Source organism: Bactrocera oleae, chromosome 4 (assembly GCF_042242935.1).
Source record: "Bactrocera oleae isolate idBacOlea1 chromosome 4, idBacOlea1, whole genome shotgun sequence".
NCBI lineage: Eukaryota > Metazoa > Arthropoda > Insecta > Diptera > Tephritidae > Bactrocera > Bactrocera oleae.
This window is the reverse complement of record NC_091538.1, coordinates 72962860-73251217: the sequence shown is the minus strand read 5'-3', so window position 1 is coordinate 73251217 and position 288358 is coordinate 72962860. Positions and strand designations below refer to the sequence as shown.

Genomic DNA, 288358 nt, shown 5'->3' with positions numbered 1-288358 from the left:
AATATTTTATTGTATCCGCTGTCAGTTTTCCTAACCAGTAATGTATATTGCCACGCATTTGCTTTCATCTTTACTGGCGAGAATTGTGTGCTAGTGAGCGAGTGAGCTCTCAAGGAAAGCATTCAAAGCATTGTAGAAGATGATAGGCGAAAATGGAACATTTTGGGTATTGCGTTCGACTAACGGTAATTAATTTTATTCAGTTAAATGCCGATATGTCACATAAAAATAAAATGTATGCAGCTTAAAAGTAAATCTATGTAGATAGCCTAAAAGCTAGTTAGTTCAAACAAATAGACCACAAGATTTATGTAAAGTAGTGTAGAAAAAGTCTAGACTTTAATATAGTTTCTTTTACTGTCTGTAATAAAAAATAGTGTCTGTTTTGAGAAGAAGTCCAAGAAGCGCTTTGTAATGACTTATATTTCAAATATGCCCTTCTCTTTTGCTATGACGAAGCTTTAAAATTCTAGTTGTGAGCGTAAAATCACTTTTAACATCTGTCGAAAATAAACCGAGAAACAACTGCCGTTACCGTTATAATGCTACTTGTTATTTTGAGTTTCATAACAAATCGCATCATTAATTCAGTACTTTCAACAACAAGCAAACAAAAAACACACACGTTTAATAAAGGAATTTTTAAAACTTTTAAGAAGGAAACCTCTTGCTCACTCAATTTGATAAACATCGAGTCGATTATCAAATATGTTTCAGTTTCGTTTAATGGTGCTTAAAATGTTTGTCAAACTTTTGTCATGCAACCGATAGGAACCAATATATCTAATAAAAGATGCATTCTGAATAACGCACACAAATACAACTGATTTTAAGGCTTCTCAATTACACCAGTAAACACAAATTGTGAATTAGATTTAAGTATTCTTATTGTTATTACAGTTTTTCGCACAATTTCTAGGACTTTATATAAAGGCTATAACTATACTTGTATTTGTGAGTGGTTTTTTTCTAACGGTTGTTTTTATCACCTGACACTAATTGATATAAATATGGAATTGTATATATATAGACATGGAATTATAATCGTATATTTTTATATACATACATATATAAATGATGATGACGAGAATAGTTAAATTCCGAGATACTGTCTGTCTGTTCGCGCGTTCGTCAATATGTGAGTCATCGCGATGAAATTCAAAGAGCGTTTTTCTAATAACAATGTATTTGATCCTGGCAAGTTGCAAGAATATGAAATGCTCGATTACACTCGAACTTAGCTCTTCCTTATTTGTTTGCGTTTGAGGTTTTTTTTGCACCAGTCACAATCTGATGCAAAAACGACTTCCTTCAGCATTTCTGATAAACAAAATCGTATTCAACGAGTCCAGGCTTCAATTCACATGGCACCCAATTTCCTTGCTTTTGAATGTATTCGGCTAATTTAAACGTTTTGAAATGGAAAACAGCACATTTTATAGCACAGCCTTAACCCTATTCTCTATGCTACAAAGCAGTATATATCCTTGTCCTTATCATAAAACAGAGATCTAGTCTGACATTAGTGAAGATTAATCTTCACTTTCTTTGTCTATCGAAAGGGACTTCAGTAATTTATTAAAGATGGGATGAATTTATTGATGAATTGTATATTGGATTAATATTTTTACAGATACAGCCATACCATAAATTAGCGGTATTTAAAGGTTTCCTTTTTCGCAGAACTAAAACACAGTAGCTCCTACATTAAAGAACTGGAACAGATCAGGCGCAGGGCTGTATGATGATTCCATTTATTTGTGGACATATGTAATTTGTACATCAAATGCAAGCTAAAAAGTAAGGAATTATTTTAATGGCCAGCATATACACACAAAAACATATATGTATATACAAAATTACATTTTTTTGTACGCCCTGAAAAAAAATACAAATTCTGCCTTCATATACACTTACTAATATACATACAAACAGCACGGCGCGTCGGGCGGTCCAGGAAGCCATCAACCATTTAATGGCTATAGTGCGCAGTGAAGTTGATCTTCAACGAAATTCATCTCGCTCTGGAATGGGCAGCAAATATTTGGTAATAAAAACGGCAAATTTTTATTTGCAGATCGAAAAGGAAAATAATAGAGTGTGAAACAAAGTTTGAAAGCGCAAATTGTATTTACTTAATTTCATATGTGTTCTGCCACCACCCCTCCCCCCACACTTTTGGTATATCACTGCCGCAAGACCAATTGCTGAATGGGAGATGGGTGAGTGAATGTGGGTTCTGCTTACGAAAACTTATGTTCCACTTACATAAACACACTCGAGTCATTGAGTGTGAATGGCGGGCATGGCAATAAAAGATGACTTTATGCGGCTTGCGTATAAAAAAACTGTAAAAAGATGAAAATGATAAGAATGATGACAACGAAATTGTACGACTGACATTCGCGTACGTGTGAGGAGGAGATGGCTGTCGGCCGGTGCCCCCAGCCGTTCGCCCGTTTGTGGCAAATGCGGAAAAGCCAATTGATGCAACGATAATGGTCTGTCAAAACGAGCCAAATGTCACGTTCCCGCAATAAAAACCGTCTAATTTACGATTCGCAATAAAAAATCGAAAGCGGCAAAAAACAAAGAAACCGCAAGTACCTTCGCCAAACATGTGTATGCATGTGTGAGGGTACAGATGCAAGACAAAAACATGAACTGCCAACTCGAAGGCAGCTAACAGTGGCAAATAGGCTGATCAATAAGCCATCTGGGAGTGGGGAGTGGGGAATCTGTGAATGCGACAGTGTTTGTTTGCGTTTATCCGGGGCGTGTAAGGGACGCTTTTCTATTTTTGTGACTTTTCCTATTTACTTCAGCATCAACGCACAACATAAATGGCGGCACGTCAACTTAAATGTCGACCGTGGACTGCGCGAGTGTGTGCAAGAGTAAGGGCGATGAGATTTTATTTTGACAGCCATCAACGTGTAGGCCGCGCGGAACGCCGAGTGCTGATGGAACGAATTGTGATGGTGACATTTTTAAATGAATATGCACAAGTTTCGCTGGTTCGTTTGCCTCCTGTCGGTTGCATACATTTTCGTAAATGCTCCGGAAAATGCAAACACAAGCACACAAGTAATTTAAAATTTTCGCTCTTTCACTCGAGAGGCTGACATGAAAGCTAGATGCAGAATGGACGATAGAGAAAATGTATTAGGCGCATGCGATTTTCCAATTTAAAGTTGAAATTCGTTTAAAAAGAATAGTAAAAAACGGCAAATAAATTCAATTTGTTAACAATAAATCCATGCTTTCGTTGCCAATCTGACCGTTCCTTATAATCGCAAACCAAAGGCAACAAATTTGGTTGTGGGCGGAAAGCTTCGAAAATTAATTCCAGAACTCTTAATACCTAGAATTCTTAAAAAAACATGACAAAAGGACGTCTAAATTGGAGCAAAAAATCAATTCCATTTAGATTTTGAAATATTTTTCACACACTAAAATAACACCTATCGGAATTTCTTTATAGAAGCTTTTTAAGCTGGAATTAGAACGAATTTTGTTTTATTATTTGAACCAAATGACATATATTTCATTTTATTTAAATATTTTTTTACTTATAATTTCTGCCACGGCTTTGAAAATATACTACTCTTTGGCATCCATCGCGGTCAGCTTCACAGGTCGAAATTGGTGTAAACTACTTATACTTATTAGAATGTCTCCATTTTTGACACTCTCTGCACTCTCTTGGTATTTGAAAACAAGCATTTAGTTCTAGAAACGTATTACTCACTTCATTATAACAGTGTTCCTCAGACGCTTTTGCTAATTTAGGTAAGCATTCACCATAATATAAAAACAACCACGAAATTTTATGTTTTCATTAATTATACATATACATATTATATAACTTTGGTTAAAAAACGCCCCTGTTTTGAACATTAAAGCTGTTACTTACTTAGTTAACATGGAGTTTCGACAGTACTCCTACGGGTTTTTATGTGTGACGAAGTGACAAATTTTATGTCTTTTGCTCAGAGAGCCAAATGAGCTCATATTCGTTAAGCTCTCAAAAGTGCGAAAAGTTTTCCTCTGGTCTTTACGAAGTCATATTAGCAGTAAGTGCTGAGATTTGTGGAGTTACTTGGGTCTATATTTACATTCTAATTTCCTTGGTATTGAATTCCCTTGATTACTCCATATAAACTCAGGTCAACCATATATAATACCAGTAAGATACTCTACATAAAAATAATGTTTTAATTCTTTCAGCTTGGTAAGGTATTCCTCCTTCTTTCATAACGGTATACCATCTGATCAAATTCGGACTGAAACACAAATCTTTATTATCGCCTTTGAAATCGGCTCACGAACTAGTACAAACCAATGCCAATATTAAATCCAATTTTTAAAAAGTTATTTTATTGATTCGGTTTGCTCGCGCAGTTTATGTGAACCAGTCCAAGTCCATTTTGATCAGATGGTATAATTATAAAATTTTCATATTTTTCGTTTTTTTTAAATAAAATTTAGTTGGCACTTCAACCTGTAAAAAAAAAATAAGATAATAATGCAAGATATCGCATATATTCGTTTAGAGGTGTCTATGTTTCACTGTTTGCTAGTATTTATCAATTAGCAACCGTCCTTTACTTTAAACTTTTCCACATTTTAAACTTTAAATGTTATTATATTTGCTTTGAGTTCCTAATATCGGCAGAAAAATTACAAAAAGTTGAAAAAGGTTCATGAGAATATGTTCATTTGTCAGGGTAGTAGACGTGAAGGCAGCGCAGAAATCCTTTGCTTTGTGGCAATAGCAAAAATGTGAAGCAAATTACCGTATACGCAACACTACTAATAATGCCGTTACCTTTTTATTTTTTGTCATCGAAATCGTCAACTTTTTAAATATTATATATTGACGAGGCAGAGAGCCAATTGACTGTGTCTAAAACCTCTCGAAGATTTTAAAAACAAAATTTCATAAGAGGTGCCTGCATTTTCAATCAGCTCTCGTTGTAAAGCCACAAAAGGCGCTTACATACTTCTGGTTTCGCCCTTTATTCCACAGGGTTAGCGGTCAAACAAACAAAACCAAACAAAAACTGTATGCGAGTGTATGCGTTGAGAGGCTCAGTACAGTGATGGCGCTCACAAGTGACCACAATAAAGTTCAAAAGGAATGACAGCTTAATGAGCCGCACTAAATTTACAGGAAACCCAACCCGAAACTATTTACCTCTGAACCGTGTGGCCCTCTACATACAACATACCACCACATACCACCGACCAGCGAACATAAGCCGTAAACCAAGCCACAAACACACTCGCAAGACATCAAGACCTAAGCTGCTCCAGCAGCTTCTGCACTCGCCAGCACTTAGCGTTCTTAGGTGATAGTTGGTCCGTCGATTGGTGAATGTCATCGCAGCAGAGTCGTCTGGTCGCACAAGCTATCTAATCACATCAGCTTAGTGTAAGAGTGTTTGTGTTTGTGTGTGCGGGTATTTATGCCCCAGCCAAGGTAAACGAACAAATGACCGACACTAAAGAAGTTGGCAAGAATTTATTGAAGCACTTAAGGCGTAGTGGCCTACTATCGCGTCGGCTTCGTATTTTCCAGCGAGTGTGAGAAAGTGTTTGACCATCAATACTTGCAAGTGTATGGGAGCGAGAGAGAGAGGGGGAGTATCGTCGAGTAACCTTAGAAAACTTCGTTGTTGTCTTTAAAGATCCAATACACAGCATACTAAATCTGAGCGGTGAAAACGCAGCAAAGCAGAAAGAAAAACATTCAAAGTGTTATTAGTGCAACAACAAAAGCAGTAACATATGCGTGTGAAACAATTTATTTGACAAAGTGAATTAAATGGAATGTGTGAAAGTCAGCAATGGCAGCAACAAACAAAAATATACTTTCAAGAACCCAGAGCAACAACAACACGAAACAAATTAAATAATATTGTAGTATAGATGAATGGATGGCATACGAACAGCTAAGGGCCGGTTTTGAAAGAATAAAATTGGCTTCAGGGTGTACACAGGGTGTATGAAAATTGAACGAGGCAAGATCTTAAATGATACAATAATTGTAAGCTAACCTAAAGCATACTCTTCAAGGTCGATTGAATGTTAATGCGTGCGTTTGTTGTTGACCTATAACAAGATAAAATGGATTTTCTTATACGCCGTGAAAGCCATTGCCGTCTGTACAACGAAATTCTAATTGGTTCAAGGTGAAATGTATGCAGATATCTTACCTTGCAGCAAGTTATTTAAAATAAACCATGCATATCACTAGACTATTTCTGATAAAATTTTGAACATGCCTGTTATTAACTCTTCCCGTACAGTTTTAGAAATCCCTCCGCTTTCGACAATAAGCCATTTCAGCAGAATATGAAGAATTGCTGAAATAAATATAAATTTGGAACTTGACTTACACATTCAATATTACTCTGTGTCATGTAACTGTGGAGGTGCAGTTAGCGCGCTCTTAAACGTTTATGAGTTCTCTCGCTTTTCTTCTCATTTTTTCATTGAGCTCTGAGACTTTTCTGCCAGCTATTGTGGCCGCTATTGCGATGTCCTGTCGTGTTGACTTAATGAAAGTGACGTTCAAGTAACAAATTCCTGCGATGCCTGCTGTGCATAACTTGGCTAAACATATTCTTTACTTCCAGTTGACTAAAAAAAGATCATGCACATATGTACATACATAGCAAGTAAGCAGAGGATTGGTCCGGGCTAAACCGGAGTGTTATACGTGTGAATTGAAGCCGCTTGATCTACATCAAGATGTCGGTAAAACTTATAGCGAAAATTTCACATGTTTTCAGGATTTGCTATTATCAAAAAACAAGAAAGTGAATGCTTACGATGGACAGAGAAATAACCAGACGTCTGGAGATTAAAACTTTTTATCATTACGAACATTTTGATATATATTACACAGATTACTCAGATACTCCGATTACTTTATGGTGCCATAAACAGCCTTTAGGCCAACAGAGAATTCTACTCTAGGCAACATGTTGCGAGCGTATGAAGCGTGCGTATGTCGCTGATGGCTGCCACATGAGCGCATTTCTCTGTAAAGTTATAAAAATTGCTTTCTTGCAAAGTAATAATGCGACAAAGTTAGCTAAGAATGCTCAGGTATTTTTCGGTAATTCTATAAGAGAAATGTGCGCTATTGAAATCGGCGAAGGACGGCATAGGAAAAAGAAAATATGACAAGAGGAAACTAATAATGGAATTTCATAAGTGAAAAGAAATTTCGCGTATTCACTGAATATGCAACCCCATTGAGGCAGGAATATGGGCGAACCCCTCCGCAAAGTAGCACTAAAGTGAAAATTATTAAAAGTTCGTGCTGTCGCGTTCAAGAGCAAGGATAGAAATAATGAATTATTCCAGATTCAGGTAAGAGAAGAAGCTGACTCAGTTTTATTTCAAAAGTTAAAGAACAAAGTGTCCTCAGTTTTGCAAATAAATAATCAATTGCAAGGAATCATCCAAACAGAATGTAATGCGGCTGATAATACGACGCGAATCTACCTCCTTGCACAGAGGTAACGAAAACATATACGAGATATAAGGAAAGCGTTAGTACATCGGTGTAAGCCCAAATACTTACTCTTAAGCGATAATTGTTATTCCCTCTAGCACTAGTTTTAAGGCCTACAAATTCACACCTTTCTAAATGGTCAATTAAAAATTTAGGTTTCCTGCTGACTCTTTTGCAAATAGCTTCTATTTAATATAAATACTACTGCGTCCGTATATGTGGGTGGGTGTATAAAAAACGTGATATTGACCACACGTGCGGAGAGAAAATTAATCAATTTAGGCTTCTCTGCGATTGTTTTTGCATTCCGTATATATTCCGTCTCGTGAGTGACAGGTGTGCTTCGAACATAAAAATGCCGACAAAAATTCATCAAGCATTTTCATTCAACATATTCAAATTCTTTTAACTCTACATGCCCATACACGAAAGTGTTCGTTGTGTATGTGAATAGTGAACAATCGGTACATACATATGTAATTCGTGTCAGACAATAGCCGCAGCTATTGGCAACCGGAAATATGTGTATTAGCTGAAAAACCTGCTTCAACTTTTGCTGCACGTAATTTCCTTTTGCTCGCATTCGGCTGTCCTTGTAATTGAATTCGTTATTGGAAAAGCGCTCAAAATGTTTCATCAAATATTCAATTCGTTAATATGTTGATGGCCGGCTTTGCGGCTGTAATAAAATAATCAGACTGAATAAAGTTGCATTGTATTCGACAAATTGTAAGTGAACAATTGAATTAAGCAAAGCTGGCATGCAAAAAGCGCAGACTTAATGTATTTTAATGTATATATTTTCACGAATACATGTATTATTTAAAGCGTTGTGGTGCTTTCGCGTTTACATACCAGCCGCAAACAAATATTTGTTAAGTTCAACAAATTATTTCTAGACGAACTGAATTCTAAAGGCGTACTTTGGCATCCTTGGTTTTATGTTATATTTTACACTCATATATCAAGATCACTTCAGGGCAGTCACCAACGACGTATGAGTAACTATTTAAAAAAAAATAAAAAAAATCACGAAATTAGAAATTAAGAGCAGCAAGCGCTCTATTTTAACATGCCATACAACATAAAGATAAATTGTAGTACATTCATATTTACACCAACTGCAGTAATTTAAGTTCGAACCTACTAGACCAGTCAGCTTAGCTCTTTAATCCTTACATATTACCCTTTCCCTCTGCGGTTTTACCAAATAATAATAATAGAAGGCAGTGGACAGTTACGGCGAATGGAATGCTATTGGCAATGATGGTAGCAAGTCCGGGCCGCACTCACCCAAGGCATCCGGCTTGCCAGCTTAATTGAAAATGCACAATCTCTCTTACACTAATGTTTATGTATTAATATATACAGTATATGCAAATATTTGCACAAATATGCATAAATTTCCATAATTAGTAGCAAGAACAGTCTGCAACAGTGCACTCGCCGCTTCACAACACACGCACACACACGAGTGCTTGCATGGAATACTAAATATTTGCACACTTGCTTGCATGTGGTTGCCACACCTATCATTTATCAGCATCAGCCGCACGCACCTGCCTGAATAAATACGAGTTTGTGAGTCTGACCGACGAGTGAGTAAATTCGATAATGCGCAATGTAAATTTTACAAGAAAATTAGTAGCAAATAAACTTTGTAAACCGACTCGATTTGTGTTCACAAGATGACAGTGTTCACCGATGATTTATGAACGACAATTGGCTGGCATTTGAGCGAATTAATCAAATATTTGCAAGTAAACTCATTCGAAAACAGAGTGAGTAATTATAAAATAATACTGCCGTAGCCCACCATCTCCTGGTTGGGTTTACATGCAAAACATGACTTTGACAATCTTTAACTAATTTATTGCTGAAGTGATTTGTGTTAATTGCTGTTGAGAATAAAGTTGTCTAATAACACATTAGTGTATTTTAAAGCTTTCATGAAGAAATTTTTAGACTACTATAGTAATTTATGTAAAGGGCACTGATGCTTTCTCTCTTTAAGTTTACCGATCCGGCGAAATCACACAATTATATTGGTAAAACTAAACACCACTTGGATAATAAAGCTTAGGTGTTTCACTTAAGAAATCACATAGTATACGACATAATAACCTTTCCAAATTTTATTGATATATCTTTTATATTTACTGATATGATATTTCTAAAGTATAACTGTACTATTAGTTTAGTTAAATTTCACATAAAAGTGGTCATGAGCGATCAATATGTCATTAGTATAACAAAAACAACTGTTATGATTGTAGCTTCAGTATTAAAAGTACTATTGTTTTTATGGTCAGCGCTGTCTACCGCAAAATAAATAATTTTAACAACTAGACCCTTGCTTTTATTCGGTGGCAACGCTAAAATCAACTTTTATTTGTTATACTTCAAACCAGGTATATTAAGCTTGTCACGAAGTTTGTTACACCCTGAACGAAAGGTCGGTGAACCTGTAAAGAATATCTACGAATGATTAATATTATTGGACCACCAATATCGGAGCACTATGTAGCTGCAATACTAAACAAATGATCAACCTCAAATCCTTTCCCTGAAGGAAATGTCGGAGACCTTATAAAGTTTATCTGTAAACGATCAGCGTGATATCCCTCAGATTACTAATTTATCGGAACCGCTTATATCGGACCACTATAGCGTATAGCTGCAATACAAACTTAATGATCAAGCTCTAGTTCTTGAAATTTTTTATTTGTGAAGGGTTTTATAAATAAGTGCAACCAAATATCATGTTTTATCTTGTTTTCATTTTCTACTGTCGATTGACGTTTTAAAACTTCTGACACTAAAGGTAAACATTTTCACATTAATCAGTGCAACACGTCGCGTGTAATTCATGTCAAATATGAAAATCAAATTATTTGCTAAATTTTCAAATTTCCTTTTCCAACAAATATATATATGTGCGTAATTTAGTTGATATTAATATTATCTCATTATTGCCTTGAAACTAGGTATTTTACATTTTTCACTTCTACTATAGGCGGCTGCATTATCTGAAATTAAACCTACACACGAACAGGAAACAGAGTATATACGATTTCTCGCAGCCTAATAAGAGCTCTTTACGTTTACACGCCCTTGTAATAACTCAACCGCAAGGATCCTATGGTTTGTGTATTAATTAAGAAATAAGCGGAAGCAGGCAGCAGGAAAAGGGATTCGAGTTAGCTATCAAAGTAATTATTAAAGCGTTGGAAGTCACAACAATTAAAAAAACAACGGCAGATAATACTATCAGGCAAAACTATTAACGCACAAGTGATGTCTTGCGCTGTCTTTCTTAGTTTATTCGACGAGTATTGGCCACCAGCAGCGGCAATGAAATGAAAAGTTTCGGATCTTTGCAGATTCGCAATCAACACTTGGGCGGTAAAAAGGAATTGTATAGTTCGAAAAGTGCGTTCGTTTTGTGGAGTACATTTTGTAGACTAGCTTTATAAGAGAACAGCAGAAATATTTAAGAGCGTTTTTACTTCGAAATTCGAACATATACGGAAAATTCTCAGAGCGGCATACGAAATGCGCTCTCTCGAGCTGAGAAAATCAAGGCTCCATGCGTTTGCGTCAAGTGGAAAAAACTCTACAAAACAGAACAGCTGAGTGTCAACGGTGTGAGTTCGTGTGAGTGTGTGTAACAGCTGTCAGTTGGCCACAATAACTTTTTCAACAATAGCAACATCGACAACAGCAACAGCACAGACGCACAATTGAATTGAGTAGACGCGCAGTTGGTCTGACGTTCAGCACGAGTTGAGGTGAATAAATCGACAAGAAGTATCGCCGCCAGCCAATTCACACGGTCGCTTGAACGGATGCTCGCCCGCTCGGTCGCACAGCCCCAGATATTTACATATTTAAGGGCATTATTTGCATTTTGTGGTATTTCCATTTCATTTCATGCATTCTTCCATTGTGCTGTTTGCCAAAAGCATTCGCGCGCTAAACGCACGATGTAAAGCTGGAAAACAAGTTGCTGATAAAATCAATTCGCGGCCACACCGACGCGGTGCCGATGGTTTCGTACAATAAGCAAATTTAAGTGTTTAATCTAATCACCCATGCGACTGAAGTGCTCTAGAATTGTTAGTGTAGCTTGCATTGATTAAGCGCATGGATGGCGCGTGCAATTGTGTGTGTATGTGTGAGTGCATGTGTAGAAAGTTGAAGTGTCTTTCAGTAAACGCGCTGACGGTTACGGTGACAACGAACCGCGGCTTCTGTACCTATACAGTCAAGGAATTGAATAAATTTAAGCCAAAATAAATTAAGCATGCGTACATATATATAATATTACTAAAAACTATACCTAAGAAATATATTCTACACAAACGGATTAGTGGAAATTCCAAATGAACAAACAAAAATCGAAATATTAGCATTCTTTCTAAGAATAAATACCAGAATCTAAAAAAGCAGTCAAAAAAATAATCAAGAGCCATTTACCGCAGCAGCTGAAGCATTAAAGCCATTAGGTGAGTACTCAACTTCAGCTTCATTAAAACTAATATTCAAGTACTTTCGTTTCACGTCCTATCATCTTTTGGTCGAGCGCTTTTGTTAGGAAATCCATTTTTCTTTTCCATGCCTAAATAATATAAATTGCCTACAAGTGAGCTCATAATAAACAATTCATTACGAACCACAATAAAATAAATGCTCAGCAGGAGCAAAAATATTTTAGAAGCATCTACCATATTAAATAATGAAAGTGAAAATGCAAGACTTTAAAAACTTAAAATTTTAAATAAAGTTATATATTCACTTTGTAAAGGGATTGTATATTTATAAAAAATTTCCAGCAATATTCAATATTTGGTATTGTTGTTCAGTTCAATTGCCCAATTAATGAATAAAAAAATGAAAATGATCTTAAAAGAAATAGTTTCTTAAATTAAAAAGTGAGTAAACTGACAAGCCATGAGGCTTAGGGGATTGCCAAAATGAATTACTATTTTGACGGCAATAAAAATATAGTTTTACGATTTGTTGTCGGCATGGACGCACACATTGTTTTGCGTAAACAAACGCTGGGAAATAAAAAACCAAAAAAATTCTTCGGCTGTAGCCATTTGTTTGTTTACGGTAATTTACATTTTAATGATTTTCTATTCGCATTCTTTGCCTTCTTTTTGACAAATCTTCTGCACAAAAAAGTGCGAGGAAATCTAAAAAATCAAAACCTTCTATACACTTATTTTTTGTTTGGTTTGCGAGATGGTTCACTGCCTAGCAGATCCCATGATTCATACGAATTTATTTGCTACCAAAACAATAAGCGTCTCAAAAACAACAATATGCGCTGACACGTACATTGTACAGACATAAACTAAAAGTCAATCGTGAATTCATAGACCGTGACCATGAATGACCAAAGCGGCGGCACAATGTGCTCGTAGTAGCAGGAGCAAGTGGAACGTAAAGATTGAGTCTTTGGTCGCTAGATCGGCATAGTTTTGGAGAAAAGCTGCACACATACATGAACAGCACCAAGCGAGGGCTCGTTCGTACAAACAAATACTGGGACAAAATTACCTACATACCGAAAATTAAATAAAGGTAAGCTCTTCAATCATTGTACGCTTGCCTTCCAATAGAAATCTGTGTTTGGCTGTCTTAATGATCTAAGCCACAATCGACGTCTTGATTTTTACATACAGCTACGCAGGTATATAGCAGGTGTTCCCTCACGCATTTCTGCCTACAATATTGTTTTACCCAACAGCAAAACCAACTGAAATTTCTTGGCCATTTGCTTCCATCTTAGAATCTTCCTCTTCACGTATTTGTACCTTAACTTGAAGGCTGAAATGTTCTAGCAGCATTTTCCAAGCGTCTATAATTTATATGTTCAGCTGAATCTTCAAAGATTTCGTCATGACCAACATGGATTCTCAGCTAAAAGTGAAAGAAACTAAGCATACAGAAGCATTTGCTTTATTTTATACGACATCTTAGTGAAAACTCTCTAACACAATAGCTTTCAAAGCATGACTCAGGTAAGACCGGAAAGAAATACGTATGATGCTATTGTGTCTCCTCAAATAAGAAGAATGGCGGAGATGCAATCAGGTTAGTGGAAAGTAAGCATTAAAGTTCTGAGAAACCGCATATAAGCTAAAGCTCTCCTTATCAAAAACGAAGCTTTTAGTATAATGATAAGAGGCATTGGCTGTGTTCAAACAAAAATTAAATGTTATTTTGGCCACTCTGGCGTATACGTAATATGCAGCCACAGTTGTGCGATTAATGTGGCGCTAAGGCTTATGGGTGTACTTTCAACTACAAATGTATATATTAAAAGACACAAGCTAGCTCTTACTTGTTATCAATTGTTTAAAATTTTAATAACACCATCCTAAATAAATGTTTTACTGATTCATCATAACATGAAATAAAGAAAGAAATACCTGTTAAATTTATATTCTTGTCGATCTGGGATTACAAGTATATATAACTACATAACTTCATATTATTTCATTAATATGTATACTGTAGAAAAACGTAAAAATTGAGTGGTGGAAAATGTATTCATCTATTCATTAGGTATAGCTATGAAAGCAAACATGAAAGTAGTCGAGAATAAAATATTAATAAGCACCCCAAGCGCTTTCGACAGCTGCTCTTGCATGCTGCTACAGTGGACCTTTTCTACAGTGCAAAACGGCAATCGAAACATATACCATAAACGGTAACTTATTAAACACATTGGTGTTTGGTGTCGCACACAAATATTTACTTAAAGAAATTTCTTTTTTTCTGTTCACAACAAATATACATAAACAAACTTGTGAAGCCTTCATGCCTACAAAATAGACTAAAAGACAATTGAAGACACTAATAACAAAATTATCCATTTTACGGTTGGAGGACTCCTTTTATACCCCAAACGGGTTATATTAAGTTTGCCACGATGTTTGTAACACCCAGACGGAAACGCCAGTCACCCTACTAAGTATATATATAATATATATAAAATTCCCATCCGTCGGTCCCTCGTTATATACGCGAACTAGTCCTCTGTTTTTGTGATATCGATCTGCAGTTTTTCACGCGTTCGTTTTCTCTTCACGCTCTAATCAATAAAAATCAAGCAACCGACGTTACCGTTTTTTCATGTTTCCTATAATGTTAATTGAAGCATAGACTTTCCACTGAACAAATATATGAGTTTCTCTAGTTTTAGGAATAAGAATACATAAGAAGATCGCAAAAAGCTAAGAATTTTCGCGGAATTACTCTCCAAGCAGTACCCACAGTGCGTGGCTTCGCAGTCCCACATGCTATCAGAGATTCACAGTTGAGGATGTCATCGTCATATTTCCAGTTGCTGTTGCACTTGTTGCAACGCAGCGGCGCAACAAGAACGGTTAATCTCTTTATACATATATGAATAAGTTTCATGCGAAAAGTGCACGCAATGTGCACTCGGGATATAAAAATGTCACCCTGTGGCGCAAAGCGGCAAGACACGAAAATCAAATCCTCAAAGCCGACAAACACACTCCGTTATACTACATACATTGCATACATGCTCCTATATGCAGTTATGCAGGCTATATACCATAGTTATATATGTATCCGTACGTATGGTCGTTTAAGAAATTTACGTGGAATTTCCAATTCACTTCGACGCGTATTTAAATATTTTAGGTAAAAACTTTTGGTAGCATTTGCTTGAGTAAAAGAGTTGTGATAGGTTCGAATATTTCAGACGCTAAAATGTAGGCAAATATTAAAGGCATTCTTCACTTTCAAAAGTCTCCAGAGAGTTATTTTTATGGTTATGTTCAAGTTTGCTAGAAAGACTTATTTTGTGGGAACTCTACTATTCATAATTAATCTACCATAATACAAATATTATTTTTGCTGGGTTCAGCTGTATTTATAAACTTTTATGGCTCGAGTATTAAATTTTCTCTACTAAATTAAATTGCATTTCCATTGAAATAAAAATCTTACCTGAGAGCTCATATTTTCTTCGAGAATCCAGTGAAGCGTTTTCTGTTCAAGGACCAGTTACTTATGTGCACCGCCTCTCTTAACGTTTACGTTTACATTTACAGATGCTGTCCATTGAAAATCATTCAACGGCAAGACTTGTCAGAGCAAATGAGAACCATGAGACGATAATAATTCAATAGCAATAAACTGCTAGACAGCATAAGGAGCTGACGTAACAAGCAACGTGAGAGCATCAATAACAATAACGCTAGCTAGTGAAAACATTTCGACGAATAAGACCACCAATAACAACTACAACTACAACAACTACTACTACTATAACTACAATAACAACAACCACAATAATATCAGTACCATTAAGAGGCAGCATTACAACTACACATTAAACAGAAGCAGCCAATTCAATCGATAGCGACTTCAGTCATCTCCACCTAGCACCAGCACTACCTCCCACAACCCCCGCACACACCCCCGCCAACACCCCCGCCAACAGGCCAGCAGGCCAGCAACAATATGCTGGGTGATATAATTTCACCGTCAATCGCAACTTGGAGTACAACGCAACACTTCTACACCGACCTGGACGTTGAGACGCCTGTGGTGCACGGCGCCGCCACCGACCTGCATGCACCACTCTTGGACAACTACGACATCTACAACAAAGTGTACAGCAATGCTACATCAATGTTGTTCGACGCCAATGAAACGAGCGCATATCAAATTGTATTGAATGGAACTAGCGGCAACTTGAGCAACAGCAACAACATTTTATTGAACCTGGGCGATGGTGGCAACACTGACGGTTTCATTACATTTAACAGCAGCGGCGGGATGCGGAATGCCAGTAACAATATTGTTGATGTGTTTATAGGTGAGCGTAATGAGTTTGATGACCAGCAACTGGATGATATTATGGGCTATGGCGATGGCTTCAGAACCCGAGATCCGACGGTGGCGATGGTGAAAATGATAGTCATGTCCATTGTGTTGGGTCTGCTCATCTTCATAACCATAATAGGTGAGTAGTTGGCGAACAAATGCATATAATACAAGTGTATGAGTGTGTATGTGTGTGGTTGATTACTTCTACACATTCATTAAGTGCTTTAGAAAAGTGTTGAGAGGTGTAGACTGCGAGTGCATCAGAAAGAATAAATTTGTTTAAGTTCATGCAAATTTTCAACTTCAGTAACTTGATATTTATATTCATATGAGTTTCCTTTGTTTAAAATGGTTAAAATAATTCACACATGCGCTGATAAGTCCTCTTGGAACTGAACTGACATAACATATATGACTTTTTTGCTAGAGATAAATATACTGTCTGGCTGATAATAGGAGAAAAGTCGTTTGCTCAGTTAGCTCTTCTCATTTCTTCTAATACTAAAGTCTGTGAGTATTCAAATTCTCAAAGGAAATTAGCGACTTCTTATCAGGTATACATAAGATCTATGCAGAAGCTTTGTGTTATTTATAAACAATAAAAATCGATTTTCTGTCAAATGCTACCACGTCACAAAACAAGCGTGTGTCACGAGTGTTGTAAATATATATTGCATAACATTTAGATTCAAACACTGTGGTTTGCGTGGCTCTTTGTGAAATTAATTAACTGAAAGCCAAGCCATTTAACACATAAAATTCAGAATTATTTCAATTAAATTCACAATAAAAGTACAAAAATACTTCGTGGTGTGTGTGTATATGAGTTTTATAGAAATATAAAGTTTCTATATATTCATTATTGTTTTATATATAAAGTAAGAAAGTACTGTATTGCTTTAGATAGTGAAGCGTTAAAGATTTCATACATTGTTAGATTTTATTGCCCAATTCCAATTGAAATACAAATCTTTTGCTAATCGTTTGCTGCATTGAAAAACAACTTTCTTAGTTCATCGCTTCGTGTGTTCTAAACTTTTATATACTTTAAATTTATGCAAAGGACTTGGCAGTATTTAAATTTATTCAATACTTCTTATATTCAATGCATTACGGGGGTTCTCAATTTGAGAAACTGCTAAACTTTTCTGAACTCAGAGTCTAAATCAAGAAATCGGAAGAAGTATATTTGTACATATGTATAATAAAATGTTTATATAAAAATTTGCATTCATTAAATTTAATTCAGCCGGCCCCAGACAGCAGAAAAGCACAACGTTTTTTTTTTGCTTTGCAGTAGTTCTATGTACATGTATACAATATTTCTTTATAATTTGCTGATTTTTGAAATGTTTTCCAAACAATTAGTTTCATTCTAGAATTCTCTTTTATTACTTTTCTACCTTATTACTGAAAATAAAAGGCATGAACCTAAATTGCTTCCTCGAAATGAAAAAGAACCTTCAAGCATAAAATCCTGGTGCAGCTCATGTTTTCTCATAACTTTATACACATATGTTTTGCTGTTATTTTTGTATACTCGTTTTGCTTTTGATTTCATGCGTAGAGCGTCAACCCTCTCCTTACAGCGAGGAAGTATAGCAATCTAAATGGAATTGCTATTTTTCATACTAAGACTTTGTTATTATATCGAATTTTAATAATATAACAGAAAATTGCTTTATGGTAATGTTATATATTCTAAGGCCCTTATATTAAATTTTTCAGCGAAATCCTTAGAGTTAAGTTTCTCAGCGAAGTATTATTATTTGTATTGCCAATTCGCTAGTTTTAATACACAATCCGTTCATGTGGTCACATATATATATATTTTTTTAAATTAATATATGAAATATTGCATAATTAATTTATAACGGCTCAACTATCAACCAGGAAAATTAAAATAATCATGAAGACGCTGTTCAAATACTCGTCGTTTCTGTTATTTATTTTATTAAGCTCTTGCATAGCTTCTAACGCAGGTTTTGAGCGCGGGAACTGAATCAATAAATTCTGTAACGGAAATGAACCTAACACACAAAGTGTGCGCAAACTGTTTGCATACTTTTAGGTGTATTTTCGCATAATTCAAATGTTCCGTTTCAATTGTAGGGAAAGCAAGTGATTCAAAAACATTTTTATATATTTTAATATTTAATAAAAGTGTAATTAATTGAAAATAAATTATTCAATATTCGGACTCATAATATTAGTAGCATTATTATTATTATTTTGGTAAATTTATCCTTTTGGAACATTATCTCGGATTATCAATGGTAATAATATTCCACTTGCATATCTTTGCTGGCGATTTCTACATCAACTTCGCTGATAAAACATCAGAGCAACTTTTCTTTCGGAAAAATTGAATTTGAAAATGAATAATGATCCACAAGAATCCACAACAAAATATTTGACCACCATTGACACGGTCTTTTCCAGATACTTAGAGGATATCAAGCCTCAAACTTATGTTTCGTATTTCAGTTACCTATAGTTTCTATGTTAAACATTTCTGAATAACGTACATGATTTGTAGAATAATAGAAATATTTTAAACAATATTAATTATCTATTCAATAAAAGAAAAAAAATGGTTTTTTTATCGATCACCACGCTCAAAAAGTGTAACTTGAACTAATATCAAAATAAAACTTGATTTAATATCAAAGAAAAACAAAAATATACTGCCTTAAAAATAAATAAATAATTATAATTGCATAAGTTGATACAAAATGCAATACAATAACTTTACTGCGGCAGTCACCGAGGGCCACACGTACTTTTTTTTATTTTATTTATTGAAACGTCAATGTTTTTGGGCTTATCAAAAGACTTTGGCCAAGATCCCGCACGAAAAAATGTCGAACCAACAGAAATATTTGTAAGTCATGAGCCATGTGACTAGTATGTTAAGTTCAAGAAGAGAGAAGGCGAAAAATTAAACGAATTAAAAAAATGTTAGAAACAAATTGGATTTACTGTAATTTACAATCAAAAATACCGGCAAGATAAATTTGTAAAAAGGACTATACCTTTTATCTCTGCTGCACTGTCGTGTTCAATGTCTCCATCACATAGCAGTCGACTATTTACTTAGATATTTACTATTTACTTTACATAGCTTCTGTTGACTGCTTTCAGTGTCTTTATTGTTTCACTTCTGCCAGACTTTTGTTTTAGCCTGATGCCAAGAAACTATTTCATGTCCTACTAGAATATGTAACAAAACCTGAAAGAGTATTATAAAATTTTTTGCACATGCGAATAATATATACACATACTCGTACATGAAACAGCTTAGGTGCTTTTTTTGTTAAAGATGAGCGACATTATGCTAAGAAAGTCACATGAGATTCTTTTCAAAAGCTTGGCTAGTTGATTTCTTCTATCACTTGGGGGAAGGTTTTAGACAATGCGCAAGACAAGTTGGGTGTTATTCGACGAAGGGAGGGTGCGTCTAGTATAAACGAATGTACATTTTTCCATTAAATTTAATATGTTATTTAGCATAGTTAGAATGAACTGATTAAGTAATATTCGCCTTTATCTGGACTGGGTCTCGTATAAACGAATGTACATTTTTCCATTAAATTTAATATGTTATTTAACATAGTTAGAATGAACTGATTAAGTAATATTCGCCTTTATCGATGAAAAACTGTGAAATATGGCGTATATTTTCTTTTCTGGTGTCTATCTTTAACGTCTGTTCAAACAAAAAATTTTAAGTGACAAGGTTTGATTTAATCTATTTACTATTCCAAACATATTTTTGAATTGGTGAATTCAGATACATTGCTTTTAATTTATTTGAATGTTTAAATATTTTTCTCTTTATAGTTTCTAAATCAGCTGTGATATTGAATACTGAAAAACAGATGGCGCTAAATCAGAGTCGCACAGGGAAATTCGAGTAGATTAGCTTCAAATCTTCTCGGTGACGAGATTAACAAGTGTCACTTTTCGTCATACAAATCTAGTAGATTAGTGAGCTAATAGGTATTCTCAACAGCCTAAAACTCGTGATTAAGTGTCGGTCGGAACATAGTATAAATCAAGCAATCACAAAATTGTCGGTTATTCAGTAAAAAATCATATACGAGAATTTCTAAGCCATATGGCGTAACACGATTGTTTGTAAAGCGCTCATATTTGCCTGATCTGAGCAGATATGCTCTGTAATTTGTTTAAGTGGATTGATGGACTGGTTTGAGACCAACCCATATGGCTCAACCCCAATCTTTCTCATGTGTATGCAACAGGAAGCATAAACTGAAAGTTAAAACAAAAAAAAAATATAAAAAAAAATTTAATTGAGGGAAATAAAAAAGAAACCCGTTGAATTCAGAAACAAAATATTATATGGATGGAATTGCCATGGAAGAGCACACAAGAATTCATAAAGTCATGAATGCACTAATAAATATGCATTTGTACGTGTTACCGGAACGCAAGATTTCAGCTTAAAATATTTCACTCATCTGAAGCTCTACCGAGTGGATACACAGGGTGTGTCGTTATGCGCAGAGGCCAATTTTAGTATCAACTCCAAGTAGAGGTAGCAGACTAATTTGAAACCGGTGTTGGTGTAACGTTTTTCCTTGATCTTCACTGTTTCTTAAAACAAAATGACAGAATAACTCTCAACTCCAAAGCCACCTACTTGCTACTCTTGCTTACCTTGAAAATTTGCCAGAAACACCCATTTCCCTTTGTCTTCAATCCATTCCGCGCAACCCTTTATATGCACATATATATCTGTGTGTAAGTGTGTGCTTGGACTGGAGGTTAGGCAAGGTTAAACTGCCATCAACTAAATGAAAACGAAAGTTTATTCATCAACACACCAATACACGCACATAATTGCATTTTTATGTGAACAAGTTTGGAGAATGCGACGGCAACAAGAGCGTCATTTGCACACAAGCCCAGATACTTTGAGTTTGGGTGTTTGTGAGCTTGTGGGTTTGCGAAGAAGTGAGAAAGTGTTGACAGCAAATCGCTTTTGAGATTACTTGTTTGCGTGCCTGCATGTGTGTGTGTATATGTGTGTGAGGGCGCCTTGTGGCAGGCTGCAATAAATAGACATGCGGGAGCATTTATGTGTGTGTCTGTGCGCATTTGTGCTGGTGGATGTATTTGCAGTGCATCGGTTGCATGTGGCATGTGAGTTGTTGCCACCTTATTTGATGTTGCATCATGTTGACTTGAGTTGAACGAAAAGTCATTAAGTGCACCAAGGTGGGCTGTGAGCGCACTAGCACAAACAAGCGGACTATTTGTCTTGATTTACACTCGCACATGGCGGCAGCCGGTGTACATACATATAAGTATGTGCGTGTTGGTGTGCATGCATTGTGTCCGACATTAAGAAGCAGTTTATTCAGAGGTTATGAGCTTCGGGTACTAAGTTATTTTTGCGTTATGAGCACAGACATAAAACGGTCGTAAAAACGTGAAAGGAATGAGTCAGTCAATGCTACAACGCTGTGTACATATACGTACGTGCATATTTTTGTTTTCTTAAATTTTAGTCACATTTATTATTTATTTATAGGGTTGGCACTATCGCGCCACTGTGTACCTTACATATAGCTGAGCACCAGAGTACTTACTTGAATTTGTAAACAGAGCCGAAACAGTGACATTCAAAATCAATTTCCTTAGCCAGCAGCTACGGCAAAGTTCACGGCTGTTTGGCGCAAAAGTGTTTACTGACCCTGGACTAAGGTTAAGTGCCAGTTGCTGTGACAACGAGCGAATGCATACAAATAACAGATATGCGAAGTATACTTACTTATTATGTAGGCAAATCGAGTAATAGAGAAATGCTAATAAAAAACATTGAGAGTGGTTTTTAAGAGTCTCTCAGATCTTTTTCATTTGACGAGGTATCCTCACGAAATTTAGAATAGATTATTATTCAAAGCAACACTATGCTCTCCGAACAAATTGTTCAGATCAGACCACTATGGCATATATCTGCCATACAAACTGCCCGGTGAAATTCAAGATAATAATCTTTTTATTGTATAATGTTTTTAATAGCTTCACCCGTATGTTAGTATACTTGTAACAGTTTGATAGGCACTGCAAAAAAATGCGCCTAAAACTATGCAGTTAAAAGCATTAACTATCCATGCACATCCTTGAAGAAAGAGAACACACCACGTGTAGCTAAAAAATAAATAAAAAATATTAAAGCAGAAAAAACTAATAAGTGCCAAATAATTATAACTAGTTATAAACTACTTCACTTTGCAGACTCAGCTGTTCATAACTACATTTTCTTACCAGATGGTAACTCTCTGATTTCGAGCAGAAATACGACAGTCTTCTGTCATTTCAAAACAGTTTTTAGTTGATATTTTCTGTAACATTTATCATTTTAATATTGTTCAAAAACTTCGTATTTTTATTTCGTAGACTTCTCTTTATGAACCAATTTACCAAAAAATTTGTCTAAGTCGGCTGACTATCTTACCAGTTCAATTTTATTGAAGAAATTCTCCTAAAGGAAAGTTTTTTATTTCGCCCGATTTTCAAGGGGTCGTGGGACTTTGAGCAGTTCAACTATCAGAAGCACATAAATTCTACCTTGCCACCTCTTTTAATGAAAAGTGAAGTATAATATTTAATGTGAGACATCATGAAAAAAATATCATTTATCACTGAAAATAAATTAGATAATTTTTAATTTATTTCAAATTAATTAAATTTATTTCGAAATTCAAATAAACTATACAGTGGGCTGAAAGAGAGATAACTCCATTTATTTTATCAATAAAAAGTAATTCAGTTTAGTTTTATTACTTATTAAGCTTCAAATAAGTACACAAATAAGAAGACCTCCATAATATTTGCACAGAATATTGCCATATTTTTACACTAATTTGATTTCCCTCTTTTTCATGCTGCGGATAATTAAACATCGCTGCATTATTCAATGCTAATAACTTCGTCAAAACAAATACAAAAATCATTAAATTATATATATAAACATCACCGTAAAATGGGGTTGCCACTTTTATTGCTCCCACTGCTGCAAATATTCCCGCAAACAAATTGGATTCACATAAAAAAATGCACGCAATAAATATCAATGCGGTCCGTAAATCCAAATTAAACTAACAAAAAATGTGGAATGTGAAATAAAATAAATGCGAATTGTGCTAATAAAAAAATGCAAATGGGAAACATAAACTTTTGGCGCCTGTGTTGACAACTATAAATTAACGGAAAATAAAACATTTAAAACGTGCCACTCGAAACAACGGTGATATATGAAACAATGCAAAAATACAAAAATTTAAATGTGTGCGTGGGTGCGCGTGTGTGTGCAACAGGCAATGTTTTTGTAATAGCGGCAATTATACTGGAGCGCAATCTACAGAATTTGGGCAATTACTTGGTGGTCTCGCTGGCGGTGGCCGACTTGTTGGTGGCATGCCTGGTGATGCCACTCGGTGCGGTTTACGAGGTAAGTGTCGCATAAACTTTGCGCAAATCGCTGTCCGTTTGCGGCAAGGGCTGGAAGAGTGAATGGGAAATCATTTAAAATTATCATTCTTTTACTCATTCACATCGCGATTTATGTATATTAATAGGGATACCTTAAAAAAACAGAGAAGAGAGCTTACTAAAATGTCTCCCTAACTTTGGCGTAATCCTTACAAAATTCAGAATATGGTGGGGTAATAAAATTTGTAAAAATAAATAAAATTTGTTTAAGAATATTGCCATGAAAAAGTTCACTCCATGTTGCCCCTCGACCAAAAAATATTTACACGCTGCGTATATAAATTTAAACAACCGTTAAATCTTTGTTTTATGTATTGTATTGTTTTTGTCTTTCATGCAGATTAGCGAGGGTTGGATACTTGGCCCGGAGCTATGCGACATTTGGACTTCGTGCGATGTGCTCTGTTGCACAGCGTCCATACTGCATCTGGTGGCGATTGCAGCCGACAGGTAATTTGCATATTTCGCCATATTCATAATAACTCATTGCAGTTGAGAGATTTTCATTAGTGACGACAATAAAGCAAATGTAAATATACAAATGAAAAGCTCCCTCCCTCCTTCTTTCAAAATGCGATTATGCATTTTTAATCTCAGGTATTCTATTCGGAAACGACCGTATATTTTTTGTTATCAATATATTAAATAATTTATAAATATTTATATATTGTGAGATGAATTCCTCATATTCGGCAACGAATCTTTTAACTTCGTGGCACAAAATAATCAATATTCATCAGCTTTCTAGTTTCGTATAAAACTATTGAGATCTATCAGCTAATGAACACATTTGTATTGCTTAAGTTAAGTTAGGTAAATAGACTGATTACTCGTTAGGCCACGATTAATCCCACTTAGGCTGCTATAGACGCTTGACCGTTGTGATGCGCAGAACTCCTATGTATGGATCGAAACGACCGTCGCATATCGACATAACGCCTAGAGCATGCCACAAATTTATTGAAGCGGCTAATATCTACTCCAGCCGATTCGCCAGGTTCGTAAAAAGTATAGCAACTGAGATGCTCCAGCCTGGGGCTGACGAAAGCTGGACAGTGTAAGAGAAAGTATCTATGTGAGCCTTGCTAAGAGATAGCAACCCCATAAGTGCTGATTGTTAACCCCCACTTGCTGAGCTCACCCGAAGCCCATAGATCGAACGCCCGGATGCACAATGAACCCCTGCTCGTTCCCATCCTGATGGAATTTGGATATGAGTGCCTTTTCTTGCAAGCTCATTTGCTTTACAATTTCCGACGATTCCGCTGTAGTCAGGCATCCAAACAAGTTTAATATGGAAATAGCTAAATACAGTGGTCTGGCATTCTGAAACAAAAATTTATTGAGAGCTCTTGACAGAAGACTTCCCCTCTAACCTTCCCCTTTGATGCATCCGTGAAAAGCTGAAGCGCAATGAAAAGCGGATTTCGGAATATCTGTCAAGGGGGCCCTTACTATGTCCAGTTTTCCAGAGTCTGATAACAACCTTCGCAGCAATGCATCTTTCCGTAATGTCCAGTGGTCTAACTCCAATGTCTACTTGATCATTGAGAGAGTTGACTACAAAACCACTCTCAATATGTTAATAGAAAGAACGTATTTATAAGTATCTCATCTAATTTTTATATCCTTGCATAAATTCATAAGTATAATACCATAGATAATGTAACTTTGAAACTTTTGCAATAATTCATTTAGCTGTGACAGCAATTTGTTTAACTCTTTAAATGCTGGATTTTCCAGTCGATAAATATTCTCAGAGTAAATATGCAGCTAAACAGCTTGGACCGGAATGTTGTGATAAAATCATATTCCATAAAACTTGCAGCTTTTTTTGTGCGGATTTTGTGATTAATCCCTTACATTTTTTCGTACTTGTACTTAGCATTTAGTAAGCAATGAGTTACCATTTTTAAAGTTCGTGCAGAAATCTTTATTTCAAAATCGTTTCAAGTTTATGTTAAAATGTTTTTTTGTTTTTGTAATTTATAAAGCCGAAAAGTATAATGGTTTGCACTCTGAAGCCTAAATGCATATTTAGCTATATTTTCCATCTTGAAAAAACATAAAAATTCAATTTATTGCAGTAAAAATATTTGAATGCGAATATCAACACTGACTAAATGGAAAGTTTCTACTAACCATAATTTATTTTTTATATTTATATTTCCGAAACAACAACATCGCATTTGTAAACTTTGCTTTATGCACTTACATGTACCATATGTATGTCCGTGTAACGGAGATGTGCAGCAGCTGAATTTAAATAAACAATTCGCCACAGTAAATACCTAAATCAGTTATTTATTTACATTTTATTATTCCATTTATTTTCATTGAATTATGAGTAATTGCAGCGACTTTATTAAAGCCATAAAGCTTAACCATCCACTTCGCTCGCCACACCCGCATGTAATTAATGTCAATCACCGAAGTCGGCCGGTTTGGGGGTGGGGCTGTGTGAGAGCAAGCGCAGATAAATCCTTCAGTTTTATTGTTATTGCTGCTACTCTCGCCTACTGCGAGTATTATAGTCGGTTGTCAACTGATTAACGTTTATGAATTTATTTTCAATTTAAAGTATTCCCGCAAGTGCGTCTTTATTTGCATTTAAAAGGAAAAACTTTAATGTCATTTTCAGTAATTGAGATATGTTTGTAATTAATTACAAATATATTCAAATAGTGGTGATATTAATTGCTGCTTGGCATATAAATACCAACGTCACTGGGTCATGTCACTCTCAGCTTAACTCCTAGGATGTTTATTATACAAATTTAATTTACTGCACCTCGGCGAATACACCGACACACACACGAATGCGCGCCTGCTCATATTTATAGCTTCCAGACACAGACACAGCTGTTCGTCGTTGTTGTCGCTGCCGCCGCGGGAAGAGCGCAACTTGGCGGCAGCACGCCGGCTGCGGCATGTAGCAATAATAGCATTAAAAATGAATAAGTGGATGAAGATACACACACACACACACATATATTTCTATGCAAACGTTAGTTTTGCGATAGACAAACAAATCGTCCGGTGGAAATTAAAATTTGTGCTTTTTTTTCATTTTTACAATATTACGGTTTTGCTCAAAATACGCTCATGGCTAATTTCAAAAGTCAAAGTCAAAGTCACTCACCTGTGCTGTCGGCTGGCTACAACAAAAACAATGTTCGCACAAATAAAGCGCTCACACACACTTATCTAACATAGATACCGTATTTTATCGGAATGCCAAAAATGTCTGTCAAACATACAAACAAACTAATACTGTGACTACAATTTGAACAATGCCAATAAATGCATAGTTGATTCCCAGCAAGCCAAAGAATTGGGTGCAAGCTGCAAATATCCACTTTAATGGACTCGCATAAATATTTATTTGCCATGAAAAGCTTGTGATCCCTCCCCAATGATGAAAATACTCTTTTTAAAATATTCGAAATATGTATTCTCACAATTAAAGAATATATAAGTTGACGCCCTCTTAATTCTTCATAACGCGTTTAAAGGGTTATTGAAATTATAATTTTTTATTTTGTTTCTACTTCAGAGTCAAAATTATTCCCAACTCTTGCCACTATAACCCTAAAATAATATAATACTGTTAATATAGGTGTACTAATTCCTATCTTGCAATACTATTTACCTAACCTACCTTAATTATTTTCCAATAGATGACTTCAGTAATTAATATCTCGCGTTGTATAAGCGCGTTAGGGTTACGCTATGCTGCGTTCGAAAGATAAGATTTCGAAATAGAAAAAACTGAAATGCTAAACATTGTACCAAATACCGTATGGCACCACATAAATCAGGCTTACAGAAAGTGAACACGGACATTTTCGAATCCCGATGAAACGGCGCAAGCGGTGAATAATTGACGTTCCGGAATGTTTTGTGTTTGATGGTATCTGCAGAGTTAATCTGCTATGAGTTAATTCAAACTTGTGCCGCCGACAATTAGATCGGCTGAAGGAAATAAACGCGCTGAAGCAGGCAAATAATGAGGAATTGTGTTACTTCAGGACACACCTGACCAAACACATCGATAGTGACGTGCCAGTAGCTCCGGGAGCTTGTTTGGGAGGTTATTCTGCATCACTATAAAGTGGACCTGGCCAAATGCACTGCGACTGTTATTTTATTTTGCCCAGAAATATCAGCATAGTAAATGATGTCAGAAATAGTGCTATAATACTCAGTTTGAACTGATATTATAGACTTTAAATGAGATTCCAAATAAAAAGACATTTGAAGTTCAAGCGACAAATGTCACCAGTCATTGAGTAAGGCGGGACTCAACTGGCAGTAGCTTTGGCTACACAGTCTTACCGTAGACTCAACTCTGGTACCACGGGGAGCAGAATGCCCTTGGAGTTCGGTTCAATCTGCTCATTGGGTTCGGCCCTTTGGGGTGTATCGTGGTGGCTGTGGTTTAAACCTAAATGCTGGAAGAACTGAATTTTAGTTCGTAAAAAAGAAGTTGCACAAGCAACTGGGTTTCGTACTCGAAAACGGAAGAGGTTTTAGGTCGGCCTCGAATCTTACCAAGATGGTCGGTGTGCCCCTACACACTGGCCACTGGTAACCAAATAATACTTGCAAAAATCTCGTATTATTTGGGGCGCTTATCAACGCATTGTTTTGATACGTTGTGCTTTGGAGCACCGGGTAAGGCCGTCGACGGCAGGTACTCACGTAAAACATACCGGACGTTGTCCCACTGAGTATTGACTGACATTGCCATAGTAATTATTTAAATGTCTTCAGAAGCATTGTAGTAGTTAGTATATCTTTATGGCACGAGTTTGGTTTACTAGGTAATAATTTGATTATTTTTGCTTATTGACGTGATGAGCTATCTGATTTATTGTTTTTTGGTGTTGATGTTCCAAAGCCAAAACTAATTTGAAATCAAAACTAATTTACTGAATACAATCAACAATCCGTGTGGGTGTGGCATAATGCGCTGTCATTACACATATATACACACAAAATAATTTGTTGATTCGCAAACACATGAAAAGGCACTTACCAAGCTATTGTTGTTAATCACTCATACAATAGCCGATATATTGATTTTACTTTCACAAGGGAAGGCTGGTTTTTGCCTGTGGGTAAACTTGAGTCTGGAATTGCCGATTACGACTGCAAAAATGACACTTTAAATCACATGGAAGGAACATAGTTAGGACGAGAGTTGTGCTCCTACTCATAGCAAAGTTATGAGATGAGAATAATGGTGTATTAGCCTGGCTAAAGTAGTCTGCTATGGTAAAACCTAATTGACAGCACGTAACTTCAAAACGGTAAACGAAGGCAGTTACTGGCAATTGAATTAAATATTATTATTTTGGGGCATCAAGAAAAGCAAAATTCTCAATTACTTACGGAAACTACTATATTTAACTTGCCTTATACGTCATTTTTTATTTCTTGTTCTTCTTTTCAGATACTGGACTGTAACGAATATAGATTATAGCAACGTGCGCACACGAGGTCGCGTCTTCTGCATGATTTTTTGCGTCTGGTTTACAGCGCTCATAATCTCGTTGGCTCCGTTGCTCGGCTGGAAGGATCCGGATTACATGCAACGAATCGAAAGACAAATTTGTATGGTGTCACAGGATGTGGGATATCAGGTAAACGCGAGCACTTCTCCAAAACCAGAAAATTTGTAAAACTAATATTTTATAATAATAAAATATTCTGCTATAAATAATATTGTTTTCCAATTATTTGTTTCACTTTTAGATTTTTGCAACATGTTGCACATTTTATGTGCCACTTTTGGCCATATTGGCGCTCTACTGGAATATCTACAAAATCGCACGCAGACGCATCCAGCGACGCATCCAACAACGCCCACTCCCTGTGGCACCTAGTCACAATCAGGTAAGTGCCACCGGCCAGTAGTCTGCAACCACCAGCGTTGCCACCTCTGGCTAATAGTTTTTTGTGCGTATTTTCACTTTACTGTTGCATGTCGCCGCCGGCAATCGATTGAGTGGTGGTCAATAGGCAATCGTTTTAGAGCTCTTAATGGCATTGCAAGAACACAATCAATTTACAGTCGCCTCCACTCCAACCCCCGTCCCTCCGCTTTGGCCGGCAACATTTTGCCTCCAGAGTTGCACACAAAATGTAGCTGCAATCAATTGACGGCACCTACAGCTGGCTATTCATCATATGCTCTACACCCACTTTGTGGCGGCCACTGTTCGCAGGCTTTTAATGAAATTGCCCGTGACCCAATCTCATAGACCCAGTCATTGGCATTTGCAGCAAATTGAAAGCGTTCACCCATTGCATCGCTTGGTGTCTGCCACTCTTTCATTGCGGGTCCATATGAGCAGCAGCGCGTGTGAGTCGAGATAGGCGTCTCTAGGCATTACCGTTGTATGATCAACATCTATAAACATAGTTGAGAGCAAACATATACTCTGGAAAAAATGTACACAAATATAGGACTATATTTACTTCATATGCATTTTGCGAAAAAGCAACAACAAAATTACCCGCTATTGAATATGCAATGAAATGACAAATATGTGTTTTCATGGCTAACGTTTGAACTCGCTTTGGCCCATACCGACAGAGTGCATGCTCTTTGCAGTCTCCGAAGCCAATCAACGCCCTTTCATTTGTGTAGTAATTGCTTAATTAAGTAAATGACAAATCGGCGACAAGTTTCACGCCTTAATACTATCCGAAACCTCAAAAGAGGTCAATCAAGAAATAGCGATATTTTATGGTACAAAATAAAGCTTAAAGGCGAATTCATATCCGAGAACCAATTCTAGGGTATAACCACGGCTACTTTCTACCATTTTAGGTCTTCTCAGCTTTTTATCTTTCCAATAGATTTCTCAAGTCGGATTAAACATATATAAGCCCTACAACCACGTATGCTATAAATATTTGCTATAGTACAAGATTTCTTCATCTGTTGACTGGTCTCCGGCATTTTCGATTTCCTTGAGGGTTCCAGTCTACCCTTGTTTCGGTAATATTGACGCAAAGTATGACCGATCCATTTCGATTTACGACGTCGAATTTCTATATGAGCCGGCAGCTGTTTGCTTTTGGTTCAGACGTTATCATTGCTACGTACTTGTATAATAGCACTTGGTCATAGTCTTTCCAAGACTTCTCCCAGCCATATAAAACAAAAAACTTCACGCTTCTTATATTCTTATTATAATATTTATTATTTAATTTATTATATTCTAATCCAATGATAAAACGTCAACTTCGAATCCATTCACACCGCGTTTTATAAGCAACCTAAAAATTGTGATAATAACTAAGCAATTATTCAGCCCACTTAGAATATATTTATATGTATTTGAGAGTACCAGCGCATTTTCCATGTACATTAGCCATAAGTAGTCATAATAGAACATAAACATCAATCTTATCTGCCGCTTAGGCAAACACCGATAAACCGAGGCGAGGAGAGAAAGTCGTTAACCTAGAGAAAGGAGAAAACCAAAACATATATACACAGTAAGCACTTTTTCAACTCGGCGTATTGAGAACGCTGGAGAAACGGAAGAAATGCGAAAATCGGAACCACAATACTTTGCCAACATCTGCAGCGTAGTTTTTATTGTCTACATCCCTTTCATTTCTTCATTTTGTATTCTCCTTTATGTGCATCCTTAAGCACCCTTCTGTCTGCACACACACACACGCGGACGTTTTTGGAAAGTGCTCGAGCAGGCACCTGGCGGTATCCCCTTTGTTATTCGCCAAACAAATAAGTTTGTATGCATTACTAGCCTATTCACATGCAAAGTGCAAACAGATCTCATAAATTAGTAAAAGTACACTCAACAGCTGTGCCGACACGTTGCCAAAGAGCGGCGAGTGAGAGAAATGCAAAAAATAGAAACATTCGCAAAGGAGCCGAGATGAAAACATTAATGCTTGAGTGGCACAAAAGAAGAAATAAGGCGAGAAGAAGGCGATTTTTTCGAGAAGTTTTTCAGCAATATCTCTCTGCTGCAGCAACAGACAATTGCCCGGTTATTGCTTATGTTGTTCTGCGCTCAATGAGGCTTTTTATCGTTTACGCTGACTCTGCCTCTGCCTCTGCCTCTCACTTTATGTGTGTGTGGCTCGGCATGTGTATTTTTTGTTTTTCATGCATTCGGCGCTTACAAAGCCATCTACATATGTTGGTGGATGCTTTCTTATTTCGGCAAGTGTGTCATTAAGTGAAGTAATGATGCCACTTCAACGGGGTGCATTAAGAGGCTTGAGTATGCACTCAGGCAAGCAAGTGTCGCTGTGTGCGCACTTTCGCACATAGTTGAGCTTAAGCAAAGGAATGCAAATATGTACATACTTTATGCAGAGCGTAAGTAATTTTCTTAACACCAGAGCCGAAAGTAGTGTGAGAATATGCGAAAATATAGCTCAGCGGAGTGGGCAAGAATGAAAAGTGAAAGATCTGGCTGTAGCTGTAATTCGAGGCTTAAGCGCTAAGTAAAAAAGTAATGTACAATCAGAAGTCTTTTCGTCTTCGTTTGCCTGCATGAATGATTTATTTTGTTTGTCTGCCGCATGAGCAGCTGCGAAATATTATCTTCGTTTTCGTTCCATCTTTTTATCGCAAGAAAATAATGGCAGTCATATCCCACAGGAGCTGCCGAATGAGCTTAGTACATACAACCAAGTGTTCTCCACTCTGTCTGCGCGAATCGATAATTTAATACGCTAATGCTTTGAGTCTATTAAACTTTTTTCACTTTCCACTGTTCTCATTCTCATCTCTTTCAGAAAAGCTCCTCCGCTTCGATGCAACGCAAACGTAAGCACCTAAAAATATGCTTTGGCAAGACGGAACAGAACGCGGTCGTCGTCGCTAATAACATGGAAACGAACGTCGGCAACTCGCTTAGCATCAGCAACATGCGCGAGGAGACCGAGTATAGCACCAGCAACTTTGATAGCAAAAGTCACGCAACCGAGGTGACAACGGCGTCGGGGGAAGCGGAAGAGGTAAGCGTTCTTAAAATATTCAACCAATATAACAGTAACACATTCAAATTCAATAATCGGGATTGTATTAGAAACATGCCGATGAAGTCATTAAAAAATAAGTGAAAAAGTTATGCTCTTGACTTCATACTAAGCTATTGCCAGCGACTTGAGGATACGTATTTTAACTAAGCGGAGCGCTAATAAATAATATGTCAGTAAATTATATATTAAATGCGTGGATAAAAGGCATCTGTTGTTATGCAAAATCAAACAAGCAAAAGTATGGCATATCGTTATATATGCAGGTAAAACTCGGTCTATGGTAAACATTACTAATAACCCGTGGGCAAGAAATACCTATATACTGTTACATGTAAGAATTTATCCACCAGCAGTTCGAATGTTAGACCATTTGGCTTGTTGATGACCGTCGCGTTCCGAACGGCTAACTATCACTAGATATGCAAGTTTTTGCTGCTAAAGCATTTTTTTATGTAAAAAAACGCTAAAAGAGCTGCTAGTGCAAAATAAAACTCTGCCATATATTATATGTACGTGATAGCGTAAGTTACTCCTGTTTGCCTTTACCTGAAAATGAAAATGTTGCTCGAAATCAATGTTGAAGTGTTTAAACATTATTATTTTTTAATTCTAAAACTATCTTTAAAAAGAGCAACAAAGCAGAGTACTAACTCAGTTCTAGAACTACGACTGGTCATCTAGCTCCAGGAATCCTGATGCTCTTTATATAGATAAGGTCTCTATACAAAGAAACTAATCAATTGAAAGAGCAAGCAAGAATTGTCAAAATTTGCACTCGGAAACTTCTTTCTATGAAACACTCGGGGTTGAATAAGATGTTCCCCAAGAAAGAGGAGTTTTTTCTTCTTTGAAGATGTCATTTCACCACGAAAATAACTTTTAGCTTTAATTTATTTATTTTATATTTCTAATCGAGTTTAAAACTTCATATATAAAGTTTAATATTCGCGTATCTTTTAAGAATTTTTTTTATGTAATTTTCACTTTGCTCCCTACTAAACAGTCTCAAATCTCCGCTATTGGTGAAATCTCCACAGTCTCGCAAGAGGTGGCCAGCACTGCGCACCAGCAACAATCGATCGCAATTACGTTAACCACATCAGCACAGGACTTGGCTATCGCTGGTACAAACCCGCCCACAGCCGGCAAGGAAGCCAGCTCAACCAACAAGCTGCTCTCGAGCATACCAAATCCGTACCACAAGCTGGCTAAACGCCGTCAAATGCTCGAAGCGAAACGCGAGCGCAAAGCCGCTCAAACATTGGCCATCATCACGGGCGTCTTCGCCATCTGCTGGCTACCGTTCTTCGTCATGGCGCTCATGTTGTCGCTCTGCAAAGAATGCAACATCAGCGCCGCACTCACATCACTATTTCTCTGGCTGGGCTACTTCAACTCGACACTCAACCCGATCATCTACACCATATTCAATCCAGAGTTCCGACGCGCCTTCCAACGCATTCTCTGCGGACGCAAACGCACGCTACCCAGCCGCAGCGGGAAGATTTGATTCTGAGAGTAGTTGAGTAGCGTGGTCGTTACTTTTGTATCGCCACGCTACAACACATGCAAACGAGGTGAGTCAAGTGCGTCCACATGCTACACTGCCTCGCAAGTGGCTCTGAAGTAGTTGTCCTACAAGCACTCTGTCTGTTGCATAACGGCATGTGCACATAAACGCATATTTGAAAAACTAAAAAAGCTGGAGTCGGCTTAACTCAGTCATTGTTTGTGTTGCTCACTCATGTTTTGCAGATACTAACCGAACGGAGCATGCAACTGAAATACACAGCATGTAATAACAGTAAACACCAACAACAAAAAGAGTAACACCATCCAACCAATCCCCGCCCAGTGATTCCATTGATGTTGCACATCTTCCTCGCCGGTTGATTCACAAGAAGTACACCAAAGCAAGCAGCGAAAGCAAACAAGCAAACAAACAAACAGACGAAAGTCAGTAAGAAGTGGCAAATTCACCTATGGCAACTCGTGTAGAGTAGCGCTGTCGCCCGCCATGCCCTTGCGACATTTCAGCAAACTCGCCACCACACCCGCAACCGCACTACCCCAACCACGCACACACGCAGCGCCATCGATGCACTCGCGTGTAATTCCCTCCTTATGCAAATAACAAGCAACGAAGAACTTTCCGAGCATATGCGATACACAAATACCACTTGAGAATGTGATGTGACTAGAATGAAAAGTACATGCGGTTGGGTGAGTGTGTGTGTGCAAATATGGCACTTCCGCTGCAAATAAACACACAGCTGCCGCACATTCACCCGCGCGGATGCTTCGAGTTGTAAGTGTTTGCTCATGGAAGTGAACTCGCCTGGAAATTTGGCAGCAATTTCTTTGGTAAGTAAATATATAAGCAAATAAAGCGATGTTGCGGTGAGTAATTGACTTTTTTGCTCCTGTTGTGACAATTTTTCCTAATTTATTTTAAATAAAAAAAAATTAAAGTTTCATCATTATGGTGGATCAAGTGCGACATTGATAACTCAGTTGGGAATCTTGTGGTGTCATGGTGACTTCACAGCAAATCGAAATTAATTGAGTGTGAAGCGGAGATTTTCAATCAGCGAGACTCCCAGTCCATAGGAAACGTCAAAAATGCTTTAGGAAAGAATGTTCGATATAATTGAACAGCATTTTGTTCCGCACTATTGGATATAAAAGTGGTTCCAAGGCCAATAACGAATAAAGCCCAATAACAGTCATACGAAAACCTTCCGAAAAGTATATTTAAAGTCTTCATTTTGGAATTAAACATTGAGTGGGTCATGTTATTTAGAATATTCTGTTGGTTGTTTCAATAAAGAAAACCTTTTGCAGTAGGCAATATTTAGATCTTGTTGTAGTAGATTCCGGCAAAATGCAACCCTATTTTTTCCTAAAACGATATCATGTTAGCAAAAAAAAAAGAAAAATTATGTTTGCATTTTTATAGCTCACGAATATGATATATGTACATCAGATAATAAATGCTGATTTGGCAATATCTCGACCCATGCGCCAGCTAGCGGAGTTTTATATTCTTCTCACAAGTGTAATCAATAAGCAAGCTCTGATCGAACGCTATAATTTATTTGTTAGCTTTGGGAAGACTCACTTGATTCCACAAAAGCTATTTCTTCGTTGTTGATTCACTTTCTCTACTTTTATTTCAATATTTTCTGTGAATTTACAAAAATTGGTCAGTAAACTTCAATTCCCCCCCAATTTGTAAGAGTAAATTTATTATGCGTTATAAAATTAATATTATTATTGACTTTGCTTGAAATGTAGTTAATAGTTATAGTTTAACATAACATTTTAACAAAACATAATTAAGTAGTTCACTTGAGAAATTTGATAAATAAAATCGAAATGTGTTAAACAAATACAATACAAGTATAATAGCTTAATATGTTAATTTGTTGCAGTTTAAGTTTATTAGCGCACTCGACCATAGGAAATCGTCCAACCGACAGACAACGGCCAAGCACATGTAACTTGACAAGCAATAAGCACACACACACATACAAACACCAACTCACCGAATTTGTGATTTGATAGCAACTGAAGTTCGATACTTAAAGGTAAATAAACCGCTCGTCACCGCCAAGCGGCGAGTTCAGCAGCCAGTCATTTGGTTGCAGTGGCTGTTGCAACTGTATATATTTATTATATAACATTATATGTATGTAAGTGTGTGTGCGTGCAGTGCCATTTTGTTTATTTTTGCTACATGAGCCAATTTCATTTCCTTATTTGAGTAAGGGAACGAATGAATAGCGCGAGTCGTGAGCGGCGCTGTGACTGTGTGCCTGTGTGTGATTGCTGAAAAGTTGGCTTTCTCGGCGGTGGTGCACAAAGTTAATTAAAACTGCATTTTGTGTCCTCACGAAAACGGGAAACCAACTTGAGCACATCAGCACACATCCATTCGCACACACATACGAACACACTCATGTTCACTGCCGTTTTGTGGCTGCCACACTCTTTTACAGCGCTACGCGCATCTCAACTCAATTTAGCGTTTGTGTGCAAATATAATCTGCACGCATGTATGAGTGTATATGTGTGTGTGTGTGTGAGTGTGTTATATAAGCATGTGTATGTAATCTCATTAACCCGAAAGTAAATAACGCACTTGGAAGATTTTGGTGTTAATTAGGTCTCCAATACTCTCTACCTCTCTTTCGCTGCCCTTCTGCACTGCCTCGACATGTGGCAACCCGCTCACCCGCTCATCCTCCGGCCAACAGTTGAATAGCTACAGCGCGCTGACAATCTGGACACAAGTCACATGTCCCAGCCATCTTCCAAAAGCCAATTAAAGGATTTTTCGTCATTAAATGTACTTTTGTTACAGACACATATATATAGCGGTGGCACATATGTATGTATACACAACTATACATACACCATATATGTACAAGTATACAATATATAGAGAGAAAATCAACTAACAAATATACTTGTAAGTAAGTATATAGTTTCTAGTGGCATAAGTTAAGTGAAAGTAAACGATACGCTTTTAAAGAGACACAAAAACAAAGTTTTAATAGTATTTAGAATGATTTACTACGTTTTTTAAGAACTCGAAAAGTCTTCTGATAGTCTTGGGAACACCTATATACATATATTTACTTATAAGTGGACATTAATTGAACCAATGTGTATAAATGGAACTGTACTGTAAACTTAAGTACTTAGTTGTGCATTCGCAAATCAAAAATCAAAAGTGTTTATAAATTCGTATGTGTAAGTAGATGTAACAGTGATTGTTAGTACATATGTTTAAGGCATTGCGTCATATTAATCATATAACTGTACATATATATGTGTATATACAGGCAAAAGTTAAAACTTGAAATATTTTTCTGCAATCAGCCATTTATTTACTCTACAGATGTATGTGTGTAGGTTACCACATAATCATTTATGTATTGTGCACTCATACATAGTATGTAAATGTATATAAGGCTTAGTTATCGCAATCGCATTTCTATTATATGTATGTATGTTCACAATTTGAATACGCCTAAGTGGATTAGTGTGCTAAGTTTATTTTTCAATTTTGTTGCGAGCAATGTATTCCCATTGAAAACGAGATTTTGTGGTCCTATTGTAAACGTGTATAAACCCATTGAACATTTGTATATCCCGGGATTGTTAATAACTTTGTAAACAGATTAAATGTAGACGGATAGTTTATCCATGCTCATAGAGCGTTTTGAGGGTATATTTTTTCAGCTAAACTGATCAAATGAATTCACAATTGCAACAAAACCATAATAATAATATTAATAACTGTAACTAGAAATGCTGGCAATATATAGATTTGAAAATAAACTGTCTATAAAAAAAACTGAATCACTTTTGGTTTCATTTCATTCGCGAAAATAAATTTTGGCTGTATTAGGCGTTGCCAAACATCACAGCAGAATAAATCTGTTTATAAGGATGGGTTAGAGAAAATAGATCAGTGATTTTTAACTAGAAAAATCACTCTGCTTATCAAGAAGGTAAGTAAGAAAGTCTAATTTGAGTTTGTTATGAATAATTGCATTCGAAATCGTTCATGCCAAAATAATTTGAAGAAGAGCGGAAACTAAAACAGTCTGCGAATATTTTTAAGTAAAATTTTAAGGCCAAATTCAAAGAATCTCAAGATAGACCAGTATTCTTGTATACATACATACGTGAGTAGTTTAAGAGAAATTACAACACACGGATCTAACTACGACCATTTTGAAGTTATATTTCTGGCGAAGCTGAAGCTGAACACCAGAGCAGTTTACTAGTTACACCCCATACATAATGCTAAAACTATTTTGCTCTTTTTGTTAATTTTCTAGTTTTAGTTCGCCCTTAAAGCTCTGATCTGCGTTGTTGATTAGTCATATATGATTTGTTTAATATTTTTTAGTTCAATAATTTTTTAGTTTTAATTAGCAATTTCGTAACCCCCAACATAAGCTTACGGCTACTTAAGCTCAACGGCTACTCAAAAGTGAGCAAAGCTCTTATAACTATACAAATATTTACCTTTCCCCTCCCCCAAAGATCAAATGTCAAGAATCTGGGGAGTGAGTTTGCCACAACTAAATGTAGTCAAGAGAATGGAAAATAATTATTTTCGTAGAGCCAACGAAATTTAAGAAGTCTTTAGAGTTGGCGCTGCACAAATTTACTCTGGCAAATTGAATTGCTGTGTTGATTTTTCATCTTTGCGAAGTATTTCGACGCCTTGTACGTAGACAACCATAAGTAAGTACCGAAGACATGTGTGCTTATGCGTCAAGTTTCAATTTTCAGCATAGTTGAATGAGCGCAGCAAATGGAAGTGCGCACAATGAATGTGTAACTAAGAAATTAGAATTGCTTTCTTAAAGTCAACGCACAACTGTACCATTAACATGAACATGAACTGCGGAATAATGGCAGATGCTGAAAATAGCACACGCACAAAGTGTACGCCATGACGTATGAGCAACCCAGAAACGCACGTGACTACTTTAAACAATATATCTTCTAGAGGAAACATGAAACAATATTGGTATGTGTTGCTAGCGGCTCACTGATTTCTTACGCAGGAAAAAAAACTTAATGTGAGAAGCGTAAAATTTTAAAATCTGCGTAGATAACTGAACTCAATACATATTTAAACATACAAAATAGATTAAACAGGTCAATCTTCGAAACCTGAATTCCGTGCTTGAATAGGAATTCTGAAAAATAGCTAAGGTCTCTCTTAAAATCGTTACATTTCAGCTTCAGAGTAAACGTTCGTGCACATTCACTTCTCAGGTATTTAGTCAACATCAAAACGGCATTACCAATCCAAGTTTATTGTCGGCATTTTATTTTGCCTGCGTTTGATTGCTTTGCGGTCATCGGGTCCATTTACGTCAGTGTGTGCCACAGCAGTCGGCCTTGTTTGCTTTATATGACTTGCTGCGTTTGATTTATGGTTGCATAACTGTAAACATAAAGGTCAACGGTATACATCTGCAGCCCCATTGAAGCATGTCTCAAGTCATACCGAAATTCAAGAATTTATGGGAAATCGGATATTTACTGTCGTTGTAAAATTTTATAGAGGAAACGAATGTGAAAAGGCAACCAAGCAGAAACATTAGAAGATATTAAAAAGAGTTAAAACATTGCACTAATTAACTGCAGTCACAATTAGGAGCAACAGTGCGCAAGTAGTTAAGGTGAAATCATCTGAAAATGATGTTTGTCTTCAGATGTATGATCTATACGTATATTGACAGAAGTTGACAGGCAAGTTTTTTTAATGTGTAGAATTCTGCAGTATTTTTATACCTTGAACAGGATATATTTAGTTTGCCACGAAGATATAGTTTTTAAGACCCACAAGGAAACGTCGGAGCATTTATAAAATATAATATGAATGATAAGCGTGATGAGCTGAGTATATTTAGCTATGTCCATCTGTGCGTCTGTCGTATATACGCGAACTAATCCGACAATTTTTGAGATATCTTGAAATTTTCTCCCAAAAACGCTGATAATTTGTCTGAACCGTTATATCGGACAATTATACTATATAGCTGTCATAAATCATGTTGAAATCAAGTTCTTGTTTGAAAACTTTTTTATTTGTGCAATAAATTACAGATCCGATGCAACCCAAGATAACGGGTTCTTGTTACATTACATATTGCTCGCATGAAAGAGACTACCACATTTGTATAATTATTTTAAATCCAAATTATAACTTTCACAAATTCAATTAGGTGCAAAAATGCCATTTGTTACAATTTAATTATACCGTTTCGGAGAGAATGACCAATTTTAAAGGGCTCAACATTTATAATAAAGTTACAATATTAAGCAAAGTTCGCACGCCACCGCACCACTCGGCGGTCAAATGAATTAATCACTTAGCAAAATTTGTGTCTCGACACTTTCGCACTACAACAACAACAAGAACAACAACAGCAGCAATTGGCAAGTTGGCATGCAACGCACGACAAAATATGACAATAGAAACAAATGGCAAACAATACGAAAGTTCAACCAACCAAATGCGAATTAAATAAATACCCAAAAAAAATCATTTGCAACGCAGCGGCCAAAGTTGAAAGTTCAACGAGTCAACTACGAGCTTCGTACAACCTATTTAGCGTGCCTTGTGTGGGTTGATGAGGCTACTTTATGTGATGGAATGCCATAGAGAGAGATGATACGCACCGTGTATAAACAACAACAACAACAGTAACAAAAGGATATATTTGCCATAACTTGGGTAATGTAAACTTTGCTTAAAAATGACAGATTGAAGATGACGACTGTTGCGCTGTGAAGAAATGCTCACTCTAAGCTAGCGGCGGTGAGTATAGGTGAGCGGTGGTAGGGGGAGAGGGAATGTGAGCGTGTTAATGGCAGTGCTAAGTGTGTTTGCCGATGTGTTGGTGTGGCGTAATCCCCAGCCTTACACGCATATGCCTGTATATGTGTGGTTCCTCCAGTGCGTGTGTGCGTGCACTGTAAAGGTGTAATTGTCAACTTAATGACTTTCACTTGGCACGTTTCAAGTTCCAGTTGATGCGCAGCAGGCGCAACAGCCTCAAATACACCAACAACATCAACTACACCCTCAACAGCAACAATGAATGGCCAACAACGATGATTGTCTCAAAGTGATGATAACTACTTTACACAGCAGCAACAATGGCTGCGCACCATATTTGCAGCATTAATGATATTATAGTGGTGCCGTTGAAACGACACGATTGTTGCATGCGTCGACTGCTGCTGCAGATCTACAGGTACATCGAGCAAATACAAAATAACATAATTGCATTAGAAGCACCACTTAAAGTGCCACCAACTGACAACAGACAGCTGACAGCTCAACTGTGCAGCACGAGATCGCACTGTTGCAAAATTTCAACTATTTGTGTCCGACAACATTTGTATGTGTGAGTATGTGTGCGTGCGTGTTATTGGCGAGCCCGAGTCGGCGGAGAAGAACTTAGTTGGTCGTCACAGTAGTGCTTTCGACTTTCCACTCGTATTAGCGACGATAACTAAGTTTGCTGCAATAAAACCCACAATAACATGTAACTTTTGAAAACAATCAAACTGAATCAAAAACCTGGCACACACGCGTGATATATTCTAAAGTGCCTGGGAGGTACTCCAAGTACAGGCCGGCACCACAGCCCCCATTAAACCAAAATGTTGCACGAACGTGTTTTCATAAAGTGTGGCACTGTGGCAGTGTGAGCGCGGCGCTTAGTGTCTGCTGTTGTCGTATGTCGGCACCTTCAAAGGCTGCAAATGTACGTGCATATGTTGTAACTGTATTTGGGTTGTTGTTATTTTTGAAAATGGTAAGCGGCGAACGTTGACAAACACAATATGGCGGCGTTGTCAACGGGAATTAAGTCATAACGGGGGATTTTGTGCACATAACACAGATCTCGCTAAATTAGAATATATGACAACAGTGTTCTTATCTGCTTTGGATACACAGGAATGGGATACACAGCATGACAACAACAATTTGTAGTTACCAAAAATTTGTTTGCTGTTAAAAAAAGATTTCTTCCCAGAGTTATGGAACTCGTTAGCTTGTACTTGCCTCTCCAATAGAAGATTGTGAGACAGCTTGGACACTACAATTTTTGACCTTGAGACCCAGTGGTGTGAGCATCATCAGGGGAATGTTTCGAAATTAATTCGATTAGTTATTCTGGCACACTTGTTATATAATTCACTATCCATATACACTAAATATAGTTAATTGGTGTGAATGAGCGCAAGTGCCTTCATGTATAAAAGTACACACACATTGCTCACTTTTTTCCGATATTAATTGAACTTCGGTTTGTCACTCTTACAGGCTTAAATACGCCAAGCAGGCCAGACCTTGTTTGCTGGCACGCAAACCGCACCGACACACATAAGCACTCGCCTAAAACCCAGACAAGCTGATTGAACAACGTAAGGCGACTGGCCAAAAAAGCCAACACACACACAGACAATTTGAGTATCTGTCGGTAATTAGAGCAACAGCTGTGGCTATTACCATAAATTTACCACTTTTCCCCAGATTACGCCTGCTCACCTAGTCGGCTGCTCCGACCATGTTAAGTAAACGTTCGGTGGCGGCACAGGGGTGGCAGCTTATTGTAAGTAAACATTTATTGCACAGGGCGGCGAATATTTTCCGAATCACAGATGTACAAGTGTTCACATTTACCTAAGTACAAACATAGGAAGTGCACAAAACCTCGAATTGGCCGTCAAGACCTTTTGTATCTATTGTGTTGCATAATAGTTGTGTGTGAGTAGCTTTCTTACCAGGTGCTCGGTGGTAGTTGCTGAGGTATTCTCATTTTGCAGTTTCGTTCCGATGAGAAATAAACCAGGAAAGAAAGAAGATTTGCTTCTAAAAGCTGTAATATTCTATCAAGTATGAACTTATATCCTAGAAAATTATTAGTTTGATTGACAATTTGATTTAACATTGACTGTACTTTCCAAGCTCCTAAGAAATCGTTAAATAATAATTTCAACAAAAATACAAATGTTATGCAATGTTATAGGAAGGGTATCAGCCTCTAAACTAAAACAGACGACAAACATTCATATTTTTATTTGCTTCGTTACTGTAAAACTTTAAATTACACAAAATTCATGCTATATATTTATATAGGCAAAGGTTATAGCTATGTCAGAGATGGAAAATATTTCTTCAAGTTGTCTCGTACAGAACGACTAGGCGCTTTCTACTTTGAAGTCCACCGCTGATAGCGTTTCTTCGATCTTCAATGAAGGTTGTTGGTCAGGTAGTTGAAGATGTCAATAACATTTATGGTCCTGATACTGTAACAGTAATATACGCACAATTTTAGGTTCGTCGTTTCGATTTCGACCATCACGAAGGCGCTATTTTGATTACTCAGGAACTTAACATCGCAAAAAACCCGTTAGGAACCTCTTAAATAATGTCAAGTTAATAATATCATCATCGGCTAGATTTTTCTAATCGCTAGAGGCAGCCAGCGGAATAGCAAAGAAATTATGCTTCATCAAGACAACGCTAAGTCATACACATCGGTAGCGACGCGCCAGAAGCACCCGAAACTTAGTTGGTAGGTTCTTATGCAACCACCGTATAGTGCCGACCTGACATCAAGTGGTTGCTCCTGTTCGGATCATTCTAACTATGTTAAGTGAAACCTTCAATTTAATGCAAAAATAATGGAATTTCTTTTCACCAGATCTTATCTTCACCTAATGACGATAAAGTACTTTTTAGTGTGGAATGCCGTTATAAGGAGCTGGCAATTCCACAAACAAAATGTTCGGGCCGGTGAACTCAATTCATAATCCATCGAAAAAATGCCCAACATTTCTTTAAATAACAGTTCATCACAAGGTACACTCCCCTTAGGGTATGCAACTAAGAGTACATATTTTCTCAACATTAAATAAACTAATAAAACTCAGGATTAATTTACTCGAACATTTCCATTGAGTCACATAGCATGTAACGGAGAGACATATACATATCCTCTCTGTACATACATACTTCTAGGTAAGTTATAATGTGCAACACGACATATGAGCAACATAGCACAAACATAAAAGATCTCAACCAAAAACTTGCAAACTGGAGACGGCATCTCCAGTGATTTCGCTCATAAAATATATATTTTACCTCTTTTTGCATCTGAATGCAAGCAAATTGCAATATAAATGTTGTTGATTTCTTATCTTTCTGCAGAAACCGCAAATTGGCGCAGAGCGGAAAGAACTTTTTGTCAATTTGTTGTTTGTGCAAAACTTCTGCACTGCATCAGTTGTTGATACTGCCTAAAGCAGCTTTTCTTTATTAAAAGCGCACAATTTAACTAAAAATGTACAGCAAAGCGCATTTGCATTGCCACATGCAGCAAGCAGCACGCCGAGATATAAGCTGCTGATCAGGTGCAATGAGGAATAACAACTGTAACGAAGCAACTGTTGCTCTTGCCGCCCCCACGGCGGTGCAAAGTCCCGAACGGCTGAAATTCAATACCGAATTTGCAGGCTCTATTCAATCAGTACCCACCCCCCACTTCTTCCTCTTGGTCGGATTGCAAGCAAATTGCAAACTTTTCGCTGCATATTTTATTTGATGCGACACAGAAAAAGTTGTAGCCGTGGCATATTCGTTGTACTTTTGCTTCCTTTAGCCAGCGTGCGCACACATACTTGTGCATCTTCGCATTGTCATTCGAAAAAACAGCAAATACGAATGAAAGAAGAACCTGCGGATCGGTAAGAGAAGAAAAGAAAACCGAATGTGTTGATATTAAACACCTGAGGGAGCAGCGGTTCGTTAGTGGCTTATTGCAGCAACAAGTTGAAGGTTTCGCTGCTGAGATGAGGCACAGAGGAAGGATATGCAGCGGAGGAGTACAGGTCAAAGACAGATGCATACATAAGGTAATTGCGCCTCAAAAAGGTGTCGTACAATGTATGTGACCAATGAGCGTACTCGCAAGTGTACATATGTACACTTATACATAACACTCGTAATTATTTCAGAAGTTTCTCAAAGCGCAAGTTGATTAAAGACAACTTAATTAAAGCCATGAAAATAGTTTGCTCTAGTAAAAATATGAATCATGAAAGATATTATTGAGTTTATTCGAATGCACATATATTTTGTTGTAAAGTTTAAGTTTATATTCGTTAAAAAGCTTATAAGTCCAGTGTAGTCATTTCAAATGAAATATGAGTGTCATAGGTAAATGTGTGCTACCTAAGAGCTCAATAGAGTTGAACCGAAAAATTCGCTGACATAATTTACATATGACCCATGCATATGTCTGGAACTAGACGCCCAAAGTCAAATCACCTCTAGGACTCCGGCCGTGTTGAGCAACCCCTCCAGCTGTTTCGCATGACAACCGACGCCAATTAAAAAGTTCTCTCTGCTATATCAAAACACTGCAAGTATACTCCCGTCTCTCACCTACGACCTACACAATTATATTCTGTTGAAACTAGCTAATATTGTTTCTTCTTGCACACCATCGCGGTTGCAACAAAATGTGAACTTTCGTTGAAGATGTGTTATTTTACATGCACTTGCACAAATATGTACAAAGCACATAAGCCATACGTATGTACCGTTAAAATATACCTACACACATTTACTTGCAGATTTGCTTAAGTTTTTGTAAAAACATACAGCTTATTTATACCTTCACCATAAACAAACATATACATAGAATATTTATAACAGCCAAGCGGGCTTGTGTAATATATGACCTTGAAACGTCAGTTTTCACTCTCGACACTTAAAAAATTCCCTGAACACATCGAGGCGTGTACACTTGCAAAATATTATCCATTAAGATATTCACAACAACTTCATACGGAACATACGTAGCAATAGAAGCTCGTAAATCTAAACAAATAACGGTAATGTGTGCACGTGAACTCTTGCTGCATGCAACGGCACTGAATACTGCTTCCACACAACATCGATTATTTTCCGCACAGCAGAGTTTATAAATTTCGTGAAGTTGCAAGATTGTGCTTTTAAAAAGTTTATATCTTCATATCCTTGATTCTCCAACGACAATATTACATTTTTTATTCTCTGACTGCTTAATTGCTACTTTCGACAATGGAAACACTTAAAAGAGAATAATTATCTGAATTGCACTAAAATCGGGTTTCGAAAACACTCTGCAATCGCACAAACAGTAAACATGTCATAACATCAAAGCATTTTCTATACCAAAACTAAAAGTGAAGTTCATATGTTTTTATACCCAGAATGGGGGAGATTAAGTTTGCCACGTAGTTTGTATCAGCATGCAGGAAACGTCGGTAACGCTACAAGTATAAAATATATGTATGTATGTATGTATAGCAATTGACCATAATGACAAGCTGAGTCGATTTAGCAATGTCCGTTCGTCCGTCCGTCTGTCTGTCTGTATATATACGAACTAGTCCCTCAGTTTTCTAGATATCGATCTGAAATTTTGCACCCATCCTTTTCTCATCAAGAAGCTGCTCATTGAAGAGATATCTTCAAGAAATTTGGCATTGTCCAACACAACGGTGCGATCTCCGAAAAAATTGTTCAGATCAAGTCACTATAGCATATACCATAGCTGCCATACAAACTGACCGATCAAAGTTCTTATAAGGAATCTTTTGTATTTGTGAAGGGTATTAGAGCTTCGGTGTAACCGAAGTTAACGTTTTTTTCTTGTTTTTTGTTGTTTTGGTTTTGTTTTCACAATGAAAAACTTTTTCAGATGATTGCCTGAAATTTGATAGCCAACAATATACTCGGCAAATTGACGGTTGAAACTTATCAAAGTACAGTTGAGTTTTACGGATGAGTTATCGAAGTTTTTTAAGTAGCTTTCAAAATTACTCTATTATTAAATAAATCGAAAAGCAAAATTAGTGTAAATAATAAGATAACGTAATAAGTCACGGTACAACTATAAAGATTAGGTTAATGCATAAACTTTCTACGGTCTTAATAAGGATTAGCTTTAAGGATCTCACATTCAATTTAGTTGAGTAAGTCAGTGGCTGTAGATAGACACCTTTTATCACTGGAAGTTCAATTATTAAAGTGCAATTCGCATTGATGGGATCTGCTGCTTCTTCTTCTCGATTGTTAATGTATTGGGATGTTGCCATTGTGCACGTTACTGCGTCATTAAGTCGTACTTAGTTGGAGAGAGAATCTTATAGAAGATTGGTTTATTTATTTAAAATATTATTTATTTATTGAAAATGCACGCTATCTGAAGCCTTTAACTGAATATTTAAAATTTGTATGCGATCTGACTGATTATAAGATCGTGTAGACATAACGCCGTTAATAAAACGCAAGAATTTCTACATCGGCGTATGATATGCAGATACATTATATCTTATATACCTTTTCATAAAACTAAGCAAAAGCCTTTACAAAAACTCGAACCCAAAACAAGTTATAAAGAGCTGGAATAATGATGGATTTCAAGGATATCGCACAAAATTTAAGTAATTAAATGAGATTAATTAAATGAAAAGCTAAATTCGAGAAATCAATGAAAACATGCGTATTTGCTTTTTAAACCACCTCTTCATTGCCCAAATTGCTGTAAGTGAGTGTGGCAATAATTCGAGTAAATTACTTGCTGATTGCATGCACATACACATGCTTTATAGGTCAGGTACCTCGACGTTCAATGCACCGAAATTAGAGCAAGCTGCTTCAATTACTTCATCATGGCGAATGCCACAAAGTAAGGGCCGAACATTCCTCCTCGAGTGGATTGAAACATGCACGCCATTTCCCATGTGCATTTTTACGCAAGTATAAATATTCTAACGTTTGCTAAACATATTGCCTATTTTTCGTCCATCACGTAACCACTTTTTCAGGCCCGAATTTTGAACAAAAGAAAACGGTGCGTAATGAAAAAGTGTCTCAAGGTAAGGCACGTGCTGCCGCTCACACGCATCTTTTTCCACTCATTTTCTGCCTAAGCCCTAATGTAACGGTACTCACTCTTCTGGTGTCCCTTCCACCACCACCTATACATTCACTTTTGCTTTCGCTTTCACTTTCTGGCTGTTTTAGCGCAGACCGCAAACGCTTCGTTGCCTTCCAAGCAAGATGGCGTTCACATGGGGATTCTTTTGCCGCTTATTATTAGCAGATTCTCTTTTGGTGTCGCTCTGTGTGTTCACACGAGCAAAAAGAGGAAAGCAACCCGAGTCGAGTTTTTCTGTCTTTTTCACAAAATGTTCGCAAGTGTTCCGGTTCTGCTACGCAACACTTAGAGTGTATTGCATATTTCATTTGAATGCTGGGATGGTGGTCTCAAATTTTGGTTACAAGAAATTGCTATGAATGTGATAGAGCAATATTTAAAATACCAGCTATAAATATTTTCAAAGCCAAATTTATGACGGGAATTTGCGAAACTATTGGGAAGTATATACTCGTTTTTTTTGTAATCCATATATTTTCAATTCATTACAGAAATATATTTAATTCATGAATGTTTATGAATTAAATATATTTCTTGTTTTAAAAAAAAATGATATTCGAATTCAATCCCTTGCGTTTACAAGAAATATATATAAACACTTCTTAATATATTTACAAGTAAGTAAATATAAAAAAATAAAAGTAAGTAACTCCAATTTTATTAAAACTCATTTATATATATTATTTAAATACGTTTAATAATGCTAAATGTTATTAAATATTTTTGAGTTTCTTATTTTTAATCTTATTTACCATTTTCCAAAATATTTATATTATTCTATGCGTATTTCCATATTACATACAAAAAAAATAACAAAATTCGATTTTCTGACCGAATCGTATATAATATTGTATAATCATTTGAAACCGAACGCTATTGCAACCATGAAAAGAATTTTAAATTTAAAAGGAATGCTGAAATGCGTAGCAGCGAACTGGTACAAACAAGAACACAACGCGTGCGCCTGAGCTCGAGCGGCACGCTCCCTTCGTCTTTCATCGTCGTCCCCTCGCCCACAAACAACCGGATTGGGCGACAAAAGAGTCCTTGTATGAACTGGGACCAACACAATTTGGCCACATGTGTGCGGCGTGTTTGTGTGTAATTTATGCAAAGTTGCTGCAGTGCACAATGGCGACCATAATTGACGACTTAAACAAGCATACAACAATAACAAAGTGCGTGAAGTGACAACACGCGTGCATGCAGTATTGCTAACTGCGCTGTGCCAAACGGCAAGACGTGACGCATGGACTGGGGGTAGCGGTCAATAACGGCGCATTTTATGTGTGAAACAGGCGAGCTCATTAGCGTAACAGAATGTGTGTTTGTGTTTGTAATCGTAATTCAGCTGAGTGTTCGCGAAGATTGGCAGACCCAGATCCTGCATTTCCCTGCACCTATTCGAAGGCTCATGGCAGTAAGTTGACCAGCCCAACAATATTTGCTTGTATCGTTCAGTTATAGACGTGTTGCGGTTGCGGTTCGGCTGGTTTGGATCGATGCTTGTGTGTGTCGCCACTGCATTGCCTCGTCTTCGCAAAGTTGGTATTTTACCTGCGTTATTCTCCCGCTCGTTCCGTGCGGCGGCCCTGCAGAGCAGTTTAGAAAATAAAACTACTCAGGTGTGAAATGACTTTGCTGTGGTCACCCGGTGGTACGTGGTCACAAGTTTCTTGCAGTCCCTCATTTTATGATTTTTCCCTCTTTTTTGCTGTTGTTGTTTATTAGTAATTTCTCGCTTCACAGCAATTAGAGTGATTGTGTAGCGAGTTTAATTGAAAAATAATGAAAATCATCGATCCATAGAAGTTTCCAATCACAACGGAGTACAAAAAAATTGTAAAAAACTTTGCTCTGGTATATATGAATGAGGTTGTAACTGGGTGCTGCAGTAATTGCTCTTAAAGGCAGGGTTGTCACATGAAGTTGCTTGCTTGATGGCTGTTTTATGTGAATATATGTAAATACCAGTAAGATATCTCTTGCCATCAATTTCTCCACCTTTTAATATACGATGGCATGTAAACGGAGGTCTGCCTAATTCTTACAGGTCGTTACCGTAAAAACACCCATTTTTACTTAAGATGTTCTCCTTAAGTATTGTTTCTATATTAATCCGTAAGTTCATGAAGCTCGATTATAATTAGCATTTTTTACTCTTTAGTCAAAGATGTAAATATTTGATAATAGCTAGGGTTCTACGGAACATGTGTTACCAGGCTTTATCGGCAAAATTTAGTCGTTGGCAATCTACTAGAGAGGAGCTCATGGCTTTTGGCGATCACCAAAGAAGATTTGACCCTCGATTCATACATAAAAATAGAATAAACGCAGTTAAAAGCACGGTTTTGTACATTAACTTGCTTTAAAGGAATTAAGTTTTGTTAATATACCTCACTTAGGCATAGAAAATATACCTGAAACTGAATGCTATTTTTATCGGTATTAGTCATTTTTATTCTTTCCCTATGTTTATGTACCTTAAATGGTAAAGTTTCCATTAAGATGTCACGATGGGAACTAAATTGGTTAAACTAAGCTGATTAAAAACTTAGAAATATTACCAAAAGAGCATGATTATTTCCACTCTACTTGCTAGGTTAAAAAAAAAGAAGCATTCATATGCACCTGAAAAAGAAAAAGCGTGTGTTCAAACAAAACGTCACTAACTACGAAATGAGCAGGTACAGTGTAATTCCAACAATAACATATAATAATAACGCGCTGTCTAAACGCATATTGCTTTTATCAACTTTGACATTTCCATCTACGAGTATTTTGACATAAATACCGTTGCAGCGTCATCGACAGCAGCTGTTATCATCGGTTATGTTTCATCGTACACTTTCGGTTTCCAACGTTTTCCATTCTCTTTTCTTCCACACATATATTATTTTGACCAGACTGGATATGATTTCGAAGTTTTATTTGTTTACCAAAGAAATAAAAACGGACGCCGCTTGCAGTGGAGAGTTTGTTGTTGAGTGGAGACATAGAGAGCATGCAAAGAGAGGCATAAAGTATAACAATGTAGCATTCAGTGAGACGGATGGTAGATTAGGCAATTTATTAACTGTTTTACTTGTTGGGGCTGAACAAATGAAAACAATCTTCGAATACGAGTTATCGAAATTGCCCAATTGCACTACCATTGAGACCATCACAATGATGAAGAAATCATGCATAACAAATAAGATGAGAGAATTCCGAAAACAGTTAAAACAGATATTGACTATCCCGAAAATACTTAATTCCAAGTTTAGTCGGTATGTACAAGTATCTTCAAAGTTTCAATGGTGTCCACTCTTTTAAGCGGTAAAAAAAATAATTTATGTAACAAATGCCATTTATGTATTTCGTTTGGATTGCTCTTACAGCTTCTTTTGATATCTTCAGATCCAAAAATACAAAAGGATTATTAGCCTCTTACTATGCCTCTTCTTAATTGATATAAATAACGCGAGTTGCGGTTATAGGATTTCAAATTAGATTTTTTTTATTAGATTAGACAATTTCCGTACTTATTACACTCGACTACATCAATTTCCAGCAGTCTACTATCTTTCGTGTTTCTTTATCTTCATATATATGAAATATTATATATCAAATTTGACCCGCGCATATGAAGCATACCTTCCCGGACCTAACGCCTTACCAAGAAACTGTTTTCTAAATTTTAAACATATAATTTTTTAAAATCTCAGTCCAATTTTATAACTAAATTTTTGAAACTTTGAATCCTCTCCTGATATATTATAGAGAGTATACTACCCTTCTGTTGTATTAGCAGCATAAGACACAAGAAATAAATATGCATGTAAAGCCTGTTTGTTCCAATTTCCAAGTCCCAATTAAGCGGATCCACAAAGAATGAGGCAAGAGTATTCCACTGAAATCTAAGCAAACTGTTAGGTCTCTCGTAAATGTCCTTAGTGAAGATAATTTCAACACTCGTGGTATTTGGCAAGAAAATTTTGAGAAGTAATACCGAATTTAATGAAACTTTATCACAACTATTCACTCTAGAATCTTATACCTACAAGACTCTCTCCACTTATTTTTAATTTACTTAATTTCAGTCTCCCAATGGAGCGAAAAGAGATAAGCGAATCAGCCTCATCAGCTACTAATTACCCGCCTGCCGTTACCACCTACTTAAAGCATGCCCTGCATGGCCTCTTAAGTGCATCTTTTAAAAGCAGCTGAAAGAGGCTGCGACAGAATGCGATTAAAGCGAATATGCGAAAAAGTGAAAGCTTAAAACCGTAAGTTCGCAGGAGGCGCCTGATATATTCATATGCGCGTTCGAATGCATTTATATCAGCACATATGGAAATACGTAAGTGTTTGTAATTAAATATATTTATGCGCATGCAAATGTGCGCATTATCCATGCGGTCAGCAGACACTGATGAATATCCACATTAATTACGTACTCGTATTATTCCTTATGCATATTCGCCATGGACCTGTGTTTGAACTTGACCAAATGGGTAACTGGCCATAAAATCAGAATAGACGGCAAATAAAAATCAACTCTGATGGTATTCAACATCTTGAAATTTAATTCATAATCTAGTCTTAAACTCTACGAACGGAAATATAGCAAAAGTCTTTTCATCGTCTATGGAAAAGTGTTTGCTTTTGAGTTCTTGGGTATATTCTATAATCATCTGTAGTAATATCTTGTTCGAATTATAAAAATCTTTTTAAGTAGACAGTCTCCTTTTAATACGACACACCGCATCCTTTATGGTTCATCTATGACATAAACAAAAGATAATTTGTCTCGAAATCCGTACTTGCTAACTTCCCCACCACTGTATGCTCACTTGCATACAGTTTGTGTTGTTGTCATATGCATCTGTTTACATATTAAATACAAGCACATACTCTGCTATATTCACTCGTACACACACACAAATGCGGTTGTAGGTCCGTAAGAGTCTACTGGCAATTTCAAGCGTGCCTGCGATAAACATGTACGAGTAAATATATATGACATGTGATATCTGTAGGTAGACCACATTCAGAGCGAATGCAAATACAATGGTCACCAATGGCAAGAACATAGCGACTGCTCCAATGGGGCTTACCGGCTAGTCAAGTTAAGTACCTCTATTCTCGGCTAACACTAATGCGAGACATCTGTGTTATCACTGCAAATTAACAGCTAGGGCTTGAATGCTTGGCTTCCAGAACATGCAAATGTTTACATATGAAACATATAATATAACGGCAACCATACTATACCGTGCTATGTTATACCATACTATGCTTTGTTACATATGTATATTGGCTTAATGTTAAAATATATGTATGTGAGGTTAATGGTATACTCCATAAATATATAATATATTACCAGCCCACCCATATCTTGCCCTCCCGGTTTCAATTTCTATGTAAACGTCAAATATTTGAAATGGAAATGTCAGCTTAGAGACGCGTGTTTGATTATCTACTTGAGGCAACTAATGTTGAACTCAGGCCACTAACCAGCTAAACAACCAAAGCACCCACCCACCAACTGTTGGCATGGCACAATAATCGCTGTAACAAGCGAACAAGCCATGCTTTGATATCATTCGAGTCGTTAGCTGGTCAGTCGAGCGACCGCCCACTGAGCCCATTATATTACGCCTGCCAATTATTAGCGGCAAAATGTTGAAAAGGATTAGACGCAAGCCGTCGCTATACGGTAGTCGCAATTCAAAAAGGAAGCTCAAAGACACGGCAATGGCGAACGGAAGACCTTTGTTTGACTGAAATGAATGGATGGATCGAAGTAAATGTCTGACCTGCCAAATGTCAGTTCGTCTTGGCGATGACTATCGGCTGCAAGCAGATTATTACAAGACCAAAATAATTGCAATTCGTAGCCAATATAAGCAGTCAAGTAAACTGTGAGTTTTGAGATCTCAGCCAAAATTGCTCGCTGCCCCGCCGATTGAACACAATTTAACTGACCTTTCAATAAGTTTGCCCCATAATTCTTATATAACGATATTTTAGTAATTTAGAATATGACTTTTATATGGTGGATGTGGTTAGTTCCCGCTTTCACTCACTTTCACAAAATAGTGCCACCTTGCATGCGCCTGGTTCCACCACCAATTTAGAAAATTTGATATATGAAAGGTGTACTACTAAGCCTATTTAGGCTGACCTTAGGTCTATTACTTTTCTGTTATGCCAAATATATAAATTTGTAAAATTTACTCCAAGTTCTAATGCCACACATTTTGCCTTGTAATCAACCCAATAATTAAGTTATATCGCCAAAGTGTGAGAAAAGCAATCATTGCAACGGCCTTATTTATAGCACCATTGTACTAAGACAAGCCATTTTAATATACAAGCCAATTGCAAATTTTCGTGAGTCCAAACACACGCCAATTATAAATGTTTAAGTCGACACATGTTGCTCTAAATCCCTTATTAATAGCCCTACGTACGCCCCTTTCACACCATTTATCGTATTAAAAGCAACTAGTACTGCTGTAAGCAAAAAACATGTTGATGCTTCAATAGGTCACACCGCCCCCGATTTACGAGCCGCTCGCCACCAACCGACCAGCCAGCCATGCAGTTAATTCGCTTTTTAATCGTGGTAGCAGTCGGCTCACTTAAATGGCATGTTTCGCTTTATAGTGGCATTTAACAAGGCATCCATCTTGCGTGACAGGCCATTCATGTTGCTCCTGCCTACCGGCCGAGTCAGCTAAGTCATGCCAAGCCGAACTTTGCAAAACCAAAAGGTTCATGCGAGTACATTCGGGTAGCTGGCGACGTGTATAGCTGGCAACTTCACACCGGGCAAGTCGCCCAATAATGACTAGCAGCATGCCAAATATACTAAGTACGGGGCGATATTGTGCCGACACGCGATTTAAATTTATTCATTCATTTTTAGTTTTATTCGAAAGAACTTCGAGAAACAGATTCTTAACTTTGAATAATAAAATACCTGCAAAGCAACAACACAAGCTCGTCTATTTTACCGACTTCAAAAAGTTGCTTATAAAATTAGCGACTTTAAACGAGGTACAAAAACCGCTTGTGATAAGAACTAAAAATATTTTGCGCTTATGAAAACAACCACTACCAACTTCACTTCAAGTTCTTCAGAAGAGCAAGATTTCCGAAAATAGCACGTAAACTTCACTTCTAAAGAAAGGTATTAGAAGAACTATCCCCTCACGGTAGGCCATTTTTATATGACACGAATGGCCCACGGTTATTTCTTTTGCCTAAATGTTGCGAAACTACGAGCCTTTCGCTTTAGGTCGAAATAAAATTAGAAGGTAATTCTCCGCTATATAGACGATTGAATTGTGTAGTCTACTCCTCATTCTACAAAAACTAAGTTTTTTCACTTCTTATAGGATTTTCTTTAAAAATACAGTAACATTTCTGGTCATAAATATGAGGATTCTTGTTTATTGTTAAAATGGCGAAATAATACTCCCGTTGTGTAATCCTGTTCATGTCTTTTTGGCTTTTCCGGTTCAAAATGTTGTTTTATGATTTATCACGGGCAGTTTCGAAGTTCTTAATTTATTCCTGTCGACAACTTAGGAACAGACACGGTTGTTGGCGCATGAATAAGCAGAGGGATAAGCGGTTTTGGTAATTGATTTACAACATATGCGGAGGATCTGGAGAAATAAAATCAGAAGATATAAACCAAAGCAAAAGTCTTCATCTAGCAACTCTAGTAACTGCTGGTAGGCGGTTTTAAGGAACGATCGCAAGTCATTACCACATGCACCATATTCAGAGCCCATTTATTAAATCCTGAAGCTGTTGGTTTTTTTAAGCCAAGTAGATACTAAGTTAGTTTCGCAATAAAAACGTTTCCATATTTTCGTTGTAATCAATTATTTAGCAAGAGATAGAGACAAAACTATGTGCAGCAAAAAAGTGTTGCTGAAATTTTAATCGGTTACAGAAACAACTAGATATTATATATATACATAAACCCAGCGCAATGTAGAATTTATGAATTTATTTACTTTAGAGGAGAATTCAAACGAATAATTGCATATATTCACTCACATTTCTTTGTATATGTGCATGTTTGTGCGTTCGTGTGCATATTCTAGTTTATATTATTCCTGTAAATTACAGTAACTGCTCGTGAAACCCAAAATCGCGTTGCGAGTTGCTTGTGCATCCACCATATCCAGCGCCGACTTCGCAGTCGCTTTTCACATATCCTTTTCAGGGCGAAATGCATTCCTGCCACGACTGCCACTCTCTCTTCGCGACGCTGCGCTGCGCTGACATGCAACATGTGGAAAATCGTAAATCAACTGGCCGCAGGAAAATATGTAAATGCACACATACAAAGCACACACACACATGCAAACCATACATGAAGTATATAATATGTATGGGAAATCAAATGTTTCTTCCCAGTAGTAAAATTCAACATTATGTTTTCTTTGACAACTTTATTTGCATTTAATGCTTGCTGGCTGAAATATGTGGTACATAAAACTATAACTTTTCAATTAAAAAGCGATTATAAAAATAAGAAAATTGTCACATCTATGGAAAATAATAAAAAATAGTCTAATTAGCAATACTTCTTTATAATTTTCCACACATATTATATTTCGGTGTCTTCCTGGTGCGGTGTTTCATTCAAAAAAATTATTTTTAAAGCTCACTAAAGTCCCAATGAATGCTCGACTCAATCGCAGTAAGAGAAAGCAAAAAGCAACGCAACATAACTAACAAACTGTAAATAAAAAACCGTACCACACACATCTACGGATATGTGTTCTCGCAATGGTTGTGTTAGGTTAAGAAAATTTACACCGGGCCCGGGACTGAGCCATTAGACGGTCATCTGGGTCATGAATGTGGCAACATTTTGGGTTATAAATATCGGCCACTAACCCTAGAAAACAATTCAACAAACAGTTCGATAACCTTTGTCAATGTGGAAAAGACAAAAGCACTTTGCTAAACGAATGCGGCCAGCGGGATAGCGGGATAGCGAACCCCCGAATAAGGCAAGCTTGCCATGGACTGCGTGTGTTTGTATGTATTTGAGCATGGATGTGTGCGCGTGTGTTTTGCATTGCAACTAGTACCAAGGATGTGCTGTCGAATTTGATTTATGCATGCCGGCTGAACGGGGTCAAGGCACGCTCATATTTCTACGCCAGCTGCGGCAGGAGCATGTGTGGCAGCGTTAAACAGCGAGTGGAAGTTTGCCCAGCGCTCCGCAATCCAAATGCAGAGTTTGTGCTGATTCGATGCTTGCAAATGTGTATGCGTGGTGTGTGCTAGTGAGCTGGAGAATGAACATTCGCCAACTGTTCAGCATAACGGTATGTAGCATTTAGATTATAAGTGTGTTACAAAGTGTTTCACTGTAACTGAAATTCTATACAAGCACAATTGTTTATGCACTTCACCTTTTCGCATTTTATTTGCAGCTTTTTTTCACTTTTCGCCCCATGTCAGCAAAAAAGTAGTATATTTATTTTAAGTTTTTTGCCAGCTGCTTAGCATTTCTCTGGCACGCAGTTAGTCAAACTGGCATCGACACTTAATAAAAATCAGAGCAATATCGTCTCAATGGAATGCAAAAGGTATGCAATTTGATCCAGCTCTCTAGACTGCCAATAACCCTTCCAAACCCACACCCATAATACAAATGTGTTCTTGTCTTCCTGGTGTTAGTCAATCTTCCTTGCAGCCCTCCTTGCAGCCGGGAACGCCTATTTATTCTACAGGCGTCTGCAACCACCTCGGCTGCGTGCTTTTAGCATAATTTATGGCATTATTGTGAATCGAAATAAAATACGCATAAAATAAGATACACAACTGCGAAAAGGTGCAGACGCTGGCGCTTCATATTTACCCCGAAACCCCCTAAAAACCACGTTTTAGTTAACAGGGGGCGGTTGGCTGAGGGCTGGTGGCAAATCTGTTTAAGTGATGTGCTTTTAAATTTTATTTTATTATGTACTTATTATTGGCATTTGCCAATGGTGTACATACACATATATCTATGTAAGTATGTGTGTACTGTAGAAAGGGAGAGCGTACCACGAAATTTATTTGAGAGATTTATTTATTACTTCCTTTTAATTTTTTGGTTCTTATCGATTGCGAAGCATTTGGAATATAGAAGAAAGTTACGTAAAGAATGCACTTCTTCCAACAGTTGAACTTGGAAGTCACGTCGAAAACCGTGATAAAAGAACTCAAGTTATTCTAGTTAATTCGAATGGTGATATTTTCGATGCCCTAAGAGGCAAATTCTAGATAGTCTAGCTAACCGCCGAATTCAAAAGATCATCGAGTTTCCACACATATAATTGGTCCCAACTGCTCTTATCTAATATATTCTGCTTCATATAAATCATAATCTGTGGAATTTTAAACTCTATAAATTTTAGAATTTGACTCTTAAAAAGCTTTTGAAAATTTTGAATTATTTGGCCTAAAACTCTTCCCTCGTCGGACGTTGCTTCGACCGCGATTACCTTTTCTGACGTCCAATATTTTTTCTGTGCTTTTAGTCACTTCCGCCGCAAATGGCAGCCCAACAACTTGGCAACTCAGCCATTCAGCCATTCAGCTCAATTTGTGCGGTCGCATTGAGTGCCAAGTTGGCCCATTAAATATTTTTCGCATTTACCCGCAAATGTGCCAGGTGCATGAGTGGCACACCTTTTCATACTTTCTTATTGTTGTCAGTATTATGAGAATATCGTTGCCTTCGTCAGCGCTGCGACAGCTGTTATTTCCACCGTACCCACACACCACAAGCTCATTCAACAGCATTCAGAAAATTTAAAATGATGGAAAAAAAGGTCACTGCATTACAATATCCTACTTGACCGCCTTCAACGCAACAACACGCTCAACACTTTCGCCATTCGGTCGCCCTGGCTGTTGTGCGTTCCTGACGAATCCTCTACCAACGACTGGATGTGGCGAGCGCCGGCAGCGGCTCATCAGTGGCAATTTGAATGGTCATTCCGTATCCTTTCTTTCAGCTTCATTGAATTTTTTCCTTTCCTCATTGTTGGAATTTTTCGTAGCTTTAAACTTAACACATTTACTCATTGTTGTTTTTGGTATTGTCTTGTATTCAGCTCCGTTTCTTTGTTTGCGTTTTGTTTTCATTGCGAATAATTGCTTGAAGGACAGTGAAAGACATTAAATGAGTTTTCACGGATGAATCATTTGGCTGGAATGACGCAAACAATTGACCCGGGTCGAGCAGCAGCACCATCAGCGTATAAAGGTGCAACGAATTGGCCACATCAACGCGTCATCACCTGGCTGGCTCCACATCCGTCGCCTCGGCGCCATCCAAGCGTTAAATGAATAAATAGGTGAGCGCGCTAAGCGCAAATGAATCATTAACAATGGTCGCAACATAAACCCGAACAAATAGTAATACGCACAAATAAACAAACACTTTTCAGGCAAGCGAGCCATTTCAGATATTTTCTCTTAATATCCTTGCTTGGCAATTTTCGTTTTGGTATCACTAATTGGCGCCATTTAAATCGCAGCAGGTTCTGCAATAAAACTCCGCGACGAGCTCGTGGCTTTATTATTACTCTCATCTATAATTGAATCGTGTCTGGTCGCGATTTTATTTTGAGAACAGCTTTATTAAAATTTTAAGTCCTCTAGATTCTCGGACCTAGATCATAATCTGACCGAATGAGGAGCTGAGATATAATAATATAATAGTGATGTCCATCATCACATTTTCTATAACCAATTGTTGAAACACCATCTGATCAAATTCTGTCAAGAATGGTTCATTTGTACTGCGCCCGCAAATATGTACATAAATTAGTGTGTGGTTAGCAGTTGTTTACGACGAAATCGCGACTAAAAAAGATGCTTAACAACGTACTGGTGACGAGACGTGGGTTTATGAATATGACGTCAAAACTGTCCAACAATCTAGCGAATGCCGATTCAAAAATGAGCCGATACCGAAAATACCCAAATTCGCTGTAGGCATTGAAGTTCATCCCAGCCGAGATGATGTTGGCTACTGCGAAGGTGATAATAAAGATTTGTATTAAGTGTAAAGTACATTAAAATGTTAGTTTTTTTTTAGTCCAGTCAAATTTAATGAGATGGTTTATTGGTCATAATTTCCTCAAATTTGGGATACTACATAGGGTTGTGTTTAGTGGAATATAATGTGGATGTTTAATAAAGATCCACCCAACTTTTTTTTGTATTTCGTTTCTCAAGCAATTAAATCAGGGTGTTTTTTATAACCACAGCGCACAACATACACTTTGTAGGGTGTGACTACATCTGAGGGGGAAATGTAATTCGACAAAAATCATTTTTAATCGCATAACTTTTGTTGGTTCTTTCGTTTTTTATTCACTAAAATGTCAACTACATAAATAAATATACTCGTGAGGCAAAATTTTTATGAGGTACAGATGTTATTACGAGCTACTATGGCGATGAACACGGGGCACCTCCACAACACCAGTACACCTGCAAAGCACCAATATTCACCAAGCGAACTTTGTAAATGACAAGAATCCCAAAAATATTTCTGCACTTGCTGAAAGAAGGGAGAATTTAAACGCTAAGGGGAGATAGAACCAACCAAGTGAAACTGTGCATGTGTGTGTATTTTAAATAAAATACTAAGTTAATGCTGTTCCTGTACCTGAACCGGCGGCCAACGGTACTGTGTGTGTATGTGGGCGTTAGAGTCGTAAAATTTAGCTATTGAATTTGTTTTGTCGAAATAAACTTTCTGTCGAAAAATATTTCTTGGAAATTTCTATTTTATACAAAACAAATACAACATTTTATGCTGCTGTAGACTATGTATATATGTTTATTTTGTTTGTGCAACGCTCCCCTCCCGCCCATTCATATAGTTTTTTATCGTAGTAGAGCAACGGTAAATAGTACAACTCCAATTCGGAAAGCATTTTTATGGCAGTTTGAGCTGTTATTTCTGTTTTGGTCATTTTTCACAGTTACCGAGTGCATGACGTATTACATTCGCCTGTAGAGCGAAGCCTGAAGTGGCATGTGAGTGCACTCAAGCGTTAGTTTACAAAATAACTAATGGTCTAAGCTGTACATCTTTTTTAAACATTTTAGAATATTTCATTCCGCCAATATTTCAATTTTTACCAAAGCTCAAATGGACCCAAAACTGTCTGATTGTCTACAAAAAGATCGAAATGGCTGCTCAATTGCTTTATGCTGACATTTTTGTAAAAATGTAATATTGAACTCTACCTTTTTATACTCTTGCAACATGTTGTTACAGAGTGTAATAGCTTTGTTCACCTAACGGTTGTTTGTTTCAACTAAAATTAATCGGACCACTGCCACGCCCACAAAATGCTATTAATCGAAAACGTATAATGCGTAAGTCGAAAAGTATTAAGTACAACGAACCATATTTAAGAGGCGCAGCTGTGGGTTGTAAATCTTTAAAAAGGGGTCGTTGCCTCGCCAGTAATAAGTATAATTTTTATATCTTCCAAACCAATAAAGCTATATTTAACAAAACTGTGTCAAATTTGGACGATGGACGTGACACCGCCCATATTTTGGTGAAAACTCGTATCTCGGAATCTACTACGAAATCAGACCAAGACTGGGTATTTCTCCAGGTTTGTTCCTGGTAAGTTGCAAGACTATGAAATCTTCGGTTACACCTGAACTTAGCCCCTGCTTACTTTTTTCATTTTTAGTTTGCCCCTCTTTGGCAGACGCGCTTAAGGCAACTAAAATTTAATTGAGGTTTACTTCTGAAGCAATCGCACTCCACTTGCCACAGTCAGTACTTACTACACCCATATAGACGAGAAGCATAATTGGCCATATTTTCGTCCATTTTATTACACCTGACCTCGCTATTGTTGAATACTCCGATCAAGAGCAGTGAAAATCTTACGAAAGCGGCTATTGAACTCCAGCTGAAACTCATATCAACTTCAAACAATCAAAGGTGAGCAATCAAATAGTCTGTATGTTTATATGTATGTATGCACATCACTGAATTCCTCTGAAACCAGTAAGTAACAACAAGCTAATCTAAGCAACAAAAAGTTCCGTACCAAAGTGTGTAGAGAGAGGCACATATAACGGTATCTTATGTGAGCATTAAATGAACAAACGTTATTGGCAACAATAAATAATATTTTATTGCAAAACGATTTTCAATTCCACTCCTTGACGCTTGCTTTGGGAGGGTAAATTGTGTAAGTACTGGTCAAGCTTTATGGGCCTTAAAATAAATTGAAATTAAACGTTGGTGTATGTGTGCCTTTTGGTGAAACCTATTTGGCATACAGTGGTGTATTAGTCCGGCACCACCCATGAAGTTTTTAAGCAGAAAATATTAAATTATTCCATGTTCACTGGTCAATATTATTACACTAATCTAAGGGAGCCGGGTATACGGCGATCTCTAACTATACAAGCATAATTATTTCTAAAACACTCGCATGAAAACTTTTTCAATTAACCACGACCACGCCTTCTTTCATGGTATGTTATTAAGAATCGCTTAATTCTGCATTTATTTCACACGCCTTTAATTCTTACTAATCGCAAGAGTATGTGACTTTAGGTTTTACCAGGAGTCAAGCTCAACTTACTAAGTGAAATACTCCGATGAGAAGGGGACCTTGGACTAAAATCTCGATCTCAATGTGTGTTGTAGTGTCGAAAATTAAAGACTTTATGCAAGCATAATACTTACCACACAACTAATTTCGGTGTTCTCGCTTTGAATTACCTTTGCACCTTTAAAGATGCAACCCTGTTTCACAAAAGTCAAAGACCTACAATTAAATTATGTTATGTGCTTATCATGAACCTCGTCTTGAAAGAGCAAAGGTAAACTTCGGTTACATTACGCTTATCAGTCCTTCACGATCTCATAATATTTACTCACTCACACTTGTACTATAATAAAACGGTATTCTTTCTAATATACACAGAACTTTATTTGCTTTTTCAAACTGCGTTATTTCCTATTGTCCTCCCTCGCTGAGTAAAAAAATGTTCATTGCATACTTTTAGGTGTAAAAGGTAGCGTGCGAGTACATCATCATGAATTGCGCAATCTAACCACATTGGCGGCCGCTGCGACAGGCCACGTGAATGTGCATGGCACCGCAAAACCGCCACAAAGGCATAAGACAAACGCCATCACTTTTAGCTTGAAGCTGCTCGTGAAAATGGCAACCGAAAGGAACTCAAAACGGTGTTTAGTTAAATTTCCACACACATCTACATACACACTTGGAATCTGACACCCTCCCTCCTACCCGTTTACACCACCATCACAAAGCTCGCACAAATAAAGGGTAGCGCCGAACAGCTCGTCGTGCTGCGAAAATGAAGTAATTGAAACGAAATATTTACATAAATCCGTGTGTTAAATGCGGCGAAAATGTGGAAATGCGCATTTATTTCAACAACTTTCTCCAGCGCAAAGCTTGGAAGCAAAAATCTGCTTTTATGTTTCAGTAATTCGCCATGTATACGTGCCGCATTCACTTTAATAATGACTATTATTCAACTAACTCTCGGAATGTGTACTTCCATTTTGATTGTCTGAAGTATTGTGTGTTGCGCTTGTAATTTGGTATTTCGTTGCAACAATTACTCGCTATAATTAATCCAAAAACAACATGGATTCCTAAATTAGCGACCTGGAATATATATGTATTAAGTGCTTTCACATCGGCGTCGGCGTGTCTTATTTTATGGCATTCAACTGGCCTGAATTCCTTTCTTGAATTGTTTTTATGTCTGGTTTGAAAGCAGGGGTAATCTGCAAGGGGTAAATTATTTTCATCTTTTTTTCTGTTCGACTATTTTTAAAGTATATACCAAGTGAGGATCTACACTCTTAGTTCTTATCAATGCTAACTACATATAGAGTACTTTAGTAACGGAAATGAATGAAAGTGATCTCCTTTGCACGTTAAGACAAATTTCTTCTATCTGAACCCCCAAAAATTGCACCAAATTTTGCTATCAATGGTCAAATTACCAACAACGACATTTGAAACACGTAAACTGATCAAGCGAACTCTCTTAAGACAATACTTTTTAAGAATGTTCTTCCCTCATTGTTTGCCTAAAATCTCGAAAAGCATACCAGTAGAAACTAAAATAAAACACCTTTATTTGCCATAATCAAAACAAATTCCCAAATTTATTACAATTTTCTAGAAACTACAAACTGCTAAGCCAAATCGTTAATATATAGGTATATATGGGTTGTTTGCGGTTGTTAGCTTTTAGCAAAATTTACTTTTATAAAGCAAAAACTACTTTATTCTGTTGCGAAAATTTTAACTCAGGCACTTACAAAAGAGTAACGAAAACAAATCCATACTAAAATAAAACATTAATATTTATATATGTATATATATGCGGTGTATGTAAATATGCTGCGGTTATCGTTCCGTTCTTAGAAGTACTGCCAATTGCTTCCATTCTCGTTTACAAACACATATTGTGATTTTTGATTTTTATAATTTTTTCAAGTGATTATTGCTGGTCGCGGTTTAAAAGACTTGTACGCGGTGGTTCTCGCGATCGCATACCAAAATGTTTCCATTCGACATAATGCCAACGCCCTCGAGTCCTTTGAATTCCGAACGACCAGAACCCCAGGAGCCGAAAGCCTTCAAGAAAGTGCCGTCGGGGCTGTAAATTTGTATGCGATTATTGCCTGCATCGGCGATTACAATATAACCCTGATCGTCCACAGCGATGCCTCTGCAAAAAGATGTTGTAAACGAATTTCAGTATTAAAAATATTTACAGTTATTTTCGTAAAATAGAATAGAAGAAACTGTGCTCACCGTGGGAATTTCAGCTGCCCGTCATCGGAGCCCTCAGAACCGATTGTCTTCAAGACTTTTCCGTTGACATCAAAGATCTGAAAGAGTAAGCAAAAAAATTTAAAAAAAATAAAAATTATGCAAAAATTATTGCTATTGATGGTACATATAAAGCAAGATTTAATTTACCTGAATTCGGTGGTTATTGGAATCGGATACAATAACTCGATTCGTATTTGAAACCGCAATATAATGTGGGTGTTCAAGTTCTCCTTCCAGAGGACCTAGTTGGCCGAATTTGCCAACAAAGGTGCCATCCGATTGAAATACCTGCAAAAATAAGAAGAATCATGAAGCAAGTGATATATAATAATATGATTATTGCGTATACGCCCTGGCACACCAGTGCAATACAGTGAATCAAAGTACAAATTGGTTTGTAAATACTCAGAATGTCCACACACATATTTAGGTACTTCGTGTATGTATGTCGATTTTTTTATGAAATAGAAAATGCAAACACCATACATTATTATATCACTTGTGTTATTGTATCAGCAACTGTTCCCACAGTAGCAGACAGTGCTTGCATATGCTTTATTCAACTCTCTTCGATTGCGCAGTGAAAGAATTGATTGGCAGCATTCGAAACGGCATAAAATGGATTAACAAGTTTAGGACTGACCGACAAAACCGACCTGACGAGCAAGCGGCCGCATATGACACAGACAGCAGGGCTGTGCAACAAAAAGACAGTCGTGGTGATTAATGGCAAATATTTACAAATTCACTATGCAGTTGTTGCTGGAAAACTTGACAAGGTAACTGTTAGGCTCAAATCTATATAAATTAATTTCATTTCAAAAATGTGTATATTTCTTTGCATGTTTCGTTGGTTTGCATTTGACTAAAATAAAATAAAATAACTACAATATATATTACATGCTTTGGAATGCAGTAAGAATCGCATTTAAATAAATGCTTTGGTGCGCTTTAACTGTAATTTAATTTAATTGGGTTCACCAAACATATTTCTATTTACTCACTTGCACACGGTGGTTCTCTTTGTCGCACACATAAATAAAGCCCAACGAATCGGTGGCTATGCCCCAAGGATAATTGAATTTGCCATCGGTGATGCCCTGTGAGCCAAAGGCCCGCAAGAAGCGTCCTTGCGGGTCGAGTACTTGTATGCGGTGGTTATATCTGCAAATACGAAATTTGAAATAATAGAAATTTTCAAATAGTTTCTTAATAAATTCAAGCAAATATTGACTTAAGCTGCGAAATGGGATACATATACATATATAAAGCAAGCGGTCCGCTTTTCTAACAGAATATTATTCTAAAATGGCTATGTATACGAAGCCCAAATGAATCCGACTACTTTAGCGCTTGATTTTTGCAACGCTTATCTTTCCAGTCAGCATAGCCGCTAATAAAACTCTTTCATCGCCATTCTAAATACTAATCCATCGATTTGAACATCATTCCAAATGAGGGATATCATGAGAGAAATCATGGTATCATCTTTACATGCCTTAAGACGAAAGGTCACTTTTTACAAGGCAGATGTCTACCAGCACTGCTTCGCTTGATGTACCCACGTTGTTGTGACCCAAAAAGAGCTAATCACCCTGAAGCTTTCTTTCCTCTTGGTTACGAAAGCACCAGGAGGATTGGAAACCATTTTTGTAAAATAGGTTTGAAAAATTCCTAATATAATTTTTTGTACTCGAGTCTTTAATTATGTTCGTAAGATAAACCGAAAGTCACTTAACCTGTTAGCTTCTGTATTTTTTCATTCAGTTTCAACCGGAATTCGATATTTTAGTCTTACTGTGCCCCTTTGTTATAACTTGAATACCCATACATAATTCTGATTCAGTCACTTTTAATCGGCTTGATTTCCGCCGACTGGAGGGTCAAGTAACAGATTCAATTACGCGCCTCTTGTCATTGAGTACATTAGCAGCGAGACTGACATTTCATTGTGCGAAAAACAATAGCTATGAACTGATTGCTCCTCCACAAGGAAAGCAAATAAATTGTCCAAACTGAAGTAGAAAGTTTTCCTCATTTCCGGCGTAAGCGTTTGTTGAATCGAAATTAATTTTGTCATTATTATGCCGGATCAAAAGGCAAAAGACGGGATGTTTGCAGCTCCTGCTAGCCATCCGGCCGTCAACTGATCCCCCACAACATCCATTGGTTTTTACTTTATTAATGCATCCATTATCCGCTTAAAATTTGACTGCGAAAAGACACATGCACACACAGCAACAAGCGCATATGGGCCACAAGGTACCATTACATAAGTGGGTGTATGCGTGTGAGTGCAGTTGTGTAAAGTTGTAACCACGTACACCATTTGCCAATTGTCTCAGTTAATTAAAAAGTTTGTTTGACATTGTTTTATACATACGCAGGTTGAATCGCTTTTGTGGCACACTTAGTCCACTTTTCACTCCGGTTAAACTCACCTGTCTGCTATTATGTATTGTCCAATGCGATTGATCGCCACACCGGCCAAGCAATCGAACTCTCCTTCGCGGCAACCGAAATCTCCGAATGATTTCACGAAAATACCGTTCGAGTCGAACACTTGTATGCGATGGTTAGACGAGTCGGCGACGACAAAACTATTGTCTGGGCCAACTGCTACGCCGCGCGGCCATGTAAAGGATCCGGGCTCGCTCCCCCGTCCCCCCAATTGGAACAGCTGCTGCCGTTTACGCAAGTACAAATCCCTAAGGGAAGTACCTGCTACTCCGGTTATACCGGCTGCTGCTGCTGCTACCGTAGGGGAGGTAGGGGAGCCTAGCCCGTTTTTTGACCCGTCATCATCAGATGAGCCCAGCTCGTTGGCCTGCCGCAACGGCAGCCCCAAACTTAAACGACGCGACACGTCGCTGGCGTGACTACGGCTGGCACTACTACCGCTGCTGCTGTTGCTGCCGCCAACGCCAGCGCCATGGCTATGCGAAGACGATGGCGCTGCTGAGGCGCCACTACTGCTACTAGACGGTGTGTCCTTAGCGCTCTTATTGCCATACTTGTTCTTTAAGTAGCGCGCCCAGGAGCTCAACGCCTCGCCGTCTTTGCTGTCCGCTGCGGCGGACGTGCTAGAGCCGGCGGCAGTTACGATAGCGCTGCGCCCCGACGCGGTGCTACGATCGGTGATTGGTGAGTTATCGCGCGATTTCAACGCGTGCGAGGATCGGCTGCGTGCCAAATCAGTTCCGCCATATCCCGAGTACCTGTGGTGTAGAAAAAGAACAAAGAGTGAATTTATGCCAAATAGAGAAGTTATGTACATTAGAAAATCAAAGAAAAGGCAATTGGATTTGAGTTTTACTAATGAAACTGTCATCTTTTCGATTTTATTTTATTGCATAAAAAATATAGTGGCAGCTTATAGAAATAACCGAATTCATTGCTTGTCTTCCGACCAGTCGATCGTTGATATTTTATATTATTTACAGTTTATTTTCTTTCAAATTGCATGATCGGTAGAGATTTTTGCCAAAGGAAATGTGTATTGTTGCTTTACTAATTTCAAATATATAAATTATCCGATATATAAGAAAATTAAAAAAGGTGTGAATAGAATTCACTGAATTGTGGTGAAGCCACAATGTCCTTTAAAAGCTAACTGTGCGCTTAGTTTACGGATCAATTGGATTGGATGTCATGTACATCGTGAATGTGTGATGGCCTAATGAGGATAAGCTGAGCTTTCTTTATATATTTTTATTTCTGAGCAAAACTAACTCTGGATTCTTAAACCACCTCAGCTCTAGCAAGAAGAGCAATCAATTTTATGACAGGTTTTTGGCTTATTGGTCAATTCTTGCTTCTGGGACGCGCAGTTATTTATTAAAGCAACAAGCAGTGATTTCACATTTCGATAAAATATTTCATACAATTTGTAACAGTTATATTTTCTGAAACCTATTCAATTCAGTGCTAATCTTTTGTGGTAACAAGTGCTTTCCATTCTACCAAAAAGTTTACTAATCCTCCGCTTCGATGGAAAATTAAAAATTTAAATGATTTTCGGTTTTTTATTTGGCGGAAACATAAGCTTGATCTCCTAACTCGTTCATTGTATTGACAAACTTAACTAAAATAAACGAGAAGAATACTGTGCTCTAAATCCAATTGCAGCACAATGTTAAAGAAAGAACACATTAAATTTTAATTAGTGTCGAATTAACAAAACAGCTAGTTTTCTTGCTTTAGTTTGATTTTTCAACGAAAACAACAAAAAACAAAAACATATGATAGAAAGGGAAGTAGTGAGCGATGAGCACTGAACTAAAAAGTATGAGCAATACGTATGTATGTAACAGTACAGTGGATGAGAAACAAATAAAATTAATAATTAAGAGAAAGAGTCAGCGTACGCGCAACAAATACACTAAAGAAAGCACTGAGCACCTCATATTAAATATTTACAAATGCACTTGAATGTACTTTTTCATTTATAATTGTTTAATTCGAACTATAAAGCCTCAGTCAAGTTCATTGTGCAGATTTGTGGAAATATGAGCTCTTTAGAATTTCCAAATAATAATGGATATATACAATGTATATAAATGTACGTTTATATATATTATATGAATATGTTTTCTTTTTAATGTACTTTATTTGCATCTATGTTTATTTTTTCTCGCACCTTGAAGCCAAGTAAGCAGATGGCGATGCCGTTGTTGGCGATACCGGCTCATCCAGATCGTCGTCTTCGTTGCCGAGCGCGTGCGAGGAGCGACTGCGCGCCAAGCGGCTGCGTCGCTCTTTCATCGCCAGATAGCGCGAACGTCCGGTGCCATAGCGTGAGTCCGAATCATCACCAGTGCCGTTGGCATCCTCATCGAAGGAAGCGGTGGGCGTGGAGAGCGATGGTTGTGATACAATAGCGCTGCTTTTGCTTTTGTTTAGAAAGCGGCTTGTGTAGCTGGAAAATTTCGGTTTAATTGATTCGTTTCAGCACGAACATTTTTGCATTTAAATTTCATTTAATTTTTAACAAACGAACGATTTTTTTCAGATTCTTTTCCAAAATACGAACAAATTTTTTTGTAAAAATTTCATTGCTTTCATTTTTGTTCATCAAAAAGCATACAATTGCTGATGGTAATGATTAAATGGTATTTGTTGTTACATAAAGCGGTAGTTTTGCGAAAAGTTTAAAGTTAATTGTTTCGTTAGGTTATGATTCGTTGGCAAATGAGTCAGTATCCTCTATTAATTTACTTTCGTGGTACGCTTTCTTTTTACATAATTTGAGAAATGATAAAGAGACAAAAGACCTCTGAAATCTTAATAATTAATTTTTTGTTTTTTAATAGAGATAAGATGTTGAGATGAGAAACCTCATCATCCAAGTGTAGAACTGTTTCATTAAAGCATTAGAAGAAAAGTGGTTCTCATTTGCGAGTGACAAAGCACACGAGAGTAGCTTTCATAATCTAATTTACATTAACAGTTAGTTTAGTCTAAATAGAGATCAAAATGTCTAACTACTATAAGTATATATTTGCAGATCCTTATGAATGATACTTATACTGTGGTACTTATATATAGTATCGACCATACAATAAGATCCGAAAAGTAGTTTGTACCGATACAATTTTTGAGTAATTTTTCATTAAATGTGTAATCGTTGTTAGTAAATGAGATTAGCATAAGTTAATAGAAATAAGAAGCACGGCATAACATTTGAATAAAACTTGGCATGTCTACTTATGTTTTACCATGCAGAATTTTTAGGGTTGCATATTGTAGTAACATTTCGCCGCTTTTAGGAATGTTTACGAACATTCAAAACGTTTTCCGAATAAATCTGGCTTATTAGATTCAGAGGTTAGGCCAGCGCTAGCAGGAAAATCTCATTATCCCTAACTATTCAAACGCTTATGTGTGTGTTAATGTATATGGCTTGTGGTTGTGTGCCTAAAATTAGGTGTATGAAATAAGTCTTCGACAAACAAACGGTACTATTTTGTATGCCATAACGGAATTTCACACTTTAGCACGTTTTGTTTGTGTCAAAAGTTGGAGAAAATGTTAATCTTTGTTTGTGCTCGGTGTGCCAAGTGTTTTTCTTCGCCGTCCTTTTGTGACGACTTAAGCTAAAGGCCATGTAAGAAGTTTACTTAGAGAAGTTAGCCAAACAATACAACTTATGTGCGCAAAAGAACAAACAACTAATTGAATAAACCCGCAGTTAAATTGAATTTTTTCCTCTCCAATTTCTCGCACTTTAATTGGTTTACTTAGACTTTGCTGACATTTATTTAATGTCGCGACAATTACCACCAACGTGCAAGAAATAAACGGACAACATTTGCACTGAAACGTGACCAGGCCTAGCGCTGACTAGCTCAGTGCACCACAAATACCTCCATACAATCACATAAATAGGCCTTAAGGTGTTAGTGAAGCACATTTCAAATGGGCGCGTGAGAGCAGAGCGCCAAATCTGTTACAAAACCTTAGCAAATGTATTTCGTGATTTACGAAAACGCGCAACAAAACACATTGTTGAGACGAATTCATTTACGTTTATTGGACGAGCAAACTAAACACCAAAATTAATTAAAATAGAACGCGGTTAATGTCTTAGGAACAATGCCAAATATAAGTGGGTAGTCAACAGTGTAAGTAGGTGGAAATTTTACAATATTATTACATTATTATTTTACTCTGGTGCTGATTTTATTAAATTTAGTTCAGTAATTTCCAGCAAGCGGTACTGTCCCTTAAAAACTTTTCGTAATTAGCTAGAATAAACAAGCGCTAACCCCAATACCTAGAGTAATTGTGTAACAAGTTTTGGTCTATACAACCTTTTCATAGTAGATTATATATGCCCTTATCTAATATACAACATCTGAAGTTTTTACAAATCTTTGCAAAAACAGATGTGGAAAACCTCCATGGTGGTGATTCTAGGATCTGGCTTTCAATTCACCTAATTTTAATTTCCCACAACTGTTTAAAGCTAAGTAAAATATAACATTTGTCAACTTTCATGTGAGATGATATTTAATTTCATTTATTAAAATTTTTTAACTAAAACAAAACTACAAAATACGAATAACTGTAAGAGCTGACTAATCTCTGAGTAGCACGCCAAAAGTATCAATTACTTTGTACAGAAGGCCTCTTTGCACTTAACAGTTATTTAAATTACAGAAATCACATGTGAAATTACTTGGTTAGATAGAAAATGTGATCACAGGTTAATACAAAAATACTTCAGCTACAAAAACATATGAATTTCGTATTATTAGCATGTAACAAATTAACAGTGGATTATGTGCTTAAGTAAGAATGTGATTTTAAAAACGATTTAGATTGAAGAGTGGAAAACAAGTTCGAAATAGCTCGAAGGAGTTTGTGTGTGAGGGCGTGTGTGTGCGTGCGTTGGATTTTCAACTGATATCTCGTATAGCATCCGCAATCCGCTTTCGATAACGTGTCCGGGGTCTACTGATATATTGCAAACTAAATGTGGGCACACTCGTACTACTACAAAGACACAAGAGAAAACACACAAAGACACATTGACGTGTAGAACGAGGAAAAGAGAAAAAAACAAAAATAATGAATTAAAAACTTTTCGAAAGAATTTTTAATATTTATGGATTTGGTTTTGGCTTTTGCTATTGTTTTTAATTAATTATCGCTTGCTTTGGTTTTATGTTTATGTGTATATATGTATGGCTTGCTGAAGTATTAGATACTTGAATCGAATTGTAGGCGGTTTAGCTGGAAAAATGCCAACGATTCAATGATACTAACCGGATGAAAGCTCAAGGAGTTGAATTGATGTGCCATTAATAGTAATTAATAGAGCCTTTTATAAGCAAGTGACATTTATTTTACAAAATGGCAGCTTTACAAAAATACAAATTTCAGAGAATGACATGATAAACATATTCACATTTTTAGTCGTAATGATCATTAATAATGTTTTGTTTACTTTTTATATTATTTTTACTTCTTTCTTCAAATGTAAACTATTTTTATAGAGTTTCGTCCTTGGTTGCAAATAATAGTTTGTGAATTATTCGGAAAATGACGCGGATTATGACGAAAAGTGCCAAAATGTTAAGTCCAATATCACGCAGATGCACAAGGCTACAACAAATAAAAGAACGAGAATACAACACATAGAAATTGACTAAATCAAAGTGAGAAGTATCTAATACAAACACTTAACCAATATACAAATATACAACTCTATATTTATGTATGGTCCGCGTAAAAATTTTGCATTTCCAAAAATAATGTCAGAATCGCGGTATATCTTCCTCGTTACGTGTTTTTGACAACAAACAAGAGTTAATATTTTTTTAAGGAAAGGGTTGTGCAGGAATTGGGTCAGAGTGTGTTATTCTTTCCTAACTTCAAGTGTTAAAAATGACGACATGAGAGACAAGTTTGTAGAGGAGAAATGTTTTCTGACATTAATATCTAAACAAAGGAATTGTGAGTGAAGTAACGGCTGTTTACTGCTTCAAATATTTATTAACTTTGAATATCTCATATATAAGAGAGCATAAATACAGTTAAAAACTAAATCAGTTGCTGTATAATATTGGTAACAGCCAATAGCCTTAAACAACTCGTTTACCATATAACTATTTTTTATGGGAGGAAATTAAATTGTATCAAAACCTAATATTCTTAATATATCTTAAAGCTTTCATATCCCGCAAGGCTCTCTTTAGAAAGAGATAAAATTTTACTCATAAGATCATCCTACTCTTACAACTTCCCCGCTGGATGGTATTCAATTTATTGTAGTTTATTGGGTCTGTAATTTGCCGATTTTAAGCGGACATCTTGAAATTGAAGATTTATGATAAATATATGCGGCAAATGTCCATTCTATACATATGTAGAGTGAAACAGACTACGAAGAGCTGAACTTTCGTCACATTTCATTTGCCTATCTTTTTGTTAGATATCCGAAGAGACATATTAGTATTACAGCAAAAAAACAAAAAGCTTAAACAAATCAAATATTAGCATATATATAAATAAAATTAAGTTAATGGAATTAGATAGTATGTAGTAGGTAACGGCTTATTTTTAGATAAAATCTCAATGAAGCGGTTAGTGCGACTAAAAGCTTTTGATTAAAGCTTTTGCAGGGCTTTGATTTGCCGAAAACACATGTTAGGAGCTTCCGACTTTGAGTTTTGTACAAATAATTTAGTAATATCAGCAAATATGTTATCATGCCTGTTAGAAAAGTATATACAAAATTCAAGGAAAAGAAAAGAAAAGAACTAAAGTATTTATTGCCAATCAGTAAAACTTGAAAATTTCTCAAACAAATCGTAAACTATTGCTCAGCGCAAACTTCAAAATACCTGCTGCCAGAGGCGGCGCTGCCACTTCCATAACGATCGTCCGAGTCGTGAGCATGATGGGAAGCCGGCACGGTTCGTTGGCGTGACGAAGAGCCATAGCCGCTTGTGCCGCTACTGGATGGAGTTGCATAACTAGACGAAGGACGTGTAGACGCATCGTCACGTGAGTTGCGACGCGCTTCCAGACGCTCCCGATATGAAGAAGCACCACTTGAGCTACCTGCACCTGACGAAGACAGTGCACTGCTACCGACATGACTCTTTGCCGCCAAGCTAGAACTAGTGGCAGCAGTAGATTTTGATTTCGTGTCGACTTCATCTTCTGATTCTTCGCTGGAGGTTTCTTCCTCGCTACTCGATTCACTTTCCGCCTTCTTTTTCTCATTGCTAGCTGCCGCGCTGCTATGCTGTGGCAGGAAGCGGCTTACGAACGGTTTCTTCTCCGTAGTTGGCGTACTGTTACTGCTTGCCGTGACCGCACTGCTGGCTGGTGTAGCACGCGAACGTGCCGGACTTTCGTGGGCACGAGAGCTGCTTGGTACGGCAGCAGCAGCAGCAGAACTGGTAGAACTCTCCGTAGATGCTGTCGAATCGCTGCTACCCGAACGCGTTGTCTTCTTGACGGCCGCTACTTGTGCTGATACGGGAGCTTTGGACTGTTGAATGGAAGAAGAAGTGGGTGGAGGTGATGTTGTGTGAATGCCATCAATAATAGATTCATCAGCGTCAGAACTACCGCCGCTGCTGGGCTTTTGCCGAGCCGTTATCAGCGGCGATGACGGCGGTGGTGGTGATTTCTGCCACCAGTTAAACAGTGAGCAGCAAAATAGTTTGTTGACGTTACGTGACGTGCAAAAATGAGAATTCGCAATGATTGAATGCGTTGATGGACAAGATGAATGTAAAAGCAACAGCAGGCAAGTTATAAATAGTTTTTATGGCGATCGGCATAGATCACGAAGCACATTTACATTTGTATGTATATATGGTAGATCGAAATGATTGCAACGTGAGAAAGAGAAAGAAATGAAAGTGGCAAATATAAGTTTTTGCAAAAATCAAACAAAAAACATCATTTTCATTCAAAGAGAGGACCATAATCTGGGTTTGTGAGATGAAGTGGCCATTCAGTTTAATATGTGCGGATTTGGGATAGTGACAGGTTATTTTATTTCATTCCATACTTTCGAAACAGACAAATGGTTTGTTACACTTAATGGGTTGATGAGTATGAGAGCAGTTTGAATGAGTGACATTCATTAAGACAAGGTCACAGTTGAACTCACGATTTCAAGGGTAAAAAGCAAAGATTCAAAACAGCAAAACATTACAAATATAATGACGGTTTTTTATTAGAAGCTTAATGATTGGCAATGCGATGATTACAAATTTATAGCAAATATATGTACATAACTCGAAAAAGGACATCAGAAACTTAACATTCACTTCAGGGACGAAACTAGTGTGTAAGCAAGGCAATGAAAACACGTTTTCCCAAGCACTTTTCAAAGAAGTCAAATAAGTAAATTAACATCGCTACCAAATCGTTTTCATCTGCCAATTGCATTCAGGGACACAAATTGGTTCATGTTTTACATACATTTATACATATGTACAAATTTGCTGGCGAAATCGGTTTTGAGTTATTTACAAAAACATCTGTTCATATTCACTACGAATACAAATAAAAGAGTCAATTGTTGATATGTTTTGCAGTGTATAACGGAATATACATATACACAAAATTTATTTTTCTGATATATATATAATTTTACCCTTAATATTGCATAGAGTTGCTTTGCAAAGATATACGATATATATTATATATCAGTTGCGAAAAGGTACGAGATGTTAAATTTACTGAATATTCATCATTATTCTAATATGTACAGTTTTATTTTAATAGTTATTTAGCGAAATATATTTCTGATGTCCACTGCTTAGAGGCATACAAACCAATTCAAGAGCGATATGAGTTTCCTTCTCATTAATTAAATTCAACAAAGTAATCAGCGGTTTTTTATAAAAGCAATTGTTTTTGAAAATAAAACTTAATCGAGTTTAAGTAAAATAATTGGTTTGCATGCCGTTCCAAAACATTTGTCAAAATATTAAATAATTAAATAACAACAAGCAGAAATAAACAGTTATATTAAAAACACATACAAAATAAGTTTAGTGCAAATAATTATTGAAAAAAGTATAAATAACCAAATTTAGGTGTGGAAAGTGTGAACGAATACAAAGAAGAGGACAAACGGGTATATTTAGACTTATTTCTAAGATGTAGGTAGTTATTACTTTTCCAAAACGCAATTGATTAGAGTTGAATAATACAAAAAGTGGAGACATTATTTATACACGCAAAATTACTTAGAGGGTGTGGGCGATGTTATCGTAACAGCAGGAAGTATAAACATACATACGCGGTAGTAGCAAGTGGCATATTTAGTGAGATAATTAAGCTTGATTGAAAAGCCTACAACCAATAATGAAACAGTAATAATAGTCTGTTTTATTATGGCAACCCTTTCAAAGTTCTATTCTATTCATACGAGCTCGAATAAAAATATAGCTCAGACATATTTTGGAACTACTACAATCTTTCAACGGAAATCCCTATTCAAAGACACACAATTTCACACACTTTCAACCTTAACTACTGTTTTTAGTATCTTCTTCTTCCGTCTCCTCCGTTTCGGTTTCCGTTTCTGTATCGGTGTCAGATTCAGTTTCGGTTTCTGTCTCTGTCTCTTCTTCTTCTGTTTTGTTCTCTACATTATGCTTCTCAATAACTTCTTTCGTGCTTTGTTCTTCGCTTCTGTTTATAACTAAATTATTTTGTTCTTGCGTTTCCTTTGAGTCGTGTATGGTCTCATTCGTTACAGTGTCTGTCTTGTCGTCTAATTCTATGTCTGCGTTGTGTTCTGTGTCAGGAGTATCATAACTTTGCTCGGTTTTTTCATCCTCTACCTCATCTTCCTCTTCAGCAGATTCATATTCGGCAGCATCACTCTCGGTCTCTGGTTCCTTTCTATCTAACACTTCTGACTCAACAGTTTCTGTTTTTTGTTTTTCTTCACTCTCTTCTTCCTCCTCCTCCTCCTCCTCCTCCTCTTCACTCATTTCTTCTTCCTCTTCATCATCATCCTGCTCTTCGTCACCTTCTTCTACATCTGCTAGTCTTTCAATCCCAGCCCTCACTTGCTCACCAACGTCTCCCTGTTCTGTACAATTTTCTTTCACATCCTCTTCACTGTCGGATTCCTCTTCTTCTGTATCCTCTTCTTCTATCTCTTCATCTTCACATTCTGCAGTTTCTTCGGCTTTTGATCCCCCACTAGCTTCCGGCTGTTCGAATACATCCCCAGCACTTGGCAACCTTCCTGCACTACTACTACTACTACCACTGGGTTGTTCTTCTTCATTTGTCTCATTCACACTTACCTCAGCCCTTGGTGGAGGTGTCCTACGCACTGGTGAAGCATGATTGGAGCTATCGCTCTCCTCGCTAGTTCCTTGCGGAACGCCAGTTCGCTTTAGTGCAGCTACACGATCAGCAGCTGGGCGCTCAGACTCTGTCGCCTGTGCAGCCGTGTTAGCAGCAGTCGCTTGAGTCGCGGTTCCTCCCGGTGCATTTTTGTTCTGACGTTTAATGCGACTTATCTCGTCATCTTCGGATACTTGTCTCTGGGCTCCCTGTTTTGGACGTTGCATTGACGCCTTTTGTGCTTGAATGGCCGCCTGCACAGCCGCCTGTGCTGCGGTATCCGATTTCTTCTCCTTCTTTTCCTTACCGATATCTGCCAAGCGTTGAATAACACGTGCACAGTCACTTAAACGTATAATACCACTAAGCTGTCCACGTGACACATCCTCACCGCTTTGTACTCGATCCTTCTTCTTTTCCAACTCTTGTTGACGTTGCGCTTGTTGTTGTTCACTATCGGAGTCATCGTTTTGGTGAGAACGAACGAAGCGGGAACGGAAACGTGATGACTTTCCTGCACGGGACGATGTCTGATCGTTGTCGTATTCATTCTCGTAATCGAAGTCGGTGGCTCGACCATAGCGACTATTGCCGTCACCATACCGATCGTTATTGACACGTACTGGTCGCTCACCGAATTTGCGACCACCTAAGACCGGTTCGTCATTATAACCGACGCGTTCCTCTTGCTGACGGAACTGAGTAGCCAGTCGATGATCACTTTTCGAGCGCATCAAACCGGGTTGCAAACCCGAAGGAGGCGCCAAATGCGAACTGCTGACAGAACCACTGGGCTGTGAATGTGGTGCAATATTTAAATCACCGAACGTGGCCAGATTCAGCACAAATTGGTTCGGATCAATTGATACAAGGAAGCGCACACGACGTGTATAATCAGTGTTCTCATACTCGAAGTGACGCAGGAACTCAACCGTCTTGAGGAAGATCTCTTTCGTGTCCATCAATTCACAATCATCCCATTCGACCGTCTCATTCATGTATTTATCAACAATGTCGCAATTGCTTGATATGTTCTGAATCTCATGATCAAGATTTTCCCTAAGAGTTGTCAGATTTCGCATCTCAATTGTGAGATAGCGATCGACTTCGCCTCGCAGTTGATCAGTACGATCTTTAATCGCCTTAGTGATGCGTCTACAGATCTCATCGATCTCTTCGGTTACTCCAACGCAATTCGTTTGCAAACTGACCGAGTTTTTCTCAATTATGGCGAGAGTGTCTTGCAGTCGATGTAAACTGCGACGGATCTGTGAAAATGATAGAAAGGTAAATATGCTTATCAAAATCGGTATTCAGCTGTGAAAGTTTTTATTTTCTCACTTGTGAATTGAATCGAGTTATCTCACGCCGCAATATATCCATGTGTGCGCTTTTGCAGTCCTCACAGATCTTCTTCTCACAATGCGCACAATACGACAGGTACGATTTCTCTGAACACACACTGCACCGCTCCATGATTTGCCCTGTAGTACAATAGTTCATTGGAAATAAAAAAAAAAAATCCGATAAGCTTTAAGCAGATATTAATTATGATTTTCAGAAATTCAGAACGTAAACATAAGTCGAAAGCATTCTCAATGAACGAATGAATGAAACATGTCAAGGTGTGTACACTTTTGTCGTATATAAAATAAAGATTACCTGACGTCGGATCTGGCAATTCGCCGGTTATCTCGATATGTAACTCCAGAAAACGCTGCAATGTTACATTTGTGGGGAAGGCTTGTACTCCATTGTATGGTATGCGATGTTCTGCACGGCACTCGGGACATTTCACCTATAATATTTTGAAAAATTTACTGCAAATTTTTTTCAATATTGGTTAATTTTTTGACAACAAATCTAAGTCCCAGTTTTGCTGGACATTAAGGCCCTTAATGTTAAAAGGGGTCAAGTATAATTTTGAATCCCATTATTATTGTATGCAGCTGTAAAAGCCATTAGGACATTATACATCCGACATAATGGTAACTTAAGTGCATTTAATTTTTCTGGTCCCTTCAGGAATTAGAATTACACAGATATGAGAAAAGTGTAACAAGATAAAAAAGGGACACTGTGTTTATATAATAATATTGTTTAAAATATTATCATTACTCACCTGTCTTCGTACATAGTCCACGAGACCTTCCATGCACGGTTCCATGCAGAACGAATGCTGGCATGGCAACAGTTTTGGTATACGATACCGATCTAGGCACACACAACAAGTCAAAAGTTGCTCGAATTGCTCCATTTTTCACTGGAATAAAAATAAAAAAAACTAGTATAATTAGTGGGTAGCTCAATTGCAATTTCTAAAAGCTAAATGTCAAAAAACATACAACGATTCGTCTAAGCTTAAGATAGGGCGAATCGAACAAACAACTGTCATAAGACAAAGAGACTGGCATAATCAAAAACCGATAGAATAGAAAAAGAATACAAAGAACCACTTTATTGAGCTCTCGATGTTTTATGTTATATCGAATTTATCAAAATAACTTTTTTGTTGCTGTAACTTGTTTAACAAGTGGCCATAGTTCAAAAAGAGCGAGTAGAGATGTGCAGATGTTATCATATTACTCATACTACCCCATTTACCATAGTATAAAAATATTAAATTCTTATATCCTGAAAATTGCCAGCGATCAATCGGAAGATAAATACTTAGCCAAGTAGATAGATTTTTCGATAGTACACAGATTATATACTAGATCAGAATTATGATAAACCAATTGGTTTCAAGCAACTCAGACTATTAAGATAATTTTCTAACGCACGTTAGTTAGACCAGTATCGTTTCCTTGATTGGTCGTCTTACACAAAATCTAAATAAATCAAAAGATGAATCATTCAAAGCATATGAAGCCTCCTGCTTTACTGTGCTATATACGTATATACAAATTTTTCGAAGTTTTTGTTTTTTATTCTCTTTGCAATTTCGACATATCGATTCGTATACAAAACCGAAATACTCGTGCACAATGCAGCCCTTGAAAATGAAGGAAATCAGAAGCCATAGAAACAATTAAGATACAACAAGTTCTTCTAAATCTCAATTAACAAATACTCACACGCATTCAGTGAGGCACAAAGTGTGTAGTATATGCAAGAGATATGTTGGCGCTGAACCATGAAGTGTATATCTGTACATAGGTACTTGTACAAGTTATATGCCTGATACATAGAATGTTTCTATTTTAGTTTCCTTGTTTCTTATTTTTTCTTCAGTATTCGCATTTATTTTTTCAATAAATTTCAAATAATTAAATCGCCAACTTTTAATATAACCTTAATTTCTACTTGACTCTTCCTGATGTTCGAGGCTGTTAATTATTTCCTATAAGCCTTTGCAAGTACCCCTTTAAATAAGCAGCATTTGTGGGTTGGAAAATCTGCGTTCCACTCGAGGCAGAAGACAAAAGAAAATATATATCAGATAAGTCCATACGAATGAGTAGATATGTATGGACGTATACGTATAGCTGAACGTGTGGAGCGTATTTTTAAACCATGACAGACAGCAATGTGGCAGTGACCGGAAGCTTTCGCATTGACGTCTTCGTTGGCAAATTAACAAAACAAATATGAACAACCGAAATTTTGAGAATAACATTTAAACAGGCGTATGTAGCACGCATTTCGTGCTTCGTAAAGATTGCTATATTCATATGAGTATTAGTTACTAAAGCGGAGGGATTACTTCGGACAAAATTTGCTTCGCTTTCTTTTCGGCGAATGTAATTTTTGTGCAACTCTCAAAAGCCAGCGCTTCGATTGCATCACAAAATGTTGTAGAAATATATATATAATATAAATATATATACCTATATAAATATAAATATATTGTATATGTACATATATGTCTTATAGATGTATACGTAGGTAAGCTCAATGCCAAATCGAAATAAAGCCAATTTTATATAGTAATAGTATTTCCGCATAAATTAAGCAATTTATTAAGTTCTCCAAATTATTTTACGTCAAGAACAGCGAGTGCGGGAAGCGCATTAGGCTGTTCATAAGTTCAAATCACAGGAGGGGCCAATTTTAGAATATGTTTTCGCGTTTTCAAATCGTCATTTGTATTTTCTATATTAAAAAACGTCTTGTAAGCGAGGAATGACCAAAAAATTTAACTTCGAAGCTTCGACTGAAAACTATATTTTTACTGAACTACAATAAAACAAAGCAATGATTAGTTAGTTTTCAGTGCACCACCGCCAACCAGACCTAGCGCAACTTACTTGCTGTATTCATTTTGGGAATTGTTCTTGAATAATATCAGGGTTGTTGTAAGCGATGTTGTTTGGAGCCAAACGAAGCGATTTGATGTTGTTGAGTGCCAATTGAGCTATGAATTGAGCATTCCTGTTGTAAACATCTGACAGCGCTTCGGAGGTTGCTGAAAGGTTATAGGAATTTTATTGACAACCTTTGGTTGCAAACTACAAATAGGCGGTGAAGTTCAAGTGGATATCTAGCACAGTGCTAATTGCTAATTTTGGTTACCACGAAAATTTCGAAACCAAAAGTAAATCTGTCAGATGTTTATTTTAAAAATTGGTAACTGTGAAAAAAAGCTACGCTGCCAAGACTTATCAACATATATGTAGATATATAAAGATTCGGTACTGAGAGTACTTCTTTGAGATATAAGAAAAACACCTCTCAGGAGCTCTACAGACAAACGATTTGGCTCTCCACTCAACCTTGCTTTGTTGTTTGGGCTCCGAAATAAACAAATATAGTGGCTATACCACATTTTCATAAATTTTATTTGGAACAACTTTCTGATATACACGGTCATCTGCGATGTAATCGACTGATTAAACTGACTGGTCGCCAAGCTGAACCAAAAATGCTCAAAAATCTTTATCTTTTAATCGAATGGTCATTCTTGAAATCTCAAAATATGATAGCCACGAACAACGGCGGTCATTCTGTCCAATTCTTCGGTGTACCAATAAGTATATTTTCAAACTTCCACAAAAGATGAAATAAAAACAAAATTCTTTGCAGTGCTATGGCAAATTAGATTTTAAAATCTCTCCCATAACTTTCACAATTCAGTGCAGCGAAATTTGTGTTTTGCACTGTGCACAGCAACTAACGGTATTAAAAACAGGAATTTGACACTAATAACTACAAAAATAATTTTGGCACACATATTGAAGCGAGTGTATCCGTTTTAGCCCGGCAGCAACAGCCGGCCCAAGCAAATCAAATTCAGACACAGATGGATATTTACACATGTGGCGCCGCAGCCCGGTGCAACCAACTCACCAGTTTTAGTGCCCGCATCAAAAATCTGCTGCACACTGTGCACGCTCACTGGTCGAGCGCTATGCGATACTTTCTGATTTCTGCCAACGCAACCGAAATCTAAAATTACGACAACGCTAATTTTATATATGTATGTATGTATGTATGTATGTATTGCACTTTTGCCTCTAACACTAAATCACCAAAATCGGAATGCGGTTTTAGCGGACTCTTAAGAGAATTAATAAAACGAGAGTATTTTCAGCTATAACGGTAATAGCTTTTCATATTTATTTCGTACTAATTTCGTTCACTTTTATTCGTTTTTATATCACAATAATTTTCAAATCGAACGGTTTTTGTGTTATGACTTTCTATCTCTGCATTTGGTAAATGCATTAATTCCTCAGGAGAAAAAAAATTTGCGATTTATTTTTTATGGTTGTGGATTTAACAAAAAATACTGTATATTATATCTTTGTAGCAAAACTTTATTCGCAAACGTCCGCTCGCTCGCGAACTGTTTCAATTTAAAGCACTAAACGAACTGATCGCAATTTTTGAAACAGTTCTGTATCGCCTCGGCAATGCGTTGCTTCGAAAATATCTTTTCAAAATGAGGAACACAAGAGGGAACTGAGGAAATGAAAAATCAAGGAAAATTAATGAAACATCAACTGCGCGTACACCGTTATGTACACACGCCCGTACATTAAACTCATTCGGTCTAAATATACACGCTTGTATATATGCTTCGAAGTGAGTTCGTGGAAACACTTGTGTAAGTTTGTTTGTGTGTAGTTCTCCATCCATATGATATTGGGGTTACATGGCGCTTGCATACTTAGGCTGAACGTCATATGTTATGGGAACAGATTCTATGGAATTGGTACCCATAGGGCTGAATCTCAAGATATTTTTCAACACAGAGTAATTTTTTTTTAAATGAAAAAGCAACTAAAAATTAATATAACCACATATTTGAAGATTAAAAATTATTCAATAAAATTACATTTATAATTTTTCATTTCTCGTCGGTGAAGTTTTTGCCTTCGCCCAATGGTTCGATCACTAGTCCTCTTTCTCTCGACCAAAAAACTTTACGCGCAAAAAAGCGTTTCTCCTCATAAATTGTTAAATATCTCCTCTTTCCACGTTCAATGTCAGTTTGAATTTGTAGTTCCGGTTGCTTTGGTTAAGACTCATTGTTTCTGCTTCAACACAAAGAATAGTTTGTCTCGTTTTGTTGAGTAAATAAATGTTTGTATTCCTCGGAACACTGAAAAACTTGTAAATTGTTGGCTTTTTTCAAATTCATTGACACCGTAAGTACATGTCATTGTAAGTATAGGTACTTAAATGACTAATGTTTGGACTAAATTACTTCAGATTATAAACTAATCTCAAATCTTGTTTACATTTATTTTCCTATTCTATGAAGCCACAAACTTCGGATGTGTGTTATATCTTAGATATACTTGTACACATATATACTTGTATTTATTTAAGTATGCGTGTGTTTAAAAACTTATTTATTCGTCCTGCTTTATTGGTGAGTGAATCTCTCACCGCAGAGAGCAACTACAGCTATGCTTATAAGCGTTTTCTTTTCTCGTTAAAAATGTTGCCTTATTATATGGCGATAATACATAAATGTTCCATTTTAAAAAACATTTGCTATATCCTTTATTGAGCTTAACAAAATTGATCGATTCATTATAATTAGTAGAACAACTTTTAACTAAAATAAACATCACCTGGACAACTCTTACCCTAACATTTTGACGAGGGCAGAAAATGTTTCACTTTTTTCAGGTTAGAAGGAAACATCCTGAGAAAAGGGCACACAACTTTGACAGCCCGGGCATAGGGCAGAATAAATGCAACATTTTTATGAGAAAAGAATACGCTATAAGTGTTAAAAGTTATTTTTATTCAATTATAAAGTCAATTTATGGCATAATATTTACAAATTGAACACTTATCAAGTTCTGGTCTATGTTTTTGAGAACAATAACTTCGAGAGATTTATTTTGTACAAATTTGCAACATGTTACACATATGTAAACACATAAAGAGAGTGCTGAAACCGGCAATCGGCGGCTAGTGCTGACGTAAATTGGACTATGTACAGATTTTTCTCTCTTATGTTATTTATATATTTTTATTCTTATGTGATGGGAACAGTTTTTCAAAGTTTCAATGTCTTCTCGTATTTTAGTAACGCACTAACGATTTATTATCCACTAGCATGTTATTATTTTCCTCTCTTAAGTACATAATTTTTTTTTTTTGGTTTAGTCCTCATTTATGTCGGCGCTGTTTTTTGGTTTAGTTCATTTTCGTTTACTCTATACTTGTACGTGACTTTACGAATTGAGATCAATAATATTGAACATCTGTGAAATATATTTTGCAAAATATATTATTTATTTTAAAGAAATTAACACAGATTATCACAGATCTTAGTAAGATTTGCTGGGCTATCCTTAAAAATATACCAAATTCGTAGAATGTTTTGTCAGCATACTTTGGACTTCACCTAATATGGATTAGTTGCGAACACTTGCCACATATTGGTGCACAAAACAAAGAAAACGTTTTGAAGTGAGTGGTGACAATTATCAATTGGTCCAACGCCTACAACGTACAAATGGACTCACGTGGAAAATTTAATTAATTATAAACCCAAACAAATTTGCATAAGTACATACATACATACATACAATATGCACGTATTAATCTCTAAATTCTAATAAGGGTTATATTTTTATTGGTGGTAACTACGAAAGCTGACAGCGGTGAAATCTAAAATTACAGCGGCGGTTTTAAAAAACGTAAATATGTAAGGTTTTCTAAATAAAATGTATTTAGAATTGTTGAGAAATATATCAAAGCATAGATATACTTCAAGCAGTGTCGAATCGAAGGTAGCTTATTAAAAACCATTTTGATTTCCAAATCATTATTCAAAAACAAGAAAAAACTTGAACTTCCAAAGCTATAATACACTTCACAAATAAAAAATTTTCCCTACAAGAACTTGAATTTGATCGGTGAGCTCGTACGGCTGCTATACGCTATACTGGACCGATCTGAACCATTTCTTCGGGGATAACGTTATTTTAGATAATGATCCATGTAATAATCTTGCCAAATAAAAGAGTTTTCATATAAGAACTAGCTTTTTATCATTCAGTTTATACAGCATGTACATATATGCTATAGTGGTCCGATGACGGCGGTTCCAACAAATGAGCAGCTTCTTGAGGTTAAAAGAACGTATGCAAAATTTCTGATCGATAATTAAAAAACTGGCGTATATACACGCAACATGGCTAAATCGGCACAACTCATCTCGAGATACTTACTTTTTAGGGTCTCCGACGCTTTCTTCTGAGTGGTACAAACTTCTTGGTAAACTTGATATTCCATGCTCAGGGTATGATAATGTAACAAATATTATAGAAATTAATCTCAAGGCGACGAGTCCCATTTATTGCATTATGAATAGTTTTACATAAGAATAACAATGTTTTTTCGTTAAATTACTCGAAATTTTTTAAGCATCTAATTCATATCTTCAAAAAGAGAAATTGTTAGTTTTGTTTTTGAATAAATTTAACAAATTATGTCTAGCTTCTAAACTAATTTTCTAGTAATTCAGTAAGGAATGTATAATCTAACACTCTCGTCAACCATATCTGGTGGTAGGCTCAAAATAAAAAGGCATAAACTTCTCACCAGCGCCTGTGTAGAATTTCGATTGGAACTCGACCCAATGTAAACGCAACGTATGTAGAAATGCCGATAAGCCTTCCATGACGACAAGAATGGCTATAGTCAAGACCGCCCATATGTAAAATATAAAATACAGTAAAACGCCATCCGCCAGACCGTGATTACCTGCCAGCGGTATTTGCAACACCATTTTCCAAAGCACCGATGACAACTGATTGTGTGCCAAAGATAACGCCCACAAACGCAAATAAGACGCCGTATGTGATACAGCGCCCAATACGCTCTCAATACAATGTATGCCCTGGTGTATCCAGACCTCGGTCATATCCACTTGCTCCTCCTCCAAATCGGCGAAAACCTGTGACGACGTTGACGTCTTCATATACTCCACATTATAAGTTTGGAGCGTCTTTCGCACACTATTCAGTGTATCCCGACTGACCTTGCGCTTGTGCTCCGCATCCTGTATCGCCTTAATTTTCTTTTGTTCAAAATGTATATATACGGGTTTACCAATCAGCAAAACCGGTATTGCAGAAAACGCCACAAAAATCAGTAGATACTGTACAATCGTTTGCCCTGGATACATTTCAAAGTTGCAACCACTAATTACATCCTTGGTACCATCTTTGAACAGCACCATATTGATGAACATTATCAATATAGACGGAGCACAGGCGCTATTGTATGGAGTATCGAAGTTTCCACCAAAGATACTCCACTTGATAAATATCAGCAAGACCAAATAGAAGAATAAGCAGCCCAAAAAAATGATCTGTGGAAAAAATACCAAATACAGATCTCCCCTATTTTGAAAGTAAATACTATTCCACGCTGACAAAGACAAGCCGAATATCATGTGGAATACGCCCAATATTATGGCAACTTTCATTTTCAGCGAATTAAAGGTGGTAATGGAGTACTGACCCGCCACTTCCCATATTGGATCTACACCAAATATGTATGGTGTCCCAATATAGTTTTCAACATGCTGCGGATCTAACTGGAGTAATTTATTACTCAACACCGTACTCTTCGTATAGTTAACACGCCAATGCGAACCGAACAAATTCGCGGGTTTTGAAAATATGTCATTATAAATAAAACCAGCATATATGGAGAATATACCCATCAGCAGTATGACATAACGTCCAGCGAATATCAAACCAAACACCTCATTAGAGCCCTTCGAATGTTTCATCCGATCCTCTTGTTTCTTCTCTGATAAACACATCCAAGCTGCGAACGAAGTCATTATAATACCATGACCCACATCTCCAAACATTATAGCAAACAGAAAAGGAAATGTTATAATGGTATACGGAGCTGGATTGAGCTCCTTATACGAAGCCATGCCGTAAGCGTCTACAAGGTTTTGAAAGCCACGCGTGAATTTGTTCAGTTCAAAATATGTTGGTGGTTCACGCAAACGTGGCTTGAACTTCTGTACGGTTATAATGGGAGGAAATGTTTGAGCGCCTTTCGATGAACGGTAAGCACCTTTCAGCAATGTGTTTCGTACTGCTGTCACACTATTCGATGGTATCCAACACTCTACCACCAGATATTTTTGATTATCAAGTTGATGGACATTGGTCATTTTGTTCATACCATCGTAGATCATAATCATTTTATTAATTTTTGAACGCCAGATACACAGTTCCAGTGTTACAATGCTCAGTATACGACGGCGCTGAGCTTTTATCTGATCCAAGATCGTCTCTAAATCGCTCAGCTCCAAAGCAACTCGTTTGCGATACTCAATGCGAGCTTCAGCCGTTTCCGGATAATCGTGCAATTGCACTGAAAAAGTTTGACACAGTTTGGAAATCTTCTTACGCATCACTTCTCCAATGAAGAGAATTACAAAAGCATATCTACGTCCTGAATTCTTCTTCAGGTTCTGATCCATGTCAACTACTGGGATTTCGGCGCGCCTTATATAGAAATTTCCATGACAAATACGCCATAATACCAGTTCGAAGGCTCGAAATTTGTCAATCAGTATCGTGCCGGTAACGAAGCCCAAATGCGCCTGGTTGTCTCGACTTATACTATGTGCTTGTGTGCCTTCGCGAAGTATATTCATTATCATGCTGTTGGTCCAAGCCATGACCGCTTCGCGATTGGTCGCACCCGTGAAGAAGGCTTCAGCTCGCGCGAGCACATATAGCCGTTCGTTCATAATTTGACGCTGTGACTCCAGCTCTTCCTTTTCCGACAACACATCGTCAAGTTCGATACGCAGTTCTTCTATTTGTGCTTCAATGCGTGGCAAATCAGACTCGTTCGGCACTTCGTCGGTATCTACATTCGGGTAATACACAGTGGTTAGATTGCAATCTTCGATTTCCGCCTGCAAGTCCTTCATAATGTGTAACAGTTCGTTACAGCGTTGCACTTCGCTCACATAATTCATACATGGGACATAGTATCCATCGGTATGCGCGATGAATTGTACCTTGCCCTTCATGCCCAAGTTGTACAGGCAATCAAAAGCGGTCTCGCGATGAAGAAGTATTTGACACAGTGACATCTTTTCACTGCGAAAAAATGCGGGCGTCGCGATATTCTTCAAGGTTCGTCGACCGCGCAAAATGTCAAATGGGTTTTCCATCTTTTTGCGGCTCTGAGATGATGTCTCTGTTGAGTTCATCGTTAACAATTCGAGTTAAAATATCGTTATATCGGAAATTAATTGCGAAGCGCAACGACGATATGTGTAGAGGAAAAATAATACTCAATTGAATTTTTGCTGCCAGTTTGAAACAGAAAAGCAAATAGTCAAAAGCTCTTTCGGAACTCGTATAAAGTCAGTTGGTACAGTGCCGTCTTCCTTCTGTGCGTACAGTTATTTAGTTTTACGGTAAAAAAATCGTCTCTGAATTATTACTTGTCTAGGACAGACACAAAGGTGATAGATAGAACATATGACAGTTCTCAAAGTTTCAAGCAAAACGAGATTTTGAAGTAGAATGTGAGGAAAACAACTACATAACCTACAATTCCTTCTACAAGGTCTTGCACATCAAACTTACAACTAACTATACCGATATAATAGATATCATATTATATACATATATATGGTAATATAAATGCATACGAGTATATGATATTATAAATATATAATATATAGTACTTGCGTAGAAAAATATGAGAGCTTACCGTTACTTTTCTGAGCACTGAAATTTGTATAAATGTGTTTCTTAAGCCTCTTGCTATAGTTGTTTATCCGAGGCACCCTTAAAGGGGCCCTGTTTCCTTTGTTAACTCCTTATGCTGTAAATAAGTTGAAGAAAAATAAATGATTGCGTTCAAATTACTTCATTAATTATTTTATATTAGTTATTAAATTTCATCAAAGTTAAACCTAAATATTAAAAATGGAACTAAATCTTCAATTTGAGCAACATTTCATATATTTTTTAATTGAGTGTATAAACATTCCCATTGTTGGAAAATTACATGTTTTGCGGGGAAAGGAAAGAAAACCTTTCGAAATTTTGCCCACGCAGTGCCATAACATTGTCCGCTTTTGTACACGTCGCCGCCTACACCAATTCGCCGCAACAACATGAAACGTACCAAAACACAAATTATAAAATATTATTATTGTACAAAAACAAAAAAAAAATTAACTTAAAAGAAAATACTCTTGTTAAGAGAAGAACGAGGCAATGCATTAACAGGCGAGCAGCTGTCAATTCTTCTTCTTCAGCTGCAATTCAATACAATTTACTTATTTGTTTTTCTTACGCTGCTACTCTCGACGTAGATGAATTGGGTCCAGCGCCCTTGTGCCAAAAAAATGTTGAAGCACAAACGGATCGGAAAGACGGCTGAAGCGTAAGTTCATTGGTGTGAAAAAACTTGTTGAGAAAAAGAACACAAAATGCCACGCTTGTGAAAATACAAGCTGACCCACTTTGAAGGCCCACAAGGCGCATCCTTCCGTTAACAATATGGTAATATGGAAATCGAGTTAAAATTGTATAACACATGTGTTTGTATATGTATGTGTAAATCATAAAAACGACCGCATGTCACTTGTCAAATATATGATTTTTGAACTTGTCAAATTGGCTGTCAATACCACACCATACATTCACAAGTACATATGTACATATAAATTCGTGCATTTGTAACGCTTTCCAAATATAGTTTTCTTTATTTCAGCGGATTCATTCTGCAATAGAGACTGTGTTGCTCTACCAAGGAAGAAGAAAACTGCAACTCATTTTGTTTCTCACTCGCAAAAAACGACAAGCTCTTCATTTAAACGAGTCACCAGATAGTGGATAATTTGCTCTTGGAGCAGCACTCCCAGCGCTGGGCTTGGTAAAAGCTTGTAAACTATAAAAAGAAGACTGGAAGAGGAAATGTTGCTAATCCGTGAGTATTTTTACAGATTTTTGAACTCAAAGCCTAAAAGGTGGACAAAGGCTTCTGCACAGCTTTCAAGCCATTCCCTCAATCAGTTTTAGGACTCTTTTTATTACTCTATTTCATAGAATGGACGAAGTCTAATTTGTCAATCTCACGCCCGCTCATTGGCCCAAGTAAATACACAAAACAGAACTTTGCTGGAATTCACATTCAATGGGCTAATTGAATATTATTTGACTATATAAGTAAATTATTCCCTTTTATGCATTCTCGTTTGTCTCTTTTGCAATTAAACGCACAGGACTTAAAAAGAAATGCGTCGGTATGTACTTATAATTGAATATGTGTCAATTTAAATGTACCATAAAAAGACGGAAAATAAATATAACGGTTTAATTGTGAGTTAAATGTATCCACAGCGCTCAGTTTGCGGTGGCGATTTTCAGAGAAGATGCCTCATAATTAAATTAAAATGACATCTATACGCTTATGACTGCTTGCACAGATACGTAAGTGTATGTATGTGTGGGTGTTGACACATGAGTGTGCATTTACGCAATTACGAACTGAAAGTTAATTTGTGAATGTGAATGAAAATCTTACACAATACACACACGCATATATATATATATACATATCTACTTATATATATATATTTATATTTAAATTTACATTTCTTTATAAGTGTGGTTGTATGTGTGTTAGTGCTCATTACTTCCTTGCTTCTTTTGTTCACTTTTCAGTCAACTTGTCCTTCCCAATGCACACACGTTATATAAATATGTATGTATGTAAAAATGTGTTTGTTTTACGCAGTGCATTAATAAATATATGATATACATATGTATTATATGTAAGGGTGTGTGTGCATAATAAAAATTTTTATTTCTGAAATGCAATTACAGCCATTGCATGTGCGCAAATTGATAGTAAAATCAGTTTATTCACCAGCCAAACATGTGGCACTTGGGCATAATAATTTCCTTCATGCAGTGCCTTTTTATCAAAAATGATGGGCATAACGGTTTACAAATATGTCGTTAAATATAAGGGAGACTTCAGAAATTGTCACAATAAAGGCTAAGGCCAAAATGCATCACAGCTACCAATAGAAGTAAATACTATTCAAGAGACTTGTTTCAAGCGTTTATCCACTTTAGAATTAAAAATAAATCTATATTATTTTCCGAGACTTGAAGTTGATCCGGCAGTTGACTGAGGAATAAGTGATAATAATCGCGAATTTTAAGCTACTCTCAAGTGTAAATTAACAAAAAAAAGAGTTTCTTCCTGGTTAAATCAATTAATATGAATTCTTCAAAATCTCCCACTGAATGCTTAAGGAATTTATTTCATCCGTTATACCATGAGTAGATAACAGCATCTACACTTCCCAACGAGTTTGTTTTAAACTAAGCACACATGGAGTCAGTAGGGCAAAGTATGCATCAATAATGCGTTATTTAACATTAACATATAATATATCTGTTATGTATGCGAAAAGATTATCCGACTCTTTCAGCATCACTGAAAATCGGACCAAAGTTTTTGAAGTTCACAGTCTAATTAATGTTTCGATGAGGTCTCTACCAGCTTATATGTGTTGATAAGGAAGGTACTGGGAAGGATAAGTTTGTTATAATATTCTTATTTATGATTCTCTCTCTCCGCAGTTTCGAGTTTATAAATTCCCAAACAGTAAGCATGCAATGAACTCTCTTGGTTGAGAATGCGCTGACACATGGAAAACCCTCTTTCTGTCTCTCTTGTTATTATCACATCCCAGGAATTTTTATTGAGAATATGCAGCGAATGTCTTTCAAATAGAAAATTTTCTTAATGCCGTATTTATAATGACAACAAAGCAACTTCAAAGTCATGCGTTTCGGGTCAACAATAAACAAGCGCATTATTGGCGACTTAATAAAAACGTAATTCCTCTCAAATTAATTTTACAAGCACAGGCCAAGGCGAATTTTCACATTTTGCCATATAGTATTTGGAAAACAACAACAGCAAAAAAGGCATGTCAGTGTGTGACGCATATTTTGCACAGGTATTTAGTTAAATGAAGAAAATATTTATTTTAGAGACATGCTCAATAAGAAAATTCAACGGCGTTCCCATTTCATTAAAATCAGTTTAATTTAATTTTAGTTAGAATAAATTTTTATCGTCAAGCTACAAATGCCTTCCTATAATCTCACTTATGAGAAAATATGAAAATTTACATATTACAAATAAATTTTTATTTTTTTATATTTCAAACCAATTTGGCTTTCCTGCAGGTATACGAGTAGTTACTTTAGCTGCAGGGCATGCAGAATTTAATAGAAAACTAATAGACTTAACTTGATCAAAGAAAGATATTTCAAATATCAATTTGAGAATAAATTCAATAAATTTGATTTATTTGAAACATGCGCTTATTATATTTGCTTGTGGCACACGCGAGTGCAATCATCTATACATACTGCAAACATGCAATATATTTTGATCTAATGCGTTTGTTCGACTTTCTCTAGAAAATTTTCAGTGATATTTTGCATGTACACTCGCACGCACACGCATACATAATTATAGCAATACTATTTTAAAAAAGAAAATTTAAAAATTAAGCTAAATTTAGAAATTTACGTATCGCAGACACAGTCCACAGTCGATGTCATAAATATTGGCACCAGCTATATGCGTATAAGTAGAGCGGACAAAAACGAATAGTGAAAAGCTGGTTGAGAAGAAAATAAAAAATAAATACAATTGAATTATTAAAGAGATGAAGAACAGACAGGGAGATGAGGTAAAGAAATTAAAAATTAGGTATCTGTCTCTTTCATTTACTTTTAAACAATAAAGTATAAACGTGAAAAGAGGATATAAATAAATAAAAAGAATTACTGTGAAAATGCCGGGGTAAGGCATCACATAAGAAACTGAACACAGTAACCAGCCATATAATGACTGTTCGACAGATGAAATTATAGAATACGTATATTACAGTTATACAGCCAGGAACTAAACATAAAAATTATTAAAAAGGTTAATTATCACAAATTATAAAGGAATTCTAAGAGTTTTGAAAGTTTTAACAGTAGCTTAAAGTTAACTTCACAATTTTGAGTTGAGAAAAAATTAAAAATACAAAAAACACAGCCGTTTCTCACATTAACACTTTTTTTGATTCTGGCAGTATGGTCGTATTTGCATTTCCAATTTCTTCCACACATATTTAGTATTTTCTTTTTTGCCTAAATGTATGCAAGCGTTTTCTAAATTACCACAAATAATATTCAAACACAAATTTTTAAATATAAAATTATGATTAGTTTTTCACGAACTGCGAATGTAAATGCTGAACAGATTTTGAAAATCGCATGTGGTAAGTTGTTTTTTCAAATTTCTGCTGTTATTGAAATAAATAACAGCTTATGAAAAATTACGGGGAGTAATTTCCCTATCGCCTTAAAATAAAACTAAGACAATTTGGATACATCATAAGGAAGACTATGGATCATATTTATTTCATATTTTATATTCGGATAGCTTTAGAACTCGCTCTGTTAGACAATCTGCCAGCCAAATATTATACTTTATTATATTAAATATATTTAACATGAAAAATTTTTTATACACATATTTTACGGCTTGGAAGCGAATCATGAGATCAATGCATGCTGAATGTGATAAATCATTTTTACAGCTTTTGTACGTTCTCACAAATTTAATGGGGCGAATAGGCATGAAAGTGATCTACAAAAGCGAATGTTGTACATGGTCTGAAAATATTGTAACTTGCTAGAGAACGATTGTCATTTCAAAACTTTTTATTTTCATACAGGGTGACACTTAATGGCGCGCGTGGCTGAAGGCAGCCCACTTTTTAGTTGATAAGTTGAATAGACAAAGAAGTGTAAATTTCAGCTCACTTTTTTCTATAATTTGAGTATGAAAATTTTGGTATGTTTTAAAATTACAAAAACTATTATTATTTTTTTAAATGACCGGAATTATTACATAAGCGGAATTATGTTATATATATATGTAATTCTAACTCATCAATTTGGTAAATTTTCTGGTGTATGTATAATAATAAATATACCCTTAATTGTTCAAAATTAAAAACAAATATTATTCGCATAGTTCATAAGGATACTTCGAAGATATTTGTCGGCGTTATCGTAATATACAGCATAAAAAAACTTCACAAAGTGCTGGCCTCGAAAACCTTATTGTCACTTTCTAAATTTGTTCTGTTATTTTTTGGCACCATTTTCTTTGCTATTTTTATTTTATTTATACTTTAATTATTTTTATTATTCTTATTTTTTATTTTAATGTTTATTTGTTGGTTTAATAGAGATATAAAAGTGAAATGCTTCCATGGCATTCGTACACATTTCGTTCCACTGTTTTGTCCGCGTTCGCAATTCTCACATGCTTTTAATTCGTATTCATGCTTCATGCTGTCATTTCAAGACCTATAAATATCCACACAAAGCACTAACGTATAAAGAATGTGTGAAACAGCACTGAAAATACACTCAAAAGCGATGTGCTAAAATTACCGTAGTTTTATTTTCATTATCTTTTTTCTGTGCTACTATTTCGGATTTCGTTTTGCACACTGAACGTGTTCCAAGTTGAAGGATTTGCGTGGTAAAAAGTGAGGAACACTTCATATGATTTTTAACACTTTCACATTATCTTTATGTGTATATATGTACGTTTATATACAGTATATAACTGTATATTTAATCGTTAATTTAAAATAAATAAGAGCAGAGAAACATTCTTCTTTTTTATAGAGCGCGTAAATTTTATTTATAATTTATTCAAAATATTTTAACTTTTTTATTTATTTTTAGGCGGCAGTGGGCGTATAATATAGATTTTAGCTGCGCACTTTTACATAATCACTTAATTTCCTCTATATATTGTAGATTCGCTTGATTAAACGCAAGTGATATTCCTTTAATTTTAGTATTAAGAAGTAGGGATAGCTTACTTTTCGTTGATTGCTGAATCATCTAAAGTAGTTTTTAACCGATTACTCTCACAGGCGTCACAACGCATTCGTTAGACCCTTTGATACCTGCGATGACAGGGAAGGGTACTGCACTTCGTGGGTGTTCTGTACGAGCTGTTGGATGATTTTATTTGAAAATTGATTACAAAACTTTCACTTTAATAAAAAAAAACATTTAATAAGAGCGTCGAAAGCCATGAAATTAAATTTGTAGAAATACCGCCACGTATGTTGTAACGCACACGCGCGCTCAGGGCCCGGGAACACAAAAATTCTAAAATTTTCTTTTTACTTTGCTTGCCGTTTCTTCGTCCGAACTTTCAAAACGATCACCAGAATGCGAACTTTTGTCGCGCAGCCAAACGCGGCCGCTCGTACACTAGAAATGAAGAAATATCGCAGACGGAGGAGACCGCCTCGGGAAATTTGGACAGCGTCAAGTGTGTGGAAGCGTAGCGCATAAAGCTCACAAGGCATCTTCATGTATACACATACATACACCTATACACATATGTATATGCATGTGGAATGGTGGCGTATATTTTTGGTGGCCCAACAACATCTAATATAGAAAGATGAATGTAGATCTATTAATTATGATTCTCCTTTTGCTTTATTATTTGTCATGAGCCAAATGCCACATATTACAGAAATACTTTTGTTGTCCGAAAATATAAAGGCTCATATAATTATGGGTCTTGGACATGCAGAAAAGAAAGTCAGAGATCACCTCATTTAAATAATAATTGATCACCTAAAACAAAGAGTTCCAGTAGGATATATGCATATGTATCAGAAGTAATTACTGATAGCTGCGAAATGAAAGCCGTTAAATGACATAAATTTGCTAATATTGGTCTGCTACTTTTCTCCAAAGCTTCTTCACAGCTAAATATATATGTATAAATAAGCATATTAGTGAGCGATTCTATAAACAATATATTTTATTACTCATACGCCTCCGCATCCCAAGGTTCGTATGAATAAATATGTCTACATGTAAATATGTGTGTCTAAATATGAATGTGTGTTTGTGTACACATGTATTCCTTTTAAATGTTTCAACACTGCGAGATGATGTAGGTGTTGAATCGAAAAAAACATATAAACAACATAGGACGAGCACAGTGGTCAAATAATGATTTCTTCGTTATTTAATCTTAAAAATCGATGGATATAAAATCTGCAGAAAAAAATAAAATCGCGTTATAATGTGAAAAGGTTATTTGAATATTATTGAACGATATTCATGTGATCTCTGAAAATTTTATAGATGCTTAAGGGGGTATTCGAGTCTAAAGTCATGAATTTTATGTAGTTTTCAAAGTGTGGTAAAAAAGAGGCAACCAATATTTTTACTATAGATTTTATTATCAGTTATTAATTAATGTTACAAGTGTACAAAAAAAAACTAAAAAAAACAAAAGTTAAAAATTTAAAAAACTAGCAGCTGATGTAGTGTGGGGTCTCAAAAAATTGGCACATGAGCATACCGCTGACTTCAACCCTCCAAGTCATCTAAAATAAAAAAGAGTTTATCAATCTATCAATGATGTCGCAATTGTATAAACTAGCGATAACTAAAAAAAAAATTTTTTTGACAAAATGGCGACTGTTTGAAAAAAACAACATTTTTTACCATTTTATTATTTTGTCGTACTTTTTTTAAAATAGTAAACATTTTATTTTAAGGATGAGGCTTGTTTATACTCGAAAAAGGGCTTTAAAGAAGATTTTCTAAAAATTTCAAGTAAATCGGTTCTGTAGAACTTGAGAAATCGTGGGTATCGTATTGAAAAAGTCTGGTCTGAGAAAAACGCATTTAAAGTTTCGCGTAAAGTCTTTTGTTCGCTTAGACCCAGCCGAACAAGGTTGAAGGCCGGGTCAGTAAAATGTCTATGTCTCCGAAAATTATTTAAATTTTCAAAAATTCTCTCGTAAACATATTCTTAAATAGTTAAACTTTGAAAATATGAAAAAAATGGATTTTTTTGACAACAGGTCCACAAATAAACAAAATATATACAAATAAATATTTAATAAGTAGTATTTTATTCTCTCAAGCATCACTTTGAAAAATTACTCAAACCAAGCATGAATTCAGGCGGCAACTCTACTAAAGAGTATGATTTTTCTGCAAATGTTTCGTTAATTTAACATCGAATGAATACTCATCGTTATATCGACATAACAGTTATCATACTTGTATATACAAAAATATGGTATATGAATGTAGTGGTATTAATTCAGCTAAAAAACATTTATATGAAAAAAAATTAAAAAAATTTAGTGTGCGTGAAATGAGTAGGCAAATGTATCCACATACTTGTATACAGATTTAATAGTTCTTCGGTCGATTATAGTACACATTAATTTTATCATATAAATACATACAGACGACTACTCGCCTACTATAAACCAATTTACCACGCTTTATGAAGTTTTAAGTCTAATTTTATTACATGTTTATGGAAGATTTTAGTGGAGGAACTATCTAATTATCATAAGCTCTATCTATACTTATCTGCTATGCCCTTCTGCCTCCCTAAACCTAATGTGCTAAATGAAAAGTTTTCACAGTCGGAATTCCAAGGTCACATCTATAGTAAGCAAATATTAAAAGAGAAAGTAGGTTTTGGTGATGTAGTACGAATATTATTGCATTAAAAAGTATACGATATTAACATTTTCGCCTGCAACACACAGCCCTACGCATTTACCCACAAACGATAGTGTCTCCAAATTATCTAAATTTTAAGCGATTTCTACATGCAGGTTCCATTACATTTTTACGACCCCTGGATGAAATCCTTAGTACTAAAACTATTAAATTCCCTAATGTCAACTTAAGCTTTTCAAATAACTACACGCGCAGACAGTTATGTACCTGTACTAACGGAAAATTTGGCATCACCGGATATCCGTTCATAATTGCGAAGCATTAGCTCACTCACATGTGTACTCCCTCGTACAGTATGTGCGCCATGTGTGTAATTACCGGCATATTAGTATGCAGATCTGTGTACGTCTGTAGAGCGCAAACCCATCTACACAGCTGTCGCCACTACTGTTACTACAGCGCATTTCGTGGCTGTAACCGGAAACAATTTGTTAACTTTCCACCAGAAATTCAACCAGGTGAGTGCCTGAAACCAACATATCACTTCGCAAATAGCCACACACTCACACTTCTACATACACACACATATACGGACATATGTGTATGTGAATGTGCGTTGAAACTTCACGCCGTAAATGAAGTCATCACAAGCTGCCGATTTGTTTTTGCTGTCAGGTGAATAGGCACACATATGTGAATAGAGAGGGCCTATTTCTCGGCTCCAGTGAATTTTGATGTTTTCGGTTCTGCTTTCTAGCATATTTTCCCATGCTACTGATACATATGCCATGCATGTATTATCAATCATTGCATAGTCCCTGATATCCCAGGAGAGCTCCAGACAATTAGCACCACACATTTGTTACATAATTGCCATAGAATCCTTCTTTCATCAGTAAAACCGTTATACCTACGTCATTAAGTTTTTGTTTTTCTGATTGACGTTCTTTCCGACTCTCCACTTTTCACAGCCAGTCAGTCGAACCGCTCAACCCCCGTCTGCCAGTAATTAATCACTGGATTGCAAACTATTTTTGGTGTCGGCATTTAATGCTGTAAAGCCCAAGTAATTAGTGCGTTAATGGAGAAAACATCTGACGAGAAAGATATTTACATACCAACATTTCCACTTAGTTGGGAAAATTTTGGAACGAAAAGTTTAATTGAAATAAATCACAAAACTTGACACTTTGTACTCCAGCTCTATTTTATTAATACAGAACCATCTGTTGGAATTTTACCCGGACTGTCGAAAATAAATATATTTCCACGTATTTTAACACAAATCTTTAGTATCGCCATCAAAAGAGTGCGTACAATGATGCCAATGCTTAATCCAATTTTGCACACAATTGTTGTAAGCCTCGGTAGAGATGGTCTTCTGCAAATTTTGATTTTTGAGTTTCGGCTATTTTTTGGAGCACCATTCACTAGATTGTTCGACAGTTTCTACGTTGTATCCATAAACCCACGTCTCGTCACTAGTAATGAGGCATTTTATGAATGTGGGATCCTCACCTACGCTCTCAAGCATCTTTTGGGACCCCTACCTGACGTAATTTTTTCAAACGATTCAGGGGTATTATTATTTCAATTGACATAAAAACTTATTGTTTAAAATAATTAAGTTTCGCCTTAAAGGCGTCTACCACATCGCACTTCTATTGAAATTTGTAACTTAAACATTTTCCAAAGTGAACGCCCCTCGACAAAAAAAAAGACCACGATCGAGAAAACATAAAATGTCTTTATTTATTTGTCGATATATTAATTATTGTTCAGATATTTATTATCCAGAAGTACCCAGTTCATTTGCTACTATCAAGCCAAAGGCACATAATTCGCAGTCAACGCATACTTACCCTCGTAGACACTTACCATAGATACTTACATTGGTAATATTGTCAGCTCATCGCGTCTGCAAATTCAAATTTATCTACAGTAAGCAATAACTTCCCGTTACAGCGCGCTTTGCTCGCAAGTACTGCAACGACTCCATCACTCACTTAAACTTGCCACTTAGAATGGTATAAATTTCTTCACTTTATTGAGTCACAATTTTTTTCGCCTTCACTTAGTCTGCGCTTCATATTGTTTCGCTAAGTATGAAACATTTAGTATTTGCTAACAGTAAAAGTAATTTACTTTCTCGGAGAATGCGTCAAAGGACAGAACATGGAAAATTGCGACACAAAGGTTTAATAAATATCATGATACTAAATTGCATGAAACACAAATTTCTTTTAATAGGTCAAAGGCAATGCGGTTGGGAGCAGCAGGTCCAGGCATACGCTTCTTGGTATTGAATTAATACAACATAATGAAAGTCAACGGTAAATATAAGTTCACAATAAAGCAACACATAAGTAAGCGTTTGGAACGATGTGAGTGAATGCAGTTCTGAAGAAATTAAACATTTATTAGGCTCCTTAATTTTCTGGGAAAGCTTATGTTTATTGATTAAATTTGATGAACAATTCATGTAGACTGTTTGTTACATGTACACAGTTATTTCATTAAGAGCTAAACAGGTTATAATGTCATGTGACAGAATAGTTTCGGAGATTCTAAATGAAGTGCTCAAGCATAAGACTAACACCTAACGGACCAAAAACTAACAGATGACTGCATTCAAAGCCAAAACTAAATCGAGACTATAACAATACGACGTCAGTTATGAAACTAGTGAATCCTAATGGCTTAAGCCACCTCTAAACTACTTTGTTGGATTTCAAATTTCATGACCACCACAAATATACGTATGCTAGTCTAAAAGGCAACCAACCTCTAAGGGGACTTTATCGAGGTAACAAATACAATCATGCCGCATTTTATAGGAGCATGCTCATATGTAGCAGTGACCTTGATAAATTTACGACAATTAAGGCATATCTGAAATTTCCATTTTAACCACATCTGAACACTTCCTGTTTATTTCGACATTTGTTTCCTGCGGTTATGTGCTTGTAGCGGCAGCAACCCGAACTAATGCTGATGTTTATAATTAAATAAATGCAACAATTTTCCTGTTTGCTCAGCAATAATTCAAACAAATGTTAGCAAATGAGCCACAGTCGTTACCACCAGAACGCAATTTATGTTTACCATTTGTTGTGGTACTTTGCGGAGAAGGTATGGCGCTCGAGACAGCTGGTAGGCCGCAGAGGCTTGACTAAAAATACAAAGATACAGGGTGAGACACACATTCAGCACATCAGCACATCCATCTTTGCCGCTCATTTGCAATAGCAATTATGGGAATCCATTATTTATAGAGCACCAGTTGGTTCATAATTTATTGTATCTAGTTAATTTAATTTTTGAGATATTTGCTGATTTCACTTTCTCTCACTATCTCTTGAATGATTGGCGCTGTTTCTAGACTGCGGACCACTTTTGACTTCTGCATGATCTAAATGGCGTTTTTCGCTAAGAAAATGCTCATTTCTAGATGATTCTTTGGTGTCGATTGTAAATCGACGTGCTGTCACAATTTTCAACGGTAAAAGACTATCATATAGACCACCCTATATGTACATACCGTACTATTTTATCCTTTAAATGTGCAATTTGGGCGTTTATTCGACTTTAATTTTATTGATGCTAATTTTCGCCAAGAGCAAGCCAAGCCACAGTTGCCAAAATCATTTATTCATATTGAAATGTATACAGGTATTTGTGTACATATGTACTTACATAGGCCTAATAATAAGAGTTTCAATTCAGACTGTCACAAAGTTTAAACTTCGCCTCCGACCATTGCAACATTCCGAGGCAAAGCCGTATAAGCTCAATATGGCGCCAAATTGACACATAAATAATATTTAATGCTCCAAATCTAAACCTACAGGGCTGGAAAGTTCACGTTTACCTATTATCCACCACGAATGTATGTGTGCTAACGCTTGTGGCAATGGAGTGGCGGCTTAAGCTGCCACAAAAAAAATTGCCCAAAGTACATAGGTCATTGCAGCAATGATAAGTTGGGGCGCCGTCGGCAGGTAGTTCTTCGTTTTGTTCTCTTAGCTTTGCAAATCGTTTTTTAGGAACGGAACTAGACGATTTATGTGACAATTTTCGGATTTGGCAACAGTCATTTAGTGGTTTCACTGCTGACTGCGGTTTTTGCATTCAGTGTGCCGTTTCGAATATCGTCTGTCCCCGTTTTGGGTTGACTATCGAAATAAGTGGTTAAAACTGAAAATAAAACGGCGCCAGTTGTATCAATCGTAACAAATTAGGAGAATCACTACAAAACAAATATTCCATTAAAATCTTATTCATTAGTTAGAAAACTTTAAACCAGCGAAATATAGCCAGTTTATTAGTAATCTTATATAGTATATACCAGCAATTATTTACTCAACTCCTTAAATTCGTGTTTAAACAAAGCATTTTACCAGTAATCACCCTAAACGCATTTCTTGCTCTGTTGCACAGCAGTCACAAGTCAACTTCTGCATTTGAGCACGACTCTGGCACTCCGATTCGCCGAAGGTCATTTAAATAAAATATGAATGTTTATCTTAGTACGTATATAAAATGAACAAGTCGTTATTTTTAAGCACTGATAATTCTCCAGCGTACTACCCGCCTTTCTCTAAGTGATAAATGTTCCTGTGTTTTATGAAATGTGAACGGACGCTAACCAAATGTATTATATTAGTCCGAATCATACGAGTAAGTGTGTGGATCGGACGACTAATGTTCGAATTATTAATTGTATAACATATATTTTGCGCATTTTTCAACATTTCATATATTTACGGTTTTTTGTGCCTTGTTGCTTCGAAAAAAAATAAATTTGATATACTTGTTCATACCATATATGTATAGGAGTTAGTGTCATATTAAAGTGGCTTGAAGGTAATTTTAAATAATAGGATTCACGACCTCCATCGCCAAGTGGATTTAGTACGTCGGTATTAGCGCAGATCGTAAATGTACAGCAACGCCGCTAGATGATGAATATGAGGTGGTGAATATGAGAAATTTGTAAGATATACTGCAATGAAAATATGTATGTATATGTACAAGTATATACAATATTAGTACATAGTATAAAACTTAGTCAATATGAGAATATTCGTGCCCACGGATGACTTTATGCCGAAGATACCTTAAAGCGTTATAAGTTGATTATAAGATAACATTATAAAAATCGTACATAAAACATAATTGAACTAACTCTCTATTTTCATAATCAAAGTAAAACGCTTTCGAACCATTTAAACTCTTCCATCGCAAATTTCCGCACGAAATCAATCAAAGTTCTTGCGAACTGCTCAACAACGCGGAAAGTTGAAGTGAAAAAGTGCACACTAACTGAAAATGCATAACCATCGCCCCCCATTGGAACCCCACTCTTCCGCTCCGAAGGCAATCACGGCAACAACAATGAGGACGAAAATGCGAAGACAATGTCCTCGGGGCGGATGGCAACCCAACTTGGAGGGGGCTGAAACAACAACTTCAAAAACAACAGTGCATAAAAGTCGCCCAGCTGCTCATACTAAAACTTAATCGTTTCTACTGCATAAATACACACATACACCATAGACATAGTGGAGCCAAGTCACTGCAGCCACTATCAAAAACAATTTCCATTTGAGCGTTGTGCTTAAATACTGCAACAAATTATAGTAATTCGGGCAACTTAAGGAGGGCGGCTTGGGGACCAGTAGCCGAACGCCGGATGAACCAGTTGAATGCGGCAATAAAAGTTTTAATCCATTTCCAGCGTGAGCATTGCACTGACATTGAATTAAAGTTGCAAAATTCTTGGTGGATCTACAAAAACAACACCATGCCCTTTGCACCGTTTGAGGAAGGTAGGGGTTGGACGCATTGTAGACGGTAAGCTCTACAAATAAATTTCGTCATTTGTTGAAGCACGGAAATGGCATAAAATTATTTTAATTTCGCTCAAAAATAATTGTTTGCAGCATTTAGCGAGTAGCTGCTTCCATAGCTGCGCCCAGCTGCGAAATAGTAAATTGAAAGAAAGATTTATTATTTCTTTCACATAGTATGTACCTATGTGCATACATTCCTTAGTATCGGTCATAACTAATAAATGTGCTCGAAAAAGGAATCTAATGCACCAAAGAGTTAACTTAATCTCGGGTACCTCAGTGGTTCCAGTGGAATAATTCTATAATTTTTACAAAAGTGCATTAGCATGATCTTAACGCGCTAACTCATTAGTACGGGCTATTTGAATAATTAATGTTTGGAACTAAAGCCTATATTTTGCAAGTATAACAGTTTAGTTACAACAATGAGTTTTTGCTCTTCTCTTCCTATACATTACGGTTTCTTAATGTTACTCCATAAATATGTGGAATGCCGCCGAAAGGTTGATGGATTTTAATATAATCTTGTCCATTGTCATTTGCTTAGATACGGTTATTTCCAAAATAACCTTATTTGCGTGCTTAATATAAAATATTATTGAAAATTGCTAGAAGTGGTCATGTTTTGTTGCTGTAAACTAAAATCCAGTATAAGCGAAACTGTCAGAATGACAATTGATGATAAACTAGCGGTACTATTCAGAAAAAACAGCTGATTTAAATCAATCAGTCAATGACTTCATATACCGTTTGTATAGAACCGTTATACCTAAAAGAGAATTTAACTGTTATGTTCGTCCATTTCTGATACTATTTGTGGAATAAATGAGAATATATTATATGAGCCTGTCTTAGGTACTTGCGAATACCCGAGTTCTACTCATAATTGTGTATACGAATATACTTGGCAGATGTTTGGCCGAAGTTCTCATTCTATTTGTGCTGCACATTTCAGAACGGTAAAATATCGCACAACTTACTGACATTCTATTTCCGAAGATGATCTGTCCGTTATTAATATTTCATGCCGATTAATTATCTTCTACGTTTACTGTAGTTAAGCCCATCAATTCATTACGTAATCTCTAGAGGTTCTCTGCCAAATAAGGGTTGAACTGGACAGCAACTTTTAACTTCAAAAGAAGAAAATTTAAATTTAAAACGCATTTTCATTAAATAATTGGGATGCCATGAATGAAAATCGTGAATTATTACGATACAAATAAATGAAATTATCCTTCTCGTTCATGGGGAAATGATCCAATTTTGTATCACCAACACTTAAACACAATTTAAATGCTGCGCCCACGCTACAAACATCCCACACACATAAGCACACACACATGGAAAAGCACACATACAAGTGTTCATGTATACATATATAGAGAGAAAGGCAAAAAATTAATGCAGAAGAAGCAGAAAAATAAGAATATATAACTGCTTTTGAGATGCGGCACGCAAACGCTTAATTTGATTTCCCTACTTTAACAGCGGCTATAAAAGCAAAGGATTGCCGATGCGGCTTGAAATTTGAATTGGTGACCGCTAAAGCCCTGTGAGCTAAATAAATTAGTAACGATAGTCATGGACTCGAATTCTAGACGTCTTGAGTTCAAGATAAATACCCGTAATATATATATCATTTAAATGGATACAAATAACTTTTCCCATTGTCAGAACTCAAGAAATGTTAGAAAGAACGACACTAAGCGACGATGAAGAGCCAGTCCTCGAGACCGAATCCTGTTTTGCTCCAAACTTTTACATCCAAAATGTTATATCGAAAATTTGGTAGATCGCTATAACCGGCAGTTGCCCATAATAATAAAACGGCACGACCTTTCAGCACAGATTCCCGTTGGGGTTTCTGCACTACACCATTTTACGTACGTACATCCATGTGTACATTTGTATTTATATAAATACATATACGTCGTACGAATAGGTAATATTACATATATTTTATTGATTATATTTACCAACATGTATCATTTTTAATATTAATAGCGGTGAATGGCAACCTATGTGCAGCATTCAACACGAGCTCAACCAAGCTTATCTTTTTGTTTCCTAGTAATGCGGCGTTTGTGAAAGGTCTCCGCTTGAGCGTGATTTTATTAGCATTTCGAAAAATTCGCCTATCGCGCACTCACCCTTCGCGCACCCTCTATGCCCACTGTAAAAGTATACGAGGGTTGCTATTTGTAATGTTATCAGTGGTGAAATGAATGAGGCGGTTTAAAAAGGCTTTATTTTTTAAAAACACACAGTAACATTTTTGAAGAAAAAAGTTTAATATTTGTCGAGTTACATGCGATCTCTGACGGCGCTAAATAAAAGTTCCTCCACTTCTGCAGTGATTCCGACCTTCTCCATTAAGCTAGAATATATTGTTCATACTATGACCTACGGTCTAAAAAATTAAAAATTTACAAAATAGCGGAAATTTATTACTATTATTATTTAAAGTCTGTCTCATTCATTTTAATAATAAAAAAAATATATGTACAAACTCTCAACTCAAAGTTCTGTTCACGCCATTTTAGCTTTGAGAATTCCATTATGGAAAGGATTGAGGTATTTGCATTTGTTGTTATTGTGCCGGCATAAGAATTCCCTAATTAATTTTGAAGAATACTACCAAGTATTGGTCTCCATTTCCTAAGATTCCAGAAGAATTCCTCAAAACAATTGATTGCTTGGAATGCAACCGAGCACTACAACAGGAGCGGTTGAAACCCACATAAACCAAATTTCTAGGAAAGCTACTTCCCCAAACGGTTTTGAATAAAAACACGAATAGTTTGTGATATTTTCTTACATTTATTAACGCATACGAATCGAATATACAGATGACATGCTTACTTTTTGGGTTTACTTGTTTTGTTTTGTTTTGTCTATGGAAATACTTCTTTGTATTTAGGTAATATATGTATTATGTTATAATCTTTAATAGTACACAGTATGTTTATAAGCAGCTCTTAATAAAAAATCTATATATTATTTTACTGAAGGGAACATATGTAGATATATGCTAAATTAAACGTTCTCCGAGTCACGAGTTCGTAACGAACTCCTTGTTTTATGTGTCTCATACTTAACTAAATATACATACATATGAATGTAGAACGCTTTGTGTGCTTCATTTTTGTACAGACCCCTTCCCTTCCTCATAGGGTGGTTTGTGTGTGTGTGTGTCCATAAATTTGGGCTCCAGAGTTTCTTAAATGATTACGTGCGACAAATGTTTGGTTTGCCTTTTCAAAAATGGTCTCATAACTATGCACATAGAGATAAAGAATCAACGGGCTAAGGGGTTTTGTGTTTAACTTCACATCTAATACTTACTGTATAGAAAAATGTATGAATATATCTGAGCGAGAGCGAGAGAGAGTAAATGGAATGACCTTCATTCAAGTTCGCTTTGCACATGAAAAGTTTGATTTATAAAGCGCAGATTAAAACGAAGGAGTAATTGCCATAACTATGATTTTATAATATTGCGATTTTACGAAGAACAAGGCTTCAGGACCCTACTCCATAACCTCTACTATAACTTTTACAGTTAGCTGAAAAACGGTTGTTGCAGCATTTACAACATAAATTTTGTATTTACTGAGAAATAATCTTAAAAATAAAGTAGGATTTATATTTATTACTTTTAATAACATATAATTATTAATTTTACACCACTGGTCCGTATAAAAGCTTGCTGATGGATGAGCTTTAATTGTTTCGCTTGAAACCAACAAGTCATAGTGTTCAGAAATGTCTTAAACATAAAGCAAAGGGGTTTGCAAAGTGTTGTCACTTAAATGAAGGTGTGTACTTAAATCTGGAAACTAGAATATAGCACTAAAACTATAAAGTTATGATCTACAATCGCCTTTTGTTGCATCAATTCATACAATTTTGGAATTTTCTTGTAAATCGGTAAGATTATTTGTTTTGTTTTAAGTAATGCTTGCGCTTGTGGAAAAAAATGAATTCAAATTCCTGCGAATGAATTATTTCATTGCTCCTCTTGCAGCGTTTCTAAATTTACTAAATACTACAATTCATGCATTTGTCACTCGACATCGCTTTGACTTCCCTCGGCGTCATAGTTGAAGGGCATGACGAGACTTGTATCGTTCTGGTTTAAAAATATGCCACTTACATCATCTTCAATGCCGGGCAGTGAAACAGCCTCCGCTTCGACCTGCTGTGGTGATAGCCCGTCGGTGTCGCAACTCTCATTGCCATCACCACTTTCGCGATGCGCCGGGGACACTGCGACTTCATTAATCGCCCTCGGATTTGTTAGCTGATCTGGAAGCCATGTTGGTGTACCCAGCAGTTGGTGTAGACCTAGGGGATTCTCATCCGTCTCATTTTCGTTGCGATTGCCATCATCTACTTCCTCATCCTCCTCCTCTTCGCCGCCACTAGAGGCTGAATACAATGAATGTGATGTTGCCGAGGTATCCGAGGTTGATGAAGACGTTGACGACGTTTCCGAACTATTGAAATTGTCATTCTCATTACAATTATCGAGCTCATGTTCATCGCCATTGTCGTTATCGTTGTCATTTGTATTGTTGGTTGTGGCCGAGGCGCGCGAAATCGAGCGGTTATTAGCCGGAGTTGTTGTAACGGTAGTGGCAGTCGTTGTTTGCGTCACCGTGGAGGAGAATGTGTTATCCTCTTCCATTGCGATATTTACGGCAGTTCTTTCGCTCTCATTTGTTGATGTAATGCACACATTTTGAGCGATGTCCACGCTTTCTTCGCCCGCCTCTACTAGACGACTGAGCCCGCTATTTTCATTCGTATCGCTATCGAAATTTTCTGGCTTTGTCAAAGCGTCCAACTCCTGCAACTCACCCACCTGTTCTGTACATGAGGGCATTTGCTCAGTACCATTATTGGTATTGCCATTTGTGTTCAATAAGTCGTTGCCCTTTTCGCAGTCGATTAGGTAGGCAAGTGTTTTATTAATCTTTTCCATGGTGCCGCCATGCTTTTCTTGTTCTTTGAGCGCTTGCAAGCGACGCTGCAGTTCTATCAAATTTTGGCTGTCATCACTTGAGTATTCAGAGTCTGAGCTCATGGCTTCCGTTTTGAAGTGTTTGGAGTCATCACTTGGCGCCTTATTTGTGCTCGGACTCAGCTTTCGCTTTCGACTATTCGTGCTGCTGATGTTCTGACCGCCACTGTTGCTGCTACTGCTGGTGGTTTGCTGTGGTCCTTTCCTCCGCGAACGCTTTGATTTCGTGTTTCTTGTACTACGTTGCGATTTCGTACGGTGTCTTTTGACATTGTAATCTTCATCATCACTATCACTGCTGGTCGATGTTGAGTCTGTATTGGACGACGTGCAGCTGCTCTCATATATTCTCTTGCCTCTGTGCATTGTAGTAGATGTTTTTGGTTGGTTTTCGTCTTTGCCTCGATTGCTGCGCAAGTTGCGTTTGCGGCGAGAAGCTGTGCTACGTCGTGAACGCTCGTAGATTTCCTTTATACCTCTACCCCCACCGGACGATCGCAAGCCCGTTGAGGTGCTAGCACCTATATTATATAACTCCTCACGATCGCGAGCCGTGTGCGAGTCGGCCTCTCCCAAGCCGGTTGTTATTTGTATGGTTGAACTGGTTTTGTTATCTTCTAACTCTCTTTTTTGTTCTTCGTCGTCGACACTGGCAAATGTGGTTTTCCGCAAAGGTTTTGATTCATCCACGAATACCACATCAGAATCACTTTCTGAATTTAGACTGACAAGTTCGGGTGTACGAAGGTGTGGTGGCTTGCGCTCCAATACGAACTCGCATTCATCACTACTGCTAGAAGTGAGTTCAATATTTTCGGTAACGGTGGGCTGTAAAGGTCTATTAACTGAGGAGCTTGATGCTGTCGCTTCTTCGGCTGTAGAAGTTGAAGCTGCAGCCGTTCCCGCAGAAGCACTGTCGTTTGCTGCACGCGAAGTCCCCGGCTCAAAGGACGCTTCAAGGTCATCCAGATCAATAATATCGCCACTGACACGATTATGTGTACTTAGATTAATCGCTGCAGATTGTCCGCTTCGTCCATTTATAGAAACTGTGACGCCAGGTGCCTCGGTACCTTCTGAGGTAGTACTCACCGTGAATGATAGTAACGCTCCTACTGATCCACTAACCGAAGAGTTACCTGAGCGTGATAGCACGCGAAATTCTCCGTCGTTACGTGTACGAGAATTACGGCTTCTCGTTCTACGTTCATTGTCATTTGAACCATTTCCTTCATCTGACGATGCGGACGATGAGAACTCTATAACGATCTCCTCAGGTGTTTGTGGTAAATAATGTACAGCTCGATCATAACCGATCATGTCGTAGGGTGAACGCGCGAAATTATTTAATTCGTGTATGAAATGCGAAGTCTTTGCTCCAAGATAAGGTTGCAGACGGCGTCGAAATGCAGGCGATAAAATATTTGTTTGCAGAAGACTCTCATTGATACGTTCTAGTAGCGAAGATACATTATGCTCCGTGTTGCGTAACAAGCAAACAATGTCACGATTGATCCATGGCATAAGTCGATGCACTTGCGCTGGATTATCCCTATTAGTCGAAAATATTAATATATATAAAAATAATAAATGAGTGAATACAACGTAAATACCTGTAAAATCTGGCTGTACTTTCACGGAATCTTCCCGTTATATCACAAACTGGTAGGGCAAAAAGCCGTCGATCATATATAAAACGACGCCATAGTTGACTCAAGGTGCCACTACTAGCTATAGCATCTGGTTCCTCTTGTCGGTACATATCCAACAGTTCGTTGCGATAAACGAGATGATTATACACGCTGGTTCCGTTGGAACCATTACCATGTTCTCCATTAGATGTGGCATCAGACATAGCAGAAGGATAAAATATACCGCTGCTGGCGGGACGGATGCGATGAGCTGAATTTCGACGCCGCGGCAACTCCCAATCACGTCTGCAATTTATTTTTGTACAATCAGCAAATAATAATGTAGGCGAAAAAAGTAACAACAATGTCACCATTTATTGTTTGGCAGAGATTATATCGTAGCATCGTTATATTATACTTACCCTTCCACGACAACTGCATCAAAAATATATGGCAAACTCCGTAGAGTGACCTCCACAGGACGATGTGGAATTTGTACGGTGGGCGGCTGTACATGGTACTCCTCAAACTGATCAATCGACTTCACATTATGTATTATAGATTTGAATGTCTGCTTGCAAAGTGGACACTCCGGTTTTACCTTTAAAAATTTATAATTATTAACATGTAATAACCTCTTTGACAACTTAATAACTTACCTTGCTCCATTCACACAGGCACTTGAAGCAAAACTGATGCATGCAGGAATCGGTGAAGCATTTGTTTTTGCAACGTCCTAAGCAAATTGCGCAATTCGGAGGCGGTGATGCCGCCCTTCGTGCATCACCATTATTGGCTGCCTCACCCTCATTTGTGCCTTGATTGTTTTCGTCGCCCTCACTTTCGCTACTGCTGGTAGAGAGCTCAAATAATTTTATACGCATTAGAGGAGTTAATGTTTGTGGTAAATTTAAGTCCTCAGCTGTAGCTGGTGCAAGATTTCCATGTTCTGGTACACTTTCATTGGCACTGGATGTGGAACTGACAGCATTATTATTGTTACCTTCAATTCGTTCAGTTGCTCCTTGCGAGCTTCGCGCTGAACCTGAACGACCACGCCGGAACGTATTGGCCGACATGGCCGAAGTTCGTGCACTTGAATCAGCAGCTGATGCTGGCCGTATATTGTTGGATAAATTAATGTATGAGTCTGCGGGTTCACTAGTAACTGCCGTACCCTCAACTACAGCTGGGGTAGACATTTTGATCTATTTAAATTTTTACGTTTAACAATTAATTACTTGTTTTTTCTATTTAATATTTAATGAAAATTTCTGCTCGTATGTGAACTTTATAAACTCGCACTAAACCATCGGCTGCAATAACAATTAGGTGGTAGTCGATGCGAGTTATACTCTGAATAATGTGCTTATGCGATGTACGTGCCTCGATGTTTTGTTAAACACTATATTCTTTTCAATTACAAGCAAATATTCTTAATTTGAATTTTCTATCGGCAAGTTTAGATCAGTACAATTTTTTTTTATTTTACTTCACTTTTGACTTTTATAAATTTGTTATTACTTCATTTCGTATATGCTTCGCCCTTCTTTCTCACTCTCCGCACTTTTGCATCAAATGAATAATCTCGATATCCGCTTGCAAATTTTCACGTTGTTCGAGGACCATATTCCAAATGTTCTTTTTCGAAACATGTAATTTTTTAGTTCTAAATCATATTTATACAACAGATTCCAGATTTTTACATTTTAATAGAGAGAAAATCAATATTTAATCTTATATTTTCAATATTTTTTGCACCATACACAGAAAGTTTGGTAACTTTTTCGGACGTTTCTTTGGAATAGGCGAATGGTTGTATAGCTTTGTTCGATTTGCGATGAGAGCAAAGAAGGCGCATGCAGTAAAAAATTTATTAAGCCAGCTGATTGTTGCTTGATGCAGAGAACGTTGTTTTCAAATCATAGGTACGTGTCTTGGATGCAAGCCGCCACCAGAAAACGATATTATGATTATGATATACGTTCTCTAGCTGATAAAATATCTATTTTTGATGTTCAAATCATTAAAAATTTAATGATTCTGATTAGTTACTTATAATAACAAAAATAAATTAATTAAACGTGATTCACACCTAATGTCCATTAAAACGATATGAAAATTTCTCCATATTAAAATTACTTTTTGTATACCCCTACCAATACATATTTTGTCATATATGTGGAATCTTTAGGACCACTGTTTTTCGGTTAGTAATTAAGATTGTTAAAAAGCAAATCTTTAAATTACCTTAACACGGGACCATAACAAAAGTCGATAAAGCAGGCAACTACATTACAGGAATTCTACCAAGCCCAATACACATTTGGCAATGATAAATGTGGCTTTCGTTAAATGCTAGCCAGTGTGGTTGTAGTTCACAAAATGACGCCTTTGAAAACTTACCCCTATATTTCAAAAAATAGTAACTTATCCATTTGATAGACTCGAGCAAAATGTACTCTTTTTCAATCAAATTTGTTATAATTTTTATTTTTCCATAGCGATTTCGAACATATATCGATAAGTTTTTGTTTTGAAAATATAATAGTATTACAATTGGATCTAAGGTATTAATTTATGATTTCAAATAAAAAGAATGTAATACTGTAAAGATTATCGAAGAGATTTCCATTAAATCTATAACCTTTGCACTTTGGATACTCTTTGGCCATTGATATTGGCCAAGAGAACTGTATTGAAAATGCATCGTTTAAAGCAAAAAATCATAGGATAAAAAATTATGTGTTGCATTAGTTTTCACTATTTATTTACCTACAATGTACTTATAATATCTGGTCCAAATATATTTTAATATGACGCCATAGTGCAACTTTTAGAAAAGCGCTACGGTAACCCTGATGTGAGCTTAACGAAAGGTTGAAACCCATTGACAGATGCAAGCAAAAGACTGTTTACAGAAAAAAGTGGCGCTTTGCTAAAATATTGGTGAAAAACATTAAAATCTTGGTAATCTCGTTGAAAAAAATCAGCAAAAATTGCGTCGGAAGGGTCTGAACAACAACACAAGATGGATAGGCGAAAGAAGCGCACATCCACAAATCAATATATGATGTACTTGGATATGATGGAAAAGGACTCTATATTCGCAACAGGACGCATTCCACGGGATGTTGAGAGCAATTATTTGCACAAAAAATGGAAGGAACTTTCCGATAAGTTGAATACATGTAACAGTGGACCAACGCTAACAGCAGAAGAATGGCGGAAGGTAGGGCTTACATATTTATATATGTATATAGGTATATATAATTAAATATATATATATGTTACTAAAAATCATTTTAATTTTTAACCAGCGCTTAAATGATTGGAAGAACACAACCCGCTGTAAATATAGGCGAAGCTTTTCCGGCGAAAAAGATATATCATTAACATCTCTAGAATTAAAAGCACTCGATCTTTTTGGCAAAGTGCCAAACACTTCATCGGAACCAATGAGTATAACCCTAAAATGTGAGAAGGAAGATCCAGACGAAGAAAAAGAACATCAGCGAACATCTGAATCTCTGCAAAAAGAGTTGCAAGCAGCTGTTGAAGAAGCTATATGTGGCGATGATGACGAAGATGTCATGCAGGATGACAGCGAAGACCAGGAAGATATCGTAGAGCATGCAATGTCAAACAATGTTCAAACATCTGTAGGAAATTCGAGTACAACAGGAAATGTGGAGACTACGACCTATCGTACTATTGTGGTGGAGAACGCGCAATTTACAGATGAAGAGCAGAACCAAGATCATTTGGAGTTTATCACACAGCGACGTCACACTTTGGGAACGTCATCCACATCGAGCAATGCCGTGGCAACCGCCGTGCAGACAACGGTAACAGCGGCACCTCCAATCCAAGCCAATGTCACAAAACTCATCAATGGTGAAATGCCGTTGAAACGGTTGCGCACGCAGCCTCCCACCGAACAAGTAGTTTACGAAGGTATAAATTTTTCCGCATTTGTATAATTTTCAGTTTTCAGGCAATGTTATTTTTTTAACAAATTATTTACATATTTCTTTAGTTAAAAAGGCGCCAATAGTTCAACATCCACAACCGCGAACCATAACCATACGTAATACTGCAGTGCCGCAAACGGAATGTAACAACAGCAGTAGCAGCAGCCAATTGATGGCCTTGAGTAGTCTTACATCGCCAGATGTGCGTGAAATAGCACGACAACTTAAACGCATAGCGGATGTTAAAGCTGAGAAGCTGAGATTCGAAATAGCACGCTTTAAATTCAACAATCCAGGTTTTGTTTATCATTCACCTACATTATAGTATACTTATATTAGAGTATACTTACTATAATTTACAGTTTGCAACGGAAATGCAATAAATTATTCACGAAATTTTGTTATAAATATAAATTTTCTACTTAGTTGTAATCGGCCCAAATATTATACTATATCTTACTAAACGACTAGAAGTAGTAGATCTAATGCATTACACAGTCCTAAATTAATTGATTATTCCAATCTCCATTTTGTATTTATCATTTATTATAATAAGGTAATTTAAGTCTCAAAAATAAGTTACATAATTATCCTATTTGCAAGCCTGGCTATTGACAAGAAATCAGTAATATTCCAGAACCCTACCATATGAGCGTCACTCAAATGCCATAGTCTCCTTTAAAGTCATAGGCACTTTGATTACACACCTTTGCTACTTATTTAATACATGTTTTTAGTTTCAAAACCGTATTTCATAATAACTAAGCGAAGTTATTTTCGAGGTCCTCTTTCGGTCACATGCGTGACATGCGTGGATTTGAAATTGGAGTCGAAGTAAGTGAAAACTTCTTGCAAATAAGAAAACTAAATTAAGTGTACAATTGGTTTTAATTATATGTATGTATATGTTACAGAAATATTTTAACATATGTAATACACATGTGTATGAAATTTTAAATAAATAAATTTCACTATAAAGTTAACTTGTTGTTGTACGCTTACTTACTGTGCCAAGGAGCTTTACCTTCCCATTCTTTATGCTAGATTTTGCTCACTCAGGGTTGCTATGGACTTGAGACTCTTTACCAAGAACCTTATCGCGGTTGCTGTTATAGTCGATCGATCGAAACGATCTGGGAGATTACACTGGTTTCTTTATGTGGTTAATTGCAGTGAATCTGCCGACTGATATATTACTCCATCCACTCCATTTTTAATCAAATTCAACTAGGGACCCGCGCTCATTTGCACTTCATACAGAAGTTTGTTAGTACAGTGTTGTTTTTGGACTATTCAACATTATTAATCCTGATATATCTTTAGTAGATCTGTAAATAAAGTGTCATCTTGTAGTTTGACAGCTATGTTTTTATTTTTATAATAATTTCCTCACATTCAACTATCAAATCTTAAAGTAAATTTCTTTTAAAAATGCATTTGCAGTTCATTAATATATACATACATATGTATATAGCAACTTCATCAAATCCTCAATCACTTTAAAGCTCGAGAATTGATGATCGACGTAATTTCACAAATGCTTTATGAACATAACCAATGACTCACAAAAATATTGCCAATGATAAACATTTTGTTTGCTTATAAAACTTGCAGTCAACTGGCAATAATTATTGCCAGTCGAGGCGGGCAGCTAGAAGCTTTTCATTTCGCTTGAATACCATATGCTCGTCCTATCAGCAGGTAAATTTTGGCACCCTGCTCAGGTGTGTGGGTGTGTGTTGGCATGAGCTCCTAATAAGAGCAACGTTTGCTGGGAATCACTTGCGCGGGAGTGTAAAAATCTTTATGCGAGCGATTACTACGCTTGATCTCTCAAATGGAGGAGGGTCAATTGATGTTTGCGATGACGTGGTCAACAAGCAACCGCAATAATAACAAGAACATAGCAACACTTGATAATAACATTGTTGATGGCTCAAAAAAGAAACTCGAAGTTCAGTTGAATGGTGAAGCAAGCAGGGTACCGTGTTAAAAACAATAACAACAACACTAGATGTAATGGTGCATCTATTGCAATTGCAGTCGATAGTTTTTCGGTGTTGGCAGCAGAACTTTTCTCGTTGCTGTTATTGTTGTAGCAATGATTGCTCTTGCACCATGACCATAGTTATTTGTTTCGGAATTTTAAGCAGCCTCCGCAGCAGCAACAAAGTACCGCTTGTAAATGTGCAAGCACCTCTACATATTGTACATATGCATACATACATAATCACACAAGTAGCTGCAGTTATGGCTTTTGTCTTTTGCCTCAACATTTCCGTGATTGCCGTCACTGTTCACAGCTCTGCTGTTGTTACAGTCTTGTCCGAAATTGCATTCCTTTAGCTGCGGGCGGCGAATTCTTCTCGTGTCTGCCATCACATTCCGGCAACTGTCCCCTGCCTCTGCTTAAACAGCATCGTCAACGCGACCATCATCGCGGTCACCGTGGTCACCGTCACCGCCACGGCCGCCAACAACACATTTTCGCTGATCTCCAAAGTTTAAAGATTCTTCACAGTAAATTGCATCGATGGTGCGCCTCACGTCGGCTGTGATATATCACAATGATATTTCTCTATATAGCAGACCAGAACACATATTTTGGCTCAAGGGCTCTCATGCGATTCGCTTGCCTCCCTGACCGCATTTGCTTCGTTCTCGTTGTCATGTTAGAAATTTGCAACTTTTAACTTTTTCATCTTCATTATAAAATTTTTTGTTTCGATTTTCGGCAGATTTTTACCCTCTCATAATAAAACGTCTCATTTCGGCTTAGGCTTTTGTTTTATTTCATTCGTTGTGGTGAAGTGTCTGAAATTGTGATTTTTCACCAGGCGTTGTGCGGTTAATAAAGAAGTTACGATAATTTATTGCACACAGAATGAGGTTGGGAAAATTCGCTTTGGCACTTTGGCACTTTGGTGTTCACTGGCACTTCCCGAATTGACATAGCTGCTGGCCAGCACATTTTAGTTGGCCGTTAAGTGAGTTGTCAAATTGGCTAAGGAACAGCGAAGTGTATAAATTGTGCAACAAATTACAATGTCAGCAATTCTGTTCGATGAGCAGTGATTTAACGGTATAAGGATTTGGTAAAACTACTAACATATTGTATTAACAAAAATAATATAAAAAAGGAATATAATATATATATAATACCTATTTGAACAAATTTGCTTCATAATATTCTGCTTAGATTCTCTTGAAACTGTTTTAAATGAATACATACTTTGCTGCTATGATATATGGCAGTTCTGATCTAGGTATGATCGAAGTCGATGCATACTCCTATTTACCGAAGATGAATTCTCCATCGTTTCATATCATTTAGTAAGAGATAGAATGGTGCTCTTACATAATGTTATATGTTGACAAAAATGTATGAAATCGGTCCACTTTCCACTATTCCCCACATATCCACTGTTATGATTTCCATCTCTTTATTTTGCTTCATACCACGCAGATCGGTCAGTGCATAATGTGTAGATGCAGAAAAAAAAAAAGATGAACAGTTAATAAGATAAACATAAAATTAAACCTTAGTAGAATATTACTCGCCTCAAAATGAGATCAATTTCAAAACTCTTCTCGCAGATAGAGGTTTACGAAATTATATTTTCTTCCCAGCACTACGTTCGCGCTGACGACTCATTGCTCCCATTGGCAACTCCAGTTCCAATTAGTATTGCATGTTTGGATTTCCTTTGCCGTTAGCCATCATTTATTCAGAAAGTTAGCTGCCAACGCATTGAAGGGCAACATGCGAGTCATTTATGTATGTGCAACAAATGCAACATGTGGCAGAAAATGCCGACTGTGTGTGCAGTGTGTTTTGGTTCATTTTCTTCATTCGCTGCTTAAAAAGAGTTGACAAAGTCAATTCGAAACAATGACGACCATCAGATTGCCGTTCTGTGCTGTGCACAGATTGTTTGCTATGATGACAGCAACAGCTTAAGAAACTGGAGTGAATGGTGGAACATGGGATGGCAACGTCACAGATGCCATTGCAGAGACACACTCCTCAAATGGCCCATGCGACAGTGTCAGAGATGTAGACGAACGGCAATTGAAGCCGCGTAATGTAGACACACATACATATCTACATACTTGCCTTATTTAGTAGAGCTCTTTATCGTATGCATGTGTATATCCGACCCAAGTATGATACGCGTGCTGTGTAGTACAACAAATTGGCAACAATAGTTGCCATGCTAATCGCTTAAAAAAGTTGTTTAGAACACTCCTAGTTTGTGTGATTGAATTATTTTAGTGAACAATTTGCGAGTAGATTTGCACTGGCTATTAATGTTAGGTAGTGGGAAATGATATGAGGACTCGGAAATGTTATCACTTCAATCTTGACATATGAAAACTCGTTGTCATTCCCCAGACAAAGAAACTTGAGGTTTGGACATGTTGGGAGGCGCTGAGAAGGTCTTGGGGCTATTCTTTCGTCAGAGAATATATCCATATAAGCCATAAAGCAGAAATAGCTTAGAAAGTTTGCCATTATCTGCCGTGGGATGATCGCTATTAGATCAAATCCTGATCATGTACTAAGTTCGGTCGGGAGAAATTTCTTTATGAAATGTATTCTACACTTCGTTTCTTTTGATATTGTATATGTAATTTGAGCTCCTGGGAAGGAGTACCGTCATATGGAATTTCTTCACCACTCTCTGCATAGGGCGGGACCCTTCCAACCTTTCAGCTTCGGAGCTTTCGGAGAGGAGGTGGTAGTCTTCTCGTTCTTACAGTCGATGAGCAGTAGAAGAAAGGAGAATACCCCAACCGCTTATAAATCTCCTCCATGATGGTGTGTTGTAGATCAATGAGCTCCTCTGACGCCAATACCTCTGCCAGATAATTGAGAGGCTGCACTGCGAACCGTAGGGCATCAGGGTACGTGCGCTGAACCTCCACCACTTATGTGGGGTTAGGAATCGAGTCAATCCCTCCGATCACCTGCGGCAGACTCCTCTTTTGCCTCTAGCAATTAGGTGGCTTTTGAGGCACTTTTTGCCCGCTCTATCTCTTCGCGGCTCGTCCTAATGCATTGTGAGCTATTGTGCTTTTGATATAAAATAGAAATTCGATAAAATATAGTCTGTGAAAAAATTAATAATATCTATAGCAAATTTATGTTTTTAAGTTGATTCAAAAAAATATGGAAGCCGTAGTCATTATAATTTTTAGTACGCTTCTTCTTACACATAATATTTATTTCTTCCTTAAGTGAACAGCTTTCGGAGCGACCAGAATAACTTTACTGCCTCTTTTAAAACGTTTATGTGAATCCACGAAATCATCATTTGCTTATCTGGTTGCTTAATCTTTCGCCCTTGTTTATCTGAAAATCCACCCGTCTCTAGGCCACGAATGAGCATACCCTTCAACTGATGATATCTAAACGAACGTAGTATCCAATTATACTAATTTTGTTTTATCTGGTGCAATCAGGAAAACGTAATAACAGTTTTAGGCTTTGGGTTTATAAAAATGTTAAAATCACTACTTCTGGATCACGGCTCAAATACTCACAGATGCGAATTTCTTCAATTTGACATTGCTGTGCGGCAATATCTAATGGCATTGACTCCGGCCCCATTTCACCGGTAGCTTGTAGTTATAGCTGTTGTTGTAAGAAGGCCGTGTGTTGAGAGGTGCAGTCAAAATAAAGTAAAGAAATGGAAAAGTATGTTAATCAAAACCGAAAAGGTGCAACCGCGGAAGAAATATCAATCAAGAACAGTTTCTTGACCTTAGGGAGCTTGTTGCCTGCGTTGCTACACAAATTGCAAACGTCAATTGGTGGCGTGCGACAGCAACCGAATACGTGCGCATGCGCATGCGCACCCGCAACTAGCACTTCCTAGGCTAACTGCTGGCGAATCTCTGAGGCAACAACGCATTGACCCAAACGCTGGTATGCGCCGACGACTGCCACTGTAGCTGCGGTCGCTGCTATGGCTGTTGGTGACCGAAGGCCGTGGCGTTACAGAACTGCGATTGACGGTAATTGGTTGACGTTTGTCTTATTTAAATTTGTTTTTGCCCATTGCTTAGTTGTTACTGTCGTGTTGCAGCAGCAGCAGCAGCTGTTACCGCGGCTTCTGCGTTGCCATTGTCATAGTAATAGTTATTTGATGTTGTTGTTGTTTTTTGCTATTGTCATTGTCAAGGCAAATCAAATTGTGTGCACGCTGACCGTCGCATTTGCCACCGCCGCTGCTCCTGTCGCCATCGAGCACTCGCTGCCTTCCTTGCGCTCCTGTTTTGCCAACAACTTTAATTGAAATGAGTTTCGGGAATTACGAAAATTGCATTGAAACAAATTTGGTTGCACAAGTACGAGTATGTAGAAATATTGCATCCACTAGCGCTTACAAGTATATACGAGTGTGTGTATGTTTGCATGCCAGCGTTCTTTTCGCATACTCATTTAATTTTTATTACTATGCCCATTTTGGTGGTTGTTGTTGTCGTAGTTATTCCTAGATTAGAATTGTTGACAAGCATAGAACATAGTACTTGACTGTCGTAATCATGGAATTCTCGGAATTGCCTTGTTTGAACGAGAAGTCAACTATGTATGTAGTTATGCATTGATTGCTCCCAGAATAGAGCTAGGTACATACATATATACTACTCTCTATGTAAATATATATGCGTCTGTATGTTAGCATTGATTTGTTTGTTGAAATGCCGTTGTTAGTTTAGCATTAGAAACTCTCACGAAATAGTAATTTATGTTCACCTTTGCAGACAGACTTTTACGAAGTTTCTTTTGAAAAAGTGCTGTGAATAGCATAAAAAGTTTTGTATATTGTTATATTTAAATATTATGCTTAATATATTAATAAGGACTTGTTTTACGACCTCGGGCATAGTGCCAAATTTAGCGGGAGTAGGTGAAGTAGCGAAGAAAAGCATTCACCTCTACGAAGGTGTACGTCCGAAAATGATTCTGCAATAGAAAACTTCTCTAAAGTTGAACGTTGAGACTTGGTTTGGGGCTGAAATGGTAAATATTGACTATTCAAAATAATTTGTTTTTGGTTTGCTTTGCTAAACATATTTTGAGTTTATTCGTCGCAAATATCTATATACTGTTGGTATTATACTGGATACTTGACAGTTAAGCATATAATCGTATATCAAAAAATTAGATAATAACCATATCCAATTCCCTTGAAATGGTAATCTTACTATTAAACGATCCGCGAATCTTTAAAATTATTATCAAATTTAGAAGATAATACATTTGTGTACCTAGATATTATTTGAAAACTATTATATATATACATATATGTATTGGGTATGGCATGCCGACCCTTTTGATGAGATTTGGTATCTCATAAGCTCTGTATGCTTGAATATTACTCTACAGCACAACAAATACTTTTTATGAGAAACAATCCTCGTTCGTTCGGTTGATATTAGACTGTAGTTACCCGAAATTTTATAACTCGAATTAATGACGAAGCTATTACTCGTAGTTTCCGTCGCATAATTTTCTTTTCGTTATGCATTTTGGCAGACATATTAAAGTATTTTGACTCTTCATATTCTTAATACTCATTGTGTGAGTGTCGAGCGTTCGGCATCACTCTTCATTACCTGCTGCACACTTTTGTTAGAATATTGTTTTTATCTTCTTGTTCTCTGTCAGCTTTTTTTGGCAATGGCAAATGATTCTCGTTGGAGTAGTTTCCTATGTATATTTGATTGTTATTGCACCAACCTCAGAGGCTTCACTTTTCAAAAGAACTTTAAATGATAAGTCTCGAGTGCGTCTCTTTTTTTTTGGTTTTGTCAAATTAATGAGTTCTTCAACTCTACAAAGTTTTACTTAAGGGTCTGCATCAATAAAAAAATCAACCGCTTATGCAGATCATTTATCAATAATATGTGTTTCACCGCCAACAACAACAGTTACAAATATTATACTACCTAAAACAAAGCAATGAGGATGAAGTGAAATAGTAATAGCACTTGCTGTGCCGGGTCCACCGATCGCCAAGCCGAGCGCGCGACAGCTGAGAAATACGCTGCCATTACGATATCATCACGTTTATGACGTTAACACAATTAATCAACTTGCAAACGCTAAAAGGCTTTTGCTGCTGCTGATGCTGATGCTCGTATTTCTTCGTTTATTTCGAAAACGGCCTAAAACAACCGTTTTTGCTGTGCTGGTGCCAGCAATTTCAGAGCTATTGCCACTGCCAGCGTTATCAACGCCAACAGACGCTCAAGCAGCGACGCATTAATTTGCCAGCCACTGCCGCTGTTGCCGCATCAGGCGTAATCGGTATGCTTTCCATCAGCTTGGAAATTTGTTTTCGGAAAAGTAATCGGTTTATTTTGTGTGCTTAGTAAACCCGTTGCGCCGATCACGTGAGCGCGCGTGTGTATGGCAAGTGGCTTAGTGATCGCACGGCAGTCGTTGAGGAGCATCCTCTGGCTGTGGCTGTTGTGATGCCTCCTACACTGCGGGGCGGACGAAGCGCCTAGTCGGCTACGGTTATAGCACCAGGAAGTTGAGGTGTGCCTAACAACAACAACATCTGCTGCATTGATTGCTCTGGGTCTAATGGCCAAATGGATGCTTATGTGTTTGTATAGACTTGTACATATGTATATACTCGTACAAGTATATGTATGCTTGTGTAAACAAGCATTTACGCAGGCACTTAAGTGATCTTCCTGCTACTGATGCCTCTTGATACTGTTATAGTAGTCGAGCGATATTGTTAACGTTGTTGTTGGCATTTGTGCTTTAATAGCAATGGATCTTTTTGCCGCTGGAGCTTGTAGGATCAAGGAACGCAAAAACATGAATAACTACAGATGTTTGAGGTGCGTTGTGGTTGTTGTTGTGGCAGAGTTTTCTTGCGGTATTGCCGATGCTCATTTCATTTAACTTTTGCAATACTTCCATGCAACGTTTGCAACATGTTTGCCATGTGGCAAGACCACAGAGGCCGGGTGTGCAACATCACCCACAGAGCATTTGTTGTAATGCATCTGGTGATGCTACTCAATTTTCTGCTTATTGTCAGCTCGCCTGTCGGTCGCTTGCGCGCTTGTTCGATTGGTGGTTTGGCCAGAAAAGCAGAAAAAATGACTTGCAACAACGCATCAGTTTCGGTTTCAATCTGCTCAGTCACCAACATATGAGCTCGTATGTTGTGTTCGCAACATTTCCCCCCTCCGGCAGCGACAGCTGTTGTATTAATGGCTTGCATTGGTGCTAATGCTTTGTTTGGCGGATATGAGGTACATTTGTTTTCCAGTAAGCTTATCTCCTTACTGTAATGCTTTGCATGAAATTTATTTTTGCTTTCACGAGAGACGGAAATGTTGTCGGTTAATATTAATTATTTGCATTTCGTTCCTATCACATGTGTGTGTGTGTGTGAGTGTGTGAATACCGTTTGAATTATGCGCACATCGATGTTGATTGTTGTTGTGATTCATATAAATAAATCGCGTTTGCTTTCAATAGGCAACAGGTGGAAAATATCCACTTGGATAATTTGTGAAAGTTTGTTAAACGAATTTAGCGATAAAGTCAAGAAATCCACAGGAATTACTCAAGGATTTGCTGTTTTATAAAACATATTTTAATTTGCGTGAAGAAAAGCTGATTTACTTTTAAATTATCGAGAAAATATATAAATAAGAAAATAGTTGAATTATAGAACAACAAGCCGAATGTGGAACCAAAGCCGTGGACCGTTAATTTTTCTAAATTAATCACATTTATGTGAGTTGGAGTATACATTTTCAAGAACATCTCGACAGTTGGGGAAAAATAATGGTCTACATCTTCTCGATAGTTTGTCCTTTTTACTTCTTAAGAGTCAATTGGTTGCTGTTGACAGCTTATTACTGTTACTAGGGTCGCCAGTGGTCGAAATTTGATTAAATTTTGTTGAAGAATTTGAACAAATCGTGAACAAAATCCAAAGAAAGTTGTAGAAAACAATTTAGAAAAAATTAAAATTTAAAATTAATTCTTGTGCAAAATAATTTGTTCTGTTTCTGGTTTCGGTCGGCTTAATTCTTCCAAGAATTAACAATCGAATGAAATCGGCTAATCTGCATTTGTCGTTATATGTGGCCAGGTATGCAGCTGCGAAAAGATGCAAAATGATTAGCATAAAATATTGATGGATTGTTTGAAGGAAATACCGATGAAGTCTCAAACTGGTGTTCCATTTTGAAATCTTTTCAACAAAGAAATTATCTTGTTTTCGTTAAAAGTTGCCAACAAGTTACAAACCAACCGCACGCAAATAAAACGGGAAAAAATTCAATCACTTCCTATTTCATTGTTGTTGTTGATATTGTATATAAAATTGCGTTCGAAAATTTTTTTTCCCAACAATTAACTATCACACGGATTTTCCTAATCCAATAGAATTGAAACTAAATTCGGTCCCGAATATTGCCTTCCCTACCAGAGAAGAGTGGGAAAGGGACGAGGTGGACAGGAATGCATTTATACTGATGGGCCCAAACTAGACAATCCAGTGGGAGGTGGTGTCTTTTCGGCAAAATTAAATACCAAAATCGCCTTCCGTTTACCAGACCACTGCAGTGTCTTCCAATGTTGTTGATCTATTAGAGGGTCTAACATCCTACTTCACGATAAACCTGCAATGGGTTCCAGGGCATAGTGACATCCCTGGTAACTGCGAAGGAGATGAACTAGCCAGAACAGTCATTGATGATATATTGTAAGGTGCTTGCATAAAAATATTTATACTGATGAACTTCATCAGAAGCACAGGTTGGTTTAGAGTGGAGACTATAGAGTGAGGGAACATTAGTCCCGGTGGTATCACAATGGGCCTCTTACAGGCGTCGTCAGACAGCCACTCTACCTACCTACCTACTATCACACAATGCACTTCAAATGAATCTAAAAATTTCTAACTCACTAAAATAAAACGAATGATATCAAAGGTTATTTCCACTTTTTTACAAACAATGCTTGAAATTTAATGTGCGTTAAAAATGTAATTGTAACAGAATTCATTGTTACAACACGCAAAGTTCAAATACAATTAAAAGTGGCAAAAATCGCAACCACAAATGATACACAATTATCCGATATACTTGTATGTACATATTTGCAATTTATACAGAACAGCGACGAAATGTACTTCTTTATAAGACTGTGTTAAGCGTAATGCGCAAAGGAGAAATAACATCGACTATTGAAAACGCGCCACCACGCTTGTAGTGGTTGTAGTCGCTAAATTTTCGCCAATGCATTTTTACCTGTGTTTACGCTTTTTTAAATAAAAATATGTCGAAGAATAACAAAATCTCTATGTAGCATAATAAATCAAAAATCTGCCAAATTATATGAAGTTTCGCGGTCTCCAAAAGAAGCGTTTGTTTCCATTTTGACTTCCACATTTGAGTGAAATATTTTTCCAGTCAGCCACTTTTTGAATCTGGTAAAGAGAAAATTGTCGTTGGGAACAAATTGGGCAAATATATTGTATGGGCGACTAGTTCACAGCGTAGTTTTTTAAATTTATTGAGCGTCACAACCGTAATGAGCGACAATGTTGCAAAAATGCAACACTTCACGGTTTCACGGTGTTTTCCGGTCTTTTTGAACAGGGTGCACCATTTGTGTTATTTTGGTTATGACGAAATTCAGCAAACCAATTGTTGAATATGCTAGGAGAAATTTTCCGCAACAATTATCCCCCTTTTTCTTGGCAGTAACAGTGCTTTTCCCATCAGGAAACAATTTTGCATGAAAACATGAAATTAACTTTTTCCATTGTAAACAAAAATAGCAGAGGTTGCTTCACTTTGAGACCAGTAATTTAAGAAGGATTAAATAAAAGATCATGAAACTTTGGCAGAATTCTAGTTAAGATTTTTTTATCTGTGCAGCGATACTTCGCTCCTCACGTAGTACACCAAGTAAACACCATCCCACATATATATAGTATGTCACCATATATTTCGATTGGATTCGGCAGACACCGTTAGGCGATTAAAACAACAAAAATTTATGTGCTTTTCCAGAAGTGGCTGCCGGCCTTAAAATAATATGTTCTAGCTAAAGCGCCAGGCGCATGCCTAGTGGAAAAGCAAGAGCCGGTGGCAGCAAGTGCAACACTGGGTAGAAATAGAAAATAAAATACAAAGGCACGATGCGAAAATGGAAGAGTCTATTTGTTAAGCAAACTGTTGTTCGGAGATATGTTTATTATGTGTGTGTATGTAAACGAATCAACAATACAAGTAATACAAATAATTACCGCATAAAATGCGGCAATTAAATGTTTTCCTTAGTTTTTTGCTTTTGTTTAGCGTTTCCCTAATTTCCCGCCGCATACCGCGTTCGCTTGTGGGACTTTTTCACTGTGCAACACCTCAAAACGCGCGCCACACCACATAAGCTTTCATGTCAGCGTCAGCGCGAGCTAAACAAGTTTCAGCTAGAAGCGAAGTTTTATTTTTCCTTATTTTACAGTTTTTTTTTTCAATTTGTTCAATTTGATTTTGTTTTTGTCTGTTTGCCTTTGTCAGGTAGCAAACGACTAGCGGCACATGCGCGTCGAGCGGCGCGTGTTAATTGTAATTGCCGTTGCTGTTTTTTATTCTCAACATAGATAGCAACAATAACAACCAAATTTGTATGACAACGGCAATAACAACAAAACGCAAAGTGCAATTTGTTTGTGTGAGTTCGATGTCTTTTTGGTGAATAACGTTTAAGCCAAATTTGGCTGAGGCTAAAGTTTTATTAATTCTCTAACGGATTGCACGGGTCGGGCGAGTGTTTGTGTGCATCTGCGTGCGCTAAGAATATCTACAAGCAAATGCACTTGTGTGCAAGCGTTTCTTACTTGAAGGCACACAAGGTACATATGTACATATATAAGTATATATGTATGTAGGTATATAAAGGCGCAGTGCAAATACGGAATGGCGCAATGGAGATATTCGTATATTGCACAGATTTACTGTAATGCGGAAAATTGCTTTATTTAGGCGGCGCGGTGACATTGACTGTGCTGCTAAGCTGTTAGATTTTCTTCTCCTATCTTGACGCTTTCATATTAGAACTACGGATATTCACACCAGGGAAGCCAAGTAATAGTAATTTGTAACTCACATGCTTGGGTGCTTAGGAGGCGAATTAGTGGAACTCAATTGCGCATAATAATGCTTTACTTTGTGATTATTTTGGAATTTATGAATAGGAGCCTGATTTCAAGCGAAGCCAATATCTTTTCTATTTTACCTTTGCGATATGAAGCACAGCTGAGAGAATTTGAGTAGAGCCTTGAATGTTTTCTAAACTTCAGAGTGAAAGGTTTTTTATTTATTCGATGTTTCAGCCGAGATAGGAACATATTTCAATTACATAGGAAAGGCCATAGATCTCTCTGTTACATTATTTGCGAAAAGTGCCGTTAACGATTCGCAAGTCCACCTATTTCTCTCTCTAAATCTAAAAGAGTCACCATATGGGTTATTCTTATCGTTCATCAACGTTTATGGGTTCTATGTAATCTAGATAGCCTTGGTGTTATACCCGATCAAGTTCTGCCTAAGCTGAACTGGAGGTCTTCAGCTGAAGAATTTAGCGAGTTCAATTGTGCGTATCATTAAACTTACCTTCTTTACAACCGAAGTTTAATTTTAAATTTTGGTGTATCCATTGGAAGAAGTGAATCCAAAAAGAAGCGGAATTAAAACACAAATTTTATTTTCCATATACGTTTTATTTACGCGACACAATCTTTACTGGACATAAAGTACTAAAATGCATATTTATCGACTAATACAGTTACAAGTTTCATTTATTATTTAAAACTAAACTAAAAGAGACTAAATTAGACGAAACAATCAACGAAATGTACACACGCAACATTTACATATAAGCTATGTATTGAGTATATATGTATTATAGTATGTTATCTGCAACTTGATGCCTTTGAAATGTTTCTTGTTTTTGCTGTAATTTTTTGTAAAATTTAAAATTCTCGACATTTGCAATAATATCTGAATTTTCTTAGTCTGTTAAGCCAATGTTTTTGTAGTGCAATTGAATCGAGTAATTTTTGTGTTTTTTGCATGCTCTACTTCTAACTTTATCCTTTATTTTACTTGGTACATAACTGTATGTATGTATCTGAGAGTATGTGCGTGATGTTTCTAATATTTGAATAGTGTTTAAATTTAATTTAATTCTTTTTACGATTTTACTTAAAAACGCTTGCACTTTTTTGTGGCAGTAGTTGTTCGTTTGCTGTTCATTTATGTTTCCACTCGTATGTAATTCGTTTTGTTTTTGTTATTGTAATTATGTTTTTTAGCTTGCTGACATTTGTAATAATTGAGTTTTGAGTTTTAGCTAGATAACTATTAGTTACTAAAGATCAGTATTCTGACTTTTCTCATTCTACTATTTAACATTTTGATTTATAACGGTATGTGTAGCGGATTCAATTGAACAGCTGAGTAAATATGTATGTATGTGTCTATCTTAAGGTTTGCACATTCACAATGCAAAAGTTAGTTGCGTTGTTGTTTGTTCAATGCGCTTGGGTGTGCAGCAACCGACACAGCCCGAGTTGAGTTGAGTTGAGTCGAAGTTGAGTGCGCTTACTCAATGCTCAGCAGCAACTGCACACCCACACACACTTCCCTCTCTGTGTTTTATATAAATTCTTTACTTATTAAACTAATTACTTTTGAAAATGCTAAGGAAGGCATTGCTCGCACACGCGAGTTCGCTTCTCCACATTGTTCAAAAGCACACGTGACTGACAAAAGCATTTAACGTATAAATATAAAATGTAAATTAACTTAACGTACATAAAACTACTGGGACACATATGCGACTGCAATTATGCATGATTAATAAACAAATAAAATGTAATAAAATGATTCACTTAATTTATCGAATATTGAAACGTCGCCGGCCGGATGGTCTCGCGCGGATTTTAATATAATAAAATCCGCCAATGCCGACTCTTCGCACTTTCACATGGTTCTACATACATTTTTCACATAAAATTAAAATCACAATTTTAAAGACTTGAAGCGTTGTTGTTGCATATTTTGTTTACTTTAATTCATATTTAACGCAGTTTATCTTGGACAGCTTCCACTTTCACTTTCAATTTTATTATCATTATTTTATTTGTAATTTACTTATGGCGTCCCTCAATGCCTCGGCGGACCTCGGAAAGAATCTTCACAAGATTCAATGCGAAGCCAGCACAACACTGACATATTTTACCTCCAGTTTTCACCTTTCCATGTGCGTTTTTTGCAAACTCTTATGTTTCTGGTTTCTGGTATTGTTTTTTGTTTTTTTTTGGATCTCATTTTAATTAAAAAATATTATGGGCAAAATATCAAAAATTTTATATTTTTCAAATATTTTTTCGTAGCTGTGAGAGATTCAAAGACTTTGCGGTTGACTTTTGAATATTAGTTTCTTTAAAAAAATGCCAAAAAATAGCCAACCATCTTAACTAATTATTTAAACCTACAAATGTGTATGGACCTTGCCACAATACCTTTAATAAGCTAATAACTTTATTAAACTTTGTTATTTTAAATGATTTTAATTGCTTATAGAAGGCACAATCTAATTAATTGGGAAAAATTAGTTTTAAAGCTTTCTCTACTAAGGTTATAAGTTATTTGTGTTTTTTTTACTCCATTTCTCAGTAAATGTGTTTAAAAATCTAATTTCTAGGTATGTGCATTTTATTTTTGATGTTTAAAGTTTGTAGTGGTTCTGTAAGTTCTGCAATTGACATTAGCGCTGGTGTTCCAATCGTGGTTTCTTACTGGGCGAAGATATCGGATCAGAAGCTGAAAGTATAAGGATGAAAAAAAAAAAATCTTTGATTCAGTCTCTCTTTAAAATATTATTTTTCATCTTTTCAGGAGGCTTAGGTCGACTGACCTAAGATTTGGGGACTGAAGACACTTTCATATTAACAAAAATACGAGCAACATATTTTGAAGACTAGAAAATTATATGCTATTTACAGAGATAATTTTCTTGAAAAACCCTTGAAAATTACCATCAATCACATGTCTTTATCAACACTCAGTAAGGCATGCAACTTTTTCGATTTATTGCCTCACCCCGTTTTTAGAATTGTTGCCTTTAACTAAGATATTTTATAATTGTTGAGGCCTAAGAACGGCTGTTTCCTCTATTCCACTTAGTGGACATAACACAACTTGGAAGGTGAAATGAGAATACACGAACTTATTAGCCGATAAATTACAAAATGTGAACAGAAATTACTCAGAAAGCGGAATGTTTCTCAAGCTGCTTTTACAGTACGAACAGCGGAAATAACGGAACTGATATCATTCTGAGCTCGGCGGACGAAGGTGTCCGCCGAAAAGGCAAACAAACAAAGGAGGTACAATGTTGGCATAGCTAAAAAGGCTAGAAAAAATTTTGGGAGCAACGGCTAATGTCATCAAAGTGAATATTGAAAAGCGCCGACTCGCCGAATAGGAGGACGCGTTGGCGTCAGACAGTTGCTGCTACCACCCGCTGTTGCTGCGCTGCGAAAATGGAAAATCGAGACTGGAAGACACGATTCAATTTGCAAATTCTGCGGTATTTTCTTCTAAATGTTGCAGCAACAATATTGCTTCAATTACAGCAAACATTGCACTGATTTGTTTTCCGCTCATTTTTTTAATAACACGCTCGTTCATTTACTTTGTGTCTCCTGTCTTGTGTACGAAGACAGAGAACTTGGTTGTGATTGCTTAATTTAAATAGCCTCTAATGATTTGGGTGTCTACTGGAGCAACAGCCAATCAGTAAAGTAAATGGCAGACTTAGAAATAATTGGCTGTTGCTTGACTTTAACGCAGTAAGAAAACAAATGAGGGGGAAAGATAGGGAATAATCGGTAAAGAGTCATTTTAAATATATAAAACGATTACTGCAAAATTTTTACAAATTGGGAGCAGCGGTACCATTACTATAGGCTCACCTATCTTCTAATACTAAGTTCGAATAAATCACGTGAACTTTTCTCACCTTAAGATAATGCATTAAATTTCCGTTCAAGCAGTTGTGTGTAGGTTTCTAAAGTGATGGCAACATCATTCATCTTTCATTGGTATGTACCGTCTTCATTTCACAGCAAAATTAAAGTATTAGAAATAGCTATGCCCAAAATTTCTACGAAAGATCGCATTTAAAGTCTATATATGGCATTTTCTTCGACCACTTGTCCCGCCATTTTCCCGTAGCGCGCTGCTGCATCCCTTCCACCACCTGACTACAAATACAGTGTCGCCTGTTGGCGGTGATCAAAGTGATGTATATATAATTTCTTTTTTGACTTCTCTTTAGATGGCCGCAAATCCCAGACTAAATTCGATAGACTACGAGGACGCGAGAGGCGACGCGTCTTCTTTTCGGGCAACTTGTTAGAATCACCAGAGGTACGTCCGCCGCTGCGCGACGAGTCAAGTGTACCTTCGCGTGGATTATGGTGTATGACTCCCACACCCATACCCATGCCTAGGCCGGCTACAGCTGCTAAGCCACCGACAGTGCTGGCGCTTTTGCTAAGCGGTGGTGGTGGTAGGTGCGGTGAGTGATGCGACTGGTGGTTGAGGATGCTGTTGCATTTGAGTACCACATCCGGTGGTATTGCGGTTGACTGATTACCTTTGGGGTTACTTGAGATCGGTGTGGCGGCAATGGAGGTGTTTTCGGGCGTCAACTGCAAGCTGCTGAGGCTCTTGTACCTGTGGGATAGAGTAAACGTTTGTCGAGATTGGATTAACACAATGAAGGAGTCTTAATGAATATTTACGAAAAAGCATTGAGGGAACAAAATATCATTTTCTACGAAATTCAATTAATTTAATGTCCGTTAGGCGGCTTCTGCTTACCTGATATGAAAGAGTGGTGACTGCGGCTCCAGAATGCATTCCTTACTGGCCCCCATAATACCGGCACTAAGTGGCCCATTTACAGCATGTGAACCACTGTTGTTATTGCTGTTGCTAGGTGTCAGCACTTTGCTGTGGTAGTGATGGACATGATGCGCTGATACCGCTGCCACTGTGGCATTCACCACGGCTGCAGTCGAGTTGCCTGTGTGTGCATTTTGCGTCTGCGCCGAGTGATGATGTTGATTATGATGACTGGCTGCCGCGACCGCAGCCACTGAAGTGCCAGAGAGCGCGTTACTGCTCGCACTATTCGTGTTCTTCAGATAAAGCTTTGGTAATGTGGGACGTTGCCGCTTTTCAGGCAACTTCTTGCCCGGTATAGTCTCAATGGGCGGTGGCACTGGCTTGATGTCCTCTTGAACATGGTTATGGTGGTAGTGATTTACCATGGCTCCATTGCCTGACTGATGGGCATGTGGGTGCGCGTGGGGGTGTGGGTGTGCGTGGTTGTGATGATGATTGTGGCTGTGACTCTGATGATGGTGGTGATGGTGATGGTTGCCACCAATGGTACCGCCACTGCCGCCAGTGTGGTTGTGATTGTTATTGTGGCTGTGATTGCTGCTATTGTGACTGCTATTCGTGTTGGTGTTCGTCGTCTGCTTGACTGATTCTAAACTACTGTAGTTGTTATTGTTGTTAATATTATTACCGCTACCGGCACCGCCACCGCCACCGCTGTGATTTGTGTTGCTACCGCTGCTAGCATTTAAGCTGTTGCTATTGTTATTGTTGTTATTGTTGCTGCTCGCCTGCGCGCCCACACGTATGAGACTGCAATAATTGCCGCTACTATCGGTGTGATGCGATTTTATAGTCGGCGTTTCGCAGATCGGCTCAAAACGCGACAACCCTTTAGAGAGTGGTGTCAGGCCGCGGACATAATCGTATATGTGATCGATTTCGTTGTACTCCTCAGCGATTTCGGCACTTGTGAGTACGCCCGCTGCCCCACCGATACCCTTGCCATATGCATCACAGCTGGCACTCTTGCGTAGCACATAGCCGTTCTCCATAAGGCCGCCGGCGACTGCTGCCGATGGCAACATAACCACAGGTAATTTGTTGCGGCTACTGAACTTGGAGTCTTTCTTCTCCTTCTCCGATAACTTAAGATCAACTATTTGCAGGCGATCTCGTGCATCGGACAACAGACGCTGCGCCTTTTCGAGGAATCTGGTATACTCAATAAAGTGCTCCAGCTGCTCCATGTTGCGTGCGCGCTGCAACTTAATCTTTACATTTAGCGGTACTGGCACCAAATCGTGATCCTTCTGCATGGGCAACGCAAATATACGATCGATTTCGACACAGCCGAGTAGACGTAACTCTGGTACGAAGGGTTGCTTCAGACCTTTGGGAGCACTACCATGGACAAGTCTAAAAATAAATGCATATTACAAGAACAGTACATTCACGTTATACCACACGATGGAGTTTAAGGTTTGTGTTTATGAAAAACTTTCAAGTGTCGTTGAGGTGTTAATATTTGAGTCTAAAATAATTTGCTTCGATTATAACAATGCCGTCTGATATTTAAAGAGTGGTAAAGTAAAGTTATAAAGTAAACGCAGAGTTTTAGAAATATCAATTAACTGAAGTTTGTGTAGCAACGCAAACGGATTATATGATATAAGGTCTACAATTGCAAAGTCCTCGGTTTTCAAATATTTAAATCAAGTTTAAGGAGAAAGCTCTGGAATAAAATTTCTACACAACATACCTCACAATGACTGGCATCCGTTTGAGTAGTAGATTCTTCACCGTATGCACCCCACTTATGCTATCCTCCTTGGCGATGGGTGAGAATTTCGCTTTGGTATCGAGTGGCAAATTGATGATCTCGTCTTTAATATTCTTGCACTGCAAGTACTTGCCATTGTCGTTCATCGTTGTCAGTAGTTCGCCCGCGTGAATTGTGCGATTCATTTGCGTACAACGAAACGTTTCACGCACAAGAACGCGTAAATTGCGTCGCTTCGAAAGCTCGAGCACCGAATCGATGCAACGAGTTGAACGGCCATCTTCGCTGAGTAGTTCAAAGTAACCGGGATAGGTCTCCGGTATGAGCACCTTTGCACCTACATTTGTCGTCTTGCGTCCCTCCTTGATTTTAATCGGCTGTGCAAGTATCTGATACCTTTTCCCGGCGCTTAGGAATAGTGCCGTACTCTGAAGCGAAGGCGCCGACAGAGTGGGCACACCAAGGTTCTGATGTTGCCCCTTGACGATTTTTGCGACAGCCGGCAATTTTTGCTTGGAGAACTCGCGAAGGTACACCGGTGGTTCGGTGTCACCGAAGCGGGAGGCGGCCAGTATTATTTGGCCATCCGTTGCGGCCATCTCGCGATTGAAGAATGAAAGCAGTTTGTTGCGCGCAATGCTAACATTAATCGTGAGTAAATTTCATTCGCGCTGCGGCACCGTTGTCGCTGATGGCGCTACTGTTGCGGCTGGTGGCGCGGCTTCTGCTGCGGCTGCAGCTGTTGTTTCCTCTGCGCTTGTTGTTCTGAATGTTGTTGCGTCGCTGCAGATGCACTCGTGGCAAGTGCTATGAATTGGTGGTAGTGTTGTTGTAGTGGATGTTGTTTGGTAGTTGTGGATTACTTCGCTCTGCGCGAATGATACTTTTGTTGTTGCGGCTGCTATCGCTGCTGAATTACTGCTACTGCGGCGCGATGTGCCTAATATGTTGTTCGTCGTGGTGATTATCGGTTGTTGGCGGTTATTGCTGTTGTTGGGATTTTGGTTAGGGAAATGTAAGTCGATGTTGTTGTTGGATTGTGTCCTGATCGCGATGTTTGTGTGCGTGTTAGTGTAGTTGTTATTATTGTTGTTGAAGGCGGTGTTTGTGTTGGTTGTGGGTGCGGACGTTGTGAGGAATCGTGAGGATGTTTGCAGTGCGTATGTGAGATACTGCATTCGGCTTCGTCGCGATACACTCTGCCGCTAAATTCCAGGTATCGTGGTGCGTAAGTAATCGGTTCAATGGGCACTCTATATACCACACACCAGGTTAGGTTTAGGCTGATATCTGTAAAAAAAAAAGGAATAGTTAGTTCATATGCAGAATAAGCGGAAGAACGAGTATTCCTGTTGGAAGCGTCGATGACACAACTTTTGGTATATTTACTTTGTATGGGGGTATCATTAATATATATGTATTAGATATGCATTTCTCAGGCAACCCTATTTAAGATATTCCGCAGAGCTTTGATGAGAATGAAGTTACTTTTAGTTAAGAGTATTTTTATTTTTGTTCCATGCATGCCACGCGTGTCTGCTTTTAAGCAAGTCATTGATTGACTCCTCACCGAGACTCAGCTAATTTTATAACATGTTTTTCTATTAAATATCTATAAGTGGCCACAGGCATATATATTCCTTCTTTTCCGAAGCGCAATTGTAGGGTGGTGCCTGTTCTTACTTTCCATATAACACAAAATTAAATTTAATCTGATTGTGTTTACTTTACAGTATACAAATCAGGCACTAATGAATATATGAAAATAAAACTTTGCCAAAAAAGTGCCTTCAAGAAAAAAAAAATTCTAAAAATTTAAAAATTAAAAAAAATATATATATAACAATAAAACTAAGTAAGGTTATGACCTATAATACAACTTAATAAAATACCAAATATGATTGTTATTCATTCACGATTTCGTCAAACAATTAAGTTGAACATTTTCGCAACATTTTTTAATATAAAGTTTTGCCAACACCTGAAGGTATTTAGAAGGCTTTGATTCTTGTGAGTTGCAAGAGTATAAAATGTTCGGTTAAACTCGAACTGAGCCCTTGCTTACTGATTCATGTATGGAAATCCTTTACAGTTTAAATTTATGCATTTCCAAGCAATTAGTAATTTTTCAGTGATGGCTGCCTTGCTGTAAAATACAACAATTGAATGAAAACTATTCTGTAACAACTCAGGCGGAGAACGTGGCTTACGTCACAGCAGCCCGTGGGCAACAGACGTATTTTATGGGTCTCCTTGTTATTGGCTCATAAAAATGTAAGAAATTATGCAATAAAATGCAGCTACGAGCACAAACAGATGAACAACAACGCTTGTATTGTTATATGTATATAGTATATATAAATATGTACGTCTGCGTTCATAAATATCATTTCAAACATCCGAAGCATTGCTGTGTGAATGTTGCAAGCAACTAAAAAGTTAATTGAAATCAATTGAGTATATTCAACAGGCAAGATATTTACTTATTAGTGGCGGAAATACACGCTCTGCGTTCGCACATACATATGTACATATCCATATTAATTTCCACGCTTTCAGTTGCAATTACAACTACTCCTTGTTTGATTGCTTACGTGCTAGAGCAATTGCATGCGCTTTTCTACCATTTACAGCTCATGCATTTACGTATTTTTAATTTGTCGCAACATAAAAACGCTTGCTAGTGGCAAGAAGAGACGAGTGCGGATTGTCAGCAGTGTAGGGCTATGAAGCCTGCAACAACATGACGCAACGCAAGGCACAACTCAAGACACAGGTAGGGCTTGTCCGACATATTGGTTATTCATTGCCACCGCAATAAAAACGCAACACGACGACACATGTGCTGTTGCTGCAACACACTGCTTTCGTGCAAGACTTAAGGATTGCAAGAACAGGGCTCTGAAGCCGTTCGCAGTGCGTAAAGCGTAAAATAGACGAACTCACATGTACACACACACATAGAGCTGTATAGGTTGTGGTTGCGTGTGCCTGCAGCAGCTGCTGGCAGAGAATGTCAGTCAGGAAGTCGTGTAGCCGGTAGATGTGGAATCCTTTGAAATGTGGTGGATTGCTGACCGCAGCACCGGGCGTACCTGTATCGATGGCATTTGCTCGGCCAAGCTGCGGCTTTTAATTTTTCATCTTATTCGAGTTTTTACGTTTGCTCATAAATATGCAAATAATCGTATGTGTTTTCTAACTTGCTTACATTTCGATTTCATCTCAATTTCGCTTTTGTTCTGCAATTCTAAAGGTTAGGCCTGGTTGCAAGCCTACAGCTGCGTATAGGCTTGCGTAGAGCAGGTCATAAAAAAAACGAAATATTTAGATGTAATGGAGTGTAGAGATTTTTAAAACGAAATCAATTAAGTTAAACCTTTTCTAAGTATGGTAGGAAAGCTGGCTTTTGTTGTCATTGCCGTGGATTTTAGGATCTTTGTTACTAAACTTTCTCACTTATTACTTGAGGATAAAGAAATTGGATAGTGAAACAAAAATTTTCACTGCATTTATGGGGAGACCTAGACTTTATTCGACTTTATTTGACAAATGGAAGTAAATAGAAAAGTTGTACTCAGTACGACCGACAAAAGAAACAGTCACACTTTTTAACTAAATATGGAGTATTCGCAAAAGAATGAGAGGCTCAAAAAAATGAAAATACATTTTTACGTACTCAGAAACTCTTACAACTTCTAACTGCAGGCTAGATATTGTCTCCATTTTCGGTCCATCAGTGACCACTGCTGCTTCGCGAGTTTGTTGTTGTCCATGTCTTTGACAAACAATGTTGTTCTTCTTCTACTATGGCGTTGGTAAATATTTCCTTTTCGCATGCTTGTGCTTTATTAGGCCATAAATAACACCTTGTAAGTCATTACAGGTATTCAGAATTAGCAAGTTACTCTCGTGTCGCAACTCTCGGAGGGTCCCTTGTGTGGTGGCTAGATATGTGGTCGCAGACGACTCTGATCTTTTCATGCCTACAAACAACCATTCATGTTGTTGATGTTCTACACAACACAAATTAAGTACATATGTATCCAGATAGAGTTGCATGTTGTGCAACTTTGGTACTACATTGCAGCACTTTTAATGGAGCCACATAAATTAAGTGCCATTAGCCTTAAGTCATAGCGGCAGCAGACGACATAGTTGAAGTTCTTATAGTACTTGAAAATGAAATTGTTATTCAAATTTAAATAAATACGGCACTACTTGCATTTTTAACAGTGTTTTACTGGATATATCTAATTTCAATCATAGGTGAAGTGTTGTCAGATTGGACGGTGTTCAATCAGAATATTTTGCTTGCTACTTTCGGCATTCCACAAAATAGTAATATGAGTACGTTTTCAAATCCAATGTTAAATACGACTGTGAAACATAGAATCTCGTAGCCTCTGGCGTCCAAAAGCTAAACGTTTTCACAAATTGATTCCTTCGCAATATTTGCCGCATTTACTGGTCCGCCACAGTCTCTAACACCGACTTATGGTCAGGCGCAAACCAAACACCACACAGACACAATCACCCGGATCACTATCGACTGTAATTCAAAATACAGCAATGGAGCAATATCCGAGGTCTAAAAAAGTTGGAGCCAAATCAAGAGGCTAGCACAAGATCGAAATGGATACAACAGTTACATTGTGGCCCTTTTGCTCTCCGGCGGATCCATAGGATACAATATATAATATTATAAAGATCTTTCCAGTTGCAAAGAACATACCTGATAAATTACAACTTTAATATGAATACAGTACTGTCTTCCATTAAGGAGCTTAGAATTATGTTTGATTTTAATTTTCAGTTTCATGGTTTTATTAACAGTAGTTCTTTTTTTGATAAGCGAGTGGCAAACAAGCGCTCAGTTCAAATTAAATTTTGGCAAGATCCTCGCTGGAACCATTTACTGTAGGTAAAAGATTTTGACTGCTATTCTTAGAATCTATTAGTTTCAGTCGTTTAAGAAGGTTAGAAGCCCGAATTTTGTGCTCTTTTTCGGACTCGATAAAAAAAAAATTTTTTTTGTTATACATTTTTTATATGTTGTTTATTGATATTAAAAGAGTACAAATCATTTATGAAATTAAAAAAAAATCGATTTTTTTACATTTCTAAACCAGAATACTTAAATCCATTTCTCATGTCAATAAACTCGGGTAAAAATTTTCTGAGTTTAACTTGTTGATTTTGTTAATACCAAATTTTATGCTATGCTTGATTTTGGGTGACAGAATGGCCACGGTATTACTAGGATTCAAAACTAATTTCACTATTCGTACATCAATGTTTTTGATACAAACAATGCCAGGACAATAGAAGCAATATTTCCATTTCAAAGAGCGCTTTTTAAATTTGCAAGTAAGTCAAAAGGCTAAAGCTCACTTTCAAACAACTTTATTCACATGTGTTGTGTCTATTTTGGCGATTCAACTCCATCGAATGAAAAGCGAGTCGCTCCAAATTCAGTGGGAATTCGCTCTCTGCCACATGGAACTTTCTTTCGAGCCTCCTGGCAAAAATACCATAAGAACTGGCATCTATTACAAGTTCATACCTACAGAAATATGTTAACTGCACAAATAAAGAAGGTGCTTGTTGTTCTCCCCTTCTCCGGCAAATAAGACTAACGTCTGCATTGGCAGAAATTAATTAAGTCATTTTGATTTAATCGAAATGAGCCAGCGAATGAGGTGAACCGATATGTAGTAACTCGTAGCGACACCAACAACGCGGCGTTCAAGTGATTTAATTTACTTGAGTGCTGTGGCAGGAAGAAAATTGTGCCACACGATGACAATAATGTACAAGCAACAAAAAAGGAGCAAACAGCCGCAATAGCAACAACAATATATTGAGCAGCAACAAAACCGCACAATCGCCAAACAAGCACGAAGTAAGTACTACAATAGCAATAACAATAATAACATTGAAAACAGCGAAATAGAACGCGATTGCCACGGTAAGCGAGTCTAAGTAGACAAGAGCAGACAACAACAGTCGCTGCCTGCCTACAGCCTAGAGCCGGGCAATATTGTATGCATTGAAAGTTAGTGACGACAGCAGAGGCTGCGGCGCGGCATCAATTTTGTCCAGTAGCAAGGAAAATGTCACGTTTTCACATAACTCAAGAGGAGCCCGTGACTACGCGCCTTGGATTACGAAAAAAGTTGTCGAAGAGAGTGCAGCAGCAGCAGCAACGGCAACATGCTGCCGAGAAAAATTCAAGTAGCCTGTGGCAATCGAGCGTGAGAAATGTTTGCGAGTTTTTCTGTTCTAATTTTTCACGTTTTCTTCGACAAGCGAACAAATCATCTGAAGTGCAGCGCAGAAAAGTGGCAGCAACCTTTTTACCATAAGACATATAATCTCTGTTTTTCTTTGTTGCCCGCTGGGCCTACAGTGCTGTGCGCCACATTCGCTTCCAATTTCAATTTAATTTAAATGCGTTTTTTTGTTTAGTTTTTCTTATTTTATTCACCCACTTCGCTATATTTCCCCGACTATTTTACTGTTGGTGTGGACAGTTTTAATTGGTGAAATTTTCGCCACACACATGTATATACATATTGTATATGTACATGTGTTTATCTGCAATTGGTAACAGTTCAAAATTGACAAGAAATACGTGCATCTTTTTGGTAAATCCGATTGCCAACATTTTTCACTCAACGCGTCTCACTTGAGATCACGTCACTTGCTACAGTTGTTACAGTGTGAGCTGAAAATTTATCGACAATCATTTACTTGCTTTTATTGAGAAAATCAAATATTCAAACATACAAAAGTATGATCATGAGTTGGCTGCAAATGTGTGTTGGAAAGAAAAATTGTGTTGAAGGCTGCAATAAGTTGTCGCTGTTGCTGAGAGGTGCATACATTTTCACTTAAGAAAAATGCGAATGTGCAAATTGATTGCCTGATTGGTGGCAATTGTTGTAACATAAATATGGGAATGTTAGCCAAATAAATATCGATGCTTCTTACAAGTATAGCAGAAACAATAAAAGGTAAGGCATAAGTAAAGTTAAAGGCAGGTTTTTTTGTATCTATATCTATATCTATATCTATATCTATATCTATATCTATATCTATATCTATATCTATATCTATATCTATATCTATATCTATATCTATATCTATATCTATATCTATATCTATATCTATATCTATATCTATATCTATATCTATATCTATATCTATATCTATATCTATATCTATATCTATATCTATATCTATATCTATATCCTGACTAGCCTGTCTATATAGTGGTTCATTTGACGCTGAGCTCGTCGTTTATGTGTTGTTGTTGTTATTGTTGTACTTCCGTCGCCTGCCACGACTAGCTTGTTGTGATTAATGATGAAAAATATGCGACCTCAATGATCCTTTTCAACCAACGGCACGCACACATACACACACATGTTGCATCTGAGGCACACACGCTCACACGCCTCGTGCAAATGTAGCGAGTTTTTTTTTATCACGCCGGTGGATTGTTGCTGTTGGTGTAGTGCTTTTATCATGCTTCTTTCAATGTTCTCAAGCTTTGTGCATTTGCAGAACCTAGCCGTAGTGGAGTGATGTGGGTGAGTGCCACGAACTAAGTGAGAGCAAATAAAGCCCTTTGGAAAGTCCTCAAAATGCGCGTATTTCAATGTGGCAACGAAATTACACTCCACAGCTTCAACAGAATGAAATGAAATGTGTCAGTGAACACACACACTTACATGCATATCCACACACATTTGTAGTTGCAACTCATGCCGGTTTTCTTAGTGCCGTTTCAGACAGGGACGCAAAAGAGTCTCATACCAGTTTATTGTGGGCGAGGGGACGACGAGGAAAGACGAAGGGACCGTGCCACTCGTGTTCGGGTGGCACGCTTTGTGTTCTTTTTCGTAACAGCTCGCTGCTACCCTTTTCAGCATTCCTTTTCACTTTCAAATCCTTTGAATGGTTGCAAGAGCGCTCGGTTTCAAATGAATTCGATCGCAAATTTGAGTTCTGTTATCTATTTTTGTATGTAATATGCAAATACGTATGCATAGAATAATAGAAATATTATGACAAATTGTAAATAAGGAGAAAATTAAGATATAGATTATGGAGTAAAGAAATTATGAGTTTTTAATACTTAAAGATTAGGAAATTCCTATTATAAATTTGGCCTTGAAAATATTAATAGCGGATATTCAATACATTCTTGTGGATTAGGGAATTCCCGTTTTTAGTATTTTTTTGAAACTATTTAGCGGGTAGGTACTTGTATTATGCATATTGTTCTACCATATTCATGGTAATTCATTGCAAGCAAAATGTGTGACCATCATCTCAACATACAAATGAAATACGCAGCACGCAGTGTTGCACGGTGTTGCGCAGTCGAACCGCACAAATATTTACGAACATTTTGTGAAAAGGAATGCAGAAAAACTAGACTCGAGTTGCTGGACTCTTTTTGACCGTGTGAATGCCCAGAGCGACACCAAAAGAAAATTTGAAAAACATCAGACTCTTTTGCATCCCTGTCTGAAACGGCACTTATTAACACAAAGGCTTCGCTTACACACTTAGGTCGCCGCTTTGTGTCCTCCATGGCAGAGTTGCAGGGCGTGCTGTTGCAGGGGAAGCTAGAGGAAATCTATGGCAAAAATATACAAGCTGCGTGACAAATAAAATAGCGAGTAACAAATAAGAAAAACAAAATAAAAACAAGGGCATCGCAAGTAAAATACATATAGGCAAAGGTTGCTGCAGTTTTGCCGAGTTTCGGGCAAGAACACCTCGTGGGAAAAAGCTAGGTCTGCTGGGACATGTTCAATACGATCTTCTCCTATATATCAGAGGCGGATATGATGCAGGTTTTCGAGGTCAGTTGGAAGCTATTATGAATTTAAGTGGACACTCATGTTCAGGAAAACCTCAAAGAAGCAGACTTGCCTGACACACTGTAGCTGTAATAATTGTTTCTTTCTATAAAACAACTGTTTGATTACAACCTCACCTTAACCGTCTGCGAAATTAAGAAGCTATGGATATTGGTTATCACTGTATAAGCATCAGAAGTTAAAATATCACAAATGCTTAGAACAATTAGAAGCTTCAAAGATAGCATTTTCTCATGAGATGACTCAATCCGATGGAAGAAAAAAAAACAACGCGCTTTGCGCTTCCTACAGGGCACATACGCATGGACGACTTGCGCGTTCTGTTCTACGTGTTGCATGCACTACAAGGGGGCACTTATACTTATACTTGCGAAAATAAACATAATGTGCTGGACAATGCGAGCACTCGAAGCTAGTAACCTCCAACGACACAACAAGGCGTCGCACACACAAATTTACGCACAACCAACGAGATATAATTTAAAACATATATTAAACCCTAAAAATAATTCGTGCAGTTCCTGTCGTTTGCGGGTCCTCACGCAATCTGCTTACTTCATGCTCGCGCGCCCTACACACAATTACTCTTCGTCTCTTTTTTCTAAACGATTGTGTACTTTAAGTCACTTGTTGTTGTACTTGAGCACAACAAGAAGGGCTTTTGTGTTGTTGCTGTTCATTTATGTAGGTTTCATTTTTCATAAACGGAACTTGTTGAACTGTCGCGCGAGTATTCTTTTTTGCTTTTTCGTCTTCGTGCAAGATCTCCGCTTTTCGCTGCTTGACTTATGCCCGTGCGACCTGCGTGCGGGATGGATTTTCTTCGCGATTCCGCACGTTCGCCGCTTCGCCCCACATCCCTGGCTCTAGTGTGCTTTACAAGCGGTAGCCCTAGGATATGGAATACATACACCAACATACACAAATAACGTAATAAATGTGTGTGTGTTTGAAGTTTTCTTTAAACTCTCTTCTTGCAGTTTGCCGTAATGTCAGCCTTCGCTCGGCAACTTTACGAGCGTTCTTGCGCTTTTCACGCTTTGACATGCTGTTTCTTTGTTTTGGTAATCTATGTGTGTGTATATGTGTATTTAATTGATATATTCATACGCACGAGTAAAAACATGACTCGAGAGGCATCAACGACATTCTGGTTTGGGTTGGGATTTTAATTTCTTAAATGGCAACTGGCTGTGGGTGTTATTGTTGTTGTTATCAATGACTTTTGTTTTTCATTGTGCAACCGCAGTGAGGCTGAAAATTGTGTTTGTCCAACTCTAATGGCGACTTGAAGAACAGGAAGTTTGAAATATTTCAAGCCTTTAATTTCTTACAGTTTAGTTACTTTTTAGTTACTACTTGTTCCATATTAAAGATAAGTTATGGAAGCGAAGAAAGAAATCTGAAAACTGTAAAAATTTAATTTGAGACAAGTGAGAAAGGTCTTGTAGATAATACCATTATAATTATGTAATACCAAAATCTATTTTCAAAAATATTGCGTTTCAAGTACTAGATTTGTAAAGGGAGGAAGAGCTGATTTTTTTGTAATACCCTGAGCTGCATGCGAAAATAGTTTTGCATTAAAAATGTTTTCGCACACGTTCAGCGATCGATCCAAGAAAACTGCGTAGGGTTTGCTATATTTTCTTGATAATACCTAGGAACCAACCACAAATACGAGAGGAGATCCCAAGGTGTTCGCTCTATGCCGATGAATCTATCTCTCAAAGATCTCGGCCACTAAGGCGCAAAAATGTATATTTAATTTGGCTGGCGTGTAATGTTTTATAGATTTTTGAACACGTGTGAGTTTTGAAATGCGAATAACAATTAGAATAAAGCAAAATGAATGAAGTGCTGCTGATAATTGCTGCGCAACAATGAGTATTATATACTTCAATACAAAATTAATATGCAAACCAGCAATAACAACAACACCAATAACATTGCACACCAGTAAGTAAAGACACATGGAATTGGGTTGCAATAAATGAATAAGTACAGTGTACATATGTATGTGTAGCGAGGTCTTCGAAAACATTTGGGAGCGACCATATGATGCAGGGAATAATAAATTATTCAAATAGGTGGAGCCGATCGGAAGAATTAAAAAAAAATATTTTAAAAATTTTATTATAAATAAAAGTAACGTATTTTCCACGCGCACACTCGCATACACGAATACCTAAGCTTCAACAAAAGGGAAGGCACAATAGGCCAGTATATTGCCGAAATGGAATTGGTTTCTTTGCGAGTGGGTTGGGTTTAAACGATCGGAAAATACCACACGAAAATAGCAGTAGATTGATCGAAAACCGCAACGACAAATTTAAATTTAATAACTTCATTAACATGTAGATAAATAAATTGAAGAACGATACGTCATCTGCTTGGAAACGCTCTGTCCCGGTGACGCGTTGACGAAGCGCGCTGCGCCGCTCAACGTTCGACAAACCGGTGTTTATGATTTGATTACTAATCGCGTCGAAGACGACCATTGCCATTGCCAAAGTCGGCAGTCAACGCTTCGCTACAACAACACCATATGCGCATCCAAGCATACACATGTCTACGAATTAGTCAGTCAAACAGAAACGGGCAGTCCAAAATTGGTGAGCTATACCTACATGTGTTTGAAATCATATGTACAAGTATGTATGTGCTTGTGTATATGTGTGTTTCAGAAATATGATTTTTAATAGAATTTCAACAAAAAGTATGAAGTCAAAGTTCCTAACGACATTAACACTGCATACTTATTGCCAGAATACACATACAGACGAATATTTGTCTGTTGGCTTGTACTTAACTGCTTCTTCGCTATCTAATTACATATGCAGCACGGCGTTCTTCGACGCCAAAAAGCCATAAACATTTAATATTAAATGCTAAAAAAGGAAAACCAAAGCATTGCTTGTGCTCCGAGTTGGGCCCCGGGGAAATCAATACACAAATCTCGATACATAGACAGGAAATGAAAGCAAATAAACGGCCGAAATGCAACGTTACATTTGAATCGGGGTTAAATGTGCTGCGATCGCTGTTGAACTGTGGCTTAATTTGTTGTTGTTGCCTCGGACAATGTGCCTCCGTAATTTATGCTTTATTTGTTCTTACAAATTTGTAGACAACACCTTCTGCTCTTATTGTTGTTGCCATTATATAGCTACTGTGCACAGAGGCATTTTGGTTTGATTTCTATTGTCGCCGCGGCTTCCTCTTTGTGTCAAAGCACACATATTTGGGCTGCACTTTTGGGGTGACCAGCTAGGGGCCTATGTGATATATACTTGTAGAAATTGTAGTAAATGCTAAGCGAAAATATACAATATATTAGAAAAGAGCGTTAAATTCATGTATGTGTGTCTTCAGCCACTGCGGCAAGGTAGCTAGGAAAGTTCCCATTTACAGGCGAGTCGGTGAGTTTTGCTGGCAACTTAAATGGTAACACATTCTACATTGGTACATTGTTACATTGTTCTTTCGGTATTTGTGCCACTTTTGCAGCAAAAGGGAATCGCTTGTGTGAATACATATAATATGTATATTGAAAATAGAAAGGGCAACAAATAGCCTTTTATAGAAATGTCCATTCAAACCTGCAATATATGTACGGCCGTGTAAGTGAGCATGCGGTTATTAGATATCCACTTAACATAAGGATTAGACATAAACATAATATAACATATCACTTGAGGCCTGGAAAGTGATGCTAGTGTTGAAGTGAAGACAAATGATCAGCTGTTACGGACTGAGGCTTAATTCGACCATATCCAATAAAGGTTACATAATTCTGTAAATAATTCAGCAAGATTGTAGAGTAATAGTGAATAAGAGGATAACAAAGTTGTCGAAAAAAGCTTCAGACCACTATCTCTTTTTAAGGAAATATAGCTGTTTCAAGCTCGGTGCCTCCTTGGTCTGTATTTTTATTGTTTGTTTTAGGAAAAAAATGATTTATCTCACTGTATCTTTATGTTTCGAAACGAAACTCATTACAGAGTGAGTATTTTATTCAATGATCAACATCTTACTATTGATTAAAGTAATAGGTCGCAGTCTTATACGTACAGGGAGTTACGGAGAAAATAACTAATTTTCGAAAATTCCAACGTTAATTATAGTGTAGTGTTTTCATCACTTCTTTTCTTCAAAGAACCAATTAATTCAGATAATTATGCTTTTCGAAATATTATATATAACACTTTTTTTATAATCCGGATCAGTTTGTTTTAATAATTTGATTTTCCCTATATTATCATTGGTGGATGCATATTTCTGGTGCGATGTGTAGCTTAAGTTGACTTAGGTAGGCTAGATATTTTCGTTGCAAGTAAAATTCTGAACATATAATTTAAATATTTTTTATGCCAGTTTGAAGACGCTACTTCCAAAGCACTGTTAAGGGGCTTATCTACCTTAATTTACTAATTTTTAGTCTTTGATATAGTAAAAACAATCCTTTTTCAAAATTCTGCTTTTGACGCGTCCTTAAATATACCAGTATTTTTTGAGCATGTTTTTAAGCTAAAAAATTGTAAAGAATTTAAAATTTTTTTATTCAAATAAGTTCGTGTCTAAACTTTGCGAGAAGTCTGCCAAATAAGTAACAATTTACAGGTTTCGAATATTTTTTATAATTTTGTCAGAAACGCACCAAAACTTAAAAAAAGTTTTCAGTGCGGCGAAAGGGTGGCTCAATATCTTATAAACTATATTGTCAGGATAACTCAAATTTGATCTTTTAACTTTAGTCGACTTAGGTTACTTTGGCATATTGACACAATTATTAAGATTTTTGAATTAACGATTTGGTAAGTTTTTATTTTTATGCAGCAAATTAAAATTTCAATAAATTTTATATATATGCTTCTAAACTTTTCCCTTCTATCATTGTTGTAGGTACATACACTTTTATACTCCTTCATTATGAACTACTTTGTGTAGTTTTTAATATGTATTTTACCTTGTTATACTTTCCAATTTAACAGGTGAACTAAGTTCTTAAAAAAGTTCCAAAAATATTTTAGTTTTGTCGTATTCTAATTCAGCATTGTTTGGCTGTCTATATCTTCTAATTTATATATGTATGTATATACATATGTTCGATTAAGTACATTGAAGTACTGAACTTACGTCGATTGCATAAATCTGTTGCGTTTCTTCACTTAACTTCGCTTTAATTTAATTTTTCAAAAATATCCACAATTTGCTTTCCGACAGCCAATTAGGCGACACTTTGCACTCTTCGGCGTGTAGTTTATATTCTCAGCAGATTTCGCACTTTCAAGGCGAATTTCATAATATTTTGCGTGAATAATAAAAATTCCACTTTCTTTTGTTTACAAAACAGTTGCGCTCGCTGCGGAGGTGTAAAGCACAATATCCACAAAGCCAATGTGTGACGAGCCGCCCATGCGACAGCGACCGTTGGCGGCAGCAAATGGCCTATAACCGTTACTGGGCGAGTTGGCAGTTGGCAGTGGTCGCTGCCAATTGTCATGCGACACAAAACACTTTCACAAAATTACGAAATTATATGAACGTAATTAGACTGCGGTTTCTCGTAATTCTTTTTTAAAAAGTGTAAATATCAGCGAACCAATTTCTTTGCTGATACAATTTCGATCACTTTTCTTGCTGTAAAATAATCACTTTTTTATGCTTCACATGCAACATCACCACATAAAAATTTCTTTGTGACTTTAATTGTGTGTGTGTGTGTGTTCACTTGTGGTAATTGAAAGCGTTAAGTGCTGCGTTGATTTCTTCCTCAGTAAAATACAATATGGGTACGATCATCAACACACTCACAACTCTGACGGCTGGTGCTTTGGAAATTCACGTTAACTAAATGCGGTAAAGCGTTAAGTTCCGTTTGTAGAAGACGCGCACACGCGATGCCTCGAACGCAACGAACCTTACAATAATGAAACGAATTCTTAACTGAAAGTGCTGTAGAACTGTCCTCCATAACGACGTCGTAGTCGAAGCTCGAGCTGGCGATGAAGCTTCGTCGTTGTCGTCGTCGTCATCGCCGCCGCCATTGTCATAGCTATTGAGGCTTGCGATGCGTCGTCACGTTTCACGCCGCAAAAATCTCACTCATTGCTGTTCGCTCGTGTGTTTGTGGTTGCTGTTGTTGTTGTTGCTTGTGTGAAGAATTAAAAGCTACTAAGTAAATGCGGTAAAGAACGCAAATGGCTAAAGAGTTCTCAGCTAGAAGCCAAGATTGCTGGTTAAATGACAGCGAAAACGTCGATGATGATGATGTTGACGTCGGCGACGACGGTAACGACGGCAACGATGGATATGCCGGCAGCAAAACGAGACATTGGGAATGAGAATATGTGAGTATGTTTAATGTATGAGAGAGACGAGGCAAACGAAAGTCATTGAAACATTTGTTAGCGAAATGTAAAGTAAAATGTTGATTAAATGCTGTTAAATAGCGCTACTTCGCACGAAAGTGTTCTGTGAAACGAAGGGAGCGCTAATAGAGAGAGAGAGAGAGAGAGAGAGAGAATGAGAGATAAGGTTACCAGTGGAAGCTTTGTGTTAATAACGGCTTCTATTAGAATAGTCTTCTGTCTTTAATTAAAGGATAATTAAAACTAAATAACAATATTGGTTGAAGAACTAGGTATATATCTTTATTTTGGTGACAACAAAACAGAGTAATATTTGGGCCACATATTCCTTATCTGGGGGTTATATTTCATTACGACAGTTTTTAGATCATAATATAATCATCAAATTTTTCAGAATTTCAAGCCACCACATGTTCCTTGTATTTCCTGTGCCAAATTACAGCTATTTATTCTAATTTGGAGCTTGTATCTAACACTTTATAGGTTTTCGATTAACGGCAATATGGATGCTTCGTACATGTGTATATATATATATATAAATATATATATATATTATATATTGTTATGAAATAACTTGAGCGATTCTAATGGAGCCAAAAATCATACATGACTCTGTTGCCTACAGACTTTTTGTTACTGCTCTCTCGTTCTGTTATTTTAAATAATCTCAAGCAATGTTGCTGTTATGTTAATTAGCAGACACTGTTTACCGCGCACAGATTTGTCTCTCTGCAATAACCCGTTTCGCTTTATTGATTCTGCCGTTGCTTTTGCTGCGATCCTCGTCTGCCTGTTATTCGATATTTCTTGCCCGCTGGCTTAGTTACATGCACACACACACATATATATGGTATATATTTGCTCATTTTCTCCATAATACTGTTTGATATGGCTTGTTTTTTCACAGCCGTGTTACGCTACGAGTTTCGTCTCGTTTGTTTTGGCTCTAATTTCTAAGCAAACACAAATGCACCTTTTGTTGGGCAAATGCTTTGGTGACTCCTCTGGTGCGCTTGTTGGTTTCTAAGACGAGCGTGTTTGTTGTGGTTTCTAACATATGTTTGTGGTATTTGTGTGTGTGTTTTTCCAGCGTTCTTTTTATTTACATTTCATTTCGAAGCGATCGCTGATAAAACTGATTTAATGACTTTTCTTTGGAAGTGTATTTTATGGTCTTCGCTTTGCTTTGCTTTATTTCAATAAACTTTTCGTCGCTTCTTGCATTGACAATGAGTCTTGATGTTCTTCGCTAGCTGCTAGTATGACAAGAATGATGATGTTGACGGTAATGACGACGCAGGCATTGTGTTCTTTTCTTCATTTTAGAATTCAACACATAGTTGGAAATTTTATTAAGATTTATTCAAATTAGCGTAATTGTTATGCTAGTAGTGAGCAATTTCGACTTGGTGCTTCTCCGTATTAGAAGTCAGAGTCTGTTATATTTTTTTGCCTTCATTTTCATGACTTTATGGATCATTATAAAAAAAGGCGTTAAAGCACACGAATTAAACCAGCCGTGGTGGGTAGATAAATTGTCTTAATTTTCTGCGTGTGAGCATCACTTTTGTTGTCTTTTTTTGGTGTTTTTATCAGACGATACTCTAAACTTGTAGAAGGGTGATAATCATTGGTTTGTATCTGATGTTCTGTTCTTGTTTGCTCGATTGTAAAGTATTTAGTATTTTTTTAGGTGGCTTAGCAGATCGAAATTTATAAAGTATGATATTTAAACATACGACTTTTTTATAACTGAAACAGTTAGGCAGTTGATGATGGCGACTGATGAATAACAAAAGACTTAAGCAACGAACTTAATGGTAAACACTATTGGGTCATAGAACGATTGCTGACGGTAAATAATATTAACACAATATAAATTAGGCAACCATAAAAAATAGCGGTTAATTGAGGCAATCAACTTTGAAGCCTCGCATGGACATGTACATTTTCCCAGAGCAAGGCTTTAATAAATCTGATATGAGTATGTGATCACTTTTTGTACTCGAATATAACGATTAAGCAGCAATAGAACCTAAAACGTTTCGTCTTGCCTAAAATATGAAATTTCGCGATGTTTTTTATAAGTAGTTTAAGGAATATTAAAAAAATTTTAAATTGGGTCGCTATAGGCGTGTCGAACTTGATTTTCCATGCTACTAAAGAACGCTAAATCATATTATTTCATATACACATAATTTAGCATATACCTTTTAGACGACTTTGCAGCACTTAGAGCGCTATCATAAGATTTATTATGTTTGCAGGAGTTCGATGAACTCGCCGCTGTTGATCAATATGAGAAACATCTATTAATTTTCGGTCAACTTTCGGCTGTGTTGATTCCAATTTGCCGCACAACACGAATAAACAGAAATGTAACCGAAACACATTAATTTCCAGCTAACGGTATGCCGCGCACACGCATGCCTTCAATTCTGTACGCAAAGTCATGTTTATCAAGAGGCATCTGTCTCGTACATACATACCTACAAACACATACACAATATCTCAGTCGTTCGTTCTTACGATTGTTCGGGCCTTTTGTGAAGTCACACACAATGGCTCGGCTCGAACGGGCTTGCTGCACAGCGAAGAAATGAAGATGCAAGCAGCAATCAATCACCATGCGCGCAAATAAGGTTCAGAACCAGCAGGAATTAAGAAGCGCTCAAGCCTTTCCAAATACGGATGAATGCCGCGCATGCGAGTGTGGGTTTGCGTGGAAAAAAACCCCGAAAATTTAGACCACAGCCAAGGCGAAATACCAGGAAATGCATATGACAAAGCGGTTAAGCCAAAGCGGGCATGCAAGCGATTAAGAACCGCTAAACGAATACATGCACTCACACACACACACACATGCACATTGTTGGCTTTGTCACCATAAGCACTCAATAGACAGTTACGCACAACGCACATTCCCCTCACATTTGCATGCGCCCAGGGGCAGGAAATTACTTACGTGCCAACGCACTAAACCTTCACTAAAGCCAAGTACTGTGTACTTTATGCCGAAGAAAGAACTACCATGCCGTTTAGTATTATTTTTTAATAAATGCATTCTTTTCGCGCTTCATCACTACCAGCACTTAAATGCCTTTGATTGTTGCGCCATCGAAACTTGAAGCTATATTTGGTCGTGCTTGAGTTCTGGCGAGATAACAGAAGGGTCTAAAGTATGCGCATGACACCGGACGACGTGCATAAAGTATGAATATATGCTGACAAATAATATGCGCGTACGCATTGTATGCTTTGTGCCGACATGCCATTATAACTGTATTGATCGCTACGTGCAACTGTTGCAAGCACACTGCTTAATAAGTCATCCTCGGCATATTTGTTGTTTGTCATTGTTGTTAAGTATCCACGGCAGCTCAAACGAAGAGCATAACCCCTTTATGCTTTTATGTGTGTGTGTGTGTTTGAGTCAAGTACGTGCGTGGGACTCACATTTCGCCGAGTAAGTACTATCTGGCATTTACATAATTGCTTCAAGAACTTTTCTTTGAAATTTAATTACCAGGCAGCTGGTTTATGTATTTTTGTTGTAGAAGCTTGGAATCAATGTGTGTAGGTTCGTAAATATAAACGTATTCTTTCCGAAAACTTTGTTTGAAAAAGTGTCTTCTCTGCTCACTCTCCTTGAAACAATTTAAAGACAAAGTTTCATCACAAAAGCATTGAAAACTTATAACAATTTTTCAAAAATTTATGTTTTCTGTGAATTATTGTTAAACAATAAAATTTTCATGAGATTAATGGGATATTGAAATTTTGTCTCTTGAAAAGCCCAGCCGTAAAGCACATTTTTTGCTGCGATAACAATTAAAGCCCCACTTAGTATAATTTTTAAAATATTTCTAAACCATCTTTTGTTTTTGTTGATGACGTTTATTATTTTGTAATTTATTTATCTTGTGCTTTTAAGGTCAAACCTGGAAATAGGCCTGGAAACATTTTATCTCAATGCTTTAAGCAGTTTCAATATTATCCAAGTTTATAACTTCACTTATGATATATGCGCAAGAGATATATCCATATCCTGTCAATGTGCCACAGACACATCGCATGCACACATATATCTATCACACCGAAAACCCCTCGTCCATCTCTACGCAAGGATCGGCGCACAAAACATCTGCCTTTCCAGTGGCGGTGCGTGCCACTCATGCACAATTGCGCTTAGAGGTGCTGCTCGACTGCGCACCGGCTCTTCCACTTGTACGAAGTCGGCATTGTCTTATGAACTGCTCGATTGGTAAGCAAGTGGAAGTTGGCGCTGTGCTAGGCAGAGAAAAAATTCTCACCCGTTCTCGGGTGACGGCTGCGTTTCTGCTTTTATTACTTATCAATGCGTGTTGCGCATTCAAAAGGCTTCACGCGCGCAACCGCAATTTCCGTCACAATTTTTTCAAATTTATTTTTTAAATTCTGAATCTTTTTTCGGTTTATTGAACACTTAATCAATCTACGAAATCTGCATTCGATATGCGGCTGACAGCCTGCATAATTCAGTGAAAAAAACAATAAAACAAAAACAAGAAATTGTTTCAAGAAAAGCAAACGAGTGTAAGATGTTGCAGCAAACCAAGAAATCGGGGTGTTGCCCATTTAACGCTTCGCTTTCGTGATCATTGTCTACATGCATTTTCGGTATATTCTTTAGCAGTTGATATTTTCATATTTTGTTCTGCTGATGGTGGACTACAAGACTGAAGGCAAACTTCAGACACACAACTTTTGAGCAAAGGTGGAGAATTTTTTCTGTTACGGGAAAGCCTGCAAATGCGCTCCTACGCGGCCTAACCATCTGCCAATCTGTGCTGCCAATCTTTGTTGCCGCAAGTATTAAACACCGACACTCACCAGTTACTGAGTGATCCCTCAAAATATTGAAATATGGCTTAAATACAGCATAAATCCGCCTACTTGCTCATAATAAACACAAAGAAATGTGAAAAAGGGTTAAAAAAAGGGGAAGTTCTTCAATGGGTTCATATATCAGTCACAAGCGAAGTTGGTGCTCATAAAGCTTTTAATACATGGTTTTATAGTCTAAGAATTTTGATTTGTTTTCATTTCGCTGAACACTTTTGTATTCACAAAGCAGCAGCACTCTGTAAGAAACGGATTTTTTCAATGTGGTAGGGTTGTAAAGAATTGAAAGTCTCGTTGGTTGACAAGCGTTTTGAATTTTGTTTTTTTCTATCTTTTGTAGCTGGATTTATTACTATTATTATTGTTGTTATTCTCTTCTTGCTCTTTAGCATTTAATTCTTGAACAGATGGCTCAAGTTGGCTCATAAATCTTTACTGACAGCGGAGTGTTAAGGATTTGTTCACTTCGGTTTCATTTATTTTTACAAAAATTTAGTTGTAGGACAAAAAGACGCGGAAATATGCTACTCTAGTAAGGTTTTGCGGTTTTTGGGTTTTAATATTTGGTAGATCACAAAACCTAGTGGGAAAGTGAGTTAATATTCATTATTTTTCGTTTGTAGTATTTTTCTATTTTTATATCAATTTACAAAAAATCAATGAATTATTAATTAACGGTCAATTTTGAACTAAAGCGGGAATGTATCATGTATTATATATCTAAATACGTGTAATATTTAATACTCACTTCTGGAAATTCGAATGAAATAATTAAGTACAAGTCACATGCCTGACAGAATTCCCGTTAAGACTAATGTGATTAAAGAGTATTTTATTCGCGTCTTGCATTAATTTGTATCAGAAACTTAATGGAAAAGAGCTTTAAAATTGGCGAATAATCGTTTGTGTTCAAATTTTGATGATCATTGACCATTGGAGGTGTGAAAAGCGCAAGACAAAGAAATTCGTAACTGCCAATGTCAGTTTATGTTCGGTTTTATCGTAAATTTATTTTTACTCTCATTATTGCGCAAGCAAACTGCCGTTAGTAATAATGCATGTGAGTAAACCTGTTCCAAACCGCAGCTTAATCTTGTATTTTAGCCTTAAAGCGATGCGCTGCAGTATTCGATTAACAACAACAAGCAATTTCTTTGGAAAATCGTTCACAGCTTTAACATGACAAGCAATTAAGAACTCAAGACGCAATTTAGTGAAAGAAAGTACCCTGACTCATGTTGGGAAGCCACAATCTTCTTTGTATTGACTATCTTAGATTTTTATTTGGTACGCTAATATATTACGCATAAGCAATGGATGCAATACCTGGAAGTTACATCGCATTTTGCAGGCTTATTTATTACTTGAGATCGTCTTCCTTACTTCTATTTAAATTTGATGCATTGTAATGTAACAAATCGCTTCTTTTCTGACACTTCAACACAAGCACACTAGTAATTAATTTTTGTTTCATCTCTTCTCCGAGTTGTCATGTCTTTCACTCACAAAATTTTGTACACAAGGCAAGTATTTGGTAATTTTGCTTGGAGCTTTTTTCTTTAACGAGAAGTTCGTGTATTTTTAAGTAAATTTGAAAAAAGAGGTAAGAAAATGTGAATATTTCTATCATCTTCTTTGAATTTATCATTTCTAAGATTTAAAAAGTAAGTCAGAGGGGCAAATCGTTTTGGTTTAGGATGTCAGTAGTTTGTCAGGAATGGTTGAGTTCACAGTATTTTGGTGAAGATGAGAAGAAAGTCATAAGTCTAAGAATATTATTTTATATATTTTTTTAATCAAAATATCCAAAATTTGCGAAAATACAATATTAACTTTCTCTTCTTGACAAAAATTGTCAAAAATGCACAGAATAATGGTAAAACTGTTAAACTCTTAACATGTCAATAAAAGCAATAAGGAACAAGAAAAGCAGAAATAATCCAAAATGAAAAAAAAAAATAAAACCAAATAGAATATATATAAAAAAATTTCAAAATCAGAACATCCAAAAGATGACTTTCATTAAACTAGCTCACGATAAAATCACAAGTGTGCTGATACAAAAGAAAATTGCAAGAAGAAGATACATATGCCTATAAATATATGGTATATATAAGCTGTAACCTTTAAGTCACAACAGTTAGGCAGAGTCTATGTAAATCTCATCAAAATATAACTATACTTGCCCAAATAAATACACCAACATATGTATGTCTATATATACTTGTGGTGTGCAAATGTTGTAATGCAGCATACTCTAGTGGCACTTAGTGGTGTGCCACAGCTAAGTGGGTCCAAATGCCAAACGTGGATTTCCCGATTTCAGCACCAGCAAATGGCATATTTAGCTGGATTTTCGGCTCACTTATTATGTTTTTGCATTTGTTTGTTGGGCGAAATATATTATTTAGTTGTTGGAGGGAGGGGGAGCGCATGCACATCTTCGTGTGTTCCCATTCGATTATTTTGTAGAGCAATCGCTTCGGATGGCGCTTGTCGAACAAAGAAATCGTGGAAACGTGATATACGCTAAGCGACACCAAAAATTCAGCGAGAAAAACAAAATGAAAAGCCGAGCAAAGTAAATAACGTTAAAGAGCCCAATATAAAGTGAAGTCAACTTTATTTTTTATTATTTTTTCCTTATATTTTGGTTTAATAAAAAGTGTATTTTCTGTTTCTCTTCGAATGGATGATTAAATGAAGCGTCTGCTATTTTAAATATCACCGCCGTTGGTGAAGACAAAACGCTTTATGATTTTCGTATTTGGCGAATAATTCTTTTTCCGCTCCGTATGTGCGCTCAAAAAGGCTTCTCGTAATGGCGAAATATTGTCAGTTGCGGCGTGCAAGTAAACAGCTGCACCCATTTGGGGCACATCCAATGTGATGCTTTGTTAAAGTAGTTTTGAGATTCTTCTGCTTCTGGCTTTGTAGATGCAAGAGTTGTCTGTGTAAAAGGTGCTGATGCGCAGAAGTGACAGACTATATCTTTTAATTGGAGATGCTGCAAATTTACCCTCCTCTAATTAGCAGTACTACACCGATTATTTGTGAATAAAAATTTAATTTTATTGTATTCTGAAGCATTGACTTACAAGTCTTACATTCTAAAACCTATATATAAAAATCTAAAATAAAACTCAACAATCGCTCTAACTTGTTTGTTCCCTCCGCTCTTTGACAGCAAGTGGCGCATACTCTTAATGTATAACTACTCTGAAGCATTGACGGTTGATTAATTCTACTGCCTTATTTCCAGATTAATATCCAATTTCTTCCCATATATTGGGCCAGCTTTTCTGTTATTTGCTTGTGGAAGGGCTAATATGCGCTTACATACTTACAAGTAGTAAAAAAATTAAAAATTACGCCATTGTCCATATATCTAGTTTAATTTGAATCACAAACAAGCAAATATCAGCAAAAGTTGCGGAAAATCGTCCTGCCTTATTGATTTTAAATAGAAAGTGAATTACATCAGCATTACAAATTCTAAGCGCAAGGCGTGCAACAATAATATAATATATCGGGTTTGAGAGACGTAATTTCATTGAAGCGGACAGTAAAGCACGAATACAATCACTTGACCACCGACCATCAAGAAAAATCACATTTCGACCGATGTCCTAATGGCTAGTTGCATCTTCTCATAGCAAATTACCGGAGAACAATAATAATAAAAACCAATCACGCAGCATGCAAACGCCAATACACGGATCGTAAACAAAAGACTTAAGCAACAAACCTGCCAATGATAAGCGAGCGCATGCAATCATTTCCACAAAACAAACGAACGAAAGTGCAACAGCGGAGTAGAACGCAATGCTGCTACCACAACCGCGGGCCACAATTGTAAAAATTGCAGTTTCGAATACAAGTTGAAAGTGGCAGCAAGAGAGGTGGATTAGGAGGAGACGATATGAACAAAGCGGCAATGCATCCTGTCAACTAGGAAAACAAACAGAGATAAAAACAAAACAAAACAAAGGACACATTAATGCGGCAGCGATCGAAGAACAGTAGACAATAGATGGGAAAGCGCAGATTGCCAGCCGCGGCAGTCCAGCGACGGCAAATGAAAACGAAAATCATTGAAAGCGAAATCTAAATCCAAATCTGAATCTGTGTCTGCATCTTGGACGTAAGAAGGCAGTCGAAAAAATCGGCAGTTGCACATAAACTGAAAACAATTGCCAGCAGCTGAGGTGAATGCAAATGAGCGGAAACCGATGAACAGCGCAGTCGAGACTACAACAACGCCAACAATGGCTGCAGTCCGTTGCCGCGGGCAGTCGAGTCGGGCCAAGCACGAGTTAGCCTGACAAGTGAAACTATTTTGGCCGCCGGTGACCGCCGTAACCACGGTGGCGGCTTCAGCGGCGGCAGCTATTAAGGCGTGTAATGGGCCGAGTAGCCCAGAGCCGGCAGATGCCACATCCACGGGCAGCACGGCCAACATTTGGCTAGAATCATCGGCGGATTGGCTGTTATTATTGTCTGCAGTAATTGTATCGAATAATTGCTGCTGCTGCGGCAGAAACACCAACAGCAACAATGCTGCAGCTGCTATGCAATTGTTGCCGCAAATATCACTGGCCGACAATAAGTGAATGTGTTGGTCGCCATGGCACACTGGTGTGGCGTGTTGCAGTAGCTATTTAAATGCGTTTTTGTGTCTGTGGCAAATGGACTCACTTGCCCGCCGGGTGGCATTGTTTGGCCATTCGCTTGTGGAGCGTGCGGAAAATGTAGTAAAAACAGCAGCAACTTTACCATTTCGCTTGAAGGTCGCTTGGTCGCTTTCAATGCCAATCTGCACTGCTGAAGGCTGGCGAGAGTGAGCTTGTCTGCAACCCGCAGTGTTTGTGGTACAGTAGGCTATTTGATTATATATGCATATATGAGCGTTTAAGGCTTGGCTTTTGGAAGAAGCTTTGTTCTCTCGCCAATTGGGTTTCAAATCTTAGTCTCAATGACGATTTAATTGTAATTGTATGGTAAATAGTACAAAGCATGCTAAGTACTATGTTTTTAGAGTAAATGCTTTGGGGCTGGCAGCAGACGAAACTGCAATTATATGGCGCCAAATCTATGTCTGTGCTCAGTTTTTGCAAAATAGCATTGTAAGAATAGGAATCATTAAAGACTGTCTTAGCTAAGTTACATTGATATCGCAACTGCAGTCAAGCCTTTTTTTCTTTTTATATTTTTTTGCTACTATGAACAAATTGTGTCGTTTTAAGTAATGGAATTTTACTTTCCCAATAAAAAATTTAAGAAAAGTGTAAGCATTTCTTATTTCGGAGGAATAATCGAACTCTACCTCCAAAAATTTCGAAATTTCCTATTATGGGAGGACTAATAGCTCATAGAAATGTTTATTCTCACTGTTAAACCACAATGTCCCACCCAAAATGCTCTATGATTCATTTTGTTGGTATTTTGTTACGCAACTTTATTGCTTTTATTAATGCCTTCTCCGTTAACACATTAACATAATTAAGGTGATGGCAAAAATGATTGATGTGTTTGATAAGGTCCAATCGACCCAACCCCAAAATTCGATCAAGAAATATTTGTTATGAAAATGTTTTATATATTTTTTCTCTTTTGTCGAGTAAAATTTTTCTAAATAAAAATATTAAATTTTCGTAGCAGAAATTGTTCAGATTTCAATTGAGTTAAACGCAATAATAAGTGCCGTTATGTGGCGTTAAACGACAATCCAAACACAAGCTCCGACTGTATTCGAAATAATAACAAAACTTTCGCTATCGCGCGAACACTATTAAAAGCCACACAAAGAAAACAGCTGTCGAGAAAAACACTATTGAGCAATGCTTAACAAAATTGCGAGCAGCATTGAGATTTTTCACGGCTACACAGCGCTGCAGTATGTGTGACGCAGCGCCTGGCAACCGTCCAAACTCTTCTGACAGCCCACTAATCGACATTGTTCAATGAAAATTCAATTAGTTCGCTGGTGTTGAGTGCAACAATCGGTTTTGCAGCTGGTGTGTGAGTAACGAGAGGTAAGCACAGTAAACTGGCTATATATCGAGATATATGAGTCTGTAGAGAGATTGGATCATTTACGAGGACAACAAGTATATAGTTTTTAAATCTTCTGAAGGCATTTCGAATGCAATATATTTAAAACAAATTGCGAAATCAGGGAAATTTAACAAACTTAAAATATAAAAAATTATAAATTAACATGAAGAGAAATTTTAGTGTTTCATATAAGAAGCACTAAATATATCGATTAATCGGAATAATTTAACAAGAATATACCTATTGGCCTTGAAATTTATTGAATTCATGACCAAAACGCTCTATTTAGACCTATGCATATGAAAAGGGACGAGAAAAAATAAAAAGCTCTCTCCGAGCTCTTTCATCACCAAAGTTTAGGCCTCACTTACCCTCCGATTCAGAAAAATAGTTTGAACTTAAAAAATCTTGTAACACAAAACCTAAACTTTTTTTTTTGTTGCTGAAGCTGATGCTACAATTTCTGTACAAGTATCGAGAAGGCATTGATGAACTTAGTAAATAGCTTGGAGTTAAAAAATTAATTAAAGTAATTGATCATGGAAAGAAAGCTGTAAAGACTTCGATGTCAGCTACAAAAGTCAAGCAACAGACATTTAAGGCTATAGAGGGACAATCGAGTTGCCATTTCAATCATTTACAATTTGCTACGCTTGCAATTGGCCATCGAATAAATACCAAATTGCAACGTTTGTATTTTTCTTCGACGAGTTTTTACATCTCTTTTCACTGAATTCATTTGTACACTTTCGGACGAAGTTTCTGGCTTAACTTTTATTTTTTATATTAGATAATATGCACTTTTCCACTTTTGCTTTTTCAAGAGTACGTTACTTCTTGCTTTCTGCGATTTTCGCTTTTTTATGTCGCTCTGTTTGTATTTTGGCCAGCGATTGGACCTTCATTCTTTCTGGATTGTCAGCGAGTGCTTGGCTGGTGAACACTTCGACGCTGCAATAAAGCGAATGTTGGCCAAAAGCTAATCTAATAACAGAAATTGAGAGCAATAACTTCGGCGATTGGTTATGGCAATTTGAGGGTCGCTGAATGTGCAAAAGAAATGTAACGAAAGTTGAAAACACTCACATTAAATATTTAATATAACGAAAAGTTGAACGAAACCGGAGGAAATCCACAACAATAACAACAGCAATGTTTTACCGTTTCGCAAAGTGGCAAGGAGTTGCAGCTGTCAAAGGGAGTGTTGTGCTGACGCTGTTGTTAGTTGCTGACCATGCTGCCACATGATTTCACTTGGGCGCTTGTTAGCCGAATGGCGCTGCCGGCTGCCGTGTCTGCGTCTTCAACCTACACCGGCTGTGCACTGCACTTGTTGGCTCCTTCACTGTTTTCTGCCGGCCACAACGCCATTGCATCTAATGGTCGCTCAGGCAGCGCCAAACCTTGCAGCAAGAATTGTTCGTCGTGTGTTGCATTCTCTGTGCTTATTTGTGTGTGTGTGTGTTCATATCTGTATCTAATCGCTTGAACGTTTTATTAAATTACGCTATAAGTATTATTTTTTTAAGCCTTTTAGTGTTGTGCTGGCACATTGTGGCATTGGTTGCACGCTTACAACATTAAAGTCAAATCAAAGTTGTTGCATCATTGTTTGCTGAACTCGTTTATGCGATACTTTTGTTTGTTTTCAGCTTGATAGCCGCACTGAATGCTGACTGCTGTCGGTGCTTTGTTGTTTTCGTTGTTGCTTTATTGATCGCAATTGTTGTAACTGTTGCGCATTGTTGCTTTCACTGCGCGGTGCTGCAAGTTCACTTATGAAGTTGATTAGCGTCCAAGTGGCTTTCCTTTTTCAGTGTTTCAGTGTTTCAGTATTTCGTTGTTTTTGCTGCTTTTATTTTCAGTTATTGCTGTCATTAATGTTTGCAACTTTTTGTGGATGCTGTCGCCGCCGCTATTATTTGCGCCATCAAGCGTGACCTTGGTGGCTGGCGAGCTTTGTGGCGTGTGGCTTTGGTCTTGCTTTCGCCTCGCTGCTGCCTGGTGGTAGCTGTGTTGGTGAGCCTGCCCTTTCGATGTCAAGTTCAAGGCCAATTCATTTGTGACTATGGTGTGGCAATGGCGCTGCACAAATAAAAAATGCATAAAAGCAAAATATTTACAGCAACATAAACGTCAAACAATACAATGGCGGCTCCTGATAGTGAGTTGCACACAATGCAACAGGAGTGGCTTGGGGCAAAGCGCAATGCGGAGGCATGAGGCATCGCCTGGGCGCGCTGTCGGTTTTAAAAATGAAAGTTGCTTACCGCTGGTCATATTTCAAGTGCAACAACAACAAAAACACGTGTAATGAAAATTTTTAAAAGCATTAACAACAGCGTGCAGCATCAAATTGTAAGCTCATGCAACAATACTGTGCTGATTGCTTAGCTGCCCTTTTCGATTCTTGCTACAAATGTGCTTTTTAAAGGTTGCCATATATTTCACCTTTGTATGTTGTATTTGCAGTTGTTTGTTGCAGGTTTGTTATCATTGTGGCAAGAGTATTAAACATATCTTGCTTTTGTGTTATTAAAGATTTATATTGCAGCACAGTGTTGTAAACTGGCGAGTACAGAACAAATGCAAGAGCATCATACATGTATGTGTCAGTAGATTTATCGTGTGATCACACTAATTTCACTAAAAATTTTCTAAATGCATTAGAAGGCATCAATTCCATCCTTAAATGAAATAATGAACAAGGTAGTAGGAAATTTGGTTTATCTATTTTCCTATTTTCCTATGTACCATATCTTCTTATCTATTGTTTTTGCGGAAAGTTCTTCTTCAATACATTAATATGATACAAAGAAAACTTCAGCCAAAAGTCATCGTAATTTGGTGGAAGTTTACGGTGACCACGCTCTGGGTCAGCGAATGTGCCAAAAGCGGTAGTTACGGCTTGAAAGTGGTTATTTTGGCTTGGAAAAATTTGAAGATGAGGAACTGGAAGCTTTGCTCAATGAAGGTTATTGCCAGACACAAAAAAGCTCGCAATCTTTGGAAGTCACTCGAACGGCCATAAATTCTTTCAAAAGCAAGGAAATCGGGTTCTATATGAATTGGAGCCAAGAGATGTTGAAAAACGACTTTGCACGTCAGAAATGCTACAACAAAAAGTGATTTCTACATCTGCATTCTCTGACTGGTGCAGAAAAATGGATTACGACAAACCTAAATGCAAAAACTCATATGTGAAACGTGGCCAACAAGCCAAATCAACGGTATGTCGGTACTCTAAGTTTGGTGGAATCAAAAGAGCGTGCTCTATTATCAGTTTATAAAACCGGTTAAAACTATTAATGGGGAACGTCACCGACAATAACTCATTAAATTGTAGAGATCGAAAGCCGAAAAATGCCCAGAATTTGCGGCTATACACTAGACAATAAGTTTCCATCATGACAACGCTCGGCCTCATGTTGTATGCCAGATTAAAAACTATTTGGAAAACAGCGAAACAGCGGCTGGAAAGTTTTACCTCAGCTGCCTTATGGCACAGACCTTATCCTTTCGGGCTACCATTTTACGGGTCGATGCAGTACGTCCTCAATGGAATATGGTTCACAATAGAACAGGGCATCAAAAATTGACGTGAATCGTTCTTGGCCACCAAGCTGCCGAAGTTCTTTTATGATGGAATTCAAAGATTGCCAGAAATATGGAAAAGTGTAATATATTCGGATGGGAAATAGTTTGAGTTGTGCTATTGTACATACTTTTCGTAAATAAACGGTCCAAATTAAAAAGAAAAAAATAACTCACGCATATGGTTATACACCCAACAGAGCTTATACTAAACATTAAAAAAGCTGCAACCGCCTATTGTAATGAAGCGGTGGAAAACTAAATAAAAAGGCAACACACTTTGAAAATTTCCAACTTTGGTACTACAAGTGACATCCGCATTCACAGATAATGTTCATTGTGAAAGAAATGAATTCCAGTCAATATTCACAAATCCGCTTCCTTTTCTCGGTCAGAATACGAAACTATAAGCTTTATATAATACTGACCCTAAAACGGATATTTCTACTAGAAAACAAAGGACCTGTCTTAGCCTAAGTAGACTCGGGTTATTAGACTAGCAAATCAAACGTCAAGTTCATTGAAAGAATTCATGAGTATACGAGTAAATGTATGTACGCATTTAAAATGAAGATCGTGAGAAAAGTCTGTGACTTTGCGACAATAACAATAACAAGACTTGAAGACCATAATTTGATTTATTAAAACTTAAGAAGACTGCAGTTTGACGGAGAAATGTGTATAAAGAGGCAGAGAATAACAACAACATGCAAAGTGCGCAACAAGCGACGTGAGATGGCTGAGATATGTAATTACAAGCGAACCGTCGGAGCAGCTGCGCAAGCGTGCGGACACGGAAGTGGGTTAACGCTGCTAAACGTTTTTATTTTTCATTTTAATTGTTAATTTGAGTGTTGTTACGTTTTTTTACACGGCAGACGTAGAACGAGCGCGAAAAAGAGCCGATTGAGGCAGAGGGAAGGCGGCGTAAAATTACAAGATTCGCTGAAAGAATAAAACCGCAGTTGTGTGTACAAAATATGATAATGATGATGAGATGTGGGAAAAGTTCGCTCGGCATGCCAAAGTGAATAAAGTGGGAAGAATGAAATAGAAATCACGGGAGGGAAAAGTGTCATACGCAGCTACATACTGAGTTATAGGTATACCTCTAACCCAAACGACAGTAGCAGATGCGGTCCTCTGCCCATCATTTATTTTATTACTTTTACACACACGTCACACACACACACACAACTATACTTTTGTCATTCGGTGGAGTTAATTTTTATGATCGAATTAATTTGAAGAAATATGAAATATTACGGTTTTAGCTTCTTTGCGGTTGTGCACTTTCATTTAAAAGTATTATGCGCAATTATATCCACGCACGTACACACTTACATGTGCATGCATGTGTGCATGTGTGCATACAAAAAGTATAGAGAAAGTAATCGTATTAACAGTTACTTTTCACTTGCGGCAGAGAGTTGCTGACGCACGTATCGCTACAACAACTTGACACTGTTGGTGTGTGGTCGCAGTGCCCTCCTATCTATGGTACATACGAACCTGCAAAGAGAAGAATAAAATCATTTTTAGTATGCAATTATCTTTATTTCTCAAAATATACGAGTTCTTGCTTAATTTTAATCATTTCTTAATCCATTAACCTCATTCGCATAATGTTTGCATTACGAAATGCGCTTACAATATTCGGAATTCGCCTAAATGAGATAACTCACAATGTCTTCTTGAAATTCGGTAACATAAACTGTGCAGATCTTTAAAAGGTCTGCTTGTCTTCAATCCATTTTATTGGCCAATATTATTGTGCACTTAAAATTTTGTAACGTTGAAGAGAAGCGCTTTAAGAAGACCTGAGCTGTTGTCTTAATAGCTGAGTATACCAAATTGAAGTATAAATACTGAAGAGTTAGTGAGCTTTGCTTGGCTCAATGTAAGTTACATAATATGTCAAGCTCAGATCATCTTTTTTCATACAAGTGACATTAATTAGAAAATCTGGTGAGCGTAATTGTCGAATTCAGTTTTTTTTTGGAAAAAATATTGCGCAAAATTATTGAGAATTTATTTATGATGGGATTGGTGCATCTCTAAGAGGCCAACAGAACTAAGATTGGAACGCTCTATTTTCTCTAACTCTCTCTAAATTTTGTGAGCGTTGATTTTTGCTGCAAGAGGATGTGAATCATGGTTCAGGAAATTTCGAAAGAGCATTTTTTCGGCAAAGGCAATTTTTTTTGGATTTTCACCAAACGAAAAGTTCTTCCGATATTGATTCAAACGGCTGTGGTGTTGCATGGATCACAATGGAAAACAGTTGGATACGCAAAAGCACTTTTAGTGATGAAAATGATTTTAGATGCCCGGTTCCCTTCAAGGATCAATTCAATATCAGAAGGCTGCGATTTCTTTTGGATCACGTTTTATTATTACCAATTTATTTTAAGTATGACTATCAATATTCTCCGCGTAGTACTTAATTCAGAAAGCTCTAACTTAATATTGTAGTTGTCAGTGTTTTAACTTGGCGCTTTCTTTTCTTTTAATATTAGGTACTTGAAGACAGTAATTTCTTCTTAATGCATCCAAACCATATTCAAGGTTTTCAAATATATTTTAATTAAAGTTTAAATAAAATTCGAGTTTTGCATGCACTTGCCATTTAATTATTTACTCTAAAATGTTTTTCGCAAAAAGCTTGTTCATTTTATTGTGCTTGCGATTTGTGGATATATTTTTGGATCTCATTTAATTCAATGATTCTGCACAATTCTGCATAATTTTGCACCAAAGTTTGGCACCAAATAATCAAAGCCCACTGAAGAGCGACTTGAAACTGAACTATTTGATAGGTCGGCTGAGACAAACAACGATGCAACGCCATCTTTTATTAAATTAAATTGTTCCGAAGTTATAATAGTTTAGTCGAACAAAGGCTGCGTGACGTTACCTTGATTGTGACATTGGCTTTTGTATGGGGCTGCAGTAAACCGGAGCCGTGCAGCAGAGTGATTGAGACCAACCTCATTTTTGCATTTAACACACATTTAATTTTTGCCAAAAAGTTTCAAATATATTACAGCTTCGATTTGGTTTTGTTTGCAATGACGCGCATTTGCAAGCGCTGATCGAGGTGTGTACGTATGCCCCGTTAGCTGCTGACGTCATTCACGCACGAGTTTGTGCTTTTTTGAGGGCCTTTGTTACACTTGCGGCCATAAAACGCACACTTGGTCTATTGCATATTGCCAATTTCGACAAGTTCATTGTGCGTCGACGCGTCTATAAGAAAATCCGCGGTCATGCCAGCTTACTACGCGCTCGTCGGCCAGCTGCTTAGTTTATCGACCGTAAAATAGTGTGAATTTAATTTGATTAACTAAAAGCACCAACTGCAATAATGACCAGTATGGAATGAATGAATAATGCATTGGCGCAAAGACCAACGAAGAAGTCGAACGTGAGCGATATTTTGTAAGCGTGTGAAAATCGTTTGCAAAGCAAGAAAGAGGCGCAAATTAAAACGAAATTACACATTTTAGCGGTTTTTGCAAATATTCCGCTTATTTCGCTGCATCAAGATGACCCTGAAAAGTGAGCAAAATATTGTAGGCAAAATCTAATTATAAGTGTCCGACAAGACTTGTTGCTCATTGTAGCGTAAGGTATGTAATTTGCAATTCAGTAGTGTCAGCTACCAATATATCGGACCAAACTTATGGGAAAACTAAAATGGGGAGTAGTCAAATTTTTTTTCGAAATTCGGATGCTTTGATTTCGAATGCAACATCGACTGAATTTTTTGTATATTCTTGTTCTTGTAAATTTTAGTTTTTGTAATTTAATCCAATTCTGAATACAATTTAATCTTAGGTCACATTTTTTGGGATTAAAATCTATAGTCATCAATCTGAACAAAGTTCGATAAAGCGGAATACAAATATTGGAAATGAAACTTAGCGGCACAGTGAACCAAAAGCTCAAAAAAACTACACGAAAGGGCCTTGTGCGCCTCTGTTAAAACCTAAACACCACAGGGATTGGAAATCATTAACAGCTAGGAGTGTTGCAAACTGGTTGTCTGCATTTTAATTAGCTTCTCTGTGTAATAAGTGCAGCTCCGTGTTTAAGATTGCAACTTAATAATATTGTTACTAAACGCCGTGAAAGAACATTACACATGCAGAGAATAATGTGGCAAGTTCAACTTGTCTCTGGACTATTTTTAGTAAGTGAAAAATAATTAAAGCAAAACACGCTATTGGCTGGCACTTGGGATGCCACACAGCTGTCAACACGAGCAGAATGGCTTTGCGGTAGTTATGAAGCAGCGCTCTCTGCCTCTTGAAACATGTTCTTGCGAGTAATTGAGGAAGCAGGCATTTAGTTGCACTAAATTGATATTAGTTCTCATTAGTTATTAATTCTGTGGGAAAGCTGTGGAGTTCAGCAAAGACTTTTCACACACACACACATATATATATATATTTATATGCATGCAAAGAAGACAAGATCGTTGCCTTCGTCTTTCTTCTCTATCAAAGCTGATCTAAAATGATGACTGACGTAGAGAGAGGGGATATTGGAGTAAATAGAATTAATTTAAATTGTAATTTAGGGACAATTTTTAATTCACGCTGTGATTTGCATACAACTGATAAAGTAAGGGGGGGTCTGATAATTGGATTTTTAATATTTTCCACTAAAAATATCACTTAAACGCACGACAGAATAACAGAGTAGAGAATTGAGTATTTTAAAAAGTTGTTTATCAATTTGAAATCCTACACTTTATAAAAAAATTGTATAATATGATATTTGAAATACATGAATTAAACTTTTTGTTAGTATTAAAAAGTAGGAAGAAACATGTATGTAGCATGTTGGTGCCTTTTCTGTGATGATTGTATAATGCTTTGGCTCTCAAACACTTCCCCACATTTCATCAAATCAACTGAGTGACGGATTTTCCTCAGCAAGCCCTCACACGCCGCAGAGTTGTCATCATCCAACTCATCGCCAAGTTAAATCGTTGCAAATTTAGCTGAACTGACATCCGACAAGAAAATTGCTTCGCCGCCACACCCAGTGACAGACAGCGGCTTGCGCCAAAAGCGGCAACGCAAAACCGGCAATTAACATCCCACGCCCGTTGTGGCTTCAAGAAAATCAAGAGAAAATTAAGAAAACCTCAACTAAAAGCAAAACGCTGCAATGCATGCATATTAAAAACGAAACTATTGGCAGGAGTGGAGAGCGCAGGTCCGGGGGTTGTGGGTAGCAGAAGAAGCGGTTGTGTTGCGCTCGCAGACAGTGTGTTGCCAATCAAAGCTGCGTCGCATTTTGGCCTTTTTGCACTATCAAAGTAGGCAATCAAAATGCAACAGTGCGCGCTGCACCCACGCGCCGACACACTCTCGGCTGCGGCGCTGAGCGCTTTCGGTGACAATTTCTATGCCGCAGCCAATATGCGCAGACAATTTGACACAATTGTCAGACGTAAGGCTTTGTGCATGTTGATAGCTCATTATGTTTCGCCGGATCGAAATCTGCACTAAGCCTACATAAACTTGCTGCGTAAAGGGTGACAAGATAAAGTAAGTCTGTGTGTCAAATTAATTTTTGAACAGGAAATCTGAATAACGGAGTTAAACGATTTAACCGAATCTTGTCAATATTTATGCAAGTACCTTCGTATATGTGCGTGCAACTAACGAATTGTGTGGGAAAAACAAAAGATATTTATAATTATTAATAATTCAGGGGAAGTGCTAAAAATAATACAACGAAAGGAGGTAGGATTTGATATGTTTTTGAGGCATTTGCAAAAATTTTCTTAATGCTCCGTCCATTTTTGTGACTGAATTGATTGAGAAGATAATGAAATATCAAAGCTTTAGCTTAGTGAACACAGTACCGATAGAAAAATATTAAATTGGCAGTCTTATAAATAATATAAAGGAAATCATTTAACAACCTAGGACGCCTGTTTAGATTTCCACATAAAACAGTTTTGGTTACTGATCTATCAAAAGCTAAGCAAATGCCGGATTACTTGGAGCCTACTTAACTTTTTTCTTCAAAGGCAATGTGTCATTCAAAAACGGTGAATATTTCCAAGCAGCTTTAGTTTCAAATAATTCTTTCTCCAAGCTGAGACTTTTGCGAAGAAGAAACATTTTGTTTTTCATATTTCATTACGTTAGATTCGTCAAAAAATTGCCAGTCATTGTTGTGTTTCAAAAGATGCAGAAATATCTATAGTTTAAGCCTAACTTCATTAATCTCAAGACGTGTTAATGATTAGCACTTTTGAAATAAAACAAAAAAGAGCTAATTCTTTCCACAGCATGTCCAAAAAGCTTTTCAAACAAATAATAATTAGTTCATGCCTAAGATCAGCATCTATCAATTCTCATGCTAAGCACCATTAACTTTCTAAAGCAATACAGCTCAAGGGGCGCGGGCAGGCGCTAGAAAAAGTGATTTGCTTCACCAATCCAGAATATATTTTCGATTACTAAAAATGCTGAGTGAGTTCAATTAGTTATGGGCTCACTTTTCGCCAACCCACATAAGCGACCAATATCAACACACACACACACACACACGCACCAGCTTACATATGGACTTGTGGAAATTTACCACAGCTTGTTGTTGCCACTTAGCAAAAACCCGACAGCAGCATGCCCTCTCTCCTCATTGGCTACCGTTTAATCACTTCCAATAAAGCTTATGTGATTTTGTTGTAATAAATTAAGAAAGTAGCAAAGAGCTGCAGTCGAATACATTATGTACGTGGCATGGCGGAGCGCGCATGTGGCGCCACAGCCAGACAATTTTCTTCACACTCACCGACGGAAAGATGCATCGTCGTGCGGCCGGAGTGCAGAGGCATGGAGTTTAGACAGTATGTTATTTTCAAATTTGCTATTTCGTTTGCAGCGTGTAGCGTCACTGCAACACGCTTGTTGCTGCTTTCTTTGTTGTCGTTAGCAAAGCAATTTTCATTAGAGACTCTGCTGTGCAGAACACCGGCTTCTGCAGTTACCTTCAAGACAGTAGCTCTGTGTTATTAATTATTAAATATGAGTTTGTAGGCAGCTGGCTTTGCGAAGCTTGCGCATTGTTGTTGCAAGTTAAAGTATTCCCCACTTCTAGAAATAGAAGGCTACGTGTCGTGTGTTGGCGCTGGTATGTGCATTTTTTTTGTATTTATGTGATACGTTTTAATTAAGTGGCAACTCAAGTACACGGCAATTTGTTAAGAGAGCATTAATATTGATTATAGGGCCTAATGAAATAAAAGCAGGCTCAAAACAGGTAATATTTTCTGAATTAGAACCTTTATTAGCGATTACATTCCAACATTCAATTGGGTTTTATTTAGCTCTCCCTACCACAGACATAGATTCATATTTACAACCCGTACAAGTGTGAAAGAGAATATATTCGTATATGTATATATATATAACATATATGTATATGTAAATATATAAGATAAATGTGCTAAATTGCAGAATTCACTAGAACTTACCAAAGTATAGATACCCAAGTGTTCTTCTCAAGCTTTTTTCCTTTAAAAATCAACAAACTAAAAGTCAAAACTCGCTTCAAAAGGTGTTGGTTGGTGATGTTGCCATTTTGATGTCACCCTTCTTTTCGCACTTGGACGGTGTTCTCGTCACGTTCTTTAGTTTTTGCGAAAAATGCCAATTTAACTGCTTCGTGGCAGCAATAAAAGGCAACACTTCGAGATGATTGAAAATCGTACGAAAAACAAGAGAAAGATACTCGCAGTAAATGCGAATGATGAAAAACCAGACATTCAGACAGCTCACCCGCAACCAAAGTTGCTTTTACATTAGCATTTCCTGGCTTTTGGTGTAGCAAACACCTTAACATTTGTAAGTTTATAATATAACCGTTACGAATGGAGAATAGTGAATAGAAACCTATTAACTGCGACAACAGCTGTCTGGGAGCGCAGCGGTTCGGGTGTATATATCGGTGGGGACCATTAAAACTGCGACCCTTTATTCCCGCCACACTCAGCTGGCTGTTGATGTGGCTGTCATTGCCCTCAGCGAGGCTGCAGTCAGCGAAAGAAGATTTGGTTGACTGACGCAGCCAAGAACATAAAATATTCGCGCACTGAGATGGATCGAATGGCCGACTACGTCCCCAACTCCGACGCTAAGACTCTCCTCCACTGTACGTGTATGTAAAAACACGATTGCAATGGCAGTGGCAACAATAACTCGCTGATGCAATAGGGCGGCGGCGGCAATCGCACATTGAACCTATGCAAACAAGCTGGAGTCAAAGCCAAAGTCAAAGCCAAAACTAGAGAACCATAGTCAGAGTCAAAACTAAAACCAGCGTAAGAGCAATAGATTTGACTAGTGGAGCTACGAGGCGGGGAAATGCAAATAAAGGTTGGCGCTCTAAGAAATATGTTGCAGTCGACGAAAAAGTGCGCAGAAACTTCAAGATTTGTGATGCACCAATGTAGATTGGCCACGGCACTGTGTGCTGTGATCTTGGAACTTACTTGCTTGGTTACTTTAGTTAGTTGCTTGCATAGTTCGTTTCGTTGCTGCAACAATTGCAGAATTTGCTGAGTACCTCGCTTTTTGGGCTGAATATCGCTATAGTTTTAGTGCATATTGTTGTTGCTGTTGCTGTTGCTGCAACCTCAAATGGTAGTAAATCTCCCCAGTCAGCCAAGCAACTGGCAGCTCGCTATCGTTTAAGTTGTATGCAGCGAGCGCGTACAATTTTGCCAGCAACAATTGGAGCTTGCTACAAATAAAGTCTATTTTCAGTGGTAAACAACTTTTTGCTGATTTCCACTGCCGCCGCTGTTGCACGGTCGTTGTTGATTTAATGTATTGGACGTGCATTGGCAACGGCCAACCTCAACAACTGCCAGCACGTGTAGCAGTAACAATCAGCCGCAGCGGCTGCAGTGGCAGAAGGTGTAGGAGTCAACGAACTCGTAAACTAAGGAAGTTATTTTGCAACTTTAACATGTTTGTCTCTATGCCTGCAATTGCACCATTCTACTTGGTTCTTGCGCCGCCTGTTGCACTTTTATTTTTCGTGCCGAGTTGTCGCCCTTTACTGGCGGATCAGCCTTTGCTCAGTCTAACGCTATGCGCCGCCCCAACCACGCACCTCCCGCTCGGTTGCCAGACTCCTCCGCTTCTGCTCGTTTCTAGTCGCAGTTCAGCATTTATTCTTCGCGCACGTTCGACTGTAATTCGCTGTGAAAATAATGGCCATGCAATTGCTTTGTTACTTTGTTTACCATGAGCACTGTAACTAAAGTTTGTGGCGTTGCGGCAGCGGAGCGGCGCTAGTCGTTCGCTGTGCGCTTAAACCCTTTTAATTGATTGATTTCTGCGCCTCAGCTGCCACTCGCCATCTCCCCACAGCGGATGAAACTGAGCACATGTCCATGAGTTTTAATGAAGCGCTTCGTACGTGACATGGCCTACACACACACCTCGCCCTCCTGCAGTCGACGGCCATTTAAGACAGGAAAAAAACTCATTAGCATTTGTAGAGTGCAATTATTTTGTCTTTTATATAAATATTCTTAATCCTTTACATTTTAATAGCTGAGTAAATCGCTTTTGTTGTTGTTTTGACAAAAAATCATATCAGATCGATGGTAATGACGCTTGTCATTGTTCCATTTATTTGTTTGCGAAGTCTAATTATTCGCCAATTTGCGCTGATGCATAAGGCTGCGCTGAGGGCAAATAGTTGCCCTGAATTCCAAACAAGTCGTATCTTGCTGCAATATCTTTGCTTTTGCAGAAGATTTACATAAGTGTCCCTTTGAAAACAAACGTCTTTTTGAAGAACTATTTGTATAATGCAAACAAACACTAGGGAAAAAACGAACCTCCAAAGGTATAAGGGCAACGCAGATCTAATGATTGTCGTATGAAAAGGGATACCCATCATATACTTGTATTATGTTGAAGTAATTAAAAATATATCATTTTTGTCAGCGTACTTTATTGTATAAGGAGCAGCAGCTTAGTATTTTTGTATCTGGAATTGATAATCGATTCATAATGTGTTGAATACTTTTCCGAAAAATATAATTTTAGGTTACAAAATTTAAATATCTGTGTTTATTATGTAGCTCTTCAAACTAGGTTTCTAAAGAACCGAAGATTGAAATTTGTGAGCATCCTCTAGAGCTTACTCTCAGCCAATTTTTCTCTTATGAGTGGCATAATTCAGCCGGAAAACTATGCAAAGCTCACATATGTTTGAATGATTTATTAAATCGCAGTACTTGTATATAAATGAATGATGAAAATATTTAGAACAGTTCTTTTATACATTCGGAGCCATGACAGCTTCCTAACTGATAGTAATTAATAGTTTTCATTGAATCATACTTTTAAAAATTTAGGAATTAGCTGTAAGGAAACTACCACTCTCTTCAGAAAACCGTTTATATTACGCATTTTATTTTCCATACATGAAGGCAATAGTGAATATTGCATTGCAAATCATTTAACCATTAACTGATTAATTACAATTAGCGCTATTATGATATAGCTTTTCTAACTTCCTAGTGCTTACTCTTTTGTACCTGAAAGCTGATGAGTGTTTTAAGGGAAGTACAAAAATAACTTACAGTACTTCACGAAACTACATTAGAGTAAAAAAATATCTATTTTTAAGTTGAAGACGTAATTATTACATAATCCACGGCATCCAACTACAACATAATACTACACAAATACACAGACGACTATAGTTGCTACACTCATTAAATGTAGAGACAAAGAAAAGGCGCCTAACTTTTAGTGGAGACGACTCAAAGTCATTCATTGATATTCTTACATAAAACACAATAATAAATTAATAGCTATCTTTCTTAAGTACAATATTAAATATGGCTTTATAATCTATACGTTAAATCATTAGCAACTTTTGCTGTTTGAACATTCATCAGCAGCATGCAAAGCGACTGTTTTTTTTTTTATGTTTTTGTTTTTACCGATATTCACATTCTGCTCGACGCACAAATTTAATTATACACCTGCACTAATATCTATCTGCTCGCCTAATAACAAATCTGCACTTGACCCTCAAAACCACTTAATTGCCGGGCAGGCGGCGATTGAGTTGCGCTGAAAACATGAAAATCCGAAGATCAGCAGATCAGCAGAAACCGCAAAAAGTACAAAACAATGGAGTTTGCAATAACAACGCAGACGCCATAGAGAATCGAACTGAAATCCGAAAACGATTAGCTTAGGTGTGTTTGTTGTAAGTAATACATAATTTCATTGCGTGATTTTCGCACATTATTTTGAAAAAGTTCAGTTAGATTTCCGCTTCAAAAGGAAAACGAATAATTTAAATAATTGTGAATAGAAGTTGCACTTTGCTACAAAATATTTCAACCAACGAATATTAGTTGAAATTTTTAAGAAATATAAATATGATTATTATTACATCGAGATTTAGAATTATTGTGACTGTGAGAAAATTCACTTTTGTGGAGCATCTAGGTAAGTACTTAATTAGAATTGCATTAATTATCTCAGTGCTGAATTAATTTTTTCACCTCACTTCCAACACAATTTATATTTTTGAATGCATTTAATGAGTCTTTAGTTAAGGGAAATCACGAAGTGTGCGGCTAATTTCGGAATATATTATTTTTAGTAGTCAATAAACAAGCTCTAAGTAATTAGTTATTAGTAACTGTTTAGTTTATAATTCGCTTTGGTCACCCTGACATACATCTGTGATTATTCGCAGGCGGGGAAAATTACTAAAATTAATTGAGAGAGAATTCATGCACTATTGACTACCCTAGACACTATGAATTATCATGAATAAAATACGAATACGATCAATTTAAATCATATGTGTGTATTTGTGTTTACTTTTCATAAAGCTATTAATATAAATACAATGAATAAAATGAAATAATATAAAACAAAATAAAGCAAAATATAATAAAGTCAAATAAAATAAAATAAATAAAATGAAACAAAATAAAGGAAATTAAAGTTAATTAAAGTAAATGAAAATAAAATAAAATAAAACAAAACTAAAAATAAAAATAAAAATTATTAAGGTTAAAATAACATAAAAATTATAAATTAAAAATTAAATAAATGGAAGTAAAAATAAATTTAAAATAATATTAATTATTTATGCGATTTTTACAATAGTTGCCCTAACAATATTCTTGTTTACATAACTATTTCAAATGACCAATAAAAATCTTGACTGTGATTAAAAAAACCGCAAAATGCTTAACCTTTCGTCACAATATATTAGCGTCGTGTTAGCAAACGGTTTTGCATTTAATTATTCTACGCCAACATAACTTTATTGGTACTTGAGTAAATTTATGCCAAAAGGTTATAGAATTTCTAAAAATAAACATCTTGCTAATTATAAGCAATAAAATATTTTACAGCAGCATTGGTTATCATGCAAGTCGATACACACTTGACTTGTCAGACGGACACGATTGGCAACTAAGAATTGCATATAATCATTCCCGTACACGATAAACTGCGCATAACACCTTCAATGTTGCAGCTGCATCACCCTTGTCATAGCTAATTACAACCTTATCTTCTATCACCACTTGCTATTCAGGCAATTCCACTGATAATTCTTGCACTTGAGCACATAAAGTACATTTGCTCATGCTCGTGTAATTAAAGCCGATGACAACACACATGCGGCGAAGTTGCCGGCGAAAGTGCATACTCGGCAGGTGATTCTATTAATCACATTTTAATTAAAATTAGTACTGGATGTTATTTGTCATCTTAAAAATTTAATTTTTTTTCTTGAACCTTTTTAACATATTTGTAATTACAATATTTGTGTTAATATTGTAGTAGTGCAAAAGTTATTTTGTGCATAATTTACCTATTTCAGCTGAAAAATATTTTCGTTGGAAGGGCAAATCGAGATTTCTATTATTATATGAGTGTGATTACCTGCAATGAAAAAACATAAACAAAATTGAGTAACTAATTAGCAAACGTAAAATATAAAGTTTTTCTCAAATACATTTGCAAATTCATTATAAAGAAAAATTTTATGATTTCATCTAAATTGGTAAAGCTAATTTGCTCTCAATTAATCTATTACTCTTAAATTATATTTAATAATCACTGATGCGAGTGTTTATATTCTTCTAGTTACTATTTCTCAGGGCTTTACACAAATTTTAAACTCAAGGGTAAGCAATATTTTAGGCTGCAGAAACCAAATTTCGCTTGACAGTAAGTAAGTATAAATAAATCGAAAAGCGAGAGAGATAACGAAAAAACACATGCATATTTTTGATAAGGAAATACCACGATATCAAGCCATGAAGAGCATTTAATCGAATAAGCGAGTACTCAAAAAAGAAGTCAGAGGAGTTTTACATTAAGTTTATTGTGATGAAAATAACCAGCAGATTTGGTCGAAATTTTACTGATCAAGAACAGCGATCTGTTGTCGTGCTCAAATACTTTTCTCTTGTGATCATCCGTTTCATAGTAACCGAAAAAGAAACAGATCCTCATGATGGCGCATTAAAATTACTTCTCTCTCTTCAAGTATTTTCAGTTTATGGAAAACGCTCATTTGAACCAACTTTGAACTTTAGACTTTGAAGGTTGCTAGCTCACTAAAGGACATTAAGGAATAATAAAATGTGTGCTGAAATTCTTTAAATAAACTTCAATTACACATACACCACATTCGTACTTGTATATATACAAATACCCCTACATATAAGCGAGCATAAGTACAATTAATGGCGCTTGACATACAGTTTCTCTCGCAATCATTTGCACCATTTGACACACCTTTAAATGGCGCAGGCAGCATTTTATATACGTATCTGCATCTAGTTGCACTTACGTAAGGCTCGCAATGCTTATTTCTATGCGCTGGCATATTGATTGTTGCAGGCGGCATGCTGCCCGTCGCGTCTTTTGTCGCCGCAGCAGCTGTTTTTGCTTATAATCAGTGGCAGCAACAGCTTTGTTGAAAAACACCAGAGTTGATATCGACCACCATCGCAATTGTGGTTTACGAAATTGATTTGCTTTGTCTCCCCATTGCGCTGTCGCGCTACATGGTGCACGCCCCTTATGTTTGCTGTGCGTCACTGCGGCTTTTATCTGCCTGATTGACGCGGTGAGTGACGGACCGGTTGATTGCTAATAAGATTAACGCAATTTGTTTCCGATTTCTCGTCTTTTACTGGAAAACGTCAATTCGAATTTTTATGATTTATCGCCGCTGTTTGGTGCATTTGATTGATTGTATCGGCGACGGCTACAGCTTCGGACGCACATACAAATTCATTGAAAGAATTTCGCCCAATTGAATTGCAGCGGAATTCACTTCTATGTTACCCTAAAAGTGTCAAAGGGTTTGATGGATTTCGCAAGCAAATGTAAAAGCTTACTGAAGCATTGTTGTTGGAGCGTAGACCACTGTTATACGGTATCTGTTTATGTGAGCATATATGTACGTATGTTTTGAGATTTGGGAGCGTTGAGTGAATTTTTGTCTCTTTTGTGTTGTAAATTTGTGATTTATTGTGACCTGAATTGAGACATTTTTCCTCGACAACAAAGTTCCGATAAACATCTTGTCTGGTTAAAATATTTTATTAATACTCTCTGCGTTAATGGTTGGCTGAACTGTTATGTGATGTAACGAAAGAAAACTTTTATAAAAACACGACACAAAGAAGTCATTCATGCTTGTTTCTGGGGTATCTGAGTAGGCCTGGAGTTTAATTAATTTTTTTTTAATGAACTTTTTCTGGTGATCCATAATTATATTACCATCGCCATATAATATATTTTTACCAGTTAACAGAGGTCAGTATGAATTTGGGAAAAGAAGAAAGTCTACGCTTGGAAAGCACCCACATCGGTTACATACTCGTACATATTATATAAATTCGTGCCTATACGTTTTTACTTATTCATTTTTATAATTATGCAACATTTGAATATAAATAAAATAAAAAAAATAATAAATAAAATAAAAAAAATATACATTTGTTAATAGAGCTGAAAATAAAGACTATCTAAATGCTAACTTCTTATGGCATCTGAAAATTAAAATTATAAAATTTAATTAACGTGATTATACTTAGTTGGCGAGAACTATAAATAAAATAACACGCTCATGTTTTTTCTTTCACAAATTGCTTACGTTTACCTTGTAAAACGAATCAAGTTGTTCTTGACAGCCAGTCCAAGCCACGCATGCGCATACTTACATACTTCTCGCATGATTACGCGAGCGCACACCGGGGGGAGGAGGTGAAGGGAAGCGAATCATTCTTAAAATGTGGACGAAAAAGCTAATACGCGCCAATTTCGCTTACCAAATATTAATGTTAGTTGTAAAGACAAAAAAGTTCTGCGTTGTGAATTAGAAAATGAGCTTGCAATTGTTGTACACCGCTTCCATGCGTAAGCATTTAAGTTTGGGGGTACCAGAATCAGAATGTCTTCAAACGATTAGTCATATTTTGATGTTCACTCTTGGTAAGCCAATTTTCTCTTTTTTCTGAAATTTATTGTCTTTTTGGTTTCTTTATAGCTTTTCTTGAAGATTAATGACAGACACGCTCAAGGTCAATGCTTGATTGAGTCATCTAACGTTAGAAGAATATTCATATGGTTCCGAAAACAAAAGCAAATGGAATACGAATTAAGAACGCAACAGGAAGCAGTGGTTGGCATGACAGAAGTTCGCATATTCTTTCGCAAATCTTGACGTGACTTTGATGTTACTTAATATACTTTAAAAAAAGAGTTTACATCGTGTGCTAGTAAGAAGCTATTTTTGGTAACCATCAAGAATATTTTTTGTCGAAATAATTATTTCTATTTTAATTGACGCATTGCTAAAACTGAAATGAACTATTTAGAATAAACACCTAAGAGAAATTGGGAATTTCAAAATTTGTATAACAACGAAAATCACGTTTTCCAAAATGTTGCTAAGGGTGCTATTAGTAAATCGCATGTTGTCAACAGCCTTCATCTTGTTTCCTCTAAAATGGTCCTCTGTTTTTTATTTTAAGATTTATATTTTATATTAAGTTATAACTGCTTTTAAGTCAGAAAAAATATTTTTTTGTGAATTTTAGATAAAAATTATGTGCATTTATGTTCTTGATTCCGTGGGTGGACCACCGAAAAAAGGTGTTTGGCGTAGAGGAATATTTTTCTGCTTATCTCAAATATTGAAACAAAAAAAAAATATTATTACTGCAGCCAAAATTTTATTTTCACAAAATGTCGGCTTCCCAAAAATTTCAAGTCGATCGGTCCAGCCATTTCGGAGCAATTTTCCTCAACGACTTTAATTTAGACACGACGTTTTAGGAACTGATGTGTTATTTTAGGACAATAATGTTTACTTTGCCAATATAAACAAGAACAATAACAAATTAATTGAGTGCTGTAGCTTCAAGTGAGGTTTCAGTTTCTTGTAACCTAAATTCCGTTAATAATATTACAAATTAAGTGCTTTTAAAAATTAGTACACATGGAAATTCAACTAATAAGCAGCAGTTGTCAAGGTGGGTCAATTAAATTTCATTACTGTCATTATTTTAGCATTATCATTTGAACTTTTGCCTTCGCCGCTATTTTCTGAAGCGTTTAGTGGGAAATTTGTTGGAAACTCACAGATGGCTTTTTAGGTCAGTAGGTATAAATGTGCGCATGTATCAGTGCGTTAACGCAATTAAAGTAGTGCAGAAAAGCAGCTCAGCTCACACACATACATACACACATGTACGTGTGAAGCAATGCTATCTTTGCATTTTACAGCCCGGTGAACGCATCAATTGCCAAAATTAAATTAAATTTATCAGAAAGCGCCGTTAAATATAATTTGTTGTAATCATATTAATAGTCATACAAAGCCTAACTGTTTGCTGTATGTTTGTGTGTAGAGGCAAAATGTTGTTGTAAGTTTGAGATATTTTGCCTGCTTACAGGTTAGGTGACACCAAAGTGACACCGACTAACCGATTGCGTGACATTAACCTAGTTGCCACATACACACGTACACACGCACACAAATATACAAAGCAATTTGTATATAAATGCGTGGAATACTTAATGTTATTAAAACTTAAAAATTACAACAAGAACAAGCAATTATTATGCTTTTGGAGTAAATTTATATTTATACATATTTATATTTTGTATGTATACCGTATATGTATATAATAATATATGTATGTGTTTATAAGCGCCTAGTGTCATTATGTTGGCGCCAAACTCTTCGGAGTTTATTAAAAAACACACATACCTACGGCATGTCAGCAACGCTTGTGATGCTCTTCATTATAGCAACAACTGTTGACCACCACCACCATCACCACCACTTTGGTTGCTACACTGCGTGCGTGCTTTGGTGTTATAACATTATGTGCACCCATTGCTTCGACCGATGGTACTAATTCTCAAAGTGCTTTGCTCATTATGGAATGAGTAATTATGCGTAATGACAGCGATGGCCACTCATAACATAAAGCGTAATAACAATTATTCTAATATTGCCATATTATGTAACTGCGAATGATAATACAAGTGTGGAACTGTAAATATAGTTTCAGATGCACAAATGCTACAACATACAAATGATGTTTGGGCAACACTTCTCTGAAAACTCAGTGCAGTGGGGCGGAATATAACGATCAAAGTGAGCGTCATAGCTTATAATAAGAGATAATAGGCAGAGCAAAACACAGTACGAGAACAAAAAAAATTGTTATCACTGCAATCTCTATTCTCAGGATATATTCAGATCAATTTTTCATACGAAAAAACGAGAAAAATTGTTTTCAACATGACACCACAAAACTTCTATATTCTATTCACCCAATTTTTCTTTTCGAATAAAATCTAATAATACGACCCTGAGTATATTTGGATTACATTCTCATAAACAAATTTCAATAAAATCCAATATTTGGCCACTTGCAACAATATATCAATATGTTGGGTTCTTCTAAGAAATCGCACACACCTTAAACACATAAAATTTGAAAACGTTGACAAAAGCCAAAGCGATGACATAAGTTTTTTTTATTGATATATTGTACATATTGGGATGTATTTATAACAGTAGATGTGTATAAAAATGCCAGAGTTTTGCAATGGAAAATACAAAGTAGTCGTTTCTAGCACTAGTTATGCTGGGCTCAGTTGCTACAGATTCACCAAAAAAGTTGCTGGAATAATGTGCAAGTAATACGCTAGTGTACAATACATTATGTTAGTTTGTTTAAAGTAATTTATTCTGACCACCAAGTACAATAAGTGCTTTCATTTAAAGACAATTAGTAAAGCAGCAAACCAGTTGAGCTGCATAAGGAACTAGTTCACTGGAGACTAATTTTTAACTACACAATTTTTTTTATTAATGTGCATAGCCACCGAGCTTAAGACAAAACATTTAATGAATAAATTAAAAAACCAAAAAAAACCTTGTTGCAAGCGAGTTTTCGAGATATTTGCGACACCAACTTGAACCTGAGTCATGCTGCTGGCTGCAAACGCACACCCACACACACACACATGTGCACAAATGTTTTCTATGCCGCGGACATTGTGACACAACGGCTGTTGGGGCTGTGCGCCACCTTCGACAATGTCAGGCGCAACGTGTGCCACAAGCGATTGCAATTGTAAACAAAAAGTGCGCAATATCAATGCGCTGAACAATAATAGCAATAACAATAACCGTATTCGATTACAAATGTAGGTAAACAATGCCGCTGGCGACGAGTGACCATGTGGCACGTTGTCACACGAGTATATGCAGCGCGTATGTATTCACTTACATAAGTGCGCATAGAAGCAATCAAGTATGCACGTGCGAATGTTGGTTGTATGATTGTGTGTATGGTGGCATGTACATTTTCGGTTGCATAAAAGCTGCAAGAGCATAACGCCGCACACCTGGGCGCGCAAGCCAGCAATCAACTCGTATGATTTCATCGGTGCCAGCGATTCGAGCGATTCAAGCGATTACTCAACGCCAACTTAGGGATTTCGATTTCATTTATGAATTGCAATTCTGCTATTTGCTGGAGTTTTTAATTTGTTGTCCTTTGGCGGGCGCGCTGCCGACTCACAATTTGTTAACGATTGCCTTAAACGGTTAACTGCATTGGTCATTCCATTCTGCTTCGACCAGTGAGCAAATTCATAAACAATATTCAGGGTTTCACAGTTTCACGTGCTGGTTTTGTATGAGGAAAATATTAACAATGATAAATATTTAAGTGCAAATGCTTTATTGAATGATTGTGCAACCACATTGAGGTATTTTTAAGACTGTAAAGTAAATGCATTTAAAAATGTTATTACCACAGCATGTTTTTTATACTTTTTCTTTATTGTTATTGTGAACATGTTGGCGTTTTAATCAAGCAAAGTGTTTCGCATTTGTGTGCCAGCAAATTACCTTAAATTAAAAAAAAACTCCATAAGGAGACGCTGGATGAATCACGCAAGTCCCGCAACAAAGTGCGTAAAAAATTTTAGAGCACACCCTTTTTAAGACTCGTAGGTTCGGCATATCAAGCGCGACAAATAACTTACACAACCGCTTGCTCAAAAAGTCTACCATAATTAAAATTAAACACGATTTTTGGTTTTCCAAAGGGATTCCTCAAGCATTTATTTGCTTAATTGCAAAGCAAAAGCACATGGCAACTAATTATTTATGAACACACACCTCTTCTCCAAAACCAAATAATATGTTCTTTTAATAGCGTTCGCATTCCACAAATTCCACACGCAATGCGGCCACTCGTACAAACTTCGTGCCGCAACGAAACCCTGTGGGGAGAAACGCGACTACCTTGCCCACTATTTCAACATGCGATGGAGCAGTTTTATTCCAGAATATTTAAGGAGTGCCTTTCATATATCGGTTGCGGAATTGATTTATATACCAAGCAAAAGGAGGAGTAAGATTAGCAATCTAAAGATACAAATTTTCAACGGTTTCAACTTTCGGTATAAATATTGACATCTTCATAGTATTAAGCCGGACATATTTTACTTATACTAACGCTACTACCAATTCCCAAAAACTTTGGGATATGACTCTGCCCCTATTCATCGACGAAGCTTGGAACTACATCAATGCGTTAATTGTGTTGAATACATGTATTGAGCGTACGAATTCGTTGCAAGAACTCGATTTTATACAGCTTACTTGTAAAAACAGTTAACATACTTGACTTTTGCAACTTTCATGAGTTTTGATCATCGTCATTTAGTAGTAGCGCTCACATACTCAAACCACTCAAAAAAATTACACGACACGTGTCAATTGAGAGACACACTTCATATATTGGTAAAATTAAATATACTCACTGAGTATGAAAATCAGGTGACGCTTAAAGTATCCTCTACCTCTACAAAACCTTGAGTTCAGTGGTTTTGGTTCAATAGTTTCTGTTATATTTTTCAAAGTGATATCACATGAGCGATAGCATTTCGGAGTCAAAGCGTGTTCACATGTGCCGCTTGTGATGTCCTTCAACATTCGGCATTTGACAGTCGTAGGCACGCACAACCATCAGAGACATCCTATTGCGACTCACCAAATGAGCAGACTTCCTTCCACACATTCACACACATACAAATGTATGCAAATTTTGTGAAGTGTGTTTCTTTGACTAACATTTGCTTGTAAGCTCATTAGAGTTCATTTGCATGCAATGTACAAATTTATACGAACAAACAAGTGCTACATAAACACACACACGCATAAATGTCTAATCGGTAGAGCTTGTTATAGCGTGAAGCATTTAATGTTTGCTTACATTAACTGCTAATATTTATTGTCTCTTGAGAAGTGGCGCTCCATCCTATTGACTTTGCTTTATTATAGTTGTTACTTAAACACACATACGCAAAAACAAACAAATACTTGCAAAGTTATGCTTGATCTTTGTGTTTGTTGTCCTTACGTAGGAGAAAGTCATAAAAATGTCGCCGAATCGCGTTTAACGGTACTTGGGGCTCACGCGAAACCGAGTGCTGGCATGAGATATCATTTATAGGTTCATAATTTTAAAAATGGGCTTGTTAAGGTCCTTTCTTGTGTATGAATATAAATCGTGTTGTACCCACTGTATTTGAAAACCCTTTAAAAAATGTATCTAACTGATATTAATAAAGGTTATGGTGTTGAATTAGTAAAGCGTCTGTATGAACGTATGAAACTAAAAGTGAGGCTAAGGGTTTCAGGAGTTATATATTATGTTATATTAATTCACAATTTTCACAGCAGAGATGAAATTATGTCATTAATTATCCTATAGTGAACCGATATAGGCGGTTCCGATATATGAGCATCTTCTTCTTATGCAAAATTTTGGATCGATAACTCAAAAACTGAGGGACTAGTTCGCGTATATAGACAAACGGACAGACGGACGTAGCTAAATCGACTTAGCTCGTGGCGCTGTTCTTTTATATATTATAGTATATATATGTATAGCGTTTCCGAAGTTTCCTTCTATACAAGTATAATGAAAGTACCTAAAGTATGAGTATTAGTATCTTTTATAAGCCTTTCGTAGTGGAAATGCTTTACGGCTTTCCATAAATCAGCTAGTATTGAAACAACTCATCTTATTGTGCTGCCTACCCTAACCCTAATCTCCTCATGATAATAGTCTACGATGATAAGCTCACCGCTGCTGACCAGTTGGAAGCCAAATTAGGCTTGTAGGGTGGTCCTCACAACCAAGACGCAGTCGCGGTGGACGTATGCCCGAAAATCAATATGCCTGTTTAATTGATTTTTATGTGTTTTATTTGCAATAATTGTTCTAAACTAGTTAAAGAACACCCGTTATAAGACAACATTGTTGCCACCATATCGCCAATGGGTGCAGCACAAATGAGAAATGTAGCTTGAAGTTTATGTGTCGGCAACTGTGCGTTTAGTTGGCAAATTCGAGCAAACACACACACACACACACGCAACCACATTTATCTCGGTACTGATTTTGCGGCAAGTACCTCTGCGGGCTTTGCGTCGTCAGTAGCAGCCAACGCCTGTCATTGTTGATATAAAAAACGGACCACAAAATTCAACTGATTTTACCGTAAGGCAACCGCAAGCTGGACAACGCATAACGGCTGTCACCGTTTGTTGTATTTACGACTATTGATCATACTGTTGTTGCTGTTGGATTTCATCGCTGCTGCAACAACATATGAATTTATTTGTGGCAGTGCCACTGTAATGGAAATGTTTTCCATTTCGTTTAGCAATTTCCGCAATTTGTTGCAAGTCAAAGTGGGTTGCAAATTACGAGTATTGACTTCTCGCACAGCGGTCGATAACAAAAACAACAAAAAGAAAAATGAAAACGCTGTGGAATGTTTGTAAAGTAGCATAAAATACAGGCAACATGCTGGGCTTTTGGCTACCTGGAAGCAGCGCTGAGCGGTTTGTGTTTATGTATGCGAAATAGATGGATTGAAATATTATGTACCATACACTCCAGCCTTGCTTTCGATTAGCCTTAAGAAATTTTTTGAATAATATTTTAATCGCAAATTTAGATGTTGACTTTTCACGCAAAGCGACTGCAAGCGAGTTTTAGAAAAAGTGGTCAAATTACTTTGCAGTGTGTGGTGGGCTGGATTAAAATATTATGGTAAAACTTTTGTAGCCAATTTCAATATCGTCCCCTAGATAAGCTTACTCCGACTTTTCATACAATTTAACAGCATTTGCGGGAAAATATTCAAATTTTAGCGAACGAGTTTGATGTGTCGAAGCAAACAGAGATTTAACCTCTAACATTGTCTTCAGATGAGCTGCACAAGATTTCCGATCAATGCTGTATCTTTTACTTTTGACTTAATTGCAGTTGTTACGAACTCGCAAACGTTTGCATGCAAAAAATTACAATTCGATGGAACAACAAAGACAGGCTTTTCTTCACTACCTGCATGTTGTGGGGGGTTTTGTTTTTGTAGAAATGCCATTCTGTGACCGGTATTTAAAAATGCCTGCGTAGAGTGGGATATTTATGCTCCTCATTAGTAGTTGAAGACGACTTTGTAGCACAGACAGTCTGAAAGTTCTCGGAAATGTAAGGTTGGCTTGGAGAAGCCCAGAAATTAAGTTGCTGTAAATTTCATAATTCAGGTTGTTTTATTCTTCGGACAGCTTAAAAACTTTATTCCAACGAAAGTAACATTTACAAAGAAATTACCGTTTTCCGCTGAACATGCAAACATGAAGATCCGGTGAAATGACAGAAGTTGAAAAATCAGTTTCGGTTTCAGTTTTACACATGTCGACTGGCATTTCGGCCACACAATCGAGGCTAATAAGCGTATTTACGACTGCTTTTTGCTGTCACACTGCCTCAACTGACTCATTCACTTAATTGCCACCAACCCACACACATATATCTATCTATGCTTAACTACATGTGTGCAATGTGTGTGTTCTTATGTGAGTACATGTATGGCGAGCAATGAAAGTGTCGTGCACGAAAATTTCACTTTTTCTCGGATTCTCGTGGGCTGCCAGCACTTGTCATATATTTGGCTTAGTGGCTGAGCCCTTCGTGACACGATTGCTTTAAAACAAAAAGTGTGTTCACTAATTCACTTTCTTACTTTTACGGCCTTTATATTTCATGATTTTTTCTCTTTCTGTTTTTGTGCCAATTTCACTCATTTTAGCCGTAAGTTCGTTCTCCGCATCATTCTTTACCAGCTGGCGTGTGTCCAGACCGCACACGGCATTTGGCGCTTTTATTGCCGCTGTCACTGTGTCACCGCCGTTCGGCTCATTTGCCGTATTCTCGTATTTGGGTCACTCATGACATAATTCCTTCTTGCATTAGTGCAACGGTACCACAGCTGCCAACTCACATACCTTTGCTTCCAACAATCGCACTGATTGCCGCAATCGGCAACGCGTCGCGTAACAGCAACTGTATAAGCGACGCGCCGCGACGGCAACCGTCACCATCATCAGCGCTTCACACCTCGATGGCGGCTGGCTCGCAATATCCGCGGCAGCAGCAGAGCGGCCAAATTTATCACTTTTCCTGCATTTGGCTGTCCGAAGTCGGAAATTTGTTGCTTTCTTCCTTCGCCGCGCTTTGTTCGCGGCGCTGCGCCAGTCGCATAAAAGTAATATAAGAGCAGAAATAAAATGCGAAAAGTTCACATTTTTATCTGACAATTTTATGACGCGTCGCCGCCGATATGCTTACGAAATATGTAAATATATATAAATATACATATCTCAATATAAATTGGTCTGTCCAATTGCGTTGCGCCCGCCGCGTGGCCCGGCTGCTTTGTATAACCGCAACGAGGCGCTCAGTCACAGGCAGCCGAGCTGTCAGGCGATTGCATTTTTATTATTACCAAGCTAAGGCATGCAATAATAAGCGGAAACCAAATAAAGTGTGACAGCAAAAGTCAGTGAAAAATCTCTTCTCCCTGCATTTTTCATGATTAAGGCGATTTTTGAAGCGTGTTTATCTGCGTAGCTAACGCAGGCCCATTGTTTGTCGCGCCGCGCTGCCTGGCATATTTGTGTGAAGTGCGAATGTCTTTTCTCGCTCGCATTGCTTGATTGCGCTTGCCATTTTTCTCTTTGTTCTTGTTGTTTTATGGCTGTTGTGGCCGTTGCCCAACTCAGGTTTGGGTGTCAGCATGTCAAAGTGTCGGTGCTAATTTTTCGAAAGTGAACGCGGTCACCTTTACGACCGCAAGGCGAACGAATGAAAACAAAAGTGAATTTTTAAAGAAATTTGTTTATATTAGCACGTAGTGATTTATTGTGGCCAGTGAAAACTGAGCTAATATTATACTAAACATAGAAGAACACGATCGACTTGTCTACTTTGTGGAGGAAAATGATGAGTGGTGAAATGAGCAAAAAAGTGTCCTATGTGATGAGATAAATCGAATGTAACACTAATTATTGTGTTGTTTACGTAAATAATTTCTGTTACATTTACTTTCGATTAAAGCCCCTATTACGGTTTCCAACTCAACTGTATTTTGTTTGAAGTTTTGAAATTCGGTATTATCCATATCAAGTCAGTCTGTCAAAAATTCGGTTAAATTAGTGTCGAACTTCAACTTTTTTGAGGTATTATGGTTTACTGAACTTCAATACAACTGAGTGCCGTTGCAAACCTTAATAGCAGTATAAAGCTTGAAATGCTTTAAGTGGAGACTATTTGCATTCCTAACATGTAGACTAAGAATCTGTCACTTACAAGTTTCACTACCTTGGTGAATTATGTAGTAAATGCAGAAGAGCTCTGGCATACGATTTTGATTACCTCAATAAGTCGTAGTTCGCATTTAAGACGTTATACTGTAACAAATAAATAATGAAGCATAAGTGTACGTATAAAATCGCATAACGCTCTCTAATGAGAAATATGTGAAATGTCAAGCTTAGTTAGTCGGTTATTAATGGTGAATCACTGGTGACGGAACAATTACTGCTAATCGCTCCTCACACTAATCCTACTAATCCGTGACCAGCTTTTAGGTGTAAACATCGTAAACGAGCAAAGCCACAGCTTAGCGTCAACTGCTGTAATAGATTACTCAGCAGCACTGGTACACTCCTCGAATACCGTTTGGCCAAAACACAACTCAACGCAACAGCATATCCTTCTTACTCCTTGAGCACATTTTTTTCGATTCCGACCGAGCTAGTGGAAGCGGACGGATTAGACTTTAATCCGTTCAAGCGCAACTAATTCGGGCGGTTGCTACTTGTGGCTTGTTTACACTTTGCTTCCTATTTTCTCTTTTCGTTTTTTAGTGTTTGCTATTGTTTATACCGTCTTCATCTACCACGAAAGCAAATATTGTACATTACTCGTTGAGTCGATGCGTAAAGCGAGGTGAGACCAGGTAAAAATACTAAAGAAGTAAGGATTACGAAATTCGGCGCCGTTGAGCTAAGTCTTGGTCGAAACTGCCGTCTTCGATTTCGGGAAGGGTATATGCACACAACCCTAATAATAACATACACATATTTATATTATTTGTTATATTTTTATTGTGTAAGTGTTCTCATAGCAGTAAACTGCACCCAACGGCGCGTCAGCGCGACTCGTTGCAAGGCAGAAGAAACCTTGTAGACACATCCTTGCCTCGTTTCCTGCCGGCAACCGCGCTCCTTAAGCGCTTATGCATATGTATGTTTGCACGCGTTGCATTTTTCTTGCTCGTGTATCTACGCCACCATTATGCCTTGCTTTTGATCTGCGCTGTGCTCTGCTATGCCCGTTGTGAGCTAAGCGTTGCAACGTTGCAGCTTTTCAGTTTCCACTTGTGTGTGACTAAATGCTTCTCCGCCCAGGTGCGTGTGCAGATATGCCTGCTGGGACACATACATATACACATACATACTCAAATCCGCAAATGCTTTTCTTGCGTCTGCTTCAACCGCAAACGCATTGCAACTCATTAATATTAAATACGCTGCAGCACGCGACGCATGGAGTATCTTCAGTTGACTGGCGACCGAGTAGACTTGGAAAGCGCATCAGCCTGCTCGAGGGCTTCTTCCCGGCTGTAACAACTCTGTCCGACGAGCGCAGTTGTCGGCCTTCTCAATCTCATTGTATTAACGCTTTAACGCGGTGACGTACCATGTGCATGTGTATGTGCGTGTGTGCTGTGTCTTTTGCAATTTATGCGCATTTTGATTCAATTTCATTCACGTGACTTGTAAATTATCAAGTCATGTAAGAAATCCATTCGCGATGCCTGCAGTACATATTCTAGGCAAGTTCAAGATGTGTGGCTGCAGGGCGGAGTGCGTTGCGGGCTGAGCGTGTTCAGTTGTAGTCTTCAAGATGTTCTTCTCGCTTGTGAGCTCGCCTCCGACACATTTCAGTTGGTGCGGTCTAGGGTTTTTGTGTAGTAAAAAAGAATTGTATGCGAAAGACAAAAGAAGACAGAATTATAAATAATATTGAAATCCCCTAACCAAGGTGTTCGTAGCTACTATTTTAGCATTTATGCCTTGATGATATAATTTTCACCACAATGAACTAATGAAAGTCTATTAGATGCTTAATATGTGACTTAGTTTTTATTGAATTAAATATTTTTTAAAGATATTATAATTTTCTTTTTATGTAATCAACGCGTGGAGGAAGTTTAATTAAACTGAAGATATATTGAAAGGTTAAATCAAGCGTGAGTAATTCTGTATGAAGAGTGACATCGTCGTGGCGTGGGATCAAATCAATTCAATGTCAGAACTGATAACGGAAAGCCGATAAAATTTCATGCGAATTCGAGTTCGCTAGCAAAATTGGCGAAAGAACGGTTGGCAGCAGCTGATAGAACATATGCTGTGTAAAAGCCTTACAGTTATGCGAATATTCAGAGAGAAGCGAATCGAAAACTGTTTTTGTCCTATCGGGTATATGAGTAATCGGTTATGAAGCGATTATGGTTCCAAGATAAAAGTTGAAATTTGAATTAATCGGAGCTAAATCAGCCGTTTCTCCCACTACGCAACGCAGAGAATTCGTCCCGACTCCAAAGATATATTGAAATACTTATTTAATTTAGCGTGAGTATTGTTGACATATGGAGGGACATCGAGTGAACAGGTACCAAAGATACGCTAAAAATTGGAGAATATCTAAAGAAGAGAGACTGAGACTTATAAACACTAAGTGGCGAAGGACTCGACTCAATAGGTTTACATATAAACACTTGTTTTTACTGCCCCTCTTTCCCAACATGTAAAAGAAGTATCAAACAATTGGAAAATTTTGGTTTTGCACCACAAAGCTGCAACAGTTCCACAGACCTAGTTTCTCGAATGCTTCAAGATACCTAATGAGTTTAGCTCTCTGCCACAAAGCATTAAATACCACAACACTTGAAAGTGTGTGTATTTATATAGTGCCGTACACTAGATATTAATACAAATCAAAGCTTCCTGTGTCCATCATAAAGAAAAGTAAAATAGTGTCCCCAGGCCTCGAATGACATTAACCTCAAACAAAGCACTATAATTTTTCCTTATATGTGTTGGTATATGCAGCCGCTCCAAGGAATTGATCTAAAAATAACAAGAATTGAGATTGGAAATAGCGAGCAGACAATATTTCCTAACGACAAATGTCCAAGAAAATTGGCCAACCTCACCGCCGACTTGAGCACACATACAAGGGCACATTGGTGCGTAATATAATATGTATGTCTTCAAGCAGCTCTACACAGAAATATATATCACATATATACTTAACAGCAACAAAATAAATATGCAACAGTATAATATATGTTGGTTGCACTGTCGTTGCATGCAACGCGGCTGAAGTCATAGAGAAAATGGCCGCAAACGACAAAAGCGAAAAATTATGGGTTAGGCGAGATTGAAGCAGTCTCAAAAAAGTGTTAGTGTGCATGTATGTGTGAGCAAGTGTGCCACAGAGTGTCATTAAACTTGGACGCCGGCGGCTGCGTCTTGTACGCCGCGGCCTCAAATGGTCGAATTTTAATCAAAAGTCAAGTTGACGAAAGATCCAAAACACAAAATTGCATCAACAACAACAAGTCGCGCTTCAACTCCGCACTTCGCTCGCTAATTAATATGTCTAATTTGAATTATTTGTGTTCGCTGTGCGTTGACTGATGGATTAGAAAATGAAAAAGGAGTGAAAAGAGTGAATTAAAATTTTTAGTTGTTGTTGCCAGCAATATTTTTCTATCGACTTTTGGTCGGACAAACAGAAAAGCGGACCAACTCAACGAACGAACAACGCGCGTGAACAGCACCAATAACAACAGCTACATACACCAACAATCATTAAATGCGCTCAACAAATGAAACTAGTTCGTTCAACCAAATCACCAGACTGATTTGCCGCGCGATAAATAGATAAATTGCCGTTTGACGGACGGAATGTGTTGCAGTGTCCGACTGACTTAATGTTTTCCGTTTTGTTTGTGGCGGTCGGCTGAACTAGTTGCTCGGCTATTAATGCGCGTGTGTGCCATATGTTGTTAGTGGGTTAAATGCGCAAGAGTTAAATGCTGAATTGACACAATTTGAATATGACCGAGAGTCGTCGAGTGAGAAGTGCGAATCTGTATGCAATACACAGATTCAAATGCACTCACACACACAGAAAGAGAAAAAAAATTTCCTGGATAATAATGAAATTAATTGCACTTAACGATATGCTGACTAAACGAGTACACTAATATACATCTGTGTGTCTGTGGACCTGCTGGGAGTATACGACATGTGCAATAAAAATCATTTGTTGGAAGAACAGTGCGCCCTGTTTGAATTTTTCTCTGCTTACCTACATACATATACATATCTTATTCTGATTGAGTAAAGCTTTGGGACTTTGGGTTAGTTTTACATAAATCTCTAAGTGAACAAAAAATCTAAAAGCCTGCACAGAAATTTGAATTTAAAATTGATATTTTCCCGCCTTAAATACTTCGATAAATCATTCTACAACTCCGCACTTTTCCTACCGACGCCTTTGATCGACCACTGGTCTTCCATCAACATCAATTCTTGTCGTTATCATGTGGTCATATTGTGTGCGTTTCGCATGCGCTTAACCAGCAGTTTCAGCGTCAGCAATTGCTGTTATTGTAGCTTGACCCAGAATAACAGGACTTCCAGTTCCACTTTGAATGCGATGTAATGTCAAGATTTTCAAGATTTCTTTTTTACATGCAGGCAACACAGCTATAATGCTTTGTTGTTGTTTATGTGAACTATATGTTTTTGTTGTTGCATATTAAGGTATAATTGTATGCAAAGTTTACCCTAAAAAGCTGTCCTTGGTTTCGTTTTCGTTTTCTTGTCACCGTTCTTTGGCTGTTTGTGTAATATTCGCGGCGTTAGTCATGATTTACTTGCAACTTAATGTCAACAATAAACATCATTTGCATAGAGCGAGCGCTGTCGTAATAAGCACAACTATTTCATTCTTCTTTTTTTCGTTCATATTTAGCTATTTAATATGCAGATATGCAGTCGGGTGAGATTTTAAGTGGAGGCGGTATTATTTTTATATATAAGATTTGTGGTTGAAAGATATGTTCATTTACATATTTATATGCTTTTGAGAACACATTATAATTACAAAGGTGAAATCTGGGCGATTTTTTTATGTTCACATGTGCAATAGAATAGGTAGTTTCAGTACATATCAAAAGAGAGGTCTTATGATAACTTTATATGTATATTTGGTATAAATGAATAGCTGTTCGTTTGTCTCGCTGAAAATCGAGCACGGCTGAACCGATTTTGCTAATTTTAGTGTTATGCTATGTATATAATATCTGATCAAATTTGATCCGGACTGTTCCATTTAACCTCTTCATGTAAACCGAATTGATAAAATTTTAGAAGTGAAAACAATTTTTTTTTTAGTCAATCCGCATAAATTAAGAAAATAACAGAAATTAATTCGAAACCTGTATACTTAAATAAAAATAATTTTCCAACATTTTAAGATTGATAAAAGTATTGTTTTTTTTTGAAAACCTTAGTGCAACTTTTCTTAAAGTTATGTGAAAATCACAACATCTTACCTTTTATGCTGGTTATAATCTGAAAAAGAGGAGAGAGTAGAAATTAGTTCATATAATTTTTTGTTTAAATACAATAATAATTGAAGCTAATGATATAAAACGGTAACAAATTGTCTGAGCTAAGGCAACACATATAAAATAGCTAATGCTCACATTAGGGTTAAACGAGTGGGTTCAATGCAACGTTGCTTCTTTTTTGTTACTACGTGTGATTGGAATTTGCATTTTCCTGCGTCTACACATTCATCAATATGCCAACAATTAAGAACAACGTCACACCCATTCAGTTCGAACGGTTAATAGTGGAAATTCTCAAATGTGTTGATTACCCGCAGATGGTCGCTTGCCAGCCCAGTTTGAACTACTTTGAAATCGCTTGAGGGAAGCCGAAGACAAACATATACGAACAATATAAAAGGCTGGCACAAAGTCAAAGTTAAATTGTTTAATAAAAGTTGTGGACTTTGGAGAAAAGCTGAAGTATGCAAACAATTAAGAGAAATATTGGAAAAACAAATCGAATAAAAACATTTGTCGGCCTGCTCGATAAGAATGAAAGCAAAGGTAAGCAAATCGGTAAACGCTTAAAAAGCTGAGGAGCGACTGTGGGCTGCAGGTTGGTTCCAGTTATCCAGCGCTGCCGGCTATAGGTTTATAGCGTTTTTTCTTAGGAAAGTTCTTCTAACACGAAAAGCAGAACATCTAGTGTTGGAAACAGTGAATGGTGCGGGCAGTGTGTCAGTGATTGCTATCGCCCAACAGGCATTCATTCATTTTTGATTAAAAGCGCAGAGACATCAAAGGGTCATTCACCATATATACACTTTTCAAAATTTAACGGTCATTCGAGCTAGCGGCTAATCGATCGCTCTGAGTGTGTTCGTAGTTATGCTTGGCGTCCCCAATAGACACACACTTGCGAGTACAATTATCGCGTGTACAAAGCAAAAGCGAACAATCGATGCAAATAATAACGAAAGCGCGAAAAAAATGTGAAACTCTAAGCAAAAGTGACTTACCCATTGTTAGCGGTAAAAGACAATTGGCGTTACAATTGAGCGCCGCTATTGAAGTGTACTTACATACGTTACATACATTTCATTATGCGAACACTTAAGGGTGTGTATGTTGTATTAAAATTTCATGGATATTTGCATGTGCTTTGGCTTTGGCTGACATTTGACAGCGCATATGTCAAATTTTGACAGATTTATGCTGCGCGCACAAACGATGGCTAATATCTGCTGTTTGGTTTCTTTTCCAATTCAGCAGAATCCGATGCAGAGTCAGTTTGCAGCCATTAGGAAAGTAGTCCGCGTTCGCAAAAAGCAATAATTTCCCATTTTTAATAAATAGCTGTTAATTAGAGGTCAGTGTTTACTTTCAAAAGGTGCAAAAATTTACTTCTTGAAAATTTACGACTTCAATTAAATATTTCCGATTTATATATTATATTAATATACAAGTATGTAATAAATGCCTTAAATAAACTGTGTGTTAACTTTTAGTGGGCCACTCCTGTTAAATCATAAGACTGAATGTAAAATTATGCTAAACTGCTATTGCCAAAACTTATCGAGTATTTTCGACTTTTTATCGAATCATTTGCTTTTATTTGTGTAACCCTAAAACCTACTTGTTGTAAAAACACATAAAAAGTGTGTGTCCACAGAATAACAACCTCCAGGCATCTGGCACTCCTAGCAAATCAAACCGCACCACTAATATCTCCAGTTGTTGAAACAAGTAGCAACACTTCGATGGATTGGGGCGCTTTCTTGCTTTCTTTCGAGTGCCGACTGTTTGTCGATCATTAAGTATGTACTTCTCTTTCGCAATTTCGTGCACAATTCCAGCAATTCACTGCAGCCAGACCGTATTTTACACCAAACAATTGAAACTAAAAAGCAGTTGTCTCGTATAATTTCAAATATATGCTCACACACACTTACACACTTGACATCAGTTATAACTGTTTTATTTGATTTGCAACTGAAATTTCATGCGACTGCTTGGCTCGAGGCAACAACACTCCGCTCGCCCTAGGCAGTTGTGTGTGTTTGTTGCAGCAGCCCACGCACTTGTTTAAGGTAACACAGGCTTGTAAGCAGCATCTGGAGGCATTTCTATGGCCAACCACTGCTGCCTTTTTTTTTCTTTAATTAGCTGACTCGCACTCTGGTACACTCCCTTTTGCGTCATTTGCATTTGGTGCGCTTTTACACATATACGGAGGAGCATTTGCGTAGGATCCAACTCCTCTGCTGCGAGTAGTGAAGTTTCATTTGACTGTTCATTATTGCCATGGCTTGTTTATTTAATTTTTTTTTTTATATTTTTATTTTGACGTTTCGCATGACACAGACTTTAGACATTTTGTGCAACTCATTAGTGTTTACATTTTTAATCTAAATTAACCCAGTTTGTAATTAAGCAAATTTCTTTCGATATTCAAATTTGCCTTGCGTTGGTGCACGGAGTGAGTTATGGCTTTTGCCACAGTGGAACATTCGCAATAGACAAAAGAGATCGACATAAGTCATAAAATAACAAATTTCATAGAGGTTTTAGAGTTACTAGTAAACTTAGTACAGTACTTGTTAATTTTTAAACCGAGATTGATGGTCAATCTGCTTATGTCTGAAGAAATTTTCTGTGTTACTCATGAAATTGTATATTCCAAAGAAACAGAACAATTGTTTTTCTTTTGCTAATGATCCAAAACCATATTCAAAATTTCCAGAGATTCCGACCTCGAGTTTGCATGTGTTTGGTGGAAGGTTTATAGCTAAAATATATCTATTTATGGTTTTTGTTGTCTAAACTGGAAAGTATCAAAAATCAAATATTTCTGCCAAAAATTCACTCGTTAGGTACCGCTGGGATTGGAATTTTTCTATTAATTTTATTTATTTCTTGATTTGAAGTTTACTTAAAACATATATTAGCTGATTGAACTGATTTTTTAAAACCATAAATGTAAGAAGAGCAAATAGTATTATACTTATTTATAAATTTCATAACAGGATTTTACTTACTTTACTAAACATAAACCCACCACACTTCATTTCAACTCAACTCATAGCATCTCAACACCTAGTAACTTCAACTAGTCATGTCACGCATAAGTACAACACTGACAGTTTGTAATCACACCTCATAAAAAGAACACTGACGATAAGGGTTATTTTGGCCGCTATTTTGTAAGTTGTAACGGTATCTGTGTTTTTCTAAACGCGGAGTACTTTGGTACAGGTGAACGTCAACAAACAATGACATTTTAGTGCTGAAGCATTAATTTCTGAATTGTTTTGTATAACCTCAAAAAGGCGAGCAAATGAATAACGTTTAAAAAATTCACACTTTTCAACTCGCAATTTGTCAATTTATCGCTCATAGCACATTCTAGTGCTAATTTAGAAGATTACTTATTTCCAGCGAATGAAAATTACCGTAATGTATTTCTTATCGTCAGTGTTCTATTTATGAGTATTGCTTGCATAGAACCAGTGTTCTACGTATGTGACATGGCTAGTTGAAGTTAAATAGTAAGTGTTGAGATACTATGCGCAAGAAATCCTACCATTTGCTTCGCGATCAAACTTTCAAAAGACTCTGCGCAAAGAGCCAACATTATTTCCAAACATCGAGATCTAGAAATCTGCCATTTAGCTGAAATACTATTTTAAAAGTACCGTTTAGTTGTCTATTCAACGCTTATTCTTGCATGTTGCTATGCAGCCAAAGCAATTCCCACTGAGATTAATTGAAAAGACATTTGCGTGCTCAGGGCTGAACTCAAATGAAGCAATGGCGCAGTGTTGCAACAATGTAATTTAGAATTTTCCCATTGCAACTAATCCGCAGAACGATCAAACAGAGTTGTCACAACAAAAAAAAGAGAATTCTGCAAATGCTGCTCGTGCTGCTTCTTCCACCGCGTTTATATTGCACATTGACATAATTTATTGCAAACAAAAATTTGCCGCAAAGGCAAGGGATTTCGGATAAAATGCATGAGTACACACACACACACACACACACACACACACAATATATATCGACATACATGCATGTGAACTTCAGTCTTTAACATAGCAGCTCATAGCTGGGCATGCAAGTGCATCTTCTATGCAAAAGCGCCGCAAAGGAACCGCAATGTGGCAACAACAACCAAAAAGCGACAGACAAACTCCTATCTATGACAACTTGAGTGGCAAAGCACTTGAAAGCGCTGCACACATAAATACCAAAAATTGCAATTTTTCTTTACGCTTGAGTAGAATTCTTTGGAAGACACACTCGTGCACATACAAATCGGTCGCACGAGCGCTAAAAATTTAAATGCTCACATAAAACAAGAATAAAAACACAATACAAATTCCCCCCAAGGCAGCAAAGTCCCTGCGGTGTCTGCTGCGGCAATTTTGTTTGCCTGCGACGACAGCGATTTGCTGATTCTTATTGTCATTGCACCGGCGGGGTGGGGGCCGCTCAACGGCGCTGGCTGCTGATAGCGTCGCTGTGTGCGCGCATATTTGATGGATGGTTTTAAAATCGGTAATGCAAAGGCAACGAACACATAAACGAGTTGTTGGCAAAAAGTAACGGTACAAGGAGTGTTTGCGCTTTATGTCACTGCTGACTAACTGTATATGCGAGTACGCTGTGTTTTGTGATGTTCGCTTGTTGCGGTGGGACGGTTGGCTGGCTTCTAAGTTGGTTGGTAGGTCGGTCGGTCGAGCGGTTGGTCGGTCGATCGGCTTGTTTGTTTGGATTTGATTTGATTGCGGTTGCTGCCGCTGTGGGTTACTATTGCCGTTTGCATATTTTTACGTTTTATGGGTTTCTAGGGAATGCCGCTATTTTGCTGCAGTGGCGGCCCACAGTTGCTTCGGTTGTCACAGCTGAGAAGATGGCAATGCTAATGATGATCAGTATGCTACATCAGCATTAACATCAGCCGCAGCCGTTATACAGACACACAGAGCACACAGCATACATATTTGAGCGGTGCAATATGTGCACCATCGAAAAGGTTTACGACATGCCGTTTTGGCGAAAATGTCAAAGCCAGCAAGCGACATTGTGTTAACAAAGGCAACAGCAACAACAGCTATGGACTCACATGCGTCTGTGTGCCGCGTCGGTGACTTTTGATTCCGACACTTTTATCCTTAGGGACTTGGTTCGGTTTGAAAGCAGCTTTAGTATTCGGCATTTGAGCTGAGATTTAGATTGAGATTGAGATTGCATTCATTCCATTTTATATTTATGTTTTTAATTCAAATACATTTGTCCATCATAGGGCATTGTGTGACACACTTATGTGAGGTTATACCCATGTAATATTATAGATATTACAGAATGTATAATTCAAATAATGCGTGAAGCCTTAAAAGGTTATGGCATTTAGAACGACTCACTTGCACACCTTGTCTGACTTAAGTCCCTTTTTGCTTCGCTTATTTCAGTTTGTTTAATATCACATATATTTATATATATCAGCATATTCTCTCAAGAACGCTTTAATAAAATTTTTAATATTTTCAATAGTAATTTACTCCTTCATGTTGTCGGACATTTTTCTTATCGATGTTAAGAGAAACTCTTTTGAGCAGTGATAAAATCGGAGGTGCGCTACTGCCTTTGAATGCTTTGCAAGGGTATTGAACAATTTTATTGTTATTAAAAGAAATTTGCTCAACTATTGTACTTCAAGTTGTAAGGTTCAACAAGTCCTTTTCCTCATCCTCATAAAAGTATTTTTGCATTGACAAGAGGCACATATTCAAAAGATTTAGATATACATACTTATTTGTGATTCAATTGCACCGCTCAATTTAAGGTGAAATTCGGTTGACACAACATCCTTTCTCATTCGTCTTATACAGCGGTTTACTTACGCCTCAAAAGGTTGGTCCACCATTTATGGTTATGTATCAAGGTCATAAGATCATATAGAGATAGTATATATAAGTTCCTTGTATAACTTATGAACGTTCTGAATATGGGTTGCTTTTTTGTGCGATTTGTTGCTGTCAGTCTCATACCAAAACGTTTGAGCTTTTGACCAAACCACTGTAGTGTATAAATAGCTTGAAACAAAAGAAAAAGTAACTGGCCTTCCCAACAATGCATGTAAAAAGGTTTAGGGACGAAGGCAGTATGCTTTGCAATCTTATGATAAAAGCTTATTTTAATATATGTTAAAGGTTTTTTGTCAAAGTTGATGAGATATACATATTTATATAATATTCTTTTAACATGAGTAACGCGCATATGTTTTCATAATTGACCCAGATACTGATCGACCTGAATATTATAAAGCAACCTTATCACTCTGAAAATTTAGCCGTCCTACCAACTGACCTTCGTCTATTCAGCTTGGCTTACTTACAATGTACTTAAAAATAAACACGTAAACATTTATGCGCGTCACTTACGTTTCTCCGTTTATTGCCAACGTTGCCAACGTTGCCAACGTTGCCAAAGTAAAATAAAGCTCATTTGACGATATCCTTCGCCGGAGATGCCATATACTCTTGCTTGTTTAAGCACGCTCAAATTGATTTCGACCCTAAAATCCGCCAGCGAATGAAGGCGCTGTGCAAATACTCGTACATACTTATTTATGTACCAATAAACGTGCTGGCTTGGCGTCGTGCCGCTACTGCATCCTTCGCCTTTGCTATCGCTTGCAACATTTCGCATAAATGTCACGTTTTCCTACTCAAGTTGACATTTATCAGGCTTTAGAGCATTTTTATTGCTGCGTCTTAGCCAGCAAATACTTTTTCCTCTTGTTATTGTATTTATTATTTTGCTTTGCAATTGGATTGCATCTGCTAAGCTTGGTACGGCAGCAGCGAGCATGCTTACTCAGGGTTGCAGCTATTTGCCGCCATCAGTGTTTTTGTGAGTGTGTGTGCCTTTGTGTCAACTTTGAAAGCATCATTTTGTACATAGTGGTGCTGCCTAGCTGTCACATCGAGCAACATCATCAGTCTCAGCCTCATCAACGACAGCAGCAGCTGCGTCAGCGAACACAGCATCAACAGCTGCTTTTGTCATCAATTTCGAATGATGCCTCGTGCTCTGGCTACGGTCGAATATCCTTTCCTCACGCTGCGAGTTGCCATTCCTTGGTTTATTTGAATATGCTAGTCTAACTTTGGTGTCACGTTCTTGAAATTACATTTCTCTTTGCTGTGCGCCATTATCTACTCGCTGGTGGAGGAATGCTGCCTCGACGTGTGTGCGTCTGTGTGTGTGTGTGTAAAAGTTTGTCATATTTCGATGATTTCTAATGTTCTTGTTGTATTAAAATTATTGAAATGCGCGCACACACACCAATTCCTATACATCTATAGATTTTTTGCATTCTTCTGCACCGTTTGTGGTCTCAAAGAGTGCTTGCAGTCACCTTAATGCGCCCATCTGCAGTGCCGCACCAACGTTTGTCCTCCATTTGACGGCATTGTGTGTTTGGTCCATTGTGTCTATGCAAAATCGATTTCAATGTGCTTATCAACAGATCGGTGAAGTGGGCTGCTGCGAAGCCTCTAGATCGCATCGGTGTGCTTGTCATAATTCCCGCCGTAAAAATGTGATTTCTTCTGAACTCATGAGATTTATCTGCTTGGCAGCATCATGACTGTTGTATTGACACGACTGCACCACTAAGCTTCTAAGAGTAAGTGAATAAGTATGCTGGCGTTGTCGACGCTTCCATATGGCTTTATGACACGTGAACTGTTACTCACACATACACACACACACACAACACATGCACGTGGTGTGAATGAAGGAATTCATAAGAAAAAATACTAGAAATGTGAAAAGCAGATGATCTGCTCTAGGACTAGAGCAGCACGTCCACTGCAGTTGCGACACGTCATATTCACATTTACATGCACATCCCCAGAAATATAAGTGTCGACATTCACCAGCGATAAAAAGGTGCGATAAAACAGCTACGTGTCAGTGGAGGTGATTTTCTTCAAATGATTTATGAACGCTTTGTGTGTACGCTTTTCAAGTTTTTCTCTCAATTTTTCCCTTTTCTATTCAACTCGCCAACTAACGGTGCATTTTTGGGGAGTGAGAGTTGAGGCTGCTTTAGTGAGGTGAAATAAGTAAGCAGATGCCTGTAAGGCTCACTGAGCTCGGTTGCATAGAAAATAACGAGGTCAGGCCGTCGCATCCGTTGTCGACAGGCTTGTCAATATGTCGAGCACATCTGCATACCGATATATTAGGGTGTGTAAAAAAAAAGTTATTATGGCTCTCCAAGTATGAGTTTTTAATTGTAACGAGAAGGTCCTTCGCCTAACGGTTTTCTATTTTGTTACTTGTTTGTTTGTTAAACCTCACCGTTTATACGATATTAACGGTACAAATTAGACTAAGCTTATAGTTTTATAAGAATTTTTTTTTGATCCACCCTACGATATATACCATATATTTATATATATACATTTATAGAATTCGCTAGATGCTTTTTGGAAATGATTAAAAACATTTCACTCGCGAGCTTACAACAGTTTTGATGACGCAGTAATTTTCTTGTGGTTTCGAAGGAATAATCTAATATTTAATATAATTTCGTTGCAGGGCTAAGAATACGACTGAGCTTGCATTTAGCGTCGCTTTAGATAGAATGTTGACTTTAGGAATCGGGTTTTAGCTATATGACTGTTTTTAAGAATTTAGAAAGGTCTATTTATTGGATTAACTGTTAACGGAATCAGCAAATTTTTTTTGTAAATCGACACTTTGAGAGCCATTTTCAAAAAGCAAGGACAGTCGAGTCGGAAACATTTCTCCAAATTACTTAGTGAATGTCTTTACCCACGACCTTAACAACAACAACATACAAATATATTTTAAAAAACTATGAAATAAATTGAAATATTATATTTTCTTAGCAGTAAAGGAACCAGTATAGTAAATATACATGGGTTCTTCCGTTAATGAATACAGACTTTTTTTGGCTGAATGTGTCTACGATGTCCATGAATGTGTGTAACAACTTGCTGCATGCTAATGACAGCGCAATGCCGTTTGCAACTGTCACATATGCCAAGTGAGTTTTTCCGATTCGACAAAAGAATTGTGACATAACACACTGGACACCGCGCACTGCACAAAACGGCACACGCAGCCAAAATATTCTTACCAAAAATAAAAATATATTTACAAAAGAAAATCAAGCAAATCTGCGGACGGTTATGCAAATGTATGTTTGTGTGTGTGAGAGAACAGGCGAGTGGGCAATCTTCAGCAACGAACAAAACAGAAATTTGTGGATTACAGTTATTTTTCCACAATGCCATGACATAAAACATGACAGGAACATAAAAAAGAATATCCAGTTAATAACGAACCTTAAGCGGTGGCGGGGAGAGCGGCGCGTGCTCGCATGTTACTGCCGCTGCCAGGCTGGAGACACTAAAGTAGTGAGTTGTGCTTCCACTCGCCGCTGGGGGATTGTCAAACGCTGTGACAACAAACAAGCTACGAATTATATTTGCAAATACACACGCGAACATATATACATATATATATATACAGGTAATCATTTGCATTTATTTGCTTTCGTGCGTGTGCACTCGTGCTTGTTTGGCTCACATGAGCGCTCGTATATGCAACACAACGCCAACACATGGCACTCTCAGCCCGGTTTGGTCATCGACGCCGGCCGAAAGCTGAAGCGACAAGTGCGCATGCGCATGCGCCCGCGTTTAACAGTAAAAGGAAGTTAGCTGCATAAATCATATATACTAGTCGCGGGCCCAGCCGAAAAAAGAGAAAAATAAGTACAACGATTTGGCAGTAATGTAGCAGCGCAGGCGAAGTGGAGAACGTTGCTTGCAGCCTATCTATATGTCAGTGCATATATGGTCGCCCATCGCTGGAAAGCGCATGGATGTGCATTTCTGAGCTTGATAGCGATACCCCTGCGCTCGTACTAATATTGGTGTTGTTGGCTGCAAGTGGCCATGCGCGCCATATTTGCAACAATTTGTGGCGCGTGCGTGCACGCATAGCCCGTGATGCTCAAGACATTTGCGCTCTGCGAATAACCAGTATTAGAGTAGAGTCATCATATCACTCGCATATTTGAAAACTTGTGCAATTGCCTGCCTGCTTAATTTCGGCCTTTCTTATTCCACCAAATTGAGGAAGTGAAGGCATATGTTGCACACAAATTGCTTGCAAGCACGAACTAGTATTCGGTTCTAAAAATAAACATGCCTTTGAGATTTGAGAAGCTGCATATTTTGAGTTTTATCTTGTAGAGTCTCTCTGTGGTAACAAAATGTTTTGTGTAGCTGATGATATAATAAGTTTTGACAGAAGGAATCTGTAAGATTTTTAAAGCGAAGTCAAGCGATCGCAATCGATGGTTTATTTTAATATGCGAATGAATATACATTGAATGGCTTTTTAATTTCTTTTTTCATGTTTAATTTGATTTCTCTATATGTAATGATTTGATATTTTCCTATTTAGCCGATGTTGACGTTTTAAAATTGCCCTCAATAATTAGTGTAGCTTACTAACTTCGACTATCTGAAAGATCTTGGGGCTAATTTTAGACAATGGGCTTGTGGAGCACAACATTGATTGCGCATACGCCCTGCTGCTTCTAAAAATGTACAAATTAAGTTTTTACATGCATTGAAATTTAAATTCCCAGTAAATGTGCATGGGTAAGTATTACTGATTTTTCCATATATACATTCACATAATCTTTTTTTGGAAGACGCTGCTAATTTTAAGAACCGCCAATATCGGATCAATATATCCTATGCCAGACAAAATGACCGCTCAAAATCAAGTCCTTGTATGAAAATATTTTTATATGATGAGATATTTTTAAAACACTTGGCAAAAAAGTAAACACTACAATCTCCAAACATTTTGCTTAGATTGGACCTAGAGCGTATAACTGAGCGATAAAAATCAAGATAAAGACCTTTTTATTACTTTTTATGCTCAAGAATGCTTCTGTGAAAGGTGCAGCCAAAGTTAACGTTATTTCTTGTTTTGCATTGTGCCTTGATAAATCAGAGAAATAATAAAAAATATATCATTTTTAATTTGTGAAGGGTATTATAGCTTCGTTACAAATAAAGTTAACATTTTTTCTTGTTAATATTATTTCTTAGATTTTATATCGAAGAAATTTCCCAAATAAATGCTAAGCGAATTCATGCCTCTAATAGAGGTGAATGTGCGTCTCTGAGTTGAATATTTGTTTGTAATCTAATAACATAATTATCACGTAAGCCACACAAATATTTCAGTGTAAATTGATTTCGCAAATTAAAGTGAGTAATTGATAATTTGCAATTGTGGCATAAATCTTGTCAAATGAAACGCTGTCCAATAGAATAAACATGTGCGATTTGGCAACTTCAAGTGCATAGACATTTTCACAATATTGAAATCAATTTGCTATTGGCACCTCAGCATGCAAAGGCCATTGCCGTGGTGTTGACTTGCAATTGACCGAGCCATGCGCAGATTGCTTGCAGCTCGTAAATTATACCCGGGCGCATAAATAATTTTCTAAATAGCTAGTTATCGCTGCAGAAGTTCAAGCTGCGAAACTGCAGTGGCCAACACACACACTCACATGCAGCAGTGCATAATTCTTGACGTTAACTTGAGAGGTGTTGTGCGCAAAAAGCAACTGCCAAATTGATTTGTGGCCAATTGCTTAATCACACCGCAGAACAAGCCAAAGAAAAATTTAAAAAAATATATACAAATTCAAACGTGGAAAATTACATGCATTGAACAAATTTGTATGAGAAACGGCCATAAAGCGTCTTACAAGCGAAATGCCCAAGCACGCGTGTGCATAGCGGCTGACAGATACAAGTATAGTCGCACATGCATGCAGCGCTAGGTGTAGTGGAGTGTCAGCTCGCTGGAACGCGCCCATTTTGCATTCGTCGCTTAGTCCGCTCTTGGCATCGCGCTTGTTGCTCGTCATGCAAGAAGATTAATTATGGTCGACGAAATGCGTTCAAAGTCACATTAATTGACGGTGAACACACACACATGCAAGTGCGTTTGGCGCAAGTAACAACAGTTAGAGACACATGTGAACACACAAACGCCACACCGTGTGTAAAGTTAAAAATATCCAAACCGCGTGTCAGTAGTAGAACTGCGCACACATACACATACACTTCAATGTGTGATTTTTTCCACATTTGTGCAGATTTCAAACGACAAAAAATTACGAAATCCCGCAATGCGCTGCTGCCGCTTGCTGTGCCGGCGCACCCCGTTTGCCCTCCAGCCGTCTTCAAGTCTTCTTCGCCTCTTCTTCTCAGATGCTCTTTTCGCTGCACTAAAGATTTGTACATGAAATTTTGTAAATGTCTTCCCCCTCACCGCTCAATGGTCTGCCAAAGTGCGTGCGTTCTCGGCCAAATCACACGAGGCGTATTTGTCTGTTCGCGTCCCCCCTAACCGGTTGTGTATTTATTTGTCGCTTGTGCGCCGAAGGCTATTACACGACAAATTAATTGCCGACTAGTTACCAGGTCCGCTGACTGTCGGTGTTAAAATAATTAAGCGCGCGGTGATTTATAGCCAAATCTGGCTGAGAGGAATATTTTTATTGCGAGTATTTGACTTGAGGTAAAAGAAGAAAACAAATAAAAAATATTTAAATGGGAATACTTGAGAATTATAGGCTCAAGTTGAAATGTGAGAAAATAAAGTTTTAGTTGCAAATAAACCCGTTATATTATGAGGCAGTTCTTTCCCAGTTAAATGATTGAAAATGGTGTTCAATTTAAAGTCAAAACGAAAATAGTTATTGTATATTTGAGCGCTTTTGCCTTTTTTGTTTTTATGTGCATTTTCAGTTCCTCAGTTAACAGTTAAAAAGGAAAAATTTTACTGTATTAATCAAATTCTTTTGGTTGCTTCCTATTTTGCTAAATTTGCTCTAAAATGTGGTTTTCTAATTTTAAGCTAAAATCACTTAATTGAGTCAATTAAAAAGTTGAATGAGTTGGCTGCCAAGGGTGCGCTGGTTTTAGTTTTTAAGTAATATTTTATATATATATATTTTATTTTGAAGAAACAAAGAAAACAAATAATCATAGTGAAAAATAGAGTGATTAATTTGCTTAATAGTAAATGCAATTTTATTCCCAATTGCCCTCCGCTTTATTTTGGCGTCTTTTTGTATTTGCCTCCCTTTGAGATTATTTAAAATGTTTTAATATGAAGAAAATAAGCACTAGAAACTAGTTCAAACACCAATTAATTAACGATCAATCAATTGCATGAAAAATGAGTGGAACTTATTCCGGTAATACCTATGTGTGCTTATGTACAGCTGTGAGTGGCAAAGTAGCAGCGTGGCGCATGAGTTATTTGATTATTTTACTTACTCATTAACTGTACACATAGTAAATAAGAGGTCACCATATACCAAAAAATGTACGAAAAAATTCCCTGTTGTAAATCAGCTTTCAGAAAATTATCTAAATTGAAAGCACTGAGATAATCATGATTACGATAATTTTTTCCTCTCTTCAATGGAAATAAATATTATATATGCCCCAGCTTTCTATTTTTTAAACAAAATTTGAATAATTCCATAACTCTCCTAAAGATTTTTAAAATTTTTATATTTTCAGTGAGATAATTCTATATCAATTGATTTTTAGAGGTAAAGGATACACTTAGTGTGAAGTTTAAAAAAAATTGCGTGCTTTTATATTTCGATATGTTAGACCTATAAAAAAACTTACTACAATTTCAAGTCGATATATCAAATAGTTGTAAGGTGTAGTCACTCAGTAAAGGCATTTTGCAAATTGTATTAGTAATTACTCAGAGTCAAACAATCCGATCACTATCAAGTTTTTTCTAAAATATTTATATTTCTGATCTATACAAAAATCGAATTTTGGCAGGCTAAATATTACCAACATTTTCAGTATGTGCAATTTTTTTAAAACTTACAATATCTTCTAGTAAAGCAAATTTTGTTTTTGGTTTAATCGACGGAGAAGACCGGAAGCGCTGCAGCAGTGGACGGCCTTTATTAAGCACCATCGGAGACCGCGTGTAACTCGAAAAATATTACGTGTTATTTTTCAAAATTTGTACTGCGTATTATTAAAGTACGTATGTATGTATAAATACACGCTATAAATTTTAAAACTCGCCTATTTAGGCTATTACTGTATGGCGAATTTACTTCGTTTTCGCAAATCAATTTTCCATTCAAAATATGATATGTCTTTTAAAAATATATTTTTTTTCGAGTACCTTGGACATGCTAATTTCGTTCGCGCAACTGTAGGTACTTGGCTAAGTTTGTGCATTGCGCCGTGAAATGAGTTTGCTGCTTAAGTCTTTTGTTTAGCGTACCGGTGGCCAGGCGGAGGCATTGTAGTGCTGTCTAAAAGCAATTAAATTTCGGTAATTTGTACTCACACACACTCACACATGCTCAGGTGGGCAAATACTTTTCAATTTCGATTACAGAAATTTCATGGCAATTTCGAAATTATAATTGAAAATATATGAATGTGTCGAAATGTTTCGAAACAAAGTATCAGGTGTTAAAATAATATACGAGCAAACAAAGGAAAGTTCGCTGAATAGCATAGCAAGGTGTTACACGCACGTATATACGAGCTCGTATAGCTAATAGCTGCTGAAATAGGTTGCATTTTTAAGTTGTAGGGTGTAGCTGCTAAAAAAAAAGTGTAACATTTTTTATGTGTTGCAAAAAGGCCATATAGTATATATACACACATATATATGCTCACAATTAGTGAATTTAATTTTTTTTCATATTTTTTGAACTAGTTATGAGATTAGCTCGTGCACGAAGGCGCTTATTGATTATTTGAAATAAATGGACGCACTTATTGTGCTTAAAATAGCATTCCAATAATCTAATTATGAATTATTTCCTCACATTCCAAAGTTGCTTGATTAAAAACTTCTGGCCGTCAGCTCTTGCTTAACGCGTTGAGAATTAAACTATGTTGTAAACCATGATGAAGACAAGTCGGCAAAATTTTTATTGCCAGGTCTCTTACATATATAAAGGCGAGTTGAGTGTGTGCGTGTAACTGCGCGACTCGCAAACGATCTGGCTAATTGACCGCTCCCCTAACGCACTTTGACGGGCGTGCTGAGGGCGGTATGCGTCCGAATTTCCAACCACACACATACACACACAAGCAATGCAGCTGAGAGCTTCCACGCGCCGTGGTGTGCTTGATGTGTTTGAGTACTTGAGGCTGTCAGAAGTTTTTTTGCGCAACGCAATTCGAGAATTTTTCGGCGTAAAACGGGTAGCGCGCAGCATGCGATTGCCGTTGACGGCTGGCGGCTGGCGGCTGCACACTCTACACCTAGGAATTTACCGTCGTATTGATCAAGCTGATGGGCGGGCGCTGCAAATTGAAACTGGCTGCACTAACGGGGTGACGGCGGCAGCATGCAAATCTAACACCAGCACAAAATAATTATGTTAGTGTGTATTGCACTAATACTAGGCACATTACTAAGCAGCCAGCTCTACTGCTGCCTGGCTGGCCACCGCTATTTGTCGGCACTTAACAAACAAAGCGCGAGGCGGCAGCAATCAACTTGTGAAGTGCTAAACCGCAATTTTAAATAATTTTTTTTTATTGGTGCAACTACTTTGTTGCTGGCTTACTTTGAGCCGCGCTCATTGAAAGCCGAAAAATTGCCACCATTGTTGCACGGTAGTGGCGCGGCCGTACATTTGGCATTGCTGACTGCATTATTACATTTTTATTACGCTCGCGCGGGTAACAGTTGGCTGTGTGTTGCTGCTTTCGGCTGTGGCACAACCCACAATTAACGCCTGCGCGCACACGGCTTGCGTGTTTGACAGCGCAATTTTTCGCGTTTTGTGCCGCATTTTCAATGTTTCTTGCACATTTCTCATTCATGGCAAGTTTTTCAAAATTATTCATATTTTCAGCAATAATTTTTCGAATTTTTCATAATATTTTTTTGTCTTTTATTACAGTGTATTTATTTTGCATTTTTGATTGGTTTCAATTACCAACAAATCTGACAAGTTGCAGCCGCAGAGTTGTAACACAGTTCATATATATAAATATATATAATTGTGTCAGTCTGAGTGGCACTGACTTCACCTGGAAATATAAAAATTTAAGCTGATTTGGTTCGAGCCGAATTTGTATGTAAGAACTGTCAGCATGCCATTGAAGCATATCTTGATTCTGAGCAAAAAGTTGTAGCACAAAATCAACAGCGAAATCCGTCCAAAATAGTCACACCTCTCAAAGGTATAAATATATTTAGTTGACGGGTTAAAGCCTTCATTATATTACTTTTACACACTTTTCTTCTACAGATTTTAGTAAAAGCATACTTGCTTGTTACTTAACAGCTTATTATTAACTGTCTGCACGTTTTCAATGAATTTTCCATTCGATATTTTGGCCTCAGATCACAAATTAGGTGCTATTCTTTAATTGAGGTCAATTAGCAGATATGCTGCGGTTATTATAAATACAAAATCATTACATGCGACAAAAGATTTGAGGGAAAATAAAATATAACCTTTGGTTGCACGTGTGAATAATATTAATTTCTTACTATTATTTATAATGAAAATGGAGTCAGTTTCAAACACAATTTTAACATTCACTTTCGGTCTTTTAGTAAATTTTGTTCTATTGAAATCGACAAGCTCAGCAAACGCGCGCCGAAACAAACCCAAACAATCGATGACCTAATTACTACCAGAAAGAACAAATTGCCACAACCAATACAACTGTTGCACGCTACATGTATGTAAGGGTTGTGGCATATGTGGCACATGTTGTGCGCCCAAGCAGTCGGACTATTCTGTGTTCTACAATAGATACGCATTTGCGTTGCTTGGATGATAAATTTCGCGCTTTTATTGTGCATCGCACGCTTGTTGTTGTAGTAAAGTGATGCTTATGTTGCGAGTGAAACGGTCAGAACTTAATCAACACATCATCAATAACAGTTGGACATCATTTATTCTCGGCGGTTGGATGTTGGAGCCAGAAAGAAGATCTGCATAAATTTGATAGGAAAAATTACATTCACGCACAACACACATATCTACAAGTATATACGTATTCAGCCCCGCACACGCACACTCTTGGATGAATGCTCAGTCAATCCGACAGCCGATTTGTGTTCACCAGTTCGCATTTAGCGTATGGACAATTTGAATTATTCAAGCGACGCATTGTGCCCACGCAGTCAGTGGGGCGCGGCTTTACCCTCGCCAACCCCTCTGCTCGCGCTCACCATTGTAAGCTCAGCGCTTTGTGCGGTTTAGAATTTCAATCTGATTCTTTTAAGTGTAATGAATTGCGCAGCTTGTTGTTGTAATTTTGGCAGCAACGCTCGCTTGCGGCGGCGTGGAGCGTTTGAATGGATGGCACCGAAGGGCGCCTTTGACGCGCCACCATTAATCATTCGCACAAAAAGCACGAACGTACCTATGACTGAGTGAGTTTGCGCCGCGCTGCGTGCAGAACTTCCAACACGCGAAACAAAACAGAAAATGGAAAAAAGCTCATGCGTGGCCCAATAATTGCGCTCGCGCTTGCTCAGGCAGCTCAGCTCGTACATTCTTCTCCATTCGCTTGTAATTCAAGCGTGAAATGCAAATTTTTCTAATCTTCTCGTCGCTCTTTCTTCTTAGCTGTACATATATATATATATATATATATGTGTGTGTGTGTGTAGCATCATATGTGACTTACTTTGTCCTTTCAGTGTATGTGTGTGCAGGTCTTTGTTTTGTTTTGACTCTTTGCGACAAACATTTTACGCTGATGATCTGTTAATGGACTGAGTGGTCATATCCGTGTTGGAAGACTATCGGCACTAGCTGTGCATGAGCACATCTTCGCAGTTACTTTGCTCTCATTTGTAAACATTGTATTTCTTCGCTTTTGATTTACTCGTTTTATTTCATTTGAGATTAGTTACGTTACTTTATTGTTTTGCCCTTAATTTGGCTGGGTTATGGTCTATAAATACGGTTTGTTAGTTTTGGTATTTTTAACCTAAATTACTCGCTGAATTTCTTGCGCCTATAAACACAGTCGACAGTCGCTGGATCTAATCTCACGTTGGGATTAATCAAATTAAGTATACTCTTTCATTAAGCAAGCTGTAAAATATTTCAACAATAGTCATTAATTTTAATTTTATTACTATTTTTATATTATTAACGCTTTAAGTATTGATTTAACGCTACGTTATATGTATACAATTTTCCCACCACTTTATGCTAAGCTCTCGACTAATATGTTGGCTTAAGCTTTATACCCACTTGCAAGGCAGAAGAACAGAATCAAATGTACTTTAATAAGCGGCAATTCATTGTAAAAAAATCTTGGATTTTTTTGATACCGTAACCGATTTCCAGGAGGACCTTCGAAAAAAGGTGTCTGGCGATGACAATGATTTTTCTGTTTAAGTTATGTCAAATCCAAAAATTTATTATGATTATTGATAAATAAAGGCCATGATGAAAGGACTAGTCAAAATTTTATCCAAATGCCTGCTTTCTAAGAAAGCCGTTTTTTGTGAAAAATTTACACTTCAGTGTTTTCCTTTGAGCATTGCCATTGCCGTTGACATATGTATATCCGAAAATATGTGAAATTAGTTCACAAATTACCCAAACTCCCATATAATATGTAAACTCATAATAGATATAATATCACGTGACATCATACCTGATATTCAGTGTCTTCGTGAGATACTGTACGGAATGTGTCGGCAACTCTAAGTGCACTTAACCGAAATAAGAATCTCACTGGTTTCGCATATGTCTTTGTTTTAGCGCGTTAGCCCATACAGGCGCTGCATGCATCACTATTGATTGTGTTACTTTTGCCAATATTTGTAGCAATCATCATGTTAGCCATTATTCGGCTTAAGGCCGTATTTACATGCAGGTCACAAACTTTCCTAACATTTATTTTATAACTGATTCTCGCACCGATTACTACGCCTAAATATTTTAGATATGGCTGTGACGTAATGACAGCTTCCACTTTCCTTCTGCTAGAAATTTACACTGCTTCTGATTTTGGCCTGCCTGTTGCAGCTTCGATATTGTTAGCCATCTCTTAATTTTCATCACAACATTACTGCATATGCGCTCAATTTGGGCAGTTCTTTTGCTACGTTTGTCACCGCAATGCCGTCAGCATACCCTATTATTTGCACTACTTTCGGCATTGTAAGGCGATGGATTCCGTCATATAATATGTTCCATAGGAGAGGAAGTTACTTACTGGCTTTGTCTGATATTATGTCAATAGTCGAGCGTCTTCTGCGAAAACCGTATTGTTTGTCAGATCGAAGATTTTACCTGCACGAACTTGGATCTCTTGTTCGGTTTTGATTCCAAAAAATTTCATCCCTCAGGCACTTATTGAACATATCTGTGACGTATTGGGTTTTGCGTTTTCTAGCAATTTTGAATGCCCTATTTGGAATGCCATACAAACCAGGTGCTTTGCATTACCAAAACGCTGGAATGCTTGCACTACATCATGGTTTTCTCGTGGTAGAAAAACCGAGGGCTCTAAGTTATTACAGGTGATTCGGCATGTGTGTGTGTGTGTGTTGCACGCTTTAATGGCAATTTCATGTGCATTTAAATGGTTCTACGAACGTCTTCAGCACTCTAACATTCTGCAACAAGTTATTATATACCGTGCTTCATGTGTTGCCGGGCCATTTCTGTTACGTAATTTTCCACAAGAATTCACCAAGAAATTGCTCATGACCATTTTTAGTAGGCGCTCTCGCTTGATAAAGAAATTACCATTATTATTATCATTACAATTACAATTACCATTTCTATTGCTCTTGTGGCGGTTGAAAAGTCAAATGCTTATTGCTGCTCGATATGCATACAGATATATGATATTTGCATGTTGCATGGCAGAACAATTGAGTGCATTCTGGGCAGTTAGTGCCGCACGTTAGATAGCTAATTCTACCAACGAACCGCTTTATAAGTCTTTTTCTCATTGAAAGCAATGGCTTGGGCCAACATAATGACCATAATTGCATGTAAAGTGACTAATATAGCAAATTGTCGCAAATTTTAAGAGCCCACTACAACAACAATGCATGCAGCAATGAGTGAGACAAGCTGTGTACGCAAAAGCAAACGAAGCAAAATAATGTAGAAAACCGGCATTGAAATTTGAATACACACATGCATCCTAACATACATATGGAGAGTAATTGCATAGTAATATAAGTATGTGTGTTAGTGCGATACATGCCACAAGTGCTTGCTTGCCTGCCACTTAATTCTCCGGCAGCCCTAGAAGAATTTGCTGGAGTATTTTTAGCAGCCTCTTCTTCAAAGCGAATGCGCGCAGCATGCTGCTAACGGTATTGTTAAACTGTTATGAACTCGACTTAAATGGCGACGCCGCCGACCCACAGCAACAAGCACCAAAGCTCTGGCACTGCAATTGACTAATTGAAAATTGCACCGGGGAGCGAATATCTGCGGTGGCAGCAGTAAAAACAACGGTTCAATGTGAAGGCGGAAGCATTAACAGCATTAGCTTGCAACAACAGTAATGTGAGCAACCTACTATATAATAAAGCCTGGTTAGCTCGAGTATTATGACCGTAGATGAATGCGAAGAAGAATGCCTGAGAATTCCCAGCCTTCGTCAGCACCCAAGGACAGGAGCGAGCACTGTTGGCGTTGATGATGATGACGATGCTGTTAATGATTATGAAGACGGCGAAAGCAGCACTTTTTGCTGCGGCGAGTGCTAGGGTGAAGCCTGCAATGTTTGCTGCCACATATGCGGCGGTTGGTGAGTCGGACTAATTTGTGTAATGTTGACGTAAATGATGATAGCGTTTGTGGCGTTTGCGGCGCTATCATCAGTCGTTGCTGCAGGCCGCATATTCAGCAGCCGCTGGGAGAACGTTTCAATTTCAACAATTTCACACGCTAACATAAGCGGGTTAGCATGTAGTTAAGCTGAAGCCACATAGTGGTTAGCTAGGGTACTTTAATGAATTGGCTCCGCGGTGTGGTTGCAACCGCCGTTGTTTTGGTTTCGCCGACATGTTCTAATGATTGCACACATATTCGTGCATTGTTTTGTGTGTCGACATCAATCAGCTAAATATTTGGTGCAATTTGCTTTACAGTTCAACTATTTATGCAAATTGCGCGCTTTGCCTGTGTGCGCCAACGATATCAAGTGAACTAAGTGTATAAGAGGGGACGAACTTATAACTTTGCCACCATTAGTAGTACGGCGTTCCACGCACTCTAATGTCAAGGTTGTGTAATTGTGGCATGATGCTCGTATTTAGGAGCTAAAATTGCCGTTTTGACAAATAATTTTGGGTAAACCTCTGAGATGTGCTGTGATACGTTAATTGACGCTTGGTTGAGCAGTTCACTACTTTGAGACTCTCGATAGACAAATTCAATTAAATTCCAAGTCTTCTAATCCACATGGAATAACTTCAGCCAAAAATAAGTGCTATAATTGAAATTATCACTTAGATAATTATTAGTTTTATTGAACTTGACCTCTTTTGTTCTTTCAAATAGTGACCCAAAAAATTTCATTTTGGCGAATGAAGTTTTGTTGGCGAAGAAATATTCATTTTATCGCCAATTTTAATAATTTCTTCATTCCATAATTCAATTTCACTAAACGCCCACATTTTTATTAACGAAATTATAACTGTTTATTGCGCGTATGCCGCTGTCTCATTGTTCTTTCTTTGGAGAGCTATTTGAGCGCAGTTATTTCTTCAGCAGGAAACACTTTTTCGCCATTAACGAAATTATTTGACTTTCACTTCTGTGACAAACACGCGTTTTCACGCACGCAACGCCAATTTACGAAAAAAATTTAGAGAGCACAATCATGAAATTGTTAATTGAAGTAAATTTTGTAGTAATTTTTGTGAAGTAGAGTATGAAGTTGTTGGAAAAAAAACTAAGTTTAAAAGAGAGCGTTTTGTTGGGAAAATAAATCAAATTAAAAACCTTTGCGGCCTATTTTATTTAAACTCTTAGTACAATAGAGCCTTTGAGTGTTTTTAGTAGTATGGAGTTGCAAGTCCCATATATGACTACAGAACATTTCGAAATAAAAGAAATATTTGTGATACATTTTTAAATCCGAAAAAGTGATTATCAATTTCCACAATTTCACACGCCAACTTACATCATTAAACATTAAGGAAATATATTTGAATTTAAAAGAAGGTTTGGTAAGGTTCTGTTGAATTTAAATTATGTTTATTTACGTTTATTGCTATCTTATTCAAAGGCTTTTTGAGTTACAGGCGACCTCCGGCTGAAAAGGTCCTCCGTCTACACTTTAGAAGGCTGTAACTCAGAACCTGTTTGAGATATTGATTTGAAATTTTAGTATGGTTTTTTAAGGGTATAGACTATCGAAATATGAAAAAAATCAACTTTTTAAAAATTACACACTAAGTGTGTGCTTCTTAAATACTAAAAATCTGCTTTGCAAAATTCAGTTTATCTTAAAGATAGTGATTTTTTGTGGAACCGATAGGAAACAACCAAACCAACAATTTTAATATTTCAATTGCTTATTTATTGTATATAAACATGCTTTTAACGTGAGCAACCGCCTACAATTTTTATTTTTCTTCCGCAACAAATCTTCGAATCTTTAATCGTGCATTAGAGTTCGTTGCACAAGTCTTTTTTTGTTGCACACAAAGCAAATGCAATTTGCAGGCCACCAAACGAACGTTTATGAGGCGAACAACACATTATAAAGTAATTAAATTGCAACATTACAACAACCGCCAACGACGACAACAATAACAATTCACAGCAAACAAAGTGAACAGCAAAGCTTGTAGGCCATTTATCGCAGGAAAAGAGCATAGAAATGTAAACAATTAGAAAAATTAAGTTGGCAACACACACCGAGGCTGCCTTGCCACACTCTATTGTCAATGCGCTCTAAATTAGCGGCATGCAATGCAAGCGCACTAATGAAAGAAAAGCAAAAATTATGAAAAACAACAAATGAATGAGTAAATAAATAGAAAATGTAACTTTTGCTTTGCTTGCGACCGGCGTTTTCGCTCTCGTGGATCACAAACGCGAGTTCGCTGCGCAAGTGTCCAAATGCGAGTTGACATGCACACGAGTGGCGGGGAGTTGCCGGCCGCTGCACTGAACTGGAAAACTGTGTGGCGTGGAAAAAAGCAACAGCAACAGCAACAACAAATACCCGCACAATAAAGATTAACTGCAACAATAGCAATAACAATGCGGTAAGTGTAGCAAGTAACCCAATGCTGCAACACTGCACAACGGGGGCAATTCGCTGGCCAGCGCTACAACAGCAACACAATTACAACAACGCGACAGCCACCGCCAACATCGCGGCTGTTGCTGATGGTGACTTTGGCTTTTGAGCTGTTGCGGGAGGCAGCGAAGTTTGCTCAACACGTGTTTGCAATTACGGCATGGCATGGCAACAAGCGCATAAACTACAGCAACAACAACAAGAAGACAACAGCGCCGCGAATAACAATGGTGCAGTGGCAGGCAGTAAGTGCACAGCTACTATTAGCGCTGGCGGCATGCTGCAGTTGCATGCAACAGCCACTTCGAGTGATCTAGAAGTTTGAAAAAGTGCAGAAAATTCTTCAGCAATGCATGCCACCACAGCTGCCACACTGCCGAAGTGCGCCACCAGCGGTTGCATGCTGGCAAAAGGCAGCAGCTACTCAAATTATTGATTTATAGTATGTCAAGGAGGCTGCTTGTCTGGCATGCCTTTGACTTTTTCGTTGAAACTTTTGTTTGCTACGATGGATGGTATTTGCTAATAAAGCCAGAAATGTATTGAATTTCAAACCTGTGATTGGCACTGTGGTTTCACAGACCAATTTCAGAAGTTTAATAGAAGTTCAGGAGTTCCGGCAAATATATTACCTTGTTTGTGAAACTTTTTCAGGACTCCTTTAATTGTAGGAGGGGTTACTATATAACAGTATATTAGCATGCCTCTGTGTTGTATCAGTTCTGGAGGAAGGTGTTTGTTAATTTCACTATCATAGCAATACCGGGGCATAGTGCTATTTGAAACTAAGTGCTAAAGGAATATAAGCCACAAAGACGAAATAGAGTTGAAGAATTGTTGAAACTAGCTAAAGTAACACCCAAGCAGGTAGTATTAGCAAGTCAAAGGCTTGTTTGAAAGGAACATTTTCAGGATGTTTTGAAAGTAAATCTCAACTAGGGTCTGCAAGCTTCCAGCAATGCCAAAAGTTGACTTCCAAAGTTGAATATTATGTGTATATTTTTTCTTCGTCCAAGCGTCATACACCAATGCAAAGAGCGATGTAATACAAAGCCGTTATAAATTGTTAACTATCGATTGCATTATTCAAAAAAGAGGAGTCAAATGGCAAAATGCATTGCAAGTGAAATATGCAAATTTATTTATTTTATTATAAAAACAGTCATTGAAGCAAGAAACTAACCGTTTTAAGCACATCGCAGCGAATGTGACACATGCGCTTACCTAACTGTGCTTCAACTTTTTGCACTCCCGCCACCACGAGATACATGTATTCACCTACTGACACACATACAAACACCACCATTTGTTTGTCATCTGGTTTGAGCTGCTAATTTATGACTTAGATGCCTCGCATTAACTTCGATGTAACAAAAGCTGCGGGCATAGCGATGGTAAGCAAGAAGACTACATGCTTTTGCTTTGATATTTACTTCTATATATATATATATGTATAATATTAGTGATTTATTTTTAAAGCGGAAGGTCGTGTGGTTAGCAGAAGAGCTTCATTCATATTTTATAATCATTTGGTTTTAAGAAGATGCTGCGAGTAGCTCGTTTGCTGAGGATTAAATATTAACAAAAATGTTTAGAAAACATAACCGACATTTATGTTTTATATGTTATATTTGGTGATATGTGTTATTTAAATCCGATATTCTTAAGAATTGTTTTTGTGATTCACTGCGAATTTGAATAAGCGTCTGACCCGCTTACCAGCAATTAATCACACCGAATATAAATCTTAATCTTCAAAATAAGCAAACATGAGCGCTTCAAAAATTCTGCGCTTTCATACAACTGGGTCAAATGCGCCACCGTGTGTGGAATTTTAAGAAGCTCTCTTACACTTGAATACTTGTCATACACACGCAACGCCACACACCGCCAAACGAGTGCCAGAGCCATATTAAGAACCGACATTCAAAAACCGCACATATTTAGTCACTTTTGGTGAAAATGCGCGAAAAATGTTAAATGCGTGCACACCGAGTGCCGTTGCGTTGACGGCAATGAAATCGATAACGGGCGGTTTGCAGCGCCTCGTTTAAAAGCCAAAGTCGGGCAGGCGCTTGTCAACGGGCCAAAACCCACACTCAACACGTTTTCAATCAAAAATGTGTTTGTTCGATTGCTTGAGTGCTTGTAGTGCTGGTATTAAATGCTTAAAGCTGGTATATGTTTACAGTTCATTGGTCCGCTTTCGTTGCGCTTATCTTTATGCATTTTTAATTAGCCTGTTTAATTAGCTAAATATGTATATTTGTGTGTACTTAGCAAGTGTAGATAAATTGAGCTATGGCACTTAAAAATCTTAGTTACTTGTCTCCGCGCAGTTCAAAACGAAAGACTTAAGCAACGAACGTTTTAGGCAAAGGTGTTCAATTGGGCAGTTTTGAAAACACAAATGAAAATTTTTTAATTTGTATTAAAAAAAATTGTTTGGTAATATGTTGAGAGAACTTGACCTAAAGTTTATTAGATTACATATTTTATGGGTGTTTCTTTGCAAAAAGAAAAAACAGCTGTGCTTTGATACATTTGCCTTTTATGAAATAATTTTCAAACAATAAAATTAGGGATTTAAAATATAATTAGACAGAGCTTGAAATGCTTAATTTTTTCGCAACATTTTTCAATATAAAGTTTTGCTAGCACCTGAAGGCATTTGATTCCTGCAAGTTGCAAGAGTATAAAATGTTCGGTTACACGCCTGTAGGTATTTAGCCGGCTTTGATCATTGCACGTTGCCAGTTGTTCGGTTACATCCGAACTTAGCTCTTCCTTACTTGTTTTTCTCTAGAGTTGTACTTTTCATTGATCTGCTGTTGTGAAAAAGTCCTAAGCATATATTCAAAGAACAAAATTTTTCTCCTTTTTATGGTGAGTCAAATAAATTTTTAAATGAATATCTACACATCGTACGATTTCGAAGAATAATACCACACCTTCACAAATATTATAAGTTAACAGCACCAAATCTATCGAATACACACTTGCTACTACATCTAAAATGCAATCAAAACAAACTATTTAACTAAAATCCAATCAAATGCCGAAGAAGAAAGCTCCAAAAGCAAAAAGTGCACGGGGAAAACAGTGTTGATGAAGTAATTGTGCATTGATGAAATTTGAAAAGAAGTATTATGTTGCAACCGCAAGAGTAAATCAGATCAATACAGCGGAACAGGGGCATCGTGCGCAGACCTTCAGCGAGTTGTGATGAAAGTAAAAGTGCCCGCAGGTAGACGGGTGTTCGAACTGAAAACATGAATCCAATACCTTTTCGCCAACAACAACTTAATGAGCTTATTATTGCTTTTGTTTGCGTTTGCTTTTTCTATCAGTATTTATGCCGGATATTTGTGTAATGTTGCACTTGATCGATTCCACGTCGAGCGCTTTTGTTCGCTTTCTTCAACATACCATTTTCATCACTCCGCCATTCCCGAAAGCCAAAGAAAACAAAATCATATGCGTTTCTTTTACGTTTGTTGTTGTTGTATCCGTGTTGTTGGGCTTTTCATTAATGCACTCGACTGTGAAACTGATTTCATTAAAATTGATTGCTTTACCTTCATTCAGCGCAGACGAACAATCATGCAACATGCCTGGTTGATTGCCACAATGTGAGTATCCACCCACACACCTACATTATCATGAGCAAGTACAACCCTGTTAATAAACACAAACAAATAACCTCTGTAAACATCTGCTTAGAGTTCTTTCACTTTTACTACTTGCACAAGTTGTTTGCTTGTAAATAGCTTGAGAGCAAAACCTCGCTGCCGAAAATACCTTTTTTTCTTTTTTCTGCGGCTGCCTGAGTGAAAAAAGTCTTTAAGGCATTTCGTAAAAGACATTTACCAAGTTTTCGGATTCTTTCGAACTAATTTTTCATAATATCTTCATCTTGAGTAAATAGTACATAGCAGTAAGGCCCAAATCTGAGTAGATGCTAAACTTGAAATAATAACTATTAAGAAATTCTCTCTCTCTCTCTCCTTTGTAATGTTAAATATAGACATGCCTCAATGAGCTTAAATGTTTTGGTTTTCTTTTTTAAATAGAAATTCATAAATCTTTTATATAATATATCTTTGTATGAAGTTTTGGAGCTGTCTTGCACCTTGACCGACTATTATGTTATAAAGTCAAGCAAGGGTAAAATGGGCTGATTTAAACCGCATTAATAATTTGCAGTGCTGTGGATTTAGAAATCAAGTACACATCACTTCATTAATATATTTCTCAATTATGAGTCGATATACTTGTACATGCAAGTACATACATATGGTATGTCGTAGAAAGCCATCTATAAAGACGAAAATCACTATGTGGAATCTGAAAAAGGTGTCGACTGGTTATAAAAATTTATGGGGCACAGTTACCACAGATTAAGAACACAAGTTGTAAAAATTTTTTTTCTCGGCTATTGTGAGTTGCCACATACCCTCTTCTAAGCAATTTTTAAGCACTCTGCCTAGTTTGAATTTTCTTGCTTTGGTGATGAACGAGTTTTCTTGTAACACTGTTTGGTGGGCGTGAACTCGATTTAATTTCGCCCACATGCAAATTAAAAATAATTCTGCCAATTCAAAGGGCCTTCTTCTATTTCAAGCCATAATTAATGCTTGTGTGCTCTATTCCATTGTTGAACATAAATACTCGCGTATCAAATTGCAGTGAACCTTTTTGTCTAAGCTTTATGCTCAGTCGCATGTAGTACACATGTCCAAATTGTAAACAATTTCAGCTTTTTTTCAGCAAATATGTATAACGGTTTAATTACCAAAATTTAATACCCGCAGCCCGCAATGTCAATGTTTCGCTAGGGCAAGTGCCAATCGTCGAATTACAGACATGCAAAATAAGAGGAAAGAGAAACAACCAGAAATGGCTTTGGTAGGTGCGCGCCAGCAAAACTTTGTAAATTTGCAAATATTTGTTTTAAAACTTGTTGCTAGAACTAAAAACGTAATTGATACAGTCGTAGCCGTGGCAAGTTTTGAGTTTGCTTTTTTCGCATTTTTATTGTTTTTATACTCTTTCATCTTAGTAGCTTGCGTGCGCTGCTGGCAAAGCAAATAACTTGTCCATTTATACTGGCATTGCAATAAAAACAAATCAACGACTGCACCAACACATGCATACGCTCACACACACACACATATATATATGTCAAAGTTGCAGCATTTCAATATACAATTTCAGATTTTATTTGCTTTTTTCATTTGTTGGATTTTCCTTTTTTGCCTCGAAACAGTTAGACCCGCTGAGCGTCCGCGAGCAAGCCGACCGGCGAACACTTAACGCTTGCAATTGTAACAACAACAACAACAAGAATAATAACAGAAATAATAACAGCAGCATTCCAGTTAAGTAGCTGACTGCGCCTCGGACTTGGTTGGCGGATTAGTTGCAAGATAATTACGGGCTTGTTGCCGTTGTGTTGCGGTTAATTGTTGTTATGCCATGTTAGAGTACCGCTTTGTTGTTATTATTGTAGCAACTCAACTTTTATTTATTGTTTAGCACATAGTTGCGGTTGCCTATGTCTCTATGTAAATAAAGAACTTTAAACTTGATACGAATGCACACACACGCACACACACACACAGAATGGATTTTTACTTTTATTAACTGCGGGCCACGCGGCCGCTTGAGTTGCTGCCTGCGCAGCCTTTCCAACGAGCACACTTCTAATGAAGATAATTAAATATGCTTCTGTTGTTTATTCTGAGCGAGTTGGTGAGTGCATCGAGTGTACTTTCTGAGGTGAGGTGACGGTGCAGTAGCACCCTGTATTAGTAGCCCATGGTATATACACACACACAACCGCACGAATAGGCACCTTTGCGTAGCAGCACCGCGCTAGTAAGGTGTGGGGATCTGTTCGATCTAATTAAGTGCTCACCTGGCATAACCAGTTAGACACCTTAGAAGGGGTTCATGCTCTGCGATTATTTGTATTGACGTCATTATACTATATTTCTTGAATTCGCTTAAAGAGACCCGTTTGCACTATGTCTGCATGTATGTGTGTTTGTGTGGTATATTTTGCTGACGGAAATGTACGAATGCAGTGGAAAAGGTGTGCAGAAACTCATGTTGACATTATGACATATTGACATAATGCTAAGATTTGAATGTCAGTGTTATTGGCAGTGTTGGCCAATGACTGGGAGCAACAACATAAACTATTTCAAGGTTAATCTTGCTTATAATCAGATATGCAATCAATTTACGACATATTCGAGGGGGAGTGTCGGGCGAATCCGCGGGTAGTAATTGTTAAGCTTTGGCTAACAATACTTTATCCTATTATAATGGTTTTCATGAATACATTTTTTAATTAGTTTTCTAGATGAAAATATAAATAGATAATAATGGAAGCAAGAGTTTCATTTGATCTTAATCGAAAGCGCATTTTTCCGTATACTTGTCATGTTTTGAGAGCAGAAATGGAATAATAAATCATATACATAAGGTATTGACAAATCGTTTGATTTACATCTTAATGCCTCATATAATATTATATATTTCTTCCAATTGCGGTCTTATTCAGATAAGTACAAATTTTACAGCATTTTATTTTTATACCATTTCAATTGTTAGTCATGGTTCGTGACGGCTCTTCCATTAACACAATTAGCTTTTAGAACTGGAATCACATAATTAATCTTTTGGTCACACTTTACCTCTATTACCGTTACTGGAACGAACCGAACTTTCTATTCGGTCAACGTCTTTAAAACCAGCAGCATTATATTTGGGTAATACTTTATGCCGCAAGAACAACAACAACTGCGATTCCAACGGTATTCAATGATGATTTAATTTTTTACGAGTTGTGGAGGTTCTAGAACCAAAGCAGGAAGACTTGCAGAATACTGAAATAACCTAAACAAAGTCGGGATCCACTCTCAGCGATCGAAATATTGCTTTACTACTTTACCTAACACAGGAGTTTCCATATTCCAGCAAAGCGGCCTAACTTTAGTCATAAGCAATAAGCCACTTGTGTGCCAAGATTTAAACTATTCCCAGGAAAAGAAGCTTCCTGTGCTATGTCAGGACGCGTATAAAAGTATGATAACGAACGCATTTCATTATCACAGACATGAGTACACCTTCCCAAGTTCGTTGCGCAAGTCTTTTATATGCCCTTTTATCTACATAATATCCATGTTTTCCAAAATAACAAAGCAAGAACTCATTATTCTCACAGAGAACTTCGCATGAATGACTTGATGGCTTGCAGAATGTCTAACTTCAGATATGTCAATGTGTGGAAGAACACCTATAATAGCGAACAACTCGAAAGCGGCGATTCTCTAACTGTAGTCGGTGGGGAAATATGTAAATTACTCACAATTAGCGAGTTTAGCATGCGGGTCATGAACATTGCAACTCTTAGAAGCACTCACACATATACAATATTATGTGATCTGCGAATTCAATTACACACACCCACACGCAAACTGAAATAAGCAAATAAAAGAAACGCAGAATGCTCTATCTTAAGGAAAAGTGCATTTTCGCTATTACTTATTGCACCAAGAACACCTAACTTCTTCGGCTTTTTGTTATTCTTTGCCGGTGCGAAGGCGGCACTGAGCGGCGAATGCGTTGTGCGGTTGGTGCGGTTGGCTGATGTCGCTGCTTGTTAAGCAAATAGCAACGCGTAGTCGCACAGTCGCAGTGTCGTTGACCCTTGTGCCAACTCACTGCCATTGCTTGGTGCACCGTCTGCGTGTCGCAGCACTGCGAGCAGCTGTTCGCCATACGAACCATTACTTTCTGCACGTTACTTGTCTGCAGAATGGGTTGTGGCAGGCGCGAGCTGGCTATATTCCAGTGCAACAAACATGGCGACACGGTCGCGCCGGTGCACTCGTGTCGCTACACCCACAACATTGCCGTGCTCCGAACCCAGAGCGCAAGAATAAATTATTGAGAAACGGGCGATGGATGACGCATGCCCCTCGACGGGTGGAGTGCGGTGCTCCAGGGGGCACACGCGACTACAATGGCAAAGCGCTTTTCGCTGCTTTTGTGCTACACCATGGTGAACTGCTGTTCAATTATATTTGTTGTTGTTGTTGTTTAATGTTTTATGCGCTTTGCATTTTATTGCCGCTGCAACACGACATGCATAAATAACTTTCGTTAGAAGTTGCCAACTGCTTCTATGTAAAGTAAATGGCGATACGTGTATATATACATACATATATACTTTTGGGTACGCACGTGTGTGTGCAAACGCACTCATTGCGATTTGAAGTTAAAGAAAACTGGGTTCCACTGAAATTCGTAGTGTCATTGCGCGGAGTTCTTGCAACAATAGCTAAATAGCATGAAATTAAATTTGCTAGTGAGCAGAGGAGGGAAGCGGAATAGCTGAGAATAACAATTTTAAATGTGTGTGTGTGTGTGTACGTTTTCACCAGCTGTGTGCAAAAACCAGAGGCTGAAATATATAGAAAAATGTACATTAAATTTATTGCAAAAAATTGTAATTGAAGACAAGTTATTTAACTTTGGATCGTTTCGTTAATTCTGATATTTTGCAGTCTCACTTAAAGATTTATACAAATTTGTTCCCTTGTCCAAAAGAATGATAAAGTTTTTTCAACTACTGTAAAGCTCATTTTAAAAGAAGAAGCTTACTCATGGCTCCAGTCTAACCTCGTGTTAATATATTATATAATTCGCAATTTCCACTTTACATTTGGATTCGCTTGAGCAATGAAATTTGTGAATGTGATATTCGGTTGTGTCTTGAGTCAAATTAAATTTTCAATTGTGTCACAAAAGTTCAATAGTTGGCAACGTAGAGGGAATTTCGGACGGTAAAATAATGATTTAGAATTTAACAAAGGCGTGTATAAATCTGGTGAACATAGGCCAACCGTATGTATCTACCTAGAGTGATTTCATTGAGGCTCGCCGATACTTTTCTTATGTTGAGCTAAAGAGATTTTTATCAACAGCAACTTAAGGACAACAATGAAAACGCTAATGATGAAAAATGCGAATTTCGCGCTTAAATATTCCTTCTAAAATAGAATTAAGGGTCCATTCTAGTCATTGCAAATCAAGCAAAAGTAATAATGACACTATATAAGCAAATAATAAACACAACTGATAGTAAACAATGGCGGCGTTCATTAGCAATATGGTGCAACCAATTAAAACAGTTGGCAATAAAATATTTATTAAGCTTTCGCGGGTCCACCTCGGCTCGTAGGTATCGATCCTTTGGGTAACGACTGAGTCATAGCACAATATTTTTCAATATCAAGAGTATGCAATGCCTTCCGAGAATTCTGCTAATGACGCATGTTGTGGCAAACGGTATATTGATACACCGTTAACCTTCAAGTGAACACAATCGTTAAACGCTTAAATTCGTAATTAAGGTACAGCTATTTTAAAGAAACCCATTCAATTGTGTTATAGTAAAGACACAGAATTACATACACTTAAATGTTTTTTTATCTCCTCTCATTTTAAGAATTTTTAGGACCTTCGATTTTGATGTGAATGTCGTTTTGTAATCGTGATGAGATCTTAAACTTTACAGTACCGCCACTCGCGTACAAAACGAGAAAAATAAAATATTCATTCCTTTACACCGCCAAAATATGTTTATCTCCTTAGTTGATAAAAGATATGACAATCACACACAAATACTAGAAGAAAATAATAAATAGTAAATTTAGGTAAACTTGTTGGAATAATTTAAGTAAATTGCATCTAGCTATTTATCAAACTCCAACCAAGTTTTTAATTTTATAATTACTATAAGACATGAATTTGGGAAGTCATTTATTTATTTTTATTTTTGGCATTGAAAAGATTAGTTATTGTGTCCTTATATACTTACGTATACTCTGTCCGCTGAAGTTTTAATTTTGTTGTTTCTTTTTCAACTTCTGTATATATATGTATATACATTTGTACATATATTATATATTTATTTGATATTTCACACACATATTAGCTTCATTTGGACCTCATTAGGCAGTGAAATAATTAAATGATTCAATTATAACGTTATAACAGCTGAAAGACTACTTACTGACAGAGGCAAACTAAATTGCACAGAAGTTGAAAAAGAAAAACAAAATTGAAACTTCAGCGGACAGTGGCACAAAAGCGCGCCAAATAAACAGTGGAGATTTGCTTTTGATTTCGCAACAGCAATCAGTGCGGCAGTGACAGTGGTGGCAGCGCTTGTGATTACGCTGTCAGCGCGTGAGATAGCAGGGGCGATGCGGTGGCCGTTAGAGCTGCGCAGCCGCAGTTGTCATTCACTTATCTTCAGACGTCATCGAGCGCAACGGAACACGCCAGGCAAACAATGGTAATGTTTATGAAAAATATGTACCGCAACAACAATAATAATAACAATAACTAAATCGCAATCAGCGTCCAGTTAGATGTTAAATAACAAGCAGCAACAGCGCGGTCTTTCGTTATCTTTGACGCTCGCACATTGGTAATAAATAACGGCGCAACCCGAAAGCAAAGCATAAGCCGCGGCAGCAACGGAGGTAGAGACAGAGCAAAGGCAGCGTAATTAATGTAATCAATTATACATTTTCGTTGCTCAGATGCGCCTCGAGATTTATACTTCAAATTGGTCTGTTGGCGCGCCTGATTGTTTGTATGAGCTTTTATCTTATATATTTATGTACATATGTAGTGGTACGTGGGTTAGGTTTCACATTGATCATACGTCATGGTTCAACACGTAAATAACATTGATTTATGTTGTTTTAGTGCAACTTAAGTCGGTCGATTGCGTTTTCAGGAAATATTTGGTTGAAACAATTAGCTAACATACAGATATGGGTTGAAATATGCCTTAATGAATGGATAAAATGCAGAAATAATTGTAGACTAACGTCTGTCTGCACATATTATGTAACATTTGGCGGACGCAAGTAGTGGAAAAGAAACACTAAAATATTAATTAGTTGAAAATTGTAAATCCGCTTAAGCTAATTTGCTTTAACAAAATATTTGACTACTGAAATAATTATATTATTTTGAGGCTGTGAAGCGCATGTGTACCGAAGCAGTTGTATTAATTAATTAGCATTAAGTTTTCATACAATATTTCAATTCTTTTCTCATACATATTTACCAGAGCTATGCTCTAACTTAATACTATTAAGGTATTTGGATTTCCTACCGAAAAGCACAAATTTGTATAGGTGCATTCCTTATAGCATAAAAGGGTATAAAAAGGCCTTAGTCGTGATTTTGATTCCATCAGTTTGTATGTCTATATGCTATAACTGTCCGATCCAAACAATTTGTTCGAACATTATGGCGTTGCCTCGTGCAATAATAAGTGTCAAATTTTATGAAAATATCTTGTCAAATAAAAAAGTTGTCCATACAAGAACTTGATTCCGATCAATCAGTTTTCTTGGCAGCTTTATGCTATAGTGATCCGATAACAGCGTTTACGACAAATAATCAGCTTCTTGGTGAGCAAAAATTAGTTCAATATTTCAACAACTGAGGGACTGGTTCGCGTATATACAGACGAATACGGCTAAATCGACTCTACTCGACACTCTGATCAATTGTGTACAGTATGAATGTTTTCTTTCGCTTCGTACTTGAAAAATTGGTTGATAGGCACTTCTAAGAAAGGCTCTCTAAGTATGAGCTCTTAATTGTAACGGAAATTTAATTTTAATTTTTTTTACTTTTGACAGAATTTTTAATAAACATTTGTATGTGTTTTCTTCCCTATCTCTTATATATTATTATATATTAGTTTATTTATGACTAGTTATCTAAACACGTGTATAACTTGCCTCGCGAATTTATTTTCAATAAAATATTTAGATACCAAAATGAAGGTAAGAAAAAGTTTTTCGTGAAAAAATTAATTCCAGCAGCAATTGAACGTTAATCTTCTTTAAGGTAAACAAAACCAGGCACTGTCTTGATTGACTCACTTTAACTAACACTATACATTCATTTCTGTATCTCTTAGTGGAAGTGTAGAGGGGGATTTGTCACAGTATTTTCCATATAAACACACTGCCATCAATCTCAGACCATCATTATTTTAACACAATACTCATACAGCTTTATAGCGTTTCCTCTTTGTCGTTGGCTGGTGCAATACGAGTAAGAGCAAGCCGCTTGTTAAGCCTTTGACTTGGCTTAAATATGCGCTGACGTTCGGCGTACGTTTTGGTGTCCAACACAGCGCACACCGATATTTATCTGAACGCAAGACAAACGCACACACGAACACCGATTCGCATGCGCTTAGGTTGGCTCACTCAGCGTTGTTTGCGACAGTGCGGCCCACGCGCCTGCGCGTTAATTTATTGCGCTGCATAATGCGATATTACGCTGATATTGTGCTGATTTAGTTGAATACGCGCTAGAATTAAGTATATTTATGGACCGAGAAATCGCCGGCACGAGTTCAGTGGATGCTGCGCGTAACTGTGTGTGTATTGCAAATTTTTTTCGAGTGCGTGGGCATAAACGAGAGAAATAAACAACCGTCGAATGGCGAGTGATGGTGTGGTGTGGCGTTAGAGGGGTTGCCTATGGAGGCGGTAATCGGCACAGTCAGAATCTCAAATTGACTGCCGCACTGCGCCAACATTTGGGATTTACAGTACGCGCAGGCGCACACTTACATGTCGCTTGAGTTATGCGAAATTCCTCCTCAACCCCTCTGCTAAGCGGTGCTTGAGTGGTTTTGGCCTTTTGTGTTCTGTCAACGGCAGCAAACGCGTGCAAATGATGCGCTTAACAGGCAAACAAACGACAACCAACGGTAAGTGTACATGTGTATGCGTGCTCTGCTATCTATTTATTGCCTTAGAAAGTTTCGCCGCAGCCTAAGAAGAAATATTAGAAAGTCACGCTGTGCTGCGCAGAAATTCAAGTTTTGCAGCAACTTCTCTTCGATTTTACTTTTCTCGCCTCTCAAACACCTGTTAGCCCGACAACTGTTGGCAACTGTTTGTTTAAATTACTGACAAGAAGTGGGAGCTTGCGTTCATTTATAGAATTGTTGATTCATGCATTTGCTGATTTTGATGGCAAAAGTGAGGTTAGAAATAAAATTTTTTTTTAAATATCTCTAATGAATATGTATACAAGGGAGTGAATATATATGGAAAATTTATTCAGAATTAATTATTTTAATATTTAATTTCCACTGAAAGGTCTAGAAGCCATTAGTGTATATGGTATTATTCTGTGACATTTTTAAAGAAGAAACACACTTCGCAGTTTGATTATAAGCTACGCTTTAGCTTTTAAATGATCAGCATTCGAAAACTCATCCTTCTAAGTGGTAGGCCCGGAATTAAGTTATTTGTCTCTTAAATAACACAAATTTTTCTCTCATGACATTTGTTTAAGCTTTAATATAACCCGACCATCTTATAGTAAATTTTTTACGAACTTTGTAACACCAAGAAAGAAACTTCGGATTGTGTAAGAGAATGCTACAATTTCCAAACATAAGGTTCAGTACGAACTACTATGACATACAGCTGCCATGCAATCTGATGGACCAAAATCCATTTTTTAAAATTTGTTAACATATTTGGTAGGCATTCAGTTAACGGTTAATGGCTCTTTTATGTGTGCATGACGCCTCAAAACCAATAAAAATTTAAACGCGACACAAACAATGCAAGAAAAGGAAACGAGCAAAATGCAAAAAACGTAGATGCGGCAATAAATTCATATTTGTCTGTGTGCATGTGTGTGCGGCCAAACAGCATGCAACTTAAACTTTTACTGTAAACGGCAATAAAAATTAAAATCTAAAAAAAAAACCATGTTTGTTGCACTTTAATTGGTGAAACAAGCAGTTGAGGCGCCGAGTTTTTGTTGTTATTGCTTTGGTAGTATTCTTAGTATTTTCTTTCGTAAACTTGAAATTTCCATTTCTTACATGTGCCAATTACTTCATTGATGTTTCTGTGTTTCGTTTTTTGGTTTGATATTTGTTTGTTTTTGCAATTTGTAAACACTCCACGTAGTTTTGCATTTTTATTTCATAAAAAGTGCTTTAACTTCATGATCATGTACGAATTTATTTCGTGCTTGAATGCGAGCGTTTCACTTTTACTTTCCACAGCCATTAGCGCAACAAAACAGTTATAGTTTCGTAATTTAATTTAATATCACTTATTTTACTCTCCGTTTCACTGGAAACAAGATATGCAAAGTACAATCAGTACAAAATGCACTTTCATCGGTGAGAAAATCAGATCAAATTGCTATGTATGTATGTATATATACCAAAAAAAAAATTTTTCAAACAAAATGAAGCGTTTTAAAATCAGCAAAATAAAATTCGATATGAGCCTGGAGCTGAAGGCAGTTGCCAGTATACAATAACTGTCTTTCCAATAAATGTACTTTAAAAAAGTAAAATTCAAGCAATTTCGATGAAAAAAATATCCCCGTAAGAAATACAGTGTTTTAATGGTGCATTCTTCAAAGACAAGGTATTAAAAACTTTTCATGTTTCTAAAGCTTGCCCAGAATCTGCGCTTTTTTAACATATTTGGTCACATTCAACAGACAATACTTTCACTTCTTTTTTGTTTGGCTCAGTTCAAATCTATCAGATCACAACAAGTGAGTTCATACAAATATATAAAAAATATTGAGTCCAGCAAGCGCACTTCTCTTTCTGCGCTTTGGCTGCTTACTCCCACTGCCACAAAATATATCCAACATTTATTTGATTCCTCCTCAACAAGTTGTTCTAATTTTTAGCACAGATTTACATAAACAGATGATTATTATGTGTACGTATGTGTATGTATGGATTCCGGTAAGTGTGTATGTGTGCAAAAGAAATTAGGTCTGTTTACCATAAAGACGGCAGACACAAGCAGCCGCGCATAATATCACTGGCAGCTGCCGGACAATCGTGCGATTAGCAACAACACCAAATTATTGGTGACGCAAAAGTTAGAAAATAAATATATGTGTGTGTACAAAGTCTACATTATTGGAGAGTGTCCGCGATTGCTTATTAAAATCTTAGCTGAAATCGCCATGCCAAAACCGTTACTTGCTTTTTCGCGCATTTTTATTTCTGCTGCTTCTTAATTTATTGTTTATTGAGTTTGTTTTTATTGCCGTTGGTGTTGATGTTAAATTCATGTTTGTTTACTCTGAGATGCTAATTCGTATGTGGCACATTCAAGCACCCATGCGGAAATTAGAAGGTAAGAAAATATGTCTGCCTGTGTCTAAAATATATAAATGTCATAAGCAGGGAACTTTTAGAATTCTCAGGCAACATAATATAATTTCAAAATAAAGCGATTTAAATTTTAATGGCAAAGGGTCACAGGATGACCTGCTTGTTCAGACTTAAAAATCATAAAATACTATAATACATAAAATAAATATCGTACAAACCTTTTTAATAAGACTCGCCAGTTGTTGTTGCTCTCGATATGAACTATAAATAGAAATAAGAAAAAAAGCCTTACAAAAATTGACATGAAAATCGAAATCAATAAATGAAATTAGAAGAAGAAATAAACATTAAAAATAATTATTATAATTTCAGTGAAGATCTGAAGCGAGCATTCCATTCACGAATACTTACGGTAATATTTATACGAATACTTCTGAGATTATTTCATATAATCACTTGAACAGACCTGAAGAATGTAATCATTGTGCACCAAATCACTAATTAATTTGAGCGACCCAATTACTTTTAAAGGAAACTAAAATCTGATAGAACATTGGTCAGATAATTTGAATGAAGCAATTTTAGAAAACAGATTAAAACCGATAAAATGTCTAAAGTTACAACCAATTAATGGATGCACAAACTAATTCGGCCATCGGTGAAGGCACAAACAGCGCTTGGGCAAAGGGGAAGGGGCGCAAGTTAACAACAGTTGCCAACAAATCGACAACTGTGCTTACCCAAGTGATCACTGACCTTATTTCGAAACACACACACACACACCACATACACATACATGTACCCTAAACGCCAGCTTTTATTGAAAAGCCAAACACTGAGCGTGAATCAGTTGATAGTTGAGTAAATATGTTGATTTTATTGCGAGCAACAACAACAAATGCGGGTAACCACTGACTCGTTTAAGTGTCGAGCATACATATAGAAAATAGAAACGAGAACCTAACAACAACAATGATTGAAGCCAACCAGTGCTCAAATAAATAACAACCCACACAAAAATGTTGCTACTGCAATTTGTCTGCCTACACATGGAAATAACTTACTATATACCTGTACTTATGTACATAGGTGTATGTGTATAGAAGTAAATAGATACAATATTTCTAGCTGGGAGAGCACCATTGGACGGTTGAAGCTATTATAGTTGAATGCAAGCAGAATTACATCAAATATAAACGTAGGTGATATAAGTATATATATAAACATATAAGAGAGCGTACATAATGCATTTATATAGGGTAAACCCCATCTTAGTAATATGCTAATGCAATATACTCTCATACTGAAAGAATATAAATAATAATATTGGAATGAGCGGAGGGCATAATATTGCGAGCAAATAATTGTCTTAAATAAACTTTGATTTGTAATAATATAGGTTATGTAAGAGGCGACCAAACCTGGAACAAAAGTTTTTTTGCTATGAAATTTACTGTATTTCTGTAGGATTAAGTGCACTAATGGTCAATTAGCTGAGGCAATTCAGGTGTTAAATTATTCATCCTCTGTGGCCCATAAATATACTCAAACATTTGCTTAAACATTTAGTATTTGACAGGTGCTAAATTCTGTTTCGATTCTGTTTGGTAAGCCATTCATGCCTATTAACTTAATTTGGAAGGGATGAAATTACTAGCCAAATATTATATAATAATTTTAAATCCCTTTGAAAATGTTTCAGCGAACGCACTTAACAGGAAATTTGCTAGTTAATTAATTTTAGGGTTTCAAAATCGCCTTAATTTAATAAAAGAGGACTGACTTTAAGGCCACACTTATTGTGAAATTCTTACTTAGGTTTTTCTTTTGCATTTTTTGATAGTCTATACCTTTTAAAATGTCACACTAAACTTTAAAATTAATATTTCAAATATCTTTTGAGTTACGGCTTCTAAAGTAGTGTCGCTGAGTTCAAACATATCTGTTGCTCTCCTGTCGATAAAGCTCTCAATGAGAATGCCAAATATTGAATACTTTTTTAATTAAGATATAACAGTAACCTACCAATTTCTGAAACAAAATTGGCAATTTTACGGTAATTATATTTTACACAAATATTTATATTTTTTATTCATTGCTGACTTTGACTTATCGCGAATAGCTTACAATTGCCTTAACTTAACTTTAAGTGCCAATTAAATACGAATCCAAACATCTAAAAAGTAAAAAAAAAGGTGAACACAAATAAAATTTGAAGAAAAAACCGATTGGCAAAACTTCAAAATCGCGCAGGGACCTTGAATTACAGCCGTGTCAATAATACTCATTGTTGTCAATTGCAATGCGAGTTTTGATTGAACTTTTTGTCGAGTCGTGCAAAAGCGCGCCAAAGTAAGATCAGCGTGCAAAAATGTTCGAACTCATACCAAAATATCGAGTGAATTGAAAACTGAATAATGCAAAACTGATATATCTCCAGCCACAACCATACATACATACATGTGTACATATACTTGTATATCTAGTGTGTCGCATAAGCTTTCTTCTGATGCATTCGTTTCTTATTGTTGTTCTTGTTATTGCCCTCTATTTTTAGTCCATCAAGGTAAATAGGCAGCTCAGCAATTGAATTATTGTTGGAAGTGGAAGAATATTTGCATGTTGCATGCAATGCAGCAACACAGCACCAGTATTTATGCATGCCAACAGCAAATATTGAACATGCTAACAACAACAATTAAACATGTGTGTACTTAGATATCAACAAATAATTGTGGAAGAATTCCAGCGGCCAACTTTTGTTTTAAATGTAAACGAAAATTTCATTCAAATCAAAAGTGAAAACTCGCATTGCGCAAAAAGAAGTGAAAACAAGTTTGAAGTGCCACAAAGTACACAAGGCAATTAGTGTAATATTACAGAGGTGACGGAGGGCAAAATGCATGAAGTATACATTAATTAAAGAGTTAACGAGGCTTCAGAACAAATTCGAACCTGACTATATAAGTACTTAAGTAGTGTGGTGCTTGGAGAATTTCTCAATAGCTGCGTTGGATCAGTATTCGATTCTTATACCGACCAACAACAACATGCTGGTTTTTCGTAAAATTTCACAGCTCTGCTTTCGCAAAGTCAATGAACCGTTCGATGTCGTGGTTTAACATGCGACAACATTTGTTCACACATCGCAATTTATCTGTCATTTTCGACATAGTTTAATTTTTACTTTACCAATGAGCATATACTTGTATGTAACTAAAGAAATGACTTTTCGCTTAATAGTAAACGAATTTCTCTCTGAAATTTATTTGTATGTAGCTTTCTTTATAGGAATTTTTATTTACTTATTTTTATTTTTTTTATGCGCATTTAATATCACTTAAATTCAAATGAATCATAATATTTTAAAATTTTTTAATTTTTTTTCTTCAAATTCGTCTTACTCCGTCTAAAGCAGCTTTGATTCCAAGCAGCACTGATTTTCTTAGTAGATCAGTGTGTAATACGCCTACAATGCATTTCTTTCTATGACGCTACCAATACCATAGTCAAAGCGCATCGTTTGACCCATAAAAAGAACACACGCACCCCAAACCCTCACACACACACACACACACACACACACACATATGTGCGTGTATTATTTCGCTCGTCAAAAAGTAAACCGAATATATTCATTATATTTGACCTGCATTTCTATATATTTTAATAAAGCAAGTATTCCACTTTTTATTTTTAATTAGATACCCAGATTTGGGTCTTTAATTGTGGGCGCTCCAACGCATGAGTGAGCAAAAAGAGAGATGCAAGTATAAAAATATTATTTTTAATATTTCGCCTAATATTTAGTTTGCTGCACATCCCTTTGGAGCGTCTTTGCACAGATTTACAGCAGAGTGAGCAGCAAATTGCTTCAATTTCAGTCCTTTCACTCGGCAACCCGTGCTTTCCTGCTAGACTCTCGGTCGGTCAGTCAGTGAGTCAGTCTATTGCTTTGTATCTGATTGTGTGAACTCGCAGAAAGCGCTCATAAAGCAAATATTTTTAATGGGATGAGCTGAGCTTGAGCAATACATACAAACAGACACTAACATAGATACTCGTATATGCAGGCAACTGTAAAAGGGGCGTGGAAAGTGCTCAAACGCCAACTTGCCGACGACTACTTTCATTGGTGTTGTTATCGCGACTTTATTTAATTTTTAATTTTAGCAAAACAACCGTTGGCCACGCCACGGAGCACCGTGCATCGACCTTGTTGCTAATAACCTCATTTTCAGCGGCGACTTCGAATGCAACAATAGAAATCGGCAATAAGTCAGAGGAATGCGCTCGACAATAAAAGCGCCAAGACTCTCTAGCAGTCCAACAATAGCAACAATCATAACAATATTACAGCGAAGCATATTGCCACATACCCATTCGTGCATGCATACACATGTTGCAAGCAATAACATAGATGCCGCTGAAAAGTGGCTGGTAGCAACCACGTCTGCCATTGCTGCTGGTTGGCGTTGTTGGCTGAGGAGTATTGAGGCCAGTATGTTGGTTTATCACCAGACATTCGACGCCTTGGCGCGCTACTGCTACTTCAGTAAGCGGCTATGCACTTATAACGGTGCTAATGCACTGATTTTGCTTTCTACTGCTGCCAGTGTTTCTTCTTCGACCTCTTCCTCAACTCCGTTTGATTTCATCCGAAATTAGTTCAGTTTGCTTTGAGCATTACATTGCCACTGCTCTGAGTAGCACGGAATTCGGATAATTTTTTTGCCTGCCTCTGCCACTTCTTCTCAGAAGCTACATTCTATGTACTTCACTTTAGTGTTGACTTTCGCACTTCCGTTTATTTCATTTTTGCCACCTTTTTCCCAATGAAATTTTGCTTTTTATACTCTTGCTTTTGCTGTCATAATATTAGTTTCTCTTTGAGTGCAAGTGCCGGACTCACTCATTCACTTTCAACGACGCTTTGAGGTACCACAGCGGTGGGCCAAGCTCACAAGATCACAACAACAGACCTTTGTTTATATATATTTTTATAATCCGTGTTCTAAGCATAATTTGAGAGGCGAGTTGGACTAAAGAAAAATCTAAATTTGTTCTTCTTTAGTCTATTGCCGACTATATTTTAGCTGGTTTCAAGAGTTCTTTGAACTTATTGCTATTTAATAACAGATTTATTTAAAACCAAGTTATGACTATGATATAATACCTACACTTACGCTTCCAGTTCTCAGACAACATAGTGTTGACTGGCAGGCAATAATTAAGCGTTCAGTGGAAAACAAGAGTTAGATGACTTCGACGACAACCAAACTATCACTTATCATACAAGCGTGGACTAGATAACCGTTACAACAACAACAACAACAACTCGGTGGGGGGCATTTGGACAGACAGACCTTAAAGCTTATACTTTTAAGTAAAAAAAAGCAATCTTATAGGGTTCATCATATGGAATTTAACTCTAAGATCTCATTTTCAGAAAATTGGTAAATTAAAATCAGCATAATACAAAATATGCGCGAAGAATGATGAGAGGGTAGAACATTAGCTCTCTAAATATCCCGCTTTCAGTCGCTTGAAACTGAATTTCTGCTAAGCTTCCCAATATTCCAACTTCAAAGATATTGGACAGAGTTGTTAAGCAAGGGTTGCTAACCTGGGAATATAATGGTTCTAATGATGATTTAAGTGCGACAGTTAGACGCTCCTGCTCCTCCGTTTTCAACCACCATAGCGTTGATTACTTAATATCTACTTAGAGACTAAATAATCTGTGGAAATAAAATATTTATTCAAAATCGCTGTTCGGATCTCTCAAACAATTATTTGTGAGTTCGCAAATAAGGCTCTCTGTATGGTGCAAAACACGAAGATTAATTTGTTTTCTTTTAGAGTAATAACTTAAAAAGGTAGGTGAATTTGGCTCTTTGTAGTTTTTCATGATTTTTATTTCAAATTTATGCTGGATAGTATCTTGTGTTGATCGTTACTCTCGTTTGAGGGATATGAGTAGTTGCTTGTGTAATAAAAAAGCGCAGAAATTATTGTATTAAAAATAGATCTAATGAAAATGGCTGTTGGGCCTCTGAAGCTGATTCTCTTTAAGCAAGTGTTTGATTGTGATGCATCCAACTTCAATATTTGTTGCGGCAATTGTTTGAAACTTGTTTTTTATATTATTCTCGTTTAGTGCGTAAATTGATTCCAAGTCCACTTGTTACACATTTTCATAATTGCAGAAAACTTTCTTTGTCTTGAATTATGTTAAGAAGAGTTGTAAGATAGCCATTTACTGAAGCTATCTAGGCATGTGTACCATACAAATGTGTGTGTATGTATCTAGGTGAATACAGAAATGAATTATTGTGCATTATGAACTTTCATTTTCAAATTAGCTGTAAAATTTGAACTCATTACCCAGAATTCATAAGGCAGAACAGTTGCACGCACACACAAGCACGCACATGTATGAGTGTAAGTATGTGTGTTAATTACATGGATTGTTTAGGCACAGATATGAAACGCCGTGTAATTGTAAAGCAAATATTTATGATGCGCGCAGAAAGAGTTACATTTATGGCAGATAGATAAGCAAGAAATTAACGACCCTGAAAGGAAAAGTGCTACGCGAGTTAACGTGCAACATACCGGTTCACTTACTTGCTCATGTGTATTTAAATATGAGTAGGCCACTTGTAGAAATGTTTCACGTTAAATGAAAACAAGAAAATATATATGTGAATGTGTGAGTGTGTAAAGAGTAACTGAGAGCAAAGTAAAAGTGATTCAGTAAACTTTACAAGTCAAGTGTTATGACAATTTCACAATTAATTTAAAGAAATATATATGTATCTACAAGTACGTTTAGATCTAGGCCGGCAAGATGCTTGGCTGAGCTTTTACTTTCATTCTGGTGTTCGAGATATCTCGGTATATCTGAGTTAGAAGTTATCCCAAGTTTTTCCACAATTTTTCGAAGGAAAATTTCAAGTTTTGGAGAGCATTAACATTCCTTATGGTGGCTTTTTAGCATCGCTCAAAATAACAGGTACTGAGTTCCAGAGCTAGAGATTAAATTCTCCAAGACAATTCGCTACTTATTTATACTACATTATAATATATGTAATAAAATTCATATTCTCGTGGAGCGTGTACTTCTCATGAAGAATTTCGTAACTACCTCTACAAATGTGAGCATAAATATATAAATATATCAACAGAAAATTTTTTAGATCATCCAGAAGCGAACGCAAGAAAGCCATCAAAAAATTACAGCAAAAAATCGCAAAAGCAATAACAAAATCTACACAAATAGAAATACTTACATACAGATTTACACACACGCATACACGAAAGCAATAAAATCGAGTTGGCGATTTCGTGATATTGCGACAGTTAGAAGCGCCAAATCCGCAGCCCCGAAGCCCCGATTCAAGGTGAAGTGGCAATAAAAAGACCTAAGACTGAAATCGCCAACGAGTTGCAACAAAAACTAGAAAAAAGCATGCAGCAACAACAAACGAACGCTGCACACGTCTATGTGGTTAGCGCAAACCGGTTAACCGGAGTGCTTTTAATTCGGGTTGTCAACGAAATTACCAACAATTTCACTTTACCGTTAGCGCTGAAATTCAATGCAATTAAATTAAATTTAATTAAAACGCCGATGTACGAGAGCAAAGTGATGACAAACACAACAACAACAAGCAACGTTCGTGAAATACAATTTCACATTTTATACTCGCTTACGAGAGCAATAACAATAACGGCGTTGTCGAACAAATTGGCCGAAAGTGTTGAGTGCTGAGAGAGAAATGGCATTGCGATGAAATGGCACGGCGACACCGCATCGCGATTACGGCTGTCGAGCACATCGCCAAAGCGGAATTTCGAGCAGGGTTCTTGAAGCAGCATGTACATACGTGCATGTGTCGGCCGGCCCGCAGCCACTAAACGCTTTCGCAAGCAATTGCATAGTTGAGTGGCAGATTGGCGGTGCATTGTAGAGGAAGCTGAGCGCTGCAATAGTTAATCGAGTGCAGAGTGCCGCCTGGACTTTGTTGCTATCTGGAAATTAACATCACCGCTTCAGGTAACGTATACCCGTAAAGCAACAACCACAGATGCGACAGCGACTGCGGCAGCGGCAGCAGCAGCGCTAACAATAATAGTAATTGGAACAACAACTTGCAACATGTGTAAAACAATATGAGCGCCACAAAACGAAGCTTCCATTTGTTCATGGGTAATCGTGTATATAAATATATATGTATATATGTATGCGTGTGTGTTGGTAGGCGCATGTGGTTTCGCATACGCCGCCCATTTGTATGCTTGCGCCATTGTCAAACAGCTGTTGCAATGTCGATGGTGTGGCGGCGGTTGCGGTTGCTGCGCCGCGTCGCATTTGTACCCATTTCCGCCGCATCGATCGATCAGTTACAATTTGCAACACACCAAACACATGCTGCACACTCGAACACACACGCATATGCCAGTGCAAAAACCATGCGAAATATATGTTATTTGCAGCGTTAAATATATATATATGTATGTGGTTTATATTCCGATCCTATATATTGAATTGGATTTATTGCTTCCTGCAAGTGACGTTCCATCGAAACGGGCGTTTGCAACGTCGTCAGCAGTTGTCGGACTATCGGCAGCTGCTTGTATCGGATGCATTGTTGTTGGCCGGCCGTCATCTAGCAGCCTGCTTTGGCTGCCACAAAGGCCTGACCACTCAACTGACTGGGCAATTATGCTTTTTGACATAATTCATAAATGTGTGCAGCGACAGCGCATCCGAATGGCACACCATCTGCTCTCAATTACACAAACCACATACAGACATACATGCCTCTTTAGTGTTTGCGTGAGTAGTAATTATCCGCAAAACAGTAGTTGCCGATTCCACTGGGGAGAGCATTATTAAAACGCGGATGTCAGCACAAATCTAGAGTAAAAGCTGCAAAGTATCCACCTTTGAAGAATTTCAATACAATATTGAGTATAAATATTTATATCGTATTGTAGACCTTCTATAAGCTACTTAATTATATTTGTGCATACACTTTATAGTTTATTGAAATTAATAGCTATAGTTACTATGAAATCAAGCCGTCACAAGCTTTGAAGAACTCATTTGCAACATCTTATCAGTGATGAATAAAAATACAGCAGCTCCACATAGTTGTTAAGGAACATGAAATTACTCATTTATTATTATTTACATAAATTATGTGTGGATAATTAACAATTGGCGATAAATTTAAGTCTCTGCTAACCGCGCAAACCCCCATTAAGGACTTGGCTTATGGTGTATTTTTTGCAATGCTTGAAGGAAAAAAGTTTTAGTTCTTCATTGAGACCTTCGTAAATTACTCTATGAAATCTGAATAAATCAAAATCGATGACATCAGCAAATATTGTTTTCTTAATCAAGTTTACCACGGAAATTTCGCATAGCTAAATGCAACTCTGTGCATCATTTTCATACAAACTTCGCCTAGATATGTAAATACAAGTATGTTCAAATCTGAGAAGTTTCAGCGCCAAAAAATAAATGGAGAAACTTTATGAATATGCAAGGTAAATATGCACAGATTTTTTTGACTTTTCATATTCTACGTATGTCCATATGGACACATGTACCAATATTTGCGTTTATGATTAACACGTTTCGTCTTTATTTTCATTCTACTGAATACGGAATTTCAGCCGTGTTCTTTCTTGAGTCGCGTCGCTTGCGTAACCCACATTGCATTCCACGAAGGAGAAGTGATCAGCTGGAGCATTGCTTTGCCTAAAATTAAACTAATTTACATAAATCTCAAATTTATTCTGGATCGCTGCGTCTGCTGTCGTTGCTGCTGCTGCACCCATTGCTGCTCATAATCGCAGCTTAGCGTTTTTTCATTCGCATGGCGACTTTCGATGTTACGCTTCTTGGCTTTCGAGTGTTCTTCTTGGCGAATTGCAATTATAATTAAAGAATTCGCGAATATTTACTTATCACAGCACCGGAATTCCAGAGAAATACACACATAGGTGTATTTATAAAAACATGTGACCGGGGGCGTGGCTTTGTTTGTATTTCATATGGCATCCGTTTTACTTTTGGATGTTTTTCATATAATTTGACCATGAATACTTATGTGGTGTCTCACCATATAATTATGGGTACACGAAAATTTCAAAGTAGAATCTAAAGCACATTTTCAGTTTCAAAGTAATTTTTTGTCATATGTTTTTGTTGTTGCTGTTAGTTTGCCAAACGCTTTGCACGAAAAGTATTAACATCTGACTCGAAATACAATTGTTAAGATCATTGCTGTTGTAGGCGCTTGGCCATTTTGTGATCAAAAATTACGAAAATTCAAAGCAACGCGCATTTATCCGCAGTTAAGAACTTCAAGTCGCTGAAACTAACCACTTTATCAATTTGTCGGAAACGTTGCAAGTCAGCAAGGAATGCTCGAACTTGCAGTCTACAGTGGACCACAACGAATATTGTTCAAAATAGAAAGAGATCAAAGTTTATTTTCTATGGCTAAAATGGAGTTTAACGGATTTTATATCTATAATAGAATGCGCGTATTTCTATTATCGGTACAAAATCCGTAGAATACAGCTCCACTTACATTTTGTTTAGAATTTTCAAAATTTGTTAAAGGTTTTGTCAAATTGACATAATCAGTTTATATAACGGAATGGTTGCAATAAAAGTCTCTGACTGATTTTTCCTTTTTAAGAATGGAGATTAAGGCAAACATTTATTTATGTATCTAAAACTTAGTTTGCCTGCGCATGCAAAATTACACACTGTGCCTCTTCTTAAGTATATCTTGTGTTGAAGTTTCCGCATCGCTGTGCGCTCGTGCTGCCTTCAGCTGTAGTTGCTTCGTTCCTTTTTGTATACGAACTTGCAACATCTTCATGTTTTCGACTATTATCAAATTGTTTTTCTTTCTGGCTGGCCAAAACGGAAAGTCAGCTTGGCCTTGTGCTTTTTAAGCGCTGCATATTTATTTCAATCGTTTACAGTTCGCTCTGCTCGCTCTGTTCGCTCATTAAACCCTGCGGCCTTTTGCAAATGTAATTTCAATTCACCTTCCTTTTGCTTGCTCCTTTCAATGCATTTACAAATATAATTTGCCTTTTTGCCACGGCTGTGTGCCCCAGTGCTTTGTGGTGCCCTTTTAGATGCCCCGAAAGCATCGTGTTCTTACACTCAGCCTTTCAAATCATTCTTTGTAGCTTAATGGAAAATGCCAATTTTGAAACACCAATCGTCTTTGCGCAATTTTTTCAGCATTTTTTCCAAGCTCTTTGCTGCTGTGATTATGTTTGTTCCCGAATTTATGGTTTGAAATTGCATTTTGTTTCGCCTTTGAGGTAAATGCGCTGATTTAAGGTACAGAACATACGTGCACACATCCATTTTTGGGCCGTTGAGTGCAGTACATTTCAAATATGGCGGGTTCATCTTCAAGGAGGCTAGTGAAGATTTTATTTAAATTTTTTTTACTTATAGTCGAAGAACGCCTCTGATGATACGAATAAGACCGCCATCTTTAATAAGACAACCCTACTTTGACGCCAAAGTCCGCGTCCAAAATACGATTTAAAAAATTTAAAGCGACGAATTCGACATGATTATATTAATAATTAATAAAGCTATATCAGAATTATTTAATCATAAATTATTAAAAGTTGATTTCAATTTCGATTTCATAGTTCGCTATGTTGCATAATATTTATTTGAGGAAAACTCTGCGAATTTTTGACAGAATGATATTCCTTATTCTCATACTACATCTCTGCTCTTTTTATACTTTTAACAAGGTATATTAAATTTACTACGAAGTTTATAACAACCAGAAGGTCGCAGACCATATAAAGTATTTTACTAAATAATCAGCTGGACGAGCTGAGTCGATTTAGCCGTGTCCATCTGTCTATCCGTCTGTCTGTCTATACGCAAACTAGTCCAGAGCAGCAGATATCGGACCACCATAGCATATAGCTGCCATACAAACTGAACGATCTGAATCATGGAACATTTTTTATTTGACGATATATCTTCAAGAAAGTTAGCATGTTAACAAGTTTTTCTTCTTGTTAGTCTACTACATGATAATTTTCTAACTATGACTTTTATGCGAAGTTGTTGGGTAAAATTTCAGTTTCTATCTAGCTGTAAGACTTATATAAACTTTATACGCCTACCGCGGACCATATTTGCCCCAATTTTCTTCATACAATTATTTTCTTCATATATAAACACAAAACACCAAAAAGTATTTATTGCCAGCGCAAATGTTGATCTCTTAAGAGTGTCCATTACCTACAATATTTAAACTTAATAAAGTTGAGTCTTTTCTTGAAAATATACGCGCATTTCATAAGCTTTTAACTAAGTGGACCATATTTTGTGCCCCGTGTACACTTACTCGTATTCCGGACACTTTTAATAGTTCACTCGCTTTATCAAACTCGTAGGTATTTTTTTACACACACACAGAGATTTGCTGCATTTCAAACATATTCCTTCATTCCACCAGAATCGAGGTGACTAAACCCAGAAATGGCATTTTCCTGCATCTTGCCACAACACGAAATGTTTGCACAAAACCTTTTTTTCTTACTGTCTTCTGAGCAAATCTATTTTTAGCTTAAGTTCAACTACTTTATACTAAGAGCAATCATTAAGAATGCAGCAGTAGTGGAAAAGGCACGAACGGAGCGGAATATTGAAGTGATCACCGGGCTGGTGCTATTTTAAGAACGTGAGCAAACCAAATGACCAAGCGGCAAAAAGCATGGCAACACCAATGCGGCAAGGACAGCCAGCGCTTATGGCGACCAAAGCAAATGCAACAACAACAAAAACAAACAAACAACGATGGCCACTGAAAATGTGCTCTTCGAGCTGCACTTCCATTATACCATAGATATGTATCTATATGTGACATATAGCTGCATATAAATAAGAGCTACATGTACTAGGTGGCAAGCAAGACGAGCATTTTCGTTTTCAATGTCTTCTATGTGCCAGCTAACTATTTTCCCTCAGCTGCACTTATTTCTAGATGTGCATATTTAAACAAATGTCAGAGACAGCAGTGCTTCTACTTGGTTATGTACGTGCCAAGTTGTTGTTGTTGACTTTGTGATTTTATGAATTTATAAGTAAAACAGCTGAATTATGTACTCGGAGCGCAAAGCCGAACGCAAGCAAACCTTTTCGACAAGTAACTAAACACATATATGCAACATGTTGCAAGCCGACGAACAGTTTCGCATAGAATGTAAATAGTCGGAATATACCATATACATACTCTTGTGTACATACCTATGCATGTACGTAGGTATATACAAATACCATATATAGACAGCATTTATTCGTTATGTGTATAGCGAGTTCTCTAACAACCTTGCCAAGAGAAAAAGCTCAAATGAAAGAAAAGTGAGAATAAGAAAATCAGTGAAAACTGAGAAAATGGTAACGGCGCGCTTGAGAAGCAAATATGTAAGTGGAAGCGGTAGCTAAATGCATAATGATCGGTGTGCAGACGTAGGTAATGGATATGTTGGAATTGCATATATTAAAGAAAACACGCAAATAAATACTTATGGTATGTTTAACTATGTGTTCAGCCGATAATTTATTTATATTATCTATTCAGATTTCGAATATATACACGTATTCACCTTTTTGTTTTGGTTAGTGGTCTCCTTAACTTTAATCACACAAGTTTTTCCTAAACAGGTAAACAGAAAATAATTGATAAGAATTTCTGCTTTTCAAAGGCTGTGCGATCAAGCTCAAATTCTACGAAATTTCGGTGTATTTGCTAGCCCCATAGAATTATAGTCTACATTTTTGTGTTGAACCACATTTTGTTTATATAAGGTTTTGGTTTCCTTCACTGAAGGAAGGCATTACTCATACGACCTGTTTCTACTCATTAACATGTGTGAATCAATTTTTACTACTTTTGATTCATATATCTTCGTAAAAGGTGACTGGCTGCATCATGTCTTCAAAATCACAAAGTCACTGTCGTAAGCTGCAAATAGTCAATTGCAAGCAAATAATCAAATATCTTTGCAACTAAAAGAAGTCAGAGCCACAGTCAGAGTCAGAGCCAACAATTGCTTGCCATTCAAAACGCTCGTACCGCATGCCACACGCTGCAACATTGATGCCAACAATAGTTTTGTCATTTCTGACGCAAAGGTTGACAGGAAATCTTAAGTGCACAAGTACTGTGGCATATATATAAAAGCATATATGTACATATATATACAGACGCCATTATTGTTCTTTCAAATACACTCATTGCACTTCTAACTGAGTTACTCGTCATGGAAATGTTCACATACGTACACATGCATGCATATGGTATATGCAGCTAGGTGACTAACTAAAGTAACTAGCTCGCTGATTGCATCGTTTGGCTTTAACTGATGCAGTTTTCGCTGCAACTGGCGACATATTAGCGCACTTAGGTCGTCTTCGCCGCGAATATATTCCTTCGTGTATAAATATTTGCATTTGTCTGGCTATTTGTTTGTTTGCGCTGTCGTTTGTTTATTAATGCCACTGTTGCATGTGTATCATCTTACATTTTTGCGGCCGCATACTCACACACTGCTACACACAACCACACACAGCTCGCTAAATATCTGTACACTTCCGTCCAGCAATGGCATTCATTTGTTTGGCAGAAGCCTGCATTGTCATTTAGAGAAAACAAAGCAAGAGTACTCAAAGGCAACAACAGCTAAAACAACGATCTCCGGCACACATGTGTGTGTGTGCGCTTGAAACAAAAGCCAATGTTGTCGCCGCACTTCATACCTATGTACATGTGTAGCAGCCCAGTTAAGCAAGCCAGCCGAGTCCGCTAAAAAGCCATGCGCTGCTCAGTTGGCTTTTCACTTTGCTGCCACTAACTGATTTTGCTTGCTTTGGTGCTTACAAATATACAGACGGCTGCGCATATTTATGAATATGCATGTGCTCACATACACACATATGTACACATACACAGCGACAGAGATGTATGCATGTAAACGCCAAATAGAGCAAAGCAGAGCAATATCAACATTGACTTCGTATATCTGATATTATTCATGCCCACAATACATAAACACATACCCGCCATACAAGCTTGTGACTTTCATTTTTCAAAATGCCATTGGAGTTTTCTATGCATTGATTGGTTTCCATTGTTTCAATGTAGGAAGCTTAAAAAATTAATAGCCAGACCTTTTATCAGGGGCCCACAGGCTGCCTTTCGGAGTATTTGGTGCGAGCGCATTGTGCAACAATTTATTATAAGCGGCGATACTCGAGGGAGGACTGACTCCCGGAAAAATAAGCTTCATGAAACATTTTACAATTATGCATTATGGTGGCAAATACTATATATAATTTTTCAAATTATATACTATTCATAATATAAGCCATGCAAGAGAAACAAGTGGTATTTGTAAAATTCCAAACTAAAAGATTTGATTTCTATTTCCACCTAATTTGTAAGTTTGCAGAAATTTAATTTCTGATTGGAAATCTTTTCTTTTACGCGTATGGTATAAAGATCAGGATTAAGAAAAAAGGTGCGCGAAATATAAATATTTTGTGAAATAATTATTAAATATTAATTACCTTCTCAAAAGAACAATCGTCTCCCATCGAAATATTTGGTAAAAAGTATTTACCTGAAATTATAGTACAAAACGAGTAAGGAAGCGCTAATTTCGAGTGTAACCGAACATTTCAAACTCTTGCAACTTGCAAGGAACAAAGGCGGAGAAACACCTTCGTGTTTTGGCAAAACTTTATATCGAACTAAGGAAAGTATCGCCGTGATTTCATACATTTAATTAGAAAGAGGAAAGAGGTGACAATGTTATTAAAAAAAGATTCTTTCTGAATTTCATTAAGATTTCTTACATATTAACCGATAGATGCGTTATAAAGTGAACCGGAGGTTCTGAAATATTTAAGTTAGGTATATGAGTGCTAAGGGAAGTGATGACCTGGCACAAGTTATAGTGCGATGAAATACCTTGAGGGCACTATTTGTGGAAAGTTTGATTCTGATAACTTTATTGATGTTTGATTTGTATGCTATAAAGTTTGTTAGGGTATTTTATAAAAGTTCTCAGTTTTGTGTAAAATGAAGGAAAATATTTCGAATAATTAGTTTGATAAATACGAGTAAGTGCGCAAACAGTCACCAACATTCCTTCCTTCCTTACTTACCGCCCGTATCAAACCAAATTTGTCAAAAGTTATGCCCGTAGTTGCAACGCAGAAACCAGTTGTTCTCTTTTGTTTTCATTTCACCAATATTGCCATTGTTTTTATTTTTATACACGATTTTTAACAAATTTAGTTTTTTAGTTATAATTTTTCATAATGTAATAGCTCACTACTAAAATCCAACTATTAAAAATAGTTTACGTATTTATAAAAAAAATGTATTCGACTGTGATTTTGAGTTATTTTAAGATTTTTTAAAATATATTTAAGGTGACTTTTTAATTACTACAAAATATCGAGATTGGCAACCCTGCGTTGCAAGAGAATGCTTTCTCACTCTGAGCTCACTTGTTTCTACGGGAAAAATCCAATTTTCTTATCCTATCGGACGGATATCCTACCGTACGGTCTGTTGAAGCGGACGGTAGAAGCGGACTGATCATTTACATTGCGCTCTCATAAGATAGGTGGTATCAGCTGATTCGGGACACGGTTTTGCGTCCGTGCCTTAAGCTCATAAATGATGTACAATAATGTGTACGCGTGGGTCTCTGACAAATATATACACAAGCATTGCGTGGGAATGTTTTTTTATGGTAAATATTTACGAACAAATACGAGAAGTTTTCACAAAAGCTTCTCCATTAGCGACCTGCCGCAACCAGTAAGCTACTAAGCTAGGCGTAAATGTAAAGAAGCTACAAGCAGCAAAAAAATATCGAAGCTGCTTAACGGCATTTTAGATCAACACTGCCATATTCTCCAATGCCTAGTTATGTGTAAATCACATGCCTTAATACTTTGCTTAAAAACGGAGATACTTCGTAAAGAAGTTTTAAGCACATGAACAAATTGTATTAGCGCGTGTATTCAATTTACATACGCGCATATTCGTCTCTTTGCGGAAGATTAATTTTATGCCAGCAAAGCTCATACTTTGAGATACTTTTTCATTCTGTTTGTTTACGCAATTTTTTATATTTTTTTATAACCTGTTAGTGATGTGGTTTTTCAAGATTTTTTCATTCCTATTTGTATTTACTTGGCATTTCCTTTTTATTTTGCTAATAAGCATTTTTCTAATTTTCTCCTCGGATAAACTAGTATATATATATAATATATACATTTGTATATATATATGACATAGATAGGTATATAATTCAAGCGATTACATACACATGTATGAGTTATCCGCGAGCCAACGCTTAGCGCAACCAGCGGCCTACCAGGCCGCCCAGCAACGGGGCATCAACAGGCTGGATAAGAAACGCCACTCATTAGCTTAGCCAAGCGAGTAAAACAGTCGCCAAAAGGGAATTATGCAGTCATGAGCTTCTAATTAACTCCAGAATGCACACGCATACACACATGCAGAAGTTAGCATAGACAACCGTCCATGTGCGGTATGCGTGACTTTGGAGTGAACTTGCAACAATGCACTCAAACAAGTAAACAGATAAAATTATGCACTTTAGGGACTTCTGGACTTGTGGTCATATACCTATTTACAAAAACAACATAAGTCGTGTAAGAACAAACATTTCATTTCATAAAACTTAAGTGCACATATATATCGAGGTATGCCTGCTAGGCATAGCAGCAAGACACATAAAAAGGTGTTGTTCGAGAACGAAGCACTGAATATAAAGTTGGCTGTTGAATTTTCGCATTGCCACAGTGGCAAAAATAAAGAACACACGCAAAAAGTATGGTATTTGCACACACTTATTGTGGCAATCCCAACTCGAAAGTGTAAATCGAAAAGCAAATAATAGCAGAGCGATTCGAGTGGGCCCAAGCATTTCAGCCACACACATATGCGAATATGAACTCCAACTAACACACACATACAAGTACATGCATACTGGCACATTTTCTCACATTTCTTAATACGTATGAACATTGCCACTTGGGTAGTTGTTGTAGTGTGTGTGTGCTCGTTCGTGTTGCCTGTTGACTGCAGGAATTTCTTCTTTACACCTTGTAGTGAATGCAAAATGAAAGCGGCGGCTGCGTAGCTGACGGCTGGCTATCAAATTACACCGCAAATGTTTGCTGGCAATGCAAGACGAGCGAGTAGTGGGGAGAAACAGTCAACTGAAGCTGCAAAAGCGCTTGGAAAGTGAAGTGGTGTTTACATATGTATGCGTGTTTGTATGTGTGTGTGTGTGTGGCAAACTACTGGTATTGTTGTCGTTGATGAGCATTATTGTGACCTTGAGAGGTATGAGATGCATTTTTATTTGCACACTTCCATTAACACAAACTTTTATTTGCCCACATATATATGTGTGTATGTGCAGTTGTATATATTTACACATTTTTATTTTATTTTTATGGGTTTTCATGCATATTTATTCTTGTGTAAACTTTTACTGTATTAATATACATAATTTTATTTTTCTCGTGACTGTGAAGTCATATGAATATAACAACATACAATTTTACTATTCGACGTGGTTGCTAACAACGTTTGAAAACATTGTAGACTTCTTTATGCAGCCAATAGTTTGCAGCCCTGGAATGTATATATAAATAGTCGGGGAGTGACGAGCTGAGTTAATAGTCCGTCTATCTGTCCGTCTGTATATACGCGATTTAGTTCCTCAGTTTTTGAAATATCTTAATGGTTTGAAATTTTGCACACGTCTTCCTCTCACCAAGAAGCTGATATAACGTATAGCTGTCATACAAACTGACCGAAGATTAAAATCTTTATATATCCTTTTATGCTATTGTTTGTTTTGTGTGTGTGTGTTTTTTTACCGGTGAGGACTTCTGCATACTTAAAACTATTGTCACAGCAACGGTATTTGTCGCTTGCAATTCATTAAAAACCTTACTCTATACTATATGTTAAAAGAAATGTCCCTGTAAAGGCGATTATAGCTTCGATACAGCTGAAGTTAACGTTTTTATTATTTTAGACTGAAATTGAAGACATCGTATTCCTTTCAATGCAGTTTTAGCAAAATTAGTTGTAACGCACACACTGGACCAGATCATTGTATAATGCCTTGTTAAACTAGAGTTAAGCCATTTGTTGGACAGATCTTCAGATTGATAAGATTTTAGAGAACTCCGCAACTGAGAAATAATCAAAGCACTAACATGAAAGAAATCGTTTTCTATAAATATGGAGCTATTTCTCGTTTCAAATAAGTAAATATTATTGTAGGCAAAGTCAAAGAGTTAATTTCTGTAATATTTAAAAATAGAGCTTTAATGAAGTAATCCCATTATTATGTACATATTTATTCGCCATCTACTAAACAGATATTTACACCTGACATCAACGGTTGCAGGAAATAAGTTACGATTCACTACTAAACTCCGCTACGTAATTCTAGTTTCGTAGTTCTTGTCATAGCAAAAGTAGTAAGAGCCAACAATTAAATTTGTGGAACGCAAAAAAGATTTTTAGTTATATAAAGACTACCAGCGTAATTTTCGTGCGGTGCTAATCCCTTTGGTGCGTTAACAACTAAATTTATTAAGCTTGTAATTTTTTTTAGCGAAACCTTTTTAAAGCATTTTTGTGTTGTGTGTGGTTGTGCGCTGAACACCGACACAAAAATCCCTTTTTATGCGATTAGCGAGGGGATCACTTCCACAAGCACAAATTGATAGCGTTTTAAGTGGATTTCGACATAAAATACACTTTATTATGACATTTTAAGTAAAGCGAGAATTTTCAGCAACATAAAAACATTGTGATAATATGCTGGCATTTGCATTTAATATTCTGTTGTAGGTAAAGGGTGGAATGGAGACTACACACATGTAACGTGTATATGTATGGTATATAGATTTTACACAAGCAGAAGTATGTGTGTTTCTAACAGAAAGTTGGTTTAGATGTAAACAGAGCGGGTCGACACTATCGACAATATGTTCATAGTAAAACCAAAAAGCGGGTTCCATAAGACGTGAGTTCCTGTCTCCAAGCAAAAGGGACACCTTGAACATTGGTTCCACAACACAGCACTTCGTCAAACTAAAATATTCGTTAGACTGATAAATTTAATTACAGTCATAATCGAGAGCTTATGTGTTAAAGCATGACTTTGGAATGGTAAGGAAATTTAGGACATATTTATGAATTATTGGTTTTTGTCATAGTGAGTCCGAAGCACAACATTATTGAAAATTATTCATATTTCAAGAACACCTAAAAGCAACTAGGAACCAATGTTGCGATTTTCTTTTTGAAGCTGGTGTGTTTCCACAAAATAATATATTGCCTTGGCATTCACCAGATTTTGAATCTCAGGTAACATACATATGAATTCCATCATTATTCATCCACCTTTTCGCAGCGCTTCACAGCTCAATGCATGTAGTACAAGCCACTGAAAATGTTTCTCTGGCCACCACACACGCACACCAGCTCCACCACATAGCTGCATGCACAAATCACTCGCTGGTAGAAATTTAGACTTGCTCGCTGTTTGCTACTGGTTGTTGTTGCGCATTATGACTGCACTTGCGAAGTTTCTGTCGTTGTTGCAGTCGAGTAGCTTTTTTGTTTCCCAATCCACACACTCTGTGCAAATGAATTTCAACAACTTTCTGCACTTTACTAAATGTTCACCCTCTCCTCTTCATCTCGTTTTTCATATGCGCCTCCATTGCTTTGTTTTCCTCTTTGCCTCCTCTTTATTATTGTAATGACCTTAAACTTGTGCTTGCCGAGTTAAAAATACGAAATGTTGCTCATCCACGATTCCGGGTCACGCTTGGCTGTCTCTGGACTTTTGGCTCGCTTTGTGCCGGTCTGTCGGCTGGTTAGTTCGGCGGGTTCATTTCCTGCTCATCGCCTTTAATTGTACAACTGAAAATGTGGGGACGACAGGGACAAATCGAGCGCAATATACAATTACTTCGATGTTGTACCAGAGGGTAATTAAGTCATTTTATGTAAATATCAATCGACGGTTAAAAACCGTCGAATTTAGCAGATATTTCAGGGGATCAAAGAATCTTTATTAAGAGTCAGTAAACTTGTATGACATCGTGAATTACTGAAACGGTATTATGTGCTATAAAGAACCATAACCTTGTCGTACTTTTGATGCCTTGCGGCCAGCAATTAATAAATCTTTGCTACGATTCGCTTAATATGCCACCGTTAAAAATGTATGCTCTCTTCAATAGATAAGTTTCCCACTCAGGAATTATATTCATAATATTCATAGACTTCTTCGTAATTTTTTTTTGTCTATTTGCATAGAAACCACCTTATATCCCGAGTTTGTTCTCCAATTTGTGGTGAGGGTCTTCAACCTCTTCTCCATAGCGGCATAAATATCATGCTATTATTAATATTATGTATCATTATTATTACTAATATAAGTAAACCTTTAGTTGTTATGCATTATGCACATTTCCCTCTCTCAATTGCAAATTACAACTGCTGAATATGTCGTCCCCACCTGAAGGAGTGCAACTAAATATTTATTGATAAGCTGGCTGACTTTCAGCCGATTTGCATTGCATAATTCATTAAGTGATGGTAGTACATACTTATTCTAGGCCTGCTAGCGACATAGCATTGCCACCAGTTTAACTCCCGCCACCAACACCACACCATCACGACACGACGCGATCATGCCAGCGAAGGTTCATCCGCAAAGGGGCTCAAGCGCTCACTGACTTGCGCGGAAAATTTGTGGGTAGGTTGGAAAATGTTTTTTGAGTTGTTTTCAGTCAGTTTTCGTTGCCAGCCAGTTTGCGGTCGTTGGTCGTGCGAATCGCCGCCGTAACATAGCTGATATGGCCTCTATGGCTGCCACTGCCATTCGCGATGGCAAAAAGTTTAGTTCGCACGTTCATCCATGCAATCCTCACCCCGCGAATTCCCCACACAATTTTAGCAAGCTCAATTTTTCATACGAAACCTCTTATTTGTTATGAAAACTGTAGTCGTTGTTGTCTAGAATGGGGAACGTGGCTGACGCTGTGTGTGTCGTTGGAATATCTGTGTAGCAACAAATTCAGCGCCACTTCTGGCATTTATTAAAAACTCCGAATAACAAGCGCATCTTCTTTGCATTTTTTTTTCAGCGCGCCGAGGCATTTAACGCGTTGTCTCGTCTCTCCTTTTTGTTTTTATTTAAATTTTACACAGAAGTTTTTTGTCTCCTATGTTTGGCTGATGTTGCTGTTGTTGTTGCGATTATAATTTTACAACGTTAGTTGCTTGCGCTTTTGGCCTTTTCTATTAGCCACTTCAGTTCAGTTTTGTGGCATTTAATTGCGTACGTTGACATCGCAGGCCGAACGCTGAGCGCCGAGCCCACAGCGCCAAAACTCCGGAGCCCCAGAGCTTGGCTTCGCGCTGCTGACCTAGCGGCTGACTTCAAATGGTGGCTGTGTTTGGCGCATCGCTGGAATAACGCCGCATTTGGCACTTTTGGCTTTTCCATCATAATGGCAAGCGAAAAAGAAGGGAATGGCAATAGCAACAACAATAACAACCGTGCAGTAACTGCATAATAGAGACAACGAATTCGGCAAGCAAGCATTGCATAATTTTCATGCCACATCAGCTTTATTATGAAAATATTTGCCAAAGGTTCATCGCATCCAAAAGAACCGTACGAAAAGTCTGTCACAAAAAAGCGAATAAAAAACCGCAAAAAGGCAGAAGAGCCAATTGTGCACAAAAAACCGCAAAATTAATTTTAATTTAATTTGGCACAATTTGGTACGCAAGAAATCACCTCGGACAGGTTATGCTTGTTCTAAGGGAAGGGCGATTTGAAACAGTCCTTTTATGTTGGCAAGTGGAAGTCCCGCTAAAATTGGGGAAAGCTTGGGAGTCTGTACTATTGTCTAAGTGGTGACACAGATAAAGGGAGTATTTCTCGTGACCGCTGAAAGTTAGCCATAGCTGGGATGTTTGTAGACATTAGTTTTAAACAAGGTTTCTTCAAGCATGGACTTACTTAAGATAGATAACTGAAGATTTTCTTCAAGTCATTCATTTCTTTAGACAGAGAGAGAGAGAGAGAAAGGTATCCATGTCTTTAAGCATTTCGATAAATCGAGTTTTTTTAAGTCTTCCCGACTAGAAGATATCTGAGTGCTTTGCGCTTTAAAAATGATGCAGATGTGTCCACTTGGTCTTTGGTGAACGAACTTTGTCTTCGAAGGTATATAATTGAGTTACATAATCGTATATGACAATTAACTCCAGGCATACATATATAAATATACATGTATGTTAAATTACTTGGTTAACAAATGTCAGCCAATCCCATCGCTGACAAATTTACTCAAGAAATCTTGGGTAGTCTCTCCATTTTGGCTATTTGGTATCAGTAATTTGTACCAAGAGTTTTTTCAGAAGTGTAGAATTATATGCACCAATACGGAGGAATTTGAACATTTATTTGCATGGCAACAAGCATTAAAAGCTAAAACACTCCCGCTTTATAATCGCCGATGTAGATTTTCTTTAGTTTACTGACAACAAACATGACAGCAGCACTGATCGCCGCTGATCCCCGCTGATGCTGCACCGATATTGGTGTTGATGCTGCGAGTAACAATGACGATGACGTTGACGTTGACAGTTCAAAGCCGTTGCACGTTTGCGCGGTCGCCTGCTGGTCCGCTGTTACCGGTCGGTCGAGTCAATGAATTCATCATGATAATTTTTTGGCAACGCGACTACACCAACAACAAACCCGCTTCTATACAGGCGCAGCCAAATTTATTTTCGACCCAGTCGAGAGCAAATGCAAAAGTCAGAAACAAAGCGAAGTGTTTTCAAATTTCATATACCCGCTTGGATATATTGTGGTACTAAAATTCCTATATAACTACATAAAGATAGAGTTGGGCTAGAGTCGCTAAATCTAGCAAGAGCTTTGCAAAGTTCCTCAAATATGTATTACAAGTATGTGGCATATTGGTCATAACTATAGGTGAATCTACTAAAGACTTAACCTTATGACAGTTATTATGGTAAAGAGCATTTTCCTTATCGCACTCAAAAACTCACTATCCAAAATGGCCTTGCTGATAGTACGATTCTACTTTCTTTTAAGTTTTTTGAACCCAAGTCTTTCAGCAATGCAATTGTGTGGTCCTATAAATCGGAGGAAGAGTTCAGGTACAAGCGAATAGTAGTGCCATTAGCCGCCTTGTCGCGGGTATAATGTATTCCTCCATCACTACTGGTGTTTAAATTAATTTTTTTCCATGACAACTATTTTCCACTCACTCAGCATACGGAAGCGCCGCAGGAGAAGCGTTGCAAATGTTTGGTGAAGTCTCTCACACGTCACTTAGCCGGGCAGTAAGGCAGGCGGCTAGTAGATTTGAGGAGCGCTTACCCACACAGAGGCCTAGTCGCACTCGGCGAACAGTTGACTTTTCATGTCGTGGCCAAATTGATCACGAGCGCTGACTGGCAGACTAGCTGCTGGCTGTCGATCGCCGGTGCTGGTTGCTGGCTTCAACTCAGCTGGCTTGGTGGGTTGCTAGGTCGCGCGAGTACTTGATCTACTCTAACTCTAACTAAAAAAAATGAAAGACATAAACATACATAAAAACAGAGGAAAACCTTTAAACAAAAGATGACGAACTGACATCACCTACGGCTACAACAACAGCAATTATTAAATATAAATTAGGCACAGGAGCGGAATAAACGAAAAGGGAATGGCAATCAAAAAGCAAAGCAACAACAAAAACAACAACAACACAGTGTATGAATATTGAATTGAATGGCCGCGACGCCGCAGAATTCAGACTGAGCAAGGCGAGTGAATGACTGGCTCTTGCACATTATCGCCAATCAAATTGTTGTTAAACTTTTCAATATTTTGGCAGATTCTTTTGTCTTCGACAACTCGGTTATTTCAGATTGCGGTGTACTTCTTGTTTTTTTTTCAGCAAATAACGCAGGCAGTCATTTTGCAAGCGCGCTTTGTTACCTTCTGTTACCGCTGGCAGCAAAACCAACGCTACTGCTGTGGGTGCTGTGCGATGTCACAGGTCAATCGTAAAACAACGAAAAAAGCACGCTCCAAAAATATATGCATACCTGCCTACAAATATACTGATACCAGCTGTTTGTATGTAGCCCAAGCTTTGAGCGCCCACTTTATGGGTCAATAAGCGAGCACAAATTGGAAAATATAACCTAAAACCACAAGCCTGACAAGGCAGCTCATGTTGTAGTTGTAAGAAACGAGTTGCTTAAAGATTTTTGTGTTTTCAGTTGCTTCAAAGCTGGAAGATGCGCTGCATAGCTGGTTGAGCAATCGCCGCCGCCCGCGCCATGCTTCAACGGTTTCTCATTAGGCGACTAATTTGCGTCATAAAAATGCAGTTTTATGCATTATTAGTTGGAAACATCATCTTTTTTGGACATTTGTGGATTTCTCCTTTTTTCGCTTTTGAGGGTGCAGCGGTAAAAATATTTTTATTAGTGGGTAGTGCTTCTCTTGACGTTAGTCACTTGGCCGCTTTGGTTGAACATTTCTGGAGTTAATTAGTCAATCGATGGCAAAACATCATGCAATTATAGTGGAATGCCGCTTATTTTCGTCAAGACTTTGTGAGCAAGATTGAGTTTCACTAAAAAAAAAACATTTCAATTGAAGTTTCATTTCATTACTGGATTAATTTTTTTTCAATTTTACTTTACTTGGAAAAAAAAATTATTTTCCATAGCTACATTATGAAACAGGAAATGGCCACAACTAATTCAAGTCAGCTCTTTTGTTAATTTCTGATTAACTGAAAAGTATTAAATAATTTTATTCAAAATTTTCGATTTTATCCAAAAATTAAATTTATGTGATATAACCTCAAAAAATTATAAATAAATGATTAAAGTTAAAATAAGATGTTTTCCTGTCTACGACAAATAACGGATAAATTGTCTGCTTTTTTTAATCACCTCTCTTTCTGATTAATGAAAACTGTATCAGCCATTACACTTTGGTAGCTCGTATTATGATTTCAGTAGTTCCATTTGTCTACATTTAATTTCTGTTATAATCGACTTTGGTTATGAATAAAATATTTTTGTATTTTTATAAAAGACACAAAGACCAATTTGTGTAGTTCAACAAAGCAACAATGTCCAAAATTACCATAAAATGCCCAAAACTCAGTTATTAAAAATGCATGCAAATGAGTACATACTCACAACTTTTGTAATTTCACACATTTTCACTACATTCATAATTTTGAAGCGCAGCTGGGATAGAAATTATGTAATTGTATTTTCCTTTTTCATTTGTTTTGCTTTGTGAGCAAATGACCCTTTACAAAAACATAAATTTGTCTACTTAATTTGTCATAGTCGAAATGCGCCATACTCAAATACATATACAGAAGCATCTACATGCATAATGCTCTACCGGGCTGTGGGCCATGAGAGGCACAAAAGTGGTGAACCATTGAGCCGTCGCCAATTGCCGCTACCATTCGAGCCACGCCGACCGTTATCAAATTTTTAATGCGATTATGCTGAGCTGTTTTCCATTGGGGGTTTTCAATTTAATTTGTGAAATAAAAATGTTTAATGCAGTTATAGTTATAGCTGCACATCAGAACGAGCAAAAAGGTTTAAACAAAATATGATACATTTAAAGACTGCAGAAAAATTATTGAATATTTAAAATTTTATTAAACTTTTTTACAATTTTTGTGCTGCATAAAACACAATAAAATATTAATATAATAACATGAACAGAGTAACATAAGTTTGCCACGAAATTTGAAACATCTAAGAAGAAACGTCGGCGACTTTATTAAATGTATATGTAAATGATCTGCATGATGAGTTGAGTTGATTTCGCCATGTCCAACTGTCTGTATGTCCATCAGTTTTTGAGCTATCGATCTGAAATTTTGCACACAGGCATTTTCTCCTCAAGAAGCTGCCCACTTGCCTATATCTGATCACAATAGCATATAGCTGCCATATAAATTGAACGATCGAGATCAAGTTCTTATATGGAAAACTTTTTTGATTAACAAAATATCTTCAGGAAATATACGGATTATTGTCTAAGATAACGCTATAGTATCTAATCAAATTGTTCAGATCGGTTAACTATAGCATATAGATGTCATACATACTACTGACCGATCAAAATGAAGTTCTTGTATGAAAACTGTTTTGTTTGTGAAGGGTAGTCTAGCTAAGTTAACATTTTTTTTTTGTTATTATAAGAATATTGCCAGATATTTGCTCTTCAAACCTTCAATCGGTTTTTCAAAATATTATATAACCTTAAACTTACAACTGCTCTTGCCTTTCATGGCATTTTGTGTTGATGCATCCCAAATTGCAATAAACTTGAATCAAACTTATTTCCTACAAGGTTTTATTGTAGTTATAATGTCTATATTTACTCAAACGATTACTTCATAGTCGCTAACAGTACTATTTAACGTTTTTAGGTAATAAATTTTTAATTCAAAATAATAAAAAGAGCTGTGGCAATTATTTTAATAATATTTTTTCTGTTAAAATCAGCAAATGTCATCTCTATTGGACGCATGCGCCGATGGAAACAATAAAAACCATAATTTTTCATTAGAAATAAAGCGAGTGGCACAAGCGAATGCAACTATATACAAATAAACAAAACAGTAATCAAAGTTCGAAGTCAAATAAATGACAAAATTGAATAAGAGGTAAATTAATAAACCGTAAATAAATAGACATTACAGCCAAGGTAACGCCCACCAAACACCGCTCAAACACTTCCTACAGCTTCACGCAGCCCAAAAGCAAACAAACAATGGAAGGAAACCGAAATCGCTAAATTATATGGTGAGATACATTGATATTTTTCAACAAACTCAAGTAAAGAAGCGTATGAAGACATACACACAAACACACACGGACTTGCATGTGGAAGCGACGGTGCGCAGCAGCAACAACACACCCTGCTAACTGTCGTCTAAAAATGTCAAAAGTCATTTGCCGCGCCAGAAATCACGTTTCGCCAATTTGACAGTTCGACGATTCGACGATTTGACAATAACGGCAATGTGATGACGAAAACCAATTAAATTAGACATGAGAAGGCGATAAAACAAAAAGTGGCAACGGTAAAGCGAAAAGGCGCTTTGAGAAACAAAATAAATAAAATAAAATAAATTGTACGAAATTAAAGAAAACTTAAATAATCATTCATCCCGTCAGTTACTCGTGCGCTCAAGCCTCGATCAGCTGCTGCTTTAGACATACAAGCGTCACTACACATGCACATGTGTATGTGTGCATGCCTACGAAATGGTTTACAAATAAAGTGATTAACCCACGACAACGCTAATGTACCACCACTGCACTCTGCTGCCACCCTTGCTGCCACTGCTAGGTGCAACAACATAACGGCAAATTAATGAAATCAATCACAGTATCTGTAGTGCTTTAGACACACTTTGGCCATAGGCAGAAGCTGTTGCGTTGGTGCTTATAAAAAAACACTACACTAGGCTAGCATACATAGGTATGTATTCAATACAAGCATATGCATGTATGTGTATGTGTGTTGGATATTCAATTAACGAATGAGTGTATACTTGCAGTGATTTCGGTAGGTCTCCAAGTGAAACCAGTACAATTATGCATTGAAAATCACGCAGTTCTCAATTGTCACATGCAGAAGTAGGATGTGTGATGTGGTGTTTCTCTCCGGTGGTGATATCTAGCTTACACCCAACAGGCAATATTCTTAGCTGAACTTTTAGATCATCTTGGGTTCTGTTCGGAGGACTCTGAAACTTTTCGAATGGACTATGCTAAGTACGACATCTACAGAAAATATTTGGAAATATATAATGGTACAAAATTGATACAATTCACTAGCTGGGTTACTGTTAAGGGGAAACATGGGGAACACTTTACGCCTCTGTTCGAAATTAACCAGAAAACCCATGTAAACGGAACTTTGATACGATCTTACAACTTAGAAAATATTACAGCATCCAAACAGCAACAATAAATGAAACTAATTTTCATAAAGTTGCAGAATGGTAAATCTTGCACAGAGAGGAAGAGAATATCTAAAAGAAGCAAACTGGGTGTTTCTAAACGAATCTAGTTTTTCAAAAGTTGTAAGCGATAAGTATTTTTTTTACATTTGGCTACAGCTTTTGTGGAATTAAAGCAATATTAATCGCCAACAAATACATACCTTACGGCACACATACACACAGATGTATGCACAGACTAGCACAAGCGCATGTGATTTAGATAAGTTCTTTGTCGAAAACTTGTTCGATTCGCGCTAACAGATTGATACATTAATCAAGTAATGTTGTTATCGCTCGTATCAGGCGAATATCTGAACCTGTTGATTGACTGCCGACACACAGGCGACGCTTGTAGGCGCGTGCTCCAAATTGTGGACCATTCTTTCTCGGATTTAAGACGCGGATTCTTGTATTTCACACATTCGCTTTCAAATCGATTTGTATTTGTAACGAAACTCAAAACTTGAATTTATTTAAGCTCGAACAAAAATCAAACAAAAATTAAACCAAATGTAAGCAAACCGAATGCTGTGCGTATAAAAGCCGCAATTGAAGTCGTTGGCAATGCGAGTGGGCGGGTGTGGCATGCAAATGGCAAACGAAATGGAGCAGCGACACTTGTGGCCACAACTGACCGGTGGTCGCTGGTGTCAGGTTGGGCAACTAGGCGGCTGAGTGGTGCAGAAAATGCCTCGAACGCAACAACAAAGCAGTGTTGCCAACACGTTGCAGCTGCGCCACATTTATTGCATGTTTTTGCAAGTTGATGTGGATAAATTAACCGAATGCAAAATGAAAAACATCTGAACAGTGGCGGTGGCACTAATAGGCACCAACGAGGCTCACGTAGTCGAGGCGCGGTAAAATGTCACCTGCATTTAAGCCAAATATATAGTCGTTATATATGAAGACTCGTACCGGTGCCATAACGCCTGCAGCTTTATGTGTATGTGCATAATAACGGCATTTACAAACAAATTGGATTGAAGTTTCAGATAATGAAATGTGAGGGCATATGTAATCATATATATTATATAAATAAAACGCCTACATGGTAACTCGAGGCGGATTGTCATTCCCGAAGCAGAGCTTAGAATATTGCATTAATTCAAAAGCTTTCATATACTTTTTTCATAATTAATATTTGCTTAGAAAAATTATACAATTGCAATGGTAGCTTTAAGATTAAAAAAAATATTTACTTAGCCAAAGCAAGCATGCAACTCATGGTATGATCGTTGTTTAAATAAGGAAGGGAAAGGCCTTGAATATAATAAGAGTAATAGTGTATAATCAAACGTACTTGAATCGGATATGAAATAGTAATCGATAATAAAAATATTCCCCTTTTCTGAATTTAATTATTATTTACTAATAGTTTAATTATGTGTAAATTGATTAGTAATTCATCACTTGTGAGGCGAAATTAATAATTATCATTACCGAGCTCTGACAATCCTTACGATAAATATTCGCTATCTAAATTTAACAGTACTAATTGATAAATCTTAAAAAAAAAGTATGCTGATTCCTGTCACCTAATCTCTTATTTTAAAATTTTTGCTCACGGTCTTCTGTCGTCCTTTCAAATTAATTCAGTTCTGCATCCATTTTTAAAAACCAGAAGAGGGTATATTGAGCTTGCCACAAAGTTTATAACACCCAGAAGGAAACGTCGGTAACCCAATAAAATGTATATTCAAATGATCTGCATGAAGACATATGAAACTAGTTCGCTTTGAATTAAAAGCATGTCAACTCATTTTGGAATCAAATTATTTAAGACACACTTCTGCATATATTTAATCAAGATTTTACTCCAGATATGAGAGCGTTTATAATTGAAATGAATGACTCTTGCTTTCAGCAAATTCTGAACATATTTTAAGATTATTTTTTTTAAACAAAAATATATTTTCACCGTTCAAGCCGAGAGGTGATCACTAATAAGACACAACATATTTCACAAAAAAATTTTTCTAAAATGATTTTGTAAGAATGCCACAAAACCCAACAAACTAGAGAGTTAATGATTTACGAAATATAAGCAACAAATAAACAAATTTGAATGAAAAAAAATAAAAACATTCAGATTGATGGATTAACAGAGTATATTCTAATTTTTCCATAGATGGCTTATAAACCAGCAACCGCTCCGACTGTTCTGCTATCGAAAATGACAACAAACAATGCTGGTGATTATTTTCAGTTCGATTGCCCGGGCGTCAAAGCCCACAGGGGCAGCTGTAGACGGTTGCGTAAGAGCGTTCAGCGAATCGCCCGATACGCGCACAACAAAGAGTGTCTCAAACACGAAAGCAACTGAACAAAGAAGTGATGAAAAAATTATGAAACAATGAAGTCTTAACAAATACGAGCGGTGCACGTCTTTGCTTCTTCAAAGAAACATAATTAGTTTACAAATGCTACGGTCAACGGTGGAAAAGTTGCGCCGCGCCGTAGCGTCAAAGCTTCGGCTTGTGGCAGCCAATTCGTGCCAACTATTGCATAGCATCACTAATGCTCGGCGAATGGACGAAACGCTCAGTGGCTCTGCGCTAGTTGGTCCGTTGCTGAGCTTTGCCGTTGGTCACCCTTTTCCAGCCAGCATCTTACTTCGTACCGTACATATATATGGTGTCGTCCAGTGGTCACGATTGATATGGCGAATTATTATTGTCTTGCTTTTCGCCTTGTTGCTATTGTTTGCTACAAAAGAGTTTAAGTACAGGGGTACAGAAATGTCGCAAAGTGATTTGTGTCGCAGGCAGCGAAAAGGCTGTTATCAACAAAAATAACAACAATATTCGACGTTCATTCATTCAATTTGCTTGTTTTTAGCTGTAGCTGTGACAGTTGCCATTTCCGCTAATACCGTTGTGGTCGCAAAACCTCTCAGCATCTTCGCAGACCTATTGGTAGCCCCTCAACCCTCTGCATTACGGCACATTTGTCTTTCATAATCGCGTTGCTGAAACGTGAACATAATTCGTAATGCATGTATAATGGATACAATGTACCTTTCCGAAAGTAGGCAGCTGCAGCTTCTTCGCGAGGAGATTTGGACTATTACTAATTAAATGAAGAATTGCGAAGTATTTTCTTCAATTTGGTTTTTAATTTGCATAATAGATCGTGATTCTATATTGATTTAGCCATGACTGTCCGTTTGTATATAACTATTCCCTCAGTTTTTGAGATAGCGATTTGAAATTTTGAAAACGTTCTTTTTGCCCAACAAGTCTCTCTGTGAAAATTATCGGCTGGGCCAAAGTTAAAGTATGTTCTTATTTACTCTATCTTACTGCGGATAAGTTAAAATAATGTACCTTCTAAAACGTTAATAATAGTGTTACTCTATCGAGGATATTGAGCTTAATAATCTCTATATATTGTTGAAAACCTTCTTCTTCAACAAATAGTTTCAGCAAGTATGATTTGAAGGTGTGAGGCCCGTTTCAGTCGTTTCACACTCGATAAACCCCCAATTGATATTTTGTAGTATATTTGTTTGTAATATATTTTTCAAAGTAATAACTTCGGTTAGAACGATTTCTGAGAACTCGTCGTAGGTATAACCGTTTCTTTATAATTTAAAATTTTAGAAATACTAGCCAGAAAGACTTGAAGGGGAACCGATCTTCGATAATTTGTCACTACTCATCGAATTTCTCAAAGTTCGCCTCAGCTCTCAGTAGATCAAATGGTAAAATTAACTCCGCCAGCAATCAAGAGCCATATCTGCCATCACTTCAAGTCACTGACCGCAACAGTTTATTTAATTCCGGCGACGCTGTCACAAAAGAGTCACCGAAGCAGATTAACCCGCTGCGAATATCTTCGAAATCTTTCTTATATTCGAATGGAAGTCTGCACACTTCGCTCGGCGCGAGTAGATCCGATTGGCTTTTTTATTGTTATTATTATTTTGTTTTACTTTTTTTCATTTTTTCTTAGCCGACATTTATGCGATTCAATTGAGTGAACGCCTTGAACTTCCGTTCGCCGAGTTCAAGAAGTCTGACATTGTGGCAGAGTGTTTCTGTGGAATGTCGGTAAGTATGTATGTATGTATGTATGTAATCAGAGTGAGCCTACAAAACATATTTTCGCTTCGTCTTAGCACCTCCACGCGCACAAGACAATGAAAAGTTGTAATAAATGAAGAATGGCCAAACCATCGACCCCGCCATAAAACAGTGACGTGTGGAAACATTTTAAAAGGGTGTCTTTTATAGAGATATTTCGCCATAAGTGCCGAACGATGCTGGTAATCTAAGCACGACACTGCTGGCGTTGAGCAAAAAGTCTAAAATCGCGAATTGTGTGTACTACAGGCTACTGACGAGCACTGTTTGCACGCATGCGCGTAGTTCAAGTTGAAGGCAAAATGTAATAAAATCGAGACAAATCGCCGGCAACATCTGCAGTACGCGCTTCACACTTCACAGCCCTTGGAAGCGGTGCGTGTAAGACACTCAACGCCCCACCATTGGCGTCGCTCTGACGCTGACGGCACAGCAGACTGACAACTTCCATATGTGCTTACAAAGTCAAATAAATAGACACTGACATGAAGACAAACTTCGCGAGTTGGTCTCTTCGGGTTGAACATCAGCAGTCGGTATGGGACCTGGTCGCGCATTGCTGTTACTAGACCACAAAAACACGTAGTAATGAAGATTGAAGTAACTACAAAGAAAAGAGTGCAATGGAATAGTAAAAAAGGATGAGAAATAGTGAAGAAGAACCAACAAGAGGCAACCCATATGGCAGTCAAGCGCTGGGCTCAAGAAATAGAATGATTTTTAATTAAAAATTTGCATTTACAGCATTGCAGGTCTGCTGCAGAACCGAAGGGCATACTCGCACACACAACGCTGCACTAGTGTTGTTTAATGCTTTTTTGCAGTCTTCTTTGCGATTGTTTTCTTATTCTTCCAGCAATACACTCCTATTTATTTGTGGCACAAAGATCCGCGCACAACCACATATGTGCATAAGTACGCGCGCCGATGCTCAAGTGCTCTTCTCCGTCAAGCTCCGATGCGGTTTTTGTGCCTTTTCACGGCACCTCAGCACCGAAGTGGCAAAAAGCGGAAAACAGCGCGCGGCATTAATGCTAAATGCCAAATTGTGTGAAAATCAGTCCGTGAAGTGTTTAACTTTAATGGCTGCGTGTGAAAAATCTACGAGCTGCAGTCGGTCGAAGCAAAAAGCCGCGAAGCGCAGGAACGTAGAACAGCGAACGTGCATTCGTATGTCGCGGAGTGATGCACAATAATACAGCTATGTATGTAATGCTCGTATATGAGCGCTCGAATGGCTAAACGTGCTGAGAAGCATTGTGCGAGCTGGTAAGGTGTGTGCTTGCCTGTGTGTACGACGAAAGACACTGCAAGTGCCAGCCAGGCCATCAACTTAAGCCCTTCGACATTTTACATTTTATATTTTCTTTTAAATTTTTATAAATTTAGCCAAATCCCGCGAAGTCAATGAAGAACAACAATAACGCAAGCACAAGACACTTTCGTAAGATTTATGCGCAAATCACGTGTTGCATGCAACAACGCACTACTATAGATATATATATAAGTAATTTAAGTTTTTTGTACTAAAGTGCAGTACCATTGGACGGTCTATATGCCAGTATATTTCTAGACTCAAAGAAGTACCACATCTATTAATTTCGAAACTTCTGCCATATGCTTGGCCGAGCATCTTCTGTTTACAGAGATGGTTGATCACACTGATATGATACCGCCGGACGGCTATAGTCTACCCTTATGAGAGTATTCGTGCTTATCTTTCCATTTTGCTCATGCGATGCTTATAAACATGCTTGTAAACTTTACATGTATGCTGGAAAACAAAAGACTTAAGCGCCAAACTTTTTTCAAAGCCAAAATTTACCCAAACACACAATAATAACGAAACATAAAGAGCTTATTATGATATTCCGAAAAGCTCGAACCCAAAGTAATCGATTACTAGATTTCCTTCTTATACTCTCGCTGAATAAGCAAAGAAGTAAGTTAAATAAAATTTAAAAATTAAAAATTCCGGACATTTGTCCGCACATCAAATCCATAAACACCAAGCAAAAATTTAACGATATTTGCGGGCAATAATTCAAGATGGAATGCTGATTAGATTCGCTTCCTACTGTCTTAGATATGTAATAGTCGTACATAAGCATAAACATTTACAATAGTCTCAAATGCCTACAGTCGGTGTGCGCAAGAGAACTGCGCAGGCGCGGGTCTGCTGTGTTGTTAGTGTCTGCAAACGTCGTTGAAAATAAAAGAAAAGAAATAATAATTTTTATATTAAACATGCCAACGCGAATGAATAAGTATTTGTAAACATATCTATTCACTGCGCATATGTACATATATGTATGCGTGTACTCGTATGTACACCCATTTGCCTTAGTTTCTGCGCATGTGCTCATTGCTTGCTGTTCGCTCGCTTATTACTATGATTGCTGCTATTTTCGCTTTTTATAGACACAGTGCGCTCCACACACACACACATACATGCCTACGTACGTAATATAGTTTTTTTTTACATTCAATTTCAGGAAGCTGTAACAAGTTGGGCAGCTTAAAGCCACACATGCTCGTACAGGTATGTTTGAACTATTTAAAATCGCATAAATGCTCGTTTTCGTTTCGTTTTTTGTTTTTTTTTTTAGACTCAGAAATAAGCGCCAATGAGCCATTTTCATTTCAGCAGCATTTGAAGTGAATACATTTATGCAACATATGAGTATATGTGTGTGTGTAAACAATTGTAGCTGTTGTAACTGCTGTAAAAATGATTTTATTGTTGTTTTTACTACTCGTACTGTGATAAGCGTTTTTCAAATTGTTTCAAGCCAATTTACTTATTAATTGTCTTTGTTGGTATTTTGCAGCAGCTGTCGTTACTAGTTGATACGCTGATTAACATGCAACATGCAGCAAATGATATATAAACTTGTTCATTAACTGTTACTACTTTTTAGACATTTATTTTACAGCGCTTACAGCTGTAATGAAAGTGTGAATTTGTGGTTTTTTGAACAAGAATTATATAAAAATTCATTTAATCATACGCTGGATCTACATTTTCAACGTACATCTTTATTGAAAACCTTAAGAAAAAAGTGTGAATTAAGACGTTATATAAAAGTAAGTATCTGAACAGATAAGCATATGAATTGTGGAAGTTCCTGTGGCTTACTAGAAAAAGAAACTCCAAACTCCAGTTTAACTCATTAATTTGAAGAAAATTTGCTCTCACATCGAATGGAATGAATGAAGCAAATAAATTACTTTAATTTATACCGAGTCAATATTTGGTAAAAATAAATATGGCGACTATTACAAATGAAATAAGCTTTCGTTTCAGCCACACAGTTTACCGTCTGAAATAAATACGATTTTCGCACATCTCTTTACCATGGCGAGAACTTTAAAGAAAATTTTAATTTTTCTTTTTAATTTTTTATTTCATTTAAGCAAAACTTTGCGCTTTTTACAAATACAACACAATAACACATAAACCTCGTTGCTTTTTTGGTGCTCCAAGAGAATGTTAGGTAAGAATTTCTTCTAAAAATACACGCAGGAAAGAACCAATCAAGAAATAATTTTAGACACACATAAACACTGCTGGCTGTCATTTTCTCAGCATGTCTCCGTGCCAATACGTCTGACATCATTCACGCACACACACACACAACCGCCGAAATGCGATTATATTCCCCTTTAACGAATTTAGCAATACTTGTTCTCACAATGGACCTAAGCGATTGGCAAATTTTTGGTCATCTACGCCAAAATGAGTTTTCGTTAATTTCTTAATTCCCAACAACAACAACATATATGCGATGAAATCAAAGGAATAAAAGAAATGAAATTGAAAAATAGCAACACCAATACATACTTACACATGCATATACCTACTATATCGAGTGTATGGCTCGATGGTTAGTATCTCACAGCGACTGCAAGAAACATGCGCTGAGGTCTTCAACCTCGAGTGGCTTGCTTAGAAATGCGATATCGAGCGTTAAGTTACGTTGCGTTCAATTTAATTTTGCGCTCGAATATAGCGCTTCGGCCCTCTGCTGCTGAGGTTCTTTGACGCCTCATATCGTTTTTTTTTTGTTTTTTGCGTTTCAGCGCACGCAGCAGCGCCTGCTCAGCCGGGAGTGGCCCTGCGCGGGATGCCCGCTTAGCACAGCTCACAACACTCTCGTGTGTGGTGGCACACACTTAAGCTGTCAGCCAAACTCATTAGAATATTTTAATAGCCGCCGAAACAATAGTGTGTAACGGCAGCAACAAAAACAATGGCAAATGTATTCAAAGATTGGAAGCTTCGAAGTAAAAGCGATGCGTGCCGACTGAACCAGCTAACTGCAAGTTTAATTCACTGACTGCCCGACTGGTCGCCAGGCGCTTGCTGTTATTTTCGTTCTTCGATTTGTTATTGTTGTAATGTTTGTTGATTTTTTCAAGTGGCTAATGCACGAGTGCCACAACCACCTGTGGACAGCCGGCGTACAGCCCGCGGCAGTTGAGGGTAAGCCGAGGTGAAGCTTTTTCTTATTCTCTAACGCTGCTGGAGGATCTTGGTTTATGGCGTTGGTGCTCTGTCATAAAAAGGTGATTTTCGCAATTTGACTTTTACTCAAATCACACCTGAGTTTAACAAATTACAAATCAAACCATGATTAACATAATGCCAATAGGCATACAACAACAAAAATAATGTAAATAACCTGCTTACCATCATTACAAATTACACCGAGGCGCTGCGGGTTTCAGTTTTGTTTCTTTGTTTTTTCCACAAGCACCATTACACAAAACTGCGTGTGTATGTTGAAGCATATTTTGAGCTGTTTTCTAATTTGCCACAGATTAACTCCAATTTTGGACTCTGCGTTTCGCGCAAGTTTAGCAATAAGCCACATTTTGCCGGCCAACACATAATTATGACAACTTCAGATCTGTTTACATAATTCTCTTCTTGCCATTCGAGCCGCACTAATTGGAGTCGTGGCTGCCGTGTAAGCGGCATAGATTAATTGAGTTCGGTAGGCTATCAAGGTTGCGCATATTTAGGTGTTTGGATGTTTTTTGTAATTAAAGGCGGAATATTTTCTCAAGACGCTTACACGTTGGCGCCTTAATTACACAGTGTTTTTAGAAAAATTGATAAATCTTTTTATATAAGCTATGAGTCAAGACAGCAACCAATTTTAATAAGCTGATGTCTCCACTGCATGCTTCGGCTTTTATGTACGAATTATACCAAGAATTGTTCAAGCTGATGAGAAAGTTAAAGCAGTGACAACTGAAAGGAACTCAGAGCCATTTGAGGTATCAACTAAAAGTTTTCTATAGTATTTCCTGTAAAAGGGAATAACAACTTTTTTAACAGCTATAGGTCTTATGACAGCATATCAGGGAGAGGTCTTGTCAATAAATATCCGAATCGAAAATTATACCCTCTAAAAATTTCAGAATCTTCAAATAAATTGCTTTGTAATGTACCGTTAATTCGAAGCGAACGAGTATTAACTTGCTTAGAGCAGTCCATTTCTGTAAAGTATTTACACATCTCACGCATTAATCATTAGGAAAACTGCAAAAAAAAATTACCTACAGCATACTGATTTTAATACGTTAAGCCCTTTAAATGTTTCTATATTTTGAGCTATTATTATTAGAAATTATTATAAATTGCAATTCTCCGGTATAGAATACCGTGAATATGGAATACTCTCTAATCAGAATTGGATATCGATAATAATTGTTAAGTATCGACTCTGCACATCACTATTTCAGAGCCAAGGCTTCTCAAAGATAAAAAAGCAAATTTGCCGTATCTATGAAACTAATATATAGAAATTTCTTAAAAAACTCTACCTTGGTTACTACCATTCTCTGTCATTCCCGTTAATTAGTCCCCACGTAACGCGCTTTCCCATAGGCAATTGAAAAAATTTACAAAAACGTATTTAATAATTTTTCGCAAGTCACCTTCTTTACTAAAAAATTTTCATATATTCATTTGATTTCATAATACAATAACAACGAACACCAAAGAGTCATCGGTAACCTCCGTGGTCAATGCTCCAACGATGACATTGAGTTAATTGACAACAACGACTGCAACAAATGTCATGAAAATGAAAAGTCTTCAACAAAAAGTCACATTTTCATCTCATGCATGCAATCAATATTTAATTATAAATTCTGAAGTCACCACAACAAATTACCGAACAGGTGAATTCGCAATAAACACCTTAGGTTTATATGAAAAAGTCACAATTACAAACATTTAATATGCGCATAAATACTGAAAAGCACGTCATTGAATAATTACACGACTACATTATTATTAGTGAACGCAAATGGCAACCACCCACCACAACAAAAACAATCGCTGATAAATATTAACATTTTATTTTAGCTCATGTGGTGCAATGTAATAGGAATGAAATAGATTAGTCGTCACATTCTCCGCAATGAAATTATAGATAATATAGACTTTTTATGGAAGTAAAGGCGAATGTTATATAAATAGAATTGCTAATACATATAAATATATATACTCAATAATTGACTGTTTTACATAGTTATAGTATGTGTGGATTATACTAATAACATCTCCATCTTGTAGGATCTCTTCCTAACACCAACTAGAGTTTAACAACTCAGGCTGCGAGGCTATGTTCGTTCTAGATAAAATCTACTTTGACAGCTCCCAACAGGATGCGCAGGAGTTATGTAACCCAAATTTAAAGCAAACTACCTGTTTGTAATATCAAATTTTGTCAACTGTCATATTGTTAAGGAGAAAGTAAACAACAAATGGCGCCTACATGCTTATCACGTTTCGCAACAAATCAGGTTGAAGCAAAAACATCAAAACGCTGCAGGAAATAAATACCGAAAATTTACAAAACGCAATTATACATACAAAGCAGTTGTAAGCAATCGGCAACACGAAATGCGAGGCAAAAATCTAAACTTTTCGAAAAACATGAAAAACAGCTAAAAAAGCAATAACAAAAAACAAACATACGTAGCGATAATAGCAATTTCGGCAAAATCAGATGAAAACAGTTACACGACAAAAACAACAAGCCAACAAATTGCATCGATCGGCAAAACTTGTTGTGCGGCGACTGTGCAACGTGTGGCAATTAATTGGTTTACAATCGAGCCGCGTGGCGTCGCGTTGTCTTACATAAGCGTCGAGTGTGATTTTTGCATAATAATGAAGCAATAGTCGGCTATAGCATTTTAAGCGTGTCGCAAAACATTCCGCCAGATAAACGGACGACCAGATAAATTATAGCCACACACATACACACACGCGCGGATTATGACTAGATTTATTACAATTGCCGTGAATACTGCAGCTATTTTACAAATGCTGCAGCTATTACACACACACACACACACACGGAGGAGCTAGCACAACATGCCATACATAAGCTTGTGTTGCTGTAATTTCATTGTTAGCTTTGGTGAGGTGCTCATCTTCACTCAGCATGAAACAAAAGCCACAAATTTGTCGGATTTTATTGATCGTTAAATGCAAACTAATCGATTATAATTGCAAAAAGTATTCAAACGTTTAATTAACTTTTTGCGCTGATGAAATTGCGCACGTTACAAAAACAACCGTTATAAGCGGCCACTTAATGGTGTGCTACAAATTATTTAGGCGTTCTTTCGTGGTTCATTTGGCATACACACACACAACGTCATATGCGTGTATGTGTATTGGTGAGTCAGGTAATTAGTCAGATTTTTTTTAATTTGCTAAATCGTTTCTATTTTCATGTAAATACCAATTAATTCATCTAAATGCGTCGCCTCGCTAAATGCATTATTTATGCCACTAAACACACATTTGTATAATTAATTGCTCATTTTTCAAATCTGAAATGCAAAATTCAATGCGAGCAAATTAATGCGTTTAATATTCTAATATATTCTAGATAATTGCTACATTTTAGTTTAGTTACAAATTGAATTTGAATTTCAAAATGAAGCTAATTTATGCAGTAATCGGGCTATACACAAACCGCGCACCAATTGACCGATGGCAGTGAAATTTATATACATACGTGTCTTCTGAAAGTTAAATACACCTGAATACAGTTCTAGTGGCGCTCTCTGCTATATGTGTTACGTCCTAGAAACACCAATTGAAGTAGTGTTCACTACAAATATTTGTCGATAAGTAGATTTGACAAATTGTTGAAATTTTTTTGTCTTGAGTTTGGATTATTTTGTTTTGACTGCGAAAAAAATTGAAAAGTTGTGCTGAAACTTAAACGATTTTGTGTTTTAACGCGATTTCACTTTCATTCAGAGAATTTTAATTTTCTCTAAAAGATCGCTGGGGCAATTTAAAACTTTTTTTTTTTTTAATAATAATTTAAAATGTAGAGAAACCATCTACAAGTATATACATATTTTTTCACACCTGGCAAATATGTACTCAAATACATATTTTATCTAGAGATAACTGTTTTCCTACTTTACCCTAACCTAAGGGTTTGTTGTTCGAACCAGTCTCTAGAGTTTATGGTTATTAAACAAATTTGCACATTTGGAAAAAATGCATTTACAATAAGCACTTAACGGTATTTTTTTTTCAAACTTGAAGTACAAACAGACATTGAAGTACATAAAGAACATTTAGATGTTCATTTAATTAAGATGGAATATAGTTTATATTAATTCGATTAGATTTTGAACTTAATTTCAATTTCAAACAGTTTTATTCAGTTTCTTTCTAGCAAATATTCGCAAATTCACCGCAAAGCATTACACATCCACGGGCAATAGGCAACAAATGTGAACAAATATTAGAAATTTGAATGCTTTTATACAATGAAGATGCACTTTGGAGCTGCATCAAACAGAACTCTAGTTAAGTTTCTCAAAAGTAGATGTTAGCGCATGCTGAAGTCAATAAGTATTTGCTAGCAGACGGTTACAAAATTCAATAATTCTTAACTTCTGTGTGTGCACAGATTTTCGCTGATTTGCGGATATTTCATTTGCATCATGTTCATCATAACGAAGCGTTTGCAAAGTTAGAGCCTTACGGTATTCCGTTATAATGCAGCGTGAAATTGATTTATACTTAAGTTAATGGTTATATGCTATTTTTGGCTTATTTATTTATTCTCAAGTTTATTTAGTATATCGTTACTTGAATAATCATTAATGTATAATAAATAGTCAATAATGACCGTACACCTCATACCATAAAATCGTGGATATATGTATTTAGATAAAAAAAGCATGTTTGCATAGCCATTTATAAATATTGAGATACTTGGGTGTTGAAGCTAATTATCTACAGTATTTTTTATTAAATAACTCAAGTATAAAAACATAAAGAATTCCATATAATATGGTTCCACCTTAATGTTATACGTGTTTCATTCACATCATGTAATTATTCTGCATTTTTTTACGTAGTATTTGGTGCCAATATATTTAGGCCCCCCTGCCAATATCTTCTTGATAGCGTTTTTAAAGAATAGAAATTTCTTTAAACGGAAAAACTTTAACAATATAAGCAAATTTAATTTTAAATTAAATAAAGTTGGAAAGGTGATTAAGCAGATTAAAAGTTTTCATGGCCGAAATAAAATTCGAAAATTTTGTTGCCTTAGCTGCGATTGGGATTGAACCCAAATCAAGCGTAGTAGCAGCATATACAAAATTACTGCATCACATTGGTCCCTACATTCAACAAAGGCCAATGAATGAAGTCAAAGTGGAACACAGAACTTCTTGCATGTGTGGATTTAATAGGTTTTATTTATTCTGAATAAATAATTTTTGATCTAACCTAAACAGGTAATGAAATGTAGAATATTTAAGAAAAGTTTAGGTAAATATAAGAGAAACGAGCTGATAAGCAGCATAAGATCTCGCAAGCAGAAAAGCTTCTAAGAATTCCCCATGGTGTCAAATATCCAATTTGTCATTTCAATTAAACTGGGATAACTTTTTCTCAAAAAAGTAACCTATTTGAAAACTCTGCTTATAAAGTTCCCATGTTTTATAACAGCGCTAAACAGCTGCAGTCACTTTCATTCAAAAATTTTATTTCTTCGCCAATTTATGCAGACCTTATTTACATATGTATGTATTTCAATATTTACTCCTAACAAATATCAACTCACCTTAGTTAAACGCAAATTCGTAGAGTGTCAGCAAACAAATGAAGATAAATCTAGCTTTGTTACTTGTTGTTGTTTTTAATTTACTATTTTTCGTTTATACTTTGTAATTGATTTGATGAATCGCATTTAATTCGCATGCAAAATATATTTGTTAATGTTCTTTCACTGGTTATTATTTATTTTTTTATAAAGAAACTAACTCATTTAGTCGCTAGAAAATTGCAATAAAAAAGAATTTCATTAAAAAAATTGTGTGAAATTTTTAAACATGTGTGCAGAAATCGAAAAAGCCGAGAAATGAACAACAGTAATTTGTGTTATTGTTGGGTTTAACTGTTTTTTTTTTATCGGTTGTTGTTTTTGTTGTTTATAATTTGGCAAGTCTTCTTTATGCTAATTTCCGATATTAATTTGCATTTGTTTCAAGCGACGCCGAAATAAAGTCGTATGCAAAGTACCGTTAAATGGCTAATATATGCACATATACTCAGACAGCTGTGTATATGTGTGTGTGCGTGTGTGTATGGGGGCAACAAGAAAGCTAAAAAGTCGAAACCCGCATAGCTTGTTGATTGTTGTTGTTGTTTTTTCTGGTTCGTTGATCTGGTTTTATTATTTTTATTTAAACTATCTATGGCTATTTTACATATTTTCAGTTGTTGTTGTACTTCACGCTGAAATGTTTGCAGCTTTTGGCGAATATCTGGGAAATTGGCACGAAATCGGAATTTCAAAAACTGTAAATTGTAATCAAACGCCGCAAACGAGTAGAACGAGCGCAGAATTTTAGCGAGTTTTATTGGAAATCATTTACATACAGACGTATATGTGTGTATTTTGGGAATACAACAGCGACACAGTTACAATTTCGAGCAGAAAGTTACACTTTTCCTTTTACTTCGGCTTTTGTTGTAATAATTATTTGGAGTGCCCCAGCACTAGTTCTACGGTCGTTAAATTTTAGTTTCTTTTTTATTTTTCACTCGGAGTTCAAGATCGCTTATTATACAAGTTCTTGCAGTCGGGTTTTATGTTTTTTTTTTGTTGGTTCAAATGCCGCTTTTTACCGGTTTTACGGCCACTGTTTAATTTCTCTAGCCAATTTTGCTACACTGTTGTTGCTTTGTTGTTGTTGAATTGCATCGTTACTTGTAAATCGAATTTCACTGCCGCCATAAACGAGCTGCACTTTGCCTGTGTGTGTGTGCGTGTCGCACTTTTTTCCTACCACGAGCTGTAATTATTGCGTGCAGATGCGTGTATGTGTGTGTAGGTGCGCGGCTTGCAATGACAATTCGGTCTCAATGTCTCTTCATATTAATATTTGTAGTCACACACGCAACAGCTCTAACGGTTGTATGCACATGTATGCGTATGTGTGTGTGTGCTCACAAAATAATCTATACCAAAAGGCACAGTCTTTACGTTTTGCTGCAAAGTTTTGGAAGAGTTCCGCACAAAACTATCCAAACCTCACTTAAGATTTCTACGCGCATGCACACATACACATATACATAAACATATGCGAAGGAGTACGTACGTACATGTATACTAATTCAACTCTTTCTTTTGCTTCGCTGTTTATTGCATTTGATTTATGCTAAAGAAACTGTTTCACGCGCGGCAACTCGTCTCGAGTGGAGCACCCTTCTATGTCGCTATCGAAATCTCTACTGAAACTGGTGTTGCCACACATAGCTGGCATTGAGCTCACTTTGCCACTGCCATTTGGCCGTTTGCTTGAAGCCTCGTTGGTGCTGTTGTTGTCTTAGCCACCATGCCAACTGGTTTCGGGCCAAAACGCATACGCATTGAGCGTACTGAGCGCACCTTGAGCTTTTCCGCTCTTGAGCACTTCTGTGGAGTTCGCTCCAACTGTCGGGTGCTTAGCGTTGACGCTCAAGTGGCGACAGATTTTTTCATGGCTATTAAGTTGCTAGCAGTAACACTACTCACCACCATACCTAGTGAGGTGTGGTGAGTATGCATTGGCCAACTTCAAAGTGCCTAAAGGGTTGCTTTGGAGCAGATGAAGGACTTTTACGTCAAATTGCAATGAATTTTAAAAAGCAGAATATTTTTATCAAAATTAGATGTGAATCAAGCAATTTTGTTAATAATTTTCACATATATGAAATTGTTATCACAATAATATTTCATAGATGCTCTTATTATATTTCTTGCTAACACATCTTTTTCGATTAGTTATTAACGGTTTGTACATATATCGCACAAAATCCTTATTTAAGTAGTAAAAGACGTATGCAGGGTAAGTATACAGCTACATGTGCACATTATGACAAACATAAGGCTTAACAAGAGGTAACTTAATGCTAATATATCTACATGTAACACTGATTCAAATAATTTTAATCAAACATGCCTACAAATACACAAGGCAAACCATGAAATGTGTGCGCCCCATGCGATTTCGCGTAATTCTTCGATTAACTTGGCAATCAGAAAGGGCAAAGTACCCTCCTTCGACCATATAAAGAAACTCTGCTGTGAAGCTTTCGTTCCCCGTTGCATGTATAGGTGCATGTCTGTGGCCGAGCAAAGGCACCTGCACCTGTTACACCAGCCGACGAAGCGGACGGCCCAGTCAGTTGAACGAGATGATTGTGTGGACGGCCAGACGGAAGGAAGAAGCGCATAATATGACAGCAATGCTTTGCATGCTCCTTTGGGCATATTCTGCGTATGTTTGTATTTTTTCTTGTAGCGTGCGGGTTACTTAGGTACGGATCTACCTGCTTTGGGCTGCTGGACCTAATGCGCAAATATTCCTCACTTGGCAAACATTAAACTTTTTAATCCGGCCATTCGTTGGGCATACAAACGCAGAGTGAAATCCCATTTCCCTGGTGGACGATCATCATCATTATCACCAATAGACAGACATACAGCCAGAAAGAGCAGTTGCAGCCACGTCCATTTGCTTTAGGGGAAGGTAAGGTACACATACGTGTGTACATATATTTGAAACGCGATATTATTGAACTTGCTTTAGGGAGCTTCACTTACTAAGTAAAAGCCCTATAGAAATTCAGAGGTAAATTTCAACTGAATGTCTTTTTCGTCAAGAAGTATCTGTTGAAAAAGGTTGTCTTTTGAGTTATACTTGTATGATTGAGTGATATGATTGAGTTATATGATTGGTCCAAATAATTTCGATCAAAATAAGAAAACTGAAAAACTTGAAGTTTTTTATTTGTTTTTGCCAATGTGTCGGATGCTTTGACATTTATTAAAAAAAAAAATGACAAGGGTTCCTTATTATCAGGAGACGTGAATTGGGCATAACTTCCACCACTTGTCTAATTATCTTATCACTTATGTAATATAAGCTTTGGAACTTCAAAATGTTATAATTCGCATAGAAAACAGACCGCCCTAGTACAAAGGAGAATCTTCCTTTTTTAATGTGCGCGCAATACTTATTGTCGATGTGCTGGTGAATTTTATTTTGTCATCATCGTCGTCCACTCAAAAAAGTGTATTCCAGAAGTGATGATACTCGGTTACTTGACGAACCGGCAACGCAGTCGATATACCCATTATGTACCAAAATAGGCAAAAGGTAAAGAAAATACATATCCTAGAACCCGATAGGAAACCGTACTCGAGCTTGCATAAGAACTGAAGTCGAAACTATATAGTCTAGCTGTATTGAAATCAGTGCAAATCCCTAAACTAGTATATAATTAATAAAACGGAAAGACGCTAAGGAAACACATGACCACCACAGTTTAGAGAAGCATGACAACACCTTCTGATTTGCATCGCGAGTGGCCTATTTGCTACTTGTACTTGTGCTCCTGATCTCGAGCTTCTCTATAGTGTTTATCATGTTCTAAGCTAACTTGTGGGTTACCATTGCAAGAGCCTAATTCTTCGAACCGAAGACTGCGGTCCTTAGCCGCTGTTGTAAGCAGCGTTGTTATTGTTGCTTTTGTCGTAGATGGTGTTGCTGTTGATATTATTCCTTCTACAGGTTCTCCGCTTGGTTGACTTTTATTGTGTCGCTTCTCTTATTCTAAATTCGTACGAATGCATACAACATTTCAATGCCAAAACCGGTGTTGTCTGCGCAAAAAAAGAGTGCTCTTCAGGCCGCTTGTTGTTTTCATTAACATGAACTAACCATTCCTTAGTTGATACTAGTCATCACTGTAGCAGTTTTTTATGTCTCTACGTTGTTGTTGTTGTTGTTGTGTTGCTGTTCTTCAATTATACATGTGTGCTTGAGCTGGTCGCCTAAGCAGCTGCCGCAGTCTCGGTCATCAAATGGGTTTACACAAGCTACAGCAACAACAACAAGCATGATATTCAACCTACATGATACAGTGCACCATAAAGTATGCGCACAAATGCCCATTTATGTGTGTGAGCACGAGTGTGTTTGCATTTGTATGCTTATGTTCCCGAGTTATTAGTAAGATTGGATTGCTTGCCATTGGTTCCATTTCAAATCTCCGCTCCTCTACAGCTGTCCATCGATTTGCCGCAAATGTGTCTTTGTTTTGCTGCTTCGAAAACATACTTCAGCTGCGTTTGGCGGCCTCATACAGTCTTTAATAATTATGAATTAATTTTTTCTATAAAAAAAATATTCAAAAATTGTTTCCTACAATTTTCAATCCGAATGGGCTCGTGCTCATATTTTAATTTAAAAATCTAACGTCATAAATAACATTAGCTCAAAAATAAGACCATTAAATAATGTAAATGAAAACTTAATTTAATTTATAAAATTAAAAAAAGAAATTTTAATCAAATCCAAATCGTTATTCAAAGATGCAAATTTTAATAACTGTAAACAAATTAAAACACATTAAACTATTTCACTTAAAAATCAGTCAAATAAATTGTGTGCAAAACTCCCTTATGGAGCAGCACACGTAAAGCCCAATAAAAATGTACAGAACTACAAGAGCGTGCAGAGCGCTGAAGAGCGTGCGTCGTCAGAAATTGCTGAAAAATGTACTCATACTTTATATTTAAAAAGCCGGTTTTTCTGCAATTCCTGCATTTGTTTACTTATTTAATTGGCTTCTTTCTTTCGGTTTTCTGCCACCTAGTTATGAGGTCTCACTTGCAATTATTTTATACTCATCTCACTCGAAGCGCGCTCAGCAATTTAAAAGCCACTCAATGCCATCGTTTTTATTCATTGCGCTCAAACTCCGCCGAACTGTTATACGTGGTGAATTGACATATTCGTACACATATTGGTGTGGTTAGGTGAAGCGCGTAGTTTTAGCAAAATTCTTGTCTGGTTCACTATCAACCCCGATATGCCTAGAAATGTGAACATAATCACCTCTTATAATGTAAAATGAAATCCAACCTAAAATTGATGCTGAAGACCCTGATCCCAAGGCTCATGTTCGGAGAGCTTTTTATTCTACTCAAAGGGCTTTAACTCATAACTGTATAGTCAACCATTTTGGTACTGTCAACAACTGGAGCAGTTTTGCCTCCTCACATTACTATGATCTGTTAGTCCACCTAGTTCCAGTTTTACACGAATTTCGTTTGCTGTAAAATTCTGCTTCTTTCCAATAGTTTCTGAACACTCATTCAGATCGCTTTCTTAACACGTTATATTCCAAACAGATATGCATTATAAATTTTCATTCAACTTACCCAACTTTTCCTCTCCCGCTAATAAAAAAAATATAATTAACCCGCCCACTATTCTTTATAATTATTTCTGCCGCTTTCCATAACTTTTCATCTAAACGATTTGTTTTGAGTTGTTAATTTGTTGAATATTAGAGTTGTTAGTGGCAATTGTCAGCATTTGCCTTTTTCGCTTTTATTTAATTCTATAAATTTGTTGTTGGCACATTTGCAGCACTCGATTAAAATTTTTTCAAGTACATAAGTTCCTCTTCGCTGAAGAGCCCATCAGCGACAGCAGAAAACAGCAAACGTCAAAAAACAAACAACATTTACCGTTCGACGATATGCTTTGTTGGCTGAGCTGACAGCCGCGCTGGAGTCAACATGACCGAAACGTCAACGGCAGTTCCAGCAAAGCCAGTGACGCACACCCGCCTCTGCAACGCGCTTGGACCCAGTCGCTGAGAGCGGTCACGTCGATCGCCACAGGTGGAAGTCGGCAGCATGTTGGACAAAACCAAAGCCGCGCCCCCTGACGCCGGCCCTGCTGCTGGTGCCGGTGTTTCAAAGCCCCGGACTCGCATTGTTGACATTCAAAGTGAATTTAATTTAACAGTTAATTAATTTTCGTCATTCCTTTGCGATTCGCTTCCACCTTTTTGTTATTCGGTATTTGTTATTTGCTGTTTACTAAGTGTGGTTTGGTGCGTGCGCTTTGTGGTCTCATGCGCACTGTGGCATGGCAGAACAAATAAATTGTCGTAGTTGCATTTCTTTCTTCACACTCGAGTATTTTTCTTTTATTCATGAACATTAACTTCGTTTTGCACTACTTCATTCGCTTAATTTATTCATTTTTATTTTACAGTTATTATTATTATAACTGTTATAATAACTTTTAATGTTTAATAATCTACTAATCGGGACGGATTGCGAACTTTGTCATGATTTCAGCAACTTCCACCGAAATTTCGGGTCTAGCCGTATTCTACCAGATTTAATATTTTGAATTTAAATGATAGAAAATGACCTTTTCATTGCTGCAAAGGCGCTGATGTAGGGGTTCCTTCAAAATGTTAAAAAAAAATCATCCTTACTTTTTCGCTTCATATTTATTATTTCGGAATACGATTTCTTTCCTGTGGCTAGTTTTCAAGAACTTATTGACAATCTCCGACTCTACCCATCGTCTGGACTCTAAGAACTTTTATGAATATTTTAAGAGAATACTGAAAATCCATTGATTTACAAGCTGCGGTGAACGGACTTTTCGATCCACTATTGTCTCAGAATTGGTAATAGAGCCGTTTGAAGTATTTTTGGAATAATTCCCACAAAGGTAGGAACCACTAGCAGCAAGTAATGTACAACTAACCTAATGTAAACCATTATTTAGCGTTCATTATATATAATTTCTTGCTGGACGGTTGATAATCCAGAGATGGCATAATTCCTCCGGTATTTTCATAAAGCCACATTCATACAAAAAAGGTCAATAAATATCAAAGGCAGAGCTTTAATTAAGCCATTTTGAGCTCTACTCTTCCATAAATAGAAAAATAAGCAAAACCACTACCGTGAGAAGTAAACGTTTGATCATATCATATTGTCAGATGGCAGCAAACAAATGAACATCAACATAGATTAGCACCTGCCAGCCGAAATGATGTCCTTCGGCGCCAACATATGTCACAAGGGGCTTTGCTGCCAAACGCCACAAATGCATGCAGACATGCAGATACGCGGCGATGGAGTGAGAATGCATGAGTGACGGTTTTGTTCGCACCACGAAGCAAATATATCAAAACATCAACAGCAACAACATCAGTATTGGTGTCATCAATGAATCGTTGCACGTACGCAGCCATGCAATGCCATTTTTCATACATACATCCATACATATGTATCATATGTATGTGCTTAGAAGCTTAATTGTAGATGGAAAATGCATGCATGTAGATGTGTGGATTTGTGTGTGTGTTGGCCCGCGCTCAACGTCTGCCAATCAAGCAATCAACGCAGCCGCCCATTGCTGCCACCGACGCGATGACCACACCGCCTCCATTGCCGTCTATGACATTGCTGGAGCTCAGAATTTGCTATTGTTATTGTTGTTGTTGTTGATTATGCCACTAACTGCTGCGATACAGACAGTGCCGTGCGGACGCGCATGTTACACGAATAACAACTAGTCAATAATATTTATGCATATACATATGCACCTATTGGTTATGGAGGGTCAGTGAACCGCCCACCCAGAACATTAATTTAGTGGAATCCGTTATATTGCGTTGGCATCGCATAGCGGCGTTTATATTTGTTGTGGCAAAAACGAAAAAAGTTTGAATTTATTTTTTCCATACAACAACAAACAATACAAAACGTTGCGTAGGCTCCGAGGCCTCTGAATAGGAAAACCACTGCTGTTAGCTATTTATGTGACTCTCTGCAGCCAACAGCGAAGTGGAGGACATTTCGCTAAGTTACTAGAATTGATTGGAAATTTTACAGTTGCGCACAATTTTTTAAGCAACTACTATTTGTTACTATAATTTTAATTTTTATACCCTGAACAGGGTATATTAAGTTTGCCACGAAGTTTGTAACACCCAGAAGGAAACGTCGCAGACCCTATAAAATATATATATAAATGATCAGCTTGATGAGCTGAGTTGATTTAGCCATGTTCGTCTGTCCGTCCGTCTGTAAATATGCAACCTAGTCCCTCAGTTTTTAAGCTAACGATCTGAAATTTTGTACCTGCTCATTTGTCGGAACGGCCAATATCGGACCACTATAGCATATAGCTGCCATATTAACTGAACGATCGGAGTAAAGTGCCTGCATGGAAAACAATTTTATTTTTTATTGTCGATTCACGAAATTAAATCTGAATCAAGTTATTGCAAAGAACCTTTCTAAAGAAGAAAAATTATTATTTTTTCCGATCTGGCTACAATGGAAAATGTTATAAAAAACGTTAATTTCGAGGCGCTCTCACACTGGAAAGAGTTGGGCTTCCCATTATCCCTGTTAACCATTATCGACGCAATGAGAGGAATATTTAATTTCGATCCGAAAGTATTTCTATCGCCTTACATAAGTCTGTTTATGTTCTCGACTCTCACTGGGGATCTCTGAGAACTGTACAACTTGAATATGTAAGTAAGCAGACCATGTAGAGCGATTTGTGATTGAAAGCATTGTCAGCCAGTGAAAGAGAGTGGCTGAATGGCGATCTAACAGGCGCTTAATAGTTTCCAAAAGTTAAAACAACAAAAATTTATACCGAAAGGAGAAAACTTATAAACGATTTCAAGGTAGTTGTCAACAGAAAGCAATATTTACAAATAGCACGAGGTGTATAAATTCTCGCAATCTTAACGGTATTAGAGTAAACGAAATGAAGAGCAACTAAAGGTATCAAAAGATATAAAAATTCTGAAGGTTTTTGTTTACAAAATGCGTTTCTTATCTGCCTCTAAGAGCACTCTTCACGTGATTATACAATAAACCCATAAAAAACATTTCGTGAGAAATGCTTTTAAATAAAAATCGGAAACTAATCATGAAAGTCGTGAGTTGTGTAATAAGTGATTAGCTTCTAATAAAATATCTTTGTCAACAATAAAAATTTGTCAAAAACAAATACACTTTGCAGGCATTATAAAATAAACAGCTCAACTCCAACACTCGGAAGTGCCCAAGCACACCAGCCCGAACCAGTAAAGCCTTCTTGATATATCGAAGGATCGCAGAACGGCATTTCTGCGCATGCGAAGAGAGATACTGCACACCACAAAGACGCCTGGGATGCAAACAACGACGAATATCCGCTTCGAAAGCGTTTGGTGCGCTCGCCGCTGCTCATAATGCTGCCAAATTGCAAGCGCTGCCAAACATTTACGATGTGTTCCAATGCCAATTTACGACAATTGTGTGCAATAAACATAAATATCAAGACATTGGACGGACAAATAATCGCGCGTCAACCGACGCAGAGCCGCCGAACCAAAAGAAGCGGCCACAAAAATTGCGGAGACACTTCTTAATGTCGTTGGCTAATCTAGAGAAGAAAAGATACACAAATCGCCACACATATGTGTATGCGCATGCGTGTGTGTGAGTGCTGCGCACACAGCGTTGCGGCAGTCAATTACCATCAATTTCACTTGCACCTCGACTATGTAAATTATTAGCTGAGAAGAGTACTTTGGCAATATTTCAATCTCGAAATATATTTTTGTAATCATTTGCTTCTTTTATGCTCTTGTCATGGGTGTAACAAAATACAGCCGCGATAATCGGTTGTTATTAATTTTTTTGTTTTTGTCACGGACGGAGGCGGACGTACAAATCTTTATTAATTCGCAGCTTCTTATAATTATATATTATATAGCATATACTTGTAATACATATGTTTACCTAAAGTGTAGTTATTACATGCAGTTGTCGGTGCTGCAGCTTCTGAGAGGAGGGGAAAAGTTATAATTATAAAATGACGTTACATCTTCAAATTTAATAGAAAAACCAAATTCTGACGAAATTGAATTAGGAAATACAAACTTCCGCATTATAATGTTACT

At 37.2% G+C, this 288358-nt stretch overlaps 8 protein-coding genes and 1 long non-coding RNA gene across 20 annotated transcripts; 2 read left to right on the top strand and 7 right to left on the bottom strand.

The window, feature by feature from the left end:
• Positions 1-10873: 10873 nt before the first annotated feature.
• On the top strand, positions 10874-38344 carry 5-HT1B (5-hydroxytryptamine (serotonin) receptor 1B). Of its 3 annotated transcripts, none has more exons than XM_036367691.2 (11): positions 10874-12039; positions 15631-16547; positions 23761-23894; positions 24276-24385; positions 29394-29583; positions 29696-29836; positions 32729-32950; positions 33978-34551; positions 34730-35338; positions 36409-36564; positions 37234-38344. In XM_036367691.2, the coding sequence occupies exons 2-8, from the start codon at positions 16043-16045 to the stop codon at positions 34482-34484; spliced, it is 1809 nt and encodes a 602-aa protein (XP_036223584.2). In that variant the 5' UTR covers positions 10874-12039; positions 15631-16042; the 3' UTR covers positions 34485-34551; positions 34730-35338; positions 36409-36564; positions 37234-38344. The 3 variants fall into 3 exon arrangements, with proteins under 3 accessions (XP_036223584.2, XP_014085814.2, XP_036223585.2); XM_014230339.3 differs by having other exon boundaries at positions 35447-36564; XM_036367692.2 differs by lacking the exon at positions 36409-36564.
• A 26364-nt stretch (positions 38345-64708) lies between these two features.
• On the bottom strand, positions 64709-97073 carry tn (tripartite motif containing protein thin). Of its 8 annotated transcripts, none has more exons than XM_070108638.1 (14): positions 96899-97072; positions 96658-96834; positions 90432-90545; positions 80380-80520; positions 79920-80055; positions 79599-79741; positions 78215-79525; positions 74768-75423; positions 70057-70335; positions 67859-68635; positions 66422-66581; positions 65565-65705; positions 65397-65473; positions 64709-65310 (listed from the first exon to the last, which is right to left on the bottom strand). In XM_070108638.1, exons 4-14 carry the CDS (start codon positions 80512-80514, stop codon positions 65097-65099), a joined length of 4029 nt encoding a protein of 1342 aa, XP_069964739.1. In that variant the 5' UTR covers positions 80515-80520; positions 90432-90545; positions 96658-96834; positions 96899-97072; the 3' UTR covers positions 64709-65096. The 8 variants fall into 8 exon arrangements, with proteins under 8 accessions (XP_069964739.1, XP_014103317.2, XP_036223494.2 ...); XM_014247842.3 differs by having other exon boundaries at positions 96658-96792; XM_036367601.2 differs by having other exon boundaries at positions 96658-96792; positions 96971-97041.
• Positions 76465-78208, bottom strand: LOC138857105 (cilia- and flagella-associated protein 251-like; the record flags this gene model as incomplete). The annotated part of the gene is made up of 1 exon (XM_070108640.1): positions 76465-78208. A coding segment is annotated over one exon (786 nt), but the record flags the coding sequence as incomplete, so codon positions are not given.
• On the bottom strand, positions 87001-90017 carry Vha100-3 (Vacuolar H[+] ATPase 100kD subunit 3). The gene has a single exon (XM_014247884.3). It carries the CDS (start codon positions 89920-89922, stop codon positions 87220-87222), a length of 2703 nt encoding a protein of 900 aa, XP_014103359.2. The 5' UTR covers positions 89923-90017; the 3' UTR covers positions 87001-87219.
• Positions 97074-107956: 10883 nt separating the features above from the next.
• Topors (Topoisomerase I-interacting protein) lies at positions 107957-113671 on the bottom strand. Its single transcript, XM_014248116.3, has 4 exons — positions 112473-113671; positions 112236-112414; positions 111796-112119; positions 107957-111734 (listed from the first exon to the last, which is right to left on the bottom strand). The coding sequence occupies exons 1-4, from the start codon at positions 113013-113015 to the stop codon at positions 109223-109225; spliced, it is 3558 nt and encodes a 1185-aa protein (XP_014103591.1). The 5' UTR covers positions 113016-113671; the 3' UTR covers positions 107957-109222.
• Positions 113672-114682: 1011 nt separating this feature from the next.
• On the top strand, positions 114683-116770 carry LOC106616177 (uncharacterized). Its single transcript, XM_014232757.3, has 3 exons — positions 114683-115045; positions 115134-115770; positions 115853-116770. The coding sequence occupies exons 1-3, from the start codon at positions 114845-114847 to the stop codon at positions 116110-116112; spliced, it is 1098 nt and encodes a 365-aa protein (XP_014088232.1). The 5' UTR covers positions 114683-114844; the 3' UTR covers positions 116113-116770.
• A 12774-nt stretch (positions 116771-129544) lies between these two features.
• Positions 129545-279816, bottom strand: sano (serrano). 3 transcript variants are annotated; one of them, XM_036367665.2, is made up of 8 exons: positions 279686-279816; positions 278142-278352; positions 234873-234915; positions 195997-196015; positions 135526-136836; positions 133740-135182; positions 132874-133592; positions 129545-131672 (listed from the first exon to the last, which is right to left on the bottom strand). In XM_036367665.2, exons 5-7 carry the CDS (start codon positions 136143-136145, stop codon positions 133118-133120), a joined length of 2538 nt encoding a protein of 845 aa, XP_036223558.1. In that variant the 5' UTR covers positions 136146-136836; positions 195997-196015; positions 234873-234915; positions 278142-278352; positions 279686-279816; the 3' UTR covers positions 129545-131672; positions 132874-133117. The 3 variants fall into 3 exon arrangements, with proteins under 3 accessions (XP_036223558.1, XP_036223559.1, XP_014089824.1); XM_036367666.2 differs by lacking the exons at positions 195997-196015; positions 234873-234915; positions 278142-278352; positions 279686-279816 and adding an exon at positions 149586-150392; XM_014234349.3 differs by lacking the exons at positions 195997-196015; positions 234873-234915; positions 278142-278352; positions 279686-279816 and adding an exon at positions 149416-149579.
• LOC138857074 (phosphatidylinositol 3-kinase 2-like) lies at positions 136209-136724 on the bottom strand. Its single transcript, XM_070108503.1, has one exon. It carries the CDS (start codon positions 136722-136724, stop codon positions 136209-136211), a length of 516 nt encoding a protein of 171 aa, XP_069964604.1.
• LOC138857187 (uncharacterized) lies at positions 197419-198335 on the bottom strand. The gene is made up of 2 exons (XR_011396212.1): positions 197949-198335; positions 197419-197896 (listed from the first exon to the last, which is right to left on the bottom strand). It is a non-coding gene; the product is annotated as an uncharacterized lncRNA (long non-coding RNA).
• Positions 279817-288358: the final 8542 nt, after the last annotated feature.

Excerpts from the sequence above, each read along its gene's own strand:
- Topors (XM_014248116.3), bottom strand. The coding sequence starts at position 113,015 with ATGTCTACCCCAGCTGTAGTTGAGGGTACGGCAGTTACTAGTGAACCC. Across the intron at positions 112,120-112,235 it reads GATGCAGTTGTCGTGGAAGG|ACGTGATTGGGAGTTGCCGC; the intron begins GTAAGTATAATA and ends AATAAATTGCAG. Across the intron at positions 111,735-111,795 it reads AGTACAGCCAGATTTTACAG|GGATAATCCAGCGCAAGTGC; the intron begins GTATTTACGTTG and ends TTCGACTAATAG.
- 5-HT1B (XM_036367692.2), top strand. The coding sequence starts at position 16,043 with ATGCTGGGTGATATAATTTCACCGTCAATCGCAACTTGGAGTACAACG. Across the intron at positions 29,584-29,695 it reads CACAGGATGTGGGATATCAG|ATTTTTGCAACATGTTGCAC; the intron begins GTAAACGCGAGC and ends TTTCACTTTTAG. Across the intron at positions 29,837-32,728 it reads TGGCACCTAGTCACAATCAG|AAAAGCTCCTCCGCTTCGAT; the intron begins GTAAGTGCCACC and ends CATCTCTTTCAG.
- sano (XM_036367665.2), bottom strand. The coding sequence starts at position 136,145 with ATGGCCGCAACGGATGGCCAAATAATACTGGCCGCCTCCCGCTTCGGT. Across the intron at positions 135,183-135,525 it reads CGGATGCCAGTCATTGTGAG|ACTTGTCCATGGTAGTGCTC; the intron begins GTATGTTGTGTA and ends ATTTATTTTTAG. Across the intron at positions 133,593-133,739 it reads TCACCACTCTTTCATATCAG|GTACAAGAGCCTCAGCAGCT; the intron begins GTAAGCAGAAGC and ends TCTATCCCACAG.
- LOC106616177 (XM_014232757.3), top strand. The coding sequence starts at position 114,845 with ATGGATAGGCGAAAGAAGCGCACATCCACAAATCAATATATGATGTAC. Across the intron at positions 115,046-115,133 it reads CAGCAGAAGAATGGCGGAAG|CGCTTAAATGATTGGAAGAA; the intron begins GTAGGGCTTACA and ends ATTTTTAACCAG. Across the intron at positions 115,771-115,852 it reads CGAACAAGTAGTTTACGAAG|TTAAAAAGGCGCCAATAGTT; the intron begins GTATAAATTTTT and ends ATATTTCTTTAG.
- Vha100-3 (XM_014247884.3), bottom strand. The coding sequence starts at position 89,922 with ATGAACTCAACAGAGACATCATCTCAGAGCCGCAAAAAGATGGAAAAC.
- tn (XM_070108638.1), bottom strand. The coding sequence starts at position 80,514 with ATGGAGCAATTCGAGCAACTTTTGACTTGTTGTGTGTGCCTAGATCGG. Across the intron at positions 65,474-65,564 it reads CCAATAACCACCGAATTCAG|ATCTTTGATGTCAACGGAAA; the intron begins GTAAATTAAATC and ends TTACTCTTTCAG. Across the intron at positions 65,311-65,396 it reads GGGCAGCTGAAATTCCCACG|AGGCATCGCTGTGGACGATC; the intron begins GTGAGCACAGTT and ends ATCTTTTTGCAG.
- LOC138857074 (XM_070108503.1), bottom strand. The coding sequence starts at position 136,724 with ATGCAGTATCTCACATACGCACTGCAAACATCCTCACGATTCCTCACA.